The sequence below is a fragment of the Colossoma macropomum genome, unplaced genomic scaffold (assembly GCF_904425465.1).
Source record: "Colossoma macropomum unplaced genomic scaffold, Colossoma_macropomum, whole genome shotgun sequence".
Classification (NCBI taxonomy): domain Eukaryota; kingdom Metazoa; phylum Chordata; class Actinopteri; order Characiformes; family Serrasalmidae; genus Colossoma; species Colossoma macropomum.
Window position 1 is genome coordinate 36687366 of NW_023494795.1, and position 249994 is coordinate 36937359.

Sequence of the window (249994 nt, forward strand, 5' to 3'; positions counted from 1 at the left end):
TTCTGCATCTATTACAACAGCATTGCTCCATTTTAAAAGAGTTCAGGCGCTAAACTGGTCTGCCTGCAATCCAGACCTCTCACCCACTGAAAACATTTGGCGCATTATGAAATGAAAAATACAACAAAGGAGACTCCGAACTTTTGAGCAGCTGAAATCCTATATCAAACAAGAATGGGAAGAATTGGTTTCCTCAGTTCCCAAACACTTACAGAGTGTTGTTAAAAGAAGAGGTGATGAAACACAGTGGTACACATGCCCCCGTCCCAACTTTTTTGGAACGTGTTGTTGGTGTCAAATTCAAAATGGGCATATATTTTTTTCAAAAAACAATAAAATTTCTCGGTTTCAACATTTGATATGTTGTCTTTGTACTATTTTCCTTTAAAAAAATATGGTTTACATGATTTGCATATCATTGCATTCTATTTTTATTTACATTCTGCACAGCATCCCAACATTTTTGGAAATGGGGTTGTATAACAGAATTGGTTGACCGATAAAAATTCATATGATTAGATGCAGACTAGATAACTCACATGGATCAGTGGCCTCAGAGGAGTCTTTAACACCCCAAACGGGCCCTGCCCACCTAGATTGTTCCCATTGTTGCGCAATACTGATTTCCATGGTTACACTACAACAACTTCTGTGGTTACGCTACACCTATTTGCATTGTTATGGTAACCCATTTCCATGGTTAAACTGCAATTATATCCATAGGTACACTACACCCTTTTCCATAGTTACACTACAGCCATCTTAAAGAATATGCTACATGGTTACCACGGTTATGCTACAACAATTTCCATGGTGATGCTACACTCATTTCTATGATTATGCAACATCTTTCACTACAGCTACACCCTTTTTAATGGTCATTCTACACCCACTACCATGGTTATTCTACAACTATTTCAATGGTTATACAACACCTACTTTAATCGTTATGCTATACCGACTTCCATGGTTACTTTAAATACAGTTCTATTGTCGCTCTACACCCATTTCCATGGTTTTGCTACTATCATTTCAATGGAAATGCTACAACCATTTCCATGGTTCTGTTACACTCATTTCCCTAGTTATGTTACACCCAATTTCATGGTTACACTACATCCATGTCCATGGTTACGTTATACTTATTTCCATGGTTATGCTACTCCCTTTTTAATGGTCATCATACACCAACTTCCATCGTAACACTACACTCATGGCTGAGCTGTACCCTTTTCCAATGTTACAATACATCCATTTATATTTTTTTCCCTACACCATTTTTAGTAGTTATTTAATAGAAATTTGCCTCTCCGCTTCTGAAACCGATTTACCCTTGGGGTACTAACAGAACACTGGCCAGGGCAGATAGACCACCACACACCACAAGTCACACAAACAGTTTGGATCTTAAAATGCCTGGCTTTGCACTTCCACATAAAGAACCAAAAACGCACCATCAAGGCCAGCGTGGTTCCCTGCCCTCAACACATTTTTGCCTTTTCCCTGCTGTTAACACACCTCACGACTCATAAAGGGCTGGATAATCAGCTGAAAGAGGTCTGAAAGATGGTACTTATTTTTAGTTTATTCTTACACACGGATGTCAATCATACAAGCCTCCACAAAAGCCTCCATCTGTACGTCTGTGGAGCAGACAGCTCTGCAATGACTAACATATTCAAGCCTAATGGCCGCATTAAAGTGTGCAGATCCATTTGAATGCACGGCGAGACAATGGCAGCTGTTATGATTTAAATGAGGGAGTCGGCGGATAATGGCAAGGTTTATAGAAGGTAAGCCAGGTGAGGACGGAGCGAGTCTCAGCCAGGAGAAAGGCAAAGCTAATCTTCAGGATGACTGAAGATCCTGATATTAATTTCTTTTCTTCTTTTTTCTTATCTTTTTTGTTTTGTTTAGATTATATTTTATTTTATTTCGATTTATTTGATTTCTTCCCTCTTTTTTGTCCTTGTAGGAACTGACTAAGCCTGTGGCTAAATTTGGAAGAATAATAATTAAGTAATCACAGTTGACCTTTATCGACGTCAAAGAGTAAAAAGGGAAGAGAAAATATTTACTGAAAGAAAATACTGCTGTCTTTCTCTGCTTGTATCTAACCATGTCTTTTGCACTATACAGCAAGCAACTAACTGTTGAAATAAGCATATTTGCTTGTTTTTCGTTTTTTTTCTGCCTTGATTACGGCATCTGTATGTCAGTTAAAGGCCAAACTAGTTGTAATAAGCCTTCATCAAGTTTTTTACCTATATCTAGAGGTGGGTAAAAATCCTGCTCTGGCTTCTCTAGTTTGCTCAAACCAGCAGCAAAGGTGTTCAGGCAGTTGGAACAAAATCCTGGAGAGGGTCTTTGCTTTCTGGACATGGACTGCCCACCTCTGCCCATGTCATGCATATATACATGATGAAATATGCTAATCTACACAAAGACGTTTTGCTGAAAACGGGTTTAAGAAGCCTCTAAAATCAATTTTATCTATTTCCATGCTACGCCCACTTGCATGGCCATGCTACACTTATTTCCATGGTTATGCAACACCCATTTCCATAGTTATATTGCACTCATTTACATGATTATGCTAAATCCATGTACATAGTTGTGCTTCATTCATTTCCATGGCATGCTATGCCTATGTTATATGTTGTGGTACCCTTATTTCCATGGTTACACTACATCCACTTCCATGGATATGTTACACTCATTAGCATAGTTATGCTACACTCATTTCCATGGATATTATGCTCATTTCATGGACATGCTACACCCATTTTCACGATTACATTTCACCCATTTCTATGGTTACGCTATGAAAGTTTGTCAAGCTGAAAAACTTTATACTGTCCTCCCAACTTCTCAAATCAAAACACCCTTGGGTTACACGCAGGACAGACCCAAACCCAGAAACCACAGAACACCAATTTTAAGACCAGAATACCAGCATCAAAACACAACATGTGCTGGTTTTGGTGGTGGTGACGAGCCGGTCTATGCTGTTTTTTGTAGCAGGGGTGAAAAGCAGATGAGTGATATGTTTTTTACTATAAAAGCTAATAGCATGGTTATAAATGATGAGAAACAACAATTTCAGGCTAATAAGGTCTGGGTTGAAAAACAGTAAACCTATCATTTAAGGCCAGTGAGTTATGAAGGTTGCAGTTAGCTAGCTAATGGCTCCCTGGCTCAGTGCCATGCTTTTGCCTCATCTGCCGTCACGCTGTTAGCTAGAGGAGGACGGTGGCGAGTTCGCAAAGGACAATTTTAATGTCTCACATTTCCAACAGAAGAACAAATGATGTCATTTGTCATAAACAGGATATTATCAGTCAAACTTTTCAGCTTGAGAACTTGGGCCTGTGGGCATCAGCAGTCGAGGTCAGTGTTCAGGTCTGACGTGATCAAACTTTGAATGAATGAAAGCCAGTCAACAAGGTCATTTTTTTTGCACAAGACATCGGCTCTCAGCCAAAAAAGCGTGTGAGTAATGCTTTTTAATCTAAAGCCCCTCCCTCCATCTTACATATGTTTTTAGGAGGCCTTTCTTTTGCCTTCATGAAACCTTCTTTCATGCCTCTGTCCTCTGAAGTAGTTTACTGTGGTAGCATTTCACATTCCACTCATCTTATATTTCCACAGTCTGCACACTCAATAAATCAGGAAACGTGTAATTAAGGAAATTGGCCATGAGTGACAGAGCACGGGGCCCGTGAGGAGCGGACACGTGAGTAATTACTGGTAAGTGTGAAAGAGCAGACTTTTATAGTTCTCCACATATGGATGATGTTTTAACCACTGAGTAGATTAGTCTAGATGAGAAGTCATAAAAACCACAAGCCATGCAGCCCTGATTTCCCAACAACATTTACGTTGCAACCAAAGCCACATATTACAGTTATTTGCTGTAATACATTTTATTCTAATGCTATTCTTCTATATTACAAACTTCAATACATGGTAAAGGACTGAATTTACATCAGAAACACTGCAGCAATCTGCTGTTTTCCTTAAAAATGGTGCATTCTGGGAGATACAGGAATGGCTTCTTGTGAAAGACATTAAGGGCTCATATCGTTAAAATATGGAATTTTCCTCACTTTGAAGAAATAAAAGAGTTTGATGTAGTATGTAAACACTGTTCAGATTTCAAAACACACCAGTCACGTCTCAGTATACATACATCCAGCTTTCCAGCCTACAGCAGTTTAGCCCCACCCATTCACAACAAAGTTATAAGGAGTGTTTCAACCTTTTTAAATAAAGCACAATACAGGACAGCTAATCAGAACAGAGATCATTTACAAAGTCCTAAAGGCACAGTTACAATAAAAGACTATTTAATTCTAAGGGATAAAGGGAGGTTGGAAAATGTAAAAATGAATTATGACTGTTTTTGGTACATGAAACCACACAAACATTTTAAGTGGACTTCAAAGAGAAAAATAAAATGCAGAAAAAAATAAAAGAAAAAGAAAAAAATTGGGATATATTTATATTTATATTTACTGTAATTAGCTGTTTTGCAAAGCATATTGGGAAAATGACCAGTTGTTTGTGCTTCAGTGTCTCTGAATATTGTATATGGGGGCAGAGCTTACCAGAATTATTTGTGGTTTTGTTAGATTCTGTTAATTAGGATTTATTTCTGCATTCACAGTTCATTTCACAGTTGTTTTTTTACTGTTAAGTTGGCTTCATCAAGCCAACTTACTGTTTTTTGTTATCTTTTTAAATTATTATTATGATTATTATACACTATTTGTACCATTTTCACAGGTTGCAGTTTTCACGCTAGAACCATGAAACTTTGTACAATTGTACAGCCAATATAGGAACGGTGCGCTTGTGCTGAAATCTGGCAACACCTTAGCAACCACCTGGCATAGCACAGCAATGGCCTAGCAACACCTTGGCAACCACCTGGGATAACAAAGCAACAGCGTGTAGTCAGGCTTAATATTATAGCATTTGGCTACTATTTGATGCATGCTAATCTTTCTGAAGTACTCATTTGATGAACTATTTAGATATATCAGTCGATACTCTCATGCAGTTTACATGTAAATGACTAAAGGGGTTCTGTCATTTTAGGTGAGCATTAGTTAACTTTAAGTTACCTTAAAACTAAGTCAAGTAGCATAAAAGTTAATGTTTTGAGCTTAGCTGTCAACATGCCATCATGTGTAAAAACTCCTGTCTTAATTTCTATTTATTTATTTATTTATTTATTTACTTATGAAAAATACACACACACACGCACACACACACACCTGGGGCAATTTAGCATGTCCAATTGGCCTGACTGCATGTCTTTGGACTGTGGGACCCTCACATCACTGTGCCACCCCTGGAAAAAAATATATAAAATATACAATATAAGATGTGCCAATGTTACGTTGAGCAAATAAACAATAAGAGTATGTTGTTCACTGTAGATGATGCATGAACATATTTTCACTTGAAAAATCAACAAAACCACCTAAACGTTTGCACACTACTGTAGGCCACCACAGCACAACAATGACATAACCAGAACATTTTTCACAAGCAAAATGCTAGAAACTAATGTGTACTGCTGAAAATCAATGCTACTACTCCAAAAATACTGACTCTTATTACCCTGAAAATATTGTTACTCTTTGATCTACTGTAAAAAAAAAATCAAAAGAGATCCAGATAAATCACTTAAAGGACTCACTATAGCCTACAATACCCATCTGCCTTATCACTCAAAAGCCCAAACCAGCTCATGGCCGGATGACAGAGCGCTCTTTGTGTTCTTTAACCTGGATCTCAGTTTGTCGCCAGTAAAATCAATCCTGCCTGAGCTTCACATAAAGACTATTGATGTCCCCATAAAGCACACAGTTGAACTGGACACAAAACAGCAGGCAGATAACGAGTGGCACTGAGAGCCACACAATGCAGACAAGTTCTCACATGACACACAGCCATACACACATGCATCAGTCTGACTGTGGCCAAAAGCCCCTCCCTGCGCAGGTCGTAAGGTTCCCTTTCTATCATCTGCTGTCCTATCAGGTGATTGTTTTGGCACCAGTGAGCACTGCATGCACTGCCACGCACACACAGGCTGGGTAATACTATATTGTGTTAACAGACAATGTGGGGGGGTGAAGGGGGGTTGACATTTTGTAAAATCAGTTTGGCAACCTTGGAGTCTTCAAGGTCGCAAAATGTGTGTGTGTGCGAGAGAGAGGTTTATTTCAGCAGTAAAATAGGCAGAGATTTGTGACGCCAGTGGCTGACATTGTTAAGCACAGTTTGGAACTGGAGTGTATAATGGCCTCTCGCTCAGAAAGCTTTTACAGTGGATTAAGCTGAAAACCCCTCTGTGACTCAATATGATGACTCTGTCTGCAATATTCATCTAAATAATTATTTATTCAAGCTATATATTAACACAAAATAAGCAAATTATAATGTTGCTGTCACAAAAAAATGCATTTTTTGTTTTTTGACATACTTTAAAAATACCAGTTGCCCTTTACATTCTGGCAAATTTAATGACAAACGGATAAATAGAAATGGTTGACAATGACATGGAATCATTTTTGTTACATTAAGTTTGATTCATTGATAATGTTTTTCCTTTTCCTGTGAAGTTACTATTTTGGAGATACAAAGTTTTGTTCCAACACTGATCATAATCATGTAAATTTGCCACATTAGTTCCATTCACAGAAAGTAAATGTGTGAAATGGGTATTTATTCTTGAAAGACCCACTTATGACACTTTGTGTAAGTTTACAGACAAAAAAAGAATCTTTGTTCCCTTTTACATGACCATGTCCAAATCTCTACCCCTTATTATTAAACAGGCTGTTTGTGTTACTGTGCCTTTAAGACAGATATATGTAATTGAGCTCTGCTCATTTAGAATAGAAGTTATAGGAGAATTCCACCGATTTTTCAAAATTTCTGTGTAATTCAGTGGGTAATGTAAAGAAAGTCATTCAGAACAGTTTAACGTAAATGGTTTATTTGCAGAGAACGTTACAGACTCAGATTTCTTTACAGTAGGAGTGATGGGAACCAGGGGTCCAGAGGCCTACAATGAAAATCTATCTGTTTTATTTACTATCCAAAACCACCAGTGAACCCACACGTGTCTTCTGAGTTTTTCATGTAGCTGGTTGATGGTGGTAAAAGAGTGGTCAATAAAAAACAAATAAGTTTTCTTCTGAGATTATTTTGCCTTAGAACACCCTTCATGTATCCCTCCACCATGAATGGATTAAAATAAGCTGATTAAAATTTGTTTTAGATCAAAACTTTATCTCAAAACTACTGTTAAACAATGTCTCAGACTTCAAGCAGCATATTCATAACCATTTCAGACAATACCTTTCTGTGAGGGAGCTTTTAGAAGCATTAAACTGATCAGACGTCTGGTTTCTATCACCACCACTGTGAACAATTCTGATTCTGTAAGTTTTTCTAGAACAAAGCATTTTACACCAAACCACTCTGAATGACTTTGTTGACATGTTAACCATTTAATTATGCACACATTTTTAAAAAAATGGTGGAGTTCCACTTTAATAGAGAAATAATTTAAGCCAAATACATTTTGGAGCATTTTTCTTGGTCCATTCATGAAATTTTGACACAATGTAAAGAGCAACAGGCATTTTCAAACAGTGTAAAAATCTGAAAAAAATTACAAAAATGTTTTGTCCCGACAGCAATGATATGTAACCGTGTTGGTATTTGTGACATCACAAAAACAATTCAAAGCGGCTGTTTTTGCAGCTTAGTTTCTGTATATGGACTGTACTGAGGAGTGAGTGGTACATTTTGAAACTAAACACTACAATGAACTGCACTGAAAAGTCTATGCCCTTTAGGAAATTTGAAGCGGCGAATGCTCACATCAAAGGGGGACACCTTGGCCAAAATGAAGAGTTTAAACATTCTTACATCTGTTCTAAACATACCATACTCGCCTACTATATCTGTGCCAGAATATTCCTAAACGTGAGATTTTCTGTTTTAGAGACTAGGAAATACCCCTGCAGATGATGTATCTAGAAGGCAGGAGAAGCTTTTGAAAAACCACAAGCACTTTGGTGCGGATACATATGGAGCCCCGCTGGTGACATCCTGTATTAATAAAATTAATGCATGTCCATGCCTTAGTAACGCATGGGAACAAGATCCTAATGTGGGAATGAGATAATTAAGTCATGGCCACACATTAGGATCTTGTTAAGTCATGGCCACACATTAGGATCTTGTTGTGACCAAGATTTAATTATCTTGTTCCCATGCCTCACTAAGTGGCTCTGTAGATACATGAACACAGGCTGTTTTAATGTTTTTCTCCCCAGCAATGGGGGGATTTCCAACAGACCTCTGAAGTCATGTCCTCTCCTGTAGTCACCATCAGGCTCATATTTAAAACTCTGGATCCTCTGAATTTTGAGGTCATTCAGGAAACGAGATATGAAAATTGCTACCTGCAAGCTAACACTGCTGCACGCTGAAGTGACGTCTCGAGACTGGCAACCTCCCCAAAATAACCCCAAATCAGTAACTTTGTCAAATGTAGTAGTTAAGTTGCTTCGGTAGTAGTCGTCTACAGTTTGGCTAGCGGGTGTTATAATTTTAGTGTTTTTTAAAAGTTTATTACATTTAGTGTGCACTAACAATTCAGTGTGCCGAAGTGTTACCTTGCTTGTAGCAATATTCATATTCTAACTGCTAAATGATCTCGTCATTCAGAGGATTCAGTGGATATCCAACATATCAGGTTTGGAACTTTTTTGTTTATAACAAGATGCCATTCATTTTTCTCATAGAGAAAATTTGTTCCTAATATGGGCAGATGCAGGTTACAGAATAATACAGAGGTATATGGTTGTATGGCATTGTGGCACAATGCATGCTGGGTATTGTAGTTAGAGAAAGGACAAAAATGTACTGTCAAAGCTATGAAGCTGAGAGATATAATGCTGCAGAACAGAATACTACATAACATAACTAATAACATTTTAAATGCTAGCTTTTGGGTGGAATGCCTCTTTAAAGGTGTCTTACTAATACATTATTGTGTGTGATTATAGTGAATTATTAAGCCTATCTATCATTAGACGTGTCCTCTCAGGACAGGCACCCCATTCAGCTCACCTCCTAGCAGTCATCAGTCATGGGCTTGACTACCGAAGAGAAAACACAGTCAATGTGTATGTGCACGTTTGCCAAGGTGAAATATGCTGAAGCCCTCCTCACACTGATGACAAGAGAGATATCAGCACACCCAAAGAAGAACATGAACATGATTGAGTGAGAGATGAAAGAGGTTCAAAGCTGGAGCAAGGGCAAATTTTGTCAGCCTTGGTCAGGAGCCTGCGTTCCACCCAGAAACTGACAGGCCTCAAAACAAGGTTTAATTTTCATAAGTAACCTCCCAAGAGAGCGCCCTGCATTAAAAGAGCTGTAAATCTCTCTATATATCTCACACACACATACCGACTCATTCTTTCACTCACACACACACACACACAACACGCACATATCTCATTCACTACAGAGCCCTGCTTAAGCTCTCAAACAGGCTAATGCCACTCAATACTGACTTATTAAGATATTAGTATGTTTGCTAATGGCTTTTTTAGGGTGGGGAAGTCACAAGCCATGTTGATTTATTGAATTTCCATTCAAACTGACTGTTCATTACATGTTATTCAGATATTTATGTGGAGACTAGGTATAAGATAATCCACTTGCATGGGGAAGAGGAAAGTCAGATAAAAATAAGTAAAAAAAAACAGGAGTTTCCAGAAATTGAGTTCAGAAATGACTAAAACTATAGAGAAAGCGGGACTCCTAACAACCATGCAAGACCTGGTAGACCACCAAACCTGTCACCATCAGAAAACCTGTATTCAAAGCTTTTATCTTATAAAGCATACAAATAAAAATAAAGTTTTACAGTAAAGTTTTATTTTTACAAATAAAGTTTTACTTGTGATTTAGTTCTGAAAAATCCATAGGTGTTTCTGTGCATCCTTCCACTGTGAGAAGACAACACTATGAGTCTGAAAGGATGTACAGCCGTCAAGAAGCCGTTACTTAAAGTTAAGTTAGTTAAAAAAGGATATAGATTTTAAATAAACAATGGCTAAATAAAATTAGCACTGTTTCCCACTTACTTCAGATCTACTCAATCATCTAAAACATGTTTGGTGTCCAAATTTCACTTCTTTAGTTTAGAGCTGCAAGCTAATATTGCTAACAAACCTGAGAAGTCAATATTCACTCAAATCATTTCCATAAATCATGTAAATGTGTTTTTTTCCCACATTCATCTATGCTGTTACACCTCAGATTTTTCAGATTTAGCAGGTCACTGTTGCCTTTTTTATTTATATGCTATAGCTAACTGCTTATTACTGATTTCAAGTTGTTTCTTATCTAATTAATACACATTTTTCAATTAAACCATTCAAAATCCCTTTATAAAGGTAGTAAAGTGGTACCAATTATTAATTTTAAAAAAATAAAAGTAAATCATTATATTGTCTGTAATATCTTCACACCATTAGCATTGATGCTAATTTACCACATTTAGTGTATTTGCTAATTCTATGCTTACAAATCTCAACATTCCTGAAGCTGGTTGAGACATTTTGATTGTGTTGTCTTAAATTCAATGTAGACAAAATTATTAAATTATTATTTTTAAGAGTTACAAAGGTTAGATGGCTCTCTAATTGTGGAATCAGAGCAGGTTTAAGAGGCCACTTCCTATTTTACCTGTTATGTCAAAACATGACTGCAAAATGTCAGAGGGTGGCCATGAGAGAGTCCTGAATTAATGGGGGTAAATCAAGCTAAACGGTTAAAAATGAAAAGTTAGAATAGTTTCTAACCACTTGTCCTGGACCTTTCTTTAATTCGGAATGTAGAAGGATGTATTTCACTAAAAAAGCAAAGAAAACTTACCTGTGTAGCTCATTTTATCCACAGCAAATAGGACACTAGCTTTAATGCTGCTGTGTGCTGACTGATTAGCATCACTGCTACTGAGTGCTGACCAGTTGGCATCACTGCTACTGAGTGCTGACTGGTTGGCATTACTACTACTGAGTGCTAATTGGTAGGCATTACTGCTACTGAGTGCTGACTGGTTGGCATTACTGCTACTGAGTGCTGTCTGGTTGGCATTACTGCTACTGAGGGATGATTGGTTGGCATTACTGCTACTGAGTGCTGATCGGTTGGCATTACTGCTACTGAGAGATGATTGGTTGGCATCACTGCTAATGGGTGCTGATTGGTTGGCATTACCGCTACTGAGTGCTGATTGGATGGCATTACTGTTACTGAGTGCTGATTGATTAGCATTACTGCTACTCAGTGCTGATCGGTTGGCATTACTGCTACTGAGAGCTGATTGGTTGGCATCACTGCTACTGAGTGCTGATTGGTTGGCATTACTGCTACCGAGTGCTGATTGGCTAGCATTACTGATACTGCATACTGACTGGTTGCTATTGCTGCTACTGCATGCTGATTGGTTAGCATTACTGCTACATAGAGCTGATTGGCTAGCATTACTGCTACTGAGAGCTGATTGGCTGGCATTACTGCTACTGAGTTCTGTTTGGTTAGCATTACTGCTACTGAGCGCTGATTGGTTGGCATTACTGCTACTCAGTGCTGATTAATTAGCATTACTTGCTACTGAGTGCTGATTGGTTTAAAATGATTCACAGATATTACCCAATGAATGTCTTCTAACAAAGATTTAACAATGATAACAACCTCGGCTGCAGCTTCTGTAATCGGCATCCTGAAAGCTTGTTCCATTTGTTTTTGGTATTGTTCATATATGATAAAATTCAAGATCTGTAATTTACAATATCTTAGCTGATTTCTCTTTGGTTTTTAAAAATGTACTGTTTGGATTCCATGATATCTGCAATCAAAACAAGAATCTTGCTAAATTCTATTTTCACAAATGCAGAAAGAAGAATTTTTAGCAATTAAAAATTCGAAGAACAACAAGCCAATAAAACCTCTTTACTTCCTTATTCATGTCAGTGTATTGTAATGAATGTTACCAGTTTTAAAAAGTATATACCAGCGGTGTTAAAATGTTTCATATTGTTCAGTGTTTAGTATATAAATGCATTCTTTTTTAAAAAGTCTGAGCGTTTACAAACTATGATTTTGCTCAAATGGTCGATGTTAATCTTTTCATTTTGGAGTCGCTCGGAGCGCCCTCTAGCGTTTGACAAACCCTGGAGGACATTACTGAGCGGCTCACCGACAGCAAAGCCTGAATGAGTTCTCTGATGGTAAGTGAACTGCAGCGCCCCCTACCGATAAAAACGAGCTTCTGAATTCTCACTTCCATAAATAACTTCACTCCAGCACTGCTCGTGGTTCACTGAAAAGAAATCTTTAGCTATTTAACGTGTTACAGCTTTTTTACGTATTTTACCTCATAACTATATTATTATTTTTATTTATTGTTTTTACGGTGTTTTCAGAGCTTTTCTATGTCTCTGTAAAATGACCACAGTGTTTAGTGAAGGTTACAGCCGCCCCCTTTGATGAGGGTCATCCAGAAGGCTCTCCGTGGTAAAGATGGCCAGACAGTGGCTGCTGGACTCGCTGAATTTCAGCACCCTGCTCGCTTGCACCGTGCTCAAACTGCCCCAGATCGCTTTGTTAACCCGGACCAAGTCGCCTAAAGGTATCAGTGTGAGAGGACTAATCCTGGAGCTTTCAGGGTAAGGGGTGCTGGAGGCTACGGCGTAGCAGCATGTCGTTTTATAACAGTCCACTGGGTGGCCAGAGCCTCCAGACTGTTATACTCCTGGACTGACCTCCCTACTTACATGTGATAAAGTATGGAAATGTTATCATATCAGTAACGTACGGGGTTTTGCTTTTGTGTAAAGCGTGGTAGTGAGAGCAGATCGTGTTCTGGCACAAGTGGTTAATGTGATGTTATGCTGCCACCTGCTGGTAATTAAGATCAGTTGACTTTCTGACTAAATTGGCCTAAAACAATGATAGGCAGCATGTTCACATCAGTTCGATGTAATAACTTGCTGTGAGGGAACTTTTAGATGCATTAAACTCAGACATCTGGTTCCTATCAGCACCACTGTTAACAATTTTATCCTGGTAAATTTCTCTAAAACTCCAAACCTCTCTGAAAGACTTTGTCTACAACTTAAGTATGCAGAAATTGTGAAGTCAGTGGAATTTAAAGTCCCCTTAAAACATGACTAAACATGACAAAACTTTAAAAAACATATAAAATTTTGTTCTTATTGTGTCATAGTCTCCAACCAAAATTTAATTGGGTAATTAACATTTTAACCAATAATGATATGTTTCAACTCTTCACTTCACCTCCCCATAAAACATCTGGACATATAAGGCCAGTTTCTCAGACCCAGATTAAACCAGTGCCTAGACTAAAAAGTGTTTCTAATGGCGATTCACCATCGGCACTGCAGTTTTGTCTAAGACTAGGTTTAATCCATGTCTGGGGAACTGGCTCATAGTGTATATACAGCCTTATGGAAAAGTTTGGGCGCCCCTGATCAAATGATGTTTTGTTGACTTTCTTAGTGAAAATAACATCCAGAGAACACGTCTGCACATTTTAATATACAATTACTATTTACTATTTTGAATTTAAGATGTAGAGAAAAAAATAAAACAAAATGTTTCCTGTGTAAACTTTCTGGCACAATTTAGATTTATGTTTTACTTCCAATATGATGGTTACCAAATTAATAGAAAATGGCATTTGTTTTTTATAGGATCAACAAAACATGTAATTTGAGCAAGGGTGTTCAAACTGCTGTTCTCAAAACAAAACCTCGTACCTCAAAAATGGTAACTTTACAGGAGAAAGAAAAAACTACTCTACTTTAAATGTAAGTCAGTGGAGCCAGACTTTTTTGCAAGTTATTTTTGGCCATTCTTTTAGTTCATTCATCATGAAATTTACACACAATGTAAAGGACAACGGGCACTTTCAAATCATATCAAAAAAACTGAAACTCAAAACAATAAAAATGGAGATATGAGGTTTTGTTCCGACAGCAGTGATATATGTGTGTCTGTGTGTGTGTGTGTGTGTGTGTGTGTGTATATATATATATATAGCGCTGCTTGTCTTGTATACAGAATGTATGACATTGATGTATGTATATGTTGTGTAATTGCATGAAGTATAACAAATACGGTGTGTCTTTTGACCTGCATCACAAGCCATCCAGTTACACAGCCACAAGAGCCTCATCACTGTAAGTCTGTATGTCTGAGTGAGGCAGTAAGGGGTGGGGGGGTTGGGGGGGGGTGGAAAGTTCCCTGGAAAGTGCAGTCTCTCAGTATAGAAGTGCAGCTGTCTGCAGTCGTAACTCTGTTCTGTGATTCACGCAGGGAAAGGTCAGATGAAAGTGTTATTTTGGAGCACTAGTGTATGTGTGTGCTGAGTTTGCGAGGGTGTGCAGAGTGATATACATTCTTTGGAAATGACTGGCACTGAAGACATTTTATACATCATGTGCTGCATTTTTCTTATTAGGCCTGTCACAATCATGACATTTTAGTTTCATTTTAGACGATTAATGCCGTATAAATAAGCATGATTAACAATTTCATTTTCTTTTTTATTCATTATATAATTGTATGCAGATATTAAAGTACAAGCCTAAAGTGCCCAAATTGGCTAATTAGCCATGTTACTTCTTAGCTGTACATACTCAGATTCATTTACTTAGTCACCCACATGACAAAACATTCTCCTGCAATCACACGTTTCCACCAGAGAGGTATCTAACTCCCTAAATCTTACATAGTGTAGCTTTAAATAATTGCAAGCAATTCAAATTATCCCGATCAGATAATTATCTAACAATTGTGACAGGCCTGTTTCTCTCAATGTGAAATTGAATGAACAGTTATTTGTGTTTTTGTGCTGAATATCAGCCCAGAATTAATGTGTCTCCATTTTGCAGATATATTGTATTTACCACATATGAGATGTATCATGAATATCCATTTGCAACTTACTTGGAGTACCCTGTCCTCATAGCTCAAGGTAAACCCCCAGCCTAAACCCTGAGTGTGTCTGTGTGTCTTTTATTTGTTCATGTTTAAGAGAGTGAGGGAAGGAGAAAGTGAGAATGAAGTGCTTCTGCTTCTTCCAGACACTGTCCTCTTCCTGCTGATCCTCCACTACAGTGGTAACCTGAGACAGAGCCTCATCTTCAGCCTCATGTATCTTTTTAAACAGTCGTGCTCAGAAGGATTCTAACCATGTCACAGTCAGATTGTACACTGTTTAACTGATTATGCCTTTCATTTATGCATTAAAGGGCCCACTTTCTACATTATATACTAAAACCCATATCTTGTATTCACTAATTTGTTATATATGGCCATTTTCCTCTCTCTTTTTATCCCTTAGAATGAAACAGGCTGACAGACTGGGAAGTAAATGACCTTCTGATTCGCTGTCCTGTCCTGTGCCCGGCCAGGAACAGTACAACATTTAACATTTTCATCTTCCACTGAAATAACTCTTCTTAAGACCAAGTGTGTAGCTACAGGGGGCTTCCCTGACTGTTTGAAAAAGAAAAAATAAAAGTCCTCAGATGCCAAAGAAAATGTTACAAATTAGTCTTGCACGCTTATAATATGATAAACCCAAAGGCTCAGAATTTTTGCATCCTTGTGCCTTTTTGTCTCCATTCATCATTACCAGTATTATTTTGTTTACATTTATTTGCTTCAAACCAATGGATGAAAAAGGCATCCACTGGGGTGGAGCAAAGGCATCATATCTTCATTAGGATAATGTTGATATTGTATTTGAGACCTTTGCATTTGATTTTTCAAAATCATGTTTATTTCACAATAGAAAGAATGTAAGTTGGATGCCTTTTTCCTTCATTTGGTTGAGGCAAATAAGTGCAAATAAAAGAATATTAATGATCAGTCGAGACAAAAAGGCACAAGGATGTGGTTATCACCACATGTTTACACAGCTGCATGCCGCCATCGGTCTTCCACCGTTGCAGTTTTACACTCTCAACTCTTAAAATAACATGGATCATTTTTCTTTGAGTTTTTTTTTTGTATTTGCCCTAGATATCTGTAACTAGTAACTAGACAGTTAAAAGTGAGGCAAGCTATTGTGTTTATTTTTTTGTCTCTGATTATGATGATGGTTCTAACAATTTAACTACATTAAATTTGGCTAGTCTCCTGGGGCCAGACAGGATCATACCGAGAACATCTAGGGGCAAGTATGAGAAGGTGTGGGCTAAATGTGGGTGGAAACATAGACTTATCAGAGTGGGAACAAACTGAGCGTGACATTTCTAAACCAATCCAGTGCCTCATGAAGGCAGGGCTCAGATAAGGAGTAATGGTGCGCTCCTCAACATAAAAGCCTGTCATTGCCCGCAAATGGAACATAAAAAGTTAGCACAGCTGAAAAGCCCTCTTGAAAACTGCAGTTAAGCATGCAGATGTGTGCCAGGCACACTCAGAAATGGAGGTTTATGGGATGGCCTAATCAAAGACCAGATCTGAATCCCACAGAAATGCTGAGGGGGAATTTAAAACGGGCTGTACATGCAAGAACCACCTCAAACATTGTTAAAAGAATTCAGTTAAAAAAATTCTGTGTGGAGGAGCAGGCCAAAATTTCTCTCAGTAGATGCCACAAACTGGTAGACAACTACATGTAGTTGTTTCTGCCAAAGGGCAGTGTCAGTTACCGAAGCCAGAGGTGTACTTACTTTTTAATAGAAAAAAATTACATCTCTGTTCATTTTTTAAATAAATGATTATGAAGTTCCTTTGTTTTTTTTATCTGTTACATAATGTTTATTTGTACATACTGTTTAACAGAAGGTCAATACTGATCTTCACCAACATTGCATGGGGTGTACTTAATTCTTTACATGACTGTATGTAAATATTTTTATGGTTGTGACATCACAACAATGATGAATTCACAGAGAGTTGTTTTGTGTTTTAGTTTGCACTGTAGTTTGCATGGTGTTTTGAAGAATTAACAGTGTTTACATATCACAACAAATTAAGCAAGGAAAGGAGAACTAGGTGTTTCAAAACAGGGCCCCCTTTAGACATGAAAGGTACCACTTAAATATCAACAAGACCTTTAGCTCAGGTTTTATGTGGAAATTTTATATGTAAGTGAACTGGAGACCAATGACCTTGACGGCTATTCAGTTTTGTTGGAGGGTCCCAGCTCCTCACGCTAAAGAGCTGGATTATTGACTCGGCAATGGTGAGCGCTTACTGTGAAGTAAACACTCCTGTCTGAAGTACAGCTACATGTTTGCCTATTTCCTTTCTTCTGTCATTGCTTTGAAAATGCATATGTGTGTGTGTTGAAACACAGAGCCTGTGTACATTCATTAGTGCGAGCAGCAGGTTCGCTCAGTTGCAGTGTCTGTGGCAAACTAAGGATGCAGGTCAAGTCAGCGCTCTCACCTGGGCCATGTCCACTTACACCTGTATGGGTAAGCCTACAACAGTACAGCCAATCTAAACCATTTTCCATCTAAGCTGTTTGAAGGAATATGAATATGAAGCTATGAAGCTGCAGATCTGTAAAGAAAAGCTCCTCACTATTCTGTATTCTTATTTGCTTTTAGCCAGAATATTGACTACTGTTCTCACCTCTGGGGATTTGAAAGGTGAGTATAAAACCTTTGGCATTAATATGGAGTTTCCCTGTTAAGTCCTGGACAGACCTCAGTTCTGGTGGGCCGCAGCATTGGGCACTTTTAAGAGTTTGAGAAGGTTTGTGTGAAATAACCATCCTTGCCTTGCTATTCTCTTGCTCTCTAGTCCTGTTGCGGTTCGTTGTCATGACAACACTCAACGGCTGGGTCCTGGCCACTGTGGTCTTCTACAAGCAGAATGGCCAAAAGCTGAAATGAGAAATGAGCTCCTGGGCTGCTGCTATGGCGACAAAGTGAACGCTGACCTTCACACTGCCACTCACTGACCAACCTGTGACCAAGCTGAGGGGAACGAGAGCAGCTTTCATTCACCCAGGGGTCAAAAACTATTACTGTTCTTAAGCTCTGAACTTTAGAACTAGACAGAGTCACACTGTATACTATTATTACCATTGCAAATGTGCAACACTTACGCATCCATTATTTCTCTGCAATACACGCACAGTTTAACCGTACAACTAACTACTCAAAAGTTTGGGAACACATATCATCTTGAAATGTTTTACTACAAATAAGCATGTTTTCTTTGTGGGTTTGCAATGTGGGTTTATTTGGAGGAAAACAATATGGCAGGTAAATATTTGTGACTAACTAAATAAACAAGTAACCTATACATTCATCATACTTTCTTTGTATATTAAGAATACCTGGAAAAACAGTGAGTAATAGCTGCTAGAGGAGTATACTTAAGGGAATGTGTCATTTTTAAAATTGCATTTTATTATTTTTTTGTTTTTTAATTATTGTAACAAACATTGCCAGATGATATTGTTTTCCAAAAAATAAACTGGTTTTATATATGTCAAAGAATACAGACAGTCATTTTCATTTATTTCCAGTCGAAACAGGCATTAAGTACAAGTTATTTCTCTTACAGCATCGGGAAAAATGCAGAAAACCAACACTTTTTGCATTTATTACAACATCTGTTCTTTTCAGGAGACTTGCTTTCAGTTTTTCAAAGAAATCTACAGGGAGATTTTTCCACACCTCCAAAGTTCAGTGTGCGGTTAGTTGCATTTTATGTAAGTATACCAGTTATAAATTTACACACATCAGTCCATACAAGCTTACTCCACATCTCAAATGTACAGTTTCAGTGTTCTAGTGCACATTGTCCTCAGCAGCAGCTCCCTTTTTTAAGATCTAAAGCAAGAGAGGAGCTTGATTTTCTGGTGTTTCTCCAAGTTGAAAGCTATCAAGTACTGTTTAACTGATGGCGACACTTTTGGGTGTCTGCCAGATCGTGCATGGTTGTCAAAAAAACAATTTTACTAAAGGTTTTTTCCACTCAAGTTTACTCTTCCCTTTCTTATGCAAGTGCATTATCTCATACCTAATCTCAAATATTAACTTCTGAAAAATGAAAAACTTGTACTTGGCCATTTTGACTGGAAATTTATATATATATATATATATATATATATATATACACACACACCCGCTCACTCATTCACTCACTCACTCACTCACCGGCCACTTTATTAGGAACCCTTGCCCTTGTCATTCCACCTTGCTGGTGTAGAGTTTGAGACTGTAGCCCATGTTTCGATGCACAGTTTGTTAGTCGTCCGCCAGCCCTTCATCAGTAGTCAGTTTGTGAACACAGTGACACCCTTGACTGGATCTTTTTGGGTGATGGTCCACACCTAGCAGTGACCCTGACGTGTGTAAAAAACAGCTGCGTCTGATACACTTGTATCAGCGCAACACACACTACCGAGTCGCTGCTGTGCTGAGAATGATCCACTACCTAAACAATAACTGATCAACAGTGGTCCTGCGGTCAGAAACAGATCAATTATGCAGCAACATATAGGCTACAATAACCAGTGAGTGGAAGAACAAGGTAGTGTTTCTAATCAAATATACATACATACACTTTGGATGGGCAGTCTGTGTCTTGCCTGTAAGGTTATGAGGTTATAAGTGGGAACATATTTTTATACCTTTAGTATCAACAGAGGATCTAACCTGACAGTACATCAGTCTTCACTTGTGTAGTTTCTATGCAGTTGTGTTATATATGGCATGCATTCACAAAAAAGAAAACCAAATATTTTCACCAAATAAAACATTTATTTTTTTCTCAAATAAATCTTTTTAGTGTTTCACAACGTTAACCAGGATTTAGTCAGTAGACTTTTTCTGTGTGTTCTATAGATGTTGAATACAAAAGAGTTTGGACCAGAGCTGCACATGCTTAGGTAGTTGTATGTCTAGTTATGAACTGACAATGCATAAAATGAAATGTGCAGTGCACTGCATCTTTCAAACAAAAAACTAGTGTTCTGTATTCCTTCCTTCAAATAGATACCATGACATCGGACAAACTGGCTCTTTCTGAATCCTCCATGATTATGTATCCTTTTGGTATTGAGCAAGCTAAAATGTAGTGTTTGCAGTTAAATGTCTGGCTACTTTTCTTATAGAAATAGAATATCTGAGTATACAAATTCAGAATATCATGATTTCCTGACTAACTAACTCACATACAAAACCATTCATTCACACAAACACACAAACACAAGACAAAATAATATCTTAATACTTTTCAATACTTTCACACTGCAACATTGACATCTTTGGGAACTTTTCATATAAAGGCAGCTATATAAAGCCCAGCTCTGGTAAAAGGCACATATTACTCTTCAGGTTAACCTGGCACGCTTGCATGTGCAGGGTTAAATGGTGGGGTACATACGATACCCATTCATATCATATTCACCAGTAGATGTAGTTCATTAGTCTTTTGCCTGGATTTGCCTCTAAGGTCCTTTCTGTAATGTCCAGTGAGCTGCAGCAGCTGCTACATGGGGCTGTGTCCGATCCAACGTTCATCAAGGTTAGCTGCAAAAGTGCAAGCAGAGGAAGAGTTGTCAGGTTCATGCTTTAATCCAGGGGACACCAATCTTTTCCACAAGGGCCGGTCCACACAAGCAGAAGAACACTTGAGTCCACTTGTTTAATAAATTGGTCTGTCTTCAAACAACTGATCAGTTATATGAGGTGAGCTACTGCTTGGTTGCCATGAAAACCTGCAGCCACACTGGCCCTTTGTGGACAAGATTAGGCCCTGCTTTAAGGTCCTAAAGCAGACTGTAGTATATTGTACAACAGAGGTCTTCAAATCCAGACCCTGAATCTGGTTTCTGGTCCTGGATTCTGTAATCACTGGTAGTGACAGTGGCAACAGGTGGCCAATCAGTTACATCAACAAATCAGTTTACAACCAGTTTACAGATTACAAAAGCCAGGACCGGAGACTGAATTCCAAGGTGCAGCCTTGAAGACCTCGGCTGTACATTATGAATCCAAACAGTGCATCAGAGCAGTTTATAAGAGCCACACGTGAAATGCAGTCCACACACTGGCTTCATGCATTACAAACGAAAAAACATGGGTTTCCCAGTATCTAGTCACAATAAAACACATAGCATTAAAGCAAATATTTAGCCAAATACCAAATTTACATAAATTCCCCAAATATAATTAGCCATCGAGATTTGTTTGGTGTCTGAAGTAGAGGGGGACGATATGGAAAAATGTAACATCTTACTTAAGGTTTTCACAATAGATGGTAAATCATATATATATTTAAAAAAATAATTAAAAAAAAAAAAAATAATATATATATATATATATATATATATATATATATATATATATATATATATATATATACACACATACTGCACTAAACGGGTCTAATTATGCTCTCCTTGTAATCATACTGTTTGGAAGTTTTTAGGTACAATATCAGTAAAGTATATTGTGGCAATCATGATAATGATAAATATCATCATATTGCTCAGCCCTAGTCTGAAGTTTGTTGTTTTAGTTTAGTGTTACATAGTGTTCTCTAAAAATGGACATAGCCAAAACAGTAGTATCAGCCTGAACTTTGTACTTTTGTCCATTTTTACAGATAACAGTGTCATATGGTGTAAGAAACAGTGTTATTATCATTACTATCATTAATGTAAGCTATTACTAAAACAAAAAAGTAGCAATGAAAAAAATCTCCCCGTTAAGTGTACTGAAAATAAAAACAACAGTCTTCAAAAAGTCATTCAAAACAATAATGTGCACTCAAACAGAAGTAAACTCATAGCTAACTTAAGAAGTAAACTTCAGACACCAGACTTATCTTGGCTGATCCACCACATTTGGGGAAACCTGTGTTTGGTCAGAACATCAATTTAATATGTTGCCGTAGGAGCCATACTTACCTTACTCATCATCAGTAATCCAAAATTGTAGATGAATCTACTGTATTTCACATGCATTCCCAATAATGTTCAACAATCACACATCAAAGGTAATGCAGTTTAACTTGTTTGGATGTAATTTTTGCCAGTGTTACTCATTCAAATCCACCACAAAAAATCCTTTAGCACTGACACACCACACTTTAAGCTGCTACAGATGCCAACACATTGTTAATGTGTCACTCTGGTTACCCTAGAGCCTCCCACATCCTTAGAAGTCAAACACATCGTCATCATCATCATCATCATCCTCATCATGAAGAGCCCAACCCCAGTCGTTCAGGTCAAACTCTATCACACTGCAACAGGAGAGGGGTCACCCTGGTTATGTATAGGCTCCTTCCATTGCCTTCCAGTCATGTGCTGTGATTAAAAACTCTTCACATTTTCCTTCATCTTCCTTATTTGGTACAATGTTTTTGCCCGTAAGTCTTTGTCAAAGGTATAAGGGACATTTGTTTTGCTGTGTGACATGAAAAGACTCACCAAGCAGGTCATTTTACTCTCAATAAAAGCTCAAAGAATTGGAGAACTGTATTTACTGACTCAAGGAGAAGAGTTTATTAGCACTGGCTAATAAAGGTCAGACTGAACAAGCTGCTGCTGAACGGCTAGTTAAGGTTGGAGTTTGCATGGAATAAATGCTGATGTTATTCTGTGATGTTAGTGAATGACATTCTTGCATCTTCATCTTCCACAAAACAAGACAAACAGTGAAGCTGCAGAGCCAGGTGAGGTTTTTAGCGCAAAACAGGCCAGCAGATAAGCAGGCTGGTCTGCGCAGCATACTTACTGTCCACACACACACACAGTTGCAGGGTGAAGGAGCAAGGTCAGGGTGAAGAAGTCAGTGTAGAATGATTCGGAGCATGGGGCCAGGGCTATAAGAGGTTAGCAGCGCAAAGAGAGCGATTCACCAATAAATAAACACCCAATAAGGAGAATTCAAATTTGACTTACATAGTACGCAGTATTGGAATTGGAAACCTATGACTGGAGGTCATCTTTCGGCAATTGGATTTCAAGGCAAAAGACTGATTTGACTGTATAATCAAACATCCCATTCCAATCTATCTTTTTCCTGCACCCCATGATGAGTGGCCTTTCTGTGAAGTGTGAACGGTCTATAACACCTAACATGATCTTAACATGACAGAAACATGGGAATAAATAAAAATGTAAATAATCTTTATTACTGGGAGGATTAAATGCTTTGTAATCGATCTGGACTTGCAGTGAGAGAAATGCTTTAGTAAGACAATTCTATTTATAGCCTACATGCTAATGGTCATATTATTTCAACTTTGTAATTTTGATCAAAACTGTCAGGCACAGGCATAAAACCATAAAAAACATACCATTAAATAGTAGTGTATAATGCTGAAATCTGCTAATTTACTTATTTATTTGCTTTATTTTTAGATAATGCTCCTCGTATGGTATGTTGGCACCAAGCTAGTGGGGTTAGCGCCGCATTATGATGGATTTTGATGTAAGCTCTGGTTTAAATAAAGACGTGTTAAGTTCATAACAGGCATGTATATAACATTCATTACTTTGTATGCCTCAGTTTTTAAGTAAGTCTTTCTACAAAGGCTTGACCTCAAAGTTGTCTTTTATTATTGGACAGTTAGCCAGTTAGCTTTCTGCTCAGCCTACTCTAATGAGGGCAGAATATATCCATTTACAGAGAATATAAAGTGTAAACTAGCAGCAACCAGTGATGTTCAACTGGCATTTCTTTATCTGGTCGGGTTTTATGAGCACGAATTTCAATAATAATAACTGAGCTTTTTCAAGCAGTTATTATAAAGCGATGTTCATATGTACTTTGAAGCTGCCCTTACTTGAGAGGTTTATGCTCAAGGTTTTCACTTTGCTGTAGTGATAACTGCAAACTGCATGATCTCCCAGAAATGCTTGAGATATTAATGAGTCATAAAACAATAACTTAACAAGTAAGCACATTTTCCATTACTTAATTACGTGACCTAATTAACAACACTTTTGTTCCCCAACCAAAAATTTCAGCCATAATGTCGGAATATAGCGGTCTAATGAAAAATGAGATGGATATATCACTGTCACAGTTTCCCTACCCAGACTCTGCCCTTCTGTCTTGGAGGCTGTTCACACTTTGCATTAACATGTGTTTCATGTTCTAATGATATCTAGATACACAAATCTGAATTCCACAAGAGAAATGCAAATAAAACAGAAAGCAGTGACTTATAAATCCACTTTGACCTGTGTTTAAATTTAAACTGTTCAAAGACAAGATAGACCTTTCATTGCTTTTTGTAAATATACGCTCATTCTGAAATCAATGCCTGCAAAGTATGACAAAAAATTATGGACAGTGGCAATTTAAGACCAGGAATGTTATAAAATGTTCAAACATCTTAAACAGGTGTTTAATCATGTTTGGGAATAAAGGAGCATCCAGTCATTTACTGATCCTTTAAAAGCAAGGATGGGTTGAGACTAACCAAGCTGCTGACTTCTCTGATTGGAAATGGTCTGATGCACAATATACACACTTACTGTGGTCTGATGAGTCAACATATCGGATTGTTTATGAAAATAATGAATAAAGAAGAAAAGCACCATCCAGATTGTTTCCAGCATAAAGTTCAAAAGCCAGGGTCTGTCATGGTATGAAGAGGCAATAGCAACATATGCTGCCTTCTAAACAGCATCTTTTGCAGGAACATCCATGCTTATTTCAGCATGACAACGCCAAGCCACATTCTGAACGTTACAACAGCATGGTTGTGTAATTAAGAGTGTGGGTGCTAGAATGGCCCGTCTGCAGTCCAGAGCTGTCTCCCATTGAAAATGTGTGGGGCATTATGAAGCACAAAACACAACAAAGAAGGTCCCTTACGTTTGCACAGCTGAAGATGTATAATGGAGGAATGAGAAAAATTCTGATTTCAAAAATGGATCAATCAAAAAGAAAAGGTGATGCAATACAGTGGTACACATGCTCCTGTCCACACTTCTTTAAAAAGTGCTGCAGGCATCAATTTTGGAATTCCCCAAAAAAAAAAAGAATCTACTAATCACTGTTTTATTAGCATTTCATATACTGTCCAAACTGTTGTGAAATTGAGGTTTGTACTTTGGCTGAGTTCCTTTTACACTTTTCACCAAAGTGTGATCCTGCATAAGACTTACATCAACATGTACGTTGTTTTTGTTTTACTTCTAGTGACCTACTGTTAACATGGTTTCACACCTCTTATTACCAGTACATAATCTGCTATTAAATAAAGGAAAAACATTTTAATCCATTTAATCAGCTCTGAATGTGGTTTATGTGATCTGATCGTAATCCAGTCCAAATGTTAGACTTGTTTACATCTGCACAACATAAATGCTGTAACTGCTATCAAAAAATTTGGGCTTGGGTGTGTGGGCTATCTGTATTTCTGACCAATTCTATAGTATCAGTCCTGTATGAAAGTAGTGTTTAGCAAGTAAATTAAATTACTAATTAAAACTTCTGATGAAAGCCTGTGCTATGCTAGGCTACAGTAAACCCTAAATCTGTGGTAGCACTGATTAAAAATGCCACTGCTAACAACTGCACTCTACAGCTATTAAATCCATTATGAAACATGCCAGTCTACTATTTAACAGCAGACCACTCAACAATGCTACAATAATGTGAACTGTTATATTTGTGTTAGCCATTCCAACAATTTAGAGTCTAGAGAAAAAAATGATTCACTGGAGGGTAAAGGCTATATACTGCCTTAATAATACACTTTATATATTTATAATAAACTTTCTGTATTTATTTAAAATAAGGTGGGGATGATTTAGTACAGGGCTGCCAAATCAGGATGTCATAAGCTAATCAGCTTATCAGAAACGGGGACACTCACAGACCTGTAGGGTTATTCTCACAAACAACAAATTGATCATGTCAGCTTAACATGCATGTAGTACAAAGAAAGTATGATATGAGTTATGACTTTAAAAGGCAGCTGATTCGTTCTCTAACTGTAATTATAATTTCCATGATTGTAAACTGCTATTTGTCTAATGGTTATCTGGGGTCAATGGAATGGAATTAAGTAAGATAAAAGCATGGCTATGAGAAAACGCATATACAGCACAGACAACACAGTTTAGATAGGCACATTAGAATAAGATTTAGATAAAGCGATTAGAAGGCCGGGTATTAGAAATTATGAAACTAAATTATCCAGAGGTTCTCCAAATTAATGCTTTAAACTGCCTACACATGAAAGGAGAACTGTACTGTATTGTATTGCACTGTATTTCAGCTGTATGTGTTTGAACTTTTTAAGAGCCTCTAACTTTCTCCTTTATTGATAAACCATTCATTATCAATATTATATAATTTGTACATGAAATCACCTGACTGGAGGTCATGTCTCTGGTCACTCACCTGGTCTTGGCAGAAGGCGGAGGGCCTCTGTTTGACACCCTGATAGCTCCTCTAGGAGCGAGTTTTGGGGAGTTGCGGGGGGATAAGTGGGGTGAGGGCAGCGGCGGTGACCCAACCGGGGTCTCCTGAGGTGGTGTGTTGGTCAGGGCTGGGACTGGGGCAGAGGATTTGCGGGGGATTCGCTTGAGCAGGCGACTGACCCATTTCTGCTGCTCCGCCGTAGAGCTAGCCAGCAACAGCAGCTCTTTAGCCGTGGACATGTCGTAGTTCACTGCACGAGACACACAGCGAGAGTTACACACAGCACAGGAGACACAAACTCACAAATACACATGCATCTACACACAAACACTACATTTTGTACATAAATGATTACATCCAGGCATAAGCTGACTGCAGTCAGCATTCCTAAGCCCAGTTTGTGCTAATCCAAGAAAACGAGACAGTTTTAAGATGTTTTAAGAGGCAGTTAAATCACTGTGAACTAGTTTTAGAACTTTCTAGTTTCAGCTGGATGCTTTTAGAATGTTACTTACATAATTTCTTTGCTTGACCAATCAACATTCATCAAGAGTTAACATGAGCCTGGTGAAATGTTGTGTATTTGTGTGTTTATGCTGCATGTACTATCAAGAGCTTAACCTATCAATGAAAGTCTGAGGATGTTAATTCAAGAAGACCTTAGAGAAGCAAAATGTTACTTACTATGAACAAAGAGGACCTTGACTGTATTGACTGTGAAGTTTTGGGAACTACTGATCTAATCCATAGTCAGACTAATAAGAGGGACTGTTTGAAAACATAGGAACCAAATATCTTGAGCTAGTTTGGACAAAATTTTGTCAGGCCTGGGCTGGTTTGGGACAGAAAGTTAAAAATTTCAGTCCTAATTAAGGCTCTACTGAGAAAACTTTGGAGAAAACATTCTTTAAAACTGCTGTCAACAACATTCTAAACTGCATAAGTGTGAAACAGGACATACTGAGTTTGAAAAATATGGCCCATATTTTTAAACTAGTTTCCTATTGATGGTCTAATAACACCAATCTCAAATGCACACTTTAATGCTAGTAAACTTGCTGTGGGCAACTGATTACACATACTTAGATTAAATATATATGGGTGGATAGGCCAGAGTGTTTGTATCTCTGTTGGTTTTGAACATGTATAACACCAAGAAGAATCCTGAAATATAGGCTAAATTGTTTTCTTTTAAGAGATATAATGGAAAACATCTACAAATGGAGTTAGAAAACAATTTGAGTGATGAATGAACAGCCTAGGTAAAAACAGAGAATGTTAAAGCACTGTAAATCACAATGCACAGGTACTGTGACCTCCTAACCTTTGCAGGGCGCAAGAACTTCCTCTTTGCGATCCAGGTGGTCTTTGTGGCATTTCACACGGCAGCGACGGCACTCCAGGGCCGGTGGGGGCTTGAAGACATTCCAGAGTGGCCGGGGGCACACCTCACAGCTAGAGGGGAAATGATAGAGCGTCGGCACAAACTCATGACCTTTGTGGGAGATGCATGCTGACCTCTCGGCCGCAGAAAGCTCCATGGCAACCTCCTGATCCTTCTTACTCTCACCCTCGTTGTCGTAGAGGATCTAAAGAAAAGAGAGAAGCAGAAAGAGATCAAGAAATAGGAAGAGAGAGAATGACTATGATGTATTTTAAGTTTACGCCTGGTCAAATAACATGTTTTGTATGTGCCATAACTTTTGCACAGGCAACATTTTATATTATACATTTTGCTCCACTATGTTAAATTTAAGAGTAATTGTGTATCAAAATGTGCAGAAGTATGTTCTTTGTAGAGGATGTGTAAACGTATTTTCACTTCAATTAACAAAACATGTCATTTGACCTGGGGCACCCAAACTTTGGCATACAACTGTAGATCATTATAATACTATTCGCTGTTGTTGATACAAAACCTTGTATCTCCAAAATGGTAACTTTACAGGAGAAGGAAAAACACACTTTACTTTTAATGTAAGTCAATGGAACCAGAATTCTTTCCTAGTAATTTTGGGCCGTTTCTTTAGGTCCATTCATCTTGAAATTTACACACAATGTAAAGGGCAGCAGGCATTTTCAAAGTATGTCAAAAACTGAAAAACGACAAAAATGGAAATACAAGGTTTTGTTCTGACAGCAGCATATTGTCATATTTGATTTATGGAGCTTTTGATGCTTTGGGCACACCTAGCTTTTCAAGAGGATGTTACTAAATGGGCATGCTTTCTTTATTTGTTTACATTAACATAAGATTTTAAACAGAAATGTGTTTAGATCTTGATTTTTTCTTCTCAGAAACTGAAACACTAATGTAAATACTGATGAGGTACTACTGTGGGAATAATGCAATATCCCACAAATTTCCTTGTTGTGATGTCAGCACTTAAATCTTCCAGTGGAACGTTACAGAACCAAACAAATGATATGCTTTTTAGTGATAGTTTGGGGCAGAAAACTATCAAATCAGTATTTAGGCAAAAGCTGCTTTTCAAACTATAGAAGAAACTAAATATACCCAAAGTGCTGGTGAATACATGTTTTTACAGGCATTCTTACTTACCTAAAAAATAACAGTGAAAATTAAACATAATATAAGGGTAGTTTTGATGGGCAGTGTTGTATAACTGATGGACAAAGACACTGCATGCTACCTGGAAAATGCGTGGGATCTCTCTGGCATCTGCACGGTAAACATCAGTTTGAGTGACAGGCCGAACATGGAACAGTTTACTGAAAGAAGAGAGGAAAACAGAGCAAATGTAATGCTATTTAATTCTCACTGCACAAAAAAAAATTCTAACCCAGCTTTGTCTCACTGCACCATTCAATGACTCACATTATTATAAAAAAGGAAATAAAAGAAGAGAATTTAAAGTGCACAAGAGCATTTAAAATTCACTTACTTGTACATAGAGGCCCTTAGTTGCTGCTATAACCTCAGTTTATAGTACTCAGTTTATTGAACAAAATGATGTTATAAACTCACTGGCCACTTTGTTATGTCCACCCACATTGTATCTACACTCATTATCCATTTTATCAGCTTTGCTTACCATATAGGTGCACTATAGGCAGTACTACAGTTAAAGATAGTAGTTCATATGGTGGATCATTCTCAGCACTGCAGTTACGCTGACGTGATGGTGAAGGCATCCTGAGGCCATAAACTGACCACTGATGAAGAAACAGAGGATGACTAACACAAACTGGAAAGCAACAGATGAGCTAGTCTTGGGTCAAACATCATCTCGTAGCGAGAACGTCTGGAGACAACCATAAGAAACTTTGGGCTAAATGTGGCTGGAAAAATAGACTTATTAGGGTGGGAAAAAACTCGGAAATTTGCAAAGAAGTGGGAGACTTGTGAAGGTGGAGCTCAAAGCAGGGGCAGAGAATTTGTAGTTAGGAAAATCTTACAGGTTTAGCAAACGCTAGAGGGCGCTCCTAAGCGAGTTCAAAATGAATGGCCTACTATGGAGCTTTTGTGCAGATTCATATTTAATGTAAATGCTTTTGAACTCAGTTATACGACTTTCTAATGGTGCCTTATGTACGTTTGTGATGCAATGAGTGCAAACCACTTCACTCAGTCAATGAGCTGATCAGCTTGCCAAACAATCAGCCCTTAATAGCAGTAATGCTGGCGCCCTACTGCCCAAAACATGTTTGTTGTAGTAAACAAAAAGATACAGGTAAGTTTTTTTCTTTTTTTAATTCAATACTTACTTCTACTTTCCAAAATTACAGGAATGTCCCACACAAATGGTTAGAAACAAGTTTAATTTTTCAATTTTAGCCATTTAGCTCCATTCACCCCTGTTCATTGAGGACTTGCTTGCGGGTGCCCTCTAGTGTTTTGCCATCATATTTTTGATCTAACGGTAGAAATAGGAACTGGCCAGGCTCCACTTAAACTGACTTTGGTAGGGGGCGATGGTGGACTCGTCAACATTGTCCGTTAAACAACAAGCCTGTGGCTAGCCTATTGATGTCATGTGCTTCCCCCCAAAACTCCAGTTGCGCATGCAGATTTGTGTTGCGTGTGCTGAGAACACATTATAAGTGGTACAAATAAAAAGTAGCTCTTGTGAGAGAATAACAGTTTTGTTAGCTAACAATAGCAATTTGCTAGCTACCTCACTGCGCTTATGTTGTCACTGTATTCCAGATGTTAAAAACATGGACTAGAAATATTTAGGTGGGTTTTTGAGGAGTTGGACCATTAACAGTATATACTGACCTAGTCATCAATTGTGTCACTTTCTGGTCAAATAATTGTAAATAATGTCAATTATTGTAATTTTTGTAGCAGTAGTAATACTACCACTACTACTTCTACTACAACTACTACTATTACTACTACTACTACTAGTAGTAATAATTGTTATTAATATTATCATTATCATTATTATCATACACTAACCCACTCTATGCTTTGTATTGTTGAGGAGCTTCTACTTCTAATATCACAGTGCAGTCTTTCGAGTCATCACAACATTTTCTGTACTGTCATAGATAAATATTCCTTCTGAAGCTACAAAGTGATGATCGAGCCTGTACATAAAATGACAGTCCAGTCTCTCTAGAAGAGGACAGGGCCATAAAGTAGTCTAAAACATCTTAGGTGCGCCTTTTTTTGGACTGAAGACAACCTGAAGTGAAGCAGAGCGCTTCTCTCAAATGGTCCTCTTGTGCCTGAGCAAACCGTGTAAGCAGCATGGAGTTTTTAAAATCCACTCATACCAGTACAAAACACACTAACATACCACTACCATTTCAGTGTCTAGGGTTAGACTAACCTACCACCCACATAGTACCTGCTCTGTGGTGGCCATGACCTTTGATTAACATGGTAAAGGGAGAATAACAATGCATGCAGAGAAACAGATGGACTACAGTCTGTAATTGTAGAACTGCAAAGTGCACCTATATAGTAAGTGGAACTGATGATGTGGACAATGAGTGCAGATACGAGATAGACATACCTAATATAGTGGCCAGCGAATGTATATTGTCACTGTCATAAGAAAACATTGCAGAGCAGCAGCAACATAGAGCCTTAAAGCGTTTGGCTTTATTGTTGTTTTTCTTTTTAATTGTCATATTATATTACTCTCATATTATACTATGTGCATTAGAGATGGCACGATACCACTTTACCCAAACCAATTCTCATACCAATACTGAAGTCTTGAGTATCAGACGATACAGATGGGATTCTACATTTCTTCTTTAAAACATACAATGTTTCAAAATGAGCTAATTCTATTTTAAGCACTTCACTTAAGATGAGCATCTAAAAGTAAGCTATTATGCTGAAACACTCTACTCTCATACAGAATCAAACACACAGCTAACAATGTCTCATCGCACAATGCTATTTCAGCCTGGATTTGTTACAGGACCGGATTGGATGAATTTTTCCCCCCTTGATCTCAAACCCAGCATTTTCTGCTGAAATTGACTCGATACTAATACCTGGAATCAGTTGATTTAGCAGATACTCATACCTGATTCCAGGTGTCAGTGTCAGGTCGAATTCAGCAGATACTGATATCAGATGGGTGCCACCTCTCACATGCATGTGTACACTCACTCTATGTCCAGTATCATGAATGGGTTGGACTGCTCTCTGTCTTCCTCTGAGTCATAGAACAGGATCTTCTTACTGCTCATCACCACATACTACAAAATAAAAACAAATACACCATATACATTACACATATTATTACGCAAAGTAAAAGTGTCAATAACTGTGTTTCACAGTTTGTTAAACTGGTATTTTACCTTCTTATCCCATCCAAATCTCTTTGTGTTCTTGCTTGGAACAGACAGCCAGCCCTCAAGACTAGAGTCTGTGGTACACAGGGAAGAAGGATGTGTTTACAAATCATAAAATTAACCAGAAAGTAACTTGAAAAAGCTGACTAACAACACTGAAAAGTTAGAACAGTTGTAGACTTTAACCTCATTGCTTATGCTGTGTAAATGTATTTTTTGTGGGTTATTTAAAGCTAAAGGTGGTAATTTCATTACTTGGTAGTGTAAACAGCAGCTGTTATGGTATCCCAGGCTGCTAAGGTGTTCTTAAGCCATTGCTATTTTATCCTTGGAGGTTGCTAAGGTGTCGCTAGGTTTTTGCTATGCTTTCTCAGGTAGTTGCTAAGGAGTTGCTAAGACATACTAGGTGTTTGCTAAAGTGTTGCTAGGCAGTTGCTATGCCTCCCCAGGTGGTTGCTATGGTATCGCTATGCGGCTGATATAGAGTCCCATCTGGTTGTTAAGGTGTTGCGAGGCTGTTGATGTCCCGGATGGTTACTAAGTGTTGTTAAGCAGTTTCTAAGGTATCACAACTGCATGCCAAGGTGTTGCTACGTTGTTATGGTATACCAGGTGGTTGCTAATGTGTTCTGTGAGGTTGCTATGGTCTCTCAGGTAGTTGAAAAGGTATTTTTAGACATAGGGTTTTGTTTAGACAGCTTTGTCACATTGTTTCCATTTGAACTGCAGCTACTTAATGAATGAACATTTTCAATTCAGCATCTTTCAGTAAGCCAAAAGAATCACATGCAAGGGCACAATTGGGCCTTTGGAATCATCCCACTTCCCCCCCCCAAAACACACCACCTCTGGGGGGGGGGTGCATTTACACACACTTATTCCACACTACGGCACAGCACACAGTATTAGCAACACTGCACACCAAATACACCAACAGAGCAAGTTTCAAGTGATCCAGGCTGTTGACAAACGCTGTCTGTCTTGTGAACAGTGTCCAGTGTTAGTGAGCGCATAGTCAGTCAGTCAAAAGTTTGGACTCACGCGATTAAATGTATGCTTTATGTAATCTTAAAAACATTTTAACCTAAAGACTTAAATCCTTGCTACTTCATTGATTGTTTTAAGATTCTTATAAGATTATTTCACTTATTTACGGTTATATATTACTCATATATTTTTCATTCATTTTTAAGTCATTTTGTCTAGTGAAAGTGTCTTAATGCGAATAATTTCAACTTGTTCAAGAAATAATGCAGATAAGCTTTTTCAATAATTAATGCAGATAATTTTGCTTTTTTTAAAGAAATAATGCTTGAAACAAGTCTGATTATCTGTCAGTGGAACAAGACACTTTCACTATATAAAATTACTTAAAACAAGTAGAAATAAATTACTTAATCTTATAAAATGCTTACATCAATCTCAAATAACATTTTGACTAGATTTAAAATAATTTCACTTGTCAAGGAATGATTTTTTGCAGTGACAAGGTGGGGGGGGGCTATTTTGAAGAATTTAAAATATACATTTTGATTCAATACTCTTCTGGTCATTGAATCATTCCACTTGTGTTATTTCATAGCACCCTGCTACTCAACATATATCCTTCTACTTTAAAATGTGGAAAACAAAGTAAAGGAATAGATGAGTCCAACGCTTTGACTGTACATGGAGGCATACACTAATGGTTGTGTATGTGTGTGTGTGCCTATCTCGGTCTCCATGCAGGGTCACCTGCAGCCTCGCAGTCAGCAGGCCGCTCGTAGGTAAGGGCCAGTCGAGGCCGCTGCACTTCCTCGTCCTCTTCCTCTTCCTCAGAGTCGGAGGGGAAGAGGGGGGTGATACGGCACGGCCGAGTGTCGATACTAACCGACTTGGAGCTTCGCTGGTATGTGAACGACATGGACTCCGAGGTTTGTGAATGTGTGATGCGTACTACAGTGCCACCATGGGGGGTGGGGTCGGGGGGGGGGAGTGGAGAGTGGAGAGTGACAGTTAAAAAGGAAAAGAATAAAAGACTTACATTAAAAGCAGTGATTCAGTGGACAGACATGTGCAAGAGAAAAATGATTATGAGTAAGATGAGAAATCTGGAATGAAAGAAAGAGGATAACTGAAGAAAAAGATAGATGAACATAAAAATAGAGGTAAAGAAGAAAAAAATGCAGGTGGGAATGGTGGGTTGCCGCATTTTTGTATACAGTCATATGCAAAAGTTTGAACACCCCCTGTTTTGTTGATTTTCTAAGGTAACACATCCTCTACAGGCAACAAACTTAAATATGGCATTTTCTGCTAATTTTAGTGCATAATTTTTATTTATTTGCTGAGTTTAAGATAAAATATACAACATAGAATGTGTCATATTCTTTGCAATATGATAAATTCAACAAAAGTGCAGAAGTGTGTTCTCTGTAGAGGATGTGTTAAATTATTTTCATAGCTTTTGCACACAACTGTATATGTGTGTGTTTTTTTGGTGCCGCAGTCTAATGTATGCATGAGATGCAGCAGTGGTACCTGGGTAAAGCTCATTGTCCAGCTCGTTGCCTGTACTGCTGATGCTGGTGGTGTCCAGAGAGTGGATGCTGAGAGAGGTCAGCTGACTGCGCAGACGCTCTATATCACTGTCCTTGCTGTCCAGAGCCATCTGCAGTTCTAAACGCACCTGAGAGTCCTCCATTATCGACTACACAAGAGACAAAAATGGACATACACAGCCAGAAAGCAGTCGGGATTAGTAGGAATTCATTGGAATTGAAATTAGAAGATTCTAAAAGAACTCATTTGATGTAAATAAAAAACATTATTTATATATATATTAATATAAAGATAGTGTTGTTGCAGATAACATCATATGCAAAAGTTCTGGTGTCCCTGGTCACGTTTTAATGCAGAATTGCTGTTTATATGCTGAATTTAAAATATTGAGGAAAAAAAAAAAACATGGCCTGTGCAAAAGTTACAACACATTTTAGATTATATTTTTTCCAATATGTTAAACTCAGCAACTAATTAGAAATTGTGCACTAAAATTTGCCAACAAATGCCAATAAAATTTTTTCCTTTTGGAGGATGTATTTTCAATTAGAAAATGATATGGCAGGGTGTTCAAATGTTTGCATATGACTGTACAAGCATAAAATGACTGTAACATGATGTTAATATTCTATTAGTTTCAAACCATTTGTAGACGCAGTAAAAAAGACATTTCAAAAAAACAGAACTCCATAGATTCCATAATAATTGCACATAAATAAAGCTGTATTGCATCAATAACCAACCTACGATAAAATTAATACGCCTCTTTTTTAAAAAGCAGTGACCAAATCTCACTGATCAAATAGCTATTTATAGTAATTTTGTGACAAATAAATAGATAATTAAAGTTTTTGCTGTGTTTTCATGATGTAAAAAATTTAAGAAATTCTTATTGTCCTCAACTTGCTTTCAATTGTGAAACTGTTGGTTTAAGTTTTGCAGTTTACAACATTTCAGTCTACAGTGTATATTGAATAAGGTTATTACTGAATAACAGTTATTAATATGAAGTGATTATAAAATATTGAATGGTTGTGTAAGGTGTTTTGGTTGTATTTAAGTCGTGCTTAGGTTGTATTCTGCTTGTATCAGAGGTGGCATGCTCACTCACAGCCTGCATCTCGTTGATCTCTTTCTGGTATTTGATGATGGTGCTGTTGAGTTTCTCTTTCTCGGAGCGCAGCTCCAGCTGCAACTTCCTGTTTTCCTTCTCCCTCCTGCGCAGCTCGATGTCGTCGCCACGGCGGCCACTGGGCGCCGATTCCTTCTTGTTCATGATCTCAGCCAGCTTATTAACGGCCTAAAAACAGGAAAAAAACATTACACACCTAAAACCAACAATCCACAGCTGTAATACGACTGGAAAGAAAGCACAACCATTTTAAGTTCCGAAAGTAAACTTACACGTCCCAGGGAACACAGTGTAAAACGTAAAAAATGTTTATATAATACTGAAATTGAGTGGTATATTAAACCAGTGAAGACTGAAAAAAACAAGACAGAAATAATTAAATATACTATAAATAAATAATGAAACTTTGGGCCCACCGGTGGACCCTGGACATTCAAGGGTTAACCTACATGGACAGAAAAGAAGGTTCTCTGGGGCTTTAAATCCATTGTGTCAAAGGGTGTTAAACAAAGAAATACCTGCTATTTTATGTGTTTACATACAAAACAACACCCACCTGGATCTTCAGTGTTCTCTCTGACTGAAGCTGCTTCTCAAAGGACATCCTTATAAGGCTCAGCTGCTTCTCGTCTTCTTTAGTCTTTAGCAACTCTGCATTCAACAAACAAACACTAAACATCAGTCTAATTTTCATCTACACTCACTCAACATACAGTACCAGTAGATTGGTCACTGCTTTAGACCTGTCTATTTATTAAAAATGTTTTCTTGTGTTCTTAGTTTCAGGAACTTATATGTGAGATTCTTTAAAATACTCCCTCCTTTCACTACTTAATGCAGCTTTATAGACTTTTGGTATTCTCTGTAGCAGCTTAATGAGGAGCTACCTGAGAAGCTTTTCCAATAGGCTTGAACTTCCACACATGCTGAACACTTGAACAGGGGACATTTTATTTCTTGGAAATTGTAAACTTCACCTTCTCAAATTGTCTTAGAATCGGTTCCAAGCTTTTAAGCAAAAACTTTTAGCTCAAAATGCCTTTAAGCTTATGAAAAATATACATTAAATCAGGTGTCTAAACTTCTGAATGGTACTGCACATGCAACCCAACAGCAGAATAAAAAAATTGTATAAAATGCTTGGTTTCCTACAAGAAAAGCAGAAAAGCTGCACTGTAACTTTTCGTAACACTAGAAATACTGATGTGAACCATCTTTCAGCTGCTCTGAAAACTGTCTGTGGCCCTGTCTGCCCCCTTCCCCCTTTAATGCTTTCACACTTGATGAGTCTGTTGAATCAAACAATCAAGTTTTACATAACATCTTCTATGAGCTATCCCCTGAGAAAATTCGTACCCTTTCCCTCACTTGCATGGTTCACTTCCCAGCTAAGGGTTTTAAAAGCAGAGGGCCGCAGGCTTGAACGCAAATGGAGGAAGACTTCCCTAGTCCTTCAATTGGCTTATAGAGAACATCAGCACAGTTATTCTCTGACAGGGAGAAGCAAGATCCAAATATTGTTCTGTGCTAATTGAGAGAAATAGATATACTACCAGACATTTATTTTCCACAATTAGCTTTTTACTCAGATGAACCCAAAATGGCTAATTCGATTGACGTCCATCATTGTTTTCTTGATTTATTTTAAACAAAGATAGATAACGTTTGGCGAAACATGACTAATGTTACTGAACACTTCTTTTTCTCCTTGGGACATTGTTCCTGTTACAGCCCATAATTCTTCATTTAGTGGTTTTGCTGCAGTTAATAAGTCTGTAGAGTCCAGAACTGTTTTTAAATTGGAGCCTTTTACCTCCACTCTAGATGCCCTATAAACTACATTACTGTAAGCTTGTTTAAAGCAATGTGCCCAGTCATTACCGATATCATTAACAGACTTTTTAAAATACCTTCTTGAAACCTCTGCTGAGGAAACATGATCTTTACCCCTGGTTTACTAAACTACAGGCCAATCTCCAACTTGCCTTTCTTAGCTAAAGGCTGTTGCCAGACAGCTACAGACTTATTTGCAGTTCAGCAGCTGACCTTCATATACACAGGCCATAGGGATTTCTGGCATTGTACTAGACTAGGTCAAGTCCTATATGACTGAGTGTAAGGAATATGTAAGCTTAGGTGGACATTCTTCACCTTTTAGTGCTCAGGTGTCCCCCTGGGATCTATATTAGGCCATATACTGTTTCTTATTTTTATGCTTCTTTTGGGCAATATTTGATAAATTATAATACGTTTTATATAGTTATACACAAATGCTTTTCTGTGGACCCTTTTAGTCATTTGACACTACTACTCCTTCTACTTGTAAACCAATCTTTTTAGCAGTTAATAAATATTGCAAGTCCTCCACTTAGGAGAATACAGAGTTCGGTATGGTCAGAATTGCACTGCACATACGTTAATGCTTACATATCACTCCAGCTTTAGAATTTTTGCATTGGCTTCCCATTAAACAGAGAACCCATTATAAAATTGTACTTTTGGTTTTTAAATGCATGCCCAAAAAAGATCAGTCAAAAAGGTTAGCTAACTAAAACAGAACATTAGGAGAAAACGGTGCACTTACGCTGCTGAAGCTCTTTGAGCTGATTATTGAGCTCCTCTTTCTCATTGGCCAGATTGGCTACATCCACAGTTAGCGTGCGGTTGGACTCCTCTAGCTGATCATACAAAGAGCACAGAAAACGAGAAAAAAAAAGTTGGGTCCTAAAACATTAGTTCCAGCTACACTCTACCTACATTCATCTATATGGTCGGTGTACATTTTATCATGTACACCGACCATATGTTTGTAACTAAGAGCACCTCTGTGGTCACAAACTGATCACTGATAAAAGGCTAGGGAACAGCTAACACAAACTGTCTATGGAAAAGAATGAACTATAACAGAGTGGACAATGACAACTCCAGTCCTGTAGGGCTTTAGTCCAGCACATTTTGGTGATTTTCATGCTCAACCCCACCTGATTCAGTTAAAGACCAGGTTTAGTAAGTAAGTTTGACCAGGAAAATTACCAAAATGTGCTGGACTCTGGCTTTTAAGGGCCTGAAGTGGACACCCCTGAGCTATAATCTCTGTACCCGTAGTGTACCAACATGTGTCTAATGTAATTGAGGGTGCAGAGTGTTTAAAAACCTCAGCATGATACACTCTTAGGTGCAGATATGTCAACCTGATGAGCTGATTTCTCTCTCTCTCTCTTTCTCTCTCTCTCTCTCTCTCTCTCTCACCGAGCTGATAGTATTGTCCTTGTCGCTGAGCTCCTGCCGGTGTCTTGCTATCATATCTTTGATCTCCAGCTCTTTCATGATTTTTTCCTTCTCCAGGTCTGAGTACTGCTCCTCAGCGATGGAGCGTGCCAGCTGCTCCGAATCCGCCTTTGTTAGACTCGCCTCCAGCTGAGCGGCCAGGGAGTCCCTAAACACACACACACACACACACACACACACACACACACACACAAATACACATATTTCAGTATGTGATCATGTGCTAGCAACTGACTGGACAACTTTTGTATCACTGCCCACTAGAGTATACTCGTTAATGCAGTGGTTCCCAACCCTGGTCCTATAGTACCCCTCTTCTACACATTTTACTCTGCACATTTTTCCCTCTCTAGCACACCTACTTCAACTCAGGAAGGGTAGTTATAAGCTGGATCAGGCACCCAACATGCACAGCAGAGGTACTTTAGGAGCACTAGTGGGAAACATTGCAATAATACATTGCAAACCTTTAAAATGTGACGTGTAATGAACAATGAGTGGCACTAGATGGCACTTTCAGTACATTTCTGATGACAAGTACCCAAAGCTGCAGCATACGCTCAATCACTTGCTCCAGCAGACACAGTTTAACTAAACAGCTAAAGACTACTTACAATGGTTGTAAGTTTAAACCGCAGTAAGCTGATAAAAATTTGGAGGGAGATACTTAAGTAGGCTTATTATTCACATAGTAACTCTAAGGATTGTCTGCAGCTATGAATCTAAAATATAGATTATGTAGTCTGGAACGGCTCGTAGTGAGTGAAAATTTGTGCTTCAGGGTTGCTGTACAGTTTAAAAAATCAAATTCAAATGGTTTTTAATATCTTAATGAAGGAAAAACAGTACTATTTCCACCACAAAATGTACTCACATGGTAATTATTAACACCTACTTGATTCCAACAGATTAAAAATCAAACCTTATATACCCTGGACATACCCATGATACACTTTTCGAGACTGCACAACAATTGCATTGTCTTTTCAGTGTGTTTGGCTTTTTTATAATTTCTGTCACCCTGTAGCCCTTCATCAGTGGTCACTTTCTGACCACAGGGCCACTAACAGCTGTATATGTTTGGTTGCTGAATTACCTTAGAATGTAATGCTACTTCTAACTGTAACAACCAACCGAAAAAAGACATTTTTAGATGACTTCACATTGTTAAAATAGATTTTAGAACTTATAAGATTTAAATGTCTGGTAAAACATCAGTTCTAGACAATTGTGCAATCCTGTGCCTTGTGTGTACTGGCACTGCCTAACCCTCTAGCCCTTCTGAGAGAACAGAACAAACTGATCCAGCTAATTAGGTCTATTAGTGGCATTTGTATATTAGAGCCAGATGTTTTAGATTTAGGCATGGCATTAAACTCCAGGGGGCTTCTATTCCAGAAAAAGGAAAACATTGAGAGAGCACTGGTCTGCTCACATACACACACATACACACCTCTCTTCCTGTAGATCCTCCAGTCTCTGCTGTGCGTCCTGGTACAGTTTCATTTTTTCATCACATTCCTCCTTCAGCTCACGAATCTGGGTCTTATACAGGTTCTGCAAGCACAAAAACATTTTACCCACCTGTGTGATATTTTACTAATTAGGATTTTCTTAGATTAACTTAAGCCCAAAGTCAAGCCTGTCCAAAAGGACAGGAGGTTAGGAAGATTTCCGACAGGGAAATCTTCACTTCAGGCTTAAATTTTCTATTACAGTACATAAAACAGTATTCAGAAAATGCTATAATACATTTAGAATACATACTGATGAGGCACATGAGAAAAACTGCTATTGTAATGTTTTATTCAATTTACACTGTTCCTTGCTGTTACTGCTTGGACATTTTCATCATGTAATAAGTTTCATGAAAAATTAACTTAAAAAGTTACCTTAACTCAAATAAAGTTACACAATCCTCAACATTATTTGGGCTCCCATTCACTGCTGTTCCCACAATTCCACTGTCATGAAATGCATGCATGAGTCCAGTACAACCCCAATGCCAAGCTTATCACTTGTGAGCATGTCCACTACTGAGGAGACTAATGAGCTCCATTATCCCTCAAAAGTGTTAAATAATGCTGAGATTAATAACTGGCTCATCACCTTATCAGTCTTCTCAGGCTTTAGAAGAGCTCAGTAACACTGAGATTAATAATTGATCATCCCATTATCAGTTTACGTAGGTTTTTTAGCAGGAACTAGCTGTTTTTGTGTTCTTCTTTATAGTTTGACTTTACACATCATGCTAATTTTAAAATAGTTAATAAATGAGTGCTGATGGTGTTTCTTTTAAAAATGGTATACTTTTTTTAATGTAAGTAAGTATTCACAAAGTTATCTTCTAAAATGAAAAAAGTATCTGTATTCTGAACGCTGCCTTTACAAAATGTAACTTGGACTGAATACAGATACTTAATTTCTGTATTCTGAACATATATTCTAAATACTTATTTATATATTCATATATTTTGTTACATCCCAACACTGGTCGGATATTACTTTGTGGAACACCCTTAACACACACACACACACACACACACACACAAAGGCCACAGAAATGTGACATACTGTGAAATACTGCTCCGCCTCCAGCTGGTCCTTTAACTCCTTTAGATGGAGTTCAGAATCTTCTCTCTCCCTGATTGGACATAAAAAAAAACTTACATCTTTACCTTTTTTTTTCAATTGGGCCTTTAAGCCCAATTACACCAGATTAGTTTTACCTGACGAGAGCCATGATTTAAACACAGTACAAACTTGCAATGTGTATTATTGTTCAGCTCAGACAATGGCTTTGTACCTGGGGGAACATAGAGCTCCCTCTGTAGTAGCAGTCATGTTCCAGTCCACCTCACATGAATGGAATAATAAAATCTGCTAATCGACTATGTGATGTATTGTTATTGTTATTGTTATTGAAAGTGGCATATCCATGAGAAGTTTGGGTATATCACAGAACCTCCTCTGGTAAAACTAATCCAGCTCAGATGCTGCTTTACACAACATAAGCGAACACATTAATCAAGAACAAGGTCCAGTACACACACATACACACCTGCGCAGCTCCTGGTTGTGTTTCTCCAGGCTGAGTTTGAGCTCCAGTAGGTGGTTCAGCTCTTGTTTGAGTTGTTTTTCTGAGGAGCGCAGTGTGCTGACCTCCTGTCTCTGAGCTTTCAGATCAGCCTGAGACAGATTCCTGCGTTGAGTCTCCTGCTCCACACGCACAGTCAGCACATCCACCTACAATCAAACACACAAGAGTTTGCTGAGTATATGTTACACTCTCTAATTCTAATGCAAATAAGGATGTAAATGATGAACATATTAACTGATAACTGACAAAAACTGTTTTAAATTTCCAATAACTATCCAAAACTATTTGAATAGATAATTTTATCATTCAAGTTGAGGAAAGTTTTTGAATTGAACGCTAAAGGGTAGGTAACTAATTCTGTTGGATATATTGATTCTGCTAAATCTTTAAAAAAGTTACAAATAATGGTACAAATTTTTGATAACAGGTGATAGAACAGCTACAATGTACCATATTGAAAACAAACATCGACAGACATTTTGTCCATGTTCTCTGAGAGGAAGTATGATGCCAGGCAGTGTGAGAAAATCACATGTGGGTGTGTAAAATTATAGAGAAGGAAATACAGCATTCTGACAGGAGATTCTCCATTGAAAGAAAAATATCATTCAAGTCATAACAACTCTCTCCCAGATGAAAACATCTTGCAACATCACCCGGTAGTCTGAAGTCTTGTTCAAACAAAACACTTCCACATCACGCACAGCAAAAATATGTAAATACACATGCATCGCTGCTACAGTATAGTATTTCTCTATGATGAGTTCTCTAGGAATAAACTAAACACAGCCAACATGTAGAGTGCAAAAAGACAAATGCAGGCTCCTGCTTCAGACAAACTTAACAAAAAAAGACAGACAGAGAGAGAGACAGACCTCCTCAGTGAGTTTGTTTTTGTGTGAGCGCAGCTCCTGCAGCTCATTCTGGGCCTGTTTGTAGTCGCAGTCTAAAACTGAGTGATGTTTCTCCATCTGCATCAGTTTACCCTCTAGCTGCTGCTTAGCCAGGCGCTCCTCTTGTAGCTTACGCTCCATGTCTGCACACACACACACAGGCATACACATGACATTTGTACACTGCTATTGTTGTAGCATATACATTTGTTTACTTAAACAGATTTCATAGATTTCTCTATGAGGAAAAAAAAATCTTTCATTGTAATTTAAGCAACTGAAAGATTTTATCTGAAATAATTTTGGACCTTTTATATTCATCCATGTGTCAGTTCCCAAACTCTTGATGGGCAGTGTAAATAAAGCCGCTTTGAAATACGAGGCAATGCTCGACGCTAAACCGAAGATGTTTATTTATTTCATTGAGAGGAAGCATCTTTACAGCATTTGGAGGCTTCTCACCTCTCAGCACTTCAGACTTGGCCTCCTCGATGGACTGGTTGAGTTTGCTGTGGTCAGCAAGACGAGCTTTAGTGGCTTTATGTTCCTCCTCTTCCTGCTCCAAACGCTGCTGGACAGATTTGAGCTTGAAGGAAAGGTCTATTTCCTGCTGACTCCTCACCTACAGACAGACAGGGGAGAGAAAGATAGGGAGAGAGAGAGAGAAAGAGAGAGAGAGAGCAGGGTTTCCATTCAAACAATTTGCAAACATTAAGTTGGTAAAACAAAAACAGTGTTTCCATCAACCTCAGTTATGCGCAAATTCCTGAAGATGCCGTGATATGCTTGTGACATATGGCACGACACAAGAGGTGCGCTCCATTTACCTATGCAGGACCTATTTTACAGAGCAGCAAGAGCAGAGAAACCTGTTTAAATGGAATGTTATCTGGACTTAAACCAGGTCTTAGGTATGTTATTGCATAGCATATCTATACTTAAAATAAAAATGTCACTACAATCTGTTGTAGCTGTTGTTACTGAGGACACTTGTGGTCACTTGTGGATACAGAAAGTACATCTCTATTTTATCACTCTTTGGCGCGATATCCCACGTGGCGTTTACTAAGACACGATGCAACTTGCGCTCACTGTGTGTAACGTATACAATGGTGGAACCTTTACTAGCTCTGCCCTTCTGACAGCTCTCTGTCAGCTGTACACTGTTGTAGCCCTAACAGTTTAGAGATGCTGGGTGGAGCGGAGCAGGCAGCGGCCCATTTAATGAGGGCTGAAGTTGCTGTCCCACTTTGCCCACCGGACCGCTGCAAACGCCAACACAGCAAACAGTTATGAGAGGATATAGAGCCATTCTTTCATTCCAGCTACATCAACACTTAATCGAAGCAACCAGAAAGAAATGTTTTAATGGTCTTTCAGTTTTAAACAATGAAAAAGTGTGTGTAAAGAAAAATTTTAGACCTGACAAGCTATGTTAGCTCTACTTAGCATGTTTTCGTCCAGAAAAGGTATGAAAAACACACATATACTGTTCACATACACACAATGCATCCTGATTCACTCACTGCACACACAGATACACAAACACAGATGGACGTACCTTCTCCAGGTCTGTCAGTTCTTCCTGTAGCTGTCTCTTCTCTCCCTCAGCCTTAGAAAGAGAACTTTTCATCTGCTTCAACTCATCCTCCAGACCCAGAGACACGAGCTGAGAGAGAGAGAGAGAGAGAGAGAGAGAGAGAGAGAGAAGAGAAAGTGAGTAAATCTAACCCACCAATGGCCTCAGAGGTGTGTAGGACACAGAGAAGACCAATGGGGGAATGTTCTCTCAGGTCTGACACATGACGTCAGCCACCTGCCTCTGGACTGTGGGCTGAAAATACCACTGAGCCAGTGTTTACTCTCCACAGGAGAAACTCCACCCAAACACAACAGCAGCACACAGTCTGGAGAGACAAGGGTCCAGTGTGTGTCTCAGAGAAGGAGGAGGCAATACACTCAGCACTAGAGCCAACCTTATACACACTCTGCTTTTACACACACCTATCAGGCCAGAGAGATTAGTGATCATTAGAGGAGTTTAAAAACTATTTCTAATAACATTCTAAGAACTCCAGGCAGGTATACACTCAGACGGTCAGTTTCTCAGAGAGGAATTAGCCAGAGTCCTGGACTGCAAAGCATTCTGAGGGGAATTCTCCATGGAAAGGAAAATGCATTTCAGGACTAGTCCAAAAGACCTCCCCCTGACTGTGACTGGTCTTGATCACTGTGTTGTTCATGCTGAGACCTCCCCCTGACTGTGATTGGTCCTAACCACTACACTGTTTATTCTGAGACCTCCCCCTGACTGTGATTGGTCCTAATAACTGTGTTGTTTGTTCTGAGAGCTCTCCCTGTGATTGGTCCTAACCATTTTGTTGTTCATGCTGAGACCTCCCCCTGACTGTGATTGGTCCTAATCACTGCATTGTTTGTTCTGAGACCTCCCCCTAACTGTGATTGGTAGAACGCATGGAGCATGCATCTAGCTGTGCCGAGATGTTCGTAGAATTCTTTTTAAGTGCACTTACGGCAGCCTGATTGCCGTTTAAAGTACACTGTCTGCTTTACATACATACTTCCTACCTTTATCTTCCACTTTTTCCCTCACACTTGCTTACTTCCCTCTTTCCTGCTCACTCCCTATCTCATTCCTTCGCTGCCTTCCTCTTGCTTTCCATTTCTCATTCCCTCACTTTCTTTGTCTTATTAATTATTTCCTTTCCTCCCTCGTTCTTTCCCACACTCACTCCCTCACTCGGTCATTGCCTCCTTCACTCAATCTCATTCACTCACTCCCTCACTCGGTCACTGCCTCCTTCACTCATTCTCAACTCCTTTACTTCCTCTTTCACTCACTGCCTGACTCACTCATTCCCTCACTCTCCTTGTCTTATTCACTCCTTCCTTCCCTTTCTCATTCTTGCCCTCTCTCACTCACTCAGTCATTATCTCCTTCACTCATTCACACACTCCCCCCACATTCCTCCTCTTACTCACTCTTTCCCTTCTTTATTCTCTCTCTTCTGCTCACTCGAGTCCTCCCTCGCTCCCTCCCTTGTTCACATACTCACTCCCTCCCTCCTTTACTCAGCCAACTCTCTTTGTGTTTATGTCTTATTCGCTCCTTCCCTCACTCTCTCCATCACTCACATCCTCCTTCACTCACCCTGCAGGTCGGTGATGATTTCGGAGCTGTGGCTGCGCTCCCTCTTCTCGGTCTCCAGGGCGTCCTGTAGGCTGAGCTTTTCCTGTTCCAGCCCCAGCTTGCTGCTCTCCAGCTGGGTTAGCCGCTCTTGCAGCTCCCTCAGAGAGAGCTCCTGCTGCTGGGCCTGCTTCACAGCCTCACCCTGAGCTTTCTTCAGACGCTCAGATTCCTTCACTTCCACCTGCAGCTTAGCACTCACCTCCTCCAACTGCACAGAGAGAAGGAGTGAAGGAAAGAGAAGAGAGAGATGGTGAGGAAGAGCAATAAGTTCAGTTAATGTTTTATCAGCTGCTTTTTAAGTCCCCATGTGTGTCTTACATCATGTATTAAACATTGCACTGTTTGTACTGAAGGTGGAACTCAATGTGAGTTCAAATAAAGCATTATGCATGCTGAATTAGCTTTACCAGGTAAAATGCCAGGCTTTGTTATTACATTAATGTCAGCTTGATACAAACAGGACTGCTACCACTGAAGGTGCTGTAGGTTCAACAATTCACAAATCCATTTCAATCTCATCAGTAATCACTTAAAATATATTACCTCTTCAAGTAAAATGAATTCAGCTGAAATAAAGCTTAATAGAGTGCATTTATTCCTGAGGCTCTGAAATGTTGCAGCAGGCACTGACCTGTCTCTCTAGGTGGATGTTCTTCTCAGTGGAGATCTGAGAGTTGTAGCTCTTCTTCTTCAGCTCAGCTAGCTGCTCTTTCAGACTGCTCACTGCACAACACAGCAGTCACAACATTAATAGGTTTTGGATGTATGAAAATATAAGCGGGGAATGTGGAGTGCACCGGATTGGCATGGTAACTTTAATGGCTGTTAGCTGATCATTCAAAACAAGCATGTGATTTACTGGTCATATAAAGCAATAAAGAAGTCAAAGAGTTGAGTCAAAGTTCAAAACTTGTCTGGTGTGCAGTGTGTCCCAGTTGTATACTTAACGCTAACTCTAAAATTTAGTTTACAGATGCTAGTTGAGTATACTCAAATAATCCAACATAGATATCACTTTTCATTAGTATAACAGTGAATTAATATTCTGCACAATCTTACAATATTAAGATAAGAACAGTGTAGGGCTGCACAGTAAATCATATTTTTATTGTTTTCTGAGCTAAACACATCATTAAGAGCTGCAACAACAGAATGGATCATATTACCTCACAAGTTCAGCACCAGAGTGATGTAATTAGATTGGAAGAACATTAGCACTTAAATGAGTGCTCTTCCACATGAAGAGTAACTTAGCCATTCTGCTAAATGGCCAATTACAAAACACAAGTGCAAACTCAAAACTACTCCATCCTGAACTACAAGCATGTAAAAATGCATCAACCGTTATGATTATTCTCACAGCTAGTACTGTGTGCTAAGTGTGTGAAGCAGTGCTGGCTACTGTCACAACAAACCTGCATCATCATAAGGAGTTTTTAAAGGATAATACATATTTGTTAATTTATATGTGCTTATATCAGATATGAAGATATACATAAGAAAAGGCTGTTCAGGTAGTGCTGACTGTTTCTCAGCATTTCAGTGCACAAAAAATATTTTTGCAGTACTGATGTAAGTAGCAGTTAGTATTTCATTTCTTTTTATTTTGCACAATGCTGAGTGGCGCTATCATAATGTTAAAAGAGATAGAGGTTAGTCAGCCAAAAAAAAACCTGTTCTTCTAGCACAACCAGTCAGAGGCCTACAATTTTACTCATAACTCATCACTTGTAATATCAGCACTGTGAAATCCAGCAGCAACCATATCGTGCAGCCCTATATACAGTATACATCTTACAGATTAGTCTGTATTTAGTATGTCAAAAAAACATACACAATCAGTAAATGTTCTCACCTTCATTCTCTAAGCCTCGCTTTCGCTCTGTCTCCAGATCAGCCTTTCTCAGGCTCTCTGTGTTCTGGTGCTGCAGCAGAGCTTTCTCTCTCTCCAGCTTCCTCAAAGAGTCCTCCGCCCTGTGCCTCGCACTCATCTACTCGGAGAGAGAGAGAGAGAGCACAGTGTTGTTCAGTGGGAATTCATACATTGTAAGTGTCTTACTACACTTTTGGCAACAGAGATTTAATTACATTCTCAACAAACTACACACTGTCAAATCTTAAAAAAAGATTGGAACGGCCAGTGGAAACAGTGCTGTAGCCAAATGGCTCTGTTGAAAGGAAAATGGGCTTTCAATTTCCAAACTGAGATCAGTGTTGAATCCAACATCAGGGGATAAAAACCTCTGAAAGCTGCTTAATAAGATTTATGCAGTACCATACAGAAAATATTAAGCATAAACCAGCCCAACCCTCTTTCACTGACTTTGGCATTAAAGGGAAATTTAAGTTTAAAGTTAACACGTCCTCTACAGAGAACAAACTCAAATACGGCATTTTTCTGCACTTATTAGTCCACAATGTCTTTTTTTTTAAACATACAGTATAAACACAGGCAACACTTTCTGGTGTATTTTTCCCAATATGTTAATTTCAGCAAATATACAATAACTGTGCATTAAAACGTGCAAAAGTGTGTTCTCTGTAGATGTAGAAGAAGTGTCAACTTATTTTCACAAAATCAACAAAACGTCACTTTGCCAGGGGTGCTCAAACATTTGCATACAACAGTATGAACATCTGCTACATCATGTTCATAACATTCACATCATCACTGTCATCACAAAGTCTATTATCTCCAAAATGGGAACTTGGCAGGGGCCATTTTTATTGGTCCATTCCAAAAAAAAAGAAAAAAAAAGAAAAAGAGATTTGGTATGGCAATATTTGGCAACATTCTCTAGAATGACTTAGAACTTCCTTGTAGCAAGCTATTGTGAGCATACAAACATTCCTCAGTTCAAAGCAGACATTCCTCACTCACCTGACATTTCCTGGTTGTAAGAAACACTAAGAACCAGAATATCGAGGGGGTTTCCACTGTTGTCGCACCACCTAGCCAGTATGATGCTACTTAATAACTATAACTGAGTGGAGCACTGTGCCAACAATGGGCTGAATGTTTCACCAGCTTATCTGTTCTCTGAATTATGAATGAATATAAGTTCTATTCAAACATGTCCTTGCTGGCACTACAATGCCAAAGCAAATTCCTGGCATGCTTCTTCTATTAGTCAATGAAGTGCTTCTGAATCTAACAGTAAACACCAGTACAGAGTTGTAGCTTTGTTAAACATTTGTACAAATGTTAAAATAACACCATGAGAGTGAAAAAACTCACAGCCGATATCACAGGTTCAGTATTTCTCGTTACAAAATAGCTCAAAATAGAGCTAGCATGAGCCATTATTCCAAGAAGACCCTGAGTACATATTTTAAAGGGCCCATATCTTGAAAAATTACACTTTCTCCACTTCAATGACAACAGCAAAAATATCTTGATTAATTCTTAATAATAAAGACAGGTCAGGAAATGGCCATGTAAAAAGGATCTGTGGAGTCTCTTACCTCCTCTTCGAGCTCCTTGGACAGTTTGTCTAGTCGATCATTTGCAGTTCTGGTGAGATAGAAACGGTAAAAATGAGTCATTTTAACAGTTTGTTGTGAATATGTCAGAAAATAACTGGGGGAATTATGCACACAATGCATTCTCAATGAAATAGTTCTGCACAAACTGAATGTGACTGTGTATGTGCAGCTGTACCTGCATTTGCTTTCCAGTTCATCCTTGGCTTGCATCTCATGTTTGAACTTTTCTTCCAACTTACCCAGCTTCTTCTGCAGATCATTAGACTAAAGAAAGAGTACAGAAAATATATATGCATTCACTGTAAGTTTACGTAGCTCAACTACATTATACTACATACTTCTGAAAATGCAGAGGAATGTTTTGGTAGTTTTGGGTATAGTTTGGTGGGTTTTAGGTCTGGATTGGTAGTTGCTTGTATTGTTTGGTAGGTTTTAATCTTGTTTAGTAGTTGATGGTATACTTTGGTAGTTGTTGGTGTGGTTTAGTAGTTTTTGGTATGGTTTTTTAGTTTTTGGTGAGGTTTGGAAGTTCTTGATATGGTTTGGTTTTTGGCATGATTTGGAAGTTTTTTGTAGGGTTCAATAGTTGTTGGTGTGGTTTAGTTAATTTTGTTTGGTTTGTTAATTTTGGCTATAGGTTTAATAACTCGCATGTTAACAGTAACAAAACAGCTGAAGTTTAACCTTGAACTACGTAGACTTAATGTAAAGTAGACTAAAGGCCACAGCTACTTTAGCTATGCATTGTTTTTTGTTTTAAGAACTGATATAATCACAATGTAAAAATCTTTTAAGCTGCATTCATGTTTCATGACGGAAGCCATTCCATGGAAGACTACAGCACGGCTTTATCAGTTTAACAAGAATGACAATGGGTGGGAAATAAAGGAAGACATACCTTGTGCTGCTACAGAATGTTCTAAAGCCAGACAGCATATCAGGGCTGATTCAGGACATGCCATGACAATACATTTTAAAAGAAAACAAGTTAAAAGAAAACAGATCCTGAGACAGATATTACAACCCCAATGAAAATAGTACAAAAACAAATATTGAATCTGATAAATTTTAGTTTTTTTTTTAAACATATATGCCCATTTTGAATTTGATGCCAGCAACATGTTTCAAAAAAGCTGAGACGGGGCAACAAAAGACTGGTAAAGTTATGTAATACTTTCAAAAAAACACCTGGTGGTTAATTGGAAACAAGTCAGTTACATGATTAGGTATAAAAAGATCATCCCAGAGAGGTTGAGTCTTTCAGAAGTAAAGATGAGGAGGTGTTCACCACTTTGTGAAAGACTGTGCGGCCAAATAGTGCAACAATTCAAGAATAACGTTTCCCATCATAAAATAGCAAAGAACTTGAGGATTTCATCATCTACGGCACATAATATCATTAAAAGATTTAGAGAATCTGGAGAAATCTCTGTAAGCAAGGGACAAGGCCAACAACCAATAATGGCTGGTCGTGATCTTCGGGAACTCTGGCAGTTCTGCATTATAAACTGACACAATTCTGTAGTGGAAAACACTGCATGGGCTCAGGAACATTTCTGAAAACCACTGTCTGTGAACAAAGTTCATCGCTGCATCCACAAATGCAAGTTAAAAATCATGCAAAGAATAAAACATATATAAACAGGATCCAGGAATGCTGCTACCTTCTCTGGGCCTGAGCTCATTTAAGATGAACTGAGGCAATGTGAAAAAGTGTCCTGCGGTTTGACGAATCAAAATTTGATATTTTTTTTTGAAATCATGGACACTGTGTCCTCTGGGCTAAAGACCATTCAGCTTGTTATCAGCGCATAGTTCAAAAGCCAGCATTCGTGATGGTATAGGGGTGCATTAGTGCACATGGCATGGGTGACATGCACATCTGTGAAGTCACCATTGATGCTGAACGATATATACATGTTTTGGAGCAACATATTCTGCCATTCAGACAACGACTTTTTCAAGGAAAGCCTTGTTTATTTCAGGAAGATGATGCCAAACCACATTCTGCTCATATTACAACAATGGTTCTGTAATATAAGAGTCTAGGTGCTAAACTGGCTTGCCTGCAGTCCAGACCTGTCACCCACTTAAAACATTTTGTGTATTGTGAAAAGAAAAATGTGACAAAGGAGACCCCAAACTGTTGAACAGCTGAAATCCTATATCAAGCAAGAACAGGAAAAGTTTCACATTCAATACTACAGCAATTGTTCTCCTCAGTTCCCAAACGCTTACAGAGTGTTGTTAAAAGAGGAGGTGATGCAACACAGTGGTAAACATGCCCCCGTCCCAACTTTTTTGGAACACGTTGCATTCATATATTTAAAAAAAAATAAATAAAATTTATCAGTTTCAACATTTGATATGTTGTCTTTGTACCATTTTCAATTAAATATAGGGTTTACATGACATGCACATAATTGCTTTCTTTCTTTTTTTTATATACCGCACAGCGTCCCTACTTTTTTGGAAACAGGGCTGTACTTCTGTGGATCTTAAAGCCATCGACGGCCTGTTTTGAATGTTTAAATCACCCAAAATCAATTTGATTGAGTTTTACAATCTGTGGCCGATTGTAAAACTACCGCTTACTATACTATGAGAAAGTATCGTGTCAGGATAAACTGGTATTTTACACTAACATTATTGATTATCAGCATATTTCTGTGGAATTGCCAACTGTACCTGGCAGAGAACAGCATCCACTCTCCTGTGATCAACTGTTAGCTCCTCTGAGCTACAGTTCCTCTCGCTACTGCTGCTACTGCTAAGAATAACTAAGTCGTTTTGCCTTGTGGTCCATGTACATACTGAATAATATGACTTTGGATGAAATAAGCTATTTTAAGGGTAAAAAAACAGTTGTTTATTTCATTGGTTTTCAAAAGAGCACCCACACTAAGTCCTATAAAAAATCTCTTGAAGGCTTGCTGCTGGATCGCTTAGCTAGATGAACCCATGCTGGTTACACACACGGCATTTTTGGAAATTCCACTGCAGAGAGATTTTCATTAAAGCTATCTTTGCAATGCTGCTCAAAACAGCGTTCATTTGGTGTCTCCCACACAGAGTGATCTATGAGTAGAAGCTTTATTACAGAGTGTTCTCTGATAACCAGTCTAGGGTCTATGTAAAGGCACGAGTAAGGCCTGTTCTCTGTCATACAGAAAATAGAATACACCAAATACATCCGAAAACCAAACGGTTAATCTAATATCACAGTGTTTGTAAACTGCCTGTAGATGAGTTAGGCTATTTAGAAGCTGCCAGACAATTACATGACAACACATTTACAGTCTGGCACACAATATTCAGCTCTTTCAGCCTCAAGCCAGAAAAAGAGGATATGCTTATCTTCTTGGCCAAAATAACAGGCCTGGACCTTATAGAAAACAATCACAATTTAAATCAGTCACAATACTAGTCAGAAAAATCACAATTAGATATTTTGCCCACAGCAGAGAGAGACTCACATTACCAAGTTTTGGGACACTATGCCTTTTTTCTGAGAAATGTTATTCACTGTTACTTTCCAAGAACTTCATAGGTTTTGCCTAAATAATGATTTGACAGTTTTCATTTTGTTAAAAGTTACTGAACCTCTTTCGGCCCAAAGGTGGTTTAAAGGTTTGAGTACTGATGAACACACACACACCATCTAAGCCACTTTTCTTCTGGGTTGCGGGGGATGCTGGAGCCTATCCCAGCGATCATTGGAAACACCCTGGACAGGTGGCCAGTCCATTGCAGGGCAGATACACAGACACATACAATCACACACACATTCACACCTAGGGGTAATTTAGCATCTCCAATTCGCCTGACTACATGTCTTTGGACTGCAGAAGGAAACCCACACAGACAGGGAAAACATTAGTACTGGAAATGTGCTAGTGTGTTTCACACGTTCGTCACACAAATGTGAACTTCAGGTTAAAAAAAAGTCTCATAAAAATTGGCCAATTTGGCTGTAGAGAAATGGTAGTGTAAGTGTTTGCATTTATAATGGCAAAAAAGCAATGCTGTTGCCACTGCCACCAGGAAACATAATGTGAGCTAGGTAAGCAAGAAATACTGTGAGACATGAGCATTGAGAATGCTGAGAAGGTCATCTGTAATTTAAACTGTAAGTTATTAAAACCTCAAATGAGCATCCACTCATCAGCAATACACAATTAGCCAGTCATAAATGTGCACAATTAGAAAGCTTTTGGTAGGCGTTGTTATTACTTAGCCACTAATTTAACAATACATCAGCTAGCAAGATGAGAGGGGCCCAAAAAAGTCATGCTTTGAGCCCAATAAAGGCTAGAGCCGGCCCAGACTGCCATATAAATAACTTCCACATAACATATCTTTTCTTGTTCATTTTTTGTGCAGCTACTAAAGTACAAGCCTACAGTTTCCAAGTTTTTGCTGATTAGCTGTCTGCTTTGTTAGCTATCGATTCTTAGTGTTTCCCAACTAAATACAGACACAGCTCAAGCTCAAATAAACAAACATTTCTAAACGCTGCCCTCTAAAGTTGTTACAGGACCAGTCAGAAGGTAGAACTTCTGCTGTTTCTGTAAGATCCATGAAGTGTTTCAATAAATGTGTTTCCTGCTTTATTTTATTTCCGCCCAACTCAACCTGTTCGACCGAGAGATATAAATACATAATTGTGAAAGCTTACAACTATGGAACATAATAATAATATGTAATAAGTATCACAGACATGGTTAATATGCATGTTAAAATAAGTTTTTGAAAACTGACGAAGAAAATATGCTCGATTTGTACCACAAACATTTTGAACCACTGTTGTCTTTAAAATTTTGACGTGCGGTGTGCATGCATATACACTCAGACATGTGCTCACTTCAGAGTTATCTAAGCGACGCTCCTTTTCCGAGCAACCATCAACACTGATTTCCGATTCGTCTTCTGCAGAGCTCTCTCTGTAGCTCATCAACCTGAAAAATTCAGACAGAGAAAGAAAGAAAGAGTGAGACAGGGAGGAAAGAGAGAAGAAGTGGGGCAGGAAAGGACAAGAGTTAAGGGAATGAATGCAGTACACAGCCATGGCTACTGTAACCACTTCCTTTAACACAAACAGTTCCTTTCCTGACTCCCAACTCTATCACTTTACTTTATACAGAAGCTCAGTGTAACTCTGTGGGCCCCTGCTAAGAGAGAGAACAAAACCACCTGGACAGAATTACACAGTGCCACAGTGTGTAGAATATGCTAACTCCAAAAGTTCCAGAACTTTCTTTCTGGTCAGTTTCTTTATGCTTCCACATTTCTTTCTTAGTCTATACCTTAAAACATTTAATTTCAAGAAGCAATATCTTTTACAGCCTGTAATTATTATTCTTATGATTAGAGCCATTCCATGGTATCACCAGATGACTGGGGTAATTTGAAATGTTTTCATGTCTAGAAATCACATTTTTTTATGTCGTGTATTGTTTCAATAACATATTGTGGTGGATTTAGTGATTCAGGGGCTCTAGGCAAAAGACAGGAATGGGTGCACACTTGATGCACATTTTTAAATTAGACAAGGTTCATCTTAAACATGTTGATATATCTAATATTTCTTATTTTGAGATTGTTGTAACAATGTTCCAAGATTATTCAACTCTTTTTTGGACATTTCCTACTAAAGCCATTTTATTAAGTGGTATTATTCCACTATAATTGCAGATAATATAGCTGGTTTTAAGAAATAATAAGTTATCTGCTTATAAAGTGATATAATTTTCTAAGCAGTAATAAGTTAAGTACTCATTGTGTTAGTAATTAGTAGCTTGTAATGAATTACTTTTTTTGAGTAACTACCTTAACAGCGGAGCTATCAATACTAACATTAACACTACTGTGTATGGTCGGCTGAACCTGTGCAGCACTCTGTTCTGACTGAAAAACTAAGCTTTGGAAGTGTAGCGACAAACACTTTGATTTCCTTTTTTGCTTTCCTGGTCTTTATGTTTTTCTGTTGCGCTTAGATCATTTTATTTATTGTTCCCTCTTAACAAGAAAGTCACACAAAAAAATAGATTTTGCCACCTCAGTAAGCATATTTACTTTTGTGTGCCAAATAACACTGAGAAGTACAACCTTGTCATACTGGAGTCGTGACATGGTGCCGTATGTCTCGTTTAACTGGCTGCAATGCTGCCTGTTAACAAGGTTAGGCAAGCTTTACTGTTTTTCAAAGGTAAATTATACAATTTCTCTATGAATACTGCAACACATTTCATAAGAAACTGTTTTCTCTGTGTAAATGTTTTGACATTTTTCCCAGGTGTTATGACGAAATGTTTTGTTAAAAATAGTGACCAATAACACATAAATGGGAAATATTCTGACATGATTTTGTGCATCAAAACTATACACTTCAGACACAGCGCAATTTTTTTTCATTGTATTGTCTACATGCAAAAAAAATGGGCAGAATATCTGAATATGAAAACCATATCAATCGCTTCTCATGAAACAGACAAATGAAAACACTGTGCAGGCTACTTTCCATTTTGTAAAATAAATTTATAATAAATTTAACTTATAACTGGAATGTTCATCACCTAGTCTGAGTCTTGTTTGAGCTGCTTTTTGGAGATTCAAATCCTTTCCACTCACTGCAAAAGTTGCAAAAATTGACCAGGTGGTGAATTAAATAATGTAATTGTATTTTCACCCAAAAAATTCACGTTTGGTGTGCAAGATATCATCAGTTATAAACATGCTCACATTAATTTATTATCCATAAGAGTTTTACTGAATTCTGTTGAATTCTGTTGAAAAGTTATAAAAACAAACAGACCCAAAAGGACTACTTGATTAATTATTAACAAAATCAGTAGGTTACTTGATATAACCAATATAAGTGATAGACCTAATTACAGTGTTGGCCTTTGCAATACTGACATCGCGGAACGATTAAAAAATGCAAATAATCCCTCTGACCAATCAATATGCTTCACTGTGCACTGTGAGCATCTTGACCAATCACAGGTCCAGGTGTTTGTTTCTGTGGGTGTTCTCATGAGTTACATTCACCCAAGTATTCACCAATCAAACACAATTTCATCTTTAACTATATCACTGTATCACATTACTGATACACCAATGCAGTGTTAATATATGGCAAAGCATATGGAAGCCACAACACGCAGCAAGATAACTGCAATACTAGAAATGTGTCCAAATCAAGCAGCCCTAACACACAAACACACAGACTTACTGGTCCTCCCTGAAGTAGGTAAAGCCCACAAAAGGTAGTTGGTTGCCTACGAAGGCGCGGGGGGGAGGGAAAGTCTCCACGTCTCCTTTCTCATCCTCAATGTCATCAAAATGACTCGTGTCAATATCACTGTTCAACTCCGGCACCACTGGAGCCATGGCTGAGAGAGAGAGAGAGAGAGAGAGAGAGAGAGAGAGAGAGAGAGATAATAATATAAAACTGCAGAGACCTCCCTTTTTCATGTGTCTGTGTATATGTGAGTATGTATGTATCATTCTCTGAAAGGCTCAGTGTGTAACGCACAAAGCAGACACTGTAGATGCAGGGAGGAGTGGCGTCCAGCACTTGCCAAGCTGGCCACTTCTCTCTCTCTCTCTACCTACTGCACCCAGCCTGGCTCACACATACACACACAAGCATGTTTTTATACAACGTCAGGACATGAAGTCATGCATATGTCCCATACGTAAAAAAAAAAATCTAAGGGCCTGTTCACATTTGGCAGGTTTGGTTCAGTTGAAACGAATCCTGGTGCAATTGCTCTATTGTTGTGAGTTTGAAAACAGGCCAAAGATGTCAAAACACAGAATAAACTGCCATCTCTTCTCTCCATCTTCTTTACATTTATTTAGTTAGTCAGAATTTTTGATCTTGTTTTACTCTGAGAGATGTATTTCTGACACAGCTCTGAATTAGTAATTATACAAAGGATAGTTTCAGTTTTGAAACATGGTACATTAGTAGCATTATAAAACACACTATATAGGCCACACACCACTTATGAATTAATCTGGCAAGTTTTGGGCGTTTCATAAAAGCAGTTAGACACTTGAGGCACTGTGATTTCACAGTGCTTTCACAGTAATTTTACCCTGCTTCGCATCATAGGAAAGCCACTGTAATGTACGAATAGCTTATTTCTCTAGAATGTCACAAGAAATAGACAAATCAAGGCATACATGAAACCCACCGTCTCTTGTTAGGCCAGAGATGGTGCAGAAAGTTCACTGGATAGTATCCCAGTTACTGTGACAAAATACACATCATAAAATCTGTCCTATCAGTTTGTACGTATGAATTTTGTTGATATTTTGGTTCAGTGTCAAATATGTCACTATAAATGCTAAGTGAACCAAAAATAAAATATTGCATCCAATGTGAACCAACCTACAAATGTAGACACTCCCTAAACCTAATCCTAAACCTAATCTCAACCTCAGTAGCCATTAAGAAATGGCTTCACCTTTTCAGTTTTAAACAATGAAACTTTACTAAACCACTTTATTAGTCCTGACATTGTAGTTAACTCTGTTTTGACACCTGGTCAGGACATTTTGTCCTGAAAATGTATGAAAACAAACACAGAGTAAAACCACTCACACTACCTCTCAGCCTCTCTCTCTCTTCTCTCCCTCTCTCTCCCATTTCTCTCACACACACACACACAGCCACAGCATTTTACACCTAAAAAGCACTCCACAGTTCAACCCACTCTCTTTACATAGTCACACAGTTGCTTCTGTCAACAATCCCACAGACACAGAGTTTCAGCACATTTACACCTTTAAGCCCAGCACACACTAACCCAACTAACACCAACATGAAGTCTGCAGGTGTCTTTAGCATTTCAGAATAAAAAGCCTGATAAATCAAATAATAACATTTAATGGGAAGAGGGGGTTATATGGTTATATGATCCTCACTTATCAGGTATTGCATGATGATACCCCTGAATACATTTCCAAGCCTGGGCGGTGGTGTGGCACGTTGGGCCTGCTAACTAAGCTACCGTTGGCTTAGCTAAAACACTACAGCCCCAAACAGACAGAGTTGCCCTCTCAGATATTAGTCTTAATCATCTAAACAGTAATCCAAACACCACAGACTAGGTTTAATTTTTCCTTTCTGTCTCTTCAGTGACAGTTGCTTGACTTCACTCGACTGTTATAATGCTAGCTCAGCTAATGCTAATCAGTGTCCCTCTTCAAGGTAGCTGCAGTGTTTGACATAAATCAATTGTTTGATAGATGGTTTGTTTATTGAATGATGGCTTGAAATTAATGTACTGTGTTTGCTTATTTGGTGACCAAGTAAGTGAGTTTATGTACTGCAACAGTGCAGTGTATCATTTCATGGCAGTACAATCTAGCATTAGTTAAAGCGAAGACAGAAAGCATTACAGAGAGCACAGAGTTCTACTGTAAATCACAGTGTAATGTTACCGTGCTTAGACATACAACTGCATGTTTTTGGTTACTGTAGGCTTGGTCCAGTTTCTGTAGCTCACATCTAAGCCGGGCTTTCTCGATTGCACCCTTATCCTGAAAAGCAAAGCTCCATTCCTGACTGGCAGCAATGTAGGACCTGTGCTCTTTAATAAGAACCCATTCTGGCTCAGACTGCATGGCTGAGAGTGACTAAAAACAGCTCACACAGCAGGAAATCAAAAACAGATTGAGAAATGAACAGTAGTAGAGACCGCTCTCTGAGATAAAGAGTGAGAGAGAGAGAGAGAGAGAGAGAGAGAGAGAGAGAGAGAGAGAGGGAGGAAGAGAGAGGGAGGAAGAGAGACAGAGAGACAGAGAGGGGAGAGAGAGGAGAGAGAGAGGGGAGAAAGCAAAAGAGAGCAAAAGAGAAAGAGAGAGAGAGAGAGAGAGAGAGAGAGAGAGAGATAAAGTGACAGTGAGAGAGAGAGGAGAGTGATATAAAGTGACAGAAAAAGAGAGACAGAGAGTGAGAGATAGACAGTGAGACAGAAAGAGACAGAAAGAGTGAGAATCAATGATAAAGAGAGGAGAGAGGAGATAGACAGAGAGACAGGAACAGAGATAGAGAGAAAGAGACAGAGGTAAAGACAGAGAGAAACAGACAGAGTGTGATAGAGAGAGGAGAGTGATTTAAAGCCCCGGAGAAAATGAGAAACAGACAGGGAAAGAGAGACAGACAGTGAGAAATACAGAAAGAAAGAGAGGCAGAGAGAAAGACAGAGCGAGAGAGAGAGAGAGAGAGAGAGAGAGAGAGAGAGAGAGAGAGAGAGAGAGAGAGAGGCTGCTGGTGGTTTTGAATCAGTCCTCTCATTAGTAGCTCTGCGTTGGGCTGGGTTCCACCCGTATCCAAAAATGAACACGACAGTGTAGATAAATAACTCAGAGCAACACTACACAAAACAACACAACACACTGGAAAAAAAACGATAATGTTCAAACACAGCACAGATGGGAGGCAGAAATACAGAACAGAAGGGCTATAAAACAAAATAAAACAAAGCTAACAAAACTAATAATGTGCTTTGAATACAGTTACCAACAGGAGCTTTTACTGAAGCAAACTGTGCTGAAAAAGTGACGCACTGAATTTACTTCATTCAACTGTGTATATCATTTCCACATAAGAGAAGGCGAAATGGTAAAAAATACAATAATCACTATACTTAAAGACACTTTCACAATACATATAATGCATTTTGATATTTATATTAACAAATTCTAACACTAATACGACCATTTGTATTTAAAGTTTCACATACTGAGTTAAACTAAATTAAACAGGATTATATATGCTCTCTTTAAACGTGCAGTCGGCCACTGTTTTTAAGTTTGACGATATCCACAAATCTTCAGAAAAACATATTGTGATTCGATGTAACATAATTACCATGATAATGATAAACACTGTCATACTGCTACCCCTATTTCTACATGTTCATGTGGAAATGATTTGGATCACACATCTGAACCAAAAAAATCAATGCATTACTTTTATCAGTGTGTGTATGTGTGTGTGGGCAAAGTTCAGAGACCAATCTTCATTTATAATTCAAAACAGCTACTCATTTTTCAGCATCAGGAAAAAAGTTGAAAGCTTATTTAACAGAAAATGACACAGAAGCCCCAGCAGATAAATATAATGGTCAGCATTTAATGTGTCTTTCCTTTATCTTTATTACAGCTTCCAATCTGTTCAGGAGTCTTAGTTTCAGCTTTTTCAAAGAAATCTGCAGTGATATTTTTCCACATTTCCAAAGTTCAGTCTTAGAAGTTGGTTGCATTTTCTTCTTCTCACAATCCAAGTAATCCCAAACACATTCAATGATGTTCGAGTCTGGACTCTGGGCAGTCCATTGTTCTGAGAACACCAGCAGCTTCTTTGTTTGATTTGCAAATTGTCTTCTTATTCATCTATTCCTTTTTCTTAGTAACAGCTTCTTGACAGCCACACATCCTTTCAGACTCATAGTGTTGAGTGTCTTCTTACAGTGGAAGGATGGAGAGAAACACCTGTGTATGTTTTTTTTAGATCTGAAGCAGCTTGATTTTCTCCTCTCTCTCAAAGATGAAAGCTGTAAGTACTGTTTAACTGATGGTAACAGTTGTGGGCTACAAGGTACTGCACAATGTCTTATCTTCTCTATTTTTAATTTTTTTTTTTACTTATTCCTTTTTTACTTATTCCTTTTACTTTTCCTTTGACTTTCCCTTTCGTTATGCAAGTGGACTATCTTATATCTAATCTCCTCAGAAATATTTCCTGAAAAACTTGTACTTAAGGGCTGTGTTGAGTGCAAATGAAATAAATAAAAGGTGGTCTCTGACGCACCGTATGCTATGATAAGAAAAATATTAGAATTTTATGACGCAAAATGGTCATTTCTTACTCACACTCCTGTAGTTGGTGTACTGCATTTAGAGTGTGAAAGTGCGTATCCAACAGAATCATGCAGCAATCAAACTGTTTACTTTATCACTCCATCTTTATGCGGTACACGGCAGCGCTGAGGGCTGCTGGGTTGCAGTGCAAATAAGCCCAAACAAACTGAGTGCTTACTGTCTCGTATGGTGTCGAAGTTCCACTGGTCGTTTTTGAAGAAGGGATGAGATTTGATTTCCTCCACTCCTGTCCGGCCCAGCCTCACCTCCCTGAACATACCAGAACACTGATCAACACACGCAGAGACAAAACCAAACACTCTCAACACAACCGCTGCACGCACATGCACATGCACATGCACAGCCTCCTCGTAAACTAATCCATTCAGCGGAGGATGTATGTGTGTGACTGCTCTGTCCAACTGTGTGTGGGTGAAGCGAGTGAGAGAGGAGCAGTGCGGTGCAGAGGAGCAGCCACAGAACTCAAGAACCCCCAGAATCACACACGCACACACACACACTCACAGCACCCCTCCCTTCTTCACTCTCTCATGCTTGAGGGGTGCAGCAGACTCTGAGCTGCCACGTGTGGGACATTCCAGCTAAAGCCCAAAAGTAAAGAGAGAAGTATGTGTGTGTTTGTGTGCGTTCTGCTCACAAATATCAGAGAGGCTGAACACACTGCTCTTTATATTCGTCTTGTGCTGGTAAATATGTGTGTGTGTCATATGTGTGAATGATGTGGTGAGTGCTTGAGGGAACACTGTACTTGAGACACTGAATTTAAGTGCATTGGGTGGAATGAATGAAAGTGAGTGAGTTCCAAGGAGTAAGTGAGTGGGTTGGTGAGCAAAGCAGAGTGAGAGGAGTGGATGAGCTTTTGGAGTGAGTGTGTAAAAAGAGTGAGGAACTAAACAAGAGTGAGTGAGCTTGTGGAGTGAGTGAGTGAGGAATGAGTTAATGAGTAAGAGAAAGGAGTGAGGAATTAAATAATCATGAGTGAGCTAGTGGAGTGAGTGAGTGAAAATACTGAGTAATTGAATGGTGGTGATTGAGCGCAAGGAATGAGCAAGTAAAACGAGTGACAAATTGAATGAAAGTGAGTGTCCTAGAGGAGTGATTGAAGAGTTGAATTAGTGAGTGAGCTAGAAGTAAATGAAAAGAGTGAAGAATTGAACAAGATTGTGTGACCTAGAGGATTGAATGAAAAGAGTGAGGAACTGAACAAGACAGAGTGAGGTAGAGGAATGAGTGAAAAAAGTGAGGAAGGAACTAGACTGAGTGAGGTAGAGGAGTGAGTGAAAAGAGAGTAATTGAACATGAGTGAGTGAGCTAGTGGAGTGAATGAAAAGAGTGAGGAATTGAATGAGTGAGTGAGTTAGAGGAGCGAGTGAAAAGAGTAAGGAATTGAACAAGAGTGAGTGAACTACAGGAGTGTGTGAAAAGGGTGTGGAGTTGAACAAGAGTGAGTGAGCTAGAGGAGTGAGTGAAAAGAGTGAGGAATTGAACAAGATTGAGTGAGCTAGAGGAGTGAATAAAAAGAGTGAGGAATTTAATGAGTGAATGAGCTGGAGGATGGAGTATATTTAAAGAGTGAGGAATTGAATGAGAGTAGGCTAGAGGGGTGAGTGAAAAGAGTGAGGAATTGAACAAGAGTGAGTGAGCTAGAGGAGTGAATAAAAAGAGTGAGGAATTTAATGAGTGAATGAGCTGGAGGATGGAGTATATTTAAAGAGTGAGGAATTGAATGAGAGTAGGCTAGGGGGTGAGTGAAAAGAGTGAGGAATTGAACAAGAGTGAGTGAGCTAGAAGAGTGAGTGACAAGAGTTTGGAAATGAATGAGATTAAATGAGTGCGTGGACTGAGTAAGTGAAAAGAGGAAGAAGTTGAAAGATTGAATGATCTTGAGTAACTGAGTGAGTGAGTGAGTGAGTAAGTGAGTGAGTGAGTGAGTGAATGAGTGAGTGAATAAGTGAGTGAGTGAGTGAGTGAATGAATAAGTGAGTGAGTGAATAAGTGAGTGAGTTTGTTCAGTTCAGATTTTTTCATCAGATCTGATCTGGTCTTGACTTTGCACATTAATGTCAGTGAGTGAGCCATATCTGTTGTTAATGTGAACAGACCACTGCTCAGGAAAAAAAAACACAAAAAACTGGCATTCACACATTTATCATAAAGTGTGATGGTGTGTGATGAAAAAAATAACATTATGTTCGCATTGCCACATATCAAATACATATCCAATCTATGACCACATATGAAGGTGGCTCAAATCATATTTCCAAAAAATCACACATTTGTGTTCACCCATCTCTGACAATGTGAAACATCTGTGTCATCTGTGAATGATTTCTTGTTTATCTGTGTCACAGTTAGACAAAATATTTGAACACTGTGAACATTGCCTTAGTGAGTGAATGAAGAGGTGGGTGGTCATGAGTTTATGAGTGTAAAGGAGAAGCAATTTGCAGGGATTACACTCAGCAGGTGGCACATGTTAGACTATATAGGAAGGAACAGAAGGAAATATCAAATAAAACTAGATGATGGCATAATGGACTAACATCCAGTCAGTTACTTGTTACTATGCAGTTTATGCAGTTATTATACAGTGGTTGTTGTTATTTACAGGTTCTTTATAATTGATCTTTATGATACATTCAGTTGTTCAGTGTTGTAGAAGTACTGAAGATACCCATGACACATTCAAAAATCCAATATCTATAAGAAAGTCATTTTGTGATATAACTCATCATTATAATGACAGCACATCATCTTACTGACAACACGTATGTGCATTTGTGGGAAAACGGGAAAAACGAAGTGTCCATAACAGAAGATATGTTCATTTCTCTCTGTGACGCTCTCTCACCTGTCAGTCAGGAAGGCACAGATCAGGTCTTTAGCTTCTTTGGACATTTCCACCTCATCAGGGAAGGCGAGGCTGTTTTTGTGGTCCATGATCTTTCCATAAGTGCCCACCAGTGACTCGGCATAGAATGGCGTGTCACCTTTAGGAAGGTAAAATCAAACACATAGTAATTACTTATGAAATTTACAAAGTACTTTTAAACTAGAACAGCTCACGTCTGACTTATGTTACTAAAATGATATCAGAAGCAACCAGTGCCAACACAGAAGACTGAAAAACGAATAAAATATCAAATAACCCACATACAAGTGCAACAGAAAATAAATACTAGGGAAACAACAAATAAATAAAGGCAGCTAAAGAGAAGAGAAGAGAAGAGAAGAGAAGAGAAGAGATGAGAAGAGATGAGAAGAGAATAGAAGAGAATAGAAGAGAAGAGAAGAGAAGAGATACTCACCAACCAGTAGTTCATAGATGACGACACCCACAGACCACCAATCACACTCACGTCCATAGTAACCTGTCCCACCCTGTGACATCAGCACCTCTGGCGAAATGTAGTCAGGAGTCCCTACAGCTGTGTCACATCGGACCATCCCAGACTGCACAACCACACATACAACTAACAATTAAACACATATACATACAACTGTACACAAACAGAGTCCATTACAGACACATGAGCCATATACCTGAGTGCATGGTAAATATTAGGTAAATCAGCAGCAACTAAGGTACCTAATTCAGTGTGCATTTAATCTGCTCTCCACAAGATGGCAGAAATGCAAACTAATTTTTTTACACACTACCTCTCAAAAGTTTGGAATCACTGTTCAAAAATTTGAATTTAATATTCTTAATATAAAACCACAGAAAAATGTATTAAATGATTCTAATATACTGAAGCCCCGTGCAACTTTCAAATAATACTTGGAAGCTGAAAAGAATGAGGAGTGGACTGAGAAAGATGCTTAGCATCAAGAACAAAGCTAGAATAAAATGAATATCCAGAATGCCTTGTATTTCATAAGTAAATATTTTATAAGCAAAAAGCTAACCTGACAAATTAAGTAGGTTAACATAACAAAAATGACATAAACTAACAATTATAGTGTATTATTTATCATTTAGAAAACGTCTTGTTCCCAAAATTATTGAAATATTGAATAAAACAGCTAAAAAATCTTTATCATTTATAATATTTATAATATTTAAATATACACTGTAAAAGTTAAGGGTGGGTTACAGGGGTGCTATAGGGCTGCTCAAACATTTGAAAGGGGGGCTGTATCTAGAGATGCTGTGGTGGCAACACTGCCATTTTAGGGGTTTGGGGGTTTGGGGGTCTAAGGGTAGGATAAAGGGGGTTGGAATTTGCCAGGTGGCAGCCATACATGTTTTTCTTTTTTGTCAGTGCCCATGCTCAGGCTAAACATTGTCTTTTCAAAATGATTAACTGTCTATTTGAAGGAATAGTGGGAATAAAGTGGTCAATGTTTAATTAAAATTGGTTAACCTGAAATAAACCACTGTGTCAGAGCAAGGGAAACACATTTTTTGGGAATAACTGAAGGTCAGTGTTCAATGGAGTCAGCTATTGTTTTGATTAAGAGTAGGCTAAAACAAGACAGAACTTATATCAGTAGTCACCAATGCATCTCAGTGAATGAGCGTGCCTTAATTACAATTATGTGATATAAAATATGAAATGGCCTAAGAATATTTATTATATGGTGCTAGTGGGGGGTAGGGGGTCCTATTGGGGGGGTGCTGCTGAATGATTTTCAAGAGGTGCTTCAGAACACCACAGCTAGTTACAATTATTAATATTATTAAGTGTTCAAACTTTTGAATACTAGTTTACTCAGACCCTTGCCCACGCCCATAAACACACCAACCTTGTCCATTTTCATGCAGGTTCCGAAGTCAGCAAGCTTGAGGTGGCCATTACGGTCCAGCAGCATGTTGTCAGGCTTGATGTCTCTGTGAATGAAGCCCAGGGAGTGGATGGCGTCCAGCGCCAGCACCATCTCAGCTGTGTAGAAGCGAGCCCACTTCTCCGGCATGTCGTAGTTCATGGTCAGGGTCACTACATCTCCACCTGGCATGAACTCCATCACCAGGTACAAGTGCCGCTCGTCTTGAAACGCACAGCACAGCTGCACAATAACAGAGGCAACAAAGCTAGTTAAGAGTTTGTTACAACAAATGATAACAGTTTATTTTGATGGTCCAGTGTAGTTACTCTGTGGACGTTCAAATTAAATTCAATTCAAATATTTTTTTTCCTACACTTAAACTGAATGCTTATCCTAACCCTGAACTCAACCTCAACCCAAAACCAAAAGGTCAAATTTAAACCCCAACACTGATAATCAGCAGTTTTATCAGATACTTTGTTAACAACTTGAACGTTTAACTAACCTGTAAGGGAGCATCAAAAGACCAGTTAATTCAACATTTTTAAAAGGGCATCCTGGCTTAAAACTAGCAATTAACACTTTGTTATGTTACGCTGAATCACAGCATCCCGTCCACCGGCCTGCATCGCGCAAAATTCATCATACAATCTACATAACATCATTTCCAGGAAATACTGTGTTGGGGATTAACACATTTGTGTGATTCAGCACAGCTCTGCATCCACTAGACAATGCACGCTCTGTCTTCCCTGTATTTGAAAGCTCTGTAAAAGTTAATTTCCTCCATATCCATGACAAGGCTTGTGTATGTGGGTAAACTGGAGTATGTGGGCGTATTAACATCTTACCTGAACGATCCAGGGGCTGTTGGAAAAGGCCATGATGTCGCGCTCCTCCCAGAAGAAAGCCGAGTCAGAGCGCTTGATCATCTCAAACTTACTCAGCTGTTTCATAGCATACACTTGTTTAGACACCTTGTGCCGCACCTACACACACACATACACAGTCCAGAGGTTAAAGGTCAGGGTGCGAGTGGTGGTCCTCAAAACATTTACAGCCGTTATTGCCCTCTCACATTAGGACCCATTTTCACCACTCATTTAAAGGCAGAACCACTCTTCATTTATTTATGTTTCAGTCAAAAAGGTTATGCAATTTTCAGGAGATATTTCTGAGGACATTAGGTATAAATTACTCCACTTGCATGAGGAAGGGGAAAGTCAAAGGAAAACGTTCCCAAAACTGCAGTTCAAAAAATGATTAAAACATGCAAAACATGGAATCCTGACAGACCACCAAACTGTCACTGTTGGATAAACAGTACTTTTTCATCTTTGAGACACAGGAGAAAATCAAGCTCCACTTTCGCTTTACATTTGAAAAAATCACCAGACGTTTCTGTCCATCCTTCCACTGTGACAAGACATCTCAGCGCTATGAGTCTGAAAAGATGTGTAGCTGTCAAGAAGCTCTTACTGAGAAAAGCAAATAGACCAAAAAGAACACAATTGATAAATCAAACAAAGAAGCTGCTGGTGTTCTCAGAACAGAATCCAGACCCCAACATCACTGAATGTGACTGGGATTAGACAAACATACTTGGATAATGAGAAGCGTGAGAAAATGCAACCAACTTCTAAGTGTGAACACCTTAAATAATGAAAAAAATGCATACAAATGTCATTGTTGAGGCTTGAGGCTCATACATATTGCTTTTTTCTTTACTGACACTGAAAAATGAATAACGTAGTTAAGGCCTGTTTTGACTGCAAATTAAATAAATGAAGAGGCAAAAGTTCTCTAAATTTTGCACTACATTACAACATTTACTTTCTTTATTGTACTATATTTACTTTGCCTTTTTCATGTTAAAATGCATTAAACAGTTTAACAGTATATTTACTTAGTTGTTAATCTTAAGAATTATTATTCAGTAACTACTGTGTTATACATAGGTTATGTAGTAGAATGAGGACCGTTAGCCACATTCGGTCCCTCAGAGTTTAAGACGTTACAGCAAAAGGATAAGCTTAAAGAGTTGAACATAACAGCTACACAGAGCAGTCACACCACATTATTACTCACAGCAGTGTGGGGAAAACTGTTTTTTACCACTGAGGCTAAACATTATATTTTGTTTGCCGCATGTATGTGACCCTAAAGTAATTCAGTGATACATTTCATTAATGCTTATCTAGTGAAACAGACCCTTAAATATTCATCTTTGCAATTTAATAGACCTGTGAGCGTAAAGCTGTGTTTAGACAGCAGGCTGTAATTCTAGAATGACAACCAGGACACTACACTGTGTACTTGCCCTGCAGGAGACCTTTCACAATTTCTTTTCACCTGCTCAGACTTCCATGTTCAAGCTACTACTATGTGTACATAATCTGAAAAGCATACAAATGCGGCATTATAAATGTCTAATGTCTAACACTTATTGTGAACGTACTGTACTTTTAGCTAAAAGTGATAAAATAAGGCAGGTTAATGAGTGTCAGGTAACTCCTAGTGTTGTAAAGTCAGGATAAAGATAAAGTTGTATGTGTTGACAACTTGATATACTATATACACAGAAACGGTCAAATGCCAACAGTAGTCTCAAGCAGAACCCGATAAATCCGTTCAATGAATCAGCGTGCAGTATTCGGGTCAGGTGATGCAACACTGACGCAAACTGTTTTAGGTAGGATCTCAAATGGCTCCCTTCTCCCTACAAAGTGCACTACGTAGGTCTTAAAGTAACAGCTACTGCATCTAAACAGTGCACAGTCTAACAAAGAACCACTCTGGATTTAGCCATGTGTGCACAATTCATACTGGACATAAAGTGCAATATTTCGGTGTAAAAGCCAAAATTTCTCAAAACCTCACATAGGGCACTATATAGAGAGCAGTGAGCCACGTGAAATCCAGCCTTAAGATTTTTCCGAGGTATAATCTTACAGCTGTTTAACATTGCCCAATAATGAGCTGTTTTTGTTGCAATTTTCAGAACTTTACCTGCTTGTTTTATGTTAAAAATGTTAAATATTGCACTTAACAGGAATTTGTATCCATTAAATAGCTTTGTTTAACTCTGAAACATGAAATGACAAATGGAGTTGTCTGCTTTTGCCAAATAAACTTAATGTAAATAAGAAAAAAAATGTAAAGTTTGTAAATGTAAAGTTTAATTTTGTAAGTTACCTGTATTTTGTTGAGTTATTTTTACTTAATCAAAATAACCCAACTGCAGATAGATTGATATTACCTGGCATGTAATAAAAAATGATTTATGAAAATTGATTAAAATGGAGATATCTGTTTTTGCAATTTGAAAATGAACTTGCCATATATTTAACAGAAAATTACACAGAAGCCTCAACAAACTATTTTGTGTGTCCACCCTTTACCTTTATTACTCCAAACTTCAGTCTCAGAAGTTTTCTGCTTCTCATGATCCAAATAATCCCAAAACACATTCAGTAATGCTAAGGTCTGGACTCTGGGGTGGTCACTCCATTGTCCTGAGAACACCAGCAGCTTCCTTTGTTTTGATTTACAATTTTTTCTCCTTCACTCAGTAATAGCTTCTTAACAGTTACACATCCTTTCAGACTCATAGTGTTGATTTGTCTTCTCACAGTGGAAGGATGGACAGAAACACCTGTGGATTTTTTCAGATCTGAAGTAAGAGTGTAACTTGATTTCTCCTCTCTCTCAAAGACGAAAGCTTTAAGCACTGTTAAATGGTCAGTTTTGGTGGTCTACCAGGTTTTGCATACTTGTTTGAAGTTTTATTTACTCTGTATATGTTAATCATTAATCAAAACTGCAGTTTTGGAAACTCGTATTTTTTTTCGCTTATTTTCCTTTGACTATCTTCTTCCTTATCCAAGTGGATTATCTTACAGGAGAGATATCACCTGAAAATGGGTAATGTAATCATTTGTTACTAATGACTCATATTGGGTTCCCCTGAGGCACAATTGTCTAAGGTTTTGACCTATTGGCCAAAAAAATCTACAATGATAATTACTAACACTTTATCTACAATGTTTTGGCAAATACTGATAAAACTACAGAATATATCAGTCGGGCTCTAATTCAAAGAAAACTAACAGAGAAAGAAGACATGTAGTGCCAAAGCCTAAATTATAAACTGCCATGTGCAAGATCACACAGGAGCCCAACCCACACACTCCTACCCGCGCTCTTTCCTTGTTAGGCATGTACTAACATGCAGAGCGTTACTAGCCTTGATGCAGCTAGACAAAAAGTCAATGCCTGAGGACAGACGGTGTGTTGTTGGAAGGGAGACACTGCTGCTCTCTCTCTCTCACACACACGCACACACACACATACACACGCACACACACATATATATACACACAAAAACACACCTGAGCAGTCACTCACCAGCTGCACCGCTCCATAGGCTCCCCTGCCAATTAGTTTTATTCGTTCGAAATCATCCAGCCTCACCTGCAGCTCCCTCAGACGAATCACAGCCTTTTCATCTGCACAACAAATGAACAACTAAATCTCACACCTTCTTATCCACACATAGATTTGCAATGAGGTTAATCCACAATGATGTTTATTAAAGTTTGGGGACACCTGTGTTTTACTTACTGTTTTAATAAATATGCATATTTTATCGATTAGTAACAATGAAAGATTTAAAAACAAAACTGCTTAAATCTGCTCATTACTCTTTGCAAAAAGTGAACATCTGACAAAAGCAGTGCCTTGGGAATACGGCAAACATTATCCTTAAGGATGCACTGATCATGAATTCTTACGGCTGATTCCCATTCTGTTTTCTTTACAGTCAAACTGGCCAAGTGAAATCACGTCAACAGAAATGACTATGTCACAGAACTGCAAATTGGCTGATACCAAAGTCCTTACAGGAAAGTCTGTTCACTCAACGGCCATGTTTGTCAAGCGCCAGGCAGTTATTTCGAGCCATACAAGACCAGACTCCTATCTCTTTGATCTAGGAGAGACCAAAATACTCAAAATTGAAGGTCAAATTACCGTTTAAAAAGTATATTTGAAATCACTGGTGATTCAACTAGTGACCCGTCTACACATTTATAAGGTCTCTGTCAATACCATATCATGTATCCCCAGTTTTCCCCTTGTTGGGATGTCAGCACTCATTGGCACTCAAACCTTATAGGTGTTTAACTACTTGGCCAAAAGAGTTGTGTTTTTAGCAATAGCTTAGAAAAGAAAACTGTGAAATCATTATTTAGCCAAAACCTGCTCTTCATACCAAGCAATTCAAATTGATGAACATGAAGTAAAATGTTAACATTTTGATAACATTAGCCGAGCTGTTTTGCAGGTATTTTTCTTACTTATTTAAAAAGTAAAGTCAAAAATTACATGGAAAATTTCAACAAAAGGCAAGGTGTTCTTAAACTTCGGAAGAGCCACAAACAGTTCTGGTTTAAATAATTACTGCATTTCGTAAGACAAAAGGAAGTGGGGAATGAGTAAGCTACAGTACAAAGCCCAAGGATGGGGTTGGGTATCAAATTTACTATTTACTAGTGAAAAAAACCCGTTTCTGAAACTCTATAAAGCTTGTTTTTCACTGTTCATGAATAATTCCCTCCTGCGTGAGATGGTCTGCATATTTCTTGTTTAAGAGGACTTACATCTGCTCAAGAAGGCATCAATGTTTTTGTTCTTCCGCAGCGCAGGGTGATTCAGGTCCAGGGCCAAGGCGTTCACGGAATCCTGCACAAATCGAAAACAAAGACTTAATCCATTAGACAGAGGCATCTGCACTAAAGAATTTCTTCAGCACCTTCAGGGCACAAGAAAGCTGCTCTACAACTTAGTCAAATATCAAACTCAGGTTAATGGCTTTGGGTGTATAAATGGGTCAGCAAGCCAACTGTGATTTATAATGAAGCTCAGCTGTGCTTGATAACAAAGCTAACATAATAAGTTGAAGTTTCCAACTTCAAAACCAACTTGATGTGGATGGCTTACACGGCATTTTTGAATATGGACATTCTGAGGCTGGTTAAGGCTGAAGTTCAACTCTGGTGAGGCTGTTCACGTGACAGTTTGGTGGAAAACTGAATTTACACAATTACCCCTTTACCCAGAACGTAGGTGACCAACCAGGTTGCTTTGTTAGTTTTGCATGGGAGATATGAGGCTAACGTAGCTAAAAAGCAGGGAAAGCCTAAACCTCACAGTTGCTATCACTGTGCAAAATGCAGGCCTAATCATCACCTGCCTCAAACCGCATTGAATTGCTCAGTAACCTCAAATATACTTGCATGTGTGATTTCTGACACTATATGGCATAATGTTTAGCGCAGCATAAAGAATCGCAAGTTCAATACTTTTTAATGCTACAATCTATTATTGTTTACAAAAATGGAGCAAAGTACATTGTAAACAGTATTATAAACCATACACTGCAGTAGCAACCATCTTGAAGTTTAAAATTTGACAGTACATTTTTCTTCATTTTTGTAGATAACAGGATGGCATACAGTGTCAGAAACCACAGCCAAGACCTGAAATCTGATTTTTCATCAAACCTTGTTGCTCCAAGATACTTCATAGCACTTATAATAATAGCATTGTAAAAATATTTCTTCTTTTCTGACATCTGATGTTGGAACAGGTGAAAAAAGGACCAGTAGTGTCACATTAAAAATAATACTGTAAAAAACTTTGAGTACAAATGAATATTTTTATTTAACATTTTTCACTCAAATCCATTTAAACCAGACTAAACTATTCTCTTTTCATTACATGCTGTTGGTCAGTGATCTTTAAGTATTGATGGTAACCACAACACGCTCAGAAAAGCTTATTGTGACATAACTGATCATGATAATGATAAATGTTATTCTCAGAACTACGTGCTTGTATATCATAACATAAACCCCTAAATTACCATTTCCTGTGCTGTCGGAATTTTGAATATGGCCCTACTGGGCTGGTAGAGTCTGGGAAAATCTAATTCAGACAATTTGACACGATAATAATACGATATTGTTGGATCTTAATGTGATTATTGTATTTATATTGATTATATATAGATTAATAACTTTTTTTTAATCTGATATTTCATCAAATTTTGTTGCTCCTAGATACTTCAATTTCACAATAATAGTACTTACAGTTGACTGGGGCAGATTTAGCAGGCCATACATTTTACAAACTGACGTAGTGCCACATTTGAAATCTCTGAGCTCTTCAGTATGACCCATTCTACTGTCAATGTTTGTCTATGGAGACTGCATGGCTATACACTTGATTTTATACACCTGTTAGCAATGGGTGTGGCTGAAACACCTGAACCCAATCACTAGTAAGGGTATCCACATACAGTTTCTCATCATTGTGAATCATTATTGCATGAGAATTCTAGATAACTTTAGAATAGGTCTCCCCAAAGTAGGTCCCAAAGACTTTTGATGCTGCAATGCAGTAGTGAGCTAACAGAGCGTAATAGCTGGTGGTCCATGCACAAGAGGAGATGTAAGGACCATCAGTGTGAAGAACATGTTTTCACTGAATTTAAAGGCAGGAGTGTCTCATATGCAAGGAAAGCACTGGAGTATTTAAAGAATAGTTTCTCATATACAGCTAATGAGTTGCTAGTTAGCTGTGTTATTTCTTGGGCTTCAGCACAACACAAACATTGCACTTTGGCCCCAAAGACAAACAGTTTGGGCACCTGTTCTAGAATGTTCTAGAGTTCTAGGCTTCTCTCTCCACCGATTCCTGTCACACTGGTGATACTCCACAGGGCTGTTTTGTTAGAGCTAAAAATATGTACAAAGGAGACCTCCCCAGCTGCACAGCCCCCCCAGTAACCCAAACATTCCTCTCACCTCTCACTCTGTCACTAACACACGCACACACACACACCAGGGGTGTAAAAATGCTATGCATTGTGATGTATCTATCTAAAGGTGGTGATCAGTCCTGGAATGTTGATAAATAACTGTAATATTCAATAAAGTCTGAGTTTGCTGTTTGGCCAAAATGAAAGTTTTAGCCTTTTTTTAAGCACAACAATAAAAAAAACTTGGTACATTGTTTTTAACGTGTAGCCCCGTAATACCCATCCACCCTTAGACTGCTTTACGCAGGACTCTCTTCACTGGGGATGATCTGGAAGTAAAGAGTATAGAGTATTTACCCCACAGATTTGTTTGCCACCTCTCAGTCCTAGCCTCCTTTTACCTTTTCCAAAAAAACACAGGCGTATGTCATTAACATCGCCTCCGCAAATGGGCCAGAGCACAGCGGGCATGCACACACACGCACGCACACACACTCAGAGGCAGGAAGCGGCCGGCACACAGAATGCTGGAATTGGTTATCTTTCTCTCTTCAATTCGAGGATGTGACTTCAGCTTCCTGAATGGAGGTGAAGTGGGGGCAGGGAGGCCAGGTCTAGCTACCATTCAGACTCAGAGTTTTACAATCTGTGGAGATTCCGTTACTGAAAATCCATTTTACGAGACTAAATTAAAATCAAACACATTATTTTTTAATAATGTTTACGTTATTTACGCACTTTATTGTAAGAAATGCTGCTTGTAGGGCCAGGCAATATGACAATATTTATTGTTATCGTAATAAATTACACCACAATATGTCACAACATGCTTTTCGGTGTATATCACAGATATCGTCAGTACTTAAAAGCTGTATGTTGGATCACAAAGAGAGCATAATTAGTCCTGTTTGAACTGAATTTAGTGCAGAATGTGAAATTGAATACAAATCTTTTTTTAAAAGTGGCACTACTCTGTCTGTTCCAGCTTGTTAGACGTCAGAAAAAAAATAAACATTGTGACGTATCGTGTATTGTGATATAGAGCTGCGCAATATAGCAAAAACATAATGTCATGATACTTTTTCATGATACATAATGTCACAATACTTCTTTTTTCTGACACCAGTCACGTCACATTAAAAAAATACTATGAAAAGCTTTGAGTAAAAATTAATTTAATTTAACATTTTTCACTCAAATCTAATTAAACAGGACTAAGCATTCTTATTTTATTACATGCTGTTGGTCAGTGATCTTTAAGTACTGACGGTAATCACAACTTGCTCAGAAAAGCTTATTGTGACATAATTGATCATGATAATGATAAATGTTATTCCCAGAATTATATGCTTGTTTATCACAATGTAAACCCCTAAATTACCATTTCCTGTGCTGGTATTTTGAATATGGCCCTTCTGGGGCTTATGGAGGCTGAAGTGGAGAGTCTGGCAGGACTATTCAATTGATAGTCTGGAGGAAAATCAAATTTAGACAATTTGAGGCTGAATTTTGACAAAATATGGTTTGATCTTAATGTAATTAATGTATTTATATTGATTATATATAGATTAATACATTAGGTTAATTAATTAATCAATTTTACATTAAGACATTGCTATTAGGGCTGTCACTAAAATAGAACAGACTTAATGAAACATCCTGAGCCCTTCATAGGTTCCTTTCTGATCACCTTTCGTTTATAGATTACCTTTCTGAAAAAAAAGGTTATACAATTAAGGCTTAGCAAACACTCAGTATACATTCATTGGCCACTTTATTAGAAACCCCATCCTTTATGACTCCACCTACCTTATAAATCACTATATAGGTGTATAATTACAGACTTTAGCTCATCTGCTGATACGCAATTGGTCTGCCACCCTTTACTCCATTCATAATTGGTTGGTTTCTGACCACAGAACCACTGCTGACAAAATATTACTTGGGTGGTGGACCCCTCTGATCGATGACACTGACATGGAAGTGGCATGATGATAATAGAGTATATCAGGTACAGCAGTGTTGCTAGAGCTTTTACACACTCATCAGTTAGCTTGAGAGTGGTCCACAACCCAAACATATCCAGGTAGGGGCTCTGTGGTCAGAAACTGGCCACCCGTGATGGGCGTAGTGTTTTTAGATATAGACCATCGCCGGTGGCCAGTTTCTGACCACAGAGCTCTTACCTGGATATTTTTGGATTGTGAACCACTCTCAAGGGTAGCTAAGACAAACCGTGCATTAACAGATGGGCTACAAGGTAGAACTTTCAAATAAAATGGTCAGAGAGTACATCTACGCCGCAAAAGATGCCTACAAATGGGCGTGTTCAACGTGCTGTCTTTTTTACTGTAAGAGAAGAATTTAAGATATGCAATATGAAGATTTTATGCACACTGCCCTGTAATACCTGCAAATTCAACAAAAAGGTAAATTATAATATTTTTCTTTGGAATCAAATTATCTTGATAGAGAACTGCCAGATGTTCAAATGGGATTCAGCAAGGGCAGAGGAACTAGAGATATGACTGCTCATGTATGCTGGATAATTGAAAAAGCCAGAGGAATCAAAAACTAGGTCAACGTGTGTTTCACTGACTACAGCAAAACCTGATTATGTGAAATTATGGAATGACATTAACCCATCGAACACCTTTGGAATTAACTGAAACAGAGATTGTGAGCCAGGCCCTCACATCTAACATCAGTGTCTGACCTTACAAATGCTCTTCTGGATGAATGGGCAAAAATTTCCACAGACAGAAAAATCTTGTAGAAAGATTCCCAGACGGGCAAAGGGGGGACCGACTCCATATTAATGCCTATGGATTTAGAATGGGATGTCATAAAAGCTCCTATAGGTGTGATGTGTAGGTGTCCCAATACTTTTGTCCATATAGTTTAAGTGAAACAGGACTAGAAAGATGATACATAATTCAACATTTGTGGAAGAAATAATAACCTTCAATATGCAGATGACATGACACTTCTGGAAGCTCTTAAAAGGAAAGTAAAATGATGGGACTTTCATTCATTTGAAATGGGTTATGCTTGAAATAGTTGAAGTGAAAAAAAAGAGAGGACCCAGCAACAGGGTGGATGGATCAAAGGAATCACGAATAAGCCATTAAGAAGATTAAAGACCCAAACAGATGACAGAACATTCTGGGGAAATACTATTCATATGGTCTCCAGGAGTCAGAACCAACTTGACAGCACTTAACAATAATAATAATCATGAATCATCATGACAGCTCTATAATCATCGTTCATGGAGTTGAAGCACAAAGGTCACCATAACACAGCAGACTAAGAAACTCTAACAGTGATTAGTGCTTAAAGGAACAGAGTATGCAGTTTGCACTCCGCAGTTTGTGATAACACGCTCTCATTATTGTTAGCTACATTAGCTGTATAGCTTCAGTACAAAACTAAAGGACAACAAACATGTCTTAGTTGACTGACTACCTTTGGAGTAAGCAGGAAAACCAATTTGAAAGCCAATTTGATACTTTCACTTAACTATTCCTTTAACAGTACGGAGCTTTATGGAAGCCAGGCCTGACTAGGAGGTGAATCGACCTATATTTAAACCCGACGTTAATAAGGCATCAGGGATTTAGTGAGTTCTTTCCTTGTCACCAGCTCTCTACATCTGGTGACGCACACACACCCAAAATATATCACACAATAACTCCAGAGCTTACTTGTGGACAGATATCGGTTTTCATAAAGAGCATAAGCACGCAAGTGATGCGACCATTCAAGAGCGACCACGTGCATGCGTGGTCAGTGCTTTAAAGGTCTGCTAGGTAATATGTTCACTTTTCCACTTGTTAGCCATCACTGGCTTGACACTGCTGACATTGCCAGATTTTAAATAGCTCTAGAAGATTAGCTCTGCAATGCATTAACAACGGCTACAAAAAAAACTCTGGTTTATTTGCATAAAAGAGTACAGATTATTTGACTGTATGATTGGAAGAACCAAATACAGACCAACAGATCTTTCTACTGGTTCAATGAAAAACTTGCTTGGCAAGTCCCCCCCTTCATTTCACCCCACACAGCTTACAGCGCGTCAAGAGCACCATCAAAGCGAGAAGCAGCTCTCCCATTTAAATGCTTAGCAGGTAATTAAGGTGGAATGATGCTTTGTGACAGTTCAGTAAAAATCAAACAAATACAGCCCCCTCCTTAGCCCAAATGTAGTCCATCAGCCAAGACATGCTTGGTGTCTGAAGTTTGCTAAGAGGCTAATGTAGCTAAAACGTAAGGGAGCTTATAACCCACCAATTAGCATTTGCTACAAACCAGGTTAAGTTGTTAAGCAATCATAAATAGTCTTGCAGTGGTTTCTGACACGCTGTATGATTTTTTTTATCTATGAAAATGTAAAAAGGAATGTCGCTATGCTAAAAACTGTAGCAGCTATCTTGGAGCCTGTTACCTGTAGATAACAGCATGCCATATAGTTTCAGGCTGATTAAGCACACAGCTTGCAGGATCTTAATTGGTGACGTATCCTTCCATTACTCGTTAGCTACATTTGCTTCACAGCTCAATTATCTTGGATAATTGATTACACTGAGGCTAAGGGGAATAACTGCTTTTACAGAGCATTCTGGCCTAAAACTGGAGTTTAATAAAGAATTTTTTATGTTATGCAGTATTTTGTAGCACAGCATTACATCCCACAGCGTAATCAGCTTGACAGAATTCACATTTTTATGTCATTTTCATGTCCTTCGTCATCAGTGCTCTCTCACTTCAACACCCAGCATCCAAACTAATTATGATCTGAAGACGATGGGTATACAGCTGCAATAACATTAGCAGTAATGTTAGGTAACTGCCATCCTTGTGGTTTTTTGTAGTCTTTCAAATGCTCCTCCATCATCAGAACAGGTTTTTTCTAGTCTTTAAACCTGAACAATCTCACTCTAGACTCTACTGCCGCACTGCTGTAGGTGCGTAGGTGAGTAGGCATGTTTACAACAGATGCAGCAATGTTTACACTTTTCATTTTGGCCAATGTGTCCCTTTAACTGTTTAGTGGGTAATTAAGGTGGAATGATGCTTTGAGGTCATTTAATACGCACAAACACATGTACACACACACACAAACTGATAGACCAGTCCAGGGCAGGCACATTCTTGAGGAGAAGGGTGTGTTCCCCACACAGAGATCATATCAAGCAAAAGCAGATAAGAGTCAGAAACACTGGCCTGGGACTTCCGTCGATTTCTCCACACTCTCCACATATGCTTTATGCTTCTTTGCTGGCTTTGTTTTGCTTATGCTTTGTCCACGTATGTACGGTGTTATTTTCTGAGAGTTCTTTGAGGTGGTGTAATACAAGATGGGAACTAGCCAGGTAGCTGGAGTGTCTGAAGGGGTGGTGGTAGAGGCAGGCTTGTAAGACTGGTTTGGGAATGTTTCTTTTCTTATATGTCCTTTCTCTTTTTAAACCTCGTCCAGAAAGTCTTGAGCGGTCAAATGTCTTCAATCACTGCACTGCTATACTGGAACAAAACACTTCAAGGGGCAATAAAACACTTATCAGCTGGTCTGGGTGTACAGCCTATTTTATTAGCCTGAATCATAAATTACATTCAAATATCTAGGCCTACGTGATGATATGACACAAAACAAGTAAATGGAAAATAGAGCTGGCCGATATGGTGTAAATGCAATATCACGATACTTCAAGAAGTCTCCAGGATATATGATACGTCACAATATTTATTTTTTCGGACATTTGATAAGTTGTAACAGACAAGTAGTGCCACCCTGTGCTGCAGTAAAAGCAACAAAACAGGACTAAATATACTCTCTATTCAAACAGGCAGTTGGGATGTGTTTTTAAGTACTGACGATATACACGATATGCTCAGCTTATTGTGACATACTATGATGTAATTTATCACAATAATGATACTGTCCTACTGCCCGGCTTTAAACATTTTATATTAAAGTACAGCACAATTTTAGGCAACATTGCTAAGCAGAGGTCTGATGAGTATCATAAAACTACACTCAGTAAAGACTTCTTGCTATTAAGCAGAAGTAAAAAACAACTTAAGTAGGAAGAAGAAAGTATCACATCCAAAAACAGAGTTCCTTATAGAAGCAGTTTTTAAGCGCTATTCTTCTCCTTTTTGGGTTCCTTTTAGCCTAAATTCAAAAATGGTAAAGCTCAGAAGTGAGACGTATGAACAAACATGTGTTCTCCTGGTTCTGTTCTGTTCTACTGGTCCAGTCTAGGTGCTGAACCAGCAGAACAGAATGAAATTAAACCCAAAGAAGGATTCATGGACTCCACCTGAATGACTAAAATGGAGCTGAAAAAAATAGACTCCTTTTCTCACTAAAATAAAAGTTCCATTTCAAAATACTCATCAAAATTAATTCTTTAAGCAGTCTTTAGAACAGACAATGGTTCATGGAACCATAAACACTCAAAGAATCATTTGCATGCTTAAATGGTTCGTTGTGTGGTAAAATGGTTCTTCAGATAGATGGAGAACATGTTGTATATGGTTCTACACAGAACCTTTTTGAAAAGGGCTCTATATAGTTTCTGTTGTTACAAGCTTTACATCATAACAACAGCAGAACTCTTTTTGGTGCTATAAAGAACCATTTACACAAATGTCTATACAACACATTCTCCATCAATCTGAAGAATCACTTCACCATGCAAAGAACCATTTAAGCGTGCAAAGGGTTCTTTGAGTGTTCATGGTTCTATATGGAACTACTATTTTTGCTGAAGAACCCTTGACAATTTTGTAAACCTCCTGTATTTCCAATCCATTGATATTATTAATTATTATTAAGGTCTCATTGTGCTGTGGCTATTTGATGTGTTCTTTTTCAATGTTTCCTTCGTCATATAACTTGTAGAACTGTTCTAGAATTGGCTCGCTGCCTATAACTCTGAAAATAAAGTAGTTAAGGTTCATATAACTGTGGAAATATAACTAGTTATTATCCATTTCTGTCAGAATGGTAGTCTATAAACATCATTTCAGTTACCCCGCCTAAACGCCCTGAGCACAGCCAACAGAGGTGAGCGTGTATATGTGTAGTGGTGACACGTTCTGGGCAGTTAGCCTAGCAGTGTCCTTACCAGCAAGCTTTCCAGGTTCAGCGCTGACTGCTGGTCCCTTATCATTGCCTCCAGTTTCCTCATGCGGGACTCGAGTCTCCTCTCGGCTCCGGTCGACATGCTGGAAGTGCGGGCAGGTTAAAGTCCTCCTCAGCAGAGACATGTGAAAGGCAGAGCCACGCTGGGAGCCTTCAAGTCCCAGCAGAGCGCCGGTGGACGAGCCCAAAGCTCGGCACCTCCGAAACGAGCGAACCGCGGACCTCTTGGGGAAGTGAAGCAGCCTCTTAGCTGTGTCCAAAGTTAGAGTTTTAGCTCAGTTTTCCTCTTAAAGTAGCCTAGCTGTCACTAAAGTCCCTCGCTCGCTGTCACTCGCTCCGGCAGTCAGTCCAAAGAAGTAAACAGTAGCGCCTGGTTATCCGTGAGGAGCTCTGTTTTAGCTTGACGTGTAAAATGTAAGATACATGGAGTAAAAGTGCCCAGCAGCCCGGCTGGCTGTTCTCAGTAGGACTGGTTTGTGGCTCTGACTAACTGACTGCCCCCAGGCGAAAGCAGGAATTCCTCCAGCCTTATCTCACACATCGCTTTTACCGCTCCTACTTTTAGCAGGGAAGTAGCCTGGCTCGCCTGTTCAGCCAGCACACGACTCGATATGCTATTAATAGAGAGTTACACGGTCGGATCTCCACACTTTCCTTCAGTCAACCTGATCGATAATCTCTAGTTTACCTCTAGTTGGGCTCTGTCGAGCATTCTGGATAAAATGTGTGCTGAAAATACTACAATATTTTTATTTAGAATTATTTATATTTATTATTATTATTATTATTATTATTATTATTATTATTAAATATTAAAAAAAATACAAAATGTGGCCTGAGCAAAAGTTACTCCTCTAAAAATATTTTGTTTTTTTGTTGTGTTTTTATTTTTTGTGTGTGTTTTGTGTTGTGTCAAATTTAGCAACTAAATAGAAAATTATGATTATTGTCATTATTATTATTATGTATTTTAATAAAAATACTCCCAAATCTAATGTTTATGCCTATGTCAATAATAATAATAATAATAATGATAATAATAATAATAATAATAATAACGGTGCATGAAAATCAACAAAACATAAAATTTGATCAGGGTTGTGCAAACATTTATATATAAAGCATTTTCATAACATTTCATTTTCCATCAACTTTAATCAATAAATCCATTGTTATAGCTGACTGTTTTGCGTATTTAAATATTTATTTAAAAAGTTTATGAGGGCCAATTATGTAAATATAAATATATTTGTACATTTTGAGTGTGAGCCAAATTGCTTTTATTAGGTCTAAAAAGACTTTATAAACCTGCCTTTAGCATATGAGCAACCATTATGGCTGTAGCCACATAGCCACCTGATGCGAATGAGAACATAAAAAAAAATAAAGCAGGACTGGTAAAGATTCTACGTAATTGTTTTATGATGCCTGTGAATTATCTTTCTGTTTTATATTGTGATGTGTGCGGTGGAAGGATGAGTATGTGGTAGTGGATCTCTGTGAAAGAAGTTGCTGTGTCACCTCAGCTGACTTGTTTATCATCTTGTGGGGAGTGAAACTGTGACGTTGCAGCATTTTCATAAATAGAACACATGACTTTTGCTGCTAGGCCTGCTACTGTCTGGCATCTGATTAGCTCTGCTCAAACAAAGCTTTGATAGACTGAGCATGGCGCAGTGGAAAAATTCACCAGTTGACACAATAAGCAGATCTGAACCAAAACAGTTGGCGGATGCATTTTCAAAAGCGGCCTCTCGGTCTTTGTACAGTACGTGGTAGTAGATAAAAACACCTGGAGTGACAGAGAGACCTGTCTGTGTAGTACAGTCATGAATTGTATTGGAGGATGAGTAATTACAGAAGCGTGCCACAGGTTTGTAGGTGACACATCCAAACTAATCTTGCGCTGGCACACACATACATGCAGAGTGATGTCATCACAGTGCGTCACAGCAGCTGTTGACACAGGCGTCCTCTCCCTGGCAAATCATTAACCTGACTTAGACCTTTAGGCTCTGCTGTTGAGAGGAGGTGTCTTATCATGCAGTGGCAGTTTAGTGAAAAATCTCTTATTTACACAGTTTATCCCAAATGTGCTTAGCAAGCTGAGACATGTTTGTTGTCTGAGGTTTGCTTCTTAGGTTTTGCACTGGAGCTACAAGGCTAATGTAGCTAATGGAACCTTATCCTCTAACAGTTAGCGTCAAACAAACTGCATGCCTTAATCATTACACACTGCATTGAGTTATTAAAGAGACACACTGTCCAAAATGAAAAATATAACCATTGCTACATCTGTAAACATGCCTACTAGCATAGCAGTGCTGACCATTGTGTGGCCTGTGAGGACGTTTAATTTGGCCTGCGAGAAATTTATTCTATCCCCACCACCTCAGAGAACAACATGTTTTTATATTACATGTAACTTATTACATCCTTATTTTCCTTTAACAAAATGTAGTGTCATATTATAAAACACATTTTTGAACTGATTTAGTTTCTTTAGTTGTATACTGTTTTGTCTTTTTGTCCCTCGGCCGACCAAAAACCTTGCAATTTGGCCCTTCATACCAAAAAGTGTGAACACCCCTGCTCTAAACCGGGATTTTCCAGTTTAAAAACTAGGAAAACATCTTTCTGATGCTGTATCTTGAAGGTGAACTTTTAAAAAACTACAAGCATTTTGGGTGGATTTTTGGGGCCAACTGTTCTGAAATTGTATTTTTTCCATTAGCTGGTGAATGCAGAAAGAAGGCAGACACCTAACATTACTGCTGGGAAGCTAAATGTCGTATTGTAGGCATATAACTGTTGTAACAGTCTACAAACCACCATTACAATGGAGAGAATGGAGTAAAGAAATAACAGAAATGACTCACTAGTTGAGAAGGACAATAAGCTAAAAGTAGCTACCAGGCTATCCAGACACCTTACCTCAGTTTGGCCTCTTTTTTCTGGTTGAAAGAATGAAAAACTGGACCAAAGTACAGACAAAATTCAGGCTTCAGGATGGCTGCTACAATTTTTAGCTTTGCAACATACTTTTGTTATTTTTTGTCATTTTGCTATAGAAACCACATAAGTAAATCTCCTTGAGAATACTTAACAGCTCGACCCAGTTAGCTGCTCGATCCAGTTAGCTGCGTAGCTGTGACATATCAAACATTCAGACAAATGTTTGATAACTTAGGCATGCAGTATGCACAGTGCTAATTGGTGGGGTATAAGCTTCCATTACATTTTAGCTATATTAGCAAATACCTCCAGTGTTAAATAAAAGAAGCAAACTTCAGACACCGAATGTGCCTTTGTTGATGGGTTAAATTTGGAGTAAAGGGGAAAATTGTGTGAATTCGACTTTATGTTGAACTCTCACTTTAAGGCTTTCTATTCCACTTTGGATCTGCGTAGGGGCAGCATCATAGATCACTGTTAAAAGCTCACTTCTACCTTTAATGTGCTTGAGTAAGTCAGGGCAGGTCACAGCGGAGTCCTGAGGCAACACCCACCGGAGACATGCAGCAAACTGTTTATTAAGAAACAGGATTAGACTGTCAACAGATAATAATCTGCAGCTTTGTTTTCTAGACGTACGTTAGGCCCAGTCCAGGCCTCTGAAAGATTTCTAGTGTCAGGGTCTCCATTGACAGACAGATGTAGTTTTTGATTAATGTGTCTGTGGTCTGGAAAACCACCATCAGATAAGGCAAATCAGGAGACTTTTGAGAGTCACTGCACATTCACACAGTGAATATCTGCAACATATTCTAATGTAAATTCACAGGCCTCATTGTGATCACTTGCATCTGTAAGTGATGGTACAAAAAGTCCTAGGACTTTATGCTTGTGAAGTAAATAATGCTGAGAGTGCTGTTTACTAAATTCCTTGTGGTAACTCCCCTATGGAGCTCAAAGCTGCCCGTGGCAAAATAGCGTGCAAGCAAAGGCGGAATGTTCAGTCAACTAATCCAGCAGTACTTAATTTGAATGTATATACTCAAAAAGAACCAGACACAGAAAAATAAAACTTCTCAAAATGCTTCAAAAAGATCAGATAACCTGAACAACACAAAAGTAACCCACTCTTCAGTGAGGAATAAACTGCACAGACTCAGTATTTTGCAAAAGACACAATGGACTGTAGAGAGATTCATTTTAGACTCTAAAGAGCCCTCTAGGGGTGAAACACATTACGTGCAACTTTAGCTCAGTTTATTAGAAACACCTACCTTGTGTTTATGAGCTCCACCTAAGTTACACGTGTACAATTACAGAATATAGCACATCTGTTGGTGCACAATTTGTCAGTAACCCTCTACTATATTAATCACTGGTCAGTTTCTGACCACAGGACTACCGACCAGATATTATTTGGATGGTAGGCCATCCTTGGCCCAGCAGTGACACCGACGTGGTAGTGGTATGATACGAGTGTATCAGAAACAATGGTGTTATCTAAGTTTTAATACACAGAAGTGCTGTTGCTAGGTTCAGAATAGTCCAGTACACAAAAAGATCTGGCCAACAGCAGGCCTGTTGTCAGAAACTGACCAATGATTAAGAAATAGAGAATGGCTAACACAAGTTGAGAATTGACAGATCAGATCTGACCAGACCAGACAGAACTATGCATACCCAGGTACAGGTTAGTACCTGTGTTGGTTTCCCATTACAGAACCGTGACAGAACTGTGAAAGTAGGCGGAGGTCTCTTTGGCGTGTGTGCTCACATGATTTCTCACATGGATCTATCATTAACAGTAACATTAACAGTAACATTAACTAACAACAGTAATAACAATGGTTTTAAATTTAAGTTTACCTGTTTGGAAGTCTTTGGTTTGATGTGAAGAGTCACAGAAAGTAATTCTTGCTATTATTATTATTATTATTTTTTTGCTTGTTTGTTTTAACAGTGGTCATGTGACTACTGTGACACTGTGTTGCAATTTTCCCATATGTTCCGGTTAGGCACGCTTGGTACCCCAGCTAGAAGAGTAACCAAAGGTCAGATTTGTAACTGTACCCTACCATACTACACGGTGGAAAAACGGCATAACTATACATCAACAAGGTGGAGCTATGAGGGGTTAGTTTCTAATAAAGTGGGGAGAGAGTGTGTTATGAGGACAGCATTGTCAAACCTGTTGTGATGAACAGTCTTTCATAAAATTCTAATGGATATCTAATGTGTATGTTTATATATATTCCTGTTTTTTGACATGGTTTCCCTTGGAACAATAAAATATATATGCTACTACCATGACTAACCTGACACCTGACTTTACTTACAACTTACAAGCAGATAATATCTACAACATTTTCTAAGTGATTTTATTTCACCAAATGAGCAGATATAGACATAACATTGCTTTGAAACCTGTATATCATGCTTGGTTTAAGAGTTTAGAGAAGGAGTAGAAAGGGAAAAGAAGGAGTAGAAAGGGCTGTGTCTAAAACCGAATACTGCCATACTGGATAGTATGTCAGAATAGTACACCACCATTACTATTACATTCATCAGTATATAAAGTATGTATAGTATAGTATTGTATAGTATATAGTATAGTATAGTATTGTATGTATAATATGTATAGTACAGTATAACGTATAGTACAGTATAATATGTATAGTATGTATAGCATAGAATGCTATGTATAGTCTAGTATCGTGTAATTGTATTGTATAGTATTTAGTTTGGGACACGACTATGGAAGCGTGTAAAACTGTGTTTGGACTAGCAACGTCTATTTCACTATCAAATAGTATTTTTTAAGCAGTTCTTTTTCTCTCAAAATGTAAAATTTGTAGTAACGCTACGTGTTGGTACATTGCATTGAAGATTTGACTGCATTCAGCCCCAAGTAAATTAGTCAGCATCCTATGCTATTGACAATGCTTCTCTACGGAGTGCAAGCCGTGCGAGCGAATTTGAATGGCAGTTGGTGCACCTTAAACTAGCGGAATTTACAAATTATAAGGGGCCTTTGGACATATAGAGTACTTGGTCGTGTCATTGTTTATAGAGCAGATGAAAATAAACTTGATTTGAATCAGATGTTCGATTCACTGAATCAGACAGTTTGATCCGAAAGAATCTATTCGGTAAACTGAATCGAACTTCCCGGCTGCAGGAGCAGTTCCGCCAGTAGGGGGCGCGCTGTGAGGAAGTAAACGGAATGCTGCAGAGAGGAAGCGAGTGAACGCCAAGCCTTCAGTGCGGTGTACAGCAGCATCAGTGGCTTAATACGCTTCATTTATGTTAGACAGCTAACGCGCAGACTGAGAGATCCGCGATCATGTCGAAGAACACCGTTTCCGATCGGTTCCGCAAGGTGGATGTGGACGAGTACGACGAGAACAAGTTTGTGGACGAGGAGGATGGAGGAGAGAATCAGCTGGGTCCAGACGAAGCAGAAGTGGATTCACTCATCAGACAATATCCTTCTGTTAGCAGCAATATAAGAGGCTACATTAACACTTTTAGAATATTTAACTATGTTCATGTCTTCAGGTTAATGGTATGTAGCTAGCTACAACACTGCCATTATAATCGTGGGATGCATTTAGAACTCGGGTTAATGCTTTGCTGAACATTCGACATTTGGACGTTATTATTATTAGCAGTGTATACATTTAACTGTATATGGGACTCAGTTTAACGTTAAAAACAACAGTATGAGGCTCAAGTTGGCTTCCTATTTGCCAGCTTCTTGTTCGAATTTCCCCGTTCCACCTTAATAGTGCAGAAGTTACATTCTGGCCCCTTGGGCGTTATAATAACTGCTGCACCATTTAAGGTGGAACGGGAAAATTCGATAAGAAGCTGACTTTAGTTTCGTTATAGCAGTGCCACTGTGATTAGCTATTACTGTAGGTTGCTAGCAAGGTAATAGCTAGCCAGTGTGCTAGCTAATGCCTGTACATTTGTTTTTATCTGTAAGCTATTACTGGTAGGCTAGCTGGCTATCTTGATTCCTCTTTAGAGTAGCTAGGTTAGCAGGCTCGTATAGCAAAACGGTTTTTGAGTAGATTAACGATTAGTTAATGATATTAATGTTAGCAGCTGAGGTTAGGGGTGAGGACACGATTCAGATTAGACTAGCTAATGTGAGCTAGTTGGTCTATTTTTTAAAATAAGAGCAGGATTATGCTATATGGGATGTGGACTCCCATTAAAAATATGTCTTGACTAACCTTAACCTACCGCTTAAACGACAGCGACTCAAGGCCTTGTTCATAGATAAATGACAGCAACGTAACTGTTAAGTGATGTAATTGCCTACTTATAGTTCGAGCTAATAAACTTGGTGTGGATTACAGCAGAAGATCGTAGTTGCTTTGGCAGAGTCCCAAATAGCCCCATACTGGACAAGAGTGCACCGTTTGTCTGTAGAAGCCCTTGTTTTAGGAGTCATGTAGTGCACTTAGGGAGTAGGGAGGCATTCTACACATTGTCAGACTGAAATGAAATGCTTGCACTGCCAAGCAGGCTGTTCAGTTCCACCCAGTCCAACACTGTGAAGGAAAGCTGAGTCTGTAGATGTCCAGACATGCCTTGTAACCACATTCCTTTCATGCCTCTTCAGGAATTGCTGTCTTACCCCCTCTCTGCACTCACTTTTCATGCTGTCTGCTTAAAACACTGTGCTAATCCCCCTCTAGCTGTAACAAGCTGAGATCTTTAAATTGAGGAAGCTGATTTCATGTCCATATATGTCCATTTGCATGACACCAAAACTTATTTCCTGTTTCTGATTGACATCTCATGTTGCTGTTCACTGTTTGCAGTGATGTTTACACCTCATAATCAACACTGTAAAGCATGTTTCTTGCTCTGATGAAATTGATGTTGCTGTTAACTGTTGGTGTTTAAAGTGTGGGTTGGCAGTTCAGGCAGTATTAGTTAGTGCAGTTCCTAGTCTTTTTCCTTAACTCCAGGCTGCAAAGGGAACCTCATGGAAGCACTACAGGCAGTCCTGAAAAACCCACCAATCAATACAAAGAATCAAAATGTCAAGGTGAGTATGGAGAGCAGTTATTGGTTGGCTGGATTTTGTGTCAGCACGTTACTGAATGCTGTTCTCCTGTCCATACTGAATTTGACTTGTACAACACTTCATACCGTCATATACATACAACGTGCTATAACATTAGCACGTTTTTATATATTCAGCAATATTTTTAGCTTTTTTTAATATGCAATGAACATTATATCCATGATGCAATGCCAATAAAATAGCAGGTGGTCTTCTTGTTATCTTGTCAAGCAGTTTTCCTGTTCTTTTTTAATATGTATTCACAGTACGCAGGGCATGAAGGTTCACTGCAGTGCATATAATTTACTGGGTTCTACAGAAGCTAAATAAATAGTTTCTTTTCTGGAAATGGTTTATGGCTTTGGGGTAACATTTACGATACTGTGCAGGATTCTGTTTGCTATCAATTTAAGGGAAGAAAACAGAACAAAATAGTTTCATTAAAACAAGCTGCATTATATGGCCAAAAATATGTGGACGCTGTGGTACTGTCATTGGATGTCACCTTTGCCACACGTCACTTTGTGAAATTTCCCCCCTGCCAGATCTGCCCCTGTCATAGCTAGGTAATAGTAAGTAAGTGCTGTTATTGTCAAAAGGAAGCATTAAGGGGCAACAACAGCTCAGCCAGAAAGTGGAAGACCATGCAAACACACAGAACAGGGCCACCGAGTGCTGAACTGTGTAGCACGAAAAATCGCCTCTGTTGCATCACTTTCTACAGAGTTCCAAACTGGAAGCAACATCAGCAAAAGAACTGTGCGTCAGGAGCATCATGATACGGATTTGCATTAGGGCTGGGACGATTAATCAGTGTCATCTATTATGGAAAAATACGTCGATTAGTGTAATGTCTGTTGGCATGTCACTATGACCCTGCAATGTGGTGCTCTATAAGCTCTGCAGATTCCCTGAGCACTTTATCAAGACAGCACTTTTAGGCCACCACATTCCAGATGTGCCGTGTCGCGCACCGTTGCGTGGCAAAGTGTTGGGGAGCAGATAAAAGCCAGGTTCAAGTTCATTTTTCACTCTACTTTTATAAATTGAAGGAAGTAAAGCATTTAGTATCACTTATCATGCTTGGCATCAGTTTACTACCTTTTCACAAACTGTCTGTTTTCGAGCAGTAAAAGGTTTGGATAGTAACATCAGCTGGGTAACTTACCAGTAGCATTTGTCTATTTACCTAAAAGACTGGCTGCCTTCCTTTGTGGAAATTTTAAACTGTATGTAATCTACTGTGGATTTCTGTGGTCTTTGTATGGCTTTAGTTTAATGTAGTAATGTAGTAACAGCAAATGCTGACCCAACACCACTAAACACCTTTGGGATGAATTGGAACATTGATTGTGATCCAGGCCCTCTCGTCCAACATCACTGCCTGACCTCACAAAAGCTCTTTTGACTGATTGAGCACAAAGTCCCACAGAAACACTCCAAAATATTGTGGAACGCCTCCCAGAAGACTGGAGGCTGTTACAGCCACAAAGTAGGGACATCTCCACACAGTCGTGTAGGTGTGATGGTCAGTTGTCCACATACTTTTCTACAAATAGTGTATGTCAGGTGTGTGGGGCCCTGTTGACACCTGGCTTTAACATACATCTGGGGTGATTATAAGTGGACAATATGAACTGGGATCCAGTGAGTCTCGCAGACACATTATGACCCAAACACTCAAACCTCCTTTGAAGGTGGTCAGGGACACATAGGACCACTTGACATTTGTGGCATGAACGCTAAAGCATCCTGATGTGCCTCCGAAAACAAGGAAGGACCGCATCATGACAGCAGAGACAAAAGCAACCGCTTCTTTCTCTGTCTTCTCTCCTGTTTGCTTAGGAGTTGCCTTAGCAATCAGTGCGTTCCGTAGACAACGGACTCACATTTACTGACAACAAATACAGCAAGAAACTGATGTAGTAAATGTACACAAAATGTTACAAGCGGTCACTGGAGACGCATTCGAGACTCATGGAAATGGCATGTGTAAACGGCAAGACCTTTCACTGTCTACTTGTGGCCATATGATTAGTTCTAGCTTTAAAAAGTACTTGAGGAAACTTGTTGGGCCTCATTCACCGAACATTCTTAAGAAGTAATTTCTTCTCAAAACCTACTTATGCAGTTTTTATGAAGATTCTGACATTCACCAGTGTTTTTCGTATTTGGAATTTGTTCTTAGGTAAGAACAGAATCTACACACACTCATGAGCACAAATGTGCGAACAGTTCTGTGGTTTAAGGACGTCATAATTCTGACACTGACTTTTTCAAGAACACATTTCCGAAAAAAACTTAGGAAGACACTGGTGAACGAGGCCCATTATCACTTATGTACAGTAAATCATTGCTAAGATGCAGCTGTTCTGTTTTAACATTTATTTATCTTAATCCATTCATTAATTTGTCATCTTACTCATCTTCCCCCACATGAAGCTGTTGTCGCATCTTGTTTTTTTAAAAGCCATGTTTTACAGGCTTCCCCAAATACTTGGGGTTTTGAAGTGCTCCTATTGGGCCTGGCTGCCTATCTTCAATCTAACGTTTTACTTTAGCTGTCATGTCAATGCTAAGAAGTGGTGTTTGGTTATGTATTTCAGGACCGTGCTGAGGGACTGGTGCTTAAGGTGCTCAGCTCCTTTAAGGCCAGTGACATAGAGAAGGGAGTGCAGTCTCTGGACAAGAACGGCGTGGACCTGTTGATGAAGTACATCTACAAAGGCTTCGAGCGGCCATCGGAAAACAGCAGCGCCATCCTCCTGCAGTGGCATGAGAAGGTAGGGACAGTGTGCTGAGGGACAGTGATTGTCTTCTTCACATCAGATCTTGGAGAGCCAGAGCATGGCATAGGTTAATATTAATCATGCTCTGAAGCACCACATCTGTGCTCTTGGGCACATTACTTTTGTGATTCAGGACTGTGCACTGCAGTGACTCACCATTGGACGTGAGATAACACTGTTTTCTTTACCTTTACGGCAGGGATACTGATAACATTGTTGTCGAATAATTGAAGTGTTGCTGTAGTTCATAATATGTAACATTGCGCTGTGGAGTCATAATAAAATTAAGTTATTTGAAGCTGTGTTATGTTCAGAAGTTTGGAATTACCAGAAGTTTTGAATCCTTATTTTCAATCATTTCTAAGAAAACTTACTTGATTTCAGACATATAAAACAGTTTAAATGTGCTAGTCGTGCAACGTTCACAGGCTTCAAAGGTTTCACTTATTGTCTAGTTATGTTTACACTTGCATTTAAAAATTTTATTGCCCTATGAATGTAGATTTAAATGTCGTAAACTGTTTGCAAAAGGCATTTTATTCAAGTTTTATTCAAAATTTCAAGAATTATGTGGGCAAGAACTGAATAAAATATTGATGATAATATACTGTAATTATCTATTGACATTCATTTTCCTTGAGTTGATCTCCACTTTTGAATTTGAATTTATTCTGCATATTGGTTTTATTATAACAACTAACGCTATACAGCTTTTTCAGTCATTTTAGAATCGCCTACAGATCCATTCATCATTCTGTACACATCTAAAATTTCTTCTGATGTATTTAGTTTCCAAGTGTCCTAATAATTATTTAAACCAGTGAAGTTACACAGGACCAACATCACATAAACACAACATTTTACATATGTCAGCAATCAAATTGTTTTTTGGAATTATTGTTATTGGAAACATTGATTCTAAACTTTTTAACAGCGATTACAAACCTTTAATTATTGTAAATGTGTGCTGCAAGTTCATATTGCTTTATTGTGTTATTATAAAATAAAAATGGTTAATATGACCAGAGATTCCAAACTTTTATTGTATAATATATATCGTTGACTATAGATGCTCATGTTGGCCGTGTTTTCTCCAGGCTCTCTCTGCAGGAGGAGTGGGCTGCATCGTCAGGGTACTGACCGCCAGGAAAACGGTGTAAGCACTGGCCCTGGCAGTTTTACCCCCACCCCCCGGGACAGAAAACCACAGGATTGGCACCTGCTGGTTCATTCAGAACAAAGAAAAGACTTCTACAGGGTGCTGATAACAACTCATATCCAATGCTACATCCTGCTCTCCCCGCCTGCAGTTTGTCTGTCTTACAGTCTGTCTGTGTCCTTATCTCTGCATCTTGATCACAGACAAATGCACGCACGTATTACATGCACATGATGGTGCCGTCGATTTTTATGGTAGATTTAGCTTCTCTCAGGAAATAAAATCTTAAGGCACTTCACCTTAAGAATGCAAGTCATTATGATTTTATAAAACCTGTTAATTTTTTTTTTTACTTTTTTTGTATAATTTAAAGCTGATTACAGTTCCTGAAGAGATCTGGGTTGTCCCCACATAGTCTTTGTATTTTTCTGGTAGTAGAAAAGCTGTGTAGTCATAGTCTAAAGTGCACAGCCTCATTTGGGGCTGCTGGGGCGTCTCTCTTGCCAGCCGGGCGTGGCAGTCTGCCTCGCTTTGTCTAGCCTGGGACAGATTAGGATTAATACCCTAAAGGCTTCCTCCCACTCCTGTCCCGTCAGCCCCTAATCCCGGCTCATCGCTCCACAGTATTCACTCTTAAAACAACCAAAGGGCATTAGCTGCTTACTACACAATGAAACTAGCTTCCACTTTTTCAGTTGTGCTCCACAAATACAGTGTATTAGTGTCCAGTTCTTGTCCTTGAGGACTGATTTCCTGCACAGGTTGGTGATTTCATGCTCAAACACACCTGCTAAACCTGCTAACTGCTGAGTTGAATCAGGTGTGTTTGAGCAGGTAAATCAGCACGTTGTGCTGGATTAAGGCCCTCCAGGACTGGAGTTGGTCACCCCTTGTTTTTCCAAAATTCAGCCAAATATCTATCTAATGACTGACCGTTGCTATTGCATTGCTAGCTTGATTCTTTACGCTTTTTTTTAGAACGGCTGCCATTTTCTGAGCAAACGTTTCTCACAGGGGACTCAATGAGCAGCCATTTCACTAATCCTGCTGTTCGCTAATGCTATTGTCGGGTATTAATGCCCTTGTCGCTCATATTAATGGTGATCTTTCACCATATCTGTCTGCGTCTTAAGCCTCTGTCATCTCTAATCACTGTCTGTGTCTTAAAATTCCTAAGCACTTAGTGCAAATCTATTAAGGACCACTGCTGATTTGTCAGTGAATGCTTTTGTCTGTAGTTATTCATGTCTTTTGCCATTCGTAGTGAGAGATCCCTGCTATAAAAGCAGACCATCACTGTCTAAAACTTTTCCAAGGACTAGCCATGTTTCAACAAACGGCCCAGTCTCTCCAATGCAGTAATGTTTCACGCTCTTGTGACCAAGTGCAAAACACATTATACAAACCAAACCGGTGTAAAAACTGCCTTACTAAATATTCATTTTTTATGTTTATGCTTTTGAAATTTAATAAAAATTTATACGTATGATCAAACAAACGTTCTTGCTTGCATCCTTGATTTCCTTTATACATGTGAATAAGTCAAATACAAAAAAAAAATCATTTTGGTTTGTACATTTATTGTTTGCTTTAAAAATGGGTACAACACAATACAGAACCATATTACAGAATGAAAACCAAATACTTATATACAAATCATAAAAATAGAATACATCTTTATCATGGACTTGTAAAAATCTATCAAATGTGTATTAACTTGTAATGCTGCAATTCTGTTGCAAAAACAAATATATAAAGTCCTGTACATAGTTAAAAAGTAAAGCCATGTTGCCATAGACAAGAACTGTTTTATAGAGGGAAGGCAGTGCTTACCTGAGATAAATACTTATGTTTGGTTATCTTTGGTGGTGTTCCTCACCCCTGAATTTTACTGGGCAAATGCTACTACACAAATAACAAGCTTCTTTCTGGACCAGTCCCAAAGCATGAGTCTTCTTCAGCTTTCACAGAATGCTCTAACAACCAGACAGTTGGAAAAAAAATACTGCCTCTCATTTTTCAAGCACTTCCCAATAAGTTAATAGGTAGACATACATGTACATTTGTCCTTTTTATCTCTCTTCACCACCCGTTATCCGGAAAAGAGCAACTTTACACGATCTGGTAAGGAGGACTGTCCAAACCACATAGGACTTGCTTGGTTTTCTTCTGAACCTGCAGTCTTCAGGCTGCAGCTGCAGGTAAAGCAGTCTTTTCTTTGGCATGCCCCAGGGGTTAATACAAAGTCCTCTTTATTTACTAACAATTACCTGCCCACTGGGCACTGCAGCTCAGCACCTCACTCTATGAGGCATGAAGATACCATCTGTGGACTTTTCAAGTGGTGGATCTACGACTGGACACACAATAGCATCCACACACACACACGCACACACAAACATACACACACACACGGAGTCCTGCACAAAAAGCGCATTTCTACTTTTCTCTCTCCCAGTCATGGTAAAGTGCTCTCAGTAGGGATAGGCTGAGACGGCGATGTAGACAATGAAGGTGGTCTGATATTCTATGCCCCCATCAGTGCCATAGGACAGGGCCCGCACCTTCATGCGGTAGGTGTGCGGCTCGCGCAGCGGCCGGGTGGTGAACAGGACGCCTTTCAGGTTCTCGTCACGAAGCGCGAAGGGCAGTGTGGTGTCCTCGTCTACAACCAGGAAGGTGGTGCGTGGGTGCATCACTCCATCCTGGGTGTACGCTACCAGCCGGATCAGGTCCTGGTTGGCGGCGATACCAAAAGGCAGAGACAGCAGCTTGTACTCCAGCGCGTAGGGGCTCAGAGCGCACTCCAGGTCATTGGGGGGGCAGTTCTTTAGACAGAAGCTGGTAATAGAGATGAAAATGAGTTTTGACTGACACATGGAAAAAACAGTGCACTGGTGTGATAATTCGAAAGATGTTTGAAAATGTTGCATTAAAGACAAATCTTGCATTAAACTACAGTCACTTCAGAATTTTCTCACTGGAAAATCCTTTTTAGTCAAGGATTGGACTTGTCAGCGAATAGTCAGCGAAAAATACAACTCACCCCTAATGCTGCTGATCAGTTTGCTTTACAAGTTTTGTTCTAGGTCAGGGGTGCTCAGTCCTGGCCCTGGAGATCTACCACCCTGGATCCAACACACTTGCCCCTAATATTCAGATGCTCCTGAAGGTCTTCATTACCTGGGCCAAGTGTGTTAGATTAGGAGCGGAGCTAAACTCTACAGGGTGGTAGATCTCCAGGACCAGAATAGGGCACACCAGCCCAAGGTATTCAAACTTTTCCCCCATGTGGCCCCTTTTCCAGTTTTTAAAAACTTGGGAGTCCCCCAAATTTTGAATTCTGAGATGATCTAGGTCTATTTTTTCTTGTTTTTGTCACCATATCTGTATAATTTCTAGAGTTAGTGAGAAATGCGGTGCTCGGGCATGTCTCCTCCTACCCTGTGGCAGGGTCTCTCTGGTAGTTTGGTGGGCAGGGTGTGTCAATGCACTGGTAGCTGCCTCTCATGTTGAAGCACATTCTGTTCACACCACACTGAATATTCTGCTCCAAGCACTCGTCAATGTCTGTAACGAGACGATCGTGATATAAAATCCAAACAAAAAATCTATTTTAGTTTACTTTTGAAAGGTGAACCTTGATATTGTTGCATTTTCTGAAAAAAAAAAGTCCAAACTGTCAGTGTCTCTTTCTCACCTTGGCAGGTTTTGCCATTGGTCATGAGGCGATAGCCACTGGGACACAAACACTTGTGGCTGCCTGGTGTGTTCATACACTCATGCTGGCACGTGTCTCTCTGCTCACACTCATTGATATCTACACAGAAACATAGATAAACACATACATGCAACATACGCTCAACATTTTTTGGCAGTGTGAGCACCTCAGGAAATCATACAATTATCTCTTTATCTACTTGCCTGGACTTTTTACTGGACAGTTCAAAAATTGTAAAATGATACCCAACAGAACAGAAGTGAAGTGCTTTAGCAGGCCATAATAAAAGGGCAGCTTGTTAGTAACTGGACAGCGAGTTTTTCAGTCGTGTCTTCAGTAAGAGAAATGCTGGGGTTCAGGTTACTGACTTTAGCATGTAGTGGTAGTATGATTTGGGTTACCGTCCGATGCAAAGTGAAGCACCATCCACTGTAAGATGCTTCTACATTGTCAGTATTCACAACATCAAAAATAAGAACAAGTGGGTCAGTTCTACTGGGCTCCATGTACATGCCAAAATGTTTCATAGAAAAGTTGATATGCTTCCAATCATATATAAATCATATTCTTTGGAAGTTATTTTTTTATCCACACTTTCCTCATTCCATCACTTTGGTACACATTGTTTCAGTTCAAATCCAGTGTGCCAGAGTACAGAGCAGAAACAGCAAAAATGTCAATGTCCAGTTACTTACAGAATAGAAAGTACTACATTGGACAAAGATTTATTAATAAATATTCTACACATATGCAAGTACATACACAATTACCCTTTCATAGGCCACCCTTTACGTATCAGGCATAATGGCAAAAACAGCTATATCAGTTACCTAGGCACTGGTCCCCTCGTGCCCTAAAGCCAGGAGGGCAGGCCTTAACAGCCCTGCGAGAACGCGAGGGGACAGTGCTAAGCCTGTAGCGGCCCCTGGTAGCAGCATAGGAGTGGTAGCTCTGAGAAGCCAGACTGTGGTAGCGACGCTCAGGGGAGGACTGTGAGGTGCGGAAGCCGTACGAGAAGCTCTCATAGCTGGGTAAGCGCTCCAGCCCAGCACAGGACTTTCCATCGCCCAGCAGGTGACGCCCCGGAGGACAAAGGCACTTGTAGCTGCCCGGGCTGTTCGCGCACTGGTAAGCGCAGGGCATTGGCACCCGCTCACACTCGTTAATGTCTGCTCTCGCAGCAAGGCACAGCAGAGGGTCAAACAAGGAAGAAACAGAGGAGCAAAAGAAAATAAGTGATAAAGAAGAGGAAAAGCACATAATGGAAGAGAGCAACAGTCAGCACAGTGGGAAGAAAGAGATCAGAAGAAGAACAGATCAGGAGGTGAAAGGGAAAGGTAAAGAATGCAGGGAGGAGAGAGAAAAAGATAAAAAGGAGATCAGTACACAGCCCACACATAACGGCATGTCTGACATGCAGGAACAAATGCCAAAAAGTTGCTCCCTGTCATTCATTCAACATTGATTTCAGTATAAAATCCACCAGAAGATGACCAAGTGATTTGATTGGAACTGTTCTTGAAGACACTACGTTGCATTCTGTAAATGCCATAGCGAAGCACAGAATTTAAAGGAACAGTTCCGCATAAAATCAAACAAAATTTACACAATTTTCCCCTGTCCCTAAATGTAGTCAATTTAGGCTGGATTGTGAAATTTTAGCTGAAAAATGTATTGCCATATTAATAATTGTTATTAACAACGAAACTGTCTTTTCACTGTGTTTTGTTCATTGTATGTAACTATAAAAAGAGAAGCCTAAAGTGGCCAAATTTTCTGGTTAGCTATCTCGCTCCCAACACACAAGCACCACTCAAGCTCAAATAAACAAACATGACTCACTGCTGCCCTCTGAAGGTTTTACAGCAGACAGCTGCCCCAGGCCTACTGATGAAAACACACCCTAAACCATTCTGTTTGTTGCCACATAAATGTATGATATGAAAATTTGATCAGGAGTCTAGCCAAGACTTGTTTGGTTTCCAAAGTTTGCTTCTTTAGTTGACTAGACTTGTTGTGTGGTCTAAACACTGTATGGCTTATTGTATCTATAAAAATGAAAAAAAGCACAGCTTCAAGCTAGAGCTAGGCGATACGGCAAAAATGTATGATACTTAAACAAGTTTTCATGATACGCGATAAGTTGATGCCACATTTAAAAAATACTAGCAAAACTATGAATGCAATTGTTTGAATTTAACATTTCACACACTGTGCTGCACTAGATTCAATTAAATATGATTAATTATGCTCTCGTTGTATTCAAACATGCCGGTAGAAAGTGCTGTTAAGTACTGACGATATCCGCGATGTGCTCAGAAAAGCATTTTGTGACGTAATTTATCACAATAAATCTTGTCATGTTGCCCAGCCCTACTTCACGCTGCTACTACTGGTTTTAGCTATGCAACTCTCTACGGTTCACTTTTGAACAATACACTACATTTCGAATAAGGGAAAAACTGTGTACATTTCTTTGTACAAACTATTCCTTTTAGGTTAAAGACCCCATGCATGAGTAAAAGGTTAAAGGTAAAAGACAAGAGAACAGAGTAAAGATAGGACAGAGGTATGACAGGGCAGTGCCTTGCTGTGAGAGCGGACTTACCGGTCTGACACTTGTTTTCCCACTCCTCTCATGCACTGTAGATGCCCAGTCTCACTGGGCAGCACAGCTAGTGGACTGTATTCTCCATTTCTGTACACTGGTCTATTGCTCTCATCTATTCACATAGATTTGTGGGTTTAAAGGACAGAAAGCAATGCAGCAATTCAAGCAAGCAACAAGATACACGCAGTTGTGCAGCATGAGATTATGCACAGGGGTGGGCATCTCAGGAAAATGTTCAGCAGTCATAGAAGTGGAATGAAGTAATGCATTTGGTTGGAAAAAAGAGATGGCGAGGCAGCTAAGTGGTGGGAGCCGCAGGCAACAGCGAAGCAGCACGGGGTTGTGGGGTATGTTTAGGTTGTGCAAAGGTACATACCGAGGCAGGGCTGACCCACTCCCTGTGAGCGGTAGCCCCTGGGGCAGGTGCAGTGGTAGCTCCCCCTGGTGTTCTCACAGATCTGGTTGTACCTGCATAGGTGAGTGCCATCTCGACACTCATCAATGTCTGTGCAGAGAACATGGTACATCTCAGTAATATCTAGTTATTTGTATCATCCCACATTATAGGCCAAAAGTTTGTACACATCTGCTTATAGAAACGTGACATGAGCCAAAGGTCACCATGCCCAATGCCAAAAGGTCAGCTAGAGGGGTATAAAGGCTCCTCAGCATTGGGCTGTGGAGCACCAACCACTGTGAGATGAGGTGGAGTGGTGTTTGTGATCCAGAACTATTCACACAATATCAGTACCTGACCTCACTAATGCTCTTGTCGCTGACTGCAATTAAATCCCTACAGCAATGTTCCAGCATCTAGTGTAAAAGCTTACCAGAGACAAACTCCCTATTAATTCCCTTGATTTCAGAAGATACGGTGGATGAGCAGGTGTCTACAAACTTTTGGATATTTATTGGTTATTCAATTAGATGTGCCCAAACTTTTAACTGGCACGGTATTTGCAGCTTCAACATTAGGCTCAACCTAAAGCAGATCAGTGATATTCTAGAATTATCAAAAATGATGACTGAACTATAATATAAACATTTGATTTTAGCATAAACATTGTCTCACTATTGAATAGAGGTGCACACTAACCTACGCAGGTGCCGTTGGCTCCTTTGGTCATGCCAGTAGGGCATAGGTCAATGCAGGTGTAGCCACCCCGTGTGTTCTTACACTGCTGGTCTGAGCGACACACTCTCTGTCTGCACTCGTTGATGTCTGGTAAAATAAAAAAATGGAAAAAACAAAAACATTTCTTTACAGCTAATTGTTCAATCCATTAGTGCTTAGCATTCCAGTGCTCCTCACTCTCAGTTCTTGGGAGCCATAGCACTACACAGTTTAATGTTTCCTTGCTCAAGCAGAGCTTTATAATTAGCTGACAAGTTGAGCCACATGTGTTATAGAGTAGGGGAGACATTAAACTGTGCTGCAGCAGGAACAGGACTGATGAACACTGAAAACACTTAGGTTTGTCCTTGTTTGACATTTTGACTTACCAATGCAGCGGCGGTTCCTGAGCTGGTAGCCCGGCTCACAGGCACAGCGGAAGCTGCCGATGGTGTTGAGACAGTGCTGATGGCAAGGGTTGGACTCCTGACATTCATTTATATCTATAAAAAACAAACAGATTATTTTAAAACAAGCCCTACCTTATAATGATTAAAGAGTTTCTGCCTTTGTGCTTTCAAAGTACTTCAAAGTAGGAGTACTCTGTATAAGGCCGTAGTCATTTACATCACAAAAGAGGCTCTAGACCAGCTCCACTCCACTTTTGCGAATGCTCATCTTCATTTTACATTTGCATGGATAACAAGCAGTGTGTGTATTAAGGTAACTGTTTGTCATTAATGAAATAAAAAATTAACCTGAACAGCTCAAGCCATCAGCTGTTCTCCTAAAACCCCGCCCACAGCGCATCACACAACGGTAAGAGCCAATGGTGTTCTCACAGTCCTGTCCATCATGACACAAGTGCCCGCTCAGCGAGCACTCATCAATATCTGAAGAAGAAAAAGAAGATATATAATCATTAAATAAAACAATAAGCTAAGAACAACAGCTATTAATGATGAACTCCAATACTAAAGCACATAATGATAGGTAGTTATAAGATACAAGTGTATGTTCGATATATTGTATATATAAATACATATATAAATACATGTAAATAGTACATGTATATAATACATTTACTTAACACATATATGATATGTATATAAATATATGTAGATAATACATATGCATGTCGCTGCTGTCAGAAGAAAACCTTGTATCTCCATTTTTGTCATTTTACAGTTTTAACATAATTTGAAAATGCCTCTTGCCCTTTACATTTTGTGTAAATTGATGAATGAACCAAAACAAACGGCCCAAAACTGCTTGGAAAAATGTCTGGTTACACTGACTTGCATTAAAAGTAAAGCAGGTTTTTTCCTTCTTCTGTAAAGTTCTCATTTTGGAGATACAAGGTTTTCTTCAGCAACATGCGAAAAGGTCGATACAGCATTGAACAGGAATTTTTCCAATCTTTGCATTGTTCCAATCGTTGCATTATCCAATCGTTGAGACAAAGTGAAACAAAGTTATAGCTTGATGTGTAAAGATTGTAGAGAAATGTACCGACTTGGACTTAAGGGAACTGGAACTAGGGGCCATTACGTAATAAATGACTAGTGAACCAATGCATGTCTTCTGAGTTTTTATATGTATGTTGGTAATGGTAAAATAGTGGTTAATGTCTAAACATAAGTTTTCTCTGGGACTATTTTTCCTTATTTACTGCCTATACATCTCTGCCATGAATAGGTTTTCTTTTCTTTTCAATATCTTTTTCTCGTTTAAATGGACTTTAAAGACGCCTTAACGGCAAAACTTTATTTCAAAACTGTTCTAAAACAATAACAAGAACTTTTTCCAGTAAAGTAGCTTTTAAAGGCATTAAACGCTTCAGGTGTCTGTTTCCCATCACCACCACTGCGAACACTTCTGACTCTTAAGTTCCAAATTGAATTTGATAAATTACTCTAAAAGACTTTGTTTACATCTTGAATTAAATATAGAAACATTTTGAACAATCAGTTCCCTTTTAAGAAAAACAGTTTATATAGGTAATTCCCATTGTATTATTATGGTACATGTGTTTGTATGTGTTGTGTGCAGACAGCTGGTACCCTGGCATGTCCTGCCATCAGCAGAGATGGTGAGTCCTCTGGGGCAGGAGCAATAGTATGTGCCTATAGCGTTATGGCAGGCATGGGAACATGGGTTGCCTTCCACACACTCATTCTCATCTTCATCACAGCAGGCAGAAACACATGAAGAACTCAGTCAATCACAAGCTCATTGAAAGACACATATTATACATATACTCCGAAGGACACATGGGCTTCTATGTCACCAAATGCTATCTAGACTAAACACTTAATCACATTCTATTTATCACATTCTATTTATGCCCTATTGAATCTTGGCTGGATGAAGTCGTTTTGGTTATGCTGTGAGAGGATGCGGCTGCTGTATGAGCAGCATACTGTCTGTTTTTTGAAATCTGTTGCAAACATACCAGCACAGTAGGGCCCAGCTGGGTCTAACAGGAAGCCACTGGGACACTGGTTACTACGTTCACCTGTGGATGACAGGAATGGTAGCTAATAAATATAAACATATTTACACCCTGAGAGCTCTGGCTACAATTTAAGTCATAAAAATAAAGCATAACGTCAATGTCCCACCCTTGGCAATAGTTGTGTGGATGGAGAACTCCAGTATTTCCTCTAGAGGGCGGTATTGAGCATTGACAGCAGAGGCATGGAGTGTCTGCACCAGGTAGGGCATCTTGCCTCTGGTAGGATCATATGAGATAGTGTGGTTCCAGGAATAAGGCACACTCACTTTGTCTACACTGAACATACGAGTAGACAGAGCGTACAGCTGCCCGGGACCTGTCTGGATGTAGTCCTCCATGTAGTCCTGAGTTCAGCACAAAGCATAGCTAGATAAGTCCACAAAGACTGTACCCCAGAGTTCTGCACAGCATTACTGGAATGCATCAGCATTGTACAGTATATGCTTTTACTGAATTAGAGAATTAGGGATATCAATATTTCTTTTCCGATACTGAAACTTTGAGCATCGGCCGATACCCAATATTTTCAAAATGTTATTCATCCTTGCTATAAGAAAATCTGCACTTTTAAACAAATAACATTTTTAATAAGGAATACAAAAAATAATGTATGTGATCCATCTCATACCTGATCATTCAACTAATTTAGTGATTTATTTTTGTGTTTTAGGCTCATATGATTTATCACACTACCAATTGACCAACAGAATAATAACTTGCTAACACCTATTAGCTTCACTTTGATGCTGCCATTTTGCTTAATATGAGTTACAACATCACATAAAACATCACATACACAATTAAATTACTTTTTAAATCCAAGCTTCACAAGCCTTATTTGAATACCTGATTCAGTAAACAAATGAATAATATAAATAACGCTTATACATTCAGATCATGAGCTAATTATCAAGACTTTAATGAATATGAATCTGGTGAATATTATGAATGTTATCTGGTGTGTTTTAGAACACAGAGAGTAGTGATGTGGATTTTCAGCTATGAAGAACACCGAAATATTTCATATTCCACAATGGAAGCCCTTTACACTGTAATGATAGTATAGACTAAGCAGAAGTTCTACCTTGAGGCTAATGTCTGCATTGGAGGGCAATTGGAGGATATGCCCATTCACCACGATGTCTAAGAGCAGTGCACCATCTGTGTCCAGTCCCCGTGCCACATGAGTCATCCTCAGGATTTCCCCTTAAGCAAATACACAAGCATGTAATTATGAACACCTATCACATGTTGCAAGAAGTATCGATATCCCAAGATCACTCTATAAAAGCAGGATAAACGATTTGAAAAACTAGGCCTGTGAAATTATAAAAGCTGCAATATTTTACAGCTGCAAGATCAAAAGTTTATTCCAATCCTGGTCTGCACAATGTTTTTTTCTGTTCTAAAAAGGCTGAGCCTGATTCAACTCCTGAGTTAATCATCAAGCCCATCAAACAAACTGGTGTCTCCATTGCACTCACCGGTGGCAAACTCTACTTGAGTCTCTCGTCTGAAGATGCCATCTGTGAGGGTGTAGCCATTGACAGCCTCACCCAGCTCCTGTGCTGTAGTCCAGTAGATGGGGTTGAGTAGGGAGATCAGTTTTCTCATAGCAGGGCCTGAAAAAAAAATTACATTAGATGACATCAAACCAGAACTCAAAAAAGCAGAGTAGAAAGCAGGGCAAAGTGTCTGGAAAAAACAGGTGACTGTCACCCAGCTTAGTAACAGTAAGAGTCTTCATCTGTGATCTTCAAAGTGACTGACCTAGGTTCCTGGGTATGTTGGTGATGGTGGCCTGTACCACTTTCCCTCCCGATGGACTGCTGGAGATGGTGGCATTGAGGATGGCAATGCCAAATTCCACATCATTAATGTTGCCAATTACGCTTCCTCTGGCCTTCTGAGGACCACCTGAACAAACAAAGGAACATGTTATGTTGCTGGTTAGTCATGTTATGTGGCATAGTTAAAAGACAATGCACCGTTAGGCCTGTGGTTCACAGTCCTGGTCCTGGAGTACCTCTGTCCTGAATATTTTGGTGTTTTTTCCCAGTCTAACACATCGCATTCAACTAATAACTCATTAATCAGCCTTTCTTGAGTTAAAGTGGGTGTGACAGCAGAGGAAAATGCTGAAATATGCTAAGCAGGGATACAGGACCAGAGCTGGGAACTGCTGTAGGCTTTTTTGAGCTGAGCTAAGTCAAATTGATAAATGATAGAGACCTGGACATGGCTGGATATTACACTTGGATAGCTGTGTCGAGTCTCCTGGGCAAGAGCGGCCTTTGTTGCTAGGAGATGGACTGTTACAGAGCCGTACCCTTGTCCGCTCTCCAACTCCACATGAGGCCGAACATTCACCCCATGGCTGCCATGGACCCCAGTTACCATCCACTGAGTAGGCACAAACACACATACAAACAGTTATCAATATTAAAGATGAAATGATATCTACAATTATTCTAACATGCTGTGATAATCTAAGACAACATCTAATTCTGATCTTTGTGTAATCCCTGACTTTAATTTTAATGTGTCTGTGCTTATTTCTCTTACCGGGGCAACTTGCTGTACCACATTTCTGGATTTCTGTGTCTGTTCCAGCACACGCTCTACCCCCGTTGGCTGGTCGGGGGTTGTCACACGTTCTGTAGCGACGCATTTGACCTCCGTTGCAAGTCCTGCTGCAGCTGCCCCAACTGCTCCATGGGCCCCAGTTACCGTTGACTGTTAGAGCAACAGCATATAAAGCATATAATTGTCTAAAATGTCACTGTATGCTGTAGCCTTAACATTAGCCTTCACTGGTAGGTACTGAACCCAAATTTGTTTATCACAAACATGTGAACTTGATAATTAGCAGGGGTAGTTTGTTAACAATTTAAGCAACTGGTGATAATCTATTGTCTCCACATGTTCTGATGATACAGTTTGCGCCTTTGTGTTTCACTTTCATCACTACAACTGCTTCTGCTTTCTGCTTCTAGTTGGCAGGCGTTGTATGCCACGGCTTACTTCTATTGTTGGCTTTCTAGACGTGCGTCATAGCAACAGTCACAATCTGAGACTGTGGTCCAATATTTCTGAGAACTTTTTCGGCTAAAAAAAACGTCTTGTCACTAAACCAGCCACCAGTGAGCACATCACATTAAGCATTCTAAAACCTCTGATTTGAACTTACAACTGAAAAACTGTTCTACGATTTTTGTCTGTGACTACGGAGCCCCGCTGGTGACATCCTGCATAAATAAAAATAATGCGTGGCCACGACTTAGTAAGGAGTGGGAATGAGATTACTAAGTCATGGCCACGACTTAGTAAAGCATGGGAACGAGATCCTAATGCGTGGCCGTGATCTCGTTCCCATGCCTTACTAAGTCATGGCCACGACTTAATCATCTCATTCCCACAGCTTACTAAGTCGTGGCCACGCATTGTCATCATCAGGGCTCCATATGTGACAGCATCATCATGCCAAAATTCAGAGTTCTTGAGAGACTGTGTGTGTTTGTGTGTATGCACTCACTAGGACATGGTTCACTATTGCAGAAGTCGATGTGGACGTCATTTCCTTCGCACTGCCTTCCTCCATGCTGAGGGGCTGGGCTTGCACAGAGGCGTGTCCTCTGCCTGGTTCCACCTCCACAGGAAACGCTACAGGCTCCCCAGCTCACCCAGGATGACCACTTACCATCCACTATAGTGGAGAAGTGGTTTCAAAATGTTATTAGTAAACACCCTTGTAATTATGTCTATCTACACTTTGAGGTAACTAGGTACACTGGATTTCATCTTAAATGAGATCTCAAATGCATTACTGTATTCCTGCAAACCAGCTATGTGCAGTTTTGTTTTCTCCTTCTTTTAGCTTAGAGATGAGCTCTAGAAGAACTTAATAAGTTGACAATCAGTAGAATCAGACATGCTAGAGCAAGGGAAACAGCTGGATCCAGAAAATCCATAGAACTACTGACTACCATGAACTCATTTAAATTAACACACCCTCCATAGAGAACACACTTTTATACATTTTAATGAACAATTAGTGTTTATTTGTTCAATTTAACATATGAAGGAAAAAAGGTTATGGCACATTTTATATTTAATTTTTCCAATATGTTAAACTTTCCAATACATTAACTCATTTTCACTTAGAAAATCAACAAAACGTAATTTGACCAGGATTTTCAAATTTTTGCATATGACTGCATATTTAACGCAATTTTTATTTATGACAATTTTATATTACACTTAACATTAATCATAAACTTATCTCATGGATCCTTCTTCTGTTTGATCAGAGTGCCTCTGTTTAGTCTAAATCTGTATTATCTGTAACGTAATTTCACTATCCAGTACTCACTAAGCTTATTAGGTGTCCGGACCCACATTTCTATAAACCTGCTTTGTAACTGCAAAAAGTGTTATACAAGTAAAACTAAATTTAATTTTGAATGTTACAGAATATTACTGAATTTAACTGAATCAGACCTTCACTGAACAGACAAAATTAAATATGAATCCGTCTGAATCTCCTTAATGATCCCCTCTTGCCGCTAATCTCTTACCAGGGCAGTTCCTCTCTGTGCACACTTGAGTTTGTGTGTCTGCGCCTTTGCATGGCAGTCCATCAAAGGAAGGTGGGGGGCTGTTACATAGCCGGATTCTCGTCTGCATCCCCTTGCCACAAGTCTCACTGCAAGGGCTCCACGGTAACCAGGTACCCCAGTTCCCAGCCACTGAGAGATGCACAGAGAAACGTTTAGTCAAAACTGCAAACCGGTATAAAAAATTAGTTTTGCCTAAATAATGATTTGCGAGTTTGGACCGTGCCTCGTTGAGTAGGTAGTATGAACGGAGGCTGTGATTGAGGGAGGGGAGAGAACTCTCAGAACTTAGGCTGGAGTTCTGGGCATTTTTTGGATGGTCGCAGTCTGACAGATCTGACAGAGATGAGTAGCAGGAAGGATATAAGGTGATGGTGGGGACTGTGAAAAACTTCATCACAGGATAGGGAAAGTAGAGCTGGGAATTTATAGGACGCTAGATTAAAAGAAAGGAGGGCATGATCCTCCCACCAAATTTCATTTTTTGCTGCATTTGTCTATTCTAAACTATTGTTAAAAGGACATGTTCGAAATCATTTTGCCCAAAGGTGGTTTAGAGGCATAAAAGCTTCGAGTGCTGATGAGTGCTGACAACACAAAAAGGGAATAAAATGCAAGGAGTGAAATACATGGCTCAACGTGTGTAATGAATTTTGTACTTTGTATGCTGATTATACATTTGTATCTTTATCTTCATATGTTAAAGAGTATTTATGGCAATGTTCAGTCAAGTATTTATATGTTTGTTCATACTGGATTTGGACTGAATGCATTTCTAGATTCATCTCCAAAAGAGTTGGAACATTCTGGGTCTATTCAGTATACCTGCTAAAAGCTCACTGCAGGGAGACTTGGTTTTCTTTCTTTTTTTTGTTTGTTATGCAAATGCTATGAATTTGTACAGAGTCAAATTAAAAATTCTCCAGTTTTGAAGAGCTTTCCCTTCCCTGCTTTGACATGCCTGTTTTTTTTTTAATCAGCTCATTATTAAGTTCTTCTGTGACTTAAATCAGTCATGAAGAAGCAAGGAACACAGTTCCGCTACCCTCCTGGATTGTGGACTCACCAGGGCAAGGTCTGATGCTGCACATGATGACCTCCACTGCTCTGCCCTCGCAGGCCCTGCCCCCATGCTGTGCTGGAGGCTTGCTGCAGGTGCGGATCCTTGTCCTGTTCCCCTGACCACAGGTACGAGAGCACTCCTCCCAAGCGGACCACTCCGACCACTGACCATCCACTATATGGATGCACACACAAAGACACGGTACAATTACACATAGATTTATGAGTGTCCATCAAAGGCCTAGACAGTAAAATCATAACAATAAATAGCAAAAACTTAAAAAAAAACAAAAAAAAATTTTGTTTTAAAAAACATCAATATTGTGTTTTTTGTTAGTTTTAGGAGGTAAAAGAAGTCAAGCCATTCACTTGCAATAGTTAGCAGAATTAGCGGTGGAGAACTGGTTTGGTTTTCTTAAATCAGATAACTTTTTTCTTGAATCAAAAATACAAAATTATTGACTTAATACTGAGAATTAGTAAATATAGTAACAAAACAATAATTGATACTTATCCAAGACAAATGATACATTGTGATATGTGCCTATACCACTCAGCCCTACTCCATCACATACAGTTGTACTGAAAATAGCATTAAATAAAGTGGAGCGGACATAAGTCAACTAACCTGGGCAAGGTTTGCCTTGGCAGCTGCGGGTCTCAGAGTCTGAGCCAGTACAGTGGCGGCCACCGTTGGCAGGCCAGGGGTTGCTGCACTGTCTTAGCCTCTTCTGAACACCTGTTCCGCAGGATACACTGCAGGCACCCCACTCCATCCACTCAGAGAAGCCTCCATGTACTGACACAAACACAGACTGTTCTTAGCAGCAGACCTCAAATTCTAACTTCAAAAACCAGCACACGTGACACTAACACATATAATAGGTGCACAGTTGACACTAAAACATATAAAAGTGTTATAAAGTGCACAAACGTTTATCTCACCGCGTACTGTAAGGGCCATGCGCACCAGGGCAGAGCCCATTAGGTTGCGGGCCACACACTCGTACTCAGCTGTGTCCTCTTTCTGAGCGCTGCTGAGCCGCAAAGAGCCATTTGACAGCGTGGTGATGCGGTCGTTGCTCAGCAGGGGGCGCCCATGGCTGGCCCACTCGATGACAGGTGTGGGCTCACCCTGTGCCTGGCAGTTCAGCACTACAGTGGACCCTGAATCCACCACTGTGTCCACCGGCTCCACCGTGAAGACAGGAGAGCCTGAGGAAGGAGAGCGTTGCTAGTTCAAGACCAAAAGCCTATGGAGAATAAAGCCTCTACTAGGCAGTAAAATGTGAGGTCAGCAATCACGTGCTGTGTTTAAAGTTTTTTCTGGTTATGGTAGCAGCAATGAATTAAGCTAGTTGGTGGTTGTGAACAGAATGGGCATAGGTTTCCTTACTCTGTATGGTGAGAGTGACTGTCCTCTCCACAACTCCAGCATCATTTGTAGCCACACACACGTAGTTACCTGCATCCTCACTCTGAAAAATAAGAAGCAAACAAGAAAAGAGTGTCTTAAGAAAGAATGCTTCAGTAAGAATGATTCAAATGAATGAAAAAGCAGTTGTTCAGCTATATTCCTTTTATTTCTTCGAACTTGATTGTATAGTACGGCCTTACACAGCTTATATACCGAAACAAGTTGTTTTTTCTGTACAGCTGAAGTGTAAAGATATCTGCTAAAAGGGAATGGCATTGGGCAGCAGTACCACAGTGCCATAAATGGCCAGAGAGCCGTTGTCCAGTTGGCGGATGCGGTTGCTGATCTGAATGGCAACGCCCTTCTTACTCCACTGGATGGTGGGCAGGGGGTCTCCCCTCACTTCACAGTTCAGAATGGCATTCCCACCCAGAGGCTCAATATGGTTTGAATGGATATCTCCATCTATAATAGGTGGCTCTGGAGAGACACAGCGGAAGGACACAATCAGGTGTTACACTCTTAATACTACTCTATAAACAGATAGAAAGGCACATTTGACATTTAGGAAACCTGATCTGTCCAGTACATTAATACATGAACAAAGCCTCTGTATAATTCAGGAGCGTTGCAGGGTACCTTTGACATGGACGAAGCCTAGAGATTTTATGGATCCCACACGGTTCTCTGCCACACAGGTGTATGTGCCTGCGTCGTCCTTACTGACATGCTCAATCACAAGCTCACTGTGCCCATTCACATGGTCATAATAAGCTACAAGCACAAACAGGGAGGCATAACATCATCAGTGATGTGACTGTGCAATAGCATTCTTACAAAAATACAAACTTAAACCAATTTTGCAAAAAAACAAATACCTTTTTTTCTTAGCCTAAATATAGCCAAACTGCTAAGTTTGGTACCAAAGTTTGCCTCTTTAATTTTGTATTATAGCACTGTGTAAACGACATTCCTCACACACTCACCTCAAACCATGTCAAGCTATTAAATAATCTCAGAAAGACTTATGTATGTAATTTGAGCAGCAAGTAACTTAAAGTCTGAAGTTTTTCTGTACTTTTACCAATTTTATTTTACTCAGTGAAGGTGGAGTATAAAACAATATTTAAAGAACAATGAGAGGCCCTTACCTGGAATGATGTTGTTGTTGAATGACCAGGTGATTTTGGGTGGAGGGATGCCAATGGCCCCACAGGCAAGCAGAAGCTGTTCTCCTTTGTTGAGAGCAACATCTCCCAAAAGCTCAGTGAAAGCTGGGTGTGTGTGCACAGATAGAGTCATGGTCCGACTGTCCTGCCCCACTGAGTTGGAAGCCACACATGTGTAACTCCCAGCGTCCCCAGGCTATATTCCACAAGGCATGGAAAGAAAGAGGTGGATTAGAAAATGATTAACGGAATAGTTTGACAAAAATGCCAAGACATGTTTAGTGTCTATAGTTTGCTTCTTTATTTTTGCATTGGAGCTATGAAGCTAATGTAGCTAACTTTCGTTTATTTTTATATTTTCATACAGTGTTTGAAACTCCAGAGAAATAAAGGTCTGACACAAAACTTTGAACACGAAAAATTTCTTGGCTGACTAAGTATATTTATGATTAGGTGTAAATTGCTGCATCATTGCCAGTGAAATGTCATGTGTTAATAGAAACAGGAGGTTGTCTCAAACCTGAATGGTGTCTATAATAAGCTCTCCAGAAGGCAGGATTGTGTATTCTCCTACTGAGTCTGTCAGTGGGATGCCCTCTCTCTCCCAGCTTAGGCTGGGTTGAGGGACGCCTTCCGCCACGCATGACAACAGGGCCTGAGTGTTCTCCACCACGGACAGCTCTGGTTCACCTTCGCGGATGGAGGGAGGGACTGGGAAGAAAAGGCGGCAGAGTTAACCTGAGAGTTCCAGTAATAGTACTAGGAATGGGCATGGCTTTACAGATATCTGAATTCATCTTAGCTTTTTTTTGAAAAACGTGTAGTTGGCGCAGTAAATTAAATATTCAATATGTTGTCATTTTTTAAATAGCGTCGGCCGATGATGTTTAAACATCATTGGCCAAATGACGTTTTGTTAATTTGAAAACACATCAGTGTACAGTGAAAAGCATCCTTTACAGGGAACCAACTTAGATGTGGCATTTTTCCCCAAACTTTAGTCAACAGTAAAAAAACATAAAATATAATAAAAAGTGCAAACTATATATATTTTTTCCAATGTGTTCAAAATAAAAATAAATAAACACTATCTGTGCATTATGTGCAGAAGTGTGCTCTCTGTAGAGGATGTGTACTTATTTTCACTTCAACAAAAGTAAAAATAAGTAAAAAAGTAAAAAGTAAAAATCTACAAAACAAAACAAAACCAGGGGCGCACAATCTGTACATAATACAGATTTTTGAAAAAAAAAAAACAGGAAGACAACAATGTACAGTGTAATTTGTGGGAATTATTTTTTTGGCAAACTGCTAGTAGATTAAATCACACAGACACACAACACTAAGATAAATCACTAAATCAACCAAATGATCAAGTGGGGATCTTCTGCTAGCTGCATGCAATAAATAAATATTAAACCCTTTATATTAAATATTAAATGCTTTTGTTTTATATTCCTAATATAAACTATTTTCTTAATTGGGCATTTAAATGCAATTTATTTAAGTATGTGGCTATTTCTTTGACTACTAAACTGTGTTTCTATTGTCTCTGTCTGACTCACTCAGTACGGTGAGGCTCATGTCCACACTGCTGCTCCCAGCCACATTGGCTACAGTGCAGGTGTATCTGCCTGTGTCTCCTGGCTGGGCGAAGGCCACGTGCAGAGAGCCAGAGCTCAGAACACGCTGGCGCACAGACTCAGCCAACAGCTGTCCATCCTTGTGCCAGCTCACTGATGGTGTCGGGTAGCCCTTGGCCTGGCACTGCAGAGTCACTGAGCCATCCACAGCCACATTATAGGACTTAGTGTTTGAGCTGATGACTGGAGGAACTGTAAAATGGAACAACAGGCACTTTTAATGTTGTGTGGCTTAAAAAATATTTCAATATGACAATATTTCACACTATTGACAGGATTGACAATGAATGAGCTAGGGAGGGACTGATTAGAACAGGTTCAGATCCTCGGGACCTGGAGTACCCCTACCTGCCACATTTTAGCATTTTCCTGCTCTAATACAGCCATTTAAACTCAAGAAGGATTTGTTAATTACAAACCTCATTTCCAAAACATTTGGAAGAGTATATGAAATGCTAATAAAATAGAAAGCAGTAATTAGTACATTCTATTTGACCTAGATCACATTGAAAATAGCACACATATTATTTGATGTTTTAACTTGTTTTACTGTTTTGTAAATATATGTTCATTCCAAATTTGATGTCTGCAAATGTTCCAAAAAAGTTGGGACAGGAGCACGTTTACCACCGTGTTATATCACCTTTCCTTTTATTAACACTTAATAATCATTTGAGGACTGAAGACAACAATTGATTCAATTTTGAATTTTTTTGCCATTCTTCCTTTATGCAAATCCTCTGCTGTGCAAGCGTATGCTACATTTTGTGTTTCACAATGTGGCACGTGTTTTCAGTGCAGGCAGTGCAGCCAGACCCACACTCTCTGAGTTCTAAAACATGCAGGATCTGGCTTGGTGCTGTTGTGCTGCAGTAAGCATGGATGTCCCTGACCAAGGATATTGTCTAAAAGGCAGCATATGTTGCTCCAAAATGTCTTTCAGTTTCAAAGGTGCCTTCACAGAGTTAAGTAAGTTACCCATGCCATGGGCACTAATACACACCCATACCACGACAGACCCTGGAAACAATATGGTTCTTTTCTTCTTTGGCTTGGAGAACACAATGATGTTCATTGTATCCACAAACTATCGGAATGATTGACTCATCAGTCCACAATACACATTTCCACTGTGTATCAGTCCATTTCAGATGAACTCAAACCCAGATAAGGCATTTCTGGATGTTGCTGACATATAGCTTCCTCTGCACATATTACAGTCTTAATGTGCATTTGTAGATGCAGCAATGAACAACGGTTTGTCAAAGTATTCCTGAGCGCATGTGGTGATGTCCATGGCAGAAGAACGCTAGTTTTTATTGCAGTGCCATCTGAAGGATTTAGGTTTATGGCAATTCAGTTGTATTTTCGTTTTTGTCATTTACACACAGAAATTCCTCAGGATTCCCTGAATCTTCTGATGATACTATGCATTGTAGATGTTGAAATACCTAAAATTCTTCTGCAACTTGTTGAGGAACATTGTTCCTAAATTGTTGGATTATTCGCTGTAGTGATTATTTCTCTGTACTGTTTTCTTTTTAAATACAGGTCATAATGAATTCATAAATATCACCGCTTTCTGTTTTTTTCTCACTTTTCTGAAACTGAAGTTTGTATCTCATTAACTGGATGTACTGGGTGCAGGTTAAACAGTAAAATGAGATACGCTAATGACTGACCACTGACTGTGGTCAGTCATACTGCCTTACCTTGCACCCGGAGTTTTGTCTTGCCCAGTGCTGTGCCTGCTGGATTCTGGGCCACACACATGTAGGTTCCAGCATCTTCCACTTTGGCCCTTGAGATTTGCAGGCTGCCACTGGGCAGAACAGTGAAATCACCTCCTGTTCATAAAGTGCCAGGCAAGGTAATAGAACAGAATTGCTTTAGTAAAGTTAGGAACACTTCAGTGATAACTGATAATGTGAATAAGAATCGCTGAGGAATGTATAAATGAGCTCATGCTAACTGCATTCCACTATCTATCATATTCATCATTCAATCTTAGCCACATTAGCATTCAGAGGTGATGCTTATCTTCGGTCTCTTTAGCACACTATTTATTTCTTTGATGACACAAAGACCCCTCATGGCAGAGCCAGCTCTTACCAGAGGTGAAGATGTTGATGCCCTCTTTCTGCCAGGTGATAGTGGGGCGAGGGGAGCCCACAGCACGGCATGGCAGGGTTACATGGTTGTTCAGGATCACATCCAGTGTTGAGGGGTGAGCTTGAATCACCGGTGGCTCTGGTAAGTATTAAGACATAGCAGATTATATGTTTTTTACGATAATTGTAATTTTACTATGAACTCATGATGGGAGCTAGGACAGTTGGCTATAAAGATATAGTGAAAAAATCTTGCAAAGGTTTGTTAACATACAGCAGCTATTTCTTACTATTTTGAGTATATTCTGCAACACTAAGCTTCATATGAAAGAAAAAAAAAAGGCCTAAATAATGATTTGACAGTCTAACCAACTGTTAAAAGCATATTTTAGCACCGGTGATCGATTAAACAGCTGAAAGGTTTGAGTGATAGCAAACGCTGATATCACAGGGGAATAAATAGCATGGGATATTGCATTATTTTGAAGCTACTACATGCAATATTGTTCACTTAAAAAACATGACTAGTCATTGAAATCTGACAAATAAAAACGCTCATTTGTATTAAAAACATTTTGAAATGCTAGGTGTCCCCAAACCTTTGTGTATATCATTACATCTAAGAGCCTGTCTTTACAGTTTGAAACAGAGACTAATGCTTGTTGTGAAGCACATTAGTATAATAAGAATACCTGTGGTTGCTGCCATGACTTGATTATCTCTGTCTCCTTACCCTGCACAATAAGTTGGACATGACGATGGGCAGATCCAGCAGCGTTCTTAGCAAAGCACGAGTAACGGCCAGCATGACTCAACTCTGCAGCAGCAATTTCCAGAGGACCTGAGAAAGAGGATTATCCCACCAGTATTTAGAAATAGCACATTAACTCTAAAAAACTTTCAGTGGTTATATATTGAGTATGGTTTTATAGCTGACATGCATGGTAGTTTTGTATATTATTCAAAACTCATGACCACAGTTTAAAAGTTTTATGGTTATTTCACAATGACCGATGAATCTTTTCTCAGAAGTGTCTCTTTTCTTTGATGCACATCATTTTAGTTTCACTCTTAATTAGGTTGTTAGGTATCTGCACAGAGACATACTCACCAGACGGGAGTGTCTTGTACCCCTCTCCCTCTTTCGCCAGTCGCATCCCATCTTTGCTCCAGTGCAGGACAGGTTCGGGCACCCCAGATGCAGTGCAGCCAATGACCACTGGAGACAGTCTGTTAACCACTAGTTCTGTGGCCTCATCAGCAACGGACGGTGGCACTACAGAGAAAGTCACTGATTTACTTGGTAGTCTTAAGATTAATAACTGAATAATAAGCCTGTAGTTGTTATCCTACAGAGAGAATCAAAGTAACTTTTAACAGAGATTTTAATCTTAATGTGACTACCCTGGTTAAACAAAGGTAAATAAATTTTAAAAATACAAAATAAAAGTTCTTTGGCACAAGTAAGGGGCTCTCACCGTGTACAGTGAGTTGGATGGCTCTGCTCTCTTTACCCGCCTCATTGAACACCATACACTCATACAGCGCTGTGTCTTCTACCGTGGGCGCTATGACAACCAGCGAACCTGATGAGAGCAATCTGTCGGCACAAACAAATAATTTGCATTAGTGTCAAAAGGTTTATTAAAAGACTTAGGACTTATCATATACTGAAAATAGCAAGCATATAATAACCTCACAGAAGTACATGATAATTATTTACAGAACTGCTCATTGTTGAGGGCATTCAGACATGCAGCATACAGTGAAAGAGGCAATAAAACAGGAAGAAAACCTGGCTGAACCTGTACATATTCTGGTTCTGGTCAGTGTTGAGAGGGCGAGTGTCTTTGGTCCATGTGACGGAGGGTTTGGGGATACCTGTCGCCTCACAGGACAGGGTGGTCTGGATGTTTACGGTTACCGTGACATTAGTGGGACCATCAGCAATGGAGGGGGGCACTGGGGTTTGAGCAAATGGACAGTAGAAACAAAGTCAGTGAGAATAGTTTAGGAGAAAAAAACTAATTTATGCAGTTTTCACCTTACTCCAAATGTAGAGCAGCCAAGACATGTTTGATGTCTAAAATTTGTTTCTTAAGAATTAAGAGGCAATTTAGACCTTATGACGTACTGTTTTTTTTTTAATGAAAATGGACAAAAGTATAGAAGCAGTCATTTTCTGACCATTTTTATGTCATACAGAAGGTATCTTGTTTAAAGCTGAGCAAGCTGTTAATTATTGCCAGGGTTTCACAATATTTAACACTCATTTTTTTCAGAGCAAAATCCTGTATTCATTATTTTATTGTGAAATCACTACGTTTTATACAGTAACATGGCAAATTACTGTGAATTTGATGTTGAGCTGTACTATACAGCATTATGGGATATGACAGCACCTGAGAATTAAAAAGGAATACTTTAATAAAAACATTTGAATTTGTGGCCATGTCTGTGCAAATCATAAGTAATATTAAACTGAATATAAATATGTGCATTTAAAAATTAGATACTTGAGATATTCTTTGCATAGTGCACAACAAGGTGAATAAATATATATATTAATATTGTTTTTATATTTATTTTTTGTTAATCTTTTACTTTATTTAAATGTTCTAAAATATATTTAAAGGTAGATTTACAGTAAATTACTTGCATTATTTTACATTATATTACTTTACATCAGAATACCTTATTAAATTATGGTATTTTAATTACAGCTTATTACTGCAAGTGTACAGCTACATCACTTGGCATCCAGGTGACTGTGACGTCACAGTGTGCAGGAGCTATTCTACTGTTATTTACTGTTAATACTGTTAATATGGTAAATTACCGTGAAAGTAATGCAACTAGTACCCGTTAATTTACTGTAATTTTACAGTGATTTTTTTGTACAATGCACATATTAAACAACTGCATTCTCCAGTTTTTTCAAATTCTCAGGAACACATAAGGAAATCATTTTGAACCACTGTGCCAAAACCTATAAGAAATGCCTATTATCCAGTTCATAAAGACTGCTGAACTGAAAGCCATTGTAGTTGCAATTGCACAGGCCACATTTTCATCTTTTTTCCCACTCCATGTAATTTGACTGAGCATTCAAACTTTTGCATACGACTGTACAGTTTAAGTGCTGTTCACTCACCGTAAACCTGCAGATCCACTCTCTTGCGCTGGGTGCCCGCCTGGTTGGTGGCCATGCACAAATAACGGCCTGTATCAGTCACCTGGGCCGAATGGATATGTAGAGAGCCATCCTGAGCAAACCTGTACCTATCCGAATGGGAGATCCAGGCATTAGTTCAGCTAGAATGAATGGAGTAACCTGAGGTGATTTATAGTGGTGTACAGCATTTGGAGAGGCTCTACACTTTTTAACAGACCTGGGACTATTTCCAGCCAGAATGGCTCCATGTTTCCTCCAGGTCACACGTGGGGCAGGGACCCCACTTACAATACACTCCAGGACCACCGGCTGGTTGATATGTACCGACACTGCCTGAGGACCATCCTTTATAGTGGGAGCAACTGGAGATAAGCACACATACAAAAGTAAATTGGATAGACATTTTAATATATTTGATATGACTTCATTAGAGACACCTATCTTGTACCTGCACTCTGTGGCCACTTTATGAGCAAAGCGTACCTTATACGTCCACTATTTGGTTGTGCAATTATGGGTAGGTACTATTATCACAAGAGTGACACTGACACAGTAGTGACAAGGTAGTGTGTGTGCTGCTAATACAGGTGTATCAAATACAGCAGCACTGCTATGGACAGTGTAATTCCTAATTTCGAAGTGTCCCACCATTTAAAAATATCAAGCCTAGAGCAACACTGTGCTCAGAAACCGATCACTAAGTGACAAAGGATGAGTAACATAAATTGTACATGTCCCTAGTTAGCGAGAACACTTTCGGGTGAGTGTACTTGGTGTACTGCTGGGTTTTGTTTATTTCCACTTATTATGAAGGTTGCTCACCATTCACACTGAGATTGAAATGCCTCCTTGTCTGCCCAGCGATGTTGCTGGCCATGCAGGTGTAGCGAGCCGCATCTCCCAGCTCTGCATTATTGATCTGCAGGTACCGGCCACTGGACAGCACGCGCACCCGCGGAGACACCTGCAGAGAGATGATATGCACATTTACCATGAATTAAGATGACAAGGTAATGTAGCTAGTCAGGGCTTTATCAGCACCAAGGACCAGTTTCACATGAGTATTAGAAGAACACTATATGCCCAAAATTATGTGGACACCTGATCATCACAATTATATGAGCTTGCTGGACATCTCATTCCAACATCATTAGCATTACAATAGAATTTAATCTCACTTTGCAGCTGTTCACCCTTCATTCCTCTGGGAAAGACTTTCCACAAGATTTTGGAGTGTGTCTGTGGGAATTTGTGCCAATTCAGTCAAAAGAGTATTTGTGAGGTCAGGCACTGATGTTGGGCAATTCATCACAAAGGTGCTTTATAGGGTTGAGATCAGGGCTTTGTGCAGGCCCCTGGAGTTATTCTAGACCAGACTCATCAAACCACATCTTTGTGGACCTGGCTTGGTGCACAGAAGCACAGTCATGCTGGAACAGTGGTACTGCTAAAGCCTTCCCCAAACTGCTGCCACAAAGTTGGAAGCATATAACTGTCTAAAACGACTTGTGTTCTGTAGCATTAACATTACTCATCACCGGAACTAAGGGACAGAGCCCAAATCCTGGAAAACAGCCCCAAACCATTATTGCTCCTCATTACTATTGGCACTATGCATTCTGAGAGGTACTATTCTCCTGACATCTGACAAACCCAGATTTGTCCATCACTGACAGATAGTAAAGCAAAATTCATCTGTCCAGAGAACGTTTTCACTACTCCAGATTCCAGTGGTGGCCTGCTTTACACCACTTCAGCTGACGCTATGCACTGAGCAGTGATCTTAGGCTTGTGTACAGCTGCTTGACCATGGAAAACCATTTCATAAAGCTCCTGAGGCATAGTTCTTGTGCTGATGTTGCTTCCAGAGCCAATTTAAAAGTCTGTAGTGAGTGACACAACAGAAGATGATTTTACACACTACCCACTTCAGCACTCGGCAGCCCTGCTTTTTGCGTTCATGGTCTACAGCTTCACGGCTAAGCTGTTGTTGGTCCTAGATGCCTCCATTTCAAAGTACAGCACTTACAATTAACCAATGCAGATTTAGCAAGTCAGCTTTACAGTATGACCTATTCTACGGCCAATGTTCATCTATGGAGATAACATCGCTATGTGCATGATGTCATACATTTATCAGCAAATATAACAATAATTAGGAGGGGTGTCCACATATTTATTGTCATATAGTGTACATAAAAAGAATGTCCAACTCATTAAAGGGACTGTATATTTAGCACAAATATGGTGCCAAAACTAGGCAGTTTCCTCTTGTTTCCCCAGTGAATATACTGTCCCATGCAAACGCTTGGGCACCCCTGGTCAAATGACATGTTTTGTTGATTTTTAAACAGAAACAAGTACACATCCTCTACAAAGAACACAGTTCTTTGCACAATTACTGTTTATCTGCTGCCTTTAACATATTGGGAAAAAACATGGTGTGCGGAAAAGTTATGGCACATTTTATATTTATGTTTATTTTTTTCCCCAATATATTAAATAAGCAAATAAATAGAAATGGTGAACATAATGTTCAGAAAAAGGCTATACCTAACATCGTTATCTGTAGAGAGTGTGCATCTATTTTCACTTAGAAAATCAACAAAACCGTAAACCGGGAGTGTTCAAACTTTTGCATTTGACTGCACTGAAGTATACAGGACCCCCGAAGTATTAGATAGCAGCAACAGCTAGAGAAATTTTATGGTATTATCCTGGACATATGCACTATAATTACTGGAAGTCAGAAAAAGTAAGTTATATGGAGTGGAGATTTCATAAAGCCCTTTACGTGTGTGTGTGTGTGTGTGTGTGTGTGTGTACCTTAAGCGGAGCTCCGTCTTTGAGCCAGGAGAGTGTGGGAGGCGGCACAGCATCTGACTTACATTCAAGGGTCACCTGCCTGTTCTGAAGCACTGATACATCTTGGACACCGCTCTCTCCAGCAATGTTGGGCGGGACTGTGATTACAATGTTACATGTTACAGACAATGGAAGTGTGAGTGTTTTTAAGATATGCCAAATACTGTAATGCTGTACCCACCATGCACTCTGACCAGGAACTCTTTGTCATCATCTCCTGCGGGGCTGGTGGCCAAACAACTGTACCGTCCAGTGTCTTCAACCTGCAAGATTGTGTCAGAGGCAAGCAACGCAACAGAAAGTTTTAGAGAGAGACAATCTTCAGTCGTATGCAAAAGTCTGGGCTTCCTTGGTCAAATTACATGTTCTGCTGATGTTCCAAGTGAAAATAAGTTAACACATCATCTACAGAAAACATATTTTTAACTTACAATTACTGTTTATTTGGGAAAAAATTAAATGTGAACCATGCGAAAGTTATGGCACATTTTATATTTTATGTTTTACCTTTTCCCAATGTATTAAACTCAGTAAATAAATAGAAATTGTACACTAAAATTCGCAGAAAATTTTCATGTTTAAGTTTGTTCTCTGTAGAGGAGTATGCAAATCATATATGTTAGGAGAAGCTACAAAATTCACAGAATTTAACAGCGCTAGAAGAAACACTATGTGTTTACAAATGTTTGCTTGAATGCAACTAATTATTTGCATACAATACAAACTAAGGCAGCTGTTAAGTGCAAATGAATATAATACACATGAATGCATGAGACAATTGGCAGAACAACACTGCAAATAAATAAGTACTACAATAGTTGACTACTATCAATCAATTACTATAAGTATTTGAGAATTAATTTACAAGAGCTAATAACAACAGAATTAATTCCCATAAACTATTATTATCTTTAACAAACACAAGCTTTTACAGGAATTCAAGATATTCAGTATCTCTATTTCTTGCATGTATCATGCTATCTCTGATCTTGTTTTAATACTCAACTATATTCGATAATATTCACTAATAAGAGTGCAGGTACATATTCATCCAATTGCAAAACTCTACTTAAGCATTAACCAATTATAACACATCATAGTACAGCTTTGACAAAGTACACAGAGCACACAGCTCATAGTTAGTGGACTGGGTGTCAGACCTGTGCGGAGCTGATCCGGAGCACTTCTCCTCCACGGAGGAGGCGCAAGCCGTCCGTCTGGGGCAGCGGTCTGCCATCCTTCACCCAGGTAAGCGTGGGGACAGGTATGCCCTCTGCCTCACAGAGGAGCTCCAGAGCATGGTTCACCACCACCGACACCTCAGTGGGGAATCCAGAGCCATTTATCCGTGGAGGATCTGAGAAATGGAGGAGTCAAACTATGATCCATCTCAAACATTTTTTGAAAAAATTAAGCACCATGCCATGAGAATAAAATCATTCAAAATAATCACACTTCTTGTCTTTGTTACTTGATAGATATAAGTAAAATCCTTACAAGTAAAAACAGAATATGTGAGCAAAAAGAATCCCAAATATATAGTTTTCTCCAAATACCAAATATATTATAGTACATACTAGATACATTATTTCTATCTCTTTTTTCACTGTCTTTCTCTCTTCTCACCCAGCACTTTGAGGTTAAAGTGCCGATGGGCCTCTCCGGCCTGGTTTCGTGCAGCGCAAGTGTAGCGTCCTGTGTTGTAGACCTGGATGTCGGATATCTGCAGAGTGCTGTTATGGTTCAGCAGGGCGATGTGGGAGTCCAAAGGCAGAGCAGCACCCTCCTTCAGCCAGGAGACCGTAGGGGTGGGGGTCCCATCAGAGATGCACACCAGAGCCACCATGCTCCCTTTAACCAATGTCACATCATCTGTGGTTCCTGCTCCATCCAGACTTGGGGGAACTGAACATTCACCAGTATTTAAGAAGCATAATAATAATAATAATAATAATAATAATAATAATGTCAACTGTTTATTTAGTGTGTGGAATAAGAGCATAATGTTCAAGAAAATATTCCTATTTTCAAAACAGCATTAACACAGAAAAACAATAATTAAATAAATACTAAAATCAATAATATACACAGTAGTGTGCAAAGGTTTGGTCGAAGTACATGTTTTGTTGTGAAAATAAGTTAACACAACAGAACAAACTTCTGCACAATTTAATGCAATGAATTTAACATGTTGGAAAAAAAATAAAATGTGGCCTGTGCAAAAGTTATTGCACATTTTCTATTTTATTTGTTTCCTATATGTTAAACTTTGCTGCAAAATATTTTCACTTAGAAAATCAACCAAGAATGTTATCCTATTAGGGGACAGTTATGGAGAAATATTTTCTCTGCAGGATTGGATTAAATTGTCAAAGAAACACATTTATTTATTCATTTTTTGTTGAGAACATGAAATTCAAAATAGGTACTTTTGAAAAACTGACCATGTAGGTTAAATGAACTCACCATACACCTGCAGACTGTAGTGTTTGTTGTCCACTCCAGCACGATTGGAGGCCACACAAGTGTAAGTGCCTTCATCTGACACTTGAACACGGGCAATGCTGACCAACATTGAGTGCATTCAGTTATAATCACATACAGCTACTACATTCGTATTAATTTCAATTACATGCTTGTATAAAGTTTTACCTTTATTTCCCACCCTATTCAATTAATTACGTCTTTGGAAATGTATTAGAAAAGAAATGAAGCCAGAGAAAATACGTATTTATCTGAATCTAATTACTGTGGGACAAAAGGGTTTTTAATCCATAGTCAGAGAGATGAGTAAGGTAATAATGAAACCTAATATGAGGCTTCTACACCTTAAAATTAGAGTAAACTCTTTTGCACTCGGGAGGAGTTAACACTGGTGACTTGAATGAATATGGGCTTACCGGAGGACTTGTCCAGCAGAAAGCAGTCGTAAGTGGGCAGACACGGGCACGGGCAGGCCATTTTTCAGCCAGTTGAGATGAGGAGTGGGGGAGCCACTGGCCACACACTCAATGTTCACTGAGCTGTCCAGAACTGCAGTTAACTCCTCAGCCACGGCTCCGTTACTCTGTATCACTGGAGGGACTGAAGAAAAAAAGGAAATGTTTGCTATGTCTTACCTTAAATGGACATTGAGATTATTCTTAGAAGGACCACAAAGAAACATACACATTTCATCAGAATAATGTCACAGGAAGATATAGCAATGTTCTTTGTCTTTCCCTAACATTTTTTTCATTTTATTTTGTGTTACTGTGAACTGAAACTTACCATACACATTAAGATTAAAGACCTTGTCCTCCTCACCAGCCTTATTGGTGGCCAAACACGTGTATTTGCCGCTGTCTGCTGTGTGGGCAGCTGTTACCGTCAATGTACTGCCATCTGGACTGATTCTGCAGGAATAGACAACACACACACACACACACATCACTTTGTGTTAATAACTTTAAAATAAATTAAAGATAATTTTCTGAAGTTTCTGAAGAACCACTGGCTCTTGGCTACATATTATTTGGGTGATGAATCATTCTCAGCACAGCGCTGACAGTGACATGGTAGTGGCCTGATAGTGTCTGTGGTGCTGGTAAAAGTGCATCATACACAGCAGTTTTTATTTTTTTTTTATACAGGTCTTTGCTAGTTTGAGAGTGCTCGACCCAGTATCTTGTCAGCAGCAGTGTTGTGGTCAGAAACTGACCACTGATGAATGAGGTACAGAGTAGTTGACAGCTTCTGCACGAAAACAGATGGTTGGTATGACTACAATTGGTAATTCTGCACATATATAGTGGACCTTACGAAAAGGCCACTGAGTACAAATATAAAATACGCATTTGTAATAAAATGGAGAGTCTACATATATATTTCTGCTTACATTTTGATAACACTGAGAACAGAGCAACTTATATAACTAACATTCCTGAGGCCTGGCTGAGGCAAGCACTAAAAGATCTCCACAGACACACACCTGATATTCTTGAGGCCAGTTCGGCTTAGAGCTTGCCCGTCCTTCAGCCACTGGATGGTGGGGGGCGGAGTTCCTTCTGCCCGACACACAAGCTGGATACTGTCATTCAGCAGGACATTCACCTCGCCAGGCAGCTCTGAACCTATGATGCTCGGTGGCACTACCACACAACCGGTATGACGGATTAGTCAATCAACCAGTCAGTAAATTAAATAACTGTTTTTGATTGAGGCACAATATGAGCAGCCAACCAAAACAGACGTTAATCACAGCACTGTGGCACCTTAGCACATTATTTACAGCCATTTATCTTGGCAAAAATGTGTGTGTGCTTATGAAAACACCATATATCATCAGAATAAATGCAATTCACAATTATAGTACAATGTTACTAGAATTTATTGTTTGTTTGTTCTAGTGTGAGCTATTCTGAAGAACAAACTAACTCGAGATTTATAAAATTCCATCCAAATTCCAACACCTGATTTAATTGATGAAGGTTTGATAAGCCAAACTAGGTACTGGATGATAATTACAAATAATACTGAGCTGCCACAAGGATAAGTTCACAAATAGTTAAGTAAACACATGGACATAAAAATCACTAGTTATTTATTAATATTATTCATATTTATTCTAATACTAGCATTTTTCTGAGTGAATAAACATCTACTGCCCAGATAAATGCTTTTTAAATCACTTTCTTAGGTGCCTAAAACATTTGCAAATGGTAAAAATGTTTGCAAATGGTAAAAACGATGGTATACATATTAAATTATTAATCATTCAAAACATATTCATAATAAAAAGGTAAGAAATAAAATTAATACTTTGGTAAATTGTAGTAATATTAATAATATTAGCTCTAATATACAATACTAGAAATAATAGCTTGTTAGAGAAAAAGCAAAGCAGCTAAATAGACTTCACAAACAAGGTTTCCATTCAGATTTGTCGAAGTACTCTAATCTGATCGTGGCCATCCAGTGAATATTTAGTAGTAAATTTTGGGTATTTACCCTGTATGGTGAGGTGGTAGCTCTTGCGGGCTTTGCCCTCAACATTAGATGCCAAACAGGTGTAGGTACCACTGTCAGACAGCTGGGAGCGGGCGATCTGCAGTTTGCCACCTCCTGACAGGATATGCATCTCCAGAGACTCTGAATTCTCTAGAAAGAAGTCCAAAGAAGATCATTCAGGGCAGCCAAATGAGTTAAAGAAAAAACAGAATATTTAGCATAATTCTTGAATCTTATTACCGTGGTATAAACAATGTGCCTATTGTTAAGTGATCTCAAACAGACATGCTTATGAGGTTTCTGATAGTGTAAGACTGCTAGTTGGAAAACTGTGTAAATTAGATTTTTTACAAAAATGTCCCTTAAATGAATGTATACAGGGATGAATATTCGGTTGAATGGCCTTTCTTACTAGTGGATGGCCAAAGCACTGTGCAGTTTAGTGTTTTTCTAGCTCCAACCCAGCAAATTCAGCACACAAAGGGTTTGATAATTAGCTGTTGAGAAGCACTATGAATGAAGAGTACTAGACTATAGTTATGTGTTCTTTCTCACCGATTACTCTGCCATTCTTTAGCCAGGCAAGGCTAGGAGGGGGGATGCCCGTGGCATCACAGGCGAAGGTCACTGGGTTACTAATGGTCTCCACCACATGCTCTTCTGCCGGGCCGTCAATACTTGGAGGCACTGCTCACACACACACACACACACACACACACACACACACACATACATGGTGTAGATTTCATTAGAAACTAAAAAAATGTTTTATAACTTTTAAAACTATAATTGTGACACTGCTGATGTGTACAGTGCTGAATATATATTATATACAGTGCTGAAAACCTGTAGTAACTCTACACATATGAACATACATAGAAAAATAGAGGACAGTGTGAATGAGTGGTGAGAAAGACAACAAAGCAACATAAAATACTTCTGCAAATAACAGATGGGGGATTTTAATAAAGGTCTGTGGTCATTTCTAACCATAGATATTAAGATGGAAGTTCTTGTCCACCTGGCCTGCTATGTTCGTGGCCTTGCAGACGTACTGGCCAGTATCGGACACCTGAAAGACACAGAAAGAAGAACCTTAATTTAATTTTAGAATAGTTTCTTAGGCCAAAAACAACAACTCAGCACAAGCATGCAAACGCAAATGACAACAACTAAACATGTGGACAGTATGCTTGTCTGCTAAAATAGCTGACCGGGGGAGCACACTGGCGGTATAAGACAATTTGTCCAGGCCTGGCTGTCGCTATAGTGTCCCTTGCAGCACCAGTCAGAATGCAGCTTGTGCTTGCATTGCCTTATGAACTGCGTGATGTGGGTCTCCCTGCTTCCCTTGCTGAACGTTTGTCCATTTGCATAAATAACAGTATTTAATACTGTGGTAGAAACCACAATAACAAATGCACAAGTCACATTAGCCTCACAGCTGTAGTGCAAAACTAAAGCAGCAAATTTCAGACACCAAATATGTCTTGGCTGGGATAATGAGAAATTGGTTTAAATTAGATTTTTCACTGAACTATCACTTTAATCCTCTTCTTTACATAAGAGAAACATGCATACACACACCTCTGCTCCCTTAAGTTCCAGCATCTGTCCATCCGCAAGGATGCGGAGGTTGGCAGTCTCTGTGATGAGGCGTCCATTCTTGTACCAGCTGATGGTGGGAGGGGGCACAGCGTTTGATCGGCACTCCAAAGTGACTGAATTCCCCACACGCACACTGACCACTACAGGTGAGTCTCCGCTGCCATCCCTGATGCTGGGGGGCACTGCAGGGTAAAACAATTTACAAACATATGTTTACTGATGATTACTGGTGATATTATTGATTAGCTGACACAATGAAAGAGCCAGGATTAAAGACAAAATTAGATACTGGTAGACAGTGTTGATCAGTCATCATCGTATTGTGAGAAAATGCCAAGAATGTCTTCCCTCTGAATGGTAAATCAATTGTAATGGTAATTAATTGGCTTGACTTAAACCTTATTTCATAGAAATTAGAAGAAATTAAACACAGATTATTTCCATATGCCTCAGCAAGAAATGCTCAGAAATAAAATGCTTGCAATTTTTCCTGTGGAAAATTAAATTTGACTCATATCTCTCTCTCTCTCTCTTATATGTAAACACTGACCAAACACTGTGAGGTAGATGAGCTTTTGGGCCTCTCCTGCTGGATTGATGGCCACACAGCTGTACTTCCCACCATCAGACATCTTAGCCTTTAGAATCTGCAAAGTACGGCCACCTGAAAGTGAAAAAAACAGAGACATTGTCAATGCAAATACTTGACACCATGTGCTACCTGTGTGCATATGTATGTCTGAATACCTGGCATGATGACAGCGTTGGCGTTAGCTTGTATCGGTCTCCTGTCTTTGAGCCAGCTCAGAGTGGGAGGTGGGAAGCCAGTGGCCTCACAGCTCAAAGAGACAAAATTATTCACCACCACTGTCGCATTCTCCACACTTACACCCAGTATGGAGGGAGGAACTGCAGCAGATAGCAATAAGGCAATCATTTTATGACAGAAATGTTCATAACACTGACTGTCTGACCCATCAATGTAATATGTGTACTAAACTAATGAATCAACTTGGAATGCTTAACCCTATCAAACTGGTGAATGCATTCAGAGAATCTGCTGAAGTCCACTAAATAGGTTAAATGTACTGCCAGAATTGCCCAAATTGGACAATTATTTTGCTTTGTTTATTCATGTGTGCCTGATGTGCTACAATGACATGTTACTCCTATTCAAGCATTTTCTTGTTCTAAAAGGCAATTAGTGACACAAATTACACACACAAAAAAAATTGGCTTTGCTAGATCACATTCTTAACCTATCAAATAAATGCCAAAACAGCACTGAAAAATCAAATTATCAAAGAGTAGAAACCGACACTCATTTTTTTGTCTGTTTTGAAGGAAACCAAATTCTTCAATGTTTAATTGAATGAACCATGAACTTCTCGGTAAGTGTAACGATGTAAAAACTCACCATGTACATTGAGATTAAAGTGTTTCTCTGCACTTCCGGCCATGTTTTCAGCCACACACACATAGCGCCCCGTGTCAGTCACCTGAGCATTCAAAATCTTAAACACACAAAAGAAACCACACATATAATAACTATTCCACAAAATAACGTAGATTACAAAATACACTTCACATGTGTTAACTTGGACAGAACACAATAAGTCCATCCTTAAAACCAAAGAAAACTCATTGTACAATGTAAAATGTAACTAAAAATGTAGGCTCAGTTCATCACATGTTCAACTTTTAAAAGATCTCAGCAAAGACAAAAACACTCCAAGACTTGAAAGTATATCAACATTAGCTGTCTTTAAAAAGTGAACTGAATAGTAGATATATTCCACTGCAAAAACACTTTTTTTATTCTATTTTTCCTTTTTTTCAACGGAACTGCCCCCTCAGACAGAGAAAAGGTCAGTTCCTTTCAAAATTCGTTCAGTTCAATTCAGCATTTTCAGTCACTGAGCTAATTAACGTTTTTAAACTGATCCCATAAACTGACCATAAACAGAATCAACCAAGCCCAGCAATTCAGAAGGAAGACGTTTCCAAATGCTTCTCTCTATCCATCTCACCTGCAGTGTCCTGCCATTGGACAGCAGTGTGTGTGTCCTGTCTGCGTGCAGAGGCTGGCTGTCCTTGATCCAGCTGATTTTAGGAGTGGGGCTTCCATCTGCATGGCACTCTAGTAGTGTGGTCTTATTCACCAACACTACCACCTCAGCAGGGACGTCTCTGTCAGCTCCACGGATAGAGGGGGGCACTGCAAACACATATACATACCCTCACTATCCGCTTTATAGGAAATCCCGGCCTGTACATGATTGTGGCCGTGGTATGAATGTATCAGGCATATCGGTGAGGCTATAAAAGTCGTTAGTGTTTTAGCAAAAATTTAAAATTTTATCTCTTTTTTAGAGATAAAACATACATGAAATACTTCCAAATATATTAACCTCAAGTATCTTTTTCATAACTACACAGGATTAATTTCTCTTAGCATGTGCAACAATACTGTCACATTGCACAGCTCTGTAATAATTTGAGAGCGGAAGCAGCCAACAGTGGTCCTTGTGATGAAGCCCTGATGAAGGGCTACGGTATTGCTAACATAAACTGTGTTTTTGCAGTGGAGTCCAAAAGTTTGACACCACATTCAAAATCTGGTGTCTTTTTTTCATTTAAACCTGGAAATAAACAACAGAAAGTTAGAATCTTGAGAAATTTAAATCAAAGTTATGACAATTAAAATGAAGAAGAATTATTCAAAATTCTGCATTACTTTCTAGACCGCTATTTAAACTGAAGCAAATTTGTAAAATTGACCATATTAAGGCCTCTGTATAAAAAGGTCTTTTTTATTCTTTGTTTTTAGTCTTATTCCTTTTGCACAAACTTATTGCTAATATCATTTGTAATTAAAAACTTTGCACTAAATTAGAAAGGAGTGCAAAACAGAACCATTTTCATAAGTGGTCTCAGACTTTTAGACCCCACTGTGTTATTTAATATTTACTCCAATATAACTGCTAATAAGTGTTACAAGACAACAAGGACAAATGTTGACAACATGCGATATGCTGCTACATCCTTTTTCGGATGTACTTACACAACACTCTGACATCATATTGGATTGAGTCTTCTCCAGCCTCATTGACAGCCACACATGTGTACCTCCCAGAGTCCTCAGCTTGAGCTCGGGGAATCTGAAGCACTCTCCCACCTCCCAGGACACAGAAAGATCATACATATACACTCACACAAACCCCAAATTTTCATTAAACACATAAAATCAAAGTACATTCAGACTGTCAGAAGACTGTATATCTCCCATAATATTATCAAATTCTTATAGTTCAGATGCATCCGTAATAAAAGACAAGCGCATACAATGAGTAAGCATACAGTAAGTAACCTGATTATAGCTTTATGCACACAAACAGGGATGAGCACGCTCACCAGGTAAGATGAGAACTCTGTCGTTGGACGTGAGTGGTCGTCCGTCTTTGTACCATGTGAGTGTGGGAGGGGGGACCGCGTTGGTCTCGCAGTAGAGGGAGATGGGGTTATTTAAAATCACATCCTTCTCCTCCCCAGCAGAGCCAGGGCCAGAGCTGGAGTCCCCATTTCCCCGGAAACTAGGGGGAACTGAAACAAAGGGCATTTTATCATGCATTGCACCTTCTTCTACAAATTACAGAAATGGATACAGAAATGGATATTAAGGCTGAAATTTCCCAGTACTTATTTTTATGACTGGCGGTGAAATTCTTGGCCTATAAGAAAACTGCAGTGAGACCAATCAATCACTAGAGGGAACCATAGACCACCATCACTAGTCTGCTGGTGCATCATTAGGCCTCTCTCAAATTAAACTATGCTTAGGGTTGCATATCTGTTCAACCTGTATGCTAAACATATAATAAGAGAAGCGGGGATAAAGGAAGATGAAAGACAATTAAAAATTGGTGGAAAAACATCAATAAACTTCGATTTGCGGATGAGAAGACATTCATGGAAAACCAGGAAGATTTAAAGGTTGTTGTAAGGAAAATTAAAGAACAGTGTGAAAAGATGGGACTTCTGCTTGAAATAATAAAAACAAAGGTTTTGACAATGATGAATAGTTATTAATTATTAACAAATAATGATCCAGCAGTCAAGAAATATAACACAGATTGGAACTTAAGGTCTTCAATTCATTGGAAAAGATAGTTGTGCTCGGAACAGTTGAAGGTAAAAGAGGAAGACGACCAGCTACAAGATATATAGACACAATCAAAGATGTCATGAAAATGCTATTAGGAAGCCTGAAGACCCAAACAGATGACATGACGTTCTGGAGAAACATTATCCATACGATTGCCAGGAGCCTGAACCATCTTGCTGGCATATATTAATAATAATAATAAACTAAACTAGAATTCTATGTTGTGTTTGACAGTATTAATCAAAGTAATAATCAAAACTTTGAAGAATTTCTATGTTCTGGTGATTTTTATTCTAAAGTGGTAAATGTTAAATTTTTAGGTTTCACGGCTTGAAGCATGAGGACTAGAGGTTGGAATTCTGAGTTGTGTGGGAGCCTGTTCACCTTGTATATTTACATCAAAGTCCTTCTCATCCTCCCCAGCAATGTTGGTCGCAACGCAGGTGTACCGGCCTGTATCAGACACCTGAGCTTGTTTAATCTGGACTATACGACCATTAGTTGTTATTGTAATGCGGCCATCTGCCTTCAGGATCTAGAGAGAAAGAGAGAGAGAGAAAAATCAGTTATATGTAAACTAGGACAACATAATATGACATTCATTTTTGTTAAATAATAATATGGCTGTGTTAGTGTCTCTGACCTGGCCATCCTTGTACCACTGTAGAGAAGGAGTTGGGATGGCCTGAGCCTCACATTCAAGTGTCAGGGTGTTGTTGACTTTAATCTTGATCTCTTTGGGGGCAAATCCTTCTCCTAGGCCATCCTTACTGATAACAGGGGGAACTACATGGGAAACACACACACACAAAGGGGAATTCCACCAACTTTTCAAGATTTCTGCATAGCTCAATTATTGAGATGTAAACAAGTCAGAGTGGTTTGATGTAAATTAGTTTATTGTAGAGAAAATTACCAACTCAGATTATTTTACAGCAGTGCTGATAGAAACTAGGAGTCACAATGTCTACAAAACAAATATAGCCATTTTATTAATGGATTTAACATACATTAGGCCACTTTCTCAAAACAATCATAAAGCAATGTCTCAGACATCAGGTAGCATACTCATAACCATTTCATATAATAACTTTCTGTGACGGAGTCTTTAGACTTCTGGTTCCTATAACCACTAATGTGAAGATTTCAGACGTGGACATTTTCTCTACAACAGACCATTTCATATCAAACCATTCTGAATGACTTTCTTTACACCTTAACCATTTTAATATGTGGAAATTTAGGAAATCTATGAAATTCCTCTTTCAGGCAGCAGTTTGGTCAAAATTATAAAAAAATAATAGCTCTCAAACACTCACTATAAACTTTGACCTCGTAGTTCTTCAGGGTCTCTCCAGCCTCATTTGTAGCCACACATGTGTATCTGCCAGCATCTTCTTCCTGTGCGTTCAAAATCTGCAGAGTGCGGCCTCCTGAGAAGAGGAATACAGGGAATGACCAAACGCATACTAGGGATCTCTGCAGTCACTAATAATGATTTCCTTCAAATAAATATAACCATGCTGTATGTTTACTATTATGTTTTTTCAGGGCTGTCAAACAATTCAAATAATTAATTAATAATTAATAATGATTATTGCAATAATTTGTGCACTTCAGGATGATTACGTCATAATTAGTCTTATTCGCTCAAATTTGACCCTAAAGAACAATTTTTTTTTATTTAAAATGTTTTTGTTATAGCTATATGGGTGAACAAAATAAGGAATGAATGAAATAATGTGAACATAGTTTCCGATTTCCAATTTCCAATGTCCATCTTAGTCTGCTGAAGATGTGCTCCAGTGCTAACGCTTTGCTTACTTATTTAAGACTCTACATTTTTGCTTAAGACTTTAAATCCTTCAGTGATAAACAAATTCACCACGGCAGTAGGTAAAAATAACTTCTTGCCATTTAAAAACTGTATTTGAAACAAGAGGGCTACAGTCGTGGAGGCAAACCAACAGCTTACAAGCAGTCGGGCTTGAGGCCAGATGGGTTCAAAAGCAAACATGTTAACTTTGACAGCCCTAGTTATTTATTGCTAATTCATTAAGTAACCCTAAAAAATTGTAGATATCACTGGTGATAACAAAAGTAATTTTATATCAATTATTCCTGTCAATGTAAAGCAACAATATGTAGGATTATGTAGGATAACTTAGGTATCATGGTATGCAGGTAGAAGTTATGGTGCAGTAGACTGTGCTGGGATTTGTAACCTGGCAGCACTCTGACATTCCGACTAGACTCGAACGGTGTTCCATCTTTAAGCCAGGTGATGATGGCGGGTGGGTAGGATTGAGCTTCACACACAAGAGATGTGGGACTGTTCAGAGTCACAGTCACCTCCTCAGAAGAGCCCTCTGGTCCAGAGCCAGCGATGGTGGGAGAAACTGGGGTACAAGCACACACTTTAGCATTCACTCATAATATATAGACATACACAGACGATCCCCAGCCCCAAACCAGACTATACAAAAGGAGGCCAAAACAAGCTAGTCTTTTGTATTGGTCAAGGCACTAAAGTTTCACTCCTTCATTCTTTTTCAAGGTTCAAAACGAGAGTTTTGGCGAAACAAAAATCTGCACAATTTTCCCTTACTTAAATTGATCAACTGGCGTCAGCTTATTTTACTGATACATTTAAGAGTGTTTTAAAGTGTTGCATTTAGTAAGTTTTACTAGTTCAAAATCTATTTATAGTATCAATCTAAAATCCAATATCAGCCAGTCTTATACTTAAAGAGCTGCAAAATCATGATAATTCTACGAAGCTGATGCACCTAACAAGTAAAGGATGATTATACTCCACTAATTACCATCACACAAACTGCATGCCTAAGTAATTACAGCATCAACTTAGAAGTCTGCAATCCTGCGGGACACGAGGGATTCACAATATCTTTGCGGCCTGGGACTAATTTTGCAATCTAGCGTATATCACAGTGACATAATGCTGATTATGTGACAGCTCAAATCTCAATCTCAATCTGTCACATTAACAGTATTATGTGACATTCACTGGTCAACAAAATCTACATAATGTCACCTCAAAAATTGTGATGACACAACCAGAAAAAACCACAGTATAAGTGTTTATAAATGTTTATGTGGGTCTACATCACTCATGAAGGGCTTATGTAGATGCCACACATCTTTATGAACACTGCCCTACAGTAAAGTGTTACCCATTTCTTTTCCATGTTATACACTTAAGAACACTTTTAACTGCAGATGCACTGTATAAACACAAAACCATAAACAGACACACAAACATAGACAGAGACGTACCAAGAACATTGAGGTTAAAGTGTGTGCTCCTGTCTCCAGCACTGTTGGATGCAAGGCAACTGTACCGGCCAGTGTCCACCACCTGAGCGTCGCTGATGTGCAGGAAGCGCCCGTGTGACATTACCTGCAGCCGTGCCTCCTCCACCACCGGTTGGCCATCCTTCAGCCATGTTATCTCAGGCACCGGGTTCCCTAATAGGTCAATGCACATATTACAGGAAAGGCAGGGGAATTTTGAACACGTGTAATGGTGAAACTGTGCACTTGTGTGTATGTGTATGTGATCACTGTGCATGGCGTACCGGTGACCTCACAGGTCAAAGTGACATTCTGTCCCTCCTTCACTTTCACATCTTGTAGCACACCTTCATTTACAATGCTGGGGGGAACTAATGACAAACAGATCAACCAGCTTTTACAACATATGCTAAAATGCAAGATCAAAGCTCAAAACTAACTAACCCAACTGGCTGTGACAGGGTCAGACAGCATAAGAACCACAAACAAAAATATATACTTAAGTATTATTCATGCAGAGATTCTTAAGTAGAGATGCACAGTCATACTGGTGTCATATTGGTATTAGTATTTAGTTACCAAAAAACAGTTTGTGAGTTCAGACTAGCCTTCAACATATGGTGGTAGTATGAGGGAAGACTGTGAATGAGGAAGGGAAGGGAAGAGAACTATTGAGAATTTGGGCTGGAGTTCTGGGCAGTCTCTGCCTGGAGCTCGCAGACAGAACACCCTCTTTTTAACTGTGGTAGAACTGACAGAATTGAGGAACAGAGATGAGATGGGGTGGTGGTGGAGAATGCAAAAACTAGATTGGAAGGAGGAGGGGTTTCAAGTATGGTCCTGCCCCAAATTCCAGTTATTCCTTAGCTCCATATATCGACCTTGGACAGCTGTTTAGATTTGATTTTGAACTTTTGCCAGGCATAATATTTAGATGCCACTGGGCTCTGCTATTTTTTACTGCATTTGTAACTCTCTACAAATTATTTCTTTACAATGCTAATCCAGCCAATTTCTATATTCTATAAATAGCAGATATCGGTATCAGCCCCTAATTCCTATATCAGTGCATGCTTACTTTAAGGCTAACTTACAATGAGTATTTCAACTGTTTGAAATTACAACATTACAATTGCCCATAATCTGTCCATAATATTACCCAGTACATCCAGGTCAAAGTTCTTCCTGTCCTCTCCAGCAGCATTGGACACGATACAGGTGTATCTCCCAGCATCCTCCACTGTGGCATGCATCAAACGCAGGCTTCGCCCACCTGTGAAGACCACAAATGAAATAGGTCTAATTGGTCGCTTTTTGCTCAGTGGCATTGCACAACCAATACAATACACTTCAAAACAACAACGATCAGGGTAAATCCTGCTAAATTCAAGATGTTAAAGCATGTTTGTCCACTGAAATCTAGATAAAAGGGCAATGGATTCTACATGACAAGCTAAAACCTGAGTAGACTAATATATCAATGTGAGGAGCCAATTATTAATCTCAGCATTACTATACTCTTTTGTGGAATAACTGAACTGAATGGTCTCCCAATAGTGGACATGTGCATGAGGGATGAGTTTCCCCTTAGTTTTGTACTGGACTTGTGCATGCATTTCATGGCATTAACTGATAATTTACATTATCATCTAAGCTTAATGATCTGGCTCCTTACTCCACTGGCCAACCGGATATTCCATTATTTAGAACGGAGCCCGGACAGAAAATTCTGCTACTGCAAGCAGCAGTATTCCGCAGACTGCTGCGGGAACATTCCGTCAAGAGTTCAATTTTCCCTACTTTTGCCATCAACCGCAGTAGCGGAACAAACCGGATGTTGATTTTTTTCTGGAACCATGGACGCCAAACTTTTCATTGTTGAATTCCACATGAACCCAGTGTTACACAACAAAAAATAAAATAGTAGAGTGTCCTCCTGTCTTTTTCCACCCCAAATAAAAAGGTCTCCTCTGATAATCGTGTATTTTCACTGGTACTCTGTTCACCATGTCAATGTTTGCGTGGCTTCATTCCAAAATTGGAAAATGCAGCATGAATTCCAAAATGCATTGAATGCCACTTTCATGAAATGTCTTTTTTTTGATTTAAGACAATATATAATGTGTTTTTTGACAAAGTATTACACATCAGCTGCTGTTCTTTTCAGACCTCTTCTTGTTACAAATGGATCTACAGCACCTTGGAATGAAACTCTTCAATTATTAACAATGGAAGTCTTAAAATCTAACTCTCAACAGTTTCAACAGAATCAATAACCAACCTGTACCTCACAATTCACAAGGTTGCATTGTAGCTCAGAAAAAAACAGCCCATAAATGTCACCATTGTTCCATTAGAAATGGGAGTGTTTGGCCAGACAGCTGTTTAAACAAGTAGCTCAGCTTACCCACACAAATCACTCATTTTCATTCATCTAATTTTGAAAGGTTTTAAAAAAGAATATTTATCAGATCTAAGGAGAAAAAGAGAAAACACTTCATACTCCATCTAGCACATGAATGTAAAGTGTTGATGCATTAAGCTTAAAATATTGTAGACAAGGGCCAAAAAAGGGTCTGTAAAACTGGTTTGTATAACCTTTAGTTTGCCCATGGTCTCACTACTGAGTGGACGGATTTGGATATGCCCAGAAATCTTGCAGAAATGCAATAAAGTGGCCATCAAAGAAGTAAAAACCTAAGTAGGTTTGAAAGTTGAGTGTTCTGGCCCATGTAAGTACACATTTTTGTGCAGTGGAGCTTGATTCACTGCATCTTTTTCCAGAGGTGACCTCTGCCTTGGTTTATGACGTCTGGACCAGAACGGTGGTCAGTGATGGATGTACCTCACACACACCCGGGCGGTTCTCAAGCAGCTGCTGTTTGCTTTGGAGAGCCTGAGTGCACATTTTTCACTTGCTTCAAATACGAGAAGCCTCTGCCTCGCTGTTTGTCTTTTCAATTGTCCCTTTCACACTGTTGCACTTGGCCTCCTGTCATAACGATCTTGTTACAACTCTTTGTGGCTGATTTATAACCACCTGCCTGACCTCTGTCTGTAAGCTGCCACTAAAGACTCCACCTGGATTCTACAAAGGGCAGATGAAATGAATAATAAGGCTGAATATTGGCAGCAACTTATACAATACGTTTTACAATACAAGGGTCTTGATACAATACGACAGCAGCAAAATCAGACATAGAACATCACTGCCGTTTTTTATATTAAATAGGGTCTAATCGGTTGATCAGCTTGCAAATCCTGGGAATGATGTCTAGACGTGGGAGAACTGAGGTTTATTATGTTGTTAAAGTATTTTACCTGAGTGCTGGATTTCTGGCATGGTGTCCTGATATTCCTCATTGGAAAAATTGTACTGCTTAAGCCACCTGCCTCGCTACGGTGTGTTTTTTCCTGTTAGATCACAAGCTTGCCACTAGGCCTGTCACTATCGCAAAATTTATTGTCATGTAAATAACTGAAATTAACAATTGGCTTTTTTTGAAAGACAATGAAATTGTATTAAAGTACAAGTCTTGCTTCCTAGCTAGGGCTGGGCGATAAAACGATAACGATAAGTATCGCGATATAACTTTTCCTCGATAGAGCGATAAGACATGTTTGATAAATTTTCGATATAATACACCGTTCTCACACTCCCACGTTTTAGCGAAAGCCCCAGTGGCGTTTTCTACTGCAAGGAAAGCGACACTACTCTGCTGTTGCCAGGAGAGGGCGCACTTCCGAGTTTTTCAACTTGATTAGAGAGGGAGGAGGCCACGAGTAAAAAAAGGGTCGCCAAATATACTTTAGCAACATCTGAAACGCGGAGTTATACATTCCCTGTTTGAGTGGAGCGACCGGCGATCTGTTCTCCTGTGACCGAGTGTGAATGACGAGATCAGTGACGTAACTGTACTGTCCTACAGTGAACTCACCTCTTTCCGTGCATCCTAACAACTTTAGCGGTGTTAAATTACGTCTGCAGCGCCGTGTTACAGCGGCAAACCGTCATATGTTAGTATTAGTGCATTCTCGAGCAACGAAAGTGAAAGAAAGAAGTGGGTTAATGTGAGTTACAGCCCTGATTTAAACAAAAGTAAACTGAGGAAGCTGTGAGGCATTGGGAAGCGGGAGAGCGCTAGGTTAGCTTTCCAGGCTAGCTGTTTTTAGTTGCTGGCTAACTTGAAGCAGCGCTCCGGCGCTCTGGCACAACACAGTGAATTGATGATATGGTAGATCAAACAAGACACAAAATCACCGCTTTCAGTTTAAACATGCATAAAAGGAGGACTCTGTGACTGGTGCGAGAGATTCACACTGCAGATAATGCTTTTACACAGCGAGCGTCAGATATACTGCGGTTCACCCCTTGAACTACTACGATAGCACAGAGAAACCCAGCCGTCGCTAGCTGGTGTCTGAATACTATGATATGCTCTGACATGGATGTGGTAGGAGTGACCGCAGTGACCTACCGAACCAAGCTGACGATGTTGAGAAACTAAAGAGTTTGTTGGCCACTTGTTTAGCATTTGTAACTGGATAGCCGAGCGCTCGTCACCAGACAGCTAAAAATAATCTTCTTAAATCATGACTATTACAAAAATTGCAGCTGTGCTTTTCCAGCTGATAAAAACAGCTCAGAAACTTTCTCCCACTGTCCCAAGACAGATTTGTGAAATGTTCCACTGTTTGCCGAGTGTTTGTCATGATCGGACCATAAGTGATAGTTTAAAACCACAATTAACCACCCAGGAGCAAAATCAGCCTTCAAATGTGAAAGAAATAATGATTTGACATTTATCGCGATATGTATCGATATCGAACGATATGAATTTTGTTTATCGTGATAACGTTTTTGGCCATATCGCCCAGCTCTATTCCTAGCTGTCAATAACTCACAATTCAGACACAGATAGATGTGCTCTCATAATGAGAATGTCTGGAGACAACCATAAGAAATGTTGGGGTAAATGTAGGCAGGGGTTTAGACTTATTAGGGTGGGAACAAACAGTGTGACATTTCTAAACCAATACAAAACTTTGTGAAGGTGCAGCTCAGAGTAGGGGGCAATGGTGTGCTCGTCAACATTGTCTGACAACAAGGCTGTTGTTAGTCCATGGATGCAATGTACTTTAGCAGGTATGATTGAAAACTGCCCCCACAACTTAATTATTAACTATTAGGCATGTAGATGTTTCTTGTGCAGAGAACATGTTACATGTAGTAAAAATAAACTACGCAGCAAAAAAAGGATTCCATTGGCTAACATAGCATTTTACTTTGTAGCTTGTTTTGCTAGTTAGCTTATTTTGCTAGCCTACCTTGTTAAGCTTGTGTTATCAATTGAACTTCAGACATTAGAAAAGCATGGACTAGATTGGGTGGGTTTTACAGAGGGCAAACCCTGATAAAAAATAGCTCCAATTAAATTCTGTTCCTTGTGATGAAACACAGAATACCGAAAGCCAGCAACCGTAGAAAATTTACATTTTACATTTACATCATTTAGCAGACGCTCTTATCCAGAGCGACTTACAAAAAGTGCAAATAAATTGTGCAAAAAAAAAAAGTGCAAAATAATTGTGCTCAGCTCAAATACTTGTGATCAGGTGATTATGTAATAACTGTGACAGGTCTACTCAGAATGGAGCACTGTTTTCTCTTGTATATACACGTCCTGAGGAAAAGTTGATTCATAAATACATGATGGCCATTTCAATTCATGTGTCAGCAAGAGTTTATTTGCAATATTTTGCTGAATTGATATTTCGAACACAGGTAGTTTGGACATGAGGGCGGTCCATACCTGAGATGATGCGGACAGAGCTGGATGCGATGACTGGCCGGCCATCTTTGAGCCAGGTGATAACAGGGAGGGGGATGCCAGATGCCTCACAGGTAAGGGCCACTGGATTCCTCACCACCACAGTCACATTCTCTGGCACATGGGTCTGCCTGCTGATGCTCGCCGGAACTATATAAACACACAAACCATTCAACAAAGCAACACATAAATATGCATTGGTGAGGAAAGTTACAGATCCAGTAGAATATAATACATCTCGATCCCTTAAAAGTGTCAGAAATTAACTTGTTTACCAAAGAGCATTTCTTGTCTCTTAGATTTGATTTTGTATTTTACTCTACCCTTATAAAAACACATTAAACCAATTCAATTAAATAGTCACTCACTCTGTATACGTAGGCCAATCAAATTTTACTGCTGGAATACGTATGAAGTAGTTGGCCTATATGGTAGAACTGAACAGAAATGATTCTACATGTTTAAATTAAAAACACTTCAGGCGTCATCACTTGCTGCCAGTGGATGTTCCGTCTAAGAATATTTGCCTTGGCATCGCTAAACAGAGATTTAAAAAATCATGCAATAATCTACCTGCCACAGACAACTACAGTGTTGCCAGAGGCACTGTAAATTTTCTGCCATTCATATAGCTAGACAGAATATAACAAGATTTACTGAATGTTACAAATAACAAAGCCTGGGATTCTTTACAAGAGCATATTTTGTATTTTAAATTTCAAGGGCTTTGTCGTAACTTTGGGGGTATGTTTGGCCAAAGCCCTCATCAAATTCCCAGATCAATCCACAATATCATTGATGATGGGTCAATCTGTCTGAACAAAGAATAACACAGCTCTCTCAACTAATAAAGCAATAACTTCCATTTATAATGATTTTAAAGGGCCCATAAGTTACATTTTTCTAGTATTTTATTTTTCTTGAGGTAAACTTACAACATTTGTGTGGTTTTATGTACAAAAAAGGCCAGATTTCCAACTTCTATTTATCCCTTAGAATTAAACAGGCTGGTTTTGTTACTGTGGCTTTAAAGCCTGGTTCATACTGAAAGTCGCACACACCCAGATATGCCCCTGTGAGAAATCTTTGCACATCTGGTGATCGCCGCGTCGCGCATACATGCTGCAGAGTATAAAACACGTCTTCATCGAGAGGAACGCGCACCCCTTTGTCCTCATTCACACAACACTGGACGCGGAAAGCATAATCCAGTCTTAAGACTGAGTTAAGATAAATGAGCTCTGTTCTGACTTTATTGCGCCACATTAAAAAAGCACTCAGAGCGTAAAAATTTCTTAAGACTTAAATATGAAAGGGCTGGGTTTTTTTTGCTGTTGGCTGAACAGGGAGGTATATGTAAATGAGGTATGAGTAAATGAGGTTCTTTTGACATCATAGAAACAATGATTCAAAACAGGTGTATTTTTTTAGTTCAGCTTCCATATATGGTCTTTTTGGACTGGGATATGAATGGTACGTTTTGAAATGTAAATAATGTTTACATTTTTTTTTTGTCAACCTCCTTCATTTAAAAGAGGGGATATTTGGTTTTCCATGATATGGTCCCTTAAATATTATAATTAAGAGTGCAACTCTTTTGATCAAATGCTGCCCCCAAAGTTGCAAGCAACCCACAGCTTGAAAACCACTGAATTTATTATTTAATTAAGTAAATTGATGCATATAGGGCATCTTATACATGTTCTTACCATGCACAGTGACGTCATACTTGCTGTCAGCCTGTCCAGCCACGTTGACAGCGATGCAGGTGTATCGGCCGGTGTGGGCCACCTGAGCGTCTTTGATGTGGAGGAGTCTGCCCTCACTGAGGACCTGCACTCCAGATCCAGCACCTAGGGGCCTGCCATCCTTCAGCCAGGTGACTGCAGGCCTAGGCACCCCGTCCGCCTCACACTGCAGGGTCACATCACCCCCCCTCACCACTGTCACTTCTCCGGTCTCTGATGTACTGATAGAGGGACGAACTAAAGATGACGAGAAGATAAGGAGAATAATGTTTGATTTGGGCAACATAACAAAAAAACGTTTTACAATATATTTTTCCGTATAAGAACAAATCTGAGTAAAAAAACAATTCTACACTGCAGAGCTTGTGTGATCTTTTTATCCAAAATGTTTTCCTCAAACTCTCGCCTTTTCCCTCTCCATAATTTCTACACTGAAAACACAGACGATAATTGATTTCGATAATTATTATTATTGTTATCAGTTATTGTTAACTTTGCATGAACTTACATGTGAGAGAGAGTTTATGCAAACGTGTGTTTACCATAGACTTGCAGGCTGTACTCCTTCACAGCACTGCCGGTGGCACTGGAGGCCTGGCAGGTGTAGGAGGCAGCATCAGTCCTCTCAGCACTGGAGATCTGCAGCTGACGCCCACCAGACAGCACACGCACACGAGAGTCTGCCTTCAACTCCGAGCCTGTACACGCACACACAAACAGGTAAGAGGAAATCAAGATTCAGGAAGAAGCAGAAGAATTAGCTAATGATGATGAAGATGGTGATCTTACCATTTTTCTTCCAGGTGAGGCTGGGTGGCGGGATGCCACTGGACTCACAGACCAGAGTGATAAGTCCACCCTCAGTCACAGTGAGACGAGACACCTCATCAGAGCCACGGATACTAGGGGGGACTGAGAAAGACAGAGAGACAGACAGCAGCGGGAAGAAAGTTTGAGAGAAAAAAGGGAAAGAGAAGTGGGAAGAGGACATAGAAAAGAGAGAGGAGAGAGAAAAGAAAGTGCGACAAAGGAGAGAGAGAGAGAGACAGACACAGAGAAGAGAGAGTGAGACAAAGAGGGAGAAAGAGAGACAGACAGACAGAGGGAAGAGAGAATACAGAGAGGGAGAGAATCAGAAAGAGATAGAGAGAGACAAAGAGAGAGAGAGAGAGAGACAGAGAGAGAGAGAGAGAGAGAGAGAGAACAAATTTATTGCAGCCTGCATTCATCTTCATTAACTAGTCATCATGCTATAAACACATTCACTCTCTCTCCATCTCTCTCTCACACACACACACACACACACACACACACTCTCTCTCTCTGGGGTGTGTGTTGATTAGGAATAAATAATCTTGTCATTCCCACCCAAACATTTGGGAAACGAAAACTGGCAGAGTGAGGATTATTCAGCTTTATCCTCACAGGACCGGGAGCAGAAGACAGAGAGCTCAACACAGCACAGCTCTTTGTCTCTCATATAGACTATTAAGATGATAAACAGAGAGAGAGAGGTGCGGTTCTTTCACCAGCTGCGGTTTGTCCAGCACTATATCATGACATTGCCACTGACATCATCGTCCACAATGCATTGCCACTAGCCACACCCAGCGAACACTTCTCAATTGCAACAGTTTGCATGTAACCATACCAACACCTCGACTGTGTATGTAAGTGTTCAGCATCACTAGCAAGTTGTGAGCCCAACTCACCCCACACGTTCAGGTTGTAGTTCTTCTCCATCTTGCCTGCTATGTTGGTGGCCTCACATGTGTACCTGCCTGTGTCTTGCAACTGGGCACTCGCAATCTGCACACACAAAACAACCCAAACGTTAAATATGCTTAGATACTTAATATCCACTGTATAAGAAACAACCCTGTTCTTTTACTCACTGGCCACTTTTACAGTTACAGACTTAGCCCATCTGCCATGTGCAACCACCCTCTACATCAATCATCATTGGTCAGTTTCTGCCACAGGACCACTAGTGACCAGATACTGTTTGGGTGGTGGACCATTCTAAGCACACCAGTGACCCTGACATGGCAGTGTGGTGCTGGTACAAGAGTATTAGGCACTACAGAATATTAGGCATTACAGAAATCACTGCTAGGTTGAGAGTGGATTACCAGGCAAAATATTCAGCCATAAACTGTGATGCACTTAACACTGTTCTCTAACTGCACACCTCTCTAACTACTATTATTAGTAGTGAATACAGCCGCATGCCAAAGTTTGGGCACCCTGGTCAAATTCCATTTGGTAAATTTTCTAAGGAATAGCTACAAAACCAGGCAGTTTTGAGTTATTTCTTTCTGTAATGTCATGAAAAAACACATTTACATATATCTGCCTATTCTACTGCAGTTTAACCTCACTCATTCATGCTGAAGCTATAACGAGTGTTTCAGCCCGAACTGCTTTTGGAATGAGGCACAATACAGGGCAGCCAATCAGAACTGAAATCATTTACATATATTAATCTTAAAGGCACAGTAATAGAATCAGCCTGTTTAATTCTGAGGGATAAAGAGAGGTTGGAAATGGTCATGTAAAAATAAATTATGACTGTTTTTAGTGCAGAAAACCATACACATTGGACTTTAGGGAGAAGAATAAAGAACAAAAAGAATTTAGAATATTGGCCCTGTAAAGGATGTGTTAACTCATGTTCACTTAGAAATTTAACAAAACATGTAATTTTACCAAGGGAAATAAGTGGCTGGGCAATTTTTTTCCTCTTAGTCCTGGAGGGCTTCAATGTTGCCTGAATGTCTTTACTGGTTCAATACTACTGTACCCAATTCTTTGTAATAGTTTGCAATAGATCAAATTGGTGGAAACTAAATGAAAGATGTGTGCAGGGATTAAGGAAGCAGGGAGGCTGAAACTCACCTGCAGTACGCTGCCGTCCTCAGACACAGTCATTCCCGGCTTCCTGTAGAGTGGTCGTCCATCCTTACGCCAGCTTAAAGTGGGCGGAGGGATGGCATCGCTCTGACAGCGGAGCTCCACCGAATGACCAATCAGAACTGTGCTGTTCACCTCCTCACCCATGATGTTGGGCGGCACTGAAATAGCATTGGCATGCCTTATGAAAGTGGTGCACTGACTTCAGTACAGTCCTGTTATACTGCTCCAACTCCTTACCTCCTATTTATGATTGTATCACCTGACATTTTATCACTCTATCATGTAGGTCCAGTTTACAGTTAAGCCCAGCATATGATGAAGAATTTTTTGTTAGCTATCCTCCAGTATTTCGTCAATGGTCAGTTAGCTGTCCACAGCAACACTGCTGTACCAGCACCACACATGCTACCATGCCACTACCATGTTAGCGACACTGTTGTATTGAGAATGCTGCCCAACAGTGTTCCTGTGGCCAGAAATTGACCAATGATGAATGAGATAAAGGGGTGCTTTGGTAGAGTAGGGAACTTGTGCATGACAGCAGATTGGTTTGTTTGTAATTGTACGCAAATATTGGACCTATGAGGTACGTAGACCTCATAAAATTTTATGAGGTAGGTGTTTTCATGGTGAATATACAGTGGTATGCAACAGTTTGGCCGTCCCTGTTCAAATGACATGTTTTGTTGATTTTCTAAGCAAAAATAAGTACACATCCTCCACAAAGAATGCTCTCCATATAATATTTTAACGCACAATTATTTGTTGAATTTGACATATTGGAAAAAATAAAATGTAAAATGCGGCCTCTGAAAAAGTTATGGCACATTTTATATTTTAAGGTAGATGTTTTTCCCAACATGTTAAACTCAGCAACTAGAGATTATGCACAAAATTTTGCAGAAAATGCCATATTTAAATCTGTTCCCTGAAGAGGATGTGTTAATCTATTTTCACTTTGAAAATTAACAAAACATGTAATTTGACTGTGGTGTTCCAAGTTTTGCAAACAACTGAAAAATGACAAGAAAACAGAAAAGAACAGAACTGAATGATAGTCATTTGTTACATATGATATCATCTAGAAGGTAACTAATATAAAAGTGAAATACAACAGCTGTAACATGTAAAAAAGGCGTAGTTCAAAAGCAAAGCGCACGCTGTGACAGCTTTATGACTTTTCATTTTGAATATAGCTTCAAAATGACACCGGTCTTAAAACTATGTTATTCTTTCAATAAGCTGGTCTCTCAAGTGTGTTTCAGGAGCCGAAAGTTCTGTCTCTGCTCTTTTATCATTCAGGCCTCTTGGCCGCGTCTCCAGAAAAACATGAGCTAGCAGACGATTACCTTCATCTTACAAAGAGTAGAAGCACTTTGTAATGTTCATGAAAACCTTTACCAAAGAGCCTGTATTTCAGTAATGCTTCTCTTGATTGCACCATAAAAAGAAAGCTTATGAGGAACTGAATTTTTATTACCATATTTAAAGACCAGTCATTCAAGATGAAAGCCTCAGTGTTGAAAGATTTTCCTTAAGAAAGATTGCATGTTGAAGGTTTACACGCAAAAGGTTTGGTTATGCTGTCATGGCTAAATAGGAAATAGCAATCACCTTTCAAGCCAAAGTGAATTTGAGATGCTTCCTATTAGTGTTAAACATGAACAGGCATTCTCATTCCACAACATCTGTTTAGTGTTTAACTACCAATGCTGAGCAGAGATTAAAAACTGAAAGACTCAAGCAAAGAGAACATCACATGAGTTCTACCACAATTACAATGAGGCAGAGTCGATCAGGTCCTAGTCTGCAGGTTTTGGGACATTTGGAGTTGACAGAAAGCATAGAAAATTGAGAAGTTGAGATTTTAATTTCTTGCCTTCTGAGAAAGTTTCAGGTCAGTTTGACCTTTTGGAATGTGGATGTAATCTGGTAGTTAATGTTGGTCAATTTTGGGAACGAGAAGTAAACTCAACAAAAATTATTAGCTAACTGATTACACAATGTTTTTTGAGTTAACTCAACATGACGACACCAGAGTTTACCCAACTCAAACATCACCCAGTCCCATCAGACTGTCTCTTCTGTGCTTTTCAGATATGGACAGCTATGGCTTTGCCAGGCTTCAATCTCACAATCTCCTGATGTTGGGATTATTAATTATTGCACCTCATGTGTCCAACTTTTGTTAGAACAACAAATATTTTCTACAAGGTATTAAACATTTACAGACACAAAATATGAGTAACTTCAGGGGCTCCTGAGTGATGCAACGGACTAAGCTATCACCCCAACAGGGTGAGTTTGAACCCCAGCGATGCCATAGCCATCCATGAGTGGGTACCCATCAGAAAATGTCTGATAGGACTGTGCTGTGGAAACAACTAATTCTATATTATTTACCTAAATGAGACACACAACTAGAAAATAGAATTAGGAAAACATTTACCTAAACTAAAGAAGTTTGAGTTGTATAAACTCCAGTGTCCTCTAGTTGAATTAACTCAAGAAACACTGTGTAATCACTTCTGTTGCAATGTTAAATTGAGCTGACGTGCTATGTGTTACCTTGTGAGTTTGGTGTGTTCAGTTCAGTTCAACAACAAGTTTCAAGTAGGGCTGTGTGTGATCCCTAGTCGTTTAGCAACAGATTTGCACCGTTGCAAACCCTATTTTGGCGTTAAAAAGTCATAAGTTCCAATGTACTAAACAGCAGCACACATTCTTTTACACTTTTGCCTCATTAGCTGGGTTTCCATTTAAACATTTTGCAAATCTTGATGAAATTTCCAAAAACTAGGTAAAAGAAAATGTGAAGTAATCATGTTTCCATCAAGAGCAATTATAATATAATATGCTCTATAACATAATATGCTCTATAATGGTTATGTCACTCCACTAAAGTTAGGTTATGTGGCAGTGTATTTAATACTAATGCAAAGGCTAATATTTGCAAAGGCTTTTAAACATAATTGTTCTCAATTACTGGTTTTTACTGTAGAAATCATAAAGATTTTTTTTACCTGAACAAGAAGACTTTATTGTAGTCTTGGTATTGGTATTGGTGTTGGCATTGGGAAACCAGCCTTGGCGTTACTTGGCATCGAAAAGAATTTTAGTGGTATCGCTGATCCCTACCACTGAGACAAATAGTTCTGAGAGGACATAGTGCCAAAAAATATTGCTTTATTTTTGCTACAGCAACACTTTTTTGAAAAATCACCATTTTCACTTTTTTTTTATCAATGTAACCAGCATAAACATTTTTTTGCTATATTTACGATTTTTTTTGAATTTCCACGTTTTTAATGTGTATTTTCAAAATTCTCAAAAAAGGGTCACATGAAAAAAAAACCCACAACTGCATATGCATGTAAGTTTCCCCCTCAAAGTGCAAAATTCTTGGAGGAAATTATTATAATGAAAACACCTATTGTAATTTACCAAGGCTGATAGTAAATACTGACTGTGTGCAATTTGACATGTGAAAAACTTGTCTCTTTGGTGGTTACACAGCTGCCATGGTTTGTCAGAGAGTTTTTCCTATAACATTTAGAAAAAAAATGTGAATGCTTGTTGTGTCACATTATCTCGATTTGATGAAGGAAATAAAAAGCCTAAAACCTTAATCCTGTTGTATTAAACTTATAACACCCATCAAAGTGTCTGTGAAGCAGGTTTTGCCTACATAATGATCTGACAGTTTTCTTTTTCTAAACAACTGTTGAAAGCAAACATTGAAAATCTTTTCAATGTGCAATCCCTGCATTACTCAAGCTACTCATTACTTCTGAGAGTGCTGTGATAGAAATGTCATCTTTTGATGCACTGCATGCAGCTAAAGAGGATGTGATCACCACAAGCTCAAAACCATACAGTTCCCATATGACCAGGATGTGCTCAGTGAAATTAAACAGGAATTTTACAATATCGAATGGCTTCCATGCACATTTAGCATGAAACTCAAGTTCAGATCATCCCACCAGCCAAACACAAGCATGTTTTGTAACAAAATGTCAAAATGAAAACTTCTTTGTATTCATTTATTCATTATTGGCATTTCCCCCCATTTAGTAGTGTCCAATTCCACCCACTTGTTATGCCTCCCTCAATCACACGATGCTACCAGTGCTAGGATGTGAAGACAGCCACTGCATCTTTTCAAACTAGCTGCCGATTCTGTTATGTCAGCAGACAGATGCCTGCATTGGCTAGCATTGTGCTGAGGGATGGGGGAGAGGGAGGGCATCCTACCCACCCAGAGACAGCACGGCCAGCTGTGCTCTATAGGACTCTTGGCCACAGATGACTGTACAACCACTCGGGATTAAACTCACGATCTCCTGATAGCAGAGCTTTTTTTACTTAATATGTTTAAATAATCATGTACTTTCTCAATGAGTAATAACAAATTTTTTTAACCTAGTCATTAATTTAACTTCCGAAAATTTAATTTGACTTCTAATCTGACAAATTTTGAAAAGAATTTATTATTTTGACAAAATGAGTCACAATTTAAACCAGAATCAGAGAAGGATTCAAATTTTCTTATTTTCTCCTACCTAGCAGAAACACGCTTTCATACAAAAAGCATGCGAGCCAAACGGGGGTATATTGCACTGGTCATACGTTAATTGTTAAGTTGTGCCTGTGTTCCTTTGCATGGACGTTTTTAGCAGATAATCTGCTACATGTGGACAGCCCCACAATGGCAAAGTAACTAGCAATTCTTTTAATAAATCCGCCTCTTTATTTGTTAATCCCAATTTTTTAGTACCCACAAAGTTTACAGTAATTAGAGAGTTTGAGATACCAAATCTCCTTCATAATCTGTTAGTATTTTAAAGGTTCTGTAGTGAGTCTTAGGCTTATACAAAACAGATAAACACTGGAGGCACCTCACCATAGACACGCAGGTCGTACTCTCGTTGCTGCTCTCCACCAGCATTCACTGCCACGCAGGCGTAACGGCCTGTATCACTGACCTGAGCACTGCTGAAGGACAGCACCCTACCTCCAGCCAGTACCTACACGCACAAACACATACAATCCATGGTATAAAGCGTGGATGATAAATAAGCTAAATTGTGTAATTGAACACTTTATCTATTGGATCTATAGGGTAGATGGAGCTCATAATTTGGCCAATACAAGGTGCAAAAACCAGGCAAGTGTTTCTAATAAAGTGGTGGTAAGCGCATAGTCAAAAATGTCCCCCATTAAGAACAAAATATTCAGCAAGTTATTAAGACTTTCATAAGATTAGTCAGGTGGTTGCACAAGAGCAGGCAGTGGTTTTCATAGTTACCTGGATGCCATTGGAGGAGCTGGAGACAGGACTGCCTTCTTTGAGCCAGGTGAGACTGGGCACAGGCAGACCTGATGCCTCGCACTCCAGCCTGGCTGGGTCATTCACCACCACCGTCACCATTCCCCCTTTACTAGAGATGGACGGTGGGACTGAGAGTGAGAGAAAGAGAAAGAGAGAGTGAATAGGGGTCTAGCATAACATACTGGAAAAAAATCTAGTCTACAGTCAAGTTTCTGTATTATTCAAATGTTTTGCTGTACCATTTTTGGGAGATTTTTACCCGGATTTCTCCCCAGTCAATTTCTTTCACCCACTAACTAGATTTCACCCTATCACATGAATGTACCAAGCTTTGTAAGCTTTTTTTCTGTACATAACTTTATTTAACAACAAATTTAAATCACAATAAAATCTCTTCTTCTATTTTCAAACACAAATATGGTATCGACTGAATTTACAAGCTGCCCTTTCAACAGAATTTCTCTGCTTATTTCAATCAGCAGTTAGAAGTAAATAACTCACACTAAGTGACAGCATGCTTTTGTTATTGCCTGGAATAACTTTGACTTGAAAAGGGAAATGAACCCCCGCATGCAGACTCACAGACATGAAAATGCTCACCATACACCTGTAGGCTATGTGTGAGTTCTGCTTTGCCGGCCACGCTCACAGCCACACACTTGTAGAGTCCAGCATCGGACACCTGTGCGCGGTCAATCTCCAGCACCTGTCCTCGGTTCAGAATGCTCACCCCTGCTGCACTAGTCAGTGGCCGACCATCCTTATACCAGGTGATAGCTGCAACCAGCAGAACAACCCAGTATCTCAGTGATGTTCTAGCCTTCAAGTGCCAACCAGCAGTAATAACCAATGCCAGTGAATCTCGGGTATTTACCTGGCACAGGACGTCCTGATGCTTTACATTCCAGCTGGATTTGGTATCCGGCCAAGATGGTTTGATTGACAGTGTCTCCAGCGAACTGGATGCTGGGAGGCTCTGTGGAACAGGAAACAGGTTAGGTAACGTGCAGTGGCTCATCTCAGGGCTATGTACACTTGCTTTCTTCTGAAGCTTTAAAAAAAATGTTCACCGTTACTTTTCAGTTAAGCAAGAAACATATCTGCAAAGACTTTGTTAACATAACACAGCTATTTTCTAATGTTTCATTTATATTGCTCCATGCTTTTCAAAGTGTCAAATGTGTCACGTGTGTAAATGTCACATACTGAAAATCTTTTGCCCCAAAGGTTTGAGTACTGAGAGAGACTTAACTCTTCTAAGTTTTAAAATTCAATATTTTTATGATATTTCGAACAAAATTTGAAGAAAAAATATCACTGTATCCATGTTATCTACTAAAGAGACCAGAGCCAGAAGGTGGGAGGAGTAATGCACATGACAATAACATGCTGGAGTGTTAAAACTGGAAACATAAATAACAGAATGTCTATTCTATACAATGCATTGTCTCCAAGATGGTGATAAACATACTACCTTGGGAAATTTTGTCCCGTTTTTGTGATGCCGACAGCAGCGGTGTAACAATGGCAACATTTAAACAGCATTAAAAGCATTATGACAGTTATAGAAACTTCTGATGGGCAGTTTGGGCTTTATAATGTATGTCATACCATGAACACTAAGGCGAATGTGCTGCTGGGCCTCTCCTGCAGCATTCGTGGCTACGCAAGTGTATTTGCCAGCATCCTCCAGTCTGGCCTCCTTAATTTGCAGAACTCTGCCAGCAGACTCCAGCTATATTACACAGAGAGAGAGAGAGAGAGAGAGAGAGAGAGAGAGAGAGAAAGAAACAGGGAAAGGGAGGGTTCAGAAAAATATTTATTCAACACACATCTATAAACTACACCAGAATAAGGCTCAGCATTTTTTATTTGCCAAGTACAAGATGTGTAAGGAATTTCTCTTGGTGCAGGTGTCAACATGACTTCCATTAGAAAAAATAGAAGACTATTTAAAAAACACAATGTACAAATTAATCACATAAGTAAAAGGTACAAATATGCAAAAGTCTGGGTGCCTCTGGTCAAATGACATGCACTGCTGACATTTTAAGTGAAAACATTAACAAAATTAGCAGCAAAATGTCATATTTCAGTGTGTTCCCTGTCGAGCATGTGTTAACTTATTTCCACAGAAAATCAACAAAACGTAATTTTACCAGGGGAGTTTAAAATCTTGCATATGACTGTGCTTGCAATATGTACAGCTGCAGATGTGAGGAGTGGCTCTATATTCCATACATTTTCAATATGCGCATATGTGCAACTGATTACAGCAAAGGGATGCGAAAAAGGTCCTTGAGGATTATAGCCTGAAGAAAGAAGCCGCGAAAGTGCCAGTGAGTCTTCAGGACTCTCCGCTGAGAGGGAAAAGCCCTAGAACAAGGTAAGGGGTCAGCTATGTTTTTCCTCATCCTCTTCCTCATCCTAGATGGGTATAGGATTTTGAAGATGGAGAGCTGACAGCCAACGATTTTCTCTGCACACTGCACAATCCGTTGTAGCTCTCGCATGGTATGCAAAGACACTGAGTCAAATCGGACAGACTGACCACTGCAATACTGATGTTAACAAACCCTCGTCCACTTGGCCTCATCACTCCCCTCACGAGAAGGAAAAATGTATTCCTAAGACGGTTTGTCAACCGTTCATTCATTTCACAGTTTTTTTTTTTTACAAAGAAAATGGCAACATTTAAACAGCATTAAAAGCACTATGATATATATTCCCAAACTTTTGATGGGCAGTGTGGGCTTTACAAAGAGTCTCATACCATGCACACTAAGGCGAATGTGTTGCAGGGCCTCTCGTGCAGCATTGGTGGCTATGCATGACACATTTTCCTTTTCAAACCGAAAAATAATGGCAGACTAAGCTGTTTAAAAGCCATAGCAGTAAACTACTTTAAAATGTGTAATCCAATTTAAAACTACAACATTTGCAGGACTTTAGTTTACAAACTATTCTTCTCTTATATATCACTGCTGATACAACTCATTTGGCTGGCTAGTTAGCATGTTAAAGGCTACGCAGCAACAAAAAGAAAGGTACTACACCTGGCTTGTACACCAATATGTACAACCAGACAAAGCAATTATTCATAAATTTTAACAAACATTACACTCAAACCTCGCAAAAAAACGCTCTGAACTGCATAGTTTGCATAGTTAGCTGATTAGCTCAGTGAGGCTAACCTGCCCAGGGCGAACGTTTCCATTTGAATAATACTGCTTACTGTCCCCTCCTGCCCTTCTGCATTGACAGGCCACTTGCGCAACACAGATGTAACGCACATCTTAGTGGTGGGTCAAAGAGGGTGAACGCAAGTTGTTGAATCTATGAAGGGCCAGAGATAGAGGATGGGGTAACAGATTCTCTTATGGTGATGTAGAATTGGACCAGCTGGGCATGAGGCAACCCACATTTTTTGAGCTGTCACAGAAAATGGAGGCACTGCTGAGCCTTGTGTGTGACTGTGATGGTGTTTCTGTCCCACTTGAGATCCTGCTGATTAGTAGTGCCCAAGAATTTGTTGGACGTTTGTAACACCTGATTTGTTGGCCGCTGATTATAAACATTTGATCGCTTACTTCTTCATTACTGTATGTGTTGAAATCAATCGGAGTAATACATTTAACAGAGTAGCTGTTATAAGTACAATCATTAAAGTAGAGAGACAGGAGCAAAGGACAGAGCACACATCCCTGTGGAGCGTCAATGACGAGGCAGAGGGAGTCTGAAATACATTCATTCACCCTGATGTACTGTGTTCTGTTAAACAGGAAGTCGTGGATCCTGTAGCAGACAGGAGGGGGACATTTATCTAGGAGAATGCCAGCAATAATAGTGCTGAGAGTAGAGCTTAAGTCATCATTATATTATCCACCTACCATCCACTTTAATAGAAACATGATGCACTAATGTTATAAATAAATAGTGTTTAAACTTAAAAGTAAAAAACCAACTGCCTTAAAATTTTGATTTTATGGAGCTTAACAGAATGTAATATTTTTAAATTTACGACAACAAATCTTTTACAACGCCCAATATAGCTGCCTATAGTCTGTTCATCATTGGCCAGTGATCTGTTGACCAGATCTCAGCACAGCAGTGACACTGACATGGTAGCGTTTATGGAGCTGAGCTACAGGGTGGCTTAGACAAGTTGTGCAACAACAGATACAAGCTACAGCCAGTAAAGGTACACCAGCATTGTAGAGCTACAGTGTAGGGACTGACCTTAACTAAGCCCTGCGTGGTGTCCACAGGGCGTCCATCTTTGAGCCAGGTGATACTGGGAGCTGGAACACCACTAGCCACACACTGAAGACTCATGGAATTGTGAAGGATTACTGAGCGTTCAGCAGGACCAGTAGATCGGATTGTTGGAGGGACTGCAAGAGACAGAGACATGGACTTTTATGGAACAACAAATCAATGGTTTTACAGCAACTGAGCACCTTCATTTGCACTCTACAGATGAAATGAAGATTATGTAGTAATAATGCCTGATGCAAGGACTAATAAAATATGACTGCAAAGCAGTTTTGAATTTCCCACTTGAAAGCAGTTAAGTAACATCAGCAACAAGTTAAAAAGCAGATTAAAACGGCATACAGCATTAAACAGGAGATTTCATGTAAAAATGGCTTTTCTCTATTACCGTGCACTGCTACTTTAAAGTCTCTCTCCTGTTCTCCTGCTTCGTTCGTGGCGACACACTTGAACAGCGCTGTGTCTGAGACCTGAGCACGTGAGATGATCAGACGACGGCCGTTAGCCGTTATCCTAACCCCCTCGCCTTGCCTCACAGGTTTTCCATCCTTCAGCCACCTACAGAGAGAGAGATAGAAAGAGGAAATTAGAAAAAGAAAGTAGAAGAAAAATGGTCTGAATATTGCACAGTCTGAAGGAAATTGGTTTGGCTCTGTAATCCAGCATCGTTTATCCATGCACAAGAAGCTGGAGTCTGCTGTCGCTCAGAATGAGAGAGGACCAGAGAGGGAGCCAGAAAAACAGGCCAACATGAAGCTAAGGTATGTTTCAAACATATTACTTCTACGTTACACGAACAATACAGCAGTGTGACCTACAACTTCACACATTCAGGGCCAGATGTACATATGAGTGCAGGTGCAGTGCAAAATGTGTCTTTATGCCTTTAAAAAACCATGGAATGCACAAGGGCCTGAATGTAACATCTCAACAGCTCATCCTGCAAAGTATGTGCAGCCCTGTCCACTAACACCTCACTTGTGAGGCGCAGCATTTAAAAGCTGCATGACTGCATATTTTGCGAGGCATCAGTGCACCAGTTTCGTACATCACATGCAAACAGGCCTGATATATTAAATTACACACACATAGCCAGAACATAAGGTGCATATATATGGGCGTATGAAAAAGCTCCTTACGTGATGGTGGGTGTAGGTGTGCCTGCAGCATGACACTCCAGTTCTAAAAGGCTGTTGATGACGACTGTGGCATCTGTGCTCTCGTCTGCACCATCTACAGTGGGTGGCACTGAAAACAGACAATATGTATGAAGGAATCAGGACACTTCATATTATATTCATTCACTCACTACTATGAAAACAAAAGAATAATAACTGGGGTTGCTCAATCACAAACAAAATAACCCCCAACAACTCCATGATATATAGTACACACATCTTTGAATATATGCAGTATTTTTATCCCAATATTTACGATAAATAACAATAACAATAAAGCAACAGAAGTCAGAGAAAACCCATTGGTTTATTCAGTTTAAAGTCAAATGGCACAAAGCATCAACAACAAAATATAATATAAAATCCATCAGTATTGAATCCCTCAAAATTGGTTATTACACGTTTTACTGCATACTTCTATAACCTAGGAATAGCTCAACCAGTTTACATTGAAGTCCCTGTAGTTATTGAATAACAAGGTTCAGTGCATAAAAAGCCTGGGATTTTAAGGGGTTAATTTGTCTACTCTTTACGTTTGTGTTACTGACATTTTGTCCTTTTTCAAAGAGACACTCACTCACATTCACCCACAATCACCTTAACTGCCTTAAAATGCACTTGCATTAGGAAAGGTGAAGTAAAAAAAACTTTTAAATAAAATTTACATGATTAAAAATGATTTCTTTGGAAGTAAAGAGAAACATCCCTGCAAATTTCTTTGAAAAACTGAAAGCAAGTCTCCCAAAAAGAGAACGGAATTTGTAAATATGGCCAAGAATTGACACACTAAACACTAAAAACGGATATATATAAATAGTTAAAGCTTATGTGCAATTTTCTGTTAAATATATGTTTTCCTTTTTTGACACTGAAAAATGAATAAATTGTACCTACTGGATGTACTGACAGGAAATTTACAAAATGCAATGGTGAGTTTTGCACAGTACTGTATTTAGTCGAGTTACTGGGTCTTAAAACTGTTCTTAAAACTGTTAGAATCTTACTGAGCAGTATACAGTTGTAACCCTTTCCATTAGCTTTAACCTCTGAATGCATGCATGGTAAATCCCTTTCATTTAGTTTAAACCACAAACAAACAAAATCACGACGTTGATGCGTGCCAGGGGTTCATACAATGGCATGTGGTCAGGCTTGTCCCGTCAATCTTTCTGTTTTTATCCCCTCTTGTCTACATTTTCTTAATTTGTTTTAAATCAGTTCAGTACCTCATAAACCACACTTTGCATCTGATTTCCTGCAATCACATTCCACTAACGCTACACAATCTGGACTGACTGATGGCCTGAGGCCTGTGGAGCAGATGTATTAGGAACGCTGCGGCATCCAGATGCTCAGATGATCAATGCATGGGGTGCAGACAAAGTTTTCACTGGCTCGAACAAGCGAAAGCAGGACATCTGAGTTACACTCTGATTCACATGGAAAATGAAACTGTCTAAAGTTCCTAGTGCCAAAGCATTAACAGTTTGTTGGGAGCTAGTGAGCAGACGAGGGACGCCAGGCTTGTAGAGATAGTTCTGCAGGAGGAGTCATAAAGCATGTCAAAGAAATTAGTCAGATGAAGGAGAAGTGGGTTGAATTAGGGACATAGGAGAAATATAATTTATTACAGTGACATTGACTAATTAGGTCCATGAAGAAAAGTACAGTTATGGAAAACTGGCTTTGACTTTAGTTTCCGACTATGCATTCAGGTTTCACAGCGTTAAGAACTAAGCAGTTATCTGTCTTTCAACTGAATGTGTTTTTGGGAAAGATACTTCTACTTAAGTCATTATTTAACAGAAGTAATAACACTGATACTTGAGTATGGGTTTATGCTGCTCTACCTAATTGTGGAAACTCAGTCTCTCACCGCTGAATCAAATTTACCTAAAACGTTGACATCATACTTGATCTCCATCTCCCCAGCAGGGCTCGTAGCTACACAGACATATCGTCCTGCGTCGGAGGGTACGGCATTCATGATCTGGATCTTTCGGCCCTGTTCCAGAACCTGTAGGTTTTCCCCGGCTTTCACAGGAGAACCATCCTTCAGCCACGTGAGGGAGGGTGGAGGGTGTCCTCCAGCCTCACACTCCAGCGTCAGAGCTTTATTGACCACAACCTTCTTCTCCACAGGGCCGTCTGAATCTCCAGTGATGGAGGGGGGAACTGTAAGAGAAAAGTGACTCTTTGGGATACGGTATCTTTCATAAGTTTGAAAAGAATGTTTTCAATAATATGAAACACATTTAATTCCAGACACATATATATAAAATGATCCAAAAACAATGCTAGTACTATGTAAATGCATAGGGTTTAAATAAGTTACAACAGAAAATGTTTTTGATGTGCTCAGAATGAATGAACTGTAGATTATTACAAAATGTATTTCTCTTACATGATTGTATTTTACAGTATTACAGTATCTTAGTACTGTGATGAGAAATTACCATATGTAGATAATCATACTATGTTATTTATTACTTAACAACTTCTTGTTGTTAAACATCTAAAATGCCTTTGCTTCATATAATTTAAATATACACTGTAAAAGTTATTAATGACAAAAAAAAACTACTAATATATGACTTGTGATTCCAAATTTCAAGGGCAGTTTATCTTGCCATAACTGATCTTCAGTGATTTACAATAGTATGCTATAGTATATTATACTATAGTGTGCATTAGTCTTTCAATACTTCGTTCATTCAGGTGGCAAAGGCTTTCTTCTTCAACACTGGAGCTTTCACAACAGCAAAATAACAAAGAAGATGGGCAAGTAGCAGGGTACGGAAACAGAGCAAAAGTGAAGATCAAACAGTAAGGCGAGAACATTAATCAGCAGCAGAGAAAGAAAAATGAGCTCACCATAAACGTCTAGCTCATAAGCCTTCTCAGCCGTGCCAGCCACACTAGTCACCTTGCAGGTGTAGCGGCCAGCATCAGACACCTGCACCCGGGGGATCTTCAGGTACTGACCGCGCTCCACATACTGGGCTTGTCTGCTAGACAGAATCGCCTCACCGTTCTTATACCAGGTAATAGAGGGGAGGGGCACACCACGAGCCTCACACTCCAGAGTAACCAAGTTATCCAGAAGAGCTGTCACCTCGGAGGTCACATTCCCTCCCTTTATACTGGGCGGAACTAAGGGCAGGACCAAAGAGAAGACACGACCAGAATTACACTCGGATATACATCAAAAACATTAAACAACTGACCTATGAACTCTTTGAGAATTCCTTAAGGGGGTACTTTCACCAAACAATGTGACACAGCTATGAATGACAGAAAATTAGTGGAAGCCAGTTAGCATTATGCTAAAATAATGCTAACTGACCCCGCTAGCCTCCATCCACTGCCATGTAAGGATTCTTGGGTGAAGTGCAGCTACTTTTTCATGTGTCCATCTTCCATTTTTTTCTACTTTTTTCTAAGGTAACTTTCCATTTCATATTGCAACCCAAGTAAACACTAACCAATGGGTGTGCAGCAGTTGATATCGTGAGACCGTTAGTATTAGCCAAACATAATCATGTTAACTGAGCCCTACATTCATTCAGCAGTGGTGAGCTATTACTATTATACAGCAAATGTCAAAACTCAAAAAACACCTCTACAAAAAAGCTGATTGTAAGACCTTCTGTCCAGCTGCTGAACACCTCACTCACCATTTGCTCACACTCCTGTTCAGCATTGTACATGTTAGCATTTTTGGGTGAAACACAGATCAAGTAGAATATTAAATGGGTATGACAGATGAACACACACCAAAGATACTGAGGTTGAAGTCTCTGGACTGTTTTCCAGCAGAGTTAGTCACACTGCACTGGTAGCGGGCCTGATCTCCCAGACGGGCGCTCTTTATTTTTAACACCTGGCCTCGGTCTGACACTTCAATGTTTGGGTCTCCCAAAAACACTGGCCTGAAACAAACAGAGTGAGCACGAGTTTCAGTTTCAGAATGACGTTTTTGGCCTGGACATGGTAACAGCTTTTTTGAGTTTTGATGGGTTGACTCACTTCCTGTCTTTGTACCACTGAACTGTGGGAAAAGGCACGCCTTTGACCCTGCACTCCAAGCTGATCTCCTGATTGAGAATAGCAGAGAGATCACGTGACCCGCCGCTTCCAATGATAGTAGGAGGAACTAGCAAAGAGAGCAGGTTAAAAACAAACGATTGATGGAAAGCAATGTTATAACATTTTCAGTGGGTTTAATCATAGGCCTTTTTACAGACTCGTATATAGATTAGTATACACATTATAGATTATGCATTATAGATCTCTGTCATTTGCACCTGTTATATTATACAGACTCACCCAAGACATCCAGATAGAAGTCCTTTTCAGTGCTTCCTGCTATGTTGATGGCCTTGCAGCTGTAGTGGCCCGCATCAGCTGTAGCTGCCTTCAACAGCCTCAGAGTCTTTCCTCTTTGCAGGATCTGCACATTACTGCTAGCAACCACCTGACCGAAGCATAGCACAAAGTCACTCGTGGATAATCAAGACATTATGTTTGCACTTGGACTTACTAGTGCAGCATCTGCGTTCTCTGTGTTCAGTTATGCTGCAAATATTTGGTCATGCCATGAAGTGAAAAGGATGTGTGGTAATTACACTGTCTACAGTTTGCTCGGCATTCTGAGAGAAATGTTGGAGTTCATGTTAATGCAAACATGGCATCAGGTTGTGCTTAATACAAACACAATATAATAATGATTCTTATTATCTATGTGTTGCTGGCCTCACTATAACAAATATTGACAAAGGACAGACTTTTTTAACACAGGGACACTAATCAGTACAACTTGCAGTATTAAATAAATAAGTTTATTATTTACAAGTAAATAGTAAAATTTACACAGTTGTCCCACTTCACTCAGACCAGCCTAGCCAAGTCTGGTGACCAAATTTTGCTTCTTGAGTTTAGCACTGGAGCTACAAGGCTAATGTTGCTAACAAGCACCAGGAGTCAATAGTCACCCAATTTTTTTCTGTAAATACATCCACAAAACATCTCTACACCCACTCAAACTGCACTGCGATCTTCATTATGGTGGCACAAACCTGACAATGCAGTTTAGGACACAGTAAGACTAAGTGTGAACTATAAAAATGCTGTCTAAACATTTACTGTCTAAAGTGGCTGCCCATAGTGTTCAGCTAAATGGTGACATTTATTTTAAAAATGACTAATTACTGGCATTTAAAATTAGTGTGGAAGGTATAATAATGTACAATTCACAAAATAACCAATGACTATGCCAATATTAGGCTGCTATATACATCTGAATGAGAAGTGTCCAAAGCGTGCTGCTGATCCCGTACCTTTAGAGATTACCTAGCAGCACTTTTTATTTTCTTTACAGTGAATGATTCTCATAAAGGCAGTTTGATGAGGGACACTGGCTTTTAGGGCTGTTCTTTTGGAGCTCAGAGCCTGTCATCAGAGTGAACTTGGTCACCGCTAAGTATGAGAAGAAAGTCCGTGTATATTTCTCATTAGTTTTTATTCCACTTTATCCCTGCACATAACTTAACATTAGGCTCTTGAGACACATTAAAATGGTGGCAATATAATTAAAATTTAAAGTGTGCTTTTGAAAGTACTACTGGTGGGTTGTATACTGATCCGTTTCCAAGACTGAATAAGGTACGTTTCATATACTGTATATGACTAACCAAATGAATAAGTAAATGGAGGAAAGTCACATACCGGCACTCCATCTTTATACCAGGTGATGACTGGTGGAGGTGTGCCACTGACAGCACACACCAAACTGGTGGGCTGGTTCATTACAACAGACACATTGGTTGGCAGGCCGCCATCTTGCACGTCAGGGGGCACTGGGGCACACAATGACAGGAGAGAGGCCATAATACTAAACATGTGCAATGTTTGATAATTGGATATTGATAGACATACCAATGTTAGCATGGTAGGATGAACAGAAGAAATCATTCATTGTAGTTTTACTCTATTCAACTCTTGGGTACTTCTCCACTGTACTGTTTAGTGTTTTTTAGCATACTTAACAATTCCATTGCTGGAATTGCAAAAAAAAATGCAGCGGCCCTCTGAAATGTCTCTCTGACATACCGTTAACTTTGAGTTGGTATTTTTTCTCTGTGCTGCCAGCATCATTGACAGCTATGCAGGTATATTCTCCATTGTCCAGTGGTGACACTGAGGCCAGGATAAGAAGGGTGCCATCCTCGAGAATGGACACTCCTGGTTCCTTGCCTGTCAGCTCCTGACCATTTCTAAACCATTTAATCACTGGCTGAGGCAAACCTGCATGGAAAGAAAGGAAGAAAGCAAGTTGTGTGTCACATAGATGTCTTCCATGTTTGTGTACTCTTCAAGAGGATGCTGACTTACCTTTGGCAGGGCAAGGGAAGGCAATACGCTGGTTAGCCACTCTCTCCTGTAGAGGGCTGTTGAATGGGGGTTCTGATACCTCCACTACTGGGGGAACTGGGGGGACGAAGGGTGGATGAGAGTAAATTACAATGATGACAAGAACACAGCATGTTTTAGACGTTTTGCTTTATTTTGAAAATGTCACCTCCGCATGGCAAAATCTTGGTCTCAGTGCGTAATTTGAAGACCAATGCAAGCACATACAGTCAGTTTGTACTTCAGTGAAATTATTGTTATTTTAGCTGTCTGTGACAGCATACAGGAGTTAAAATTAACCCCAGAATCCCAGGCTTATGACATACTAAGTCTTATTCAGTACAGGGACTTCAATGCAAACTGGCTGAGCTATTCTTAGATTACAGAATTGTATAATAAAACTTCGGGGCTGCCAGTGGGCCGTGGCCAAGGGGTTAAATAGCATTTATAAGCTCAAAGTGCAGACCTTAAGCTTTAATTTGAGGCCTTAAATTGGGTAAGAATTACACTTATTTTCATACACAGCCACTTATTTGGGCTTAAAAGTAATTGGACAATTGACTGCTCTGCGGTTACATGGCCAGGCACGTGTTTTTCCCTCATTATTTCACCTACAAGTAAGCAGATAAAAGGTCTAGAGTTGATTGCAAGTGTAAAATTTTTATTTGGAATCTGTTGCTGTTAACTCTCAATAAAGAAGTCTAAAGAGCTGTCACTGCGAGGGAAGCAAGCCATCATTAGGCTGAAAAATCAAAACAAACCCATCAGAGAGATAGCAAAACCATTAGGTGTGGCCAAATCAACAATTTGGTGCATTTTTCAAAATGAAAGAACACACTGGTGAGCTCCAAAACACCAAAAAACCCTGAAGACCATGTAAAACAACAGTGGTGGAAATTCTTTCCCTGGTGACTAAAAACCTCTTCACAGCACAATTTGCTGGATCAAGGCTTTACAGTGCAGATTGACAATGACCCAAAGCATGCTGTAAAAGCAACCCAAGACTTCTTTAATCAAGCATATATTTCACTTACTGAAGGCAAAACTGAAGGTAAAATAGCTAAAAAACAAGCAGGAACTGAAGACAGCTGCAGTAAAACCTGGCAGAGCATCACCAGCATCTGGTTTTGTGATGGGTTTCCAGACAGTCATTGACTGCAAAGGATTAGCAACCAAGTATTAAAGATGACAATTTAATTGATGATTGTTAGTTTATCCAATTACGTATGAGCCCCTAAAAATGGGAGGCTATGCATGAAAATGGTGGTAATTCCTATATCATTAACCCAACTTGGACGTAAATACTCTAAAATAAACTGTTTGCATTTTGAGCTCATATTCATTATTTAATTTCAATCAATATGCTGTGTCAGACAGCTTAAATATCAACTCTGTCAATGTCAAATGCCAAAATGTCAAAATACCATTGTGAGATCACACTGCCTTACCTTGCACCTGCAGCTGAATGCTGGCCTCATCCTGCCCGGCGACATTGCTGGCCACACAGGTGTACACTCCCTCATCAGGCACTGTCAATTGTCTGACAGTCAGTGTTCCATCAGTGGACAGCCTGTAGCGAGCCCCGTCCGGCACTAGGGCAGTGCTGTTCTTCAGCCAGCTCACAGAGGGCATGGGAACCCCCTGAGCTACGCAGGGCAGGTCTACAGAATGCCCCACTTGAACCTTCATGACACGCGGACCAGCCAGGATACTGGGAGGAACTGAGACCACCCAACAAAAAAGAAACACATTCTGAGACAATGCCTGAAGAATGAACTGCTAAGTTTAACCTTCAAAAAAGGTGCATAACTTCAGTTCTGGCCATCAAGCCACAGTATTGCTTAAAGTTTAACAAAGTTGACAAATCTGATTCAACGGTAGCACTTTCTATGAATACCATTTCTATGAGCATCTATAAACACATTCATAACATGTTATAATGCATTCATAAGGCATTATAAACATGGCTATAAATATTTATAAAAACGAATTCCACTTCATAGCCATATGTATTTTGCATTATGAATTGTTAACATAATGCATTATAAGTCATGTTAATAACATGTTATACTGCCACTGCCAAAGAAGTCAGTCCCAGCTTGCAGAGCATAAAGTGAGACAAACAAGATTATTTACGACACGGCATTCACAATATTTTATTTCTCAGGGTTTTTTTCTGAGGGTGTTGTAAGGGCTGCACCTTTGGGGAAAGTCCTGAATATTCAGTTGCCAGCCTCAAACAAGTTGTCTAGCCCAGAGTCATTACTACAATGTACCTTCTTTAACCACTGCTCTCACTTTGAAAACTACATCACAGCAATCCAAGTTCCCTTCAGGCCCCTCCCCTGAAATCCCCTCTGACATCACACTGAGCATGAAGTTAGGCAAATTCGTAAAGTGCTATTATTGTAATTTGCCTTAAATAATGATAAAAATAATAATAGAACCTTCACTTCATCACTTCACAACATCACTACACTATACTAATGCTAATTTCTGCTAGCATTCTATTGGATATGCAGTGTTACGGTAGTGCCAAGCTAACAGTGGAGTACACTGACTTTCCCACATTGGGTAAACCACTGTTGACACCACTAGTCTAAAATCTGACATTTGAAGCTTATGTGCTTTACTTTGTATATTGCAGTGTTTCAGTAAATTCCTCAGTAAATGCTTCAACTTGAAGCCTCACTTTTAATAATCAAGGACCCTTTAGTACAGTATGCCTCACTTTCCTTAAAGCTGACAAACACAACTTACAAGCTCTTATAACGTGTTATGAACACTGCTTATAATGCATTATGTTAACAATTTATAATACATAATAAGTGTGGTTATAAAGTATAATGCATTTTATAAATATTTAAAGCCATGTTCATGATGCCTTAAGAATGCATTATAACGTGTTATATTTACTTCCTCTGAAATCTAACAAACCTACAAGATGAGATGTTTCACAGTCATAGTAAATTACTTTTCACTGCATCATTTATTTCTTTGCCTGACATCAAAAGACTCAGCTCTTCTTTTACTGAATCACTGTAATCTACAACTCAAAAGTTTAATTGAAGTGATGGTAGATGAAAAACATTCAGTTATTTTTAATCACGAATATGCTCAGACTATACGAGACATTTAATTTCATGTTGCTCACGGCGGATGGCAAGACTCTGCCTGAATGCAAGTGAATGCACATGCTCATACATGCACAAGCTGTCTACATGGTGAGAAGGCTATCTTGTATTCATGCCCAATTCAAACTAAGCTCAGCTTCTTCTCTTCTGACCAATGACAACCAATTAAAGTTCAAATCAAGCTGGCAGGTTCAGGTTTAGCATCATCTATATTCTGCCTTTCATTTCAAACGAAAAAGCATTTACAGCTGCTACAGTCGTTAGACACAAGTAGCCCTAGAGAGAAGAGTTTTCAAGGAATATAAGCCACTGAAAATATGTAACTGACAAAAATCTGAGCCAGATTCTCTAGAAAGGGACAACTGCAGGCCTCGATTTGGAACTAAAGCTGCATCAGTGCTATAAATTACACTTATCCAAGCAGAGCCTGATCCTGACTTGTAGTTTTACGAGTAGCACCACCTCACCAATACCTGTAGCTGACCTGGCAAAATCAGGCTCTGTTCTATTGGAATGACTTGCCTCAGCTTTGTTTGATCTTTTGATCAGACATTCCAGAGAACCTGTGGTACTATGAAGGCAGAATGTATGAGTTATAATAGACAGTGTTTAATTAGGATCCTTAATAAGAGCTGCAAAGCTGGTCTCCTTTCTACAACTGTTCATTTAACATAGGGAATGTGGCTCTCAAATATCCAATGTGAGTCAAGGGACAGTAGTTGTTAAAAAAACATAAAGAATCTGCAAGCCTACTCTACAGTGACTGAAAGTATTTGGACATTTGAGCCATATTTAAAAATATGTTAGGGTCACTGTATTAGGAAACTAATAGGCATTTATTTTCAACAGACTACCATAACACTATCATTCTCTATTTGGCAAAGTATTCCTTACAAAGTGGCATGTGTGTTTTGTATCATTATCATTTGAGCAGTTTCTTTGCAGACTTCTGGAGGTTTGTATCCAAAAGGCATTTGTACACAAGTTTATGGTCCCATCAACGAACACAACCTCAATGACACCATTGCATGGACATTTCCAGTTTTCTGCTAGATTCTACTATTAGTTTGTATTTTTCTCTGAAACAAATATCAGCTTGTTAAACATTTCATAAAGTAACCTAAAGAGCTTTATTGCAGTTTACCAATGGTTAAATGGTTGAAGTGTCCACATACTTTTTGAGACCACTGTATATCCTGTATAAACATTTCTGAATCAACTTGAAAGTTGTATTCATATAATAAGCATATAGTGCAATGTGTAAGTAACTGGACTGTGATGCAATATTTGCTCCATGAAATGGGAAACTATGCACAAAATGTCTTTGGTTCCTATATGGTTCACCCAATACAGATGTAAATATCTTCAAATTAACACTGATTTTCTGCACTTCACCTTCATAGTCATTGTGTTTCAAACTGAATGTGCTGGAATAACAGCCAAAAGCACTCAAATTGGCCCACTCTCTAGTTGCTTATGGACTGCACTATATAACATGATCAGTCTTTTAAAACTGCATCCAGCGCTTTTTCATGATACTCTGCATTTTGGATCTAAAACTTGGAAATATCAGCGCTCCCTTCTGCTATTCAATGGCTAATTTGCGAACAATCAAAAACAAACCCAGAAAGCAGAACTGTCTCAAAAGATTTCTCCCACCACAAATCACTCTTCTGAGTGGAGTTACCTCATCACCTTACACACATGGTTTCTCTGACTCAATGGTGCTGTGTAATCAGATTTCACAGCAGACTGAATGGGTCTGCGACACACAGCTGCTTGCACAGCCTGATCTAAGCCCAGCTGCTAAGGGCACGCTGACAGGCAAATGCCTCAGGGGTTAGCAGATTAGCATGTGTAACGACATGGCTGTTTGTACATGCCACCATTGTTAGCGCTTGATGTTAAATTGACCTTTAAAGCCCTAGCTGATATCACAGCCATTTCTAGGTGGATTTGTATGATCACGATTGTACAATTTGTTCACTGTAAGAGGTTTAGTGTTGTGCACATTTTTTTTTGAAAATTAAGATAACATTATAGGCCAAGGGTAGACCAACTACTTTTTGAAAATTTAATACCATATTTAGTCGTTGACATTTGTGTGTAATGTCTGTTATGTTACATTTCCTGCTTGTTTGCTGACCCTAGAAAAAATTTCTAACTTGTCCTTTGTGGCTGTTTTCATTGGAAATTACGTAAATGAAAGGGTCGTTTCTGACTTTTGAACAGAACTGTATACATGATATATACACTGCAACACATAGCCACTGTGGCGGTCACTGGACGTCAGTGAAAATTCTATACTGTGTTGACCCTATGGAAATCACATGATTTTCATGTTCAGATTCATATGAATTCTGCGCTGAATTACTGAAAGTAATACACAATGCTACACAAAGCTTATTTTGACCACTTAAAAGTTATAATAAAATAGAAAAATCTTTCTTTGGGATGAATGTTGTATACATTTTATCAGCACTAAATGGTAAATGCAATGAACTGCTTTGTCTCCTGATGAGACCCAAGATAAATGAGGCACCGGCAGGTCTTACCAAGGACACTGAGTCTGACAGCCTGGCTGAAGTTGCCAGCGATGTTGGTGGCCACACACAGGTACATGCCGCTGTCTGTCACGCGTGCCTCTGTGATCTTCATGGAGCCAGAGGGCAGCTGAGTGTGCCTATCAGACAGACAGTGGATTCATAAGGCTGCTGGTAATTAATGTGTAGATCATGGCAAAGGTGAACCATGGCAGAACATGCACAAACAGTACAGACACACCCACAAACAGTCAGACACTCTGCTGGCATACCCTGCCCACAAAACCACAACAAACAGCTATGGAGTATACTGACAAGCTCACAAAATTATACCTCTCTGCTCCTTCACAGTGAGCCGAAAAAGGGAGAGTTTGATTGCTGTGTAATTTTAATCTGACCACAATCTCTCTGCCTTAAGGCTGTAGTCAAGTTCTAGTAACTCACATGGTCTCTTTGAGCCTGTGTATTAGGCACATGACAATTATATCCCAATGACAAACCAAACTCAATCATTATTTTTTAATGGAACCACAGTTTGTACACACATGTTAACCACAAACTATTAGTTAAAGATAGTGTTGAATCTCAAAGTTAACAAAGAAGAGGAGAGAAATAAACAGAAAGAGAGAGAGATTTTTTTACTACATGTTTGTAAGCATGTTTATCAGTTTGCAAAAACTGTCCTGCTTTGGGAATAATGCCATACTTCACATGTTATCCCCTTGTTGTGATGTCAACATTCATTACCTTTTAAGCCGTTGAGCTGTTTAAACTACTTTGGACGAAAAAAGATTTTCAGTTTAGGCATTTAACAATAGTTCAGAAAAGAAAACTGTCAAATCATTATTTAGGCAAAAGAAAGGCACTTTCCATGAACTTCGATGAGTGTGGAAGCATAATATATCTAAAGTATCAGTAAATATTTGTTTAACAAAACAAGGTCTTATATCCTATACTTTTTCTTGTATTATATGTTTTCATTTCATTTACTTTTTTTAATTATTATTTTTATTTGACCATCTTCCAAGCTCTCTGTAGCCCTTTGAAACACACAGCCTGTTTTTGTTACTGTGCTTTTGAGACTGATGTATGTAGATCATTTCTTTTCTGATTGGCTGCCCTGTATAATGCCTCAAAAAAAGGGGTCTGGGCTGAAACACTCCTTATCACTTCATTGTGAATGGGCAGGGCTAAACTGCTGTAAGCTAATAAATAAATTTAAAATGAGCTGTTTTTGCAGCTGAGTATCCAAATGTGGACTGTATAGACTGAGGAGTGAGTGGTACATTTTGAAATAAAGTTTAAATAATACAACAAACTCTTACTTTCTAAAACAGTGAGGAAAATTCAGTTTTCCATTAAGCGGGTTCTTTAATGGTAAAAAAAAAAAAGAAAGTATGCAAGAAAAGTGTTCCCAAACTTTGTCAGGCAGTGTGTGGGTATATGTATTTGTTTACCTGGGGGAATAAGGAGAGATGAGCTGCTTGTCTTTGGCCCAGGTGACGATGGGGGGTGGAACACTCTGCACTTCACAGGGCAGCGTCACATCCTCACCCAGCTTTACAGACATTTCTAACAGATCTCCTGGTCTAGCCTGATCACCAACTCCACCACCACTCAGCCTGGGTCTCACTGAACACATGTGCACACACACAAACACAAACAAGATGAAAGCGCTGAAACTAAAGAAAACACTTCTCTGTACAAAGTAGAGGAAATATACAATTTAACCCCTTGCTCCCCCCGCCCCCCAAAACAAAAAAAGAAACACATGTATGACGTACTGAAGACAACTACAAACATTCCTATAGAATTATATTCTGAACTGAGAACAAGGGAGCCATTCCGAGTAACACAGAAAATAGGACATAGAACAGCACACATGCTGCACAGATGGGGGGGAGAGAGAGAGAGAGAGAGAGAGAGAGAGAGAGAGAGAATCACAGACATAGGACAAAAAGTGACAGAAAGAAAGAAAGAAAGAAACAAAGAAAGAAAGAAAGAAAACAGAGGTACAGAAAGGGAGAGAAAGAGAAAGAAGTTGAGAATAGAGAGAGCGAAAGAGAGAGAGAGAGAGAGAGAGAGAGAGAGAGAGAGAAAGTGAGATTAGACTGAACTCTAACCATAGACAGTGAGTTGGACTTTTCTGGAACTGTATCCGGCTGCATTAGTGGCTGTGCACACAAACTCTCCGGACTCTTTCCCGCTGGGAGAGGCGATGTGCAGACTGCCGTCCTCCTCCAGAGAGAACAGCCCACTGCTCAGATCCAGCAACTCCCCGCGCTGCCACAACACACACACATACACAGTGGGCTCCAACAGTATTTGGACAGTAGCGCTGCAGCTTAGTACAGTGGGTCCAAATTCGTTCACCATATTTTTGGAGCTGTAGAGGACTGTACAATGTTTTCTTGACTTCTAATGGCTGTAAAAGTGAAGATGATGAATCAGCTTCTGGCTGCCTACATGTTTATACTATTTAGCTATTAAACCTAACTTCATTAGGTGCTGCTGCCTTGTTAACACTGAATGATGGCATATATGCAACAGGAAAAAAAAAAACATTAATTCTGATCCGACCATGCTTATGGTTGCATGGCCACAAATCAGATATATATTCCATCTAGGATCACATTTAAAAGGCTATGTTTACCTAGCTGAAGTGGCACAAATCCAATTTTTTGCCTTAATGTGACACAGATCAGATTTTTTCAGAGCTGTGTGGACACAAGTATGATCTTTTCAAATCAGATCTGAACCCACTTTCATATGTGGTCATAGATTGGATAGACCGGATAGGCCCAGTTTACACTTGGTAAGCTCAAGTAATCTGAAGTGGACAGTGAGATGCGTAGCTGTTCACTCCTGGGACTTCTTTGTGTCTCAAATGCGTGTCCAGTGATCAGATTTCATGACTGGAGGAAGGGAACCACCCAGGTTTTCTACATCAGTTTCTCGCATTTGTTGTCATACAACAATGTTTCGCTAGTCCATGTTCATGTAAATGAAAGGGCTGTTACAAATGTGTAGATCACATGAACCACTGACGCGACTCATAAACAAATGGTAGAGGAGGCAGAAAATGAAGCTATTCAGCTGTTTTCCGTCTTTTCGCCTTTGTCGCCATTGAAGTCGCATCAAGATGCTTTAATGTTCACACTATAAATGTTATGTGGTCATGCATGTCCCTGACCACCTCTGAAGATGGTCTGATTGATCGGATCACGGTGTGTCTCCAAGATGCACTGTACCCTGTTCTGATCAGATCACCCAGGACGCATGTTAATGCCAAATGTGAATGTGGCCTGACCTTTTTCATTTTCATCTTGCTCTAATCATGAAAAGCTGAGAGCTGTCAGAGCAAAATATCCTTGCATCGAAGGCTTGTTCTGCTGGTTGATTTGTTGTTCATGACGAATGTGGTTCATTCCCGTGACATTATTGGCTGGGATGAAAATCTAAAGTTATCTATCTCTGCGAATGTGAACCATCAAGTTAGAAAAATCAGTTCTGAGAAAAAAATTCCAAAAAATTGGAATTGAGCAATGAGGACTGTAATGTGTACGTAGCCAAAGTGCCTCTTTGAAAAGATCAGATTTGCATGTCTACACAACTCTGAAAACATCAGATCTGTGTCACATCAAGGCAAAATGATCAGATTTGTACCACTTCAACCTGACAATGTGAATGTAGCCAGTAAGACCAGATCTGAGAAAAAAAGATTAAGAGGAGAGCAATGGGGCTTATAATGTGAATGCAGCAAAAGTGACTCAAATCTGATTTGAAAAGATGTTCACACTGCTCAAAAACATCAGATCCATGACACATTTAGGTACAAAACTGGATCTGTGCTGCTTTAACCCCGTAACGTCACTGTCAACACAGCTCCAGGGCTGCCATTCATAAACTGTTCTAGTGACACTGTTTCTAGATTAGTTTCTTATTTTCACCCTATTAAGACTGTGATCAGTACTGACAGAGAAGAACCTGATCCTAGACCAGCACTTCTACAGGGCTCTTTATGAAGTCCACAGCAGGCCCAAGGCTTGTATTTGTTACATTATGGATGGTGAAATCAGAGTTTCACAGGTTTCTCAGGGCTCTCGAGTGAGCACTGGTTACATCACTGTGTGGACACAAAGGTGGAACTCTATTACGACTCGGAGACTGCTGCAGAGTTTACAGAGAGTCAGGTTTCATGTGTCTCCATCACCGTGCTCCCTTTAACTCCACTGCCTTTACGAGTCCAAAAGCCGGACTACGCACTCACAAGGGCCGAGGAGAAGCCAGACACACACCCACACACAATCTCCTGCATACCCCTCACAGACTTGGATTCACCCATGTTGCTCTTGAAAGGCCATTGAGATATAAATAAATTATGAGGCACATGTGTCCAGATGTTGCTTTAACAGCCCTCTCCAGTGCTGCTCTCTGGGCCAATCCAACCCAACGGTGCCAAGCCATAAAGCCTACATGAACTGGAAGACCACCGCATTCTAAAATATGTGGGAGGAATGAACTTGTACTGTAAATTAAACATCCCTCAATAATTTCACACCTAACTGAAGCTTTGTCCACACGTATCCAGATATTTTTAAAGACATAATTTTTATCTTGAGTTTTCAATAAAATCTTTGGCCACACCAGTAGCATTTGAAAAAACTCTCCTCGTCCACACGAGAACATAAAAAACGACTCAAAAAACGCTCACATGAGCATTGCAGCCCAATAGGGAGGAATAACACCTCATGAAATTGGATGTAAAATGCCTTAAGGAGAACAATGTGAGCATGTGCACCACACAAGATACAAAGCATGATGCTGAAGCAGAATATTTTTTATCGAAGTGACAATGACGTGTTACAACTACAGTACAGCAACTACAGAACTTTGACTTGCAGACCATCATAATTCGATTTTGCACACAGATGCAAAGTCTATTTTTAAAATGTTTATATTTTCTGGAATACATTATTTAGCGTAATTCCGGAATTATTATTTATTCAGTATATCTAATTTGTATATCATGAGGCCCTTAGCTCTTGACGCTGTTTAAGGTGGATGGAATTCTAAACGGAAGATAAAATGCTACATTTTCAAAATATATCTGGATACATGTGGATGCAATCAGAATTGCATCATGGCCCAAGCCTTCTATGAAGGTACTCAAAGGCATACTGAGAAATGGCTCAGGTGGACAGTGCATGTACTGTGCCTGCTGTGTCAGATGCTAGTACCCAACAATTTGGCACCTCTGTATTCTATTGACCCCATTATGGTTCTGTCACTCAAACTATGTGTGTGCGTGTGTACATAGGTATACCTTAGCCCAGGTGATGTCTGGTTTGGGCACTCCATGGGCATGACACGGGAGAGAAATGGGTGTTCCCTCAATGGTACTGAACACTTGTGGGCCATGTTGTATAGTGGGCATCACTGGAGTAGAAAAACACACACATACACAACGTTAATTAGCTTACAGTTTGTCTCAATTAAGAGTAGAGCTGGAAATATTTGTCCGTTACGTTTGGATATAATTTCTTAAACATGTGTCGGGCTTGGATCAAGTTCAAATATCACAGATTTTTAACAGATTTCAACCTTCATGTCACCCTACTTTAGTTTTTCTTCTTATTTTATTCTTCAACACTTGCACTAAATCTGGCAAGCTGGGGTAGGCACTGACTGTCCACAAGGTCCATGCTTGTGGGACAACAGGACATAAACAGTGAATCAATTCAGGAGAAGCCATTGTGTTCCATGTAAAATATGAGTTTTATACAGAGTTTTAGGATTGAACAGACAAAGCTAACATCTCGCTTTATCAGCACCACATAACATGAGAACAGTGCAGTATGGAGTTTATCCAAACTAAAAAAAAAAAGAGATGCTGCTCATTTTTTGATAAATATATTTATTAAAGCAGAATTTAACTGTACAGCTATAATGATGGCTATTATTGTCACTATATGGTAACCAGCGCTATTCTGTCAGGTTCTACACTGCAAAAAATGGAATCTTGGCAAGTGAAAATATCTGAAATCTAGTCGATAAATCTATTATTCCTCATGCTGAGATTTTTCTAAGCTTATTATAAGATTATCTAACTTCTTTCATTTGTAAATGATCACATATTTATAGAATATAAACTCAAGAGAAATAGAAACTCTCATTTCTATCTTTTCACCACTTTTGTTTTCTTTCTCTTACTTTCTGTTCCTTTTTTTTTAAAAAAAGCTTGAACAAACTATCTGTCTTTCACAGACAACATGGAAATCCTTACTATGGCATATGATACTGCTTGCAAAAAGTAATAAATGTCTGTACAGGCCTATTCATATGCCTCCTAAAATCGAGGCGTGGTACACTGGAACGACCTAGTTTCAGGCCCTTAAAATCCACTTTTCACATGCCATGGGCAATTCCTGTCGGTGAGGGTGGATTCGTACATGGATATAAAAAACTGGTTTCAATAACAGAACTAGGAGCCCATTTTCCTTTCTTTGTATTCTGGTGCTGGAGCAGCCTGCTCTACAGCTGCTCCTGTTTTCACTGCGCTTCATCTCAAATCAAATATGCATTAATGATGGGGGGGATACTCTCCGGGAGAGTGAACATGTGCATGTGCATAGTGGAGGTACAGTGAGAGAGGAATAAAGCCCTATTGTGCACTGCATGATGCAGAGGAAACAGCAGGCTGTCTAATGAATAATATCAGCCTGATTTTAGAGTGTTTTTCCTTTCCCGGTTTTCATCCTAGCCACCTTCTTCTGCTGTTGGTCTTAACCACCACTTGACAGTAACCAGCTTGGCTCACATACTAATGCCAACTGTTCAGTTAGGGTTCCTACACGCTAGAGGTTGACAAAGAACACTGTGTTAGCGCTGTTGGACTAGAAAATGTAGAAAAAGTGCAAACCATTTTAACTTTTGCTATAACAGAGATACATCAACCAACTGAAAAACTGAATGGATAGGGAAAGGCAAAAAACTGCTCAACTCTAAAAGCCCTGCCCCCACTCCAGCCATGTAAACGCCCCTTAGATGGACATGGTCTATATACGTCTACTGCTTCATCTACAGCTGTTTGATTTCAGATATTTTGGAGACGACTCCAGTTCTGACTCCTAATGATGAGAATCAATGGAGTTGATTGCACAAGGATTCCACAAAATAATTTCTCAATTTTCCATTCCAAAACTCATAACATATGGAAGAAGATTGGGCAAAATAAAAATTGCAATATTAATGACATAATATACTATTACGATAATGGTAACATTATCATATTATATTATTAATATTAACATTTAATATTAACATCATGTGCCACCACCTCAGGGACACAAGATGTCAGTTTAATCTGACTTTTGCAAAGCAGTGATTATTCTCTATCAATTTCAGGTGGATATTTTTATGCACTGGCGAAGCTGATTTTAAGCACTGTGTTTGTTACTTTGTTTTTCCCTTTGTCGAAAGTAAAGTACAGCCAATCTAGTGTTGTGTGTGTTGTGGAAAGGTGCATTTTCAGTCATGCTGTCTAGAGTGTGACAGCATAATACCTCACTCTCAGTCTGTGCACGACTGCAGGCAAATTTGGACGTCTCTGTGTGGAATCAAATCCAAATCAAATTTACTCCTTTTGGGACTGACTCTGAGCCCTAGCTCAATCTTTGCATTGTCTAGTGTATAAATACCCTTATGTGATGATTCTCACTTAGTACCAAACTCCCACCAAATCTACATTTGTAAAAGTAGTGCTTTAGCCTAGTGGTTCCCAATCCTTGTTTTTTTCCCTAAAACATACTCAGTTCTAACATACTCACTTCAACTGAGGGAGGGATTGTTAGTAAATTAGATAGTGGGACAAATGTTTGCATATGCACACACTAGGGGTGCGGGAAAAAATCGATTCTTAGATGCATCACGATGCGGACGTGAACGATTCTGAATCGATTCACAAATGTCAAAAATCGATTTTCTAAATATTTTATTTATAACGTAATGTTGGCGGAATTCAAAGGGCGGAACTTGGAAGTGGGTAAGTGCAGCGCCCGGACAGTCTGTGGCGGCACATAACAAAAACAGTACTGGATGAGTGAATCCGACCGGCTCCCTCTGCATTAAAGCCAGGTCAGATCAGGAGTCACAACACAAATGTTCAGAAGAGACATTTTGTCCTTTCAACAAAGTCAAACCACCTCGGGAGCCACAACATTTAATGTCTAGTATGTCTCAGTGTGTGTTAATGTCCTAGTATAGACTAAATAATACAAACAAGAGCGCAGATTTACTTCACTCTGCTTTAAGCTTCGGCTACAGCCGCTTTCATCCCATCTCCACCAGAAAACTTTTCCTCAGAAGTAGATCAGTTAAAAGTCTCTCAGCGTTCCGCTGTTTTACGAGGCTGAAGTCGCTTCTTATTCTCCAGCTTCTTGATGAACTTTCCGGTTCCACCTTAAATTCTGACTGATGCGCCAAAGGTAAAAGCGGCACCATTTAAGGTGGAACGGGAAAATTAGAAAGAGAAGCGACTTCATCTTCGCAACTTTTTACTTAGTATGTGACAGTCTCTCGTTGCAGATTTAACGTACCAGGAAACCAAGTGCGCTACTTATCAATGCGAATAAGTTCATTCATCTCCCAATGTTTGTCTGTCTTTCTCTTTTCTTTTTTCGTTCGCTACTAGCTCGGCGAAACCTCGTTGCTACGTGACCTGCAGTCACCTCTATCACGAGACCAAAACCAGAGTTATAAAATCACTAAAGAAAACGGGCAGGGCGGCTGTAACGCGCTGTGTGGTCATCCATCACCACTGGATCTTATTTCACCGTAACAGCGCATTGTATCACAGATCAGTGGCAGCAGCGTCTCAAAACAAGAGCAGTTAATGAGAGCCTTCTAGTTGACTTGCCACATCACTTCCATTTGTTTTATTAATATAAGATATTGTACATAAATGCATTATGGGTCATTACAAATGCTTTAAAAGTACCAAGTCCTCAGACAGTAAGAAAATAGAAATCATGTATAGAGAAAAAAGATGCATCAAGATGCATCGATAATCGTTTTATAATCACATCGCAGCCCTCTGAATCGTAATCGAATCAAATCGTGAGGTGCCTAGAGATTCCCACCCCTAGTACACACATACATACACTATATGGCCAAAACTTAAACTGTAATGTCAATAATTAATTCAACTTGACACAAGAGAAGTATGGTAATATGAAGTGTGTGGAGTTGTGAAAAATTTAGTTTGAATGTCTTTAGCCTAGGTGCATGACTTTTGGCCTCAACTGGTACTCCAGGACCAGGGTTGGGTCACTGCTTTACACTGAGATAACCATACCTATTCACTTAGTTTAGTGCCAATAGGAGCATTACACACACTTATAGCACTGTCTTACCATATATGTGGACAGTGGTGGTCCGGTTGCTGGATCCTGCCACGTTTTCAGCCACACAAGTATACTCGCCCCCGTCCTGCACACTGACTCGCTCAATATGCAGACTGCCATCACGCCGGATAGTCACATATGGGCCTGATGTCACCTATAACGTACACACAGAGATATGGAGAATCATATAAATGCTAAAGAACGTCCAGGTGTCATGTAAAAAAAAGCTAAAAAATAAATATTTTAAAGGGCTCATATACTATCTTTTCCTTATATTTTATGTTTTTCCCTGAGGTCCACATATGATGTTTATGTGGTCTACATAACAAAAAAATTGTAATTCGGTTTTACATGACCGTTTTATTAATTTTATTCATATTTAAACACTGCATGTGTTACAGGATTACTCTTGTCGCAATGTTAAATATAGAATGGAAACAAAACGCTGAGTGGAAAATTGGCTAATCATTAATTATTTTTCTCTGTGGTTTCTAAGTAGATGCAGCTACGTGAGCTCTCTTATGGATTTGGACTTCAAGATGTGAAGAGAAGCCCTTATGCATTATATTAATATTATATTAACTCTCTGCATGATTAGGATAAAGTGGCAGCCCAATCACTGAGCTGTTAGAATTTCAAAACAGCACTGGCAGCTCTACAGCAAGTCTCTCTGAAGTCACTTTTAAACTGCTACAAAGTAAACTACAAATATAAGCCTTAACTTTAAAACCACCTCCTTGTTTTCTACCAACAAGGTAGATGTGTCTGAGAAAGTTGACAGTGAGTGGAAAAACTCCAGCAGCACTGCTGTGTCTGATCCATTTGCACCAGCATAACACACACTAACATGCCTCGACTGTGTCAGTGTCACTGCAGTGCTGAGAATCACTCAAATAATATCTACTCAGTGGTGGTCCTGTGGAGGTCCTGGTCATTAAAGAACAGGGCGAAAGAGGGCTAACAAAGCAGGCAGAGAAACAGATGGACTATAGTCTGTAATTGTAGAACTACAAAGTGCACTTATATCATTAGTGGAGCTGATAAAATGGACAATACATGTAGAAATAAGGAGGTGGTTTTAATGTTATGGCAGATTGGTGTATATGCTAAAATGTCTGGAAAGAAAACAAAGAATTCAAATAAGGCTGTTTTTGCAGCTTAGTTTCTGTATGTAGACTGAAACATGATTTAAATAGTACATCAAACTCTTTTGCTAAAAAAGTGAGGGAAATTTGGTTTTTGGCCCTTTAAAGTGATGCAGCAAATGGTTTAGTGTGACCAATGGTATGAATGTGTGTGTCTCTTTTTTATATGTGAGTATGCGTTTAATCTCACCAGTGTGTTCTCATGGAGCCAATGTCTCTGAGGCAGTGGGTTTCCAGCCAACAGCACACAGGGCAGAGTGACCTGCTGCTCCTCTATCACACTGACCTCTGCAGGACTCAGCGCTATCAAAGGAGAGACTACATATACACACACACACACACACACACACACACACACAAACACACAAACACACACACAAAAACATACAGTTAGCACAGCACATATATACGTGTAAGACAGCTCTGCAAAATGCTTTATGTTATCTGACAATTTTTAAAAGTGAAACAAAAAACTTTGGCAGCCTGCTGCGATCTGTCAGATGGCGTGAGAAGCCAGAGAAAAAGATGAAGTGTTTCAATGTGGTGTCCAGACACAAGCCCCCTCTTCACACATACCACACTGACAGTTTACTCACATCTCAACACCACATACTTTTTTACACCTTTAGTTGAAACCTTTTAATCTCCTTGCAACAAGGAGTTATATATTCAGTATATGTATATGTACTGTAAAATAACCATTTGTTCACCTATTTATTCATCTATTCACTCTTCCATCCATCCTTGCATCTTTCATCCATTCATCTACCCATTTACCCATCCAACTACACTGTAAAAAAATTATTACTGTTGTAACTTTAAAAAGTTTAGGCTGCCTTAAAATTTTAACTTAACTGAATTCTGAATAATAAGTTAACGGAACAGAACAAGAATCTGTGTTGTATGCCCTATTAACTTAATATCTGAAATTCGAATAACTCAAAATTTTAAGGCAGCCCAGATACTACCTTTCATAAAGTTAAAACATCTATCCATCCAAGCATCCATTTATTTATCCATCTGTTCACTCAGCCATCCGTCTATCAATCCATCAATCTATGCATGTTTCCATCTGTCCATCCATTCTTCTCTCCATGCATCCAACTGTCCAACAATCCATTTACCCATCCATCTATTCACCCACGCATCGTCCATCTATCCATTCACCTATACATTTACTTACCATATATCCTACCCATCCACTCATTCATCAATCCATCCTTGCATCCATGCATCTATCCACCCACCTATCAATCCATCCATGCATGCATGCATCCACCTGTCCAACCATTCACTTATATTTCCAATCATGCAAGCATCAGTTTGTGCATCCATCCATCTAGTCCCTCTGTACACAGCACACAGTGAGTAGCCAAATTAGTTTAGATAATTGCAATATTAAGAAGAATGAAGAGCATGATAATTACTCCTGTTTACTAAATAAATGAGTTTCATCAGGGTGAAACTGCACTGGAATGTGACACCTATCAGATACACAATGTTTAATGTGTTAACATGTTTATGTGTAAATTACACTTGTGATTAGCTGGGATTTGCAGCAGTTTGAATGTGAGCAATACTACAGCGTAAACACTGATACAGAACACCGAGTGGGCTGAGTGCATCTCTCCTGTTTTACCTGTAAAGTTTCCAAGACTACCCTTGAGGACACATAAAAAGTGTCAGTGGGCTAGTGGGACAGAGCAAGGAATTATGGGGCAACTGAGACTCATGGGAGTACTGCTTTTCACGACCTTTAGCCTACATTTGGCATTATTGTTGTGTTTAAAGGACCACACACACACACACACACACACACACACACACACACACACACACACACACAGCTGTACTGGCACATGCACAGGCATACACCAACAAACCTGAACTAAGACAAACGGATCACAAAAAGTACTGCACTTCTGAATTCACATGTAACATTCCTCATAAAGCACAAGCAGCACTTCTCTGTGTGAGCCAGGCCAGCTGATTAACGCTTGCTTTGAAGTGAGAAGTCCAGCAGGCCTGTGGGGTGAAAGCTCACCAAGCACAGTTCCAGAAAGATCCAAAAAGGCTGGACTAAGAGCCGTGGCTGTGCCTGCAGCTCTTTGATCACGTATAAATACATTAGAATGTCTGCGTTCCATCCATTCTTGGAGGATACAGCTGAGGCCAACCTTCTAAACTCTCGCAGGAGTTTTTATGTATATGCAGCAGCATAGACCTTATTTACAGTCACAAATATTTACACATAGGACGTTACATGACAACTGCATGTTCTGAACACTCAAAAACATATGTTACTATGCTCAGAACATGAAGGTTGTCTTTAATGCTCTTCCAAAAATCTTCCCCAATACACAGCTACAAATACAATTTTACCTAAACTCTTTAAAGGAGACATATTTCACACTTTTTCATTTTAAGATATTTCCCTGTGCTCTTTTAAAGACACTTGTGAAGAATATAAAAAATAGCTTAATTCATTCTTTGTATGAAGTGTTTTACCCTGTGAAGGTTTATCCTCTGTGAAGAAAAGATTTTTTTGCATGAACACTGATTTAATTGGCTGTCTCAGTTAAAGGGTCAGTAAAAGGGATGTGGTCACTGTGCCACGGTGTAATTATGTTATGGCATCTTTGTGCCAAGTACTGCTGCAGCCAAACACAGTATAGTATAATATAGCATAACACAGTATAACAACATAATAATTTACATTGGATATATATATATATATATATATATATATCTATATCTATCTATCTATCTATCTATCTATCTATATATATATATACAAACTGAGCTGGTTACTGTACAATATCACCCAAAATCATAATCAAACCAATTCTGACAGTTTAGTTTTGCAACCTGGAGAGATTTTCCCACAGACTGAAATAGAACTGCACAATATTCCAAAACCTGATCCAAAATTACTGTCTACAAACATTTTCATATCACTGATGAATGAAAGGAGTCTCAATTATAGGAGATGGTTATCTTGGACTGCCACAGTGAAGTGACAAATATTTCTCTTAAAGTGCTTAAATGTGGTTTTAAGTTTCAATAGACGTCTGGCTGTTAAAGTATTTTAAAGAGTTGCGAAATAAGTCAGTATCACTTCTCATTTGCACTGCAAAACCTAATTGTGGTGCCATGATAAAGTTTGGGAGGACCTGGGAAAACTGCTTTGATGGTCTTAAATATAATAGCTTTAAAAAAAGTACTTTTCCAGAGACAGATTAAACTCATGCCTAGACGACTGCAATTCATTGATACTGGGAATTTGTGTGAAAAATACTTGGCAACAGAGAGACACAGAGACATCTTACCCAGCCCTGTGACAGTGACTCTGGCCTTGGCTTGGATTTTGCCGAACTGGTTTTGAGCTTCACATAAATAAGTGGTACCATCTTCCACCCCGAGGTCTAATGGACAAAGAACACAGTCAGGATTAGTTTTTTCTGGCAACAGAGCCCAAGACCTAAGTGACAAAGGACTGCTAGGTAACTGCTTCAAGGCAAGGAGCTGAGGCCAGTGCTTAGCTGTTTGGTTGAGTCTGAAATTTAAGAAAATAAGACAAAGATATTCACTGGCGATCAGCAGGTCTCCACTCCTCTTCTGAGTGACAGTGCTGTGGCTATGGCGACGGGAGAAAAGGGCAGAGTTGTCCTCTCGTTTCCAGGTAAGGCGTGGCTCTGGGTGGCCCTGGGCGTGGCAAGGCAGGGTGACGTTTGAGCCGATGTCTGCAGCCACATCAGACGGCTGCCTCGTGAACTGAGGGGCAGCTGCAGTGTAAGGAGAGAGGTCAGATATTTTAAAGATTAAAATCAGCTAAGAACAGGCAGGAAAAGCAGTGGTCAATGATGAATGGCACTGTTATGAAATTAGATATTTTACCATATCTGCTACTGAATGTAAAACACACTATCAGTAATGTAGTTGATCCTGAGTGTTCACTTCATAACAAATATATTTAGAGGTATTATGAGATAATTACTTAGTTAGCACTATGAATCTGAAGGCATTTATCTGGCTCCTGTATACAAACTGTGGACCCTTTGTGGCCCTGCCTAAAGAAAAAACGTAAGAATCACCACTGGTAATGACCACAAACTGGTGCGTACAATGGACACTAATAACTTTATATTGCTTTTTAATAATGCTGTACAAATGTAGTGATTTGTGCTTGCAAAAATTATGGCAGTTTTGTAGGCTTAAGTGAATGCATAATTATGCTATGATTGCAAAACACTGTTTAACTTACGAATGCAGCAGACAGTTGCATGTGCGACTAGACAAGAATTTGAGAAATCTAAGAGCTAACAAAACACAGCTCATATAAGTATTTTCTTACAGCCCACATCCAGTGTGATCTTCCCCTGTGCAGTGCCTGCCAGGTTGACTGCTACACAGATATAGTCTCCGGCATCTGCATCCTCTGTCTGTCGGATGCTCAGAGAGCCCTTCTCTGGATCCACACTCACAAACAGTGACGTCTTCACCTGCTGGTCACCTGCAGTTAGGACACATGTGATCAACACACAGGGAAAATGTGTAGCTGAGATTTTTACACAGGTGAGGTTTTTGTAAATGTGACTGCAAGACTGGTCCGTCACTCAAAGATAACCAGCCAGGAGCGGTTCTGTGGTCAGAAACTGGCCACTGATGACAGGTGAGAAGATAGCTAACATAGATGTTCGCAGATGGGCAACAGTGTCTAACTATATGCCAGAAAGGTGAACTTGCAAGGCATGTATTTCTAATAAAGTATATTATGTAGTAGATTTTACTGTATGAATGCATGTTGATTAGGGGTCTCCTTACCTTTGTACCACAGAACCTCTGGCTGAGGTATTCCTGTTACTTTACACTCCATGATGACAGTCTGTCCTAAACCTATCAGCAGTCTGCTCTGCGGGACAGTCACCTGTGGAGACTCTTAGGATTCCGGGAGAAGGTTATAGTTAGATACGAGTAGTGCTGATGGGAGCTGCAGCAATATCTACTGCAGGGCCCATTGAGATTTTACCTCAAAATTTACTGCACACATTCACTGAAACATTTATAAGCGGATTCTTTAAACAGTTCAATTTAAAAAAAATGTTAATTAAACAGGTCAATTAATTTGATTAATTCTTGTGAATCTAATTTAATGTTTGTGTTTGCCCTGAGCTGCCCAAAACGACTACACAGTGCTATTCATTAGTGTTAATGATGTACTGAATGATGTTCTTTAACCACTTACAAGGAATACTTGATATCTGAAGTTTGCTACTGTAGTTTACAATGGGAGATGCTACGCTAACCTTGCTAATAAACACTGGATTTAGACTGTCACCAAACTCATCGCTGTAAATACATGCCCAGAAACATCTCTCAACCCGCTTAAAGCGCATCCAGGTTTTCACTTGTTTTGCGCAGACGTTATGCTAACAATGCAATGCTAACAAAAGAGAAGTAAAGTAAAGGTAAAATGTCTTGGTTTGACTGCATCTAGGATAAGTGATAAATCATTTTAATTTAATTTTTCACAAAACTATTCCTTTAAAATACAGGCTTAGAATTCAGAAGCTACTATGCTATTTATATTATATATATAGTAAATTACTGCTATAATTACTACACAAAATGCAGTAACTACTCTAAAAATAATATGGAAGTGATATAGTGTTAAGAAAAAGGAGCTAAACCATAGGGCCTACATTTGGGCCCTTGCAGCTTCAGTTGACAAACAACTTGCTGTTTTGACCTTATACTGTTGACTGAGCAGGAAATACTTCCCAATACTGACCGATGTAGCTTAGAAGGGCAGTCTGGGTGTCTGTCCCTGCCACATTGCTGGCCAGGCAGCCGTACGCCCCTGCGTCCTTCCGCACTGTGTTCCTGATGACCAGTGCACCGTCTGGCGTCATCCTGTGCCTAGAGTGCAAGAGAACAACGTGGAAAGATGTTAGTGTCTAACAGCACCTAGCAATAGCCTCTCTCTTATCTGTTACCACATATCTTCAAGATGGCTAATTACCTGCTGGAGCCCATGATGAACATGTCATTGTGGGTCCACACCACTGTGGGCTTGGGGAAGCCTTTAGCTGAGCACCTGATCCACACCTCGTCCCCTGTACTGAAGGTTTGGTTCTGTGGATTTACGGATACCACGGGCGGGGCTGGGGGAGAAAAACATCCTTCATCAAAATTAATGAAATAAAAAACTAAAAATTAATGAAATAAAAACCTTCACCGCCACACCACCATACTTCATGGGCAAAATGTACAACTTTACAGGACAATAAATATTTTATTTATACTTGTACACACACATGAAACAAATGAATTCATAGCTATTTTTAAAAAACATATTTATAAGAAGCTAAGAAGAGACTGGGCATGTATGAAACCCCAGGTACTCTTCACAGGCATTATGGAGAATGGTATCTGACTGCGATTGTGTCTGTGCTGTCAGCACGTCTGCTGAACAGTTGTGTTTCGCCTGCTCGGATGCAGCCGAACAGTCATACTTTGACTGTTGAGAGGCTGTCCTGTGCCTAGCTGTAAAGCTGTAATTATCCCAGGTTTTAGTCACTAAAGCACACTCTAATAGACTCAGTTTGCCTCAGGCAGACATTTAACAGCTCAGCCAGCCTCCACCACTGACTCTAGCCTCACCTCAAAAGCAGCCTCAGGGTACACATTCAAACACCTCTGATGTCTCCTTTAGACCTGAAGCTGCTACACAAAATATTAATTAAATTGTTACATAACAGATCAAATTGTTTTATTTGTCATTTTGGTATCAAAGAATGCAATAATTTGCAATAGTATGCAATAATAGGTTACTGTTTCTTTAAAGATTGCATTCAAACAGTTTTCAAGAAAAGCCATCTGATGACTCATGAGTGATGGTCTTTGTCATTCTCTACTCAAGACTGGCGAATTTCTCAACTCTTTTAAGGCTCTGTGAACAGTTTAAGATTGACTGAAGCTACATACAGGTCTTTGCTGATTTACACTTTCATTACACGGTAAAATATGACTAGGATTTAGCCTAAAGGCAACCCTGACTGTTAAAACATATAAGCCTCCATGTAGTGTCCAATGCTATTAAAATATTAATATTAAAATACTTTATTTATTATTAAAATAGATAAAATCCCTCTAGTCAGTCAATATTTTGTCAGAAGAAGAGTGATCTGAATATCAAATTGAACACAAATTATTATTTTTTGTTTCCTAATTTAGGTACAGTGTAGCATTACCCCAAGTCCAGTGCACCCATTTTACACTGTGCAATTAAAATTTGGTTTGACTGAACTTCAAATAAGAAGTTAAGTGAATGTAAGGCACAGATTATTCTTCTGTTGACTTAATTTTTGATGTTCAAAGAACTGAAAATTTTAAGGCAGCCTGGTAACGTGCTCTTTTTACAGAGTGAAAACACGAATCATATCAGAGCTGGTTTAATAGGCTAAGCACAATATTAGTTAAAAGGAATTTGTGTTGGCAGCAGCATTGAGCCATTAACATAATAACATAATAACACCTATCTTTATAGATTATGAGGTCAAAAAACTATTATAAAAATGTATAATCTGTATAAGTTAAGAAGATTTACAATGTCTATTAATAGTGACAACTGTACAATAAGTGAGCTCACAACACAGGCAAGAGTTGAGTAATGTGTATATGTTTGTGTGGGTATGTCAGCTAGTGATGCAGTGTAATGGAACACTGAGTAATCTGTTCTGTCCAGGCCTCACTATGTCAGCAGTCCCACTTCAAAGAGGACATAATGACTAGGACAGCACAGGAGCCCCAGCAGGTGGTGATTACACACTACACACACACAGTATACTCACTCACTCACACACACACACACACACACACACACACACACACAGACACACAGTTTGTGACAGCTGTTTAAAAGGTCAGACACTGACATAGTTGAGAGAAACTACAACTTGGAGGACTTGATGTAGTATGATAATAGAGGGTGAGAACAAAATGGAGCAGACAAAGAAAATCAGAGAATATTGGTGCCTTAGGCTGTAGAGATTATTATGGTAAACTGAGACACTCGTCTCTCAACAATGGGGGAAATTAGGTGCAAAAGTCACACCACACCCCTCACAAAGTGTGAGCAAAGAGGCCTTAAGCCCTTAAAATCTCAGTCTTCTTACTTCCTAAGGCGTTTTATTCAGTAACTACAAGGACTACAATGCAAACTGTCTGGATTATTTTTAACTTTATAGGACACTTTGGTAGGTTAAACACTTTTGCCACGCAAGGACATCATCTTAAAACCCTTTAGGTTCTCTGTAATGTCTGTGTATTGTCAGTTGGGTGTATGTACAACCCCATTTCCAAAAAGTTGGGACGCTGTGAAAAATGTAAATAAATGCAATGATGTGCAGATCATTTAAACCCTATATTTCATTGAAAATAATACAAAGACAACATATTAAATGTTGAAACTGAGAAATTCTATTGTTTTTGAAAAATATTTGCCAATTTTGAATTTGACACCAACAACACGTTCCAAAAAAGTTGGGACGGGGGCAACAAAAGGCTGGTAAAGTTGTCTAATGCTAAAGAAAACACCTGGTGGTTGACTGGCAACAGGTCAGTAACATGATTGGGTATAAAAAGATCATCCTAGTGAGTCTTTCTGCAGTAAAGATGTGGAGGGGTTCATCACTCTGTGAAAGACTGCCCGATCAAATAGTGCAACAATTCAAGAATATTCTCAAAGTAAAACAGTAAAGAATTTTTGTTTTTCATCATCTACGGTACATAATAACATTAAAAGATTCTGAGAATCTGGAGAAATCTTTGTATGCAAGGGACAAGGCCAAAAAACAGTATTTGCTGGCTGTGACCTTGGGGCCCAAAGGCAACACCATTAAAAACAGACATGATTCTGTAACGGAATCATGTCTACTTGGGCTCAAAAAGACTTCTGTAAACCACTGTCTGTGAACACAGTTCATCGCTGCATCCACAAACACAAGTTAAAACTCTAAAACGCAAAGAAGAAACCATATATAAACAGGATCCAGGAATGCTGCCGCCTTCTCTGCCTCCAAGCTCATTTAAAATAGACTGAGGGGAAGTGGAAAAGTGTCCTGCGGTCCGACGAATCAACATATGAAATTCTTTTTGGAAATCATGGGCTCTGGGCTAAAGACCACTCAGTTGGTATCAGTGCACAGTTCAAAAGCCAGTATTCATGATGATATAGCGGTGCATTAGTGCACATGGCATGGGTGACATGCACATCTGTGAAGGCATCATTAATACTGAATGATATATACATGTTTTGGCAACATATGCTGCCATCCAGACCCTGTCTTTTTCAGGAAAGGCCTTGATTATTTCAGCAAGACAGTGTCAAACCACATTCGTCATGTATTACAAAAGCATGGCTCCGTATTAAAAGAGTCTGGGTGCTAAACTGGTCTGCCTGCACCCACTGACAACATTTGGCACATTATGAAATGAAAAATACGACAAAGGAAACCCCGAACTGTTGAGCAGCTGAAATCCTGTATCAAGCAAGAATGGGAAAACATTCCACTTTCAAAATTACAGCAGTCAGTCTCCTCAGTTCCCAAATGCTCACAGAGTGATGTTAAAAGAAGAGGTGATGAAACACAGTGGTAAACATGCCCCATGTCCCAACTTTTTTGGAACGTGTTTTTGGCATTCAAAATGGGCCCATTTTATTGTAAAAAAACAATAACATTTCTCAGTTTCAACATTTGACATGTTGTCTTTTTCCTTTAAAAATATGGTTTACATGATTTGCATATCATTGCATCCTATTTTTATTTACATTCTGCACAGCGTCCCAACTTTTTTGTAAATGGGGTTGTAATTTGTGATGGCAAGGTACAATGAAGCATTTCACATCACATCATTCCGAAAAACTTTGCTTACATCTTTAACACTGAATTAAGCAGCAATTTGGAGTGGATTGAATGGATTGAGTGGATTAAAGTTTATTAATTTTAAGTTAATTTTGGCTCTTTCAGGCTCTTTTGTTCTATGTCAATAACCATATTACTATCATTATCTCTTGAACAAAATAAATTTTTTGTGTTTGGTTTCACAAACATTTGGCCTCTTTCTGAACAACTATAACAGAACATTAGTGCCATAATCAGATAAGAAGTTCAGAACAACCGGATGAGAGCAGATCTTGACAAGTTAGCTGCAGTATAAGACTTAACACAAGTCATAGGTGTAAATAAATCTTAAGGTTTCTAACATGGTGCCTCTTTGTATTTTAATGCCATCAGACAATAAATGTGTTGTTTTTTGATGTTAAATTAAATTATGTCAGCAGAATTGAAAAAAAAAACTGGCCTACACTGACCAGCCACTTAATACAGTACATCTCCTTGCATCTACACTCCAGTAATTCCAGGCTATAGTCCATCTGTTTCTCTGCATAGTTAGCTGCCCTTTACCCCCTCACGACCACCACAGAGCAGATATTATGTGGGTGGTGGATCATTCTCAGCACTGCAATGACACTGACATGGTGGTGGTATGTGTGTGTGTGTGTTGCGCTGGTACAAGTGGATCAGGCACAGCAGTCCTGCTGCAGTCTTTAAACACTACTAACACTACTAGTGTCCACTTACTATCCACTCTAGTAGACCTTGTTGGTCCACTTTGTAGATATAAAGTCACAGATAACAGTTTATTTGTTGCTGCACAGCTTGTGTTGGTTGTCCTGTAGTCATTCATCAGTGGTCACAGGATGCTGTCCCCAGGACACTGTTGGCTAGATATTTTTGGTTGGTGGACTGTTCTCTGTCCAGCAGTGACACTGAGGTGTTTAAAACTCCAGCAGCACTGCGGTCTTATCCACTCGCAACAGTGCAACACATACTAACACACCACCACCATGTCAGTGTCACTGCAGTGCTGAGAATGATTCATCAGTGTAATGTGTGTAGGGCTGAAAATGCTGCGAAACCTCAGTAAGTGTAGCGATGCGTATGTCACAGAAGAAAGAGTGTATAGCATGACACATTCACAGTGACATTCGCTCCGGCTAATTTATTACATTTAAAAGTTTATCATATTGATTTATTGCAATTATATCATGTAATTTAGGGGCTATTTTTGCCCCAAACTTGTGTTTTATGTACCATATTCAACATTGTTGCCCTTTGCCCTTGGATATGATTTTTGAACATCTCTTTAGGGTTTGGCCCATAGATGGATTCTCCCTCGGACAGGTTCTGTACTGAGAGACTTTTGATTCCACAGCTCTGGACGTTTAGAGAATGAGAGGCCGCATGAATGGAAAGCGCAGGATTTCAGTGCACAGTGAGCGAGCTGGACTGTAAATCATTTTCGCACGTCCCATAAACTATTAGAGTGAAATACTGGAGTAGGGCTGCGCTGAAAACAGATCTGGTGTTGGAGAGGAGGGAGAGGGCCTGCACTGCCAGGAGTCCCAATCCCAGCGGCATAAATCTCACTGTGTCTTAAATGTCCACAGAACCAAGGAACTTGCAGCACTACATAAACGCCTTGACTTGCCAGGGAAGCAGCAACTCAGCAGATCACTGTTAAATGAAGCTTTAACCTTTGACCCTAAACTAAAGATTATTAGCAAAAACAAAGCCTATAAAAACCAAAGTATGGGAACTCAAGACTGTTTTCAAATTCATCCTGTAATCGTAATTCCCTACACTGGAAAATTAGGAGCACTATATACAGACATGAAAACTCATGTAAGCAAAGAAAAACTTGACAAGTTCCCTGTAGCGGGGTCTGGCGGCATCGCTCCTAGAAGAAAAATGTAGTGATTTTAACATGAAGTTCTGGTGCACTCTGAGAATAAAATGCAGAGGAAACTGCTGTGGAATTATTTAGTTCAGCAACTATGCTAATACATGTCATGTCAAGTCAAATACTGTACTGTTTTCTAGGTTAAAGCAAGTAAACAATTTGTTTGCTCATCATTCTGCAAAAGCTGACACATTCTGTTTCATTACATCCAACACGACAAGGTGTACCATGGGTAGTCCATGTCCTCTAGGGTACATAATTTGTAGACTACCTATTATGGTATGTTGAGAGATTGTGAAAGCTCACTGGATATTCTCTGTTGTGTTTTCACAAGAGCCATATTTAGGCACTCTGGGGGCCTAGGCTCAATTATGAGTGCCTCTACATATAACTCGGATGTCCATAACCCAGTTTGAGCTGTTTTTGGACATGCTAAGGCCATCCCTGACAAAGCAGAGGACAAACTAATCCTTTTGAAATTTTTCAAGCTGCTGGGACACAGCCGATTGGTCTGCTTGGTTGTTGCCATGCCAACAACTGAGACAACAGTGATTGGTCAGTGAGCTGCTCTTGCTGGGGATAGTTTGAAAAATTGAACATAATATAATAAAATCAGCCAAATAAATCACATGAATAAATTATTTACACAAAAAATGGTGTGTAAAGGCCTTATTATTATCCCAAAATAGTGCACTACGTAGTGAATAAGGACATAGTTTTAGACCTTAGCGGCTCACCTTGCACACTCAGGTAGACACGAGAGGCGGACACTCCACCCTCATTGGCAGCGATACAGCCATACCAGCCAGCGTCGTCTGGGGTCACCCGCTGGATCTCCAGGGAAAGGTTGGTGGTGAGTCGGGTGCGGGCGTCTGACCGAATGTTCACAAAGCCACGCTGCCAAGTGAGGTTAAAGGGCACCGTGCTGGCCACCACACAGGACAGCAAGACCACGGAGCCTGGAGATGCTGTTACATTAAATGGCACTGTGATGGCTGGAGGAGGCTCTGCACACACACATACACAGAAACACATACACGCAAACAAGGAGTCAATAAACATCTACAAATTGTATATACAGTGCTATGCAAAAGTCAGAGACCACTTTCATTTATTTAATTTCCAGTCAAGATGGCCATTAAGTACGTTAAGTACAAGCTATTTATTTTTCAGCAACTAAAAAGAAGCAGAAAAAACATAGATTGAACAGAAAATATCATATAATAACTTCAAAAACTAAAACTACTACCACATTTGGGTTATTTAGTGTGTCTAAGTTTGCCTCTATTGCCACTATTACAGATTCTATTTTTTTCTGGGAGACTTCAAGTTTCTCCATTAAAAGAATCAGCTCTGCTTATATTAACCAAGGATTATCACGGTTGTATTTTCTGCTTCTCATGAGCCAAGAAATTGCAAACAGAATCAGTGATGAGGTCTGGACTCTGAGTGGTCAGCCCACTGTTCTGTGAACACCAGCAGCCTCTTTGCTTGATTAGCAAATGTTCTTCTTTTTGTGTATTTTCTTTGCTCACTAAAAGCTTCTTGACAGCTACACATCCTTTCAGACCCTTAGCATTGAGTTGTCTCCTCAAAAAGGAGTTCCCACATTCAGGTGCTCCCGAAGGCTAAAGGCTAAAAGGTGTTTTGTTAAGAGTTTGTAAATTACTAAAACCTGTTCAATATAAGGGACTGTTCTTAACAAAGACCATGAAGGCTTTCCCGTTAGACGAAAATCACTGGAAACCTATTTAATATTTTGAAGAAAATTCTTTGGATATGCTACAAATCAATAAATATGATGTGTTGGTTGCTGGCAAAAATTCTGCCACTTATTCAATAGATATTTGAAACTTTGTGTATAGTTGTCGAACATCTGTGAACTCTGAGGAGCTGACAGCTTTGCAAACTGAACCTGATATATGAGGGGAAAGAGGGACAGTGATGAAAGATGTGTGGATCAGGATGAGACAGGGATTTATATAGACTTACACATCAATTTGGATGGAATGGGGAGCTGAGCTTGTCACCCTGCTTATTATGTTGTTGGCTATGTGTCAGCAGTAAGTTTGGCTGGAAAAAAGGTTTTTAACAGTTTCATGAGTTTGTATATCTTAATTGTTCCTTGCTTGATTGCTTTCGGTTTAATTTTTCTCTTTTATTTAAGTTTCTTATTCGTGCATCTTAACGCTCCTATATATTTTACTCTCTTTTATTGTACTCATATTATGTGTTTTTATTTACTTTTTGCATTTACTGTTTTAATTTATGTAAATTTACCTTGTTATACTTTTAGGTTTGGTTCCACGGACAGGGATTAAGTGTAGTCCTAGGCTACACAGCATAGCATTAATCCCTGTCTGTGAAACCAATCCTTAAACTACAAAAGGCATCATATAAACAAAAATATAAAAAAAAAACTTGAGGAAGGCTGTGGAACTCTCTTAGAAATGCTCCTACCAACCTGCCTCTCTTACACAGGGATCAAGCTTTAATCCCATGCCCTGGCAACTTCCAGAAAAGATTCTTTGGACCTGAAAATGTTTCATTACTCCAAAGTGTTCAAATGAAAATTCCAGAGCAAAGCTCTGCTTCTTGGGTTTCAAATGGATAATGAGACACTCCAGCATCAGCAGGATTTGGTGGCCTGGGTACAGAACTATAATGAGGATTCTCCAGTATCAACAGGATTTGGTGGCCTGGGTACAGCACCATAAAAGCGAAGCGATCAGTGAGGGGCCGGAAGACAGGAAGCGGGTGTGTTTGTGCATGGGGACAGCGTGGAGTCAGGTTTCTTCCAGCATTCTATCATGAGAAGGCTATTCATATACTACATCCCTGTGCTAAACCCTTGGATAAATGAACCTTGAAAAGATTGGACTACGCTTTACTAGGTCCAACCACAATATCAATTAAAGGTAGTTCTCAGGGTCTATTTATCTCTTTAAGGTTGTCTGAGAGTTAAAGTTTTACACAACCCCAATTCCAAAAAAAGTTGGGATGCTGTGTAAAATGTAAATAAAGACAGAATGCAATGATTTGCGAGTCTCATAGACTCATATTTTATTCACAATAGAACATAGAACATAAATCAGATGCTGAAAGTGAGACATTTTACCATTTCATGAAAAACATTAACTCATTCAGAACTTGATGGTAGCAACGCATCTCAAAAAGGTTGGGACAGGGCCATGTCTACCATTGTGTAGCATCCCCTCTTTTTTTAACAACAGTCTGTAAACGTCTGGGAAGTGAGGAGACCAATTGCTGCAGTTTTGGGAGAGGAATGTTGTCTCCTGTCTAGTGTAGGATTCTAACTGCTCAACAGTCGTGGATCCTCTTTGCCGGATTTTTCGTTTCATGATACACCAAATATTTTCTATTGGTGAAAGGTCTGGACTGCAGGCAGGCCAGATCAGCACCCAGACTCTTCTTCTGCAAAGCCATGCTGTTGTGATGGATGCAGTATGTGGTTAGCATTGCTGAAATATGCAAGGCCTTCTCTGAAATAGATGTTCTCTGGATTGGAGCATATGTTGTTCTAAAACCTCTATATACTGTTCAGCACTGATAGTGCCTTTCCAGATGGGTAAGCTGCCCATGCCATAGGCACTAATGCATCCCTATACCATCAGAGATGCAGGCTTTTGAACTGTGCGTTGATAACATGCTGGATGGTCCCTCTCTTCTTGAGTTTGCAGGACATGGTGTCCGTGGTTTGATTCATCTGACCACAGAACAGTTTTCCATTTTGCCTCAGTCCATTTCAAAAGAGCTTTAGCCCAGAAAAGGCGGTGGCGTTTCTGGAACGTGTTGACATGTGGCTTCTTCTTTTCATGATACAGCTTTAACTTGCATTTGTGGATTGCACAGCGAACTGTGTTCACAGACAATGATTTCTGGAAGTGTTCCTGAGACCATGAAGTAATTTCCAGTACAAAATCATGCCTGTTTTAATGCAGTGCTGCCTGAGGGCCCGAAGATCACGAGTCTCCAATATTAACCATCAACCTTGCCCCTTGTGTCTAGGATTTCTCCTCTTTTTGATGATATTATGTACTGTAGATGGTGGGATATCCAAAGTCTTCACAATTTTATGTTAAGGAACATTTTTCTGAAATTGTTTCAGAATTTTTAGACACTGTTTTTCACAGATTGGTGAACCTCTGCCCATCTTTGCTTCTAAGAGACTCTGCCTCTCAGTCATGTGAGTTGCTGTTGCTTATTAAAATGAAATCCAGAACCAGATCACAAAAATCCATAGTAGATCACATGCATTCTATGTAGAATACCTGCACTTTGTACTGTGTCTGCATGATAAAGTGTGGTGGGGCGGGCCACAGGGTATCCACTGTGTGGTGGCCTTAACTCTCAGGGGTTAAAACACTCTAGGGAGCATCATCTTTATGCACTGCACTAGCCATCTACTGTTAAAACTTTTAAAGCCACATCAAATCATGTATTGGCAGAGCTTTTAAAGAGACATCTAATTATCTGTTGCAGTAGTTCCCAACCCTGGTCTTTGAAGCCCCCCTGCTTTGCACATTTTAGTGCTTTCCATGTACCTAACACATCTGATACAACTAATCAGTTAATCAGCAAGTCTGTTCTGGGTTGCAGTGGGTGGGCCAAGGCAGCAAAAACACTAAAAGATGCAGGACAGGGGGGCGTCCAGGACCAGGGATGGGAAATACTCATCCAAGGGTCACCAATCTTCTCCACAAAGGGCCACTTTGGCTGCTGGGTTTTAGTCCAATCAAGCAGAAGCACATCTGATTCCATGTCTAAATGGTTGGTCAGCCTTCACACAATTGATCAGATGTGCTCCTGCTGGGTTGGAGTAAAAACCTGCACACACACTGACCCTTTGTGGATAAAATTGGTGACCTCTGTACTTATCTATCATCAGAGCTTTTAAAGCAATCCACATGTTTATTCAATCAGTCCCAGTCTTTAAACAACTGATAATGTGTGCTCCTGCTTAGCTGGTAAGAAAACCTGGAGCCACACCGGACCTTCGCAGATAAGATTGGACACCCCCTTTTTTAAAGAGATGTCTGACCCTTGTTTTAAAGAGACGTCTCACCATCTACTGCCAGAGCTTTTAAAGAGACATCAGACCATCTACTGTCAGAGCTTTTCAAGAGATGTCTGACTGTCTACCGTTAGAGCTTTTAAAGAGATACCTGACCACATAACGTCAGAGCTCTAAAAGATGTCTGATCACCTACTGTTAGAGCTTTTACAGAGTTTGACCATTGCTGTCAGAGTCGTAAAGGAAATGTCTGACTATATATGGTTAGAGCTTCTACTATTGAAACTTTTAATTTTTTACTTTACTTACTATATCATTGCGTACTAATAGAGCTTTCAACGAGATGTCTGACCATCTACTGTCAGAACTGTTAAAGAAAAGTCTGATCATCTACTGCTTTTAAAGAGACATCTGTCAGAATTCTAAGAGATGTGTGATCAATTATTGCCACAGCTTTCAAAGAGATGTCTGACCATCTACTTTTAGAACGTTTAAAGTGATGTCTGACCATCTACTGGTAAAGCTTTTTAGGAAATATCTGAAATCTGTCAGATCTTTTTGAAGACATGTCTGACTATTCAACATCTCCTCAAAAGCATTCACTCCATGATTCTCTCCAAAATATAGATGCTAAATAAGCCAATCAAAAATCACAATCACAGGACAACCAAATGTCTTCCTGGAGATATTACATCCTATAAGGAAGTACCCAGACTTGGACTCAACTGAAACACACTCAACAACACATGCGTGTCCATTACACTGACCATGAAGTAAACCTGAGTCATATTGAGCAGCCCATTTCATCTAAGGAATGCAGCTCTGCTTCTGCTTGAGTTTGGCCGGTAGTTCTCATGGAGCCCATGCAACCACGAGATTTATTACAATAAAAGAGCATGTGTCCCTTTATTTGCTGTATTATTAAATTCAGATTTAGGTCAGGAGAATTCTGTGAAACTGTTCACACATTAAGAGGGGGAGGGGCTCTAAAGACAGTGATGGGAAACAGCCAAAGACGGCGTCATAATTATCCTCATGGCCCCTGAAACTGCACACATGTGATCTATTACACACCATTACACAGTGTTTACAGCACCAGTCACTAGCCCCAGTAAGCCATGTCCAGAGCTAACAAAGCAGTCACGCTTCAAAATTTTGCTGATGGAGTGAGCTGCCCTTAATTGTAGCTGATAGTGAATGACAAGATCATTACAGGTCGTTTTGTATTGCTAGCAGATTTAAGCCTTATGAGGACACTTCCAGTGATCATGCTCTTCCAAGCATGAGATTTCAAATGGTTTCTTACCAGATACATCCAGGAAGGTCCGGGCTCGCCCAGTTCCAGCACTGCTGATGGCGATGCACTCATAGAAGCCCTCATCTTTTAGAGACACCTCAGCTATCTCCCATGATGCATTTGATGACTCCCTGTTTTCAAAATCAATCAGTAAGTCAATAAAGGTGAGGTGGGGTCAAATAATCATTGCTCATATTATGACGCTGAGGTGGTTTTTGCATAAATGTAATTGCTCCAAATTAGTTTTGAACTACTTTCACATGTGCTTATGTGGTCCAAGACTGGCTTGAGTTGGCAAGGTTGGCAGTTGTCAGCCTACATGTGCAGCTAACCTGATAATATGTTGGCCCTTTCACCACAGAGCACTGCTCCCAATAATGAAAAATATGGGTGAAATAAAACCTCCAAGTAGAACGACTGTAATTGTAATGTGAATGTAGCCTAGGACATTGGTGTCAAGTGTAACTTAACATTTCAAGAGTTCCATATTAATTGTGTCAAGTGAAAGTATGAAGTACCTGAAGAGCTGGTCCACACCCAGGCGTTCACCCTCCCGAGTGAAACGCACAGTGTAGGGAATCAGACTGTCCACATGACAGGTGATAACACCTTTCCGCAAGTAGTAACCCGGGGTGAGAGAGGGCAGTCTCACTTTGGGGGCATCTGGTGGAAAAGTAAAAGAATAAATAATCAAGAGTCAGAAGCAGAAAGGGTTTTACTGACTGCTGCTAGTAGCTCACATTAAGACAGATACAGTAACAAGTAAACAAATCAAACAGGTGTAAAATAGAAGCAGAAACAGAATGACAATAAATGATACAAAAAATATTCAAATAAAAATGTGTCTGTGCAAAAGTCTTAGGCAGAGAAGTACTTCTAGTACTTGGGAGAGGTTTGGATGAAGCTAAAAAACACATAAAATTACAGTGTATTTGTTTGTTTGTACAACCCCATTCAAAAAGTTGGGACGCTGTGCAAAAAGTAAAGAAAGACAAAACGCAATGATGTGCAAGTCATTTAAACCCTATATTTAATTGAAAATAGTACAAAGACAACATATCAACTGTTGAAACTGAGAATTTTTTTGTTTTAAAAAAATATATGCCAATTTTGAATTTGATGCCAACAACACGTTCCAAAAAGCTGGGACGGGGGCAACAAAAGGCTGGTAAAGTTGTTTAATGCTAAAAAAAAACACCTGGTGGTTAATTGGCAACAGGTCAGTAATGTGATTGAGTACAAAAAGAGCATCTCAGAGAGGCTGAGACTTTCAGAAGTAAAGATAAGCAGGGGTTACCATTATGTGAAAGACTGCATAATCAAATAGTGAAACAATTCAAGAATAACGTTTCTCAACATAAAATAGCAAAGAACTTTTGCTTTTCATTATCTACAGTACATAATAACATTAAAAGAATCTGGAGAAATCTCTGTATACAAGGGACAAGGCCAAAAACCAGTATTTGCTGGCAATGATCTTTGGGCCATCAGACTGCACTGCATTAAAAACAGAAGACTCTGTAGAGGAAATCACTGCATGGGCTCAGAAAGACTTCTGATAACCACTGTCTGTGAAAACAGTTTGTCGCGAGTTAAAACTCTAAAATGCAAAGTAGACAGCATATATAAACAGGATCCAGAAATGCTGCCACCTTCTCTGGGCCTGAGCTCATTTAAAATGGACTGAAGGGAAGTGGAAAACTGTCCTGTGGTCCAACGAATCAACATATGAAATTCTTTTTGGAAATCACGGACACTGTGTCCTCTGGACTGAAGACCTCCCAGCTTGTCAGTGCACAGTTCAAAAGCCAATATTCATGATGGTATGGGGGGCATTAGTGCATATGGCATGGATGACGCACACATCTATGAAGGCACCATTAATGCCAAATGATATATACATGTCTTGGCAACATATGCTGCCATCCAGACCCTGTCTTTTTCAGGAAAGGCCTTGATTATTTCAGCAAGACAGTGTCAAACCACATTCTGCATGTATTACAGCAAAATTGCTCCATATTAAAAGAGTCTGGGTGCTAAACTGGCCTGCCTGCAGTCCAGACCTGTCACCACTGAAAAGGTTTGGCACATTATGAAATGAAAAATACTGCGACTGAGACCCTGAACTGAGGAGCAGCTGAAATCCAGTATCAAACAAGAATGAGAAAACATTTCACTTTCAAAACTACAGCAGTCGGTCTCCTCAGTCCCCAGACACGTATAGTGTTGTTAAAAGAAGAGGTGATGAAAGACAGGGGTAAACATGTCCCCGTCCCAACTTTTTTGGAACGTGTTGCTGGCATCAAATTCAAAATGGGAATACATTTTTCAAAAAACAATGAAACTTCTCAGTTTCAACATTTGATATGTTGTCTTTGTACTATTTTCCTTTAAAAATATGGTTTACTTGATTTGCATATCTTTGCATTCTATTTTTATTATATATTATTATATTATTAATTATAAATTTATTATATATATATATATATATATATATGTATTTATATATATATATGTATTTATATAAATATATATATGCGTGTGTGTGTGTGTAAAGATTGCAATTAAAATTGATCACTCAACCTCAACAAGGCATGATATACAAGTATGACAGAGGTACATATTCTCTGAAATATTTGCTATGCATTAGCACACTTGGTAATCACAGAACTACAACAACATAAAGTCAACATAGCAGACTCTATTTAGAAAACAAGTTATTTTCTGGGTTCTGACCAGGAACTATGCTGGAGAATGAGACACTGGAGACTCTTTGGAAGAGATAGCCATCACGGTCATATCCTGTGACCTTAAGGAAGAAGGCTTCACTGGGTGGCACAAACTCTGTGATGTTCCAGATGCTGTAGGGTTTGCGGTCGGGGTAGTAGCGAATGGGTAATGTCTTCATCACTTCACCCTTTATGCTCAGCAGCTCCAGACGATCTGCACGTGCAGGACGGGACAGCCCTGTGGTGTTGAGCAAGATGAAGGTGGGGATACCTGTGGATGTTTGAGTATGTGAGAGGGAGAAGCCAGAATGGTCAATCAAAACATGTTTAGCCTCAGAAATCCAAAGTCCAGACTCACACAGCATACAGGAAATATTCAAGATACTTATTCCAAACATATGGGAACATAAGATAAGAGATGTTTTTGTGTCATAATAACTGACCTTGCACAGGTCTGCTGGAAGTCATTTTGAAATCCAGTGTGTGTTTCCTGGAAAATCCAGCTCGAAAGTCAATGGTGCTAAGCCCTGTGATACGGACCGAGTGTCGACCCTCGCTGATTGTCTAGGGTCAAAAAAGATTTTATGATAACATACAGATGGAATATACAGCACTTTCAATACATCTGAAAGTATAAATCATGTACAGGACTGTGAAAAGCTCTTAGATACCGAGAAAAACATTTAAAACCATTTCTCTGAGCTTGTAAAAACATTATTTTACGTTAGAATAAAGGAAAATGAACATTGTGGCAAAATATTTAAAAAAAAACACTGATTTCTCATAAGCTAGCTAGTCTGGCTCCAGAATTCTCCTTGATGGCCCCAGACAACACATGAATTTGTTAAATTCCATCAGAGGCACACTTGATTTAATTTAATGAAGGGCTGATTAGCCAAATCAGGTATTGGATTATAACTACAGATAATGCTAGGCTGCCAAGAGGAGAAGTTTGGAAACGGTAAAACTGACATGTACATAACTGAATGCAAAAGTTTAAACTTTTTCTACATGGAGCAAACTCAAATATGGCAAATTTCCCCAAATTGTAGTGCACAATTTCTATTTTTTTTTATGCAAAGTTTAACATTTTTTTACAATATGTTAAAATAAACAATAATTGTAGAGGATATGTTAACTTATTTTCACTTAAAAAATCAACAAAATGTAATTTAACCAGGGGTGCACAAACTTTTGCATATGACAGTAAAATCACTACTGATCATATAACGTGTAGATCTGAGCAAATAAATACTTTCTGCCCAGATAAATAGCTTTTCAAATACAAATAATGAGTCTTAATAAGCTACACCTAAAACTGGACCATAAGCGAGCAATTAAGTCTTTGAAATCATCAGCTTTCTCACAGGCTGGACACCAAAGGGTACCCTGAGATTTCTTACAGCCTGATTTGTGTCTAGTATTAAACAGATGGTCATCGGTACACTTTTATTCTGTGCATATCCTGAAATGCTTCCTTTTTACTCTCTCTCCTGGCAAGAAGAGTAAGTTATTTGAGTCATTTAAGCCCCAGTCCCGCTGAGTTCTCCCATCTGTTTTATGAGTGTATCAGCGCTGAAGGCTTGGGGAGCACTGGGTGCTGTCTTCAGCCCTTTGCTCCGAGACCCCACCGCCCGCCCGCAACCATGGCAACCACTCCTGAGGGCCGCTCGCATACTTTTGAAATTACAACCTTCCTAAACTATTATCACGGGCCGTAAAAAACAGCTCAGGATGAAGCCAAGAACCACTCATCGCCCAGGTCAGTGGTTCTAAGGGTTTCCTCTGGGAGGTGTATGAGAGGAGGATGCAGGAGAGGGTTGTAGAGGGTTGGAGATGTGGGGTTGTACATAAAAGCATGAAAGATTGGCTCCAGAAAGAAAGACAGCAAAAGGCATTTAAGACAGGATCTTCAGTAGCCTTTTGCTTCGGGGAGGTTTGGGGTCTTTCACCATCTAAGGGTCATAGGCACCCAATTAACGGCAGATTAAATGAGGATCAGATGACTTCACGCTGAGCCCTTGGAGATTATCTCGTGCTAACAATGTCAAAACCCATTAGTGGGAGCAGGGTGTAAGCCAAAACGCCGTCCAAACATTCGCTAATCCAGCCCAAAACAGCCCTGGGCCGGTATTTGCAAAGTATCTCATAATCTAGGATCAAATTGTGTTCCTGTTTATGGTAATCACAGCCACAAAGTACTGTGTTTCAAGTTGAGTGAGCACTAACACCATCCAGACGGGGCGAAATTCACATCAGCGCACGTAGCATTTAAGCTGGTGTATGAGCCAGGAGAAAACAACAATAAGTGTTATTGATAAAATTTAGGTCATGTAGCATTTTGCTAATGACACAAGATTCAGTCCTTACTTCTTACCTTGTAAAAAAGGAAGATGTATAGTTACATGCAGTCTACTTTACAATATAGCAGCAATTAATATTTCACAATTAATGACAACTATTTAAGTTTTGTGCATCATTTCACAGTTAAATACTTCGTTGATGAAAAAATGATGGTTGATGAATAAGCGACGGTGCATTGACAACATGGCTATATTTGTACAAGAATTTGTCAATAAAATGCAAACACAAAAAAACAGATTTATATTTACATGTAAATACCACAAAATTGTGTGTCACTTAACAAATACATCATATCAACTGTTTAACGGCTGTAACTTTCCAGTTATTAATAATTATGTAAGTTTTGTCTATAATTTAATGGTTGAAACTCATTTAAGGTCCGTCTCTTTTTTGCCACTGAAAATGCAACACACAGGCAAACATTCCATGTCAGGGCCTCAAATTTTGTTGCTGCTTTCATGTGGCAGTTTGTGACATCTCAATGTATTTTTTATAAATTCTGGTCTAAAGAAATCAGTGAATGTAGTAGTGGGCAATATACTAGTTTATCTGGTATATTCTGGTTGAAATTTTTAAGGCATTAGTTTTGTCATTATTGTTACAAAGGTATACAAATAAATGCAGATAATGTGATGTACAAACAGTGCAAAGCATGCTGATTCTCTCATCTTTCGTGTAGTGAGTTGCAGACTGGGGTAAGTTAGACCAGTTTATTGTCAAATGAGCAGACATCAGATTGTAATGAGTTATTGAGTTAACAGGAGGGAAAAGAGAGAGAAAGGAAAAGCCAGTTTCTTGGGGTTAGCTGTTAGCCATTAGCTTAGCATGTAGACTAGCTGGCTTTCCCTGTGCACCGCCTATGGCGCTCCTCATTCGGCCAGCTGCTTCAGGCGATGCCACGTTCTTGGCCTACAAGCTGAGAGGCTCCACAGGTTCTCAGCTAAAACTGATAGTGTAAATGGCTTGTAATATTTACTAAACTCAGCTTCAGTAGCATCTGATGGTCGTAGATTACAACTCAAGTGTAGGTGACACACATGAGCTAAATGACTTTCGGACGTAAAACAACATCAGCACCGTTTTTGTCAGGCTCAGAAAAGCAGCTGTGGGGTTTAAATATGTTCACCCTTATCTCGTTCGAGTTAGAAAGCAATATTAACATCTGTATATATACTGTTAATTTCTGTTTTTATTATTTCACCAAATAAAAATATTTTAGACCTACTTCAGTTGTTAAATATGTTTTTATTGAAAGCGAAGGCAAAAATCCTGGCAATGCTGTCCTTGGCCAGGAGAAGAACAGAGCTTGTGTTAGCTGCATCATGACATATAGCAAGTCCTAACTTTAGATTAGCATTGTTGCCACATTAACACTGAACGATCGTGCATGTGCAATGAAAAAAAAAAACACATAAACTCTGATTTTACCGTTCTTATTAAGGTTGCATATGTTGGATAGGCACCAATCTAGAACCTCATATGAAAGTGGCTCAGATCTGATTTGTGTGTCCACCCAGCTCAGAAAAAATAGATTTGTGGCACATTAAATCATAAATTAGATTTGTGCCACTTCGGCCTGGTACTGGGAACATAGCCTAGACAGAGACGAAAAAAAGAGGGCAACAGAGAAGAATTAACTTTATCAATTACAATTATATTTACAGAAATAACTGCAATTTAAGAGTTTTCTACTGGGAACTTTTGAAACATGTTTGACCATTTTTTAGATTACAGTTAACGTTTGGCACCCTGTGCCGCAAGACGTTTGAAAATTTTTCACACTTTGTTTGTGTAGCTACATTAGCTTTGTGGGTCAAGTATCCAATTAAAGGCAGCACGTTTCTGTCAAGAGACCTCCTTCCTTTTCCCAATGGAATGTGGGAATGCAAAATGTACCATGAAAGAAAGAGGAAAAAAGACTGGAAAAAAGACAAGAAAAAAAGCAAATGAAGTCATGGGAGGACAGAAGCTGTGGATCTGAGATGAAGGAGGGGAGGGAGTGAACATGAAAGAGTGTGTGGGGTGACACGCAAGGGACACAGTGTCTGGAGGCTGGTTGACATAGCTACAGAAAACAACACACAAGATAAATCCACTCACTAAAGTCACAAAATCGGTGAAGGAGGGGATATGAAGGGAGAAAAAAGAAGGAGTAACGAAATCAGTCAAAATGGAAGGACAGAGAGACAATAAAACCCTGTATATCCACAGATTACAATGGAAAAAAGCCTCGGGTGGGCTAAGAGAAAAATGTGCTCTGTTTTTCTATCACTTGGTGTGTAAATCACCCAACGCTCTAAGTGTAACCATTCAGAACAAAAGAAGAGGGTCTTAAGGGGCCTCCAGACTGCACATGGCTTCATAAGAAACACAAATCAGTCAGGAAAAAATGTGTCCCATTTCCTTTAACTGGGCCCTGGATCTGCACCTTACAGTTATCCCCTATTTCTGCTAGTCATGCCAATACTCAAGGCTCTGAACACTGTCCCAACATCCCAAACATGTCCTGGCCTTGGCCATGGGTTCATAGCTATCACTCAAGCCCAACCTCTGTAGTCATTCTAAAAGGCCAAAAAACGTGCAGGGCAATAACTCTATGTGACAGCGTGGGCGCTGTCTGTGAGGCGGAGCGCTGGTTTGAGGGAAGGCGTGGGCTGATTGATAAGCACATGTCTCTCGCTCGACTAATATGCGCTTCTTTCCTCAGTAGAGCGAGAGCTGGGAGAGAGGAACAGAGCCGGCAGAGAAACACCGAATGTCTGAAGACGAGCACAGCTTGAATGAACAGAGCGAACGCGGACTCTGAAGTTGATGTGTGAAGAGCTATGTGCTCCAAGCCCAGCATTCTTTTGTTTTTGTTTCTTTGTGAGTGATATAATAAAGTGTCTCTGCCCTCTTATACTGCCCTGCCATACTCCTTCCGCCTCCACCCACCAGGGTATCACACTCTATGTTTGAGAAGATTCATCTATTACATAACCCAAGTTTACGTTTAAAATAAAACAACCTAGGGCTATATGCATAAGACTTTTCAGTGCTGATCTGGGATAATTTTTTATCTTTAAATCAATACACATATTACATATCAAGGAAGCTGGTCTTAGCATGTTTAGCATGCTGTAATGCACATGAAAGTATACTTTATGATGGCATTTCAGATGAGGGACCAGGAAGTTGCTTACCTTTATGGACCACATTCCTGGGACTGGATCTTTGAGATTAAGGACTTTGGCAGAGTTGGGAATGTGAAGAAGTTCTGTCAGTCCATCTTTGCTCCCAATTAGTTTCCCTGTGAAGAAACATCAAATGGTTCTGTTGTCTGGTTTGGACGTAATTGCTGAGTTTTCTTTGGTAGCTAATAATGCATATAGCTTGTTTAGTATGGAAGGTGGTCAAACAGTCGAAACAAGGTATTTTAATTAAAGCACTGAAAATTTGTATGAGTGTCTCAATGCAGACAATGGCAGAAGATGAAGATGTTCTCCCTACCCTGAGGGTTGCGTATCTCAATGCCTGGGGCTGGTCCACTCAGGGCAACTGTCACCTCCTTTAGGCTGGGGTCAAAGGGGATCTGCCAGGTGTTGCTGACTGGATTATAGTGGTCAGTAGAGAGCAGATGAACTTTTGAGGACTGTACTGCCTCCTCCACCCATTTCAGGACCTTTGCAAAGAAAAGGCACATAGAAACATAGATACATACTTAAAGTAAGATTGTTAGATGGCTGGATGGATAGATGAACAAATGCAGAGACAGAGGGGGAAAATGAATGGAAGTTAAGATGTACTCCACTTGCATTGATCTCTGTCAGGCTGCTTGATCTAGACCAACCAGAACAGACAAAAACAGAGGGCTGCACATCTGGTATGAGAAACTGACCAACGCCATTTTATAACAGTCTCACACAAACACACAAAGTTGAACATTAAAAAATAAAAAACAAGCTAGAGAAAGAAGAGCAGATGAGTGCATCCATGTACAAAAATATGGTTCTGCATAATGACACTGGTTTATGACCATAAGAGTGCATACAAGAAAGAATATGAAATGTTTCATAGCCAACATTTTAGAAACTTTCAGAGTTATACCTCCAAATAAAAACTCAGCGTCTTTTATATCTGCCTAACATTCCAACTTGGGTTTGGTTCAAACATCAAAATGTTGGATCTAAGCATGCCTAAGCATATATGATGATTGATATGAAGTCTCTTGGCCCACTTGCAGGATGAAAATATTCTAAAGCCATGTTTTCCAGAAGGCTGAAGAGTAAAATAGGGGCTTGGACACATGGCAATGTTCTCCAGGGCTTAGATGCAGCACTGCTGCACTTGATGTTCATATTTATATTACTCGTGGGAGACTGAAGCCCACGGTAGGGCCAAGTCATCTCACCAGATTAATGCTACAAACATCAGCATGGCTAAAGCAAGATTATGCCAGAAATCATTCTTCTGCTTCTGCAACAACACATGAATCAGTTTCAGAAGGCATTTTAACAGTGTTGTTGTTGTTTTAGAATTCTGGCTGCCAGTAATGTGATGATCATACAGTGAATGGCATTAGCAAAAGACTTCTAATTAATTCAGTACTCTTATAACAAAATATAACAAGCACATTACATTACTTCATTAATATCAACAGAAGTGTGTGTGTGTGTGTGTGCGTGTGTCAGAGTGTGTGTGTAAATGAGTCAATATGCAGGAAAGAAAGAAAGAAAGACTGAACAAATGAAAGAAAGAAAATAGAAAAAGAGACAAACAAAAGAAAGGAACAAAGACAGAAATAACCATACAACAAAAAGAAAGAAATACAAAACAAAAGAAAGATACAAAAGAAAGAAAGAAAGTAAGTTTGTTCTCACCTCGTTGACCTGTTTCTTGTCCAGATGGAAGACTTGTCCTGAACTGGTGGAGGCTATTTCCTCATAGACTTTGTAGCCGATGTGTGATCTGTCATCACAGTCACCCGTCAACACAAACACCACCTGCACACACACACACATACAGACACATCTGAAAACTCTGATACACATACAGCATCGGATGTTTCACTGAAAATGAAGGAAGCAGTGTGACTACCTGAGATTGTTTCTGCTGGATAAGCTGAAGGACCTCATGGGTCAGCTTGTAGTCTTTTGAGCGGGCATCTGTGAAGACATAAATGTAGGATCCAGGCAAAGAGATCTCCAAGGCAATCTTGATGGCTCCAATGCTCATCTCTGGACAGTCTCCACCTCCCTGTTGATGTTTAGTTCAATTCAATTAATTGTTTTTATATATCACCTTTTTACAAAAGATACTGTCTCATGGGAGCTTTATAGAAATTGGACCCAGATCCCTGAAGAATGTCGCCAAGGGCAACAGTGGAAAACATACTAAGAGTTTGAAGATAACAAAGACTCAAAGGGGGAACCCATCTTCTTCTTGGCTGCAGAGGCACTAAAAAAGATCTGTGATATAAGCCTGGGAATTATATCAAAAGTGCACTATACAGCCAAAACTATGTGGACACCTGACCATCACACCTATGTGAGCTCGTCGGACATCCCATTCCAAAACCATGGCCATTAATATGGAGTTGGCTTCCCTTTGCGGATATAACAGCCTCCACTCATTTAGGAAGGCTTTCTACAAGATTCTGGAGTGTGTCTGTGGGAATTGTGCCCATTCAGTCAAAAAAGCATTTGTGAAGTCAGACACTGCTGTTGGACAATTCATCCCAAAGGTGTTCAGTGGGGTTGAGGTCAGGGCTCGCTGCAGGCCACTGGAGTTCCTCCACACCAAACTCATCAAATCATGTCTTTATGGGTCTTGCTTTGTGTACAGGGGCACAGTCATACTAGAACAGGAAAGGGCCTCCCCCAAACTGTTGCCACAAAGTTGAAAGCATATAATTTGTCTAAAATGTCTTTGAATGTGGTAGCATTAACATTACCCTTCACTGGAACTAAGGGACTGAGCCCAATCCCTGAAAAACAGCCCTAGACCATTATCCCTAATCCACCAAATTTTATTGTTGGCACTACCCAGTTTTGCTCATCAGACTGCCAGATAAAGAGACATGATTCATCACTCCAGAGTTTTCACGGCTCCAGAGTCTAGTGACAGGGTGCTTTACACCATTCCAGCCAATGCCTGCCATTGTGTGTAGTGATCTTAGGCTTGTTTGTGGCTGACCAGCCATCCATGGAAGCCCACTTCATGAATATCCTGACACACTCCTTGTGCTGATGTTGTTCCCAGAGGCCCTCCCTCTCCCCACATCACTCAGTGCAATACTAGCCAGCATGGGGATCTATCACTTGGGGCATTTGCTGATCTAAAATAATTGGCAGTTAGCGTTCTCCAAACGTGCTGAGCTAAACAATGATGTTAGCGGCAATTCTGAAAAGACTCTCTGAAGCAGCATGCACTAGCCTTCACCTTCCAAGTTTGGTAGCATCACATGATCGAGGGAGACCTAAGGAGTGGACGGATTTGGTCATGACTAAATTGAAGAGAAAACTTGGTAAAAAAAAAGTCAAATCTGGCGGGCTACTCATTGTGTCAGGCAAAGAGATGTTCAAGGAGTAAGGAGCTCAAGATGAGTGAAGAAATATTAGACTGGCAGTCATGAAGTTCATTACAATTCATGACAGAAACCTCTAGAGCATCGTTATTCCTTTAAAACAGTGGTCCTGGAGATCTACCTTCCTGTGGAGTCTAGTTCCAACCACAATCTGCCACACCTGCTCCAGCTCCATTCATTTTTTCAGAAGTCCCTAATTTTCAAAAATGGGCTAAAAAAGGTCTTCAAATCTGGTCCTTGAATCCAGTTTCTGGTCCTGTATTGACCTGTTGGTGAAACTGATAGGCCACTTAGTGTCATACCTAGCAGTGATTAGAAAATCCAGGACTGGAAACTGGATTCAAGACTTCTGGTTACAAATCTTTGGCATCATTTCCACTGCAATGGCCCGCACCGTGCTAAATTTTGTTACCTGCATGCCAAGCTGGAAAGTATGGCTGGAGCTAGTAAGGATGCAAATCACTGACAGGTCAAACGCAATCATCACAGAATTGTTATCCGGTGTCACTGGAGGCAGATGACTATACAGAAAATATATAGCTAAAAATAGCTATGCGGAATCACTATCTGTGAACCTCACATCAAAGCAAATGTTCAGAAAAAGGTCAATTAGAGCTTGAAACTCTTTCATTGATGCTGTTTTTTTGGTTACTGTCAACACTTCAATTAAGTGAAAAATCATGTGACCCCACAAGCTAATGAGGTTATGGATAGTTGTGGGTTCAGATTTCTAACTGTCCTGTGCTGTAACGTTTTGCTCGGTGGAAAAATGCCATTAGATGCAGGTGAACTAAACTCTGCAGGAAAGTAGATCTCCATGAGGAGGGCTGGCTTGAGGTCCACATCATGATGAGTTATCATGAGAACAAAACCTAACTGGATGATAACATTAAATTATATTAACCTTGTCACCAGTTAAAGGGTATACTAAGGTAACTTGTTTTTCGAGTAAATGTTCTCTACCTCAGCATGAAAGCAAGAAACCAAATAATCAAAAACAAATTACTTTAAATAATCTAACCTAAATGTATGTAGGCCTAACTTGCTCTCTCTATTTCTGTCCACTGGGAAATCTTGAAATGACTTATCCTCTTGTTTGCAGGACCAGAAAAACATCTGGAAGCAAACATTCTCTATCTTCTCTTTCCAGAGGATGGAATGGAATTCATGGAACTTTCCCTCAAATACAGACCCACCACACATACACACACTTTCTTACCCCCTACAAGCTTCTACATGAGAGTGCAAATGACCTGCTACTCTGCTAGGAATCAGCTCTTCACAGCCTGTGGGATGAGGAACATTTGTGGCTAACAGATCTAGAATTGCTGTTCATTGCTCTTTATTGTTCGCACTTTAAAAGAAACTTTTGCCATGTTTGTCCAAGTTTCTCCTGTTTGGCTGCTTGTCTTCCTCTGGGAAATACACACACACACACACATACCTCCACACCAACACAAGCATCTGCAACAGACTCCAGCCAACCAAAAAAACATGCAGCTCTGCCTGCACTTCCTCTTTTTTTAAAAAAAAAGGCAGAAGAGAACACTGCCAGTGCCCGTGGAGAGGAGCACTTAATCAGTCTGTCTACTCCTCTCTGTTCTACCGCACTGTGATGAATGATTGACTGGGGAGAGGATACACTGGCATGGTATGGAGGAGACACTGCTTTTTCTCAAAAAAGATGCTAGGTTATACTAGTTATACTGAAAGGTTGGAAACACCTGAGTAAATACATGTTTTTCAGAACCGTGAAGACATTTTGATCTAAAGGATTGTACTTGTCTATGTATGAATGTATTTCCAAATGTTAATTAAAAAAATGTCTTCTTGACTGCAACATGCTGTATGTATCATTCATGTTCTATTTAACTTTTATTTAAGTCTCAATCAGTGCTTTTGTTTTCTTATATATGCCCATGGACTACAGCTGAAAATTAGCCAAGTTGGCTAAACTAAATGGTGCACTTACAGGAATGTCCCTGCAAATATAAACTGAATAAAGTAAAGTAGCTTGGCATATGTATCTTCTTTAAGCCTGTTGAAAAGCATCCCAGAAGGTTCCTCATGAAGCTGCTTGAGAGAGTGCCAAAAGTGTGTAAAGCTGCACAAAGGCAAAAAGGGTCTACTTGGGACAATCTAAAATATAAGATGTTTTTCTTTTAGAGGAATTCCACCTGTTTTTCCAATTTCTGAACAAAACATTTAGATGTAAATAAAGTGATGTGATGCCAATTTAATGCCTCTAATAGCTACCTTTACATTTATTACAGAAAACAGTTATGAATACAGTGCCTGATACCTGAGGCCTAGCTTATTTAATAAAAGCCATTCATTATGGAGAGGTACATGAAGTGTGTTGTGAGGCAAAACAGGGCTCAAACAAAACATATTTTGTCATATTCACCACTATTTTACCATTATCAACATTATCAAAACTCAGAAGTAGTTTTTCATGTAGTTTTATTGGTCGTTTTGGATAGTAAATAAAAAGGCTAAATACGTGCAGTCTACATTAAACCATCTCCACAATGTATCACTTCACATTAAACCATGAGGTTGTTTACATCTTAATGACTGAATTATGCAGTAATTGTCAAAAATCAGTGGAATTCCCTTTAACACATTGTGGTTGACATCATCATTATTATTTATTCTAAAACAGTGCACAATATTCTTTCAGCGGGCATAACCTTAACTTTATCCCAGCAGAAAAAGGGCACAGTGGGGACACACAGAGGGCACAGTGTCAGCTTTATCCTAGCAGGCAGTGGGCTTTTTTAGTATTAATGGATGTTACTTTTATTTGCTTACAATAAATTAGTATTATCTAAAATCATATTTTAAATATTCTTCATGATCTGCCACAAGTGTTTTTCAGGCAAATGTAATAACTGAACCCATGTTACTAATGTTACCACACAGCACTATGAATTATCAGCATACTATATCTACCCAGGCTAACTTAACAACTGTTTTCCAGCTGTGGTAAACTTCAGCCTCTCAGCCAAGGCTCTCAAGGACACAGTTTGTCATGTTAGTCATGGCAACAAGCCCGTGTACAGACATTTTGCGGGGTAAGGTCTCAAAGGTAAAAAAACAGGAAACATGAACATGAATTAAAGTTAATTTCATTTACTGTGTATTACATTCAGTCTTATCAAGGGAGACCAAACACAGTGTTGAAAACTTGCTGTTGTCATTAGCATCTCTAATTACCGACATTATGCTTAACTGTTGTGTAAATAACATATGGACGCTTTCTTAAAGCAGTGGCGTAGCCATGGGTGGGCTTGATCAGAGGCCTAACCAATTAAACAAGGCAAAATATTTATTATGATTAAATCTGATTTGTTTTCTGTGAGTACTATTATAGCCAGTCAAAGTCATTATGCTCTCTGCGAAAAGTGCGACGAGACTACACAGTGAAGAGCTGTGTGACTGGCCTAGCCGCTATGTTTATGTTTGTAAGTGATGCTAATGTTATCCACAGTGACTTCTTGAGATGTTCACACATAAGTTACTTTAAGTTAACACCATAGCTATGATATAAATGTGAGTTTATAAGAACATTTAACAGATAATATGCCTGTACAATCCAAACCCCAAGATTCTTATTTTATTTGGACCACTCATAACATGGCTAATTAGCTAAATCAGTATGCTTTAGTCTAGTTCCAGCAGCTGCTCAGTTTAGGCTAACGTGACAAGCTCCTCAGTTGGCTATATTAGAATGAGCAATGAATGGTAGTTAAAAGTTTTTATACTGTTTTACCAACACATCATGTGGTACAACAAGCATAATTCAATACGTTTTAGGTGTTTAAATTTGCTGTGTTATTTTTCCTCCTTTTTGTACATCTCAGCTGTCTGATTTTAAGCTGTCTGATCTGCCTACGGTGTGCAGATGCTTTATACTGAATGGTGCTGCTGGTTAGGCTTATGTGAACCCAACATTTTGGTTGATGTCAGCTGACACAATCTTGTTATTGTTTTGTATCAGGGCAGAAGTGTTGGAAAAGGTATAATGATGACCACACTGTCAGTAATAGGCTATAGCCTGATATATGTATATATGATATTTACACAGTGTGCTTGGAAATAGTATCTACCAAGCTGGCCCACCCACTTTTTCACAGGCCTACCCAAAAATGTATGTCTGCCTGCGCCACTGTCTTGAAGGGATTATCAGTGTTTTATTGGTGGCACTTCCAAAGCTGTGGTGGTGCATTAGAATATAAAGCTACCAAGGTGAAATCTCCACCAGTGCTCAAAAGCAATGCAGCTCATAGAACCCAAGACATCCCATGAATTCTATTCACTGACCAAGGGATACCTGTTTAAGCTCTACAGTTTAACGGCAAAGGGGCAGGGGTTCAAAACCCCTCTAGGATCTACTGGTGCATGTGCCTGTATAGCAATGTAACTGCAAAATGCCCATGTAGGGCTGCTTTTCTAAAATGCTAAAAACAGTGAATGTATCCAGACTTTTGAGTGGCAGTGTACGCTGCTTAATCTGCTCTCTCTGACCATATCAAGGGTTTGAGGCCAAAAGTATTCAAAGGCTTAAGGTAAATTCACTCCCTTACAGTCCAAATAAACTCCCTGATCCATCAAGCACAACAATCTCAAGCAGAGAGGACACACACTCGCGTGCCAGATACACTTTTGAATGCGCCAAGGATACAGTCTCTTGGGTGGAACGCGCACAAGTTCCATCGGAAACGCATTGCTCAGCGCGACCTTTGGGAAACAGCGCTGCAGATTCCAAGCTATTTGTTCAAGAGATAAACTAAGTGAGGGCTGCTCATTTTGGACTACATAGAAACCAATACAAGGTGTCACAAAGTTTCAAATTGTTGCACTGCACACTTGCCTTGCCTCAGTTTGAACAGAGATCATCAGAGGAAGTTTTTTTTTTAATTATTTTGTAAGTAATGAAGTGTAGGTTTTGTTTAAATGATTTCCAAACTATTCTTAAAAGCACATACTGAAAAGGTGGTTTAAACACCTGAAAGGTTTGAGTGGCGATGTGAGCTGACATCAAAAAAGGGAATAAAAGGGCACACCGAGGGCCATTATTCCAAAAGCAGTGTATACGAACGAGTATGAACTCTTGTTTTATGCTAAGTCTATAGGATTATAGGTCCATATGTTTAATTACAACAAGGATCTCATGAATTGCATAAACTCACCTGCACATACAGCTCCCTCAACTCATTCTGAAACTTCTTTGGATCCGTCGTTATGGTGACCGGGCCGATCTCTGCAGAAACAAGTAAGCGAGACAGAACGCAGTTAGCAGCAGGAATGCAGGGAGCTGGATCACACCCCCGTGACCCCTTCACAGCTCATGATTAAAATAGTTTCTTTTTTTGTTTGAATTCCAGATGAAGGCCAAATATTTGCATTGGCGAACAGAGGCGGATGTCCAGGTTCAAAGGTCACCGCTTGAACCGGTGTGACAGTGAGCTTCCTCTGATGTGCCTGGTTCCTCATTTATCACTGTAGAAGGACATCTAAACTGCTGCTTAAATGGAATGTTAAGTATCTATGCACATAACAAAATACAATTTATCAAACAAGGCAAACAATGTGGCGTATGGACCCCAGTTAGTGCTTAACTTTGATGAATACCAATCATTTTGGACAACTATTCTTATTCTTTTATACTATCCAGCTGTTTACCCAGAGACAGAAATGTTTAGGCTCTTTTTCCCTACACAATGTGACACTAACTGTTTGTGTATCTTGACTGATGGTTCTGTGCCCTTCCATTTCAGTCTTTCACATTTAGTTCCTTTTTTGGGTTTAGTTTCACTCCGTCCTTTTGATAACTTGGAGTGTTTTGCTGTTGTTCTACTTTTGAGCTTAAGCATTTAGTTTGGACAAAAAGCATGCAAAAAAGAAAAGAAGCGTGCCAAACAAATGTGAGTTCCAATGTTGATATGTGCAAAATGGACTAAGAAGTTCCACTACAGCATTAAAGAGAACCCATTTCTGATGGCAGGTCAACGGTTTGGAGCACACGGCAAAGCCTTGGAGCATAATGTTTAACTAAAAGTCACCTACTGGAATTGCTCTTAGGCTGCTAAAACAGATTATGATGAACTTAAGGCATACATTTTTGAGACAAGCGATGCTGATATTCATAGGCCTTTGGGGTTACCATGCTCAAAACCTGGCCTGCCTGTTCCAGCCATTTCTGATTTCTTCAAAGCCTCACATGCAGATCAAATACAGAGTGACAGTGGTTAGAGTGCCTGAGGTGCCACAGAAAAGCTCTAGATTCTTGCAGGCACTATACGAGCACACAGTCCTTTCGTCGGGCTATCAAGAGGCCAGACTAAAGAAAAGTCATCGGCCGGTCAGCTTCCAAAAGCGCATGTGATTCTCACAACCTATGCCTGGAAAAGAGCCAGTGAGAATGACATGACTGAATGGAAATCAAATTTGTTAGTGTACAGTTAGTTACTGTTGCCCATCTGTTGCCATGCACAATGTGTGTTAGCCATAACAAAACTGTTGTGTTGAGAATGTAAATAATATCTCATCAACAGAGGCAGAAACTAATTAATGATGAATAGGGTACAGGGTGGCTTTGAGGGAAGCCTCAAATGTGGTCATTCAGATACTTTGATATGCATATGTTTCAGCAAGACTTAATAAAAACAGTAGTCTCTTAATCTATCCCTTGAGAGAGATGTGTTTTATAACTGTCAGCTGGACATTCTGAAATATTCATTGCTCAACAAATACAAAGGCAAACACATGAAGCTTAAAATATAAGAAATATGTCTTCGATGAATTCCAGTGATAATCAATACAGTTGAAGCTTATCAGTCATTCTTCCATCCAGCTATGCTCATTTTATTTTATTTTAAATGACTATTTATGCAAGAATGTAACTGAAGACAAGGCCTCCTCCACAGTAGGGTTTACTGCATTCATATTCAGTGTCATATGCACTGCTAGCTGCTAGAGACCTCAAACATGTCTGGTGACCAGGAAAATCACCATCAGCTATAACTGAAATGGATAATAAGGCGAATGATTCCCAAGTTATGCCTATACATAAGAGGTATTGCGGATTAATTCAACCGATTCATCGAAAGACATCCGGCACTTCTACTTATGGTTACTGATTTCCATACATACTTACAGGTTTGTGTTCAAGTTCTTGCCTTTTGAACACTACGTTAGATAGCTAATGTTAAATTTTATTTTATCTGTAAAGGCAGCTAATAGGCAGCTGTTTAGCATGTAAGGTCTGCACGGTTCTCGTTAGTGATGTTCTCATCTCCTGTTCTCATCAGCTGTTCTCCCCTGTAACAGGAAAGACCTTATAACTCAGGTATGCTCGTCTGTCAGTGGCTCAAATTTTAGCGTGAGGTCATCGTTCCATGGTTGCTCGAGCCAGTGCATGCCAAGTGACCTCATGCTCTTTTTTGAGGCCTGCTCTCTTTTTCTGCAGCCAAAGCCAGTAGTTGCTTTTTCTCAGCTTGCTTTGTTCCTAGTTCTAATGAGCTGTGAAGCTTTTCAGAGCTGCTTTTTCCAAGACCATGCAGAGCAAAGAGATGACTGACTTCAGCATTGCAGCTGTTCTGTTTTATGCACAGTGCATGGCAGGAAAAAATGATTTCTGCTGATGCATACCAATGCAGAGACCTAGCACGTTTCCCTTAAATGTAGAGGAATGGTTAAAACAATTTTAAACTTAAAAGGGAATCTTTAAACCACTTTGTTGCACTGAACCACAGCCCAGCAGTGCAGAGAAGCCAGGAAGTCCAAAGGTGTCAAAAAGACACTACAAATGAGGTTGACACTGAAAATTACAGAGAACGAGCAGCTGCCAAGCCATTTTGAAGCATTCTACACGTTTGCCTGTCACATGGGATATGTACATTAAGATGTTTCAATACTATGGAGTGCATGTCAGATCAATCCTGCATTCATAAAATCCAGAGGTTATGTCTATCATGCTGGACCTCCCTTTGGAAAAGAGTAATACTCCAAATAGACACACAGACACGTGCTTTCAATAACCCTGACAAGATCCATGAGCTATTGAACAGTCCCCGTGATCTTATGTCCAAACAAAGAACCTGAAGCTTTTAGCAGTCCTTGAGTTTACATGTCCAAACAATGAACCCCAGAGACATGTCAAGTCCTCCTAGAGCAAATGGTGAATCACTTATCCCATCCTGAGGGTGTACAGAAACTGTAATCCTCTGTAAGCAATAAGCATGGCATGTCATTTTTTGAGAAGGTGCTGGCCTAGGCCTTTGTACAACTGCTTGCCACAGTTATTTTGTTATTTTAATAGACCAAATGACATGAATAAGGATTTTACATGGCTACGAAATCATGGTTTCAAAAAATACAACTATCACAGTCAGTGACAAACTTAGCACTTAGAAAACAAAATGTTCTCTATCATATATCTGGTTCTCCAGAGAGACCCTTTCCAAGCCATAGAATTTTGGCAGCTTTGGAGACCCCTGAGGTGTAGAAAGGGGACATTTTAAGTGATCAAAGCCTTGCTTAAAACTAACAGGGAAATCTGTTTGGCTCTGGCGAATGGAACAGGGTTCGTAGCAATCTTTTTCATGAACGGAAAACATTGCAGAGGACGGGGCCATATCTTCTGATTAAGGAGCTTTATCGGAGCTAGCCAGGCACTGTGTGGCTCTGACTATACTTGAACCAGAAAAGCAGTGCCACAGTTAAGACAAACTGAGCACAAAACATATGGAAACCAGAACAGAAGGCTGTTCTCACACAGCTGGGAGAACCTAAGGATGCCAGTTGCCGTTGGACAAATTTATCAATAAGAGCAGTCACTTGTCTTGAAGCCTCAGCCAAATGGTCTAAGCCAAACAATGAGACTTTCAAATAAAACAAGAAGAAAAGGGGAAACTCAGAAGAAAAGTTCATAAGAACATTTTAAAAGAAAATGGTCAGTTGTGCAAAATTCTGATGATTACAGAGGACACTGTTTAGGTGCTTCCTCCGCACATCCATGGCGTGAACATGAACATGTGCATCGTGATCTCAACATTGCGGAATCTTGAGACCTCTTTTTTTAGACGAAATGAAACACTATAAACACCAAATGTTTATCTCCTCAGAACATCCTTTGAGAGCAAGGGTGATGAAGAGGAAACCGGTGCGGTTTCAAGTTTTGTGTAATAAACAACGTGACCAATTTACTGCAAGTCCAGTTGTTTTGTTATCTGAGGTAATGCTACGTGAGTTTGCACTGAATGGATCACATGCACATTTAAATGTTAACAGAGGGGCTAATGGGACGGAAAACACTGGGCAGGCCAAGCCAAACTTTGCTTCGGACATCACGGCCTACTAATGAAATGAAGCAGTCATGCAAAGATGTTTTTTGTTAGTTTGTCTTTTTTGAAGGAAAAAACAAACATTGTACAAATTACAAGGGAACCGTAGGAGGACACTGACCTAAAGGTTGTGTAACATGGTAATTTATGCTTTGTTAAAAGAATTGACTTTTGTAGAATTCCTGTCTTGCAAAATAGGATTTCTAACATTATAAAAAATGTAATCTCTAAACAGATTATTGAGAACCTGTCTGGTCACTAACAAGAGTGATGGGACCCAGGGAAGCACTAAGAAGGACTGAGAGATTGTGTCTAGCTGCGAATGCAGTCCTACTAACAGCCCACAACATTTGTTTCCTTTCTTTCCTGCCCTCAGGGTTGGGTTCTGTCTTCCAGAACACATTCACCTCCCACATGCCATATTAAAGACTAACTAAAGAACATCTAGGAATGGGCATAGCACAAATCACTGGTAATAACAGTTGACACATGCTAGCACTGTGTTGCTGACTAGCAACAGTAACTAAACTTTGATTTCAGACTGGTTTGTATCATCTTTGTTGTGTTGAGATCATTATTTATTACATTGGTGGGTACATTCTCTTTCTCCTTTTAGTGCTTTTCACAATAAACAAACATTACATCCTCTTTCCATCACAAGTGGCATGTTTGTCTTGAACTGTCGGCTTAAAGCCAACTGGTCATCTTTTTACCTTGCTAGTTCATGTTCCCTGGTCTTATAAAGCACAATTTATCATGTCATACCATTTAAAAGACAATATTCCATCATTTTCCATCAGAATGTAATTACTTTTTGTCCAACTCTAAAGCATCTGATTTTTGATTCCATCACCATGCACCAGTGGGCAAAATAATAGGGAAAAATAACATTAACCCATAATATTGTGTTTTACCTCCCTCTTTAATTTAATCCTATACAAGTACTCTTGTTTGATTGTTAAGTTTTGGGGGTATACAAAACGTTTAAAGTGTTGAAACGTGCAGAAAGGAAATTAGACAATCACAAACTGTTTTCCTCTGTGGTATCTAGGTAGATACAGCTAAGCGAACCCTATCGGTTAGGGTTTCAAGAGCTAAAGAGTAGGCCCAACTATAAAGTGACAGAGGAATCAACCCATCATGCCTTGATTTCCAATAGGAGGGACCAATTTTGTGAGAAAAAACATCACTCTATGCCTTCAATTTCTGGAAGTCAGATATATCAGTGATTGTTAATACAAATGACAGCCTAATCAATGGGTTGTTAGAAATGGAAAACAGCAGCGGCAGCTCTATACCAGAAACATCTACTGTAAGAGTCACTGTGAAACCACTACAAGATAAAATATATGCTAGCATGTCTGTCACAAGCTTCAAGTAAAACATGTAATATATTTTAGAAACTTGTTTGTTGTGTTTAATCTAGAACTGCTTAGCAGCTTAGCAGCCATAGGGAAGTTAGTATTATCTTAGAAGTGGATTTTTTCCTTACGTTTTTACCGAGTTTTGATATTTATGACCCGATTTGAAGGTCTAGCTCTAATAGTCACGGTTCACAGCTGGTTTTTGATCCAATACCTGTTAACTTTATTAGCCTCAAAGCTGCAGTGCAAAACTTAAGACACCAAACATGTGCTGACTGACTACATTTGTGTTAAGGACTAAATTGTACAAACTTGGTTTTTCTTCAAACTGTTCCTTTAAGCCATTTCAGACCTGGGTAAGCTGTTTAGGCCATTGATGATGGTGTTGAATCCCATGGCTTTGGCATGAGAGAGAGAGCAGGGACTTGTCCTGAAGCTACAGCATCGACCCTCGTTCTAACAGTGGATCTAAGCACTGTAAATACTGGAAGACCTGACACTGAGAATGCCCAGTCCACAACTGCCAATGAAAATTAATTAGGGGATGCATGAATTAAACTAAAGAATGAGTTTTTCCAAGCTTGAAGAAAAAGGAGAAAATCAACCATAAGTCCAGACATTAACTGACTTTACATGTTTAACAGAACCAAATGCACAAAGAATACTCAACAGAAGGATGATACAATGAAATTTAGTTTCAATGAGCACATCAAATGCCTCTCAAATGCAAAATCCTCCATACTTTAAAAGATGATTTTGTTTAAATACCCATAAGAGAATATGCTTTTAAGATCTATTCCCAAATTATCTGTAAAACATCTTACTAATGTCCTGTGGTTCATTCAATTGGTTCAAGATTTTGCCATGGAGCTAACAAAACAGCGAGTCTTTGTGAAGAGAGAAAAAGAATCCCCTTCAGCCTTTTTTCCTCCAGCTGACTGGCAAAAAAAAGAGAAAAGTTCAGTTAGCGAGGGTTTCTTTCCATGCAGGCACACCCTGTATCCAGGAAAGAATCAATAATCAGCAGAATCACTGGCAGTGCTAACCAATGTAAATCTAAGCAAAAACCAGCGGGGATCAGCGGGGGCGCAAGACTGATGCCTGCTGTCCCAGTTCCAGCCTGAAACATGTCACAGTGTGCATAAACGCCATGAGCGCAGGCGAACAAGCCTAGGGTGCTTTTAATTGATGTTAACAAGCACAATCCGCAGTTTGAACAAAGATGATGGCTACACTTCAAGCACAAGTACAAGCGAATGAAAAATTATGACAGCGAGCACTGATACACACATGCTTAGCAGGGGGTTCTGCTGAAACTGTCACACATCTTAAGCTGGCTCAGGACCTCCCACTGTGCAGCACCACTGAAGCCACAATGGACTGTGTCATGGGGAAAAGGAGAACTCCTTTGGATCTGGTTTAGATCAGACACACTCCGAGAGGCACTGCTCTAGTCTCAGTGCCTAAGGGCACGCCTCTGCGGTGATCTCTGAGCTTAGACGGCTGTTGAAGGAGTAAATGACGGCACTCATCGCTGTGAGTGTCTGTGCATATGTGTGTGAGAGGGAGCGTCTCCTGACTGAAGGGATTGGGTGGTCATTTCAAGCTTTAATCTGACGTCTCTGGAGCTCAGCCTGTTGTGGAAACTGTTCAGTCTGAAATCCCAGGGTGGAGCCACAAGCACTTGGGTCATGCTCACGTTCCGAAGCTGAAGCAGCACCATCTGATCTTTTTGAATCAAACTTGAGACACACTGTTTCATTTTTTTTTACTTCATTGCTTTTTACTTTATCAGACTGTCATCATTCAGTGCTGGCAGAGTGTCAACAGCAGCTCATCTGAAATACATACATCCAGCAGTGATGTTTTGTTGTTTTTGTTAATGACGCATGTTAATCATGTGCATGACATTCATTTTGAAATTCACAGGGGTGTTAAAAGTAAAGGAACGGTAAGCATAAATATGGGTACTGTGTGAAAATCTTGTGATCTGTGTTAGCACGTGACATAACAAATTATCATTGGTCAAAGTTTTGCATAAAGACGGATTAGCATAGGTGTGGGTAGCACCATTTCACAATTATATGAATTTAGTTAGATGTTTAAAAAAAATTACATTAAATGCAAAGAAACTAGACTGATTGGCTACAGAATAATTATGTAAGTTGTACTTTAAAGGTTTAAATAAAAATGTAAGGTATGGGTCACTTCCAAACAAAAGTGTGAACCATCTGAACAAAATCTGAGCAAAAAGTCAGAAATGAGAAGTAAGGCCTGTAATGGGAAAATAGCCTAACATTCTGTCAGCATCATGATGAGATTTGGGCTGGTTGTTGTCTGTGATTTCAAAAGCTATGATCACACATTCATTTGGACAGGCCACTGCATTTGCTCTAATGGAAGCACACTCGAGGTTACAGGTCCTTCTTACAGTCCAATGACAGACAATATCTCTCTATGTTCCCCAGCAGAGGTGTCTGTGTGAGTATACTTTGTGATATGATGTACAGGTAGAGATGCACCGGTCAGCAAAGTACATTCAAACAGTTTGAGCAGCAGCAGATTGACAGTGGAAAAAAACAGTCGGTCATGTGGAACTATTTCACAGTTTCTGTGAGGGATATTAATCTCGATTAATGTTAAAGAGGAGTCTAGAGGAGTACGACACTCAAGAATTTCTCCACATTAGGTTTAATATCACATGAAAATAGGACATCCCACTCTATACACAGAATATAGCACAAGAACAGAAGCAGAAAGTAAAGTCCCCAATGGGCACAACAACGCTATCTGTAGCCACCGTTTTTGAAATGATAAAAAAATCACAAACCAGAATGCAGTACAAAGTATAACTAAAAAGTATAACTCAAAATTAATACAATTCATTGCCTTCGATAACCAACCATTCTCTGTTGTTGAGGAGGCTTTGCGTACCTCAACCGTTTGTTGTATTAGCAATGTATACGATCTAAAGGTTTGCAGCAGCTTATACATGTACACAAACAAAGACTCACAGCAAATGCACATGGAAATGCAGATTTCGTTGTTCAGTTGTGATCAGATCAGATCAGATTGAGACACGTTAATACCAAGCGTGAACAGGGCCTACTGTCCGATACCATATGTGTGAGTAAGTGTGTGTGTGTTTAAATAAGAAAACATGTCTGTTGTCACTGACAACAGCAGAAGGTGAGGGGTAAGGTCTTACTCAGCATAAAACCCATGGGTTCTCTCCCAGTTTTAGCTGAAACAAGTGTCTTAGCCAGGTTTGGCTGCGTGCCACTGCCTGCAGGAGCCCCTGTTAGAGGGTCTAGAATTTGATTGGCACTGGCGGCTGGCTGGAGGGTGTGACGACACCCCATAAAACTGTCAAAACAAGGCTGCACATTTCTCTTTGTGTGTTCTAGACTGGTCAGGCGGCTTCCAACATGACGAAGCGTCTCTCATGGTTCGCTGGAAGCACACCTCATACAGCTCAGTGACTTCATAATGTTATCCTTATCATATGGACTGTTTCAGTATATAGGCAGAGCCCATTTATATTAGGCTCTCATACTGGCACAAAACAAAGTGCAGTTTTCAGTGTCAGATGAGAGAATGATTTAAACATCTGTATGTCATTTATGCATCAACATCCAAAAAATTATCAGCAATCATAAAACTGTAATAATAGGATAATGGAGAGGGAATGCACAGTGATTTGAACTCATTATGAGATTAAGGTCATGACCTCTGTCCTCCACCAATGAAGACAGTCAACAAGACCAGACAAGGCCAGTTCTGGAAAGGCTTCTGATTGGCCAGCATTACAACTGCGCCATTGCCCAAAATAGATGATTTCTTGTTACTGGGATCAGTAATCGCGGAAAGATGTTGTGGGATAGATAGTACTCACATCATCAGGGAATGACCGCTGGATCTGTGGCCTCAGGCTCTGTGAATCTTTGTAAAAATTCTTTGTGAGAACAGGCTGTGCCTGACTACACTTCAAGAGAATGTAATGACATCCAACAAATGGTACTCGGAATATGGTCCAAATATCAAACGTGAATGCACATGTGCAAGCAATGATACAGCCTTATTGGATGAATACTCGAAACTACATGCATCTTAAGTGGACGGAACCAAATACTGAAGATTAAATGGAGTATATTTCTCAAAAAATATACACTAAGATACACTGTAAAACTAAAAGACTACAAAACTGAGGATCACATTCTACCCAACTTGCAACTTGCTTAAATAAATAAAAAGATGCTTTATTTATTTTAAATAGCCCTGAAACTAGATTGAGATGCAAGATATTACAGCCTGTACCCTTGCAGAATTCTCATTTCTTGTGTTTTACTGCCCAAAAACTTACAGACTAGAACCAGCACAGACTTAGCCTGACTGTAAACATTGGGTGAACTTGAATTTGGTGTAGAACTTTTTGTGGTCATGCTATATCATAACAAAAACAGAAAGGAGGTAGACAAGCGAGCATACGTAGGCATTTTCTGTTCTGTGGCACATATATAAACACACAAACATTTGTCTGCATATATACATGCATTTACAGGAAGTCATCTGCCAAGTCTTCCTGGAAGCTGGACATCCTTGGTGTTGTGCTACTCTGAGGCTTATTGCAGAGGCTGATGCTCTCTTCAATCTGGCCAATGCCCTTTAGGGTCAATGTGCTAGGTGGGTGTAATCTCAGTTTTTAGCTATGGCCCTCTAGTTAATCAGAGAAAGAGTACAGCTGGGAGTCATTAACAGCAATGTAAGCGTCCACAGCTCTCGTCCAGTATGCCCTACTCTGGCATAAAGGAATAGGGAAAATTTGTGGAAAAAGGCAAAAGTCAAAAACTCCTGGTACTTCTTCCAGTTATCTGGGTATCACATTTCTCAGCTAGGAACAGGCAGGTCAGCTAGTGGCCTAGTGAGATGGGAAATCACTGACCTGAGCCTCAAGGATCAGTTGCCATATTTCAGAACATTTTAAAAAGTTTTTATGCATTCAACAAATTGAAATTTACTGCATTCCAGATTCGCTCTGCCTTGACTTGGAAATGTCAAAGCAGTAAGACTGAAACCTGGTCCTAATGATGATCAGTGGTTCATCTGTGGGCTTGACAAAGACTTTTGAACTTGATTCTAAATCAGTTCCACTTCTGCAGTCCATTATACTGGAGGGTAACATAGCACTGTATGTGCACTATAAGTCCAAAAGTTTGCAGAGACGAATGAAGGGAGTTTATACCTCCTTTGCGCCAGAACTAGCCTCTAAGGCTTTACACTAGATTTGGAACACCGCTGTGAGGATATGATTGCATTTAGCAATAAGAGCATCAGAGATGTCAAGTACTGATGTTGGATAAATCCATCCAGATCGCAAACTATCACGGTGGGTGACTGAATGCCTTTGTCAGCAATGGATGCACCTTCAAGTAGCTGAATTAGAAAGGGTTTCTTGGTGCTTCTGGACTGTAGTGTGTAGTGTGCAGAGATAATTCAGATCTCCAAATGCAGATCATCTGGTGAGAAACTCATAAGAAACCCAGTGATCATAGTCTAGGCTCGAGTCATTAATGCAGCTGACCTGTATATTATAAGGAGCAGTCGGTTGCTTGCTAAGCAGGAGAGGCACCAGTCTGCTGCTCACACTGACTGATGTGACCAGGACTAATTTTTTGAACAGTCATATTTCTGGCTGAAAATTACTTATAGACATGTATAACTTGTGACTTAGGACTTACAAACATCACCTCTCCACTGCCATTAACAGTTATAACTGTCCTAAGTGGAAAAAGATGGCTAGATGACAGACCTGTTCATTTATCACATTTCTCTAATAAACACATTATATAATTTTAATTCTAAAGAGATGAACGAAAGAGGTGGACAGTAACCAACATCTTTCATTTTTCTAATCAATGCTTTTACTTGCCTCCAATACCTTCACTAAAGCCTTTTACTCCATAAATCATAGCAGCATGCAGGCTTTACAGTGTTAGTGTTAACCAAACCTGCTGCAACAGCCACCGCTGCAAAACATACGGATTTCATTTGTCTTCAAATACAGTAATTCCCAACCAAAACATTAGTCATGATCTCAGTGTTTGGGGACTAATGTATGGAAGTTCCATAACGTCATTATGAATGCATCGCCAGCTATTGTATGGGTCGCAAAAACGCAAAGTCTTTCATCGAGTGTAGATTCTGTGTCAAACTGCTAAAAGTACGTCATAAAGATTCAATGCTCCTCTGAATAACATTAACCATTCGCATACAGTCGTATGCAAAAGTGTCAACATCCCCAGTAAAATTATATTTTGTTGATTTTCTAACCAAAAATAAGTTAATACATCCTCTTCAGGCAACAAACCTAAATATGGAATTTCCACAATTTAGTGCACAATTTGTTGTGTTCAGCATAATGGAAAAAAATAAAATGTAACATATAAAATGTGCCACAACATATGCACAGGCCACACTTTATCTTTTTTTCCAATGTGTTAAATCGTGTAAATAAACACTAAAGTACAGTGCCTTATAATCCCCTGTAGAGAATGTGTACTTATTTTCATTAAAAATAAACAAAATGTAATTTGACAAGGAACACCCAAACTTTTACATATGACTGTATACATTTATGCCTTAATGAAACAGGCTGCTACTATTGTTTTTAGATAACAGTGTGTGATACAATGTCAAAAACCGCATAAGCAAGCCTATTTGAGATTGCTTAACTTGATGCAGTTAGTGAATATTTAGGCATGTTTGCATGTTGCTAGTTGGTGGGACAAAAGCCTCCATTACTTTTTAGCTGCTTTTGCCTCATAGATCCAGCTACAAAACAAAATAAAAACTCTGGACACCAAACATGTCTTAGATATATATCTGATGACAATTACACAAGTTTGGCAAACTGTACCTTCAATATTACATAATTGAGAGATACAAACACATCACAAAACGCTTTTGACTTTTTAGATCTTAGTCATCTCCAGTGACCTTAAGGTTGACCTTACAGCCACAGTCAACCTTCAACACTTGTCCTGCCCGAGGATCCTAATACAAACACACACACACACACCCACACAAACACACACACAGACAGAATGCAGACGCTGACATGCCAGCTGGGAGCTGAGTGGCATTTTTGCAGCCGCTCAGGAAATGTTTCAGCAGTATGAAGCCGACTCCCCTAGGAGAGTGAAAGAACAAAATACAGACAGAGATAAAGAGAGACAGCGGTAGACAGACCGTGGAAAGAATGAAAAGCAAAGGTCAGAAGTGGAAAGAGTAAAAATGGGGATGGAAACGAACAGAAACCTTTCAGAAAAGGAAGAGAAGATCTGTCTGGGATGCACCCAGGTCTTGCTACTTATACTGCTTCCAACACTTAATCATAAGCATTTGGAGTGTTCTATCTAGTGGCCTCCAAATTAAGGTCTGCCTGACACTGAAAGTAATGGATCCTACATGTCACTCGCCATACACGTTTTATGTTACGTGAAAACGTACACATGTCATGGCAGTATATTCGTAGAAGAAACACCGCATTTTGCAGAAGCCAAACATAAGCTCATGGGAAACCACAAAGTTGGCCAGCAACTGCCAACTAAGGAGCTGTACTTAATACAGACCAAATGGCTTTTCCAGTTACGAGAAAACTAAAATCTAATTAAATACAAAACATGATTGTGTGCAAAATTTAAAATATCCTTTGTTTTAATGACCGTCTAGACATTCATCTGAGGCAGTTAATCTTAATTTTGTTCATAAAACTGCTGCCTGAAGAAGCAGTTTTGGGAAAGAAAATTTCACTGCTGTACTTGACATGCAGCCTATAGGTTCATTTGTGTGCTTATAACATTAAGTATATACGCCATTAAAATCAACAGTTTCCTTGTTACAAGCTATTGTGAGTGTATCAGCATTTGCTGCTTACTGCTGCCTTCAGCTTATAAAAGAACAGTAAAAGAACACCCAGACTGCCCTGTTTTTGGGATGCTGTGTTTTTAAATCTTAAGAAGACTCTTGGCTCAATGTATTAGGCCTTCACTGGCAGTTTCAGGTGCAATTTGGACACATTCTGTCCACAAGTTACGCATGAAACTGGCATTTGACAGACATAGAAAGCTACAGGTACGTCTAAGCCATCAATAGCATCAATAGTTACATACTACATCTAGCACAGGTAATAACATATGCGCTTATACTCCAAAAAATGAGGCAGAGGGTAATCATTGGAGACACTTAAAGATTCAAGAGAGACTCAGAGAAAATGCGAGAAACATGCAACATTTTGCAAAGGCAGAGTTAAAAAGACAGAAAAATAAACACACAAGACCATCTCATGTACTTTCATGAATTCTTCTCAAAACTTCAAAAACTCTGTCAATCTCACAGCGTTTGAAATGCCACAAATTAGAATCAGCTTTTCAGACACAGACTAAGGATAAAATATAAAACCTAGCCGACAACAAAGGATTGATTGTGTTATTTAATCTAGACAGCATATAAATATGGCAGAAAATGTGATTTGTCAGTCACTTTGTGATGGAAAAGCTAAGAAGACCAATGGTACTCCAAAATTAACACATTTAGCACATTTGTAATAAGCTGTCCTCTAATGGCTCTGATGCGACTTGGCAAACAAGAGGGATCATTATCTCATCCAGAACTTCAATTTCTCTCAAGCATCTTATAGCTCATTAAGCTTTGCCAGTCGAGCGTCTATTTTGGAAACTAGCAGTGCAAACTCTAATGAACACCTTCAGCTCTAAGGCTTAAAAGCACTTCAGCTACATATGGGTTTCACAGGCACAGTAATAATGTCATTCTTCTCTCCTGTGGCCTGTCAGGTTATCCATGGCTGTTCAAACTTCAGAGAAGATTACAAATCTATTCACAGAGAAAGAAATGCAGCCAGCACAAGAGAACCTTTATTTTTAAAAAAGAAGCCAAGACTTTCAAGTTTCTAGATGCAAATGAGGCTTAAAACGTCAGAGAGTTAGTAGGTCATAGGTCAAATTCCTCCAAAGTCATATGCTTGAAAAAATAGTAAAATTAATACAGTCTTTAACAATTAGACATGATATAAGAAGGAATACTACATGTGCAGCTAGCTTCACTACTTCTAAGCACCAATGCAAGAAAACCTTGCCTGAAGACATGAGCTGTTGGAGCCATCTTAATCTTTTCCAGCCCAAATGTAGCACTTATATTCATGTACTGTCTACGGATCATCAAATTGCTGTTTTTCATCTCTTTCAAATCTCCATAACTCAAGCCCACACTTGAGCCTTTGTTTCTTTGTCGTTTCAAGTACAACCCTCTGCTAATATTTCACACAGTGACAGTGACCTCAGGGATCATACAGCCTTGCAACATTGCACCAGTCACAGAGGGTCTCGCAATATCCCATTATCCAATCAAAACAAGACTTGGGGCACATCCAGCGCAATCAGCAGCTAAACTCACAGCCTTAATCAAGACGAAATCCCAGAGCCTGTTGATTTTAGAGATAGATGTTGTTCCAGATTTCTGGACATTTCAGTGACTCCATACTCAAAGACTTTGGCACTAGAAAATATCTTTTACTATGTTAACGTTGCTGAAAATATCTGCATTCATTTTCCACAGGGAACATGTGCATTGTGCCAAGAAGAGACCTATACCTGAAATGGATAATGCTGCCTGCGTAGCTGCATATAGTGCACCACACTATAGTAATGACTAAGCACAAAACACAAAGGCATTTGGAAATGGCTGCTTGTGCAACACCTGAGGCACTGACATCAGCACACACACTGCTCTCAAATTAGGGGCCATTATGATATTCCCTGTTCGTCATTACAGAGATGAGACGGGAGAATTACACTGTACTCGGACACACTCCCAACTCCAGTAAAACCCTGCTTAAAAAAAAGCCTCCCCCTCCAGGAATTCCTGCCTAATGGCATCATTATGGACCTTGCTCCTGACGAATCCACCACCTTTGTAATCTAGCCTGGGCGGGGGGATTCAAACATGACTATAGGCAAGCCAAGAGAGGTCAAAGAGACCTTCAACAAAGGAAACTGCTTTAGATAAGTTTGCATGTTTTTGACGTTAAATGCACCTCTGGCTCTAGACGTCCCATTCTTTTCTAAAAGCTTTGGCGTATGAAGAAAAGTACAGGGAGTCATACCGCTGAGACAGGGTGGAAGGCCTGAACACCTCTGAAGCGGGGAATATACAGGGTTAGATGATAGAAGATAAGACAAGAATGTTCCAGAAAAAACGTCTGGTGGACTGCTGCTCTAATTGAAGCCATCAGGTAATAAGAAACATGCCATTCAGATGATCAGTCACCTGAAGCGGCTAAACTCGCAGCCTTAATCAAGACGAAATCCCATGAACAGTCAGACAGACGGATAGAAAGAAGCTTTAAGGTTAGAGTACTCCAGTTCAACAAACACAACCAAACATGAACATTATAATGTCTGCAGAATGTCCACAAAAAAGATCGACAAGCCAAATAAACTAGACAGAATAGAGAAAGTACATTGTAAATTCTTCAAATAATCAAATATTTCTCCAAAGAATCAAATATTTGTGTTTGTTTGTGTTTGTCCGGTTGATGTACTCTGACCTTCATGAACCCTGGAGGAAACCGCAGATTCATGGAAGGTGCAAGAGAACTGTACAAATCAAATACATACATGTATTTAACTTGTACAGAGCTATAATTTCTTTTACATTTTCAGCATGTAAAAGATTTAAACAGACAATCCAGTCATGATGAAAACTTCAACCATCACTACATCTGTTGTAAACATGCTTACTTGCATGCTACAGTATTGCTGCAGTAGTCTCTAAAGTGAGATGTCCTGATTTGAAGATGGGGAAGACACCCTCCCGAAGATGTATCTTTAAGTTGGGATGAACTTCAGTTGGGAAAACTGAACTAGAACTGAAAACTACTGAACTTCATTTTCTTAGCTGGCGAATGCAGAAAGAAAACAAAAAGCTAATTTTAGCATATTAACATCTTGTTTTAGTCCAGAATGTTCCTTTTAACAACATTACAGGTTCACAAATGTGTGCTTAAATGACTACTTGAATATTCACTTGTGCATACCTTCAGCTATTTGTTAATGATATTTTTACAGTGTTCAAGTGTTGCTTCAGATGAGACAATGGGTTGAATATCACTTTGTTTAACTAGAGAAATAGATAATTCCAGGCTATCGTTAACTAATTAAGTTCTCGTCTTTTATACTGACGGGAAATGAGCATACCAAAAGCAATGACTATTTTTCCTCAGAATAAAATCAACACATGACATGTGGAGTGTTTGCTTTGGGAAAAAGCTGTATCACTAACTTCCAAAACACAACAAATGAGTTTCCCTTTGTCACTAGGCCAGCGTTTGACACACGAGTCCATCAGGATGTTCAGGACTATCTCTGACCCAGAAACAGTCAATTTTCTATAATAGTGAAACTGAGTGCACCTACTTATTCATCTCCTCTCCTCGCTTGAAGCTTGGCAACCTCTGAATCAGGTTAACCACAAATGAATGTGAGGTTTAAAGGAACAATTCAGAGAAAAATCTAATTTACCCAATTTTCCCCTCACGCTAAATGTAGTCAGTCTGTCAAGACATGGCATGCAAAAAACAGCTGCTACTAGTGTTTTTAACTATGTCCATTTTATAAACAATGGCATGTCATACAGTGCCAGAAACCACAAGAACAAAACTACTTAAATTGCTTCACAACGTCATACAATTTGAGGCAAGTGAGTGATGATTTAGGCATGCCGTTAATGCTATTTGACAGGGCTCAAGCTTCCAGTATTTGTTAACTGTTACATTTGTAGCTCCAAAACTAAAGAAGCAAGTATTTCTTGCCAGATTGGGTAAATCTGGCATAAGAGGAAAACTGTGCAACTGTTCATCAGACTATTTCTATAATTCAGTGTACGGACTTTGACTCTGCAGTGTTATCAGAAAAGTGGCATGGTGAAGGAGCTAAAGCTCATTTCCTGGGTTTGTGTATGCGCACATGTATTTGTATGCATGTGTTAACCAGAAAGAGGCCTAGGCTCCCACTGTCCCTGAGCACTGTGCCTCGAAACATCTTATCCCCTCCTTAACACCAGTTAAATGCTGTGCATATGTACACATAAGCAAGCATGCAGGGAAAGGGACTGTACTTCACAGGAGGTCACATTTACAGGCCAGGGATGAAGAGAGAGAGAGAAAGAGAGAGAGAGAGAGAGAGAGAGAGAGAGAGAGAGAGAGAGAGTAGCACTGGAACATTAACCCTGTGGCCACATGCTGTGGGAAGGTGAGATTTTTAAAACCTCTTCAGGACATCTGGCCCCTACCCACCCATTAACCTTGATTCCGTACCCTTAGGCATGAAGGCCACACTCCATTTCCTCTTCCAGGTCAAGCTTCTCATCAAATTGTGCTTAAAAAAAAAAACTCCTATCATTCTTTGACTCTGGATCATTTACATCAGCATTTCTCATTTTATCCCAGCCCCACATTTTATCGTTTTTCCTGCCGCAACAATCCCAATACAACTCCTTGAGTCCTTTGTCAGCTTAACCAGGTGTGTTAGAGCAGGGAAAATGCAGAATTTTGCAGGGTAGGCTTCCTCCAGGACTATGATTGAGAAACATGGGCCTATATGATTTCTTCCTCCCACGTGGTCCTAATCATTCATCAGAGGAAGATCTATCCAGGCCAGAAACCCCATGCCTCCAAACAGAACTCCCTGTCCTCCAGGCTTGGGCTAGTTTGCTGAGCAAATACAATAAGGCCCCTGATTCAGAGCCAGCCAAAACAAACAGATCTCGCTTCCTCATCACTGCATGGGACAAGGAATGAAGAGAATAGACACATGTCTGTGTGGCTGCTACAACAACTTCTGCGTCAGCAGATAAACTTTCTGCGGGCCAGTTCAGTAAACTTCAGAATAAATATTATTGAAAGGCAATATTTTGGCACAAAATCAAATTAACGCAATTTTCTCGATCAGTCAAGCCATATTTTGTGTCCAAAGTTTGTCTCTTTTATTTTGGCATAGAGAGCTATGAGGCTAATGCAGCTATAAGTAATGCAAGCATATACTCCCCAATTAGCACAGTGTAAAATGCATGCCTAAACCATTGCACGCTTCCCTCAAACCACATATTTTGTATGCACTTAAAAGACAAGTGTAACTTCACTACACTTCATCATGTAATCAGTATGTATTCAGATGTAAATGTCCGATCCCCAAACAGTCAAGCACAAACTGTGATTGCATCTCTGTGCACGTCATGTGTGCTCCACTTACAGCTTACTACCAATGCAATACTGTTTTTCATTAAACAACTATTTAAGGTTATTGTGGCTAATGAGCAAACATATCTAGCTTTCTTTCTTTTCTTTTGCTGTATCTTCAAAAAACTGAAACACTCTGCACCACAAAATGTTTCATAAAGCAAAGCTAGCACTGCCTGTACTGGCTACACCTACACTGCATGCTAATCTGATTTACATGTTTTAATATCTAACTATGCTAATTAGTGGGTTACAAGCTTCTATTATTTGTTCACTACTGAAACTTTGTATCTTCTGTGCAACACTAGAGAAGCTAAGAGATTACACAATCACAAGCTCGCATCTTCATAAACTTCATAAACTGCTCAAGCAACACACCGAATACAAAGGCATAGCCTTTCTGTACCATTTTGTTCAGAATATACATTTGAAAAGTTGAAAACATGGCGCATTGCTTGACAATATTCAGCCAAACAAAGCTCCTTGTGCCGAATATTTATTTAAATAATGCATTCTTCTGTTCAAAAGATTTTTTCTTCGGCTGCGTGGCCTCAACTGTCAGTGCTGATCGATGCCATCCACAAGAAAGCCTAAAAAATCTGACAGGGTGTTTTTGGTAGGCCTACAACAACGGCACATCTGGAAAATCACTTTTAGCGGACTCTCTCCAAGGGTCACCCCCCTTTTTTCTTTTGTGCTGCAAATCTCTCGGCTTAGTTACAGTGGATGGCGGTTTGAAACGATCACCAGACACCGGCGTGCATCTTGAAAGAAATTCCAAGGAGCGGATGGAAAATCTATTTGGTGTTAAGAGACTGTAGGTCAAATTGAGGTTCAAGAACAAGGATATGTGTGCTTCTGCACTGAAACAGTGTTTGTTGTTGAAAGATTGGAAGGTAACAGTGATTGTGCTCCACTGCCATGTTCACACTGCAACTACAACCCATATTCATCTTTGTCCTATGTCCTGTGTGCTAACCTTAGACCTTGGGGTCTTCTTGAACTATGTGCAAGTCAATCAGGTGCCTTGTTCCAAATGGCGCACTCGCAGTCCTGCAGTCTACAAGAACCAAGGCTGTAGGGTGTCCCATTTGTCATTGTAATGCTCAAACAGGTGCTCACAAGCACCCTCTGTGCACACTTACTGCTGCCCTAGGTGTGGCCTCTTACCCAAACCATGCAATGCAGACTCATTGTTGGTCTCTTACCTTGAGATACACTTAAGAAACAATGGATGGTTTCGTTTACAGATGTCTGACCAACATGGTGGGGAGGATTTGTTTTTTAATTTAACTTAAAGAAACCACACATCTGAAGCAGCAGGCGGCGCATATGCAGAGCCTGCACGTTGCAGAAGTCTATCCCAAATGTATATGTTTAAACCAAGTATCCCTGAAGGTCTTTTTCCCCATAGGTCAGCACTTTGTTGGCGCCATTAAATGTAGAATTTGAGGATGACCACAGGGCTCAGGGCACCGTTAGAGACTGAGCTAGCATGATGCTTTCCTGAAAAGAACTGTTTACAGAATTTTACTTATTCTCCTGTGTTTGTTGTGTCATTTAATTCCCACCCATATTCAGACAAACCCCGCCTCTTGCACCCCAACTGGCTAGTAGCATACAACCCCCTGCCCCACAATAATGCTAATAACATCATGCTTCCTGTGCTAAGACTGGCTAGTACGATCATGTCTCCTGCTCTGGGAATAGCTATTAAAGCCCTGTCCCAAATGGCACCCTAAGCCCTGAGTACCACTTCCAAGACCACACATAGGTAACGTCATCAACATGCAGACAAAGAGGGCAAGAGACCTTCAAGCCTCTTGGTTTAAAAGTGTGCATTTGGGACAGATTTGTGCGATGTCCAGGCATGTCCATGTACAATATTGTGTCTAACCCTTTTTTTAAATGAGCAAATCTGTTTATCTACAGTGGCACAGATTACAAGCACAAAATGTTAGAATTAATAAACAAACACTCCTGACATGTTGGCATGACAGCTATAAACTAAAATATCCACTCTCATTGGTCCTCACTCATATCTCAATGTGGACTGCTGCATCCATATCGATCGCCAAAGGAATGAAGTGAGCTCCCATTTGAATATCAAAATGAGAAATGTGCCCCCTTTTAACTTCACCGACATGCACAAATGAGAATTGCAGGACTGCACCATTTAGGACAGGACTTCTCTTTGTAGTCTGAACTACTAGCCAGTTCTAGAGCAGGGGTTTGTCTAAATACAGGTGAGAAAACAAAAAATCCAACATGTGTTGGATGAACAGAATTTGATACTTTACAGGGACAGCATATTAAATTTTAAATCTATCTCTCCGCACCTTTGGACTGAAAAAGTCAAGTTGTCCAGCAAGAATGCCATCTGTACTTCACTATAGCTACTACAGTTAAACTATTCAAGCAAAGACATCGATAATAATGGACAATGAATTAATCTGTAAGAGAGTAAAGACTCTCTCTGATGCTCTTTGTAACAGAGTAAACTGTGTTTGGAAAGTAGGAATGATAATGACAGTGAATTCACAAGAGAACATCTGGATGTTGCTCTAGACAGGACTTTAATGCTTTTAGTGATTTTTGTGCTTTTAAAGTTCCTCTGTGAGCTGTCTCAGCATTCAGAATAAGCACATCTCACCAAACTGCCAGATTTGTCACACTTCTGGCATTAAGCTGTGTGTTTAGCAACATGCACAGACACCCACTGGCCCAATTACAATCAGCACAACAAACACCCCCCTGCCCCACACCCCAGCGCTGAATTCACGACTAGGATGATTACTTAGGCCCAGCTACACTTAAACGGACAGCAGAAGTGTTGGTGAAGATGTTCATTTACCACCACACTCAGGCTTGCTTGTAAAAAATGAAGTGAAGACAGAGAAGTTTAAAAGAATGGTACAAAACAGCCACACAACAAATAAACTGTGGTGATGAATTCACAGCTAGCGTCACTCCTACATTGGTCATTTAGGTCGAGCTGGACTAGAACAGTTACTACAAGTGTTAATTCAACACTGTAGAATAAATTTTGTGTTCAGTCATCACTGGGGGATTTTGTTTTGAGTCACCCCACACACCACGACAGACCTTTAAAAAAAATTTTAAATAATAACTTGTGGTCTCAATATAGTAATTAGAGTACTCGATATTAGAATTTGTGGCCTCAATATAGTAATTTATAGCCTCAATATAATAATTAGTGTACTCAATAAAGTAATTTGTGGTAAAAGTGGTAAACTGTGGCAACGCCTAATTAAAAAAATATCACCATGTCATCTTAGGGACTCCGTATTAAACAGCTAACAGCTAAACAGCAAAATTCCCAAAGTGGAATTAACACGCATTGTGTTGAATGAACGCACACAGTGATTAATGAACTCAGATAGTGCTTAACAAACAGCCTACAGTGACGACTAAGGCACACAGTGTCAACACAGCTTTAGTGCGGTTCGCTCTAAGCGTTCATTCAGCCCAGGTTTTGCTGTACAGGCTACTGTAAGATCAGGGTGATGTAACTCGTCTATTACAGGAGCTGCTAACATGACAGTTTCCTCGCAGGTTACATCCAAGTGCACTTTAGCCCAAAAACAGCGGTTCAGATTCTAACACGAAAGTTCGTTCATGTGTTTTTCTCAACAGCAGCAGGGCTTTACCTGGGTCGTGGAAGGGCACTAAGGCGAAGTTGTGCAGGGGTCTCTTGGGCCGGCTCAGGGACGTCTCCAGGATTTTTGAGGCTCCTTCGATCACCTGTACGAGGTCGTCGTACATGGAGCCGGTGACATCGAAGACGAAGGCGAGGGTGGAGGCGCCCTGAGGGACAGGCTCAGTCCCGGACTCAGCCACATCCTGGGCTCTGGACAAAACCCCGAGGAGAAGGAGCCTCACCAGTAGCAGAGAACAACGTCCAGGACTCATTTTCCTGCCGGCACCAGACGCACCAGACTTCAGCATCGAGAGCATTGCCGAGACATTGGATGGAAATGGAATAGCCGTTGCCTGATGGAAAGTAAAGGAGAGTGTGAAAGTGTCCGAGCAGCGCTGAGAACTCTTAAGGAACTCGACTTGTGGGATCAGCTGCTCATAGCAGGACTCTCAGTGATGGCCAGAGGAGAGCTGAACGCTGATTGGATGGCTTTAAGGGACGAGGGAGGGGGGCTGTGGGGTGCAAGAAGTCCCATGTAGAAAGGTGAGTTTCTCTGTGGTTACAGTTTGTCGTTTGGACTCTTCAAAGAACTTTACTGAACGTTAAGATTGTATGACAACACATAAAAGACGTACATGGTACAATAGAGCTATAACTTATACATGATTTTCTATGGAACTACAGAAACGGTGCATTAAGCCTGTTATAACGTCAATAAAAAATGAAAATGTGTTTAAAAAGCCTGTTAATAAATTCTTATCACCTGGGTAGTAGTACAGTAGTATCAAAGCTCATACATGACACCCATATAAAACACATAAACACATTGGTTAAGTTGAATTTATTCTACAAGTAATTGTAAATTAGGCTTATTGCACAATACAATCACAGTCATAAAACCAACACAACATAACTGCATTTCAACAGCATTTGAAACTCATTTGGTTGCATCTTAACTCTGAACTCATAATTTAGAGACTGTTGCAAGAAGCTGTCTTTCATTCTGAGAAAGTGCAACCCATTCAGTCTTTCATTCCAGCAAACTAGCTTCATCTGCTGAGTAGACTGGACAGCACTGTATGGGAAAAACTTGAGAATTTAGTTCACATTCATCTGTTTAAGAGAAACCATTTTTTTTCTGATGGCAAACTTCTGCTTGTTTGACAGAATAAATCTGGTTTTGATCAGTCTGAACCACATACCAAACAGGCAGAAATAGCAACTCCAGTTTTTCAGTTTTCAGAATTTGCCTGTCGCCATCTATTGGACATGAATGGTTAGTAGACTGATGTTTTTAAAAGTGTGCTGCGGTTTACAAAGTGACTTAAAACAAAATCCCCAGTGATGACTGTAGTGCCTGGAATGAACACCTATAGTAACTGTTTAAGTACAGCTGGACCTAAATGACCAGTGTGAATCAAGAAGCTGTGTGGGATAAGCGGGGGCAAAAGTAGGAAGCATAGGTTTGTAACTCACACAAAAAGAGCAAACCAGTGTAGATGAGAATGGAAGTAACATGGAGAGACCTCTTAGTGTGTGCGTGTGTGTGTGTGTCTCAACACTCTAGCAGCTGGGTTTTGAAAGACCTTGGCATTCAGTACATTCATCTTATTATTTACCATTTGTTTTTATGAACCAAAACAAACAATGTACTGACCCATTCAACGTGCATTTATAATAATACCATAATTTTGGAGTTGCAATGCGCATATGTTTGTTTTGAAACCATCTTGACTTACCATGATGACTTATCATGATGTCACATACCATAATGACTGTATTATATCACTTGATCCAATATAAGCTCAAAATGACCAATTTTTAAAATTGAAATTCTCAATTTTACAATTCATTCCAATCCACAAGTCAATGCCTAACTGGATTACTTATGAAAAACTGGCACTAGCAGTAGGCGAGCATGTTAAAGGATTAACTCAGGACAGCTGATTGCTGTTCCTGTTTAGCACCTGTTTGCATGGGAAGCTAAACTGAAATGTTCAGCTGCTCTTGAACATCTTGATACAGCATGTTATGTTGTTATAACAGGACCACAGAGAATGATTCACTCTAATAAATAACAGTGCATCTTTGGGATAATTAAAAAGTGCTATATAAATACAATTTATTTTCTACTGTTTTTATTAAAATAGAATGTCTCAGAAAAAAAGACACAATTACAAAATAAAATAAAGAATTTCTTTCAGTTAAACATTCTGTGCTGAAACAAATAATATAATATTCATTATCTATGGCCTTTATTTGTAGTATTTTTACAAATATCTATATTAATTCACTTTTCATCCACTGATAAAATCAGTGATCTATTACAAGAAAATGGAATATAGTATACAAACCATGTTTTCATTAGTGTATAATCACCTGTAACTATAAATCACTGTCTTAGAATGAGCCCTTCATATCTACTTAGGGAGGGGGTCCTCTTCCAACAGAGGCACCATGTTGAATCACCATGTTTCTACAATAGCCCAGAACGAACAGAAAACTGTCAAGAGCCTGTGTCAGCAATGGGTGCACAGTGAAGTAGCTAAATTCACTAATTAGAGGGGGTGTCTGGATACTTTTGGACATATAATGTATCTAAATGGACCATTTTAGTCAGGCACTAGTGACTGACCTTTTCCAAACACTTCAGATTACCTTCTGAAGGTTCTGTTTGTCCATCCAACTTGGTCCAGTATTGGAATATTCCACCTTTTCCTTAATGGGCACACACAGAGCTGCCAGCAGACCTGTACATGTAGCAAGTTATCTGCTTTACCAGATTGTTTACTCTTTAAAAAAACACAGAAATTACAGGTACATTTTCCATAAAGTTACCAAACAACTCCTTCACTCCTTTAATGGAAAACAGTATTAAATAACTATATTCATTAATTCATTCATTCATTCATCCATTCATTCATTTATTTATGGAGGACCATTCCCTGACTGTAACTTATATGCCCAATATTCCATACATTCACATTTTATCTGTTAAAAATCTTGCGCAGGTTAACGTTAGTAACTTAGTAACTTACAGCAATCATTTTCCAACTGTCATGCTCAATGCATAAAAATACTCTATAGTGCACATAAAATCTGTATCATTACTATAAAACACAATTTCTTTATTTTCTCTTTTCTGTAGTCTCAATTTATCATTACAAAATTTACAGCAAAAAGTGAGAGTGCCTTTGGTTAACTAGCCATTGTTAGCTAGGTTAATGTTGGCTAGATATGTCAAATATTAACATTTCTGTGAACGTGTGTCACATGCTGACAAAAATTAAGTTAGTTATTATCAAATTAACTTCAATATACAAAATATAAATATGTAAACATGAAACGGAAAGGAAAAAATAGAATATCAAAACGTTAGCTAGCTAACCTAGGTTACTACACTTGCTTACTGGCTGATTAACAGCTAAGTTAACTAATGCTAATCTTCATTCCAATTTTAGCTCATATATCTACATGTCTAAATTATCATTTATGTAACATTATTCATAGACGCCACCCAATTAATAAAATATTTTAATTCACCGCAAATTAGCAGAATTACCCTCTCTCCTGAGGACGGCGCCATTTTCTCCAGTCTTCTGCTGCCGGCAACCGCAAACTGTAAGGCGACCGTTACACTTCTCAGCATGCAGCGCGTGCCTGATATTACTGATAAAAGCCGGTGAAAGCCACAGCGTTTGTCTACAAATATCCAGACACCCTTTCTAGTAAATTCTGCTACTTTAAGGTCTGTTTACATGTATTTGGGTAATCAGATTTTCGGTAAAATCCGGGTCCACATAAATCAGGCAATAATCGGATTTCTGCACTCTAAAAATTGCTGGGCTGAAAACAACCCAACCTGGGTTATTTGGCAACTCAGTACTGGGTAAATATTGGACAGAACACATGCTGGGTCATTTTAACCCATCGCTGGTTTAAATAATTTAACCACTGTGCTGGGTTGTTTTCAGTTGATTTATAATAATAATAATAATAATAATAATAATAATAATAACAATAATAGACTATTTTAAAACATGATACCATTTAAGATTTACTTAAATTGAAATAATCAGCAACAAAACAATAAACCATTTGAAACAGACATCAACAGCTTTGTCAGTGTATATTTCCATATGCAGACTGAAGGCAGATGGAAAGAAGCCAGAACAAAATCAGCTGGTTTCCCTGCAGTTCTCTGCTCTTCATCTGATGCTCAATGAAACACGACAGATCTCTCCTTTTAGTTTGATTTGAAAAGATCTACAAATTTACCTGCACACCGGCTAATCCAGTACAGACAGCTTAATATCACTGCTGACCCCTGATAAACTGATTTAGGCTCTCAGAATATCCTAATAATTATTAATGCTGGTAACATTTTTCTGAGGACATTTTCTCAGGACATTCGCCAGCTTTTTGTTCGACTTTTCCCGTTCCACCTTAAATGGTGCAGCAGTTACGTTCTCAACTACTGCGCCATTTAAGGTGGAACGGGAAAATTCGAACAAGCAGCCGGCGGAAAAGAAGCTGACTTCAGCTTCATGGAGGGTTGAAAGGCATAATAAGAGGAGGTTTCACTATTAACGCTTAACAGCTGAGTAACTCATTTTTGCTGTTTCGACGAACGAACAGGTCAGTATTTTGTCTTGCTTGCTAATATTTGTGATAGCTACTCACAGCTGCTGCACCATTTAAGACGGAACGGGAACATTTAAACAAGAAGCCGCGAAAAAAGAAATTCAGCCTCGTAGTTTTAACACCGGTTGTATTTTTCATAAGGAGTTTTCGCCTATCAAAATATCTAGAGGTTTTATTTACAGGTATACCCGTAATTATGCGCTACGGTAACGTTAGAAGATTTTAATAAGGTGGCACAACTCAGAGCTCCGCCACAGCCCGCCTTAGTTTCGTGTTGCTTAGTGACATCAAATTGATGCGCACTAGCTTTAGCTCGCATGTAGCCATATTAGAGAACCGGCTCTGGCCATGGACCACTGTAGTCGTGCGTCATTCTGTAGTCCTCGGTATGGCCATATTAGGAACTCCGGGTCTAAGCCCCATTTCTCTATGGCCAAATTGAATAGGGTTTTCGAAAGATTGCCTCTATCGCACCCTGTGTTAAATAAAAATGGTCAGAACCCGATACGTTTTGTCCTATGAACATTTTTCTCTCGAATACCACTGGATCCTCTGAATTACGAGGTCGGTAAAGAGCCTTAATACTAACATTGCTAAATGCGAGCTAAAGCTACTGCGCATCAATTTGATGTCACTAAGCTACAAGAAACTAAGGCGGGATGTGGCGGTGCTCTGACCAGCTGTGCTACCTTATCAAAATGTTCTACAGGTATACTTGTAAATAAAACCTCTGGGTGGGATTTTCTGATGGCTATAATTCCTTATCAAAAATACAACCCGTGTTAAAACTACGAGGCTGAATTTAGCTTCTTTTTTCGCAGCTTCTTGTTTGAATGTTGCCGTTCCACCTTAAATGGTGCAGCAGCTGTGAGTAGCTATCACAAATATTAGCAAGCAAGACAAAATACTGACCTGTTCGTTCGTCGAAACAGCAAAAATGAGTTACTCAGCTGTTAAGCGTTAATAGTGAAACCTCCTCTTATTATGCCTTTCAACCCTCCATGAAGCTGAAGTCAGCTTCTTTTCCGCCGGCTGCTTGTTCGAATTTTCCCGTTCCACCTTAAATGGCGCAGTAGTTGAGAACGTAACTGCTGTAACCTACCATTTAAGGTGGAACGGGAAAAGTCAAATAAAAAGCTGGCGAATGTCCTGAGAAAATGTCCTCAGAAAAATGTTACCAGCATTAATAATTATTAGGATATTCTGAGAGCCTAAATCAGTTTATCAGGGGTCAGCAGTGATATTAAGCTGTCTGTACTGGATTAGCCGGTGTGCAGGTAAATTTGTAGATCTTTTCAAATCAAACTAAAAGGAGAGATCTGTCGTGTTTCATTGAGCATCAGATGAAGAGCAGAGAACTGCAGGGAAACCAGCTGATTTTGTTCTGGCTTCTTTTCATTTCCCCTCAGTCTGCATATGTAAATGTTTGCTGCCAAAACCTGCTTAAGGCGGTTGTCAGTCTAATGCCGTGAATTCAGTGCGCAGTAGCTTTAGCTAACGTAGCAATATTCATATGTCAACTCTTTAACCTCGTAATTCAGAGGATCCAGTGGTATTCGAGAGAAGAATGTTCACAGGACAAAACGTATCGGGTTCTGAACATTTTTATTTAACTCAGGGGGCGATAGAGACGGTTTTTCGAAAACCCTATTCATTCTGGCCATAGAGAAATGGGGCTCAGACCCGGAGTTCCTAATATGGGTATAAGAACATGGCGCTGACAACAAAATGACAACACGACTACAGGGGTCTATTGTGCTTTTGATGTTAATTCAGTAGACTCAGCTTAATGATATTATTACCCCAGATGATGTGGTGATTTAGGCTATCGAAATGTCCCAGTTATTCTTCTAATGCTGGTGACGTTTTCTGATAAAGAGATTTAGGCTTTCAAAATATCTTTCCTATATATGTCAATGCTAGTAAGGCTATCAAAATATCCTACCTGTAGTTTTAAGGCAGGTTGCATTTCTAACACACTGATTTAGGCTACCAAAATATCATACCTACAGTTTGTGTAGTGTGCTCCCTAAATATGTGCTATGGTAGGACATTTCCACAAGGTAGCACAATTTGTCAGAACACCAGCACAAACAGAGTGTAAGATATTCTGCTGTCACTGTTTAGACAGCCTGTCTGAAACAATGCAGCCTTCCACATCTCACCTATCAATAGTCTGGCTGTATTTTACTTTGGACAAAGTTGTATGGAGAAAAATGCTAATTTTGTAATGAAAAATTGGCTTACAATCTAAAAACATTGTCTTTGACAAAAGATCTACCCACCTGAATATGTTACATAGGAGAATCAGGTACAACTTAGCCAGCACCTCAGTCAGGGATGGATTACTGACTGGGCCAGTGGGGCCAGTCCCCAGGGGCGTCTGACTGCCAGGGGCCTCAGGGAGCCTCAGGCAACAAAGGCCTTAATGGCTCAAATAGGGAACAGTTCACTGGAGACCCCAAAATTTAAAGATAAACCAGCAGCTCTTGAAATTGTGATGACTAAATGAATTTCCTGCCACTATAGAAAGAGCCAATATCTTACATTATTCTTTCATTTTATATTTCCCCCTGAGGTTCACTTATAATGTTTGTGGTTTTATGCTCCAAAGACAGTCATAATTAATTTTGCATGATCTTATTTCAACCTCTCTTTATCCCTTAGAATTAAACGGCTATGTTTCTTAGTGTGCCTTTAAGACAGACATCTTAAAAATGTAAATGACCTCTCTTATGATTGGCTTTCCCCCGTATTGCGCCTCCTTCAAAAAGAAATCCAGGTTGAAACGTTCCTTGTAATTTCAGCATTCACATATTTTCTGCCATGACGGCATGTTAATTAATACAAACATCTGATCTGATCTGGTTTAAGTGGACCCTTGCAATTCAAATCACACTGAATGAGCCATACGTCCGGCAGAAACAGTTTCATGCTCCAAAAAATGTTAGAAATATTTTTCCTGTGTTTTTAAACTTTGAAACGGGTCAGTTTGACCCTGAACTTAATAGGAGAGTTAAAGCTGTCCAAGAACTCCAGTGGTCCTGACTGTACTTTCAGAAAGATGACCCTGTTTCTATCAACTCCAGTGTAGTAATCATGGACTAACTGAACTGCTAAATTCAGTGCGAAAACTCCTTCACAAAGACACAGCTTGAACCTGAATGGACCTGAAATGGGTGTCCAGAGAGAAGTCAGAGACAAGTGCAAGCGCAGAGGCAAGCATAGAGGCTTTTCCCTGGACCAATAGAAAGACTACTTATATGCATGAGAGGAGAAAAAGATACATAATTGGCTGTAATTTTGTTAAAGTATGTGTCCACCAGAGGGCGACATTGCATTGAAGATCTTTCCACTCACAGCATATATGGATGGCTACAGAGAATGTTCACCAACAGGCACATCAGAAGTAAACATGCAACAACAGGCACCATAATCAAGCAATTGTACCATGGTTTTAACAGGTCAACACAGACTTACAAACAGCTATCCTGCAAGAGTGCAAGAGTTACTAACAAAATAAGAACTAGTGCTGGACTAGTTAAGGTCCTATTTCTGCAATCCACAAGGCAAATAGAGACCAGAGCAAACCTCCAGCCTCATGCTGATTTAAATGATGACTGGACAGGCTTCTTTGCAATGCAAAGTGTAGGAGACTCACTCGAACATGACTTAGCACATGAACTAAAAGCCCACTTTGCTTACAGGCCTCAGAAGCCTATCTCTTGGTCTTCACAGAGGCAGTGCTCCAGTAGTGCAAATTTGTCTGACCGTCTATTTTTTTTCTGTTCTAATTCTCCAAGGCTGTGTTGACACAGGTGCTGATCTTATGTCTTTTCTGGTCAGAAGTGATGAAGCAGCATTGAGACAGTCTGTTTATATTGGACAGGCTCATTGATCTGTGTTGGAGGGACTTGGATGGGGTCCCGGAAGCAGCAGGCCGCTCGTGCAGGCCTCGCGAATGCGGTCATCGGAGGTCAAAGGCCAGTACCAGTGCACACTTACCAGAGAGGAGACATTAGACACTGTCAGGGATGTCTTGAAGAAAGCAGAAATGCAACTTACAAAAACATTGTAATAAACATATATAACATATTCTAAGTGAAAATAAGTACACATCCTCTACAGAGAACACACTTCTGCACATTTTTTTTGCTTCCTCTGCATATGGTTAATTAATTAATGGTTTTGAATTGTTGGTATAAGGCATGTGTAAATGTAACTTTTTGTTAAACACAGTCAAACATTAATTAAACAATTTTCCTTTGCAAAAATCTTAGTTCTCTTAAAGCATCAGTCTTAATTCTTTTTCATTGTAATATGACAGGGGTGTGGAGGGGGCCTAATGAGAATGTTGCCTTGTGCCACCACATGTTCATAAATGACCCTGGATACTGTCATTCTTACAACCTCTCTCTTTCACTCTCTCACACATACACCTTTGTTTTTATACCCGGTCAGCATGTTGGATCATGCAAATTTCCCATATGCATTATATAGATGTAATTACCTGTATGTAATAAGGATTTGCTTTGGCTCTTCCCAGCTAAATTAAACCTGGTTTGAGACAGTTTTTAAAGAATGAAACATTTAACTTTTATAAAACATCAATTTTGATGGTTCAACAAGAGCTCTGTTTTCTCTGTTTTTCCTACATTTCCGACATTTTTGTATTAAAAACAAACACTTTAGAGCAGCGGTGCCCAGACTTTAGGTGGTGGGCTAAGGACCAAAAAGACAAAACAGCTAGCTAGCAAATCGTTCACTGCACTTTTTCACATCTTACTAGTATGTGTGGAAAAAAAACATAATTTTTAAATACCATTAAGCCTTCTTTACGTACAAGGCACACTGCATTTAAATTCAGCAAAAATATGTTCTTCACACTGGGGGTCCCTAAAAATCCTCTTGTCCATGTAAGACCATTTTTTACACTCTTAGCTTGTAACTACTAGCTACACGTGCCATTACACGCTGTGCCATACAGTTATCATTGTAATGTGCTATTACATTACAATGATAACTGTATGGTGTAAAGAGTCATATATTTTTTACATTTTATTTTAGCAAATCACATAATATGTTTGGTTACTAAAAGAAGTTAAAAAGTAAAAATTGAAACAAACATTAAATTAAAAATAACTGTTTAATCATTGGCTGAGGGAATGGTTGGTTAGACCTCACTTTGAGCAGCCCTGCTATAAAGCCATCTTACTTCATGTATGTAACTTCATGTACTTGGGAAGTATCAGGCATTATCAAAATTCATATGTGACTAGGGCTGCCACTTCAGCCCTGTGAAATTCCTGAACACTACATCAGCAGCTTGAATCTTCACTAAATTCAATGGCTAGATAAATATCAGTTACATGTTCTCAGTTATTGTGCTGAAGTGCTGCCTAGGGCCTAAACAAGTCACCAGCAGTGCACCTTCCTCAAACAACTGTCCCTACGTTGAGGGTGGTCTGAACTAATCAAACCCATTCTTTGTATACAAATGGTTTTAAACGTCATAAGAAAGCTAACATATGAAAATGCTTGTATTCCTGGACATTTTGGATGGAATTATTTTTTCCTGGACAGGCAACCAAAAATTGGAAAATCCAGTACAATCCTGGATGGAGGGCAATGCTTCACTCTTAAAAATGATGGTTCTTCAAGGGTTATTTAGTAAAGAAAATGGTTCTATATAGAACCATGAACACTCAAAGAACCATCTGCATGATTAAGGGGGTTCTTCGCATTGTGAAAAGGGTTCTTCAGATTGATGGAGATTGTGTTGTAGATGGTTCTATATATAACCATTTTGAAAAGGGTTTTATATAGCACCAAAAAGAGTTCTTCTATTGTTTCAATCTTAACAACATAACAATAGAAGAACCCTTTTTGGTGCTAGATAGAACCCTTCCCATCCATCTACAACACATTCTCTATCAATCTGAAGAAACTTTCAGTTCTTGGAGTGTTTATAGTTCTATATAGAACTGCTTTCTTTACCAAAGAACACTTGAAGAAGAATTTGTAAGTGTTTGTATGTTCTAGGCTCATTGACTATACAGATCTGATTTAGTTAAAAAATAAGGTTTACAGAGCCGACCATGATCAGCATCTCCAAATATAAACTGCCTGAAGAAATAAACTCGGTCCATAGTTACGGCAACTCTGTGTAAACCTCAAACTGGAGGGGCTAGTATTACTCTGCGCATGTGAGCTGCAGGAGTTATCCTGAGTAGCTTTGATGCTGTGACTTTCTCACAAACCAGGGCTTACCTGGAGAAACCTTGAACAGCATGAGATTGAGGCTGATAGCCAGAGTGAGGTGGAAGACAGAGGAACGGGCTTAATGCCAAATTGAGCGCCAAATCAAACAGAAAATTCTCTGAGCGGGATGCTTGCACAACAGCTTTACTCGTCTTATGCAAGCAGAAGATGCCTCTTTGACCGTGAGGGGCTAACACAACATTTCATTCTTCAAAGTTTAGACAGATTCAGCGATATCAACAGCAAGGAGCAGAATGAATGGATTAATAAACAGCTCTCTCTTACATCTGTGAAACTTCAAAATATTCGGGACAAGGCCAAGTCTCTCCTCAGGAGGTAAATTCACTAAGTGGGATATGTTTAGCTCAGTGGTTCCTAATACTGGTTCTAGAGCAGTTTGGCTGGTGTTTTCTCTGCTTAACAAGACCTTCCTGAGCTGACGTTGGGTTGGAAACCACTGTTTTAGAAGAGTGTATGAATCCTCTCAGTTTTGAGGGGAATTCCGACACACTGACACATTAGAATGAGGCCTTAGCTTCATTAATGCAGCAGCAGTTGCTGTAGCAGAGGTTGCTGACTTCAGGTATTGAGCGGTTGTGGTAGTTAGGTATTGACATCAGTATCAGTTGGAGGGCTCGTTGGAAGGTCAACACGTGCCTTCCGTCCTGAAAACAAGAGCCACATGACACCCGGCCTCGCCAGGCCACATAGCCAGCCCAAACACAATAGTGGGGCAGACCCCTCATAGCCGCGTAACTCAATAGCATTAATCCATGGGATTATTCCGCACCTAATCCCTACAGAACCCCGCTTTGTATCGCAACGCCACACATCAGCATGGGCCACTGCGTTCGCACAATAACACACACACTGACTCACTCCAGCACAACCCACTCTGGCTCCCACATAGTCCGAATACATAAACAAGCTTCTCACAAATGTACTAGACATAGTGAAGACCTACTGGCATGAAAAGACACTCAATGAGACACACGGCTAGAAGTTTCTTAAAATAAATTACACACTCTTATATAGTAAAACAAAGAAGTGTTTTTAATGTGACAACAATAAAATGGTTACCATATTAGAAAATGTTTAAATATAGTTCATTAGTTATTTTTTTATTATTATTCCTCAAAAGTGTGAGCAGTAATGGAAATGACAGGATGTTATGGAAATCACTGTGTGTAGCAGAAGTGAATGTCTTTTTTTTCTTCATTGCATCATAGAAAAAATGATACCTGTTATTTCACAGCACTTTGTATAACTCAGTATTTAAAGCTGCACTATGTAAGATTTGGGGATTTGGAGACCTCTCTGGTGGAAATGTGTAATGGCATGCAACATGTTGAAGAACGTTTTGTAACATGTTGTGCTTGGGACCCCTTCCCCAAAGGATCAGTCTTTGAGTCGGACCTTCTTTTTGAGTCTGGGCATGTGACATTAACATGTAAAGATTAACTTTTAAATTATTATTTTAGGTCTTACAGACTAGCAGCAGCACACGTACATGCATGAAGCTTTAATTACAACTATTATCATATAAATTGGGTCTACTACATCTAAAAACTCTAACAGGCTAAGGCTAGTTTATAGCTAGTGATATTATGTATCCTTAAAATGAATATTTTTACATTTTTGGCATAATTTGACAGCATTATTGGAAATGATATAATAAAAATATTATGTTATCAATTTTTTTACCTCTTCTCTGAGACTGCTGTTTCACTGGTAACCAAGAAACTAACTTTTGAAGAAAATTGCAATGGTAAAATTGTATTTTGTGGTGAAATTGACAGCATCAAAAAGGGAGCCTTCGAATAAAAAGGTTTAGGGACATCAAAAGGTTTTGCTTCAGAGGACCAAATAAAGAGATAACTAAAATAATATTAAAAAATGAAATTCTTTTTTAAAATGCATCTATAAAGTAGTAAAAATAATCACTAGACACATGGTAAAAAATCTTAAACTTCATATAATAAAAAGAACAATAAAAATCTGTGAACTGTAT

General features: G+C 39.4%; 4 protein-coding genes across 6 annotated transcripts; 2 read left to right on the forward strand and 2 right to left on the reverse strand.

Annotated features, from left to right (window-relative positions):
• The first annotated feature begins 12411 nt into the window (after window positions 1–12411).
• LOC118815916 (solute carrier family 66 member 3-like) lies at window positions 12412–18981 on the forward strand. 2 transcript variants are annotated; one of them, XM_036582335.1, is made up of 7 exons: window positions 12412–12779; window positions 15030–15112; window positions 15222–15291; window positions 17278–17335; window positions 17450–17570; window positions 17706–17747; window positions 17902–18980. In XM_036582335.1, exons 1-7 carry the CDS (start codon window positions 12634–12636, stop codon window positions 17991–17993), a joined length of 612 nt encoding a protein of 203 aa, XP_036438228.1. In that variant the 5' UTR covers window positions 12412–12633; the 3' UTR covers window positions 17994–18980. The 2 variants fall into 2 exon arrangements, with proteins under 2 accessions (XP_036438228.1, XP_036438229.1); XM_036582336.1 differs by lacking the exon at window positions 15030–15112 and having other exon boundaries at window positions 12412–12742; window positions 17902–18981.
• Window positions 18982–19877: 896 nt separating this feature from the next.
• On the reverse strand, window positions 19878–81673 carry rock2b (rho-associated, coiled-coil containing protein kinase 2b). Its single transcript, XM_036582338.1, is given in 33 exon segments — window positions 19878–20645; window positions 26490–26760; window positions 27835–28099; window positions 29165–29243; window positions 32110–32198; window positions 32301–32368; window positions 34815–34983; window positions 35947–36135; window positions 36524–36618; window positions 38552–38645; window positions 39217–39403; window positions 40709–40812; window positions 41830–41899; window positions 42317–42501; window positions 43231–43391; window positions 43711–43870; window positions 44810–44905; window positions 44907–44917; window positions 46421–46667; window positions 47091–47182; window positions 48315–48450; window positions 49925–49973; window positions 50121–50209; window positions 54810–54903; window positions 57180–57339; window positions 62004–62095; window positions 64698–64836; window positions 65155–65299; window positions 66596–66856; window positions 67468–67605; window positions 71024–71124; window positions 72277–72358; window positions 81575–81673. Coding segments are annotated over 33 exon segments (4221 nt in total). The 3' UTR covers window positions 19878–20641.
• A 6082-nt stretch (window positions 81674–87755) lies between these two features.
• arpc5b (actin related protein 2/3 complex, subunit 5B) lies at window positions 87756–95079 on the forward strand. Its single transcript, XM_036582341.1, has 4 exons — window positions 87756–88029; window positions 89539–89611; window positions 92236–92412; window positions 93516–95079. Exons 1-4 carry the CDS (start codon window positions 87890–87892, stop codon window positions 93576–93578), a joined length of 453 nt encoding a protein of 150 aa, XP_036438234.1. The 5' UTR covers window positions 87756–87889; the 3' UTR covers window positions 93579–95079.
• Window positions 95080–95140: 61 nt separating this feature from the next.
• On the reverse strand, window positions 95141–237536 carry hmcn1 (hemicentin 1). Of its 2 annotated transcripts, XM_036582340.1 has the most exons (107): window positions 237089–237536; window positions 214587–214657; window positions 207903–208061; window positions 207686–207808; window positions 206316–206487; window positions 206009–206115; window positions 200906–201026; window positions 200470–200733; window positions 198252–198396; window positions 197743–197864; window positions 192139–192408; window positions 185616–185757; window positions 185385–185512; window positions 184418–184531; window positions 183948–184106; window positions 183184–183378; window positions 182923–183018; window positions 179784–179911; window positions 178458–178602; window positions 174371–174483; window positions 171168–171327; window positions 170502–170676; window positions 169057–169184; window positions 164816–165088; window positions 163350–163445; window positions 163068–163262; window positions 162684–162814; window positions 161286–161433; window positions 160986–161112; window positions 160734–160888; window positions 159831–160109; window positions 158850–159131; window positions 156918–157026; window positions 156167–156336; window positions 155743–155897; window positions 153115–153238; window positions 152378–152479; window positions 152104–152280; window positions 151480–151631; window positions 151075–151198; window positions 146154–146329; window positions 144968–145064; window positions 144045–144167; window positions 143798–143953; window positions 143217–143492; window positions 141490–141657; window positions 136836–136949; window positions 135961–136047; window positions 135659–135850; window positions 134587–134760; window positions 133681–133794; window positions 133005–133147; window positions 132746–132896; window positions 131611–131799; window positions 131261–131374; window positions 130227–130414; window positions 129614–129710; window positions 128944–129105; window positions 128747–128860; window positions 128176–128378; window positions 127579–127660; window positions 127144–127275; window positions 126589–126738; window positions 125570–125729; window positions 124870–124994; window positions 124500–124683; window positions 124066–124163; window positions 123226–123504; window positions 122760–122956; window positions 121781–121862; window positions 121561–121697; window positions 119557–119698; window positions 118952–119096; window positions 118714–118841; window positions 117365–117521; window positions 117038–117159; window positions 116671–116835; window positions 116293–116400; window positions 115561–115698; window positions 115161–115295; window positions 113371–113640; window positions 112326–112516; window positions 111788–112001; window positions 111276–111410; window positions 110926–111116; window positions 110616–110697; window positions 110165–110434; window positions 109848–110018; window positions 109224–109394; window positions 108119–108289; window positions 107077–107247; window positions 106107–106277; window positions 105774–105944; window positions 105312–105458; window positions 105026–105163; window positions 104626–104747; window positions 103648–103885; window positions 103479–103541; window positions 103087–103206; window positions 101782–101916; window positions 101413–101526; window positions 101006–101131; window positions 100286–100414; window positions 98129–98467; window positions 97278–97397; window positions 97021–97147; window positions 95141–96418 (listed from the first exon to the last, which is right to left on the reverse strand). In XM_036582340.1, the coding sequence occupies exons 1-107, from the start codon at window positions 237393–237395 to the stop codon at window positions 96052–96054; spliced, it is 16911 nt and encodes a 5636-aa protein (XP_036438233.1). In that variant the 5' UTR covers window positions 237396–237536; the 3' UTR covers window positions 95141–96051. The 2 variants fall into 2 exon arrangements, with proteins under 2 accessions (XP_036438233.1, XP_036438232.1); XM_036582339.1 differs by lacking the exon at window positions 98129–98467.
• Between the last annotated feature and the right edge of the window lie 12458 nt (window positions 237537–249994).

Bases quoted from the DNA above. Each gene is read 5' to 3' on its own strand.
- LOC118815916 (XM_036582335.1), top strand. From the start codon at position 12,634: ATGGCCAGACAGTGGCTGCTGGACTCGCTGAATTTCAGCACCCTGCTC. The intron at 17,336-17,449 runs GTGAGCGCTTAC...GTTGAAACACAG, and splicing joins GGATTATTGACTCGGCAATG to AGCCTGTGTACATTCATTAG. The intron at 17,571-17,705 runs GTAAGCCTACAA...ATTTGCTTTTAG, and splicing joins GTCCACTTACACCTGTATGG to CCAGAATATTGACTACTGTT.
- arpc5b (XM_036582341.1), top strand. From the start codon at position 87,890: ATGTCGAAGAACACCGTTTCCGATCGGTTCCGCAAGGTGGATGTGGAC. The intron at 88,030-89,538 runs ATATCCTTCTGT...TCCAGGCTGCAA, and splicing joins GTGGATTCACTCATCAGACA to AGGGAACCTCATGGAAGCAC. The intron at 92,413-93,515 runs GTAGGGACAGTG...TGTTTTCTCCAG, and splicing joins TCCTGCAGTGGCATGAGAAG to GCTCTCTCTGCAGGAGGAGT.
- hmcn1 (XM_036582340.1), bottom strand. From the start codon at position 237,395: ATGCTCTCGATGCTGAAGTCTGGTGCGTCTGGTGCCGGCAGGAAAATG. The intron at 129,711-130,226 runs GTGAGATGGATA...TGTGTGTTTAAG, and splicing joins CCAATGGCAGGACACTGCAG to ATTTTGAATGCTCAGGTGAC. The intron at 108,290-109,223 runs GTGAGTCCACAA...TGCATCTCTCAG, and splicing joins CAGCATCAGACCTTGCCCTG to TGGCTGGGAACTGGGGTACC.